The 278,601-nt window shown below is 46.9% G+C and overlaps 19 protein-coding genes across 33 annotated transcripts in view; 6 read left to right on the plus strand and 13 right to left on the minus strand.

Annotated features, from left to right (window-relative positions):
* Positions 1-625: 625 nt before the first annotated feature.
* ARHGDIA (Rho GDP dissociation inhibitor alpha) lies at positions 626-11,310 on the minus strand. The gene is made up of 6 exons (XM_059828069.1): positions 11,268-11,310; positions 4,253-4,462; positions 3,765-3,848; positions 3,077-3,153; positions 2,833-2,896; positions 626-2,352 (listed from the first exon to the last, which is right to left on the minus strand). Exons 2-6 carry the CDS (start codon positions 4,440-4,442, stop codon positions 2,153-2,155), a joined length of 615 nt encoding a protein of 204 aa, XP_059684052.1. The 5' UTR covers positions 4,443-4,462; positions 11,268-11,310; the 3' UTR covers positions 626-2,152.
* A 314-nt stretch (positions 11,311-11,624) lies between these two features.
* Positions 11,625-16,553, minus strand: ALYREF (Aly/REF export factor). Its single transcript, XM_059828269.1, has 6 exons — positions 16,320-16,553; positions 15,956-16,087; positions 13,356-13,503; positions 13,198-13,261; positions 12,846-13,026; positions 11,625-11,898 (listed from the first exon to the last, which is right to left on the minus strand). Exons 1-6 carry the CDS (start codon positions 16,551-16,553, stop codon positions 11,884-11,886), a joined length of 774 nt encoding a protein of 257 aa, XP_059684252.1. The 3' UTR covers positions 11,625-11,883.
* A 186-nt stretch (positions 16,554-16,739) lies between these two features.
* On the plus strand, positions 16,740-17,120 carry ANAPC11 (anaphase promoting complex subunit 11). Its single transcript, XM_059828308.1, has 2 exons — positions 16,740-16,848; positions 16,934-17,120. Exons 1-2 carry the CDS (start codon positions 16,740-16,742, stop codon positions 17,077-17,079), a joined length of 255 nt encoding a protein of 84 aa, XP_059684291.1. The 3' UTR covers positions 17,080-17,120.
* Positions 17,121-17,221: 101 nt separating this feature from the next.
* On the plus strand, positions 17,222-18,186 carry NPB (neuropeptide B). The gene is made up of 3 exons (XM_059828408.1): positions 17,222-17,281; positions 17,506-17,784; positions 18,058-18,186. Exons 1-3 carry the CDS (start codon positions 17,222-17,224, stop codon positions 18,184-18,186), a joined length of 468 nt encoding a protein of 155 aa, XP_059684391.1.
* Positions 18,187-22,639: 4,453 nt separating this feature from the next.
* Positions 22,640-38,558, minus strand: LOC104260364 (ethanolamine-phosphate cytidylyltransferase). Of its 5 annotated transcripts, XM_059828060.1 has the most exons (16): positions 35,057-35,090; positions 34,898-34,971; positions 34,733-34,813; positions 34,441-34,547; positions 33,257-33,345; positions 32,305-32,466; positions 30,360-30,426; positions 29,784-29,868; positions 28,668-28,712; positions 27,198-27,336; positions 26,466-26,548; positions 26,204-26,281; positions 25,483-25,548; positions 25,154-25,219; positions 24,584-24,672; positions 22,640-23,903 (listed from the first exon to the last, which is right to left on the minus strand). In XM_059828060.1, exons 3-16 carry the CDS (start codon positions 34,781-34,783, stop codon positions 23,813-23,815), a joined length of 1,218 nt encoding a protein of 405 aa, XP_059684043.1. In that variant the 5' UTR covers positions 34,784-34,813; positions 34,898-34,971; positions 35,057-35,090; the 3' UTR covers positions 22,640-23,812. The 5 variants fall into 5 exon arrangements, with proteins under 5 accessions (XP_059684043.1, XP_059684042.1, XP_059684045.1 ...); XM_059828059.1 differs by lacking the exons at positions 34,441-34,547; positions 34,733-34,813; positions 34,898-34,971; positions 35,057-35,090 and adding an exon at positions 33,923-33,980; XM_059828062.1 differs by lacking the exons at positions 32,305-32,466; positions 34,441-34,547; positions 34,733-34,813; positions 34,898-34,971; positions 35,057-35,090 and adding an exon at positions 33,923-33,957.
* A 4,061-nt stretch (positions 38,559-42,619) lies between these two features.
* On the minus strand, positions 42,620-43,317 carry MAFG (MAF bZIP transcription factor G). The gene is made up of 2 exons (XM_009807266.2): positions 43,282-43,317; positions 42,620-43,193 (listed from the first exon to the last, which is right to left on the minus strand). Exons 1-2 carry the CDS (start codon positions 43,315-43,317, stop codon positions 42,741-42,743), a joined length of 489 nt encoding a protein of 162 aa, XP_009805568.1. The 3' UTR covers positions 42,620-42,740.
* A 6,382-nt stretch (positions 43,318-49,699) lies between these two features.
* PYCR1 (pyrroline-5-carboxylate reductase 1) lies at positions 49,700-54,849 on the minus strand. Of its 3 annotated transcripts, XM_059828117.1 has the most exons (7): positions 54,783-54,849; positions 54,625-54,695; positions 54,350-54,529; positions 53,440-53,661; positions 52,862-52,954; positions 52,292-52,455; positions 49,700-52,194 (listed from the first exon to the last, which is right to left on the minus strand). In XM_059828117.1, the coding sequence occupies exons 1-7, from the start codon at positions 54,847-54,849 to the stop codon at positions 52,035-52,037; spliced, it is 957 nt and encodes a 318-aa protein (XP_059684100.1). In that variant the 3' UTR covers positions 49,700-52,034. The 3 variants fall into 3 exon arrangements, with proteins under 3 accessions (XP_059684100.1, XP_059684102.1, XP_059684101.1); XM_059828119.1 differs by lacking the exon at positions 53,440-53,661; XM_059828118.1 differs by lacking the exon at positions 52,862-52,954.
* A 4,561-nt stretch (positions 54,850-59,410) lies between these two features.
* Positions 59,411-60,414, minus strand: MYADML2 (myeloid associated differentiation marker like 2). The gene has a single exon (XM_009817593.2). The coding sequence runs from the start codon at positions 60,412-60,414 to the stop codon at positions 59,506-59,508; it is 909 nt and encodes a 302-aa protein (XP_009815895.2). The 3' UTR covers positions 59,411-59,505.
* A 7,041-nt stretch (positions 60,415-67,455) lies between these two features.
* Positions 67,456-75,278, minus strand: NOTUM (notum, palmitoleoyl-protein carboxylesterase). Its single transcript, XM_059828261.1, has 11 exons — positions 74,953-75,278; positions 74,510-74,562; positions 74,174-74,269; positions 72,904-72,964; positions 71,953-72,011; positions 70,392-70,494; positions 69,404-69,595; positions 68,955-69,055; positions 68,708-68,855; positions 68,036-68,083; positions 67,456-67,930 (listed from the first exon to the last, which is right to left on the minus strand). Exons 1-11 carry the CDS (start codon positions 75,261-75,263, stop codon positions 67,624-67,626), a joined length of 1,479 nt encoding a protein of 492 aa, XP_059684244.1. The 5' UTR covers positions 75,264-75,278; the 3' UTR covers positions 67,456-67,623.
* Positions 75,279-82,678: 7,400 nt separating this feature from the next.
* ASPSCR1 (ASPSCR1 tether for SLC2A4, UBX domain containing) lies at positions 82,679-131,915 on the plus strand. Its single transcript, XM_059828038.1, has 16 exons — positions 82,679-82,777; positions 82,872-82,927; positions 83,924-84,035; positions 88,890-88,990; positions 96,618-96,675; positions 97,450-97,523; positions 98,303-98,741; positions 105,672-105,811; positions 108,297-108,378; positions 109,259-109,325; positions 110,280-110,342; positions 110,646-110,698; positions 128,534-128,585; positions 129,306-129,375; positions 129,711-129,898; positions 131,234-131,915. Exons 1-16 carry the CDS (start codon positions 82,679-82,681, stop codon positions 131,245-131,247), a joined length of 1,668 nt encoding a protein of 555 aa, XP_059684021.1. The 3' UTR covers positions 131,248-131,915.
* Positions 131,916-134,347: 2,432 nt separating this feature from the next.
* Positions 134,348-135,920, minus strand: CENPX (centromere protein X). The gene is made up of 5 exons (XM_059828039.1): positions 135,882-135,920; positions 135,752-135,803; positions 135,626-135,679; positions 135,186-135,274; positions 134,348-135,050 (listed from the first exon to the last, which is right to left on the minus strand). Exons 1-5 carry the CDS (start codon positions 135,918-135,920, stop codon positions 135,036-135,038), a joined length of 249 nt encoding a protein of 82 aa, XP_059684022.1. The 3' UTR covers positions 134,348-135,035.
* Positions 135,921-136,033: 113 nt separating this feature from the next.
* On the plus strand, positions 136,034-147,516 carry LRRC45 (leucine rich repeat containing 45). The gene is made up of 17 exons (XM_059828040.1): positions 136,034-136,280; positions 137,210-137,271; positions 138,119-138,189; positions 138,511-138,689; positions 139,422-139,550; positions 140,141-140,253; positions 140,817-140,875; positions 140,995-141,072; positions 142,045-142,180; positions 142,474-142,551; positions 142,724-142,835; positions 143,009-143,079; positions 143,998-144,090; positions 144,692-144,784; positions 145,736-145,909; positions 146,004-146,151; positions 146,563-147,516. Exons 1-17 carry the CDS (start codon positions 136,049-136,051, stop codon positions 146,757-146,759), a joined length of 2,025 nt encoding a protein of 674 aa, XP_059684023.1. The 5' UTR covers positions 136,034-136,048; the 3' UTR covers positions 146,760-147,516.
* A 1,445-nt stretch (positions 147,517-148,961) lies between these two features.
* On the plus strand, positions 148,962-154,426 carry RAC3 (Rac family small GTPase 3). Of its 2 annotated transcripts, none has more exons than XM_059828042.1 (6): positions 148,962-149,024; positions 151,369-151,440; positions 151,714-151,856; positions 152,421-152,524; positions 153,035-153,194; positions 153,312-154,426. In XM_059828042.1, the coding sequence occupies exons 1-6, from the start codon at positions 148,990-148,992 to the stop codon at positions 153,440-153,442; spliced, it is 645 nt and encodes a 214-aa protein (XP_059684025.1). In that variant the 5' UTR covers positions 148,962-148,989; the 3' UTR covers positions 153,443-154,426. The 2 variants fall into 2 exon arrangements, with proteins under 2 accessions (XP_059684025.1, XP_059684026.1); XM_059828043.1 differs by having other exon boundaries at positions 151,714-151,831; positions 152,462-152,524.
* DCXR (dicarbonyl and L-xylulose reductase) lies at positions 154,419-157,926 on the minus strand. The gene is made up of 8 exons (XM_059828044.1): positions 157,857-157,926; positions 157,675-157,772; positions 157,383-157,537; positions 156,055-156,097; positions 155,636-155,735; positions 155,408-155,472; positions 155,197-155,314; positions 154,419-154,715 (listed from the first exon to the last, which is right to left on the minus strand). The coding sequence occupies exons 1-8, from the start codon at positions 157,912-157,914 to the stop codon at positions 154,612-154,614; spliced, it is 741 nt and encodes a 246-aa protein (XP_059684027.1). The 5' UTR covers positions 157,915-157,926; the 3' UTR covers positions 154,419-154,611.
* Positions 157,927-159,018: 1,092 nt separating this feature from the next.
* On the minus strand, positions 159,019-166,991 carry RFNG (RFNG O-fucosylpeptide 3-beta-N-acetylglucosaminyltransferase). Its single transcript, XM_009815886.2, has 8 exons — positions 166,554-166,991; positions 165,633-165,681; positions 165,033-165,135; positions 164,488-164,641; positions 163,391-163,479; positions 163,135-163,300; positions 161,692-161,777; positions 159,019-161,458 (listed from the first exon to the last, which is right to left on the minus strand). The coding sequence occupies exons 1-8, from the start codon at positions 166,989-166,991 to the stop codon at positions 161,392-161,394; spliced, it is 1,152 nt and encodes a 383-aa protein (XP_009814188.2). The 3' UTR covers positions 159,019-161,391.
* A 467-nt stretch (positions 166,992-167,458) lies between these two features.
* On the plus strand, positions 167,459-180,131 carry GPS1 (G protein pathway suppressor 1). 7 transcript variants are annotated; one of them, XM_059828025.1, is made up of 15 exons: positions 167,459-167,491; positions 168,058-168,261; positions 170,096-170,188; positions 172,157-172,343; positions 173,558-173,729; positions 173,911-174,046; positions 174,211-174,288; positions 174,694-174,754; positions 175,158-175,243; positions 175,707-175,801; positions 176,927-177,032; positions 177,391-177,471; positions 177,589-177,726; positions 177,958-178,092; positions 178,859-180,131. In XM_059828025.1, the coding sequence occupies exons 1-15, from the start codon at positions 167,459-167,461 to the stop codon at positions 178,931-178,933; spliced, it is 1,680 nt and encodes a 559-aa protein (XP_059684008.1). In that variant the 3' UTR covers positions 178,934-180,131. The 7 variants fall into 7 exon arrangements, with proteins under 7 accessions (XP_059684008.1, XP_059684007.1, XP_059684010.1 ...); XM_059828024.1 differs by having other exon boundaries at positions 172,157-172,338; positions 173,565-173,729; XM_059828027.1 differs by lacking the exon at positions 168,058-168,261.
* An 8,477-nt stretch (positions 180,132-188,608) lies between these two features.
* DUS1L (dihydrouridine synthase 1 like) lies at positions 188,609-203,601 on the minus strand. 2 transcript variants are annotated; one of them, XM_059828141.1, is made up of 13 exons: positions 203,365-203,601; positions 200,903-201,011; positions 199,392-199,442; positions 197,554-197,666; positions 196,713-196,795; positions 196,428-196,531; positions 195,195-195,339; positions 194,475-194,571; positions 194,022-194,110; positions 193,067-193,233; positions 192,481-192,518; positions 189,359-189,434; positions 188,609-189,036 (listed from the first exon to the last, which is right to left on the minus strand). In XM_059828141.1, the coding sequence occupies exons 1-13, from the start codon at positions 203,599-203,601 to the stop codon at positions 188,885-188,887; spliced, it is 1,461 nt and encodes a 486-aa protein (XP_059684124.1). In that variant the 3' UTR covers positions 188,609-188,884. The 2 variants fall into 2 exon arrangements, with proteins under 2 accessions (XP_059684124.1, XP_059684125.1); XM_059828142.1 differs by having other exon boundaries at positions 195,195-195,336; positions 203,365-203,489.
* Positions 203,602-205,562: 1,961 nt separating this feature from the next.
* On the minus strand, positions 205,563-252,147 carry FASN (fatty acid synthase). Its single transcript, XM_059828032.1, has 43 exons — positions 252,129-252,147; positions 245,880-246,026; positions 244,925-245,077; positions 243,452-243,625; positions 242,379-242,579; positions 241,813-241,935; positions 241,043-241,158; positions 240,649-240,783; positions 237,426-237,885; positions 236,888-237,075; positions 235,911-236,100; positions 234,366-234,460; positions 233,812-233,946; positions 233,307-233,510; positions 231,570-231,685; positions 230,946-231,121; positions 230,400-230,591; positions 230,035-230,115; positions 229,755-229,940; positions 229,259-229,438; positions 228,804-229,007; positions 227,234-227,544; positions 226,702-227,091; positions 224,516-224,680; positions 224,198-224,316; positions 223,937-224,091; positions 223,399-223,602; positions 222,248-222,398; positions 221,572-221,750; positions 219,442-219,561; positions 219,172-219,294; positions 217,023-217,246; positions 216,536-216,737; positions 215,343-215,494; positions 214,745-214,836; positions 214,441-214,592; positions 213,913-214,155; positions 212,173-212,361; positions 211,450-211,677; positions 210,763-210,983; positions 210,065-210,163; positions 209,690-209,941; positions 205,563-208,566 (listed from the first exon to the last, which is right to left on the minus strand). The coding sequence occupies exons 2-43, from the start codon at positions 246,004-246,006 to the stop codon at positions 208,429-208,431; spliced, it is 7,545 nt and encodes a 2,514-aa protein (XP_059684015.1). The 5' UTR covers positions 246,007-246,026; positions 252,129-252,147; the 3' UTR covers positions 205,563-208,428.
* Positions 252,148-255,815: 3,668 nt separating this feature from the next.
* Positions 255,816-278,601, minus strand: part of CCDC57 (coiled-coil domain containing 57) — a 45,605-nt gene continuing 22,819 nt past the window's right edge. The window contains 8 exon segments of the mRNA XM_059828409.1: positions 255,816-256,144; positions 263,625-263,778; positions 264,146-264,268; positions 270,472-270,608; positions 271,273-271,501; positions 272,900-272,926; positions 275,409-275,509; positions 278,332-278,518. Of these exon segments, the coding sequence (XP_059684392.1) occupies positions 255,921-256,144; positions 263,625-263,778; positions 264,146-264,268; positions 270,472-270,608; positions 271,273-271,501; positions 272,900-272,926; positions 275,409-275,509; positions 278,332-278,518 (1,182 nt within the window). The 3' untranslated portion in view covers positions 255,816-255,920.

The raw sequence follows: 278,601 nt of genomic DNA on the forward strand, positions 1-278,601 counted from the left end.
CCAGGAGGAGGGCCGAGCCATCTCCTCTACAGCTTCTCTAGTGCTGCATTCTGTAAAGAGCTTTTCCCAGCTACACTATTCTTATCCTTAACACAAACATGCCACATGCTCTGTAAACATCCGCAGGCTCTTATCACACATCACCCCTCCTGGATTCTGTTCTCCCTCCGATTGCCTCCCTCATTCCTCTGACTGCGCAGGAATTTCACTTCGTGCTTGTGGCTGGTGTAGGCACAACACAGGCAGGCCACAGCTCAGAACCCACCTGCTCCTCAGCTGGCAGGAGACACCCCCCCGGCCCCCACCAACTTTACCACCTCAGAGACCCTCTGTCTTCACTTCCCCACACCCTTCTCATCCCTCATACTGCAGGCCACGCAGAACAGATCGAACAGCAAGGGAGAGATCTTGAAGACAAAGACTGCAATGGGGGCCTCTTGCCTCTTCCCCTCTGGCAAGAACTGTCCCAGATCCCGTGTTTCACAACTTGGCAAACGCAGGGATTCTGGTCTTCTCCCACACCCAGTGTTTGCAGAAATCCCTTGTGGAACTGAAGTTCTGCCACTTCCTGCCGAAGACCCAGAACCAGGAAGTTCCAGAATAGAACCAGAACGGACAGCAGACGGTCAGTTCAAAGATTTTATTTAACTGTCATAAAAGGAGAAGCAGACGATGATTCCAAACCTGTTAACCCGGGTCTAGGATTTACAGACAATATGCACCAAATCAAATTAACAAAAATCTCTCTAGGGGCAGGGCAAGGGAGAGTTAGAGGCAAAGACGTAGCTACGAGAAAGCCACATGTACTTGGTCCCAGTTCTAATACGACCTCAACGTGGTAGGATCCAAATGAGAGGGCTGCGGAACTGCAACGTGCCTGCCCAGCCCTCAGGGGTTCATGGGCCCAGAGGGCTCCTTCGCCCCGAAGCGCCGTGTCAGCGCAGCCTTGGTGGCAGGCTGGCGTGCTGCAGGGGTCTGCTACGGGCACGGGGCGGGGGGGGAGTCGAGTGTCAAGGCAATAAATACTGACAGGCCAGGCACAGATTTTAAAGGCAGAACAGATACATAAGGCATTAACCGCTTCTGAATACTTGTCCATTGCAAGCTCTTTGTTGATCGCATCAGGAGAGCAGCTGCAGAAACAGATTAGTCCATCCTCAGCCCAAAACAGCCAGGAGGGCAGGTGCTGTCGTGGAATTTCAGTGCTTTGCAGCTACCTTGGCTGCAATGAGAAGTGTGAGGTGATGGCAACACTGGTGACTCCCGCACCCACCTGCCTCGCAACCCCCCTCTGTGCCTCGGAGGCGCTGAGGCTGCCAGAGAGTTCAGAGCTCTACGCAAACAGGGCCGGGGTCCTGCCAGGCCAGCTCTCTGGACACCAGAAGGGGTGGCCAGGCATCACCCAGGAGGTCACACCACCCTCCCTTCTGGAGATGCCCTGTTTCGGGTGAAGAACGGACCAGCAGCAAAGCGGGAAGTTGTGAATCTTTCCTAATAACCCATGAGGGGCGTGACCAAGATGAGTGCCATGCCAAAAAACAGGGGGAGGGTGGGTGGCATTTAAAAAGTGTAACAAGGGCAGGGCCCCCTCCCTAGAGGATACATGTTACACATTAAGGCATCATGGTTACAGGGAACATCCACAAATGAAGCTGCCAGTGTTCCCAGGACACTGACTGGGTGGAAGGGGCAGGCTGGACATGATTCTAGCCAACAAACGGATTCAATAGCTGCCTGGCATCAAAGTTCTTCAGCTACTTGGAGGCAGTAGCTACCCTGAGCTGTGCACAGGAAAGCCAAGCACAGGATCCTACACAGAACATAGGAGTCTCTCCCCTTCAGCACCTTCCTGAATAAAGGAAGGTGAGAAGCAGCGAAGGGCCTGGCGAGGGAGCAAGTGCTCCCACCTCTGCGCTGGGACAGCACGGCCCTGGGACGGGCAGCTGGAGACCAGATGCAGACAGCACGGTTTGGTCAATGCACTCGGTGATTCTCTGGGGAGGGGGCACATTACAAAACTGAGCTCTCTGGTCAAATTATAACAGGGGGTGAAAGGTAAGAGGGTTCCAATGTCAGCACTTTGGTACAGGGGAGGATTTCTACGGTAGCCACTGTCTGATTCACGCTCTCTGGGGTTTGGCCTTGGGAAGGGCTAGTCCTTCCAATCCTTCTTGATGGTCAGGTTCCACTCCCAGGACAGGTGGTCAGTCTTATCATCATCTGTGAACTTGGATTTGATGTTGTAGCTGCCCCGGGCCAGCATGCCCTTAGGGGCTTCTTCCATGGGGGTCAGAAACTCGTACTCCTCTGCTCGGGGGCCATAGCTCCCAACCATGTACTCGGTCTTGTCAACTAGAAGGAGAAAAAGAGGTGTATGGAGGCTGTTTAAGAGCCTCCCCTGCATTTGGGGCAAGGCTAAAGCAAATGAAAGGTCTATTACTGCTACAACAATCAACAGAGGAGCTGTGAGAACAAGAATGTCACCCACATTAACAGCTCTGTTCACTCCAGAACAGCTCCTCCTGCAGGGAGTGATCCCCCCATGCTAGCACCACTGTCAGCAGTGAACTGTTCACGGCCGTGCTCCGGCAGGGATTACACATCAAGCCCAGAGGTGCAGGTGCAGGTGCAGCCAGGACCACATGCTGCCACCCTGCAGCAGACCCAGATGCCTTTACATGTTGCCACAGGCTCAGCGGCACAGAGATAACTGAAGACTGTCTCCTCCCATTATGAGCTGCTGGGGCACCAGCAGCCGAGCCCCCATCACCACAGTGGAAAGAGCAGAAAGCCCTCACACAAAACAGCACCTGAGTCACAGAAAGCACTTACTTTTCACACCTTTCCGGAACGTGTGCTGAATATACTTCAACCCTGACACAATCTCCCTGTTAACCTGCAGAGAGACAAAAAAATGACTGTAGAAGATAGCTCCTAGACACACCGCCCACCCCACCCACAGTAGGAGACTATTTCCTCCATCGCACCACTTCTCAGGGCTCAGGCACTCCCTGCGCTGGGACTGCAGCAGTCTGGTGTTCCACTCATTCTTCAGTTTTCAGATCTGAATTCTTACCCTAAAGGAGATTTTTATCCGGTATTCCACACCCTCCTTCAGCACAAACGCTTGCTTCTTGTAGCTCTCCAGGTCACCTACAAAGAAGGGAGAGGGTTGCTCAGAGTCCCTTTGTATTGTGCTCTGGGGTGACTTTAAGTTGCAAGAGGTGATGAGGAGAGTATCTGCAGTAGCAGGGGATGACCCTTACTGCCTGGACAGCACGCAGTTCATCCTTTCATTTTTGCATGACAGGACCCTCCTTGCTGCACTGCCCACGCTACCTGAGGCAGGCAAGCGATGCCCTGTGAAAGGACACTGCAGCGCAGCAATGCAGTTAATTCAAGAATGTTCCTTTGTAGACGTTTGCTCCGAGGCCGTCACCATCTTGAAGCTGCCATTAGTGTCGCTGTGCAGGCTGGAGGACAGCTGGCTCCCCCGCCCGGCAGCTCACGCCTCTACAAAACGAGGGCTGGCAAGGGAGCAAAAGCAGAAAGGCCTTCTGCTGCGACAGGGACACAGCCGCTGGCCTCAGAGTACAGAACCCGCTGGTGGCCCGGGCACCTTACTCTGCATCCAGCACAGGGGCACGTCTGACAGAGGAGCGCTTGCCTACCACACCAGCAGTGTTCCCATGGAGCCTGCTGCCAGGCTCCACACCAAGCCAGCTTTGATCTGGGAGAAGGGCTGGAATTCTTTCCTAGCTCACCTGTCAGGTCCAGCTCCAGAGGGCCAGGAGCAGTAGCGCAGACCAAAGTCAGTTTGGTCACCACCACATTTGGAGCATTGGGATCTAGAAGACAAGTAACAAGGCTGTTAAACACCCGTCCCTGATACCAACAAACACAACTCCTTTTCCTTCCAGGGCACTTCTTGAAAGAGCAAGAGAACCACTGAGAACAACATCGCCCTCAGTGAAGGTCTGAGCTCCCTGCTGTGTTAGGCCCAGCCCACAGTCCCCCCAAGAGCATCCCCTTCTAAAGGCAGAGTGCCACCCCTCAGTCCCTGTGCTTATTCCAGGGGCCAGAGATCAGCACGGGGGGACCGCAGACACATGCCTTTATGCTCCTGGCTGTGCTCATGCCAAAGTGCAAAGAGCTGGGAGGAGAACAGCTCCCAGGCGGGAGCAGGGGTGAGGCTGGAGGTGACTGATGGAGCTCTGGCTCAGGTGAGGCATAGCCGCGTCCTAGGGCTCACCTGCAGTCACAGTGACGGCACCGAGCAGTGCCTCCTTGTACTTGCGCAGGCTCTCATCATCCTTGTCCAGCTCCTGGATCTCCTGGATGCTCTTCTGGGCAGGTGGCTTATAGTTGACGGAGTGTTCGTCCTCCTCATTTTCAGCTGCAATCTGGGCCAGCTGCTCTGCCGTTGGCTCCTGCTCTGCCATCCTCACACACCCGAGTTACACTGAAGTGGGGAGGAGAAGCATAACTGCACCTACCTTCTCCACCTGCATGGGCTCCTTCCCAGCAGCACAGTTTGGCAGTACTAACCAGGCTTCCCCAACCTGCTCTGCCGTGACTCCACAGGCTCCCTCTCTCACTTGGGCCCTTCACGGGCTGTCCCCAGGGGGCCTTCAGGGAACACAACCCTGCCACGGGCCTGCAGCCCCTGCAGCCTCCTCCAGGAGGCCAGGTCTTCTATTCAGCCCATGGAAGCCCACACAAGAGGGGGGGAAAAACTCAGCCTCAGCGTTTTACTCATAAGCTGGAACAGGTAAATACCCCAAGCCATAGAGAAACCACTCTCCTCCACAAGATCAACTGGGTGAGGCTTTCACTCATGATAAACCTGAGACCAGAATAAACCCAGTTCAGTTCTACTCTCTACAACACACGATTCCAGCTAAGAATAGGCCTCTGCCCCACCACTGGCACAAATGCCAGGAGCCTCTGCTGCAGTCTGGAGCTCACAGTTTGTAACTCAATCAGATCAATCTGCTCTGCGCCACGTGCTGGGTGCCTCAGAGGAGTGGAATAAGACACCTGGCTCAGCTGATCTCATGCTCGGTCCTTTTCAAAGATCTGTGTCACACATAGCCAGTGAAACAGATAATGGATTAAAAACGTGTAGTTTGGCTGGGCTGTCCAAGACTCTAACCAGGAAACACCCAGCTGCACACTGAGGGCTGGTGAAAGGTGATGCCAACACCTTGTTAAAAACCCCGGTAAAAGCCAATGACATCCTCAGTAATTCTCGATGTTCTGCAGGGCACGTTGTCCTAAGGGTCACCTTACGGCAAATACCAACTTGGACTCTCTGAAGACTTGAAAAACTCTTTCAGTGACAGCTTTTGAAAGGCTTTTTGTACAAGCAAAATCTTTCACAAATGATCTGCTGGAGGATCCAGGTGTTTCTGTCATTACCTGGCATTCCTACATCCTGTTCAATATTCCCACCTGGAGCTCTGCACTAGCACACATGACTCACAACAGACTGTGGAACTGCATTCACTGCTCTAGCGTCTAGTTTCCAAATAAATCAAGAACTGCAACATTTGCTACAAAGACAACAAACACACACAACGTACTTAAAATACAGGCTTAATTATGATCTACATGCACCTAAAGCTTCTCATAAGGTTACACTAAATAAGCTAACCATCATCCATTCTTTTTGTCCTTGAGCTAACAGACAGAATAGCACACAGTTCAATTATTCCATTTCATAGAATCATAGAATGGTTTAGGTTGGAAGGGACCTTAAGATCACCTAGTTCCAACCCCCGCCCTGCCAGGGGCAGGGACACCTTCCACTAGACCAGATTGCTCAAAGCCCCGTCCAACCTGGCCTTGAACACTTCCAGGGATGGGGCATCCACAACTTCTCTGGGCAACCTGTTCCAGTGCCTCACCACCCTCATGGTGAAGAATTTCTTCCTTATACCTAACCTAAATCTACCCTCTTTCAGCTTAAAGCCATTACCCCTTGTCCTATCACTACATGCTCTTGTAAAAAGTCCCTCTCCAGCTTTCTTGTAGGCCCCCTTCAGGTATCTACCCAATGTGCCACCAGAGGGGGAAAGAAAGACCTCAGCACTGACATTAATCACACACAGTTTACAGAGCACATTTTATAGTGACGCAAGCAAGTTCTGCAGATGCTGGAGCCAGTCTGACTCCAGATCCAATTCGAGCCTGGCAATGGCTGTAATAGCAGAATAGTGGAGGTGCCACCTGGGCTCCACTAATATTTTTAGCCATAAATATTATGAATGTTTCGTTGGGGAACAGGGCAAAGGAGACGGATTAGCCACAGAAAATGAAATTTTGCACATCTCCTCCAGAAGAGAATACCGCAGGCCTATCAGCAAATACATAGAGGAGAGAGAAAAGGAAAGGGGGAGGGAGAACCAGTGACCAGCCAACCTGCCAGGATTCTTGGGTGACGCGCCAGCCCCAGCTTCCAGAGAGCCGATGCTGAGGCGGAGCTGCAGCCAGGCCCCTGGTGGGGACCTGCTCCTTGCCCATTGTCAAACCTGAGAACAGACTTGCTGACTTGTCCTGTGCTGGCAGCGCTTCCCTGGCAACACTGGCACGGCTCTCAGGGTGTCCTGGGGGTAGGATACTTGCAATGGATGCAACTGGTGTTTCTGGGTATTAAAGCCTGACTAACATTTATCACCAGACAAAGGTGGGGGGACGATGTGGCACTTTAGGGTTATTACAATGGCTTTGGCCCTGCGTGGCACAAGCGTGTCTGTGTAGGGGAGCTTTTCCCATCGTACTTTTGTGCTTACAACTCCCAACAACCGCCAGTACTGACCCCTACACTTTACAACCAACAGCTGGCCCTTCTGCATGGCATTGTCCAATATCCTGGCACTGAATATCATGGAAATTTGTATTCAAAAGGCCTTTTAATCTCATGTCATACATGAACAACTGATTGGATTTCACCCTGGTATCTCTGTATCAAACCCAGTCACTTCCCTTGTACTCCTGTCCAGCCTCCAGCCTTGAAGACTCCCAGAAGCATTGAGCAAACACTCACTCAAGCATCCGTTCTACTGCTTGATCCCTTTATTTCAGTTCTTCGTCTCACCTCCAGGCTAGATTTCACCTCCCAAGCACTACACGTCATTCTCTCTCTCTACACTGAAGAACTCCTGGACCTTCCTAAGAGACCTGTAGCTTTCAGGAAATGGAATTGATCAACTTCCAGCGAGAGCTTTCAAGAACTAAAGTCCCAAGTCACTGACTTCTGTTGACTCCCAAACTCTCTGTGATTGAGCCCTCTTTGAAAGCACGAATATAACAGACACACGTGGCAGACGATCCACCAGTATCCACACGCATATCCCCAATGGTGCCAGCTCCTTTTCCGTGGCATTAGCATCCACAGGTGTACATCACCTTCCAATTTTCAGACCAAGCAGAGACAAAACTTCTGACAAATGGCCTGATCAGCATCTGCAAGTGACAGGCCACAGGAGCCATCAGACAGCCTCTCCTTGAACAACCAAAGCTTGCTGAAGCCAGCCTGCACACACAGCGAAGGATCAGCACTGCAAGGTGAACAGAGCAGTGCCAACCACAGTGCAGCTCCCAACAGCAGGGTCAGGTCTGGAAGATCGCTGCGCTCTGCACAGGAACAGCCTTAGCGTTAAACAGTACTGATTTCTAGCAGCTGAAATAGCAGCCGATTTCCAGGATCAGGTATCCTATCCTGATCAGTTAAAAAATGCATTAGTTTGGTCTCACCCACGTATAGAGCTACCACTCACTGATAACCATCCTCCATATGTAACAGACGGGGCAACAGTGTCCTCCCACACATCACCAGCACCCAATCTTCATCAGCTCCATTAGGGTAATCTCTCGCACAAACAGATGTTTAGTAACAACCATGCCATACAGGGCATAGGAGGGAAAAAAAACAACCAAAACCCAACAAAAAAAAACCAAATCCCCAGCTCTTTGGTTGTGTTCCTATGCCTCTAGCCTTAATCCTGTGATCCAGAGCTAAAGAAACAATCATGCACACTACCACACAGATTAATCAAGAACAACCCCAGTCCTCGCAGGATCTCTAAAATGACAGAAGTCCACCAGAGACAGAAAACAGCTCTTCAGACCAACACAAAGCACTGTTCCAACCAGCAGCTCAGGCCAGGCCAGGGTTCAGGTCTCTGAGGAAGCCCTGGAGAAATACCACTTCACCTCTTCCAACAGGCTTCCCCAGGAGCAGCAGTCAGAAGAGCAACACCTCTGACCAGGCTGCGCCAAAGCCACAGCCTGCAGCGCTCCCGAGAAGAGCAGGCTCCTGCACCCTAGCTGGAGGTGAGGGTCGAGAGGCACGCTGCGACACAGCTGACCACCCCCTTCTGCACAGAGCGCTGCATCTCGTCACCACGGGTCACAGCACCTCGGCCGCTTCTCCAAGCACGCAGCCAGAAAAGGAGACTCCTAATTGCATCAAAACTTTTATGAGGGCCTCAACCTCGCCCTTCAGGCTTCTCAGAGGAAGCATTTATTACAGCTCAGGATTAGTAAAACAGAGGTTTTCCAGGTGTGTGAAAGACCAGCCATCACGCTGCCAGACAAAGCAAAGCCAAGGGACTCGATCGCATGTGAACTGCCAGGAGAGAAGAGAACTGCAATCGCGTATCTCACCTGCACAGTGCTGAGACCTCCAGCAAGCACGCACCGACACGCAGAGGAGAGGGGACCTGCAACACGGTCCTTCAAAGGGCTCAGATCCTTAACGAAAGCCTTCCCACTACACTGCTGACCTGCAGCCAGGCACGGGTGCTTACGGGAGCTCAACACCTCAAACCTCAGGCTTTGCTCTGAGGCGCTTGGAAGGAAATTCCTCTTCAGCTCCTTTTGACACTCAGGAGATGCTTGGGTGCCCTGATCGGCACCTCCGCACAGAGGCTCTCTGGCTCTTAAGACTCAGCTGAGTCGCAGAACGCTAGAGCTGGCGCCTCCGCGACTCTTGGGAAGCCCGCTGCTCTGCGAGACGGCACAGACCCGCTGTGAACTCTGACACGGCGGGCAGGGAAGGGGACTCCCAGCCCATGCTCAGCCTGAAAGCAAATTACAGGGGGTAGCTCCTCGGCTGTGGAGAGATGTCTAAGGAAACAGCCCTGGGCTCTTCTCAGGACAGCAGGAGGCTGAATCGCTTCCCACCTGGTAATTCGCACTCAACTGTCTTCACTGCTTCCTCAAGTCAGCAGTTTCTCCTGGATTCTCAGCATTCTTCACGCAAGACCAAGGAGCTAGCAGCAGTGAATGCAAGAGCCCCACCTTCTGCCAGACAGAAAAACTGCTAGGAACATAACCCTGTTTGTTTTCAGGCAGACAGCGGTAAACAGCAACTTCTTCATACCCCGGGATCAAGATCCCACGGCCCTAGTGAAACCAGAGTCAGTCAGAGTCTCTTCAGATGAGCTAATTGGCTTCGGACATCCATTAGGCCACGGCGCAGCTGCAGACACACAGCGGTGCCAATTCGAGCGGTCCCCACCCTTCCTTCTTCCCCCATGGTGCAAAGAAAAGCTTGTGCAGCCACACGGCAAACTCAGCTGGAATTTGATCCAGCTAATAACCGTTTCTGCAGGGATATTTTCCAGTCAGATCAGTTTGCTGATCCAGTTCCCTATGCAGCTACAAACGCTGCTATACTGTAAGGACCGGGAGCCAAAACTGCTTAAACCGGCTCAAGCTGTGCTGCTGCTCCACATGTACAACAGCAGCTCGGGAGGCTAGATCAGAAATAAACTGAGCTCGGATGGTTCCCAGGGCAGCAGCAGTGGAGGGAGGGGGGCACATCAGCGGCAAAGGAGGAACTGGTGACTCACTGACACTTCCCAAGGCCGAGCACTGCCCTCTGACTCCATCCGGGAGTTTGGAGGCAAGGAAATGTCCAGATAATGCCGCTGCACCAGTCTTTTTGTAAGAGCATCCCAGAGAACTCTCATCTCACCTGATCCCCGCCACTGGCTCACAGCTCTGGGGATGAAGGACTCTGGAAACAGCCTGCTGCCTTGCAGGGACTCGGCAGTTTGGAAATGTAGTATTTTATTTTATGCTCGTGACATAACCCTAGACTGCAGTTCACGTACAAGGCATTAACTGTCAAGAGCAAAACCAAAGGCGTGAGCAGACAGTTCCACACGCTCACAACTTCAGAACGAGCTGCAGTCTGGCTGCAACCGCCAGTCCGTGCGGTGACGCTGGAGCTGCAGCCGCGGACACCGCCAAGAGCGAGACCCATTCGTACGCATCGCCACTCGTCACCGTAGCAGAACAGTACAATGAAACCGTCTCTGCTCAGCAGTTATGGGACAAGAATACCCGCACTGGAAGAATGCTTGGACAGCCAGTGCAACAAAGCACTCTGGACTAGACCCGAAACTCTCAAGGCAACAATTTAGCCACTTGGCATCAGTGGGAGTTCTTCTCATCTTAAGAAAAGGAAGTTACAACTTTCAGACTTGTTGCAAAAGCGCCTACAGAGCCAGGGAAGACCTTGCCATCCTTCCGGCAGGGCTGCAAAGGAAGAAGGAGAACCGATACCTCCTGCAGGAGCCACACTGCAGTCTTTATGCACGTTGCCCCAGCTGCTTGAAAATGCACCCTGCCTACAGCATTAAGGGGGATAAAAAAGGCTCTTTAATTCCTCTAACACGGAAGGAAATCGACCCTGAGGAAGTTGCTTCCAAGTTACTCAGTTCATAACTAGAAACCATTTATGGAAAATCTGTTTGAGACAAACGAGAGCGCTTGCACCTCCCAACGCCTGGAAAGTGAAAAGGGCCCAGAGTCCCCTTTTACCGCCCCCCGGAGCCCAGGCAACGAGAGACACCCGAGGGGAGGGCTCGGAGCAGCCCCGGTCCTCCGGGGAGCACGAGCCGGCCCTAACCGTCCCTGTTTCGCCCTAACTGCGTGCCTCGTGCCCCGAGAGCTCCCCTCCGGAACGGCCTCCGCCGCGGACAGCGGCTTTCCCCGGCCCTTAGAAGGTCGTGCAAGGGCACTCGGGGTCCCGCTCCCGCACCTCGGCCGCGCCCCGGCCCTTCCCGCGGCCCGGAGCCAGCGGGGCGCGGTGCGGCCGGCCCGGCCAGGCCCCGGCGGGGCGGAGGCGCGGCCCCACGACCTGAACATCCCCCCCCGGGGCCTCACGGCCCCCAGGGAGCCGCCCGTCCCCGCCGCGGCCCGGTCCCCGCCGCTCCCCCGCCCCGCCGCGGCCCGGCCCGGCCCCGCCCTACCGGCCCTGCTCGCTCTCCGCGCTGCGGTGACAACGCCGCCGGGATCCGCCCAGCCGCCCGCGCACCCCCGCACTTCCGGGACACGCCCGTCACTTCCCGTTACACAAGGCTGAGCCCGGCCCCTCACTTCCGGCCGCGGCCCGGCGCGCTGATTGGCCCACGGGATACGCGCGCGGTGGCGGGAGGGACGATAGAGTTGGGGCGGAGGGGTAGAGCGCCGCGGGGCGGGGCGAGGCGGGGCGCGGGAAGGCGCGCGCGGGCGGCGCGGGGCGGGGGACGACGGGGCCCGGCGGAGCACGGCACGGGGGAGCAGGGCACGGCGGGGCACGGAGGAGGAGGCGTCCACAGCTCTAGACACGGTTCTATTTTATTACGGCAAAGGTGAAAAAGCCACCTCTGCCCAACAGGCAACCAGTAAAATTTATCCCAAAAATAACTCGGTACAAAACAGGTCTGCTTCAGAATTAAAAAAAAACCTTTACAGGAGTTTAAAACCTATCCCAGAACGTAAAAGTAAAACAAATCCCATCCTCGGTAGTAGTAGCCACAGCCGCAGCCCCCGCCGGGGAGCGTGGAGCGAGATCGGAGTCCTTCCCTGCACCTGCCGCCCGCCACTTTAGCTGGTGTCCATCTGGAAGAGAGGAGAGGAGCCGTCACCACGCACCCTGCGGCACCCAGCCCGCCCAACCCTCCCAGAGGCAGTCTGGCTCCGGCAAACCACGGCAACTCCCCGGTGCTGCCAGACAGGAACATGCGGGTTTGAGCCCCAGCCCATTCAGGCGCTGGCCTGGGAGCGTCCGGCAGTGCCGGGGCACAGCCGACCCACCGCAGCGCGCCAAGGCATGACTGTGAACTGCCCTGCTGCGCTCCCCCGCCTCATCCAAGTCTTCTGCAAAATAACACTATTTATGCATCCCTGACACCAGAGAAGACTGTTCTGAAACACCAGACATTCCCACGCCATTTTTCTTCTGGAATTCTGCTCATCCCACTTCTTCCGTACTCTCGCCTCAATTTTATCCCATTCCTACAACACTGACTCAGCTGTCACCGCGTACACGTGTGACCTCGGTTCTCTATAGAGATTTTAGTCTGGCCGCAGCACAGAGGCGTCTGATCTAGTTCTGAAGGCAGCAAACGACATGCATGGCCCCGTGCGTTACAGACTCATATCTGCCACCAGCACCTTTCCTCCATTAGCATCCCATGTAGTTATTTCACTTTTTTTTTCTTTTTGTTTTTCCATTTCTGCAGCCCATTACCCCTGTGGGTTTTGTCACGCAGCTACTGTTCGTCACAGCTGTTCCAGCTACGGAAGAGCCTGCCCTACACTAGCCCCAGCAAGCTGGAGAGCTGGAGAAGGGGCTGTTCCTTGGCTATCAGTAACAGTAGCTGACAAAGTCTTCAGGAAAATAAAGCCAACCACCGGACCAAGTCACTGCTTGGCTCTAGAGACAGACTGCTTTAGTCTCATGACCTGGAAAATGCTTTCGCCTTCCTGCCGGCTCTGGGATGCCAATGTTTCCCAGAACGAGATGCCACGGGGAACCCCATGGGCAGCACCCAAGCAGCACTTACCCTGGCATTGTAAGCATCCAGCTGTGCATCTAGTTCTTCTGCGGAGAGTTGCTGTTTGGAAGTTCTTCCAGCTCCTCTGCCTCTCCCTCTGTTCCCGCCACGAGTACCTCGTCTGTTGCCTCCTCCACCACCGAATCCTCCTGAACCACCGCGGTTTCTGGTCATGCCACCTCTGTTTACACTGTGATTTTCAAAAAGCAACTGTTTTAGTGCATCCCGGCTAACCCAAACAGCATGCGGAAGTTTGCCGAATGGGAGACGGAGCCACGCTTCCTACACAGAGAGAGGCCAGGCACGTTCCCACCCCGCGCTGACCGGGCACAGCGACTCCTGCGGCCGTACAGCATCTCACCTCTGTGCTGGTCTCCTCTGTGTGTCGATCTGTGATGTGACCAGCTGAATGTTCATGGGGCGCCCTGGAGGAAGAGCAGCCTGTGAGCGGGACACGGGCGCACGGGCCAGTCCAGCCAGCCAGTGAAGTATGCTACAGAGACAGCCATGCAGACTCACCGTCCAAGGGGACTCCGTTGTACTGCTTCATCGCTTTCAGAGCGTCTGCCTTCCTTTCGAAATGCACGTCCGCTGTCCCTAGACTGCGGCCAGATCTGTCATAGTGCACAGCTGCCTTCTTCAAGGTCCCAAACTCTGCAAAGAGTTCCTGAGAGAGAGAAGGAGAAGAACGCATACATCCGTCAGGGGTGCAAACACCGCACAGCCAAGAGACAGTGCTGGCAGCTCCCCATACATGAGCGCTCTCAACAATCACAGGCGCTTTTCAAAACACCATTGGCAACTCGGAAAAAGCACCGATGAATGAGGGGAGCACAAGCCCATCAGAATGATTTCAGAAAGTTGCCACAGGTGGCAAAACCAAGCAGGACTTCACATTCACCACTTGCAGGGTGCACATTTACAGCCAGCAAAGCAGACTCAAGGGAAACTACACGTTTTTTTGTTGAGGCTGCGTCAATGGGGTGACTATTTAAAAATAATCCAGACCCTAATCCATTTCATAGAGGAAGAATGACCTGTATGAATGCAGGGATTCATGAGATGATCACAGTTTCAGTGTGCTGGATCCCACCCCCTCCCACATCTTTACTAGACCAGGTGCAATTTAAAAACACAGCCCATTAGGAATACACCCCAAAAACTGAGATTAGGAAAGCCCTCTACTGAAGCATGTCATTTTCTGTCATGAAGGATGGAAATGAAGAGGCAGCAACAAAGCCACCAATTTTGTTTCACAGGCGCTACATTTAGGAAGTCAACAAGGACCCCTCACCTTCGCGAGTTTCTGCTATACCCCGCGCCTTGAAAGCTCAATACCTACACCAGAGCTGCTGGGTGCCCAAGGGACAGGCCACCTTCTCCAGCATCTGCTGCAAAGCCTGACTGCCACACAGCTGTCTCCGTAAGCTACTGCCAAGCATCTGACAGAGCACCATACGTGTCCTTCCACCTCTTAAGCAAGCAGCACTTCAGGCAGGGCTGCAGGCCAACTCCCCCCTTGTACGCATTCACCAGAGGTGAACATTACACGGCACTTGATAGAAGCTTTCTGGAACAGAGCGCAACACAGGTGAGGTGGTGCTCAGCCACTTCTCTGGAGCCAGCTCCTCTTTGTACTGCAGAGAACACGGGTTCCTCCCGAGCAGCAGCGAATGCTCAGGGAGCGATGCTGCACAGCTCCTCCGAGAGCAACATGCGTTCGAGGTTCCTTCCAGCCACTCGTTCCTGCCAATACACTGCCCAAGCGGCGCTGTACCACGTTAATTATGCGATTAGCATAGAAACAAAGAAAGCAGTCACCACATCTGAGGCAGCACTAAATTATGGGATGGGTAGTAACAAACAGGTGCAAAGCCATTAAGTCAGCTTTGCTGCTAAATAAACCATAGGTGGAAGTTCATCCACACTTCAGCCCAAGCCAGTGGCAGAAAAGGTGAATCTCAACTGCCACACAAAGTGCAGGAGCTGGTTAAACTGAAGTGACTTCACAGAGCCACATTTTACACATCAGGGCCTAACTACAACAAACAAGAAACTTATTTAGACCAAATCTGAACTTACATGAGGAAAATAGGTGGTTTTAAGTGCATTACCCAGTAACTGGGTGACCTGAAAAAGCTCACTTCCAATTCCCCAGGCACACCCTGGTCGGCATGTGGAGTTAACCGATGAAGAAAGCATAAAAATAGTTGTTTGTTTTTCCCTGGTGAGGACGCGAGGACCAGAAGCCAGTTTAAAAGGAAGCACTTTGCAGCGTGACCGAGCCACCGGAGTTCCCAGTGGGGATGCACCTGGTATTTGCAAATGTTTATTTCTGCACAACTCACTGCCCCACTCGTGACCGTGGCCTCACAGCCAGGTGGGAACGCCACACCTCAACCCCTCCTGACCCACGCAGCCACAGAGACAGATCGTGCCATACACCCGACTGAAAGAACCCAGCAGGATCTTAACCAAGGCATGGCTGAAACAAGAGATATGACCCCAACAAGTAACTCGGCTAGAAGATTTAACACACCAGGTACCACAGATGCTGCAGCGCAGGGCACCGTGCTCTCCCCCCCAAATAAGTCTTCCCAATTACACCGATGGGTGTGTCCAGAGGAACACCTCAACGCTCAACAGAATGCAACTTCAACAAAGCTGTGCGAACAGGTCCCATAAAAACAAAGCACACAGACGTACATGCAGTGCGGTTACGGAATTTCTGCAGTTACGCAGACCTTAAGAGTTTACACGGTTTATACTGAATTCTCCAGTCACAGCTAGATTCAGCCAAACAGCAGCATTTTCCCACATGTGTGCTGTGGCAGAGTCATTCACAATGCGATCAGCTACCGCTCCGCAGAAGATGGAGGCCTTTCTGAATTGCAGACCCCCCGGGATCACCAGAACTTCTGCAGGACAGACACTTGCGCCACAAACCCCGTCACCAACAGAGAGCTAATTCACTCGGGGATCTTCCATCCTGGCCGCAGAAGGGAGCGGGACTTGCAGAGCTCCTGCACGCACCCAGCATGCCCAACCCCGACACTATGAATTAAACCCCCTGTGAACGACCCCCGCGCACCCAGCGGGGCCGCTCCCGAGCCCCCTACCTGGATGTCCGCATCCGAGACGCCGAAGTCCAGGTTCGAGACGAGCAGCTTCCCGCCGGTCTCCACGCCGGCCCCCGCCCCGAAGCCGCTGTCGAACAAGTCGTGCTGCCACTTCTCGGGGAGCTGCTTCGGCTGCAACGAGACCGGGACCTCGCTGACCGGCGCCGGGGCACCGCCGGCCACGCTGCCCGCCCCCCGCCGGGAGCGGACAAAGGGCTGCCCGGCGGGCCCGCCCTCCACCCGGCCGCCCCCCGCGCGGCCCCGCCGCCTCATCCCGCCGCCGCCGGCCCGGCCCGGGCCCCCGCGGAGCCGCCGAGCCCCGCGGGCGGCCGCGCTCCCCGCCCGCCCCCACCGCGCTCCTTACCCGGCTGTAGGGCGCGGGCCGGTTCCTGCCGCCGCCCCGGGCCATCACCGGCCTGTTCCGCACGGGGCCACCGCCGCCCGCTCGCCCGCCTCCCACGCCGCCCCGGCCGGGCCCGCCCCCGCGGGTGGCGCCGCCCCGGCCCCGGCCGCCCCGGCCGCCGCCTCGGCCGGCCCCCCGCTGGCTTCGGTTGAGCTTAATGATATCGTCCAGGGACATGTCCATCTTGTCGGCCATGATGGCGGCTCCGCTCCGGGGCCTGCACTTCCGGCCGCGCTGCGCCGACGCCGGAAACGGAAGAGGCGGGACTAACGGCGAAGGCGCGGCGGCCGCGCGCGCTTGTGCGCGGTGCCTTGTGGGGCGGGACTTCCGGTGGGCCGGGACTTCCGGCGGGGCGGGGCGGGGCTGCCGGCGGCGCGGGCGATGCGGGTGCGGGTGCGGAGCTGGCACGGCGTCGCCTCCTGGCTGTGGGTGGCCAACGACGAGAACTGCGGGATCTGCCGGATGGCCTTCAACGGCTGCTGCCCCGACTGTGAGTGCGCCGGCGCCGGGCGGGGCGGGGCGGCCCCGGGGCCGCGGCCCGCCGGGCCGGGCCTGACGGCCTGTCCCTGCCGCAGGCAAGGTGCCCGGCGACGACTGCCCGCTGGTGTGGGGGCAGTGCTCGCACTGCTTCCACATGCACTGCATCCTCAAGTGGCTGAACTCGCAGCAGGTCCAGCAGCACTGCCCCATGTGCCGCCAGGAGTGGAAGTTCAAGGAGTGACCGCCGGCCTCCGCCGTTACACCGGCCGGCGGCGAGGGGGGCTGCGGCCGCCTCCTGCTGCCGCCCGCCCCGGGCCGCGCTCCGCTCCGCGCTCCCCGCCGGGCCGCCTTCAATAAACGTGCGGTCGCCATTCGCCTCTCCGATGCCCTTCCGCGCTCGGGATCGGCGCTCGGGGGGGGCGGGGGGCAGCGCCGCGGGACGCGTGTGCGGGGACGGAAGGCGGCTCTGCCGGGCGCGGGGGGGTCAGTGTCGACACCCGCCCCGAACCTCACCCGGCCCCGGCGGGCAGGGCCCCTCGGCCACCCGGGGACGGCTGCGGGGCCGCCGGCGAGCAGCTCCTCCCCCGCGGGCTCCACCGCCCCGGTGGGGCGGGCCGCGCGGCTGCGGCGGGGGCGGGCGACACGGCCCCCCCGCCCGGCTATAAAGGCGGCGGCCCCGGAGCGTTGCGGTCCCGCCGGCACCATTCGCGCTGCCCGCTGGCTGGGGCTGGGGCTGCTCCTGCTCTGCCTCTGCCGCCCCGCCGAGCCCTGGTACAAGCAGGCAGCCGGGCCCCGCCGCTACTCGGTGGGCAGAGCCTCGGGGCTGCTCTCTGGCCTCCGCCGCTCGCCCCACACACGTCGCTCTGACACCGATGGCACCACCGAGCCCAGCCCCGGCGTGCTGCTGCCCGGCACGGCCCGTGCGCCTGTGCAGCTCCACGCCACAGTGAGTACCAGGGCTGCCCCGGGGGCTGGGGACAGGGTGGGTGCTGGGGCTGATCCCCACGGGACACTGGGCACGGTGCTGGGACTGCAGCTCCCAGCCACGGGTACCAGCCCCCCCCCCCATGGTGCTCCGTGCCGCAGCAAGCAGCAGGAGAAGGGTCCTCTGCCTGCCGGGTGCTGGGGCACAGCAGCGGCACCTCGGCTCCCCCCAGCAGTGCCAGCCAGCGCCGCACTGCCTGGGGACCCTGGTCCCTGTTGATGATCTCCCCTGCAGGCGCTGTGCGTGATGGATGTGGCCCCCGAGCTGCGGAGCTGCCAGGTGCTGCCTGGAGTCCCCAGCGCTCTCCAGTGCAAGGCGGTCGCGACCGTGTCCTTGGACCCCATGGAGTGTGTGGATGCCTGAGGTGGCACCAGTGGCTCTGTGGTGACAATAAATGTGCTTGGGCTGGCTCGATTGCCTCTGTCCTTGCAGGGGAGGGAGGTGCTGTGGGGTGGGGGGAGCCCACCTGGGTCTGGGGACCTCAGGGCTGCTCTGCCAGGGAAAGCAGTGTGGAGGATGCATCTCACCCATAAGGCTGCTGAGTGCCTCCCGCAGCTTCCCTGGCCCCCTGAGCCCTGTGGGGCTTTGTCTGGGGCCAGGGACTGCCCCAGGTCAGGCCGAACAAAGCTGGGGACAGGCTGTGCCCTGGGCAGGGGTCAGGAGATCATGCTCGGGGCTCCGGAGACGCTCTGGGCGAAAGGACGACGACAGCCCAGCTGGGAGTGTGTGGGGTCAGCTGGCAGCAGGACTGCAGCTGAAGCTGAGCACAGTCCCCACCCTGTGGCTGCACTGAAGCCCCTAAGTCCCCAGGGAGACTGGCAGCCCCATCTCCTGCCTCCTCGGGGGCATCGCGGTGGGGGCTTGCTTGGCCAACTGAGCACCCACCACCTGCCTCCTGCCGCCTGCTTCGACTCAACCCCTGGGCTCCACCAAGTCACGGGGACCCATGAAGCACCGGTGTGGTTCTGTCCTCGCAGCCCCACTGCCCCCGGGCCCCTGTGAGCAGCTGTTGTCCCCCTGGCAGGTGTCGAGGCTGCTCAAACACTCGGCGGAAAAAATCACTCGCTGATCGTGACCGGCAAATTTGCCACCCTGCTGGCAGCCCCGAGGGCCAGCCTGACACCCGTGGTGGCTGCAGGGCACAGTGTGGGGAGCCTGCCTGGGCAGCACGGTGCTGGGCTGAGCTGCAGGGAGCAGCACGATCCGATGGGGCTTTGCCAGGTGGTGAATGACTGCAGGCAGGGCACTCCCATCGCCCCAGCCAGGAAGGGCCCTACTGTTCCCCCTACACTGCAGGAGACCCAGGCACAGCCCCTGCCCAACACTGGGGCACACAGGCCGTGCTCCAGCAGCAAGACACGGGCTCAGTGACAAGAGGGGGGCGGCAGCAGCCCCCCCAACACCAGCTGCTCCCTGGCAAGGTTACCCCCACCCCTGCCAGGGGAGCCACCTCCTCCCCAGGGGCAAGGCTGGGAGCGCAGCACTCAGCCTGGTCACAGTCCCGGTCCCCATGAGGGTCGCCAGGGCCCTGCCTCGCCTGGCAAGAAGTGCTCACCCCTGGCAGACACTGCGCTCTTTATGAGCTCCCCGCCCTGCTGCCAAGTGCTCCCGGCTGCAGCCCAGCCCCACCGTGGTTCACTGCAACGCACTGCACCATGCAGGTCTTGGTAAGGCCCTCGCCTGCCCCAGGGCACAGCACGGCACAGCTGGAGGCTCCTGGTGCCAGAGTCTTCCCAGGAAGCTGGGTGGGCACTGGGGCCACTAACCACCACAGGGGACACAGCCCCGCATCCCCGCCGCAGTGGGGGTCAGCACAGCACCACAAGCACCCACTGGAGCTGCCGTAGGGTGCCAGCGCCCGCCACTAAGCTCAGCCCCGTCTCTGAAATCCTGCGGGCACCACAAGTGCTCCGGCAGCTCAGGACTGGCCAGGCAGCTGCGGCAGCAGTGGCATTGCCACGTAGGTGTCCTGAGTGCAGCCCTCCTCCCGCCCGCAGCTGCAACACGCCAGCTCCTGCCTGGAGCCACCAATACTTCGGAAGTGGCTGCAGAGCCCCAGCCCTCCCTGCGTAGTGGGACCAACGTGCTGCGAGGAGCTTGGTCCAGGCTTTGGCCAGGGCAGTGGCAGCCAATGGTGACCCACTGGGCATCGGGGTCCGCTCACCCTATCGCCCCTTTCCGTGAATGCCTAATGGGGCCCTGGGGGGACGAGCCCCAACCCCAGCCCTGCTCTGGGAGCCCTGCACCATGGCGGGGTCTGGGCCAAAGCTGCCAGCTCCCCTCAGCAGGGTCACAGCTGCTCTTTCAAAATTTAAGGCACCTGCTACAACTGTTCCAGTGAATTAGTTCCCATTAGAGAAATGTCGGGCACTCACTGCAATCTGCATCGCAAGGGAGGGGGGCCTCCTCGGGATGGGTGCAGGAACAGGGTCTTGATTTTCTGCACTTGGGGGGGGGGGGGGGAACCAAACCACAGAAAACAAAGTCATAAACTTAAAATTCATACCGGTTCCCCCCCCCCCCATTTTAACTCCACAGTCATTTTTGCCCCTGGGACTCACAGGTTGTCAGTAAACAGAGGCTTAGAGGAAGGGCCCAGAGGCACTTGGAGAAAGGAACATCATATGCACAAGTTTTCAGAGTAAACTCAGAAACAGCTCTCAAAGGCCCCAAGGAACAGCAGCTCTACCACGCTCCAGCTGAGCAGGCGAAGCTGACATTTCCACGCAAGTAAGTTATACCAGCAGGCAAGCACCCGCACACGGTGATAGCAGAAATAAAGTACTTCTGTCATTTTTTTAATAACAACAGTACCTGTTTGGGTCCCAGCCCATTTACATGCAAATGCTCAGCCCGGGGTAGATCTGTCACCGTGGCTGAGTTGTTTGGTTTTAATGACAAATTCTTCTGCAGTCTCCGTGGGAGGGGGTCGCACGCTGCAGAGGGGTTATTTGTGCCCTCAGCAGCCAGCAGATCCCGGGAAGGGGCCAACAGCTCAGAGTCACGGCTGCTTCGGGGGCGAGGAGCAACTTTGCCAGCTCCAGGCGGCAGAGCTGACGCGCACCGCAGCCCCGTGTTTCAGCAGGAGGGTGCACAGGGCAGCTGGGGGCTGCGGTGCAGACTAGAGCAGAGCATGAGCTCTGCCCGGGCACGAGGTGGTCCCAGCACACATTCCCCCTGCGCCCAGTGCCTGACGGCTGCTCTGCCTGCACCTCGCAGCAGGCAAGTGCTGGTCCTGCTCCCACACCCTGACTGCAGCCGGGACAAGGACAGGGCTCAGCCTGATCTCACAGACCCTCAGAGCATCCAAGACCCCTGGCCAGCCAGCGAGGACCTCCCCCCCGTTTTCCACGGAGGTGCAGCTGAACGGGGAGCCAGGGCACAGCCTGCAGCATGAGCCGACCCGTTCAGCCAGGGGCAAATCCCCAACTGCCTGACAGCAGCAGCAGCCATTGCCTCTGGTCAGGAAGGAAGAAGTCCTGGTCCTGGCTGGAGAGCTGCAGCAGAGCAGGCTCTGTGCAGGAGTGGACGAGGAGCAGCAGCAAGGGCTTGCCTGGACGCGCTGGAGGGAGGTGTCCATTCCCCAGACCCTGGGGAGCAACTCCAGCCAGGCAGGGGTCACAGCAACAGGCTTTTCACCACAGCCACTATCCTGCCGCCAGCCAGCAAGGCAATACAGGCGCTACCTTCCCAGAGAGGAAGCATCTTCCTTCTCACCAAAAAGGGCAGCAGAAATTTAGGGTCACTCCCACACCCCCCAGGGCTGCCCTTCTCTCTCCATCAGCTGCAGAACTCCCTGCAGAGCACGGCCCCGCTGCTGGAGAAGAGTCACAGAGTCCTGGCACCCCAGGGAAGGGAGAGCCCAGAGCACGACACGGAGCGCAGCGACCGAGGCTGGGAACGGCAAGGACCTGCCGGCCCTTCCTTGCCCTCCCGCATCCTTCCCAAGCAGGAGCATCTGGGTCTCAGCAGCAGCTGTGGGGCTGCGCAGGACAGCTGGGGGGAAGCCCAGGATGAGCAGACACACTCATGGCATGACCGGTGCTCAACACGGTGCAGGGATGGGAGTGCTGTTCCTGCCCCAGGCACCGGAGGGGCTCCAGCTACATCAAGAGAGGACAAGGAGGCTCCTAGTCCTCCGGTCCCCCCCAGTGCTCAGTGGTGAGCATTCCCCCACAGGTGGGTGTCTTGGCTCTTGTCACGGATGACACATTCATTACTGAAATGCCAATATGCAAACACAGGCTGTGGGATTAGCAACTACACAGCCGTGAGACCCTGAGCTCCACGGCTGATCTGTCCTCAACGCAGCCCCTCCAGGCAGCAGAACAGACCCACCGCAGCTGCTTGCAGATGCTGCTCTGGCATTGCGATACACCAAGCCATCAGCAGAAGAATTCAGGTCACCTCCTCCCTCCATACCCAGCATGGTTAGGTGCCCACACTCAGCTTTCCAGCACAAATTCTGCTGCAATTTTAGAGTCCAGAAAGCATAAAACCTCAGAACACAGCAAAGACAAGACCCCCTCACGTGGTCTAGTTCAATTTTCTAGTGAATTCAGCAAAAACCTCCTCCCTCAGTGCAAACAAATGGCTTCTAGCCAGAGTGATCCCTAACCCCTGCACCAGAACAAACCCAACATGCCCCAGAGCTCAGGCTGGGCTGCCCAGGGGCAATGAGCCCATTCTTGGACCACAGCGGCCTCTCTCCGCTCCCATCCATTTATCCTGGGAAAAGCTGCTGTAGAAGAGCCTCCAGCTAGGGCCTGGCCCTTTTCTGCTACCTGGGCTTGAGCCCCAAAGAGACCAACACACACCTCTTCAACATTTTATTAATGATCAGCAACAGAAGTTTACAACAGAGAGGACAACAGAACCCACGTGGAAGTACCATCCAGCACAGTGCAGGGAGCAGCCCAGGACACCCACCACAGCACCCTGGAATGTAAGAGGCAGAAAGGGGCTCAGCCCAGCACCCGGCCTCTCAGGCCCTGCACCTCCCCACAGGGGCATGCATGCTGCACGTCAGCTCTCAGAAAACAGCCGTGAAATTTCAGCTGACAAGGTCCCTCCCTTAGGTAACCCATCGGGCACAAGGCAGACTCCGGCGGCAGCAGCAAGCAAGGCTCTGAGCATGGTCTACACGCAGCACCGGGTCCTGCTGCCTTGCAAAAGCCCCCGGGGCTCCCCCACCTCGTGTGGGGAAACGCCTCAACCCGCCAGGGAAACCGCAGAACCAAGGGTCCCTGCGCCACCAGCCACGTACCCCTCTCAGCAGCTGCTGCGCCGCCGCCTGTTGCTGGGGCAGCAAAGGATTCACTGGCACCAGTCGCAGCGGAGAAAGGCTTTATCCAGCTAAACCCGAAGTAGCTTTGGGTCTGGCGTTTGTGTAGGGGCAGCAACTGAGAAGAGGCAGCGTGATGAACCCCAGGGCACAAGGCACCTCCCGCAGATGGCACACTGCTGGCTCAGCGTCCCTAACCGAAAGCTCGCAGGAGGAACCATGGGTACCATGTCCCTTCCCTGGGGAGGCCGTTCTTGCCCGTCTGTCCAGCCGCCCACACCACCGCCTGAAGGGCCGCTCTGGAACTCCGGTCAGGACAGCTGAACCTGGAGGGGCAGAGGGGCCCTGGGCGGCTGCTCCATTTCCCTCCTACTAAAAGCCAGAAATGGCATAAGGTAAAAGCACATCAACATGTTAAAACATTAGTTATAATTAAAACTGGTTGGGTTTTTTTCTTTTGTCAAATCTCCTCCTGGGAAAGGGGACGGGGGCTGATTAACGGAGGAAAAACTAGGCAGCAGGATCCTGACTCGTTATGTCTGCATAATTAGTGCAGGAGGAGCTAGGACAGAAGAGGGTAGGACAGCACATCCTACATGCCCGCAGCAGTGTCCCTGTTCAGGGGTCCCCTCTCAAAGAGCTGTCTGCTCCTCAAGAGAGTGAGGCTGCAGCGCTCTGCGACCCACGCATCGGCTCTCTGCCGGCCTAGTGCTTTTCCTCTTCCAGTCTCTTCATGGCCTCCAACACAGCCAGCTCTTTTGCTTCCTTCTTCTGGTTCCTAGCTTCAAACTCCAGCCTGCATCAATCACAAAATGCCGTGAGGTTCTCATCCATCCATATCTCTAGTAGACTAAAAGCACCTGGAGCAGGGGCGCACTGCCTTCTCCTACGCTGCTTTGTTCCGAGAGCATTTCAGAAACCTCACCAGTAGCCCCCAGACTCCTCTTCGAGAGCCAGCACCCCGGGCTTCCCACCACCGTTACCATCACTCCGAAGTTCTACGTTCTCACACTGGCCAAACACTACTTATTTCTCCCTCTGCAGAAGATCCTGCTGTTCTATGCTTGGTCTGCCCTGGGACAGACCACTTAGTGCCGTAATACCAAAATCAAATTTGCCGCTGACCTGAGTCAAGGTCACTGAAGGTGAAGGGCTCAGGCCTACAAGAGCAAACTCTGAAAGAAGCAACATGCTAAATCCCCCAGAATACAGCAAGGAAATTTTATCATGAATAAAGGAGGAAAAATAATAAAACGTGCTGTGACACAGCACGTGGCATAGTAGCGTTTAGCTGTTCCTTTTCCTGCACAGTCCAGTACATCCACATTTAAGCTGCCTGCCCAAGCTATGGAAGATGAAGGACCAAGTTCACTGATTCTGTGCCTTTAGATAACCCCTTCTCTTCCTGTTTGATCCCATTAATTAGTCCTCAGATGGGACAGTATGCAACAGAATTGGGAGATGAATAAAGCCAACCTGTTCTTGATGATTCTTTGCACAATTAAATCTGTGGTGAGATTGCTGCCGCTGTCTACCAGCTGGAAAATACCGCGTCTCTTCGGCTCCTGTGAACAAACACAGCACACTCAGCTGTGAAAAACACACAGGACCTCTGGGTTTACAGCTTAGTAGTGAAAGCTGAGCAGAAGTGATGGCAGGTCCTGTGGGCACCCAGCCAGGCACGACACAAAACAATCTTCTAGGAAGCAGAATAAATAACTGCTGAAAGCAAACCTTCACGTATATAGGAGCTGCCCAGGACTGGCACAGAGCAAAGATTATAGGATTTCTCATTCTGCCATGAAGGCATCAGAAACGGGCAAAACAAAACAGTGACTAAAAGAATGGAGCTGTTGTGAATGATTTACAGGCTCTGCTCCAAGTAGCTACCCTCAGGGGTGGATGAAAACCAGCATCACGTGCCAAGGACTTGCTCGGGTAGCATCCTCTGCAATACAAATTCTCAGCTCAGGAACACGAACAAAGCCATGCTGTATCTATCAAATGCTGACAAAGAAGCACGGACAACAGCAGCTACTATCTCACCTCATATGGATCAGAACCATCCTTGTCTGGCACCACCTCAGTCATCCCATGACACACAAGTGTTACCTGGAGAAGGACACAAAGTCACTGACAAGATCCAAAAGATGACGGGGACGTTCCCTGCCACTGCACTCACTGCAGCATAGCCTGGAGATCAGCAAAGCAACCCTTCTTGTACCAGGCTTGGCAGTGCTTCTGGAGCTCCCTGTAATCCTGCTGAGCGGGACAATCTCTCTTCTACACCCCGTTTTTTTTCCTGCACCACTACAGCTTCCTAAGCACATCACACACCAACCTCTTCACATACATCCATACACAAAGACTCTCACCCTGAAGTGATCCAGCAGATCAGCAGTGACAGCGTAGGGGGCTCCAATCACCACTTCCGAGACATACTAGAAAAGAAACCAGGTAAAGAGTCCAGATTTGGGAAAAAAAAAAAAAAAAAAAAAAAAAAACAAAAAAACCCCCAAACACAAAAACCTACCAAAACAGAGGCCAGCCTGCTTCCTAAACAGACAACAGACTTGAGCAGGTCATCTGGTATAGAGTTAGGAACTCAAACAAGGGAACAGGGAAGTGGTTTTAGCACCCACTGCTTGTCACACAGCATCTTTTTGTTCCACTAAAGAATATGCTTTCTGGTAGTGCGTATATAGCAAATCCAAAAGTTAATTGCTCAGGGCACATGTTTCTGGGCCTCCCCACATTTCTTTCCCAGGAATTTTCTCCCCTGCTGCAGGGAGTGGAGAGTTTTCTACAACACCACAGCTGTAGAGCAGAGCAGCTCTCTGCAAGGCACCCTGCCCTCTCACTGCTGGTGGAACAGAGGTGGATGAGTTCAATAGCTCAGCCAGGACGACAGAGGAGCCTAGTGATTCCTCCTGAGAGCACAGCAGCACCTCCGGCAGCCTGAAGCGATCAGTCTTGTCTTTGCCTTCTCAGTGCACACCAAAGAACTCATGCAAGGTTGTTGGCTAAAGGTGAACACCACCCAGCTCCAGGCAATTTCTGGAACAGCACAGAGGCACCCACCCTACAGGCACTTACCCTACAGGCCAAGACACTGAGTGTTCTCTCATGGATGTTCATGATGGGATAGTTCTTCCCTTTGTAGCGATTCACTTCCTAAGGCAAAGCACCAGGCACAATGAGAAGAGAGACAAAGCAATCCCCTTCCCTCTCGCTTTCTCCCAACATGAAAATCCTGTATTGGCCAATACATCCCGTTCCTGTCTTCGAGAGCACAGCCTCCTTGTTTCAGAAAGAGCAGGGGCCAAGCTCCTGTCTTTGGACAACATTATATACGGACCTGATCAAAGTGCAGCCCAGCAATGATGTAGGGTTTCTCTGCCAGCTGGTGAACCTTCTCCAGGAAATCTACATGCCCAATATCTGTAGACCTGTTTAAGGAATGGAAGCTAACATGGGAAATAGGGAAAGGAAGACAGAAACAGATGCACTGAAAAACCACAGTGGGAGACAGGAGTCCCAAGGACTTCCTTTTTGCATGACTTGTTGCCTATATCCTAAGAACAGTTGCCACCTTCCTCCTCAGGCTCCACAGGTTCTGGGCAAAAGCCAGACATCTTTTCAGCTCCAACTTACATGGACTCAACTTTGCCTCTGTCCAGAATTTCTACCTGTTTCAGGTGTTCTGGCACAATGCCTCAGAGACTGTCCCAGGGATGAAGTGTCTGCTCCAGATGCCCTGTGCAGTCACTTGGTCTATGACAGCCAGTCCTCAAGAGGGACTAGAGTGTGATCACTAGAGTGTGGAGAGTATCCAACTGTCTTCCTGAAATCCTCCAACAGCCACAAATCTCTCTAGAGAGGAGCTATAGCTCCTTTCTCAGTGTCCTGTGACTAAGAAACTGCCAGTAAGAACTTCTGCCTCCTCCCCTCCAATGCACACCTACAGAAAAGAAAGAAAAAAAAAAACCAAAGGGGGAGAGGTAAATATCCTAGTGTGGTGCCTCAAAACATGAAAACATCAAACAAAAAGACTAGCACTACTTTCTTGGCAAAACAGAGTCAAGGATACGGAACAGGTCGAAGGCTCCGGCCACATAGATGATAGTGTCTTCTGGCTGTGGTTCCTTCCCTGACGCAAACTGGATGATCTTCTGAGATGTCTGTAGGAACTGCGAGACGCCAGTCCAGGGACTGTGACCTTTTGGCCCCTGAGAAAACACACACCACACACATTTTCATTTCAGGCTCCAGGAGGGGGCTTGGACAACAGGCAGAATGCAGCTGCAGGCAATTTGCTAGCCTTAATTTGATAGCAAGTATCGCCACTCTTAGCAGCTTGGACTTTCTACATTCCTGGTACCAAATATCTATGCGATCTCACAAAAGCCCTTTCCACTCTATCAAACACAGTCTAAATCGTCCCTCAACAGCCAGCTAAGGAGATGCCGAGAAGAAAGCTCAGGAAGCAGGAAGGCAACAGGGCACTCTCGGATTTCCAGGAGAGGCAAGGCTTACTAAAGGACACAACACACGACCTACCTACGCTCTTCTCAAGCCTCAAGGCAGCCTACCCACTCACCGGGCTGATGGCACGCCAAGCTGGCAGGGGATCGTCCAGAGCTCCAGCGAGGGCCCGATCCCAGCGCCGGTGAAACCAAAGACAGAGCTTCATTCCTGCCACGTGGCAGGTTTGGAAACAGCCGCCGGGCACCGCTCCGGCCCCTGCTTTGCTCCCCTACAGCTAGCGGCTCTACGAGACTTGAAGGAACCAAGACAACTCAGCGGAGACCAGGGCAAGCCATAGCGACGGCAGCACGCAGAAGCAGGGCTCAGCTGACAGGGGTCATGCAGGGTGCCTGGTGCCCAGATAGTCTCCGGATCCAAGCACCAGGAAACAGCCATGCCGGAGCAACAGGCCCCGTAAAGCCTGCTCAAACAACCCAACACGGTGGAGAACAAAGAGGATGATTCGGGCGGGTCAGCAAACCCCCTGTGAGTAAAAAAGACTTACTCAAGCTCTTTAGAGGCAGCCTAAGACATGACCTGGTCACGACAGCAGAGAACCCCAGGAGGACTGCTCTGCTACTCAAAGACCAGGCATGCAAATTCTGCAGTACAGCATGCTAGCTACGTGCCTGCCACATAAATGCTTCCCAGACCTAATGCAACACCTTTAAAAACACGAGCACTAAAAGGAACATCCACAGAGGCTGTCCCTAGGCTAGAACTGCAGCACTTGGGTGCCAAAGGAAGCGGCGATAAAGCATTTACAAGCAAGCCAGAAAACTGGCAAAGGCTCAATGGGTGCAGCAGCTCTACGGTGTCACTGCCATACAGTTCACTCGCTGGCCCTGTGTGGCCACACCTGCCTATTTCACTGACTACGGTAGTAGCTGCTTTACGGGGGCAGCAGACATTTACTGAGGTTGCTACTAAAGGTGGGGGCAAAAACAAGCCTGCAACACAGGCCAGAAAGCACATTTGGAATCCTTCTCAGACAGGACAACCATCAGACGTCCACGACCAGAACTCACATTACCTTCCCAAAGTTGTCAGTGTGCTTCCGATAGTCTAGGTCCTCATCCTGAAGGGAGATAAAGAGTCAAAATGTTTAAGCACTCGCATAGCTCATCCAGCCAAGAACATGCTTGTGTGTGGCAGAAGTGCTGGGAAGTCCAGGCTCAGACTGCACGTCATTGATTCCTGGCACTGAATGCTGACAAACTAGTTAATAGCTAAACCAGAGTCATGTCCCAGCACGAGTCAGATGAAATGTGTCCTTATCTGATCCCAGCCTGGCACCACACAGTGACAGTGGTTCTTGCCCAACCTGCAGACCTGATAGCACTGCACACCTACGTCCTCCCTCAACTACGCAAGTCCCTAACAGGACAGCATCCCTCCTTCTTCCAAAGACACTCCACTAGAGACGGGCTCAGATCTCTGCAGACAGCTAGTAGCACTGTGCCAGATCTTGGTGCGAACTTACATATTAGGGCTAAGCCAATCTAACAGCTCAGCACACTAAAAGATCTCCCTCTACCCCTGAATTCACTTGTGGGTCCCTTGTCTTATCCCTGCTGTTATCTAGGTGATTCCATTCACTGGGTTGCTTGTTTACCAAGTCAATTCAACTCACTAACCAACATAAAACTACTTCCTTTATTTTTCTTTGGTTAGGCTAGCTATCTACCAGGTAGTGAGCTGAGGAGACTCAAGAAAGGTCTGATAAGACTAGAGACAGCAGAAGGCAGAAGGATGCAGCTCAGTAGGAAGGAAGAGGACTTTCCAATTCTGGCAGCACTGGGCTGAGAGATCCATGTGGCTGCATTATGTAGTTTCACCCTCAGAGAAGCCACAGGCTAGCCTGTAATTCCCATAACATTCCCGAAGCCCACACCAATCACGAGGGATCGAAGCTTTTATCCTCCCACACCTTTCTAAAGCAGCATGGGCTGAGATCACACTGTGATCTCAGACAGGCTTAAGCAAACATAAGCAGGGTGTTTTGCTGCCACTGCCCATAATCAGCTTGCTAGTTCTTCGTGCACCTAGGAGCCAGACCCAGGAGCTCTACTGCCATTTGGGACAGCAAAAGGAAAGAGCTGGCATATGTCCTGGACTCCAAACTCCCACCCAAAGCCCTCTGACTCACTATGTTGCTGTGGTGAGCCTTAGTCATGAGCAGCATGCGGCCAACGAGGTCGGTAGTGGACACACCTTGGGTGCGTTTGCATTCCCTGCAGGAAGACAAGCAAAGGATAAAGCAGAAGCCACAGGAGCATGTGCCTCTTCCCACCATTACCATGGGAACACCTGTCACACCTGGTGAATCCAAACCAGGGACCATCCTGAGAAAGTCTTCCTTCTACCTGCTCTTGATATAAAGTATAATGTTCATTTGCTGAGCCTCTGTGTCTTCTTATGCCACAGCAACTGCTCGTGAGAAAAACTTACCCTGCACTGACTTCCCAACAGAGCTAACTCCCAGTGAGGCTTCAAGACCAGGAGTAGCATCTGCCAGAAACAGGAGGGCCCCACCAGTCAGTTGCTAGTTTCTGGCACTTCCCAGAAGCCAAAATGGTGGGAGCAACTCAAGCTCTGACACACGTTACAGCAAAAGTAAAGTGTGACCTGAAGACAGCCGTGTTTCATCTGACTTCCCTTCAGGGCGCGAACTCCCAGAAACTCTGCCCGAAACAGGGTAAGAAGGTAAGCAGCAACAGGTTACCTGTATCGCCCTGCTGTCTTCACTTCCTCGTAGGTGTCCTTGCCGTCTATCGTTAAGGTGATGTCATCTGCAGAGAGAGAAAAGCCTCAGAACTGCGCCCCAAGCCTTCCTGAACAAAAGCTGTTTCAGAACGACAGCAGTAGCTGAACAGGTCCAGCACATAAACCAGAGCAGAACGCCTGCAATCCAAATTCCTGTGCACACATGTGGGATGCATCCTGCATCCCATGGAAATGTCAGGGGTTTGCAAGACTACCCTACCTGTGGAGACAAGCACACTCCTGGATGCTAAACACCACTAACCCTCTGGCCCACTGTTTTCTAGGCAGGCCAGAAAATCTGAGCCAGTTGCCCTCGCAGTGAATCCAGCAGCAGGCACGACTGAATTATTGTCTGAATGACAATAAACAGCTCAGTGTTAAAAAGCACCTTAACTTCTCTAAGACTGGTTTTATCCGTCGGTTCATGTCACAATTTTTGCAGTCCATTAACAGTCCTCCAACAGCCAGTTCTTCCCCTCAGTGATGGCGCTTCTACAGTGACATCAAGCCACCCTTCTACAGAGTTAATTCCGGTTCATCTTCGGCATGGCTCCTAACTCGCTCTACAAAAACACCTCTCACCAACTTTTAGCGATAGTATAAAATCTTCACAAGTGAAAACCTAAGCTGGCTTTCATTCGGCAAAACAGCTCATTTACAGTGCAGGCGCTGGCAGCTCAGAAGAGCTCTCACACAGTTGGGTGGCTCGCTCAGGGAAGCAGAGCTCTTCTCAAACCCCACAGCCTCACCTCAGGGCACAGGGACAGAAGAGAACACGCTGCAAGCACAGCTCTGCACGCCAGGAGAGAGGCAGAAACAGCAGGTTTGCTGTCTGCCGCCTCCCCAGTTAAGCTCGGCTATTTCAAAACTTACCTTTTGCATAAACACAGCCTGGCAAAACTGCAGTGTGCAAGGGTATTATTCAGGTAGAAGTACTGAATGATTTGGCAAAGGGGATAAATGCAGGGAAACTGGACCAAAGGCCACGAGCGCTTCTCTGTTGCCATAATCCCTCACCAAATCTAGTAAGGGGTCACGTACCCCAAACACGTGTTCAGGGCAGGCAATTAAGTTAACAAGGAATTTGATAATCACCCTGTCCACGTGAAAAAGCGTATCTGTCTTCTATAAGAGTAATTTATTTACATTGAATGAAATACTTGGCTTATCGATAGCAGGTGGCTGGGATCAGATGAAGAAGGATACGTGAAATGAGTACAAAGACTACTCCTGCTTAAACGAACGAAATACCTTCAGAAGGGTAGGGAGGAGGGGTTGAGGCTGAATGAACCCGAGCAGCAGTCCCAGGAAGGGACAGAGTACAAAAGCAAGAATATTTCCTCAGAACACTGGTTCTCTTCAGTGACTCTACACTGGGAAGTGTTCATAATAAGAACTAGGTCTCTGACCACACGGTCAGCTAAGCCCTTTATCCAGCTGATAAGCTGTTCAAGAGAGAATCTTTTCAGATCTGATCTCATCCCAGGATAAGTAGATATAAACATGATTGTATTTCTGCACACTTACCTTTTTAACAGCGTTTTTCACGTTTATGTTTTGTAAATGGCTTTTCCCTACACACAAATCTCTGCTTGTGCTAAGGGCAACCTCAGGATAATTGTCAGACAACACGTTTTACCTTTGTAAGTGAAAGGGATGCTTAAAACCAAGGGATCTGGCCACTCTTGCGGTGCCTAGAAGACAGATGTATTTCTCCAGAATACCAGAACAGGAGTAGCCAGACTGCCAGCACAGGTGTTGGTAAGGCAGACCTCTGTACACGAGGCATCCACTGATGGCCAGCACTGGCCAGAATGTTCCTCAGTTTGCAGCAGGGAAACCAAGAGCACGCAAGCCCCATAAAGCCTGTGTTAATACAACTATCACTTCAGAACACCACTCACCACCGTGCACACAGAAGTCACAGTTATATTTGTCCAGGGTTTCCAGTGTGGTGACATAGGGAGCTCCTGGAGCAATCTCATCCACCCACTTGATGGCTTGCACCATTTTGTATCTCTCCTCCTGCGTAAACACAGGGGGGCCCTTGTGCTTGGCAATCTCCTCTGGGCGAGAAACAGAAAAACCCAGTTAGAAGCATGTACTACAGCTACAAAGACTCTCAGGTACAGGAGCCTCACTCATTTCACGGGCAGGTGAACTTCACTGCGGGCCTAAACCGAGCTTGGAATTGGTTTGTGGTAGAGGAGGAAGCCCCAGCTACATCAGGAAAGATTGTAATTCAGTTGCATTTCCCAAGTGTGTTACAAGGGCCCTGGAATTCACTCGGAAGGTCTCTGTGCCTCCCTGTACCCAGATACTTCCTACTGGGGGGACTACCTAGGCCTCCTGGCAGCCCCCGAGGGGAAATTCTCCTTTTAAACAATAGCTTCATGCTACGCTCGCTTCATGCTGGAAAACATGCATCCATAAAACAATTTAAAATCCATCTTCACATGCAAGAACTAGTTCTTTGCGCTTAACCTTCAGATGGGCTTGAAACAAGTTTTCTCCGCGCAGTAATTTGTTTTGGAATATCAATCAGTTCTGCAGTTTGCACCAGCAAAACTGGACTGATTGTCAACTGGTTCAATTGTTTTTAGAGCACAGAATACAGATCACCCCTCAAACAAAGCCTGCAAGCTCTGAACAGCCTAAGCCTCACTCCAGAAAGAGTGAGAGGGGTAACTCCACTCCCTTACCCAGGGAAGACACTTTTCTTTTGGAGGCTGCTGCTCCTTGAGGAGATGCAGGAAGAAGCCTGCTTTGCATCAGGACATCTCGGTTCTCTCGGGGCTAACACTGCTGGGCGATTCTAGAGGCAGCATGAGGTGAAAAGCTGAGAAAACCTCTTACCATCTGTGTGGACTCCAACAATCAGATAATCTCCCATGGCCCGAGCCTGGCGCAGCTGGTTCGAGTGGCCATAGTGCACCATGTCGTAGCTAGAACGACAACGGCCCCGGTTCAGTCTGGGGCACGAGGGTGCACTTCGCTGGGAAGTTGCAGGTGACCTTCCCCAGGGGCTCAAAGGTTTAAAGTCTCTCCGCTATCTGTTACTGCGCAGCGATTGACACGTTCGCAGCTGGTTCATCGGGGGAAGGCGGCAGCACTCCGTCACGCCGCAATAAACCTGCCCCAGCCGCGGCCGGCGGGCCGGGTGCCGGCCAAGGCCGGGTATCCCCCCCTGCTTCAGGGCCGGGCGGCAGCGCGGCCCCGCTCCTCCCGCCCCGGGCGCTCGGGACGGGACGGCCCGGCCCGGCGACTTCGCTGCGGCCCGCGCGGCGGCGGAGCCCGGGGCGCTCCCGGCCCCGGCGCGGTCACGTCCCGCTGCCCCACGCACCGGCGCCTCGCGGCAGCTACGCGGGGAGGGACCGGCTCTCCCGCGGGGCCCAGCCCCGGGCCCGGCCGGCCGCCGGGCGCAGCCGCGCCGCGGTCACAGAGGAGCCGGAGGCACCAGCGCAGCCAACACGGTTTATTTCCCCGGGCTACGCGACGCGGCAGCCCGCCCGCCCCACTCACCATCCGTCGCACCAGACGCGCACGGGCCGCTGCGCCGCCGCGCCCCCCGCCGCGGGGCCGCCGCCCGCCGCCGCCCCGTTGCGCAGCATGGCCGCGCTGTCACCGGCGGCACCGCCCGCCCGCAGCCGAGCGAGCGGGGCCGCCGCCAGCCCCGCCCCGCGCCCGCCCCCGCCGCCATTGTGGGCGCCGCCCCGCCGGTCCCCGCCCGCCCTCAGTTGCTCTTCCTGCGCCGGGCGCCCTTGGCGCAGCCGCGGCCCAGCCAGCCGCCGGGGCGGGCGGGCGGCGACAGCTCCTCCCGCGGCGGCTCGGCCCCCGGCGGCGGCTCGGCCCCCGGCGGCGGCGCCACCGGCTTCCGCGAGTGCGTGCCTTCCTCCCCGGGGCGCAGCGGCTCGGCCAGCGCGAAGATGGGGTCCCGCGCCCTGCGAAGACAGGGCGAGTGTGGGGGGGCTTCCAGGCGGCCCCCGGGGCGCAGCCGGCCCCCGGGGCGCAGCCGCCGGGCAGGGCCCCGGGCCGCTCACCGCTCGTAGCGTGGGATCTCCAGCCCCAGCTCCGCCATCAGCAGCCGCATCACGTCGTCGCAGCGGCCGTGCAGCTTCAGGGCGGCCAGGTCGTCCTTCGGGGTCCACTGCAGGAGTGATACCAGACCCGCGGCTGCAGTCTCCCCGCACGGCAGCAGAGCCGTCCCCAGGGGCAGGTGGGGCTCCCCGCCCAGGATTCGGCCCACGCTCGGGGACCTGCATGCTCCTGGGCGGACAGGCTCGCCGCACACTAGCGTCCATTCGGCCCAAACCCAGCGCACCAGGCCCTCACCTGCAGGTTCACGATATAGAGCTTTGGACGACGAGTGGGTGGCTTGCTCATGCACCAAAGACGTGGGTATTTTTTCAAAACCTGCCACAAAATAGAGATCATCAGTACAGCCAAAGGCACGCGTAACTGTGAACCGTATCAGCGAGAGGAAAAGGAATGTATTACCAGGAGGGGAAAGAGGGAGGAAGAGAGACTATCACAGATGGTGGGCGAATCCTGACACCAGAGTTTACAGTTGTCTGTTTGGGAGGAGACTGCTCAGCACCAAGGTGTATCACCAAGAGGGAATGCTGCTAACAATCTTCACCGAGTCTCTAAAGTTACCTTTAAGCTGGAACCCAGACAAAGAATCACATCTGCTTTGCTTGCAGCTTCTGTTGCTGCTTCCCAGTTCAGGGGCTGTCTCAACGTCCCCTTCTCCCCAAAGTGGACGATTGTATCTCTCAACTGTGCCCCACACTTGTGGCACATCCTGCCAGTGTGATGTCTGTGCAGGGCTGTGCGCTCTGTCACATCAAATACTCGCACATACTCTCTGTTGGGTGTACAGGAAGTGCAGACCTGGTGCAGGACGAAAGTAAAAAACCTGTTACATCATTAGCATCTAGCCCGTGGAAGGCCAGGAGCCAGCCACTTCTCTCAGAAGAAAAGCACTTTTGGGGAACGATAAATTGGAAGCGGTAAAAGGGATCATCAGAGATCAGGTGTCAACTTGGAAGAGTTTGGAAAACCTCAACTAGCAAGTGGAATTACAGGGAGCCTGTTGGCTATGCAATAGGAGGGATTTCAGAGAAGGTCTGAGGAAGAGTAGTCAGAAGCAGAAGGTCCTAGCAAGTACACAGAAAAAGCTACCAACTTGTACAGAACACTTTGTTTTGGTGCTTCCTAACTAGTTCACCCCAAACCTGATGGCCTGATGACATGAACTAAGCGGAGGCTAGCTCTTGTACTAATTCTTCTTGAGCTAGTGAGAGATAAATAGTTCACATTATCTTCTTGTGAGGCCACTAGACAGTAACTTTATCCTGTTCTCGCCACTCACCTCTATGTACATGTTTCCATGAAGCTCAGATATTGCTGCTCGGGGTAACCCACTCCGCAGGTGCAGCCCGTCACAGTTTTGAGACACCACATGCTGCACCTTGAAGAGAATAAAACACTGAGCTAATACACAGGCAGAAGAGTCTGCAAGTATTACTCTAATGCAGGTGACGCCTATGTCTCAATAGACCCCAAATACCGCCGTACATCAGAGCAGAACTAACAGAAGAGCGTGGAGAATAGACCTTTATGAAAGCTAAATGAAAAGACTCCTCCTGCTAAACAAAGCTCTACTAGGTCTGGCTGACTGTGCAGCCAGGTTCCCAGACCAGCCTTGCCAGGAGGCAAATACAAGGTGTTAAAGAAAAGGCATCAGGGAAAAGCTGCCAGAGCTATAGTCTGGAGCTAGCCTCGTGAAGACTCAGCTGTAACTGAGCACAGATGCTTTTTCCTACATGGATGTGTAGCCACCTGAGTAAAAACAGTAGTTAGGCGATCTCATTAAAAGCTTTTTTCCCCTGTTACGTTTTATTTATCATACAGAGAAACACAGACAAGGTGCGGAAAAAATACCTTACCAGGTTGTGCTTGTGTAGGCAGGCAATGCTCATGTGGGTGAGTGTGGGCTCTGCCTCACTCAGATCTGTAGCCCTGACAGGAAGCACGAGGAAAAAAAAAAAGCTTAGAATTGCCATTAATCTCCTTTTCAGTATCAGCTTTCTGCTACACAGCTCAATTTCTTCTTACTTGATGCTCCTGCCCTTCTGCAGCAAAGTCCATATGCCATTAGGGCCTCTATAGTCTGGGATTGAAGCTGCCTGTGTTACCAGGAGAGAAAAAACAAGGCCTGACGGGAAGGTACATACCTCTTGTCCACAAACACATCAGACCGGTCTCACCCGAGACAACCAGATACACCCCATTCACGGGTGCTTTGTCATTCACTCCAAGTTTTCTAGGGCAGTGGTTCCCTAATCGCAGGAAAACCTTTTTTTCATAGGTTTTCTCTCTTTCTAGCATCTCTTCTCCTACCTTACAGCTCTTATTTTCACCTCCAGTATTTATTTTCTCCAGTTTTACCATTACGGAATCCCTCCAGAACTCTTTTTTTCCCCTTGGTACTTCCCATTTCCCTACACAGAACTCAATTCTTGAACCTTTCCTTATTTGCACCAGACTCTGATTTCTGGTAGCTTGCACTCAGCATTCTTTCGCAAAAATACTTGTGACATTGGCACTCCTACACCCTGCTCAGAATCATGCTCCATTATCAGCAGAGACTGTAGAAAAGGGAAAGAAAAATAAGGTTGCCATCTCAGAGTTCAGACAAAGGTGACTTATATCCCATTAGAAGACGCAGAACTAGATTTCCACTCTCCCAACACAGGCCACTGAAACCAACCATTTCCTAAACTGTCATTTATAAGTTTTAATAACCACCAGTTATTCCTACTTGTCCATTAATGCAGGTAACATTAATTAGCCTTCTTGGTTTTGGGTTTTACACCAAAAGTAGTTGAAGAGACTTGACTGAAGTAACACTAGCGATCTCCTCGTTTAAGCAGCGTGTTCTTCACATGGTCACAGAGGTGATGCAGCCTCGGAATCTCTTGGGCAGCAGGCACAACCCCAAGATACAAACTTGCAAATGCCTTGGTCACGATTTGCAGTGCAGCAGTGTTAACACAGCATCCCAGACTCATAACACGCATCACGCAGTCATTTGGAAACCACAAAAAAAGTCCAAACAACATCGCAACACTCCTGAAGGAGCTCCCAAAGCTCCAGCCACTCACCCCCAAAGTATCCTACCGTACTGATCCCGGCTCCTGTATAGATGACAAGATGCTTGGCATTCCGGACAGCAGCAGCCAGCTCAGTAGCCTTTCTCTTTAACTCCTCTGGTTCGTCACATACCTAAAAAATACACCCGAGCAAGTTAACGTGTTTCTGAGATACAGCGCATCACCGAATCAGAAGGAACAGGGAGCTCCCTGGAAGTTTTAATATGGGCCTAGCCTAGCCAGAAGAAGCGACACAAATATTGTCAGAAGTGGTTTCTAAATAAAAGAACGTGGGTGTTGTCCACATCATCCGTGGAAGATCAGGGGAAAACGCTTCCTGGACAGCAGCACATGCAGATCCATCCTCCCAAGAGAGGAGCCCACACAGCACACATGCAGAAAAACGCATGCGTTTGGAAAGCACACGAATCTGGCAGCCGCTAAGAGTAAGACTGCAGTGGAGACAAACCCGGGGCAGACACGGGAGCTCACAACCTCGGGGGGCAAAGGCGTTCCCGGTGACGCGGCACAGCAGTTTTTCACCGAGGCCTGCCGCACCCCCACAGACCCCCCCCGCAGCGGCCAGCCCCGCGACCTCAGCTCCCCCCGGCCGCTCCCCACGACAACCGAGCAACGGCCCCGGGGAGGCGCCGCGCCGCTCGGCCGGGCCCGCCGCTCCCCGGGCCGCTCACCTCCTCCTGCCGCCGGCGCAGCCGCTCGCGCCGCTTGCGGCGCCGCTCCAGCTCCCTGACGATGTCCTCGCTCTCGCTCAGCACCTGGGACTCCTCGGGGCTCCGCTCCGCCGGCGGCTTCCTCCAGATGCGGGACACCTGCCCGGTACACACGGGTGGTCACGGCGGCCCGCGGCAGCGGGGCGGGCCGGGCCGGGCCGGGCCGCGCCGTACCTGTCTTCGCCGGTCTCGCTGCTCCTCCTGCTGAAGGATCTCGGCGCGCGCCGCCGCCTTCCGCTCCGAGCGGCTCAGGCTGCCGCCGGCCGCCATCGCCCCGGAAGCGCCCCGCTTCCGCTGCCGGGCGCCCCTCCGCAGCACCGCTTCCGCTGGCCGGCGAGAGCGGCCGCGCGCCACTTCCGGCGCCACCGCCCCGGCTGCAGCAGCGCCCCCCGCGTCGCGGCGGACCGCGCCCCAAGGAAGCGCCAGGCGGCGGCTGTTTGAAAGCGGTTTATTGTCACGTACAAAACAGCGGCGGCGGCGGCTGCGGCCGCGGACGGACACTATGTACAGCAATAAATAACGCCCACCCGGCCCGCCGCACCGGGCAATAACTTAGCAATAAATACCGCCGCCCGGCCCCCGGAGCCCCGGGCCAGGACGGGCCCTGCAGCGCGGCGGCCCCCGCCCGCGCCCTGGCCGGAGCCCCCGGCCGCCTCAGGCCGCCTCGCCGGGCCGGGCCGGGCCGGGCCGGGCCGGGGGCAGCGCCCGCCGGGAAACCTCCCCTGGGGCAGCCGCCAGCTGCCCGGGCCTCCCCCGCCGCGGGCGGCAGGCAGGGAGGCAGACAGAGGCACAGGGCCCGAGGGCCGGCCCGGGACAGGACAAGTCCCTCGACCAGCCGCCGGCTCCGGCCCGCGGGGCAGCCCTCCCCTCGCTCCGGCCGCGGAGCGACGCCCGCCGGGGCTGCGCAAGGCAGGAGTAACTTTACACAATTCACCACAAGATACACAAATGCCCGGCGGCGGCGCGGGGCTACACTCCGTGGGTTCGTTCTGCAGGCAGGCTGGGGCAGGGCCCCCCTCCCCAACCACCGCAGTAACGGCACCAGGAAAAGGAGAAAGAAAACACGACACCCTTCACAGCAGGAAACCAAATGGACGAGCACCTCAAGAACAAGAACTGTCACACTCCAGAACGCTATATACGAGAGAGAGGCCAGCGTGACGGCTCGGGGCAGGGGTTGCCTCGCACGGGCACAGGAAGCCAGCTGGCAGGGGACCGGGTCCCCCGGAACAGGACGGGAGACTCCTTGGACACTGCAGAAATACATCACTCTGGGCCCAACACTTCACCGAGAACAAAACCAAAACCAACGCGCTAGCATAGCGAAGCAGCACTCACGAGGGGACCACGTCCCAGCTGACGTCCAGCCCAGCACCCACAGAGCTTGTTTACCGCACAGGTGCCCTTCAGCCATGCCTTGCACCTGCTCCCCCCTAGACGACGTGTCCTCATCGAGCGCAGTCGGCCACTTGGAGCAGGCTGGGGCCACAAGCTAGCAAGCACAGCACAGGGGAGGAGAATCGACAGCGTTAACATCTGGTGGAGTCAGTGCTGCCGCCTGCTCTGTCCTCCTCACGGTCTCACTCCAAAGCAGGGCAGCCTCTTACCAGCAACAGCACGGCTGCCACCCAGCAGGCAGGGAAGGACCCGGACATTCCTTGCTGCAGAGTACAACAGAAGCAAGTTCACCATGGCTGCAGGATTGCCCGTCACTGCCTACTCTATTGATGGGGCTCTCCGCAGACCACAGCCTCCAGCCCCTGGAGTTCAGTCCCTAACCAGCCCCATACACAAAACCTTGGCTGCTCACACTGCTGAGCTCAGGCCTACGGCTGGGTTCAGAACGGCACTCTAGCCAGCTTTGATCTTAGGCTGGCTCCAGGAGGGACAGGGTCGGGACTGACACCCCAGGCCAGCTGGAGGTCTCCGTGTTTTGGAATATCTCACCTCTTCCAGGCACCATGTCACCAGCTCGAAGACAAAGGTTAGAGCCCAGAGGTCGATGCTAAGTGCTGCTCAGTGTGTAGCCCATCTGGTGAATGGCTGGGAAGCAGCATGTCGGACACTTCAGCTCCGAGAAGAGACAGCCCGGGGCTGGGAGGGGGAAACCTGGAGACACTGTTCTAAGCCACTCCTCGTTCAGGAAGTTCACCGGGAAAAGCATCCCAAACAGCTTCTCCCTAAACACGCCAATCGATCAGAGCAAAGCTGATCTCCCCCTCCAGCCAGAAATCCCCACCAACTATCTGCTCCTCTCCTGCCACGTTGCAGCTTTCATCAGGTTTACCTGCTTCTCAGCCCAGAGGACAGTAGCATCAGTTCAGCTACATGAGAAACACATCATCAAAAACCACCCAGTATGGCGAACCACATCTCCCCACAAGACTGTGGTTTGACTTGTGTCATCCTGGTCTGTCCCCTCCGCTCATGAGGCTTTCAGGAGCCAGGAGATCACATGGACTTCACCCTCACGATATGCTTCTCTAAAACAACTCAGTAATCAGCTCAAATCTTTGGGGAGGGGAGAGGGGGATCAAAGTGTTTGTGGAAATGGAGCCTGGCCACAAATAGCTTCGCAGCTGTGTCACACAGCTGTAAGTGTAAGCACTCTTCCAACACTCACAGACAGAAGCTGCACCAGGAAAGACAGTAACCACGCCACAGCTTAATTTTCAGTAATACGAAAACACTCAGGACTAGTGCTGGTCCCACACTGCCCAGAAGGCAGGCAGACTTGCCGCTCTTGTCAGATGAGCTGCAAGAGCAACACAAGTTCTGACCACAGGATCCAATTCCAGAGTTAAATCCCATCAGTCTCCTTCTAAACTTGGACAATTCTCCCTTGTGTTACTTCTCTACCAGCTTTGCCGGAGGAAGGAGAGCGCAACATTTTCCCCATTCAGGTAACTGAGTTACCCGGTGTCAGCCGCTCAGCAAGAGGTCCAACCTGCCCGTGCTCCTGCAGCACACCTCCGCATAGAAGCATTTTCTGGGCAGGCATCACTACTTAGTTGCACCAGCCATTCGTTTTTGCCTTCAAGAACAGCAGCACCTTTGCCCGTGTGCCAGAATCCTTCCGGAGAATTCGGAGAGATTCCAACTCAATCTCTCGGTGAGCTTAGGGAAAATGACGGCAGCATGAAATGACAGCACATGGCAAAGGCAGCCACTGGCATCACCACACCACAGCGCCACGCAAGAGCTCAGAGAGCACACAGAGTGCAACACAAGGGGACACAACGGAAGCCAGCAAGGTCGAGAATAAGTCACTTTTGGTACAATTGCAAAAAGATATCAAACAGGACTTGCCTCTTTTTTTGTCTTTTTCTAAGTTTTATAAATAAAGTCTGATAACTCTTTATAAAAACTAACCTCAGAGCCACAAACAGTTTGCGGGAGGTTCATGAGAAACTTTAAAATTATTTATTTATTAACTTTTAACTAGCAAAGTCTCCGAGAATATTTCCCCATTCATATGGTCAAATATTCTCGCCCTCTCAGATAAAAAAGCTGACTATAAATACGCTCTCTCTTCTGTCTGATTTTAGTTTTAAACTTAGATAATTTAATAACTCTTAAAATGATGTTTCTCTCTTTAAATAAAGGGCTATTTAACCACATAAACTGGTTGTGTAAACCATCACACTAGAGACACTTGATACCCTCAAAACACGGGAACAACTAGTGATTTTGGTCTTGTTCAGTGCAACACATTAGGCACAAAACCGGCCTGCAGTCAACACGGTACCTTCCCTCCCTCCCCTGGGGTGCTGGGCCCCTGCCAGGGCCCTGTCCCAGCTCCTTCCCCATCGCTGGGGCAGAGGCAGTAGGGCACGACAGCATCTTCCTTTCCACCACTGCTAGTTTACACGGCTAACGCAACGGACATCTGAAGGAAACCCACTGTTAGGGCACAGAGGCACACCTAGAAAGGAATAAAAACCTATTACACAGAACACCCCAACTGCAACTACGGGTACCAAATGAGACAAAAGCAGCAGGTTCAGGCGCCTGGCAGTCAGGCACTGAGATGCACCACCTAGAAGAATAATGAAATAAAGCCTTTGGAAGTGACCGAAAATTAGGGTTCCTGGCCCCCAGGAAGAAAGCCTCCTTCCAGACCTTCCCCAAGCCCTTCCGTCGCCCTGCCATCGGCCACGCTGCACAGACTTTCTTTGGCTAGAAAACCAAGATCTCGCAGTCTGTCCCAAGGGCACCCGAGGGCTACAGACCGCCGGGTGGGAGGCTCTGTCTGCACAGGACAAGGGACGCATCACCACTGCTCTTACCAATCTGGACACAACAAAAGAAAATTGGAGTGATCAGCAAGCCAGTCCTGGGCCAAGTAGAAGGAACCCGGACCCATGTGGGGAGGGTTTGTGCTTTGGGGATTCCAGGCTGGTTTTGTGCCTAATTGCCCTGCACAGACAAGCTCAGGCAACATTCGCTTCACTAAGACCGGGCGTCCGTTTTGGATTTCACTATTGTGATGACACTAGTAGTAGCAACCTTGCCAGGGATGAGAGGCCCCATACTGGAGGTGAGAGGCCCCCGCGCAGGGGTCACGGGGCTCCGGGCCACGGTTCTGGCGAAGTTCTGGAGAGCCTCGTATTTGGAGCGGAGAGCATCAAGTTCCATTTTCATGCTGGCGTTCTCAGAGGCCAGCTTCTCCACTTCTTGCTGCAGCTCTGCCTTCTGCTTCTCCAGTTCCTCCTTCTGGGTAACACGCTTCACTCTGCAGCTGGCCGCGTAGCCCCGGTTCTTCAGCGTGCGCCGACGCTGCTTCAGCTGGATGATCTCCTCCTTCGACAGGCCCCGTAGATGTTGGTTCAGCTCCCGCACAGACATGGTCACCAGCTCCTCATCTGTCAAGCTGGTCCCATTCTCACCTGGCTCCCGCTTCACCTGGAAGAGAACGCAGCACACACTCCTGAAACCTGAAGCAGGTGCCTGCACCCACCACCCACACCCCTTTCCTCCACCTGCCTCTTACCTTCAAGGCCTTGTTTCCTTTGTTGGGGGTCGTCATAACACGACAGCCTTGTCAATCAGGTTCTGGAAGGGAAGGAAGGTCAGGTTAGCCCCCCAGGACGCAGCAGAGCCTGCAACATTCCTGTGGTAGGGTCCAGCAGGAACGCCCCATGCTGCTGCACATCCCACTCCCCCCTCCCCATGCGACACTCGACAAGCACCCGACTGAGCTGGACTCACAAATAGCAGATTCTGTCCCTGAGCAGAAACTGCTGCCCTTCCACACCCCTACTCCCACAGAGACTTTGTGGCAACGCTGGTTTTTTTCGCTTGGGGTGGGGGAAATTAAAAAACTAGGAGGAGTCAGAATACACGGAAGCCACATTTTTAAAAATAGCCTGGCAGGCAGCAGGCTGGGTCCAGAGCACGGCTGCTCCAGGCCAGTCATGCTGACTCAGCACGCTGGCACTCTGCGCCTCTTGCTCCCAGCCTCATACTTGTCACTCCCAAGCAGAGCAAGGCAGCCAGTCGCTCCGACACACCCTTCCAACAGGTGCCCAAGCACAGCCCAGAAACTCCCCAGGACAAGAGTCCCACCAGATTCCAGGTGCCCCCAAGGACCCAAACCAGTACGGTTCAAGAACACACAGCCCTGGGCAAGGAGTGCAGGGGAAGCCTTTGCCTCCACAACACACCTCGCTGGGCATCCTGCAGGACGGGAGACCACCGCTGCTGCGCTCATGCCTCTCCAAACTTTTTCTGCTTCCCAGGAAAGCCAGCATATCCAGGTTCAAGGCAAAGTTCTTCACCCAACCTTTCCCAAGGAGCAAGAGGACAACCTGATACTGCAGACAAGGAAGCATTTGGGCACACTGGGATCCCGTCACAAATTTGGGCCGATGCCTCAGCAGCCTTCACCTCTCCTGGTCACGCAAAGCTGACCCCAGCTGTAGGTCTGTTCTGTCAGAAAGTCCCTGTTGGCCCCTGACAACGCCAGGGCACAGAACCACCTTCTCCCTCCCTTATCTTCAGAGCCAAGGTATGCTCATAAGAAAACAAAGATTAAGGGCGGCCAAAACCAGAGGAAAGCAGACTCCTTCACTGCCACAGAAGGCAGGACATGAGGACTGGTAAGAGCAATTCCCAGGCCTGTTTTTACAGTGAATCATACCCAAGCTCCTGTTTCTGTCCCTACATACCTCCTCCCCTCAGGCTTTAGTTCAGAATGCTACGATGCTGCCCAATGAATTAATCTGCTCAGGTATTGCTCGACAGACATAGCTGCGCCTCAAACAGCCAGGAGCTGCACACCTCCTTAAGCAAGGCAGGCGTTCCTGTGCAAGCGCAGTCTACAAACACCTCTGTACCTTTTATCTCTTTGGTGCCAAACAGTCAACAAAAATTGTGTTTCTTACCGCTTTGCTAAACGTAAGAGGCACTGATGTACAGTTATAGCCAAGAACCAGATGCACCAGTCAGCAAAACCAAATTTATGCTCTTCCAGCAGCTGCAGCGCAGGCTCCCCGCAATGCATCTACCACCTATTAGAGGTGAACGGGGTCAGCATTCCCCGGGACACCGGCAGAGACGTTCCCAAAGCCTCCAGCCTGCCAGGAGGCAGGCTATTTATACCCGGAGGACAATGCTCCTTCCAATGACATGTCCGCTGCAACCAGCCAGTGCTGGTATAGAAAGGGTTGCTTTGCCATCCACGTAGGTAGCTGCAATGAAGCAGGCGAACACAGGATGGACAGCACACAAGCAACTGCTTCAGAAAAGCAATTCTTCACTCTTTCCCGTACTGTTATATTTCTTTCCTCTGCTCCTACTTGGCAAACAACATGGCTGCTGGGAAAAGGGGAGAAGGAAGGGAATAGCTGGGGAGACCAATAACGTCACCCCTGCAGCACCTCTATGCACCATCCTCTGGTGAGCGTAAGGAGCCAAGGGCAGGTACGGTCAGCGGGACCACAGAAATTTGTTTGCCTTGTGGCGCTAAAGAATTTCCAGCTGCCTGGCAAGCACTCAAGCTTCCTTCATGACAGCAGAACTGAAATAAAACAAATGAGGCAACAAACGTGCTGCATCAGGCAGGATACCGGGAAAGACAGCTCCGTGGGGCAGACTCGGGAATCAGCAGGGGTGCTCGCACAGTCCGGACCCTGCAAAGGCAGCACTATGACTTCTGCTAAAGCTGAGACAGGGGCGAGACAGCTATCAGCAGAGAAGAGAAGAGGCTGGTTCCAGTCTCTGACGACAGCAATTTAACTGTTCTTGAACTTGAGGAGTCAAGTATTTTTACCCAGAGGAATCCAACGTCCTCAGGCAGAAGCCTCCCACAACAGCCATCAAAGCTGTAACATGACCATCCCCAAAAGCACCTGGTCATCCCACCTCTCCTTGTCCCCCTTCCCAAGGGGATCAAAATGAGATGCAGCAACACACAAGTCAGTCGGTAGAATGGGAAGATCAACCCAATAGTTGTTGGCTATTTTTTAGGTCCCGTTTGAAGGATCAGAGACAGGGCTATTTGGCAGCTTGCACAGAGGACACCCAGAGAACTGGCACCAAGACAGAGACCAAACTTGGCCTAACTCTCCAGACTGCTGATTGCTCAGCTTTTGATAGCTTCCTGAAGAAAGATCACACTGAAAAGCGCCAAACGCGATGACTGCAATGAAGAAAATGCAGCCTCAACACATTTCCCCAGAGCTCAAAAGGCCTGAACTCAGCACAAGCGCAGCCAATTCTCTCCTCAGCTCAAAGGCAGCACAAGGGAGCTGACAGCACCACGCATGATTCAACGCAGGCCCCATTCTCCACATTCCTGATCACAGAACCGTGCCACGAGCCCCGTGTAAACACGGTGACGTCACCCATTCCAGCGCAGGCAGTAGGAGGGAGAGAGAGTGAGAGGGAGGGAGGGAGAGCGAGAGGGAGAGGGAGGGAGGGAGACCCATCTGTAGGGACAGGGAGGCAGAGGAAGGGGCTGTGCTCCACAAAGGGTTCCGCAGCACCGGGCGCGTGGAGGAGTGTGGTTTGCCGGCAGCAGTCGGGCACACCGCACAAGAACTCTCTCTCCCGGTGCAGACTTCATACTCTTTACTTGCTTTCTTGTGAATTAATTCACACAGCCCTCCCAGGAATCCAAGCAAATCAGAGGACTCCCCCAATTACATATGAAGTCAGGACAGTGCCTCTCCTTTACACTCCCCTCTCCCCTTGGGAGTCCCTGCTGAGCTCACATCCAACCTGGGGCACTTTCACAGCAATTCTTCCCTCAAGGAACCTGCCCACCTAGCTGATTTTGACTGTGCTTACACAGATAAAGGAAAGAGCTGGCTCTCGAAGACCCCTTCCAGCTTCCTGGCAGCACCTTCCCCTAACCGTGCAGCTCAACTGTCACGTGTCCTGGGCCGTCAGAGACCCCGCCAGCTCTGGACAGCAAGACCCCCCTGTGCACGCACACACGTTCCGTGTCGGTCAGGTGTTGCAGCCTGCTCCACAGTCCCACTGGAGAGGCTCGCTTCCCACCGCAGAGGGAATCTGCTCGGCTCTGAGGACGCTGCAGCGCTGAGCACCGAGCACTCCCACAGCCCAGCCCCAGCCCGCTCCTCGCACCCACCAGGCACCGGGGGCTCCGGTGGGGCAGCGAGTCCACAGGTCCCTACGGAACAGGGGCCAGAACCTCACCGCTGCGTCCCCTTGGCTGCCAGCTCTCTCCCAGCTGGCACCGGCCACGCTGAGCGGCGAGGTGACGGCAGCGGGGAAGCGTGGCTGTCCCACCTGCAGCCGAGCCTGCATGCGAGGAAACGAGCGAGGCGCCTTGGTGGCTCGTCGCCCACCCTAGACCTTCGCCTCCTCTCCTCAGGAGGAAACCCACCCAGCAAGAAGACAGCCCGCGGCCTGAGCCGGGCGAGGCGGCTGCTCACGGAGGAACCCGCCCGGAGCCGCCAGCCCGGCGGGGCCCTCGCACCCGCCCGCGGCAGCGCCTCCGCCCCTCGCGGGAGCCGGGGCCCGGGGACCCGCGGCGGGCCGGGCCGCGGGGGCGCTGGGCGCCCGGGGGGCGCAGAGGGGCGGGGAGGGGCAGGCCCGGCCCGGGGGCAGCCGCTGGCGGGAGAGGCGGGACGCGCTCGCGGTGCCCGCTGGCGGCCCTGGGAGGCGGCGGGCGGGCGTCCCCGCCCCCGGGAGGCCGGCGGCCCTGCGCACCTGTTGCTCGGGCGCGCGGCGGCGGACAGAGGCGGGCGGCGCCGGGGCGGCTGCGGCCCCGGAACGCCCGCCGTGAGTCAGCGGCGGCGGCCGCGCGCGGCAGCCGCCGCCCCGCAGCGGCCCCGGCCGCCATCCCGGCCCCGCCGCGCCCGCCCCGCCCCGGCCCGCCCCCGGGGACCGGCTCGCCGCCCCGCCCCGCCCGGTGCCCGGGCCGCGCCCGCCGCCCGGGCCGCGCCCGTCGCCGCCCGCCACCGCAGCCGGCGCCGGTGGCGCTCACCTCCTCACGGAGCCGCCGGGGCCGGGCCGGGCCGGGCGGGGAGGCCGCGCTGGGAGGGACCGGGACGCCGCGAGCCACCGCCGCCGCCGCCGCCGCTCACGGACGCGTCACGTGATGTTTGGGTCACGTGGCTCCATTCATGAAGCGCCCGGCGCAACCGCCCCGGGCCTTAAGGGGGACGCACGTTTCTGTCGGAGGCGGCGCCTTAAAGGGGAGGCGGCGGCGCCGCCGCACACCCCGCAGCGCCCGGCGGCTCCCGCACGCACCGACCCGCCGCAGGCGCGGGGCTCCGCTCGGGCCGGGCTGCGGGGCCCGCCCGGAAGTCGCGGGGGCGCCCTCCGCCGGCGCGGGGCAGTTCCCGGCCCGGGGCGAGCCCTGTCCCCGCCGCAGCCGCGCCCGCCAGAGCCCCGGTGGACCGGCGGCAGCGGGGGGGGGGGGTCTCCCGGCGCCTCTGGCAGCAGCCTCCGGCCTCGGCGCGCTGCCGGGCGGCCTCCCGGGGCAGCGGGGGGGCGGCCGCGTCCCCCGAGCTCCCACGCGTGTGAGTGGTGCCCAGCGCGGAGCAGCCGCGCGGCACGAGCAGGGGGTGCTGCTCCCCCCGGGGCGCCCCCCTGTCCCAGGCCCTGCGTTCCCACTCGGCTCCGGCGCGGGGCAGAGCCCGCCCGCCCCGGCCTGGGCAGCAGCACGGCCGCCCTCCCCTCCAGGAGGCCCCGCGCTCCCTTTCAGCGGCTCCTCTTTGCTGCATCCACGGTTCCGAGAGCTGCTGAGGCTGCACGAAGAGCAGCAGGGTCTCCCCCGAAAACGCTGACTTAAAAGAAGAGGGCTCTGCAGCAGCTCTCCTAGGCACTGGTTGCAGTGCTAAAGCAAGCCCTGGCTGAAAAGCGTTAGGACCAGGGCTGGCTCTGCTCTGAAACGCTGCTCTGCCAGCTCACGCCGGGCTTGCTCCGGGTGTTTCCCCCGCTCCGCTCTAACTGTGTAACACAGGAATACTGGTGCCTACTGCATTTACTGCTGCGCTACAACCAAAGCAGGGCTGACGAGTACAGCAGAGAAGGACAAGCGGAAGGTGCGGCACTGAAACTAGGCATACAGGAGCTAAGGCAACATCATGGAGAAAGCGTGCTCCTTAGGGGGACCAGGCTGGGCCCTGGGCACGCAGCAGCAGCACTGCTGCTCTCCGCAGTGCATGCAGGGGCGGTGAACTTGAGTCCTGTAGGCCTCTTTTGTAGCCCCTGGCAGGCTGGGGTTTTCATCTGCTGGGGTGGCCAGCTCAGTTACACGTCCGCAAGCAGCTAGAAGTTCATCTATAGCTCTGCCTCTCAGGGGGTACACGCTGGGGCAGTCCGTAAGTCTCCCTGCGCAGGGGCTCAAGCTCAGTCATCCTACCTTTTATTCTGCATCGCACTTTTATCAGCCAAGGGGAAACTCCTTCCACAATGCTCCCTTTCATTTTGCATCAGCCCGTACTTAAACCATCTGACTGCCAGCTTGGCCTGTCTGCACGGGGCATTCACAGCTTCTGAGCAGGGAAACGGAGGAACATGTGGCTCCCGCTCCCCTCCCATGGAATCTTGTATGCAGCGGCAGAACTGCTAGAAAGCCTAAAGGGTCAGAATACTTAGGCTCTCCTCCTCCCCTTCTCTTTAAATCTCTGAAAACTGATAGCACAGGGACCTAGAATAACTTCTGTGTTGTTGTTCAGGAACCATGGGTGACAAGGAGAACCAGGCTGGTATGCTTCCCAGTCCCACACCCAGATAAACCATCCTCAAAGACTGGTTTGCAGCGCACCTCAAGCATGCTCACTGCAAGCAGCAAGGACCCAATGGCCACTGCCAGAGGCAAGAGATATACCCAGTCCGAACAGCTGGGATTAGCCACAGCTCTCTGTCAGAGAAGCAGTTTATTATATAAAGAGGGAAGAGGAGTAACCATCTGTCATGCCTATAGGGTTATACCCTGCTACCAGCTGAAAGCCTAATACTAAAAATGCTTTAACATTACTAGCACCTTTGGCAGACTCTGCATCGATACTGAAATGCTTTTCCTGTATCACCTGCATGTCCAAGATTCCTCAGGAGACAATAAGCCCATCTTAAGTGTCCTCCTTTTACCAGCACTCCCCCAGTATACCCCAAGGTAGAATACAGTATGACAGTTATCCACCCAAATCCATTCCATCCCCTCCAGCCTGTTGCTCCCACTGCAGCCCTATAAAAGTGGTAGGGGCAGCTTGCATGCTTTGCTTTGTGCAGTTTTCTGGCTTGGGACAGGACTCGGGGTCTAGGAGAAAAGTAGGGAGGCAAGGAAGCCACAGAGGGATGTTGGCTGTAAAGAAATCACAGAGAGCAGTAGAGGCAATCTTCCCTTTGCTGCTGTTCTGGGGCTGGCTCCCAAGACTGTGCCTGAAGGAAAGGTTAACCGTCCTTCTGGATGACGGGCTGTAACCCACCTTCTGTTTGATCAGAGCATTGGTCCCCTCTGCCCTTTGAGTCTACAACCCTCATTCATTCCTTTTCCCAGTGGGCCCAGGGAAGAGAGCCCTCGATGCAGCACAGTGCCTGCTCACGCCTGGCCCGGTGCTCGGGGCTGTGCCAGCCAGCAGGAAGGGTCGAGCGGGGCCACCCTCCCTGCTTGCTACTACCACAACCCTGGCCAGATTCCTTCCCTCACAAATACCGGAGTTTCAGGGGCAGAAGGGACCACTGCTCCTAGACCCCGGACTTCACTGCTGTTTCTTGCTCATAAATTTGAGTCAGCCTTGGGAAATTCTCCAGACCAGAACAGCAAGGGTCTTCCTCCTCTGCAAAAGCGTAGTCATCTGGATGTGTTTCACTAAGCAAGTCCTTGTTGTTGGACAGGCATCAGGCATTCTCAAATCCTCCCCGAGAACCTCTTTTGTGTCAAGGACTGACTTTCCTCCTGGGTATCACACAGGACAAGCTAGGCGAGATGGGACAAGATCTGAGCCACAAGCCAGACCAGATGACTCACTGTTTCCCTTTAGTCTTATATTCCAAAGAACTAGGAATGCAACCGCATGAAGCAGCCCCAAACTTTTTTCTAGGTGTTTTCCCCTTCTAGCCATTAGCGGTGCAACACCTCCAGAGAAAGAGGAAGAAAAAAGAAACAAGTCTAGAAAATACCAGAGAGGTGCATCTGTGCCGACACAAGGTAACACTGAGGGCTGCTCTGTTGGATTTCACCAGCCCAGGGGCTCTGCTGGGAGAAATGCTGTCTGGGACAACCAGTGCACCACGACACAGCTGGATTGCACAAGCTGAAGCAGAGCAGCCACTGTCAACAGGCATCAACACTGCAGTCCAAGGAAGTACAGCCTGATGGAAGAAAAGGTGCTGAGGAGTCCTGCTGCCACACAGTAGCTCAGCAGTTGGGTACAAAAACTCTGCTTGAGTCTAAGGGAACGGTACAGAAGGCGTCTTTCTCTGCAGGAGATTGTCCTTGACTTTAGCTTTGCTCCCAGCTGCCCCAGGAACAGTGCAACGAGCAAGGAGAGCATTAGGGTGCACAGTGATGCTGAAACATATCCATGGGGGCGTGGGAGCAGATTCTGCCCATGGACAGCATTAAGAAGTGTCAGAGGGAAAAGGGAGCACTCACTACCCCTCCATCTGCCCAACCACCCAAGCCAGGCTTGCAGCAAAGGAGAGACACAAAGAGAGAAATGGCACGTGGTCCAGAGGTTCACACCATCTGTCTCTCAAAGTAAAGGCAGATGGGAGATGGGGCAGAGGCACTTTGGTCCCTTCGGAGAGGTGCTTTAGGGCCCAGCCTCTAATGTAGTGCACAGCACTGCATTTGCGTGGCAGCATTTGCTCTAGCTAATAAAGACAGCGACAAGACACAAGCTCTGACAGCAGATGGAAGATGGGGCAAGAGGGATCCAGACCCGGTTCAAACCTTTGAAACCAAAAGGCATTCTGAAACCTTTTAAAAAATCCTACTAGAAACCATTTCTGCATGGGACACCACAAACACCGCCTGAGTGCTAGAAGTATCCAAGGCTTCTGGACGAACAATGCCCTTGATGAAGCTCTGATGATGGTATCACCCCTGCCCAACAGAGAACAGCAATGCCAGGGACAGTTTGCACTAACCCCACTACAGGTTAAAGACCCTCTTCTACAGCATTGCACTGCCCCACAGCTGCCGCAAGCCAAGAGTCAGGGATGGGGGACACCAACATTCAGAGCGAGAGTTTTTCCTTGGACAACAAAAGAAAGGGCATGGAGGAGACTGATGTTCAGCACAGCCAGACTACAGCAATCTCGTCAGTTCTTCTTGTTGCTGGGGCTCTTACTGGTAAACAGACTGACTTTGCTGGCAGACGCTACGGACAGAGAAGGAGACTCCAGCTTCACCTTATCCAACAAAGTCTTCTTTATGGCTGCTGGGGAGATCTTCTCTTGGTCTGCCAAATGCTGCAGCTCCCTGCAATGGGGTGGTGGGAGAGAAAGACATAGCAAAAGGAAGAGACGGGGCGGGGGGGCAAGTTTTGCAGGCTCTTTAGGACTTTCTAGGTGCCCACCTTGTCCGGATGCAGGAAGCCTCCACAGCATTGATTAGGAGTGAGCGAAAGCCACCGCTCTCCAGGAAGTGCAGTGCGTGGATGGTGGCTCCCCCAGGTGAGCAGACATTGTCCTTCAGCTGACCCGGATGCTGCTCAGATTCTAACAGCATTTTGGCAGCGCCCTGTAGCGAGGAAGAGAAAACAGCTGCCAGAGCTCTGACCGAGGAACTGAGCATCAAATACTCCTGTTCTCCACTGCACAGAGCAGCACCTAACACTCACAGTAGGCAAAACCAGGCTCCTGCCTGACACCATTAGCAGGCTGCCAAAACGCTCTTCAGAGCTGAAAAAGCCTGCAGAGGAGTCACGGTTCCCCAGGCCCCAGCTCCCATACCACCATCAGCGCCATCAGATTGCTGCGGACACTTGCTACGTTCCCTCACCGGGAACCTGCGTGCAGTCAAACCAAACACTTTTTTTAAAGTAGGTTCAGTAAGAGGACCGAGGTAATTTCAAACCACAATGTGCAGAATACTCCGCACAGAGCAGGCACAGACTCAGATGTGTTTAGGGGGAGGAAATACTAACCAGCAAAGCCTGTGCTCCAAGTCGAACAGCCAGCCTGCGGGGAAGTCCCATTTTCACTCCCCCATCCGCCAGAGCATCCAGGGCAGTGAACGCCTGAAACCAGACAAAGGAAGAAGGTGACTGAAAGTCTCTACTCCAAGACCAACAGTCTCAGGGAGGAGAGAATCCAGGGCTCCAGGATCACACCGTGACTCCTATCGCTTACAGACTTGACAAAAGCCTCCCCCTTTACTGCATGGGTGCCATGCCAGGCTTCCCTCCCACTAGTTCCAGCTCAGGACTGGGGGGAATGGGAGAAATTCAGCTTCTGGGTCATACTAACTACAGGCCTACATTTTGCAACATGGACACGTGGACACTGCACGCTGGCTATGGACTTCAGACTCATCCAACTGGTAATGGACTTTTGTTGTTGACCCAGAATGGTTATAAACTGAATACCTGGATTACATGTCCCATCGCGAATGCGAGTGATGAGAAAAACAAGCAATGACAAACTGAAGTTGCACAGACTTTCACCGCATGCCAAGCCTACTGCTATCCCCAAGACTGTCACAAGTTGAAGAAGTAGCACATACATACGCTGGGCCACTGCCACTGAGCCCCGTTACAGCATCTATCAGGTCCTCTTCCACCTCAGTGCAGAAGCCTACGCTGGCCATCAGTTGTTCCAAGAGCTTTCCATCCTCCACATCCGCATGAGTCCCAGTGGCATAGACTGTAGCACCTTCCCGGACAATCACAGGGGTATTGGTCATGCACCTGATCACTTTTGGTGTGGGGCAGAAGGTAGAGAGTTTCTTAGGGCAGAAAATTATTGGAGAGAGAGAGAGAGAGAAACAAAGAAAGAAGAAAGAAAAATGAGCTTTAGTGCATATTTGGCATACCGAATAAGCTGTCTAGGAAAGGACTCCCCTAGAGCAAGAACGCAACCAGAGGGAAAAGAGAGACTCCTGTGTTCCAAACGCCCTGCTTTGAGCCAAAGCGGCCAAAACTTGAATGCGAAGTCTTTAGTAGTACCAGCAAATAGGAAGCTGGGCAGAGCTGTTGTTGGGAACAATATCCTGAACGCCTCATTCCCACATCAAGTCACAAGTCTCCAAAACAGCTCCTGCAGACACTTAGCACAAAGTCTGCAGAAATTCAGGGGAGACGACCCACCTCTGTTGAGACAAAAAAGGTCTGACAGCACCTCATGTAATAAAAGAGCCGGCATAGAGACTCTTGGCGCTTTTTCTGATGAGGACAGGCAAAGGCGACCCAGAGCAACCCGTCGGCTGCAGCACGAATCCGGTCCCGGGGAGCAGAGGCGACGCCTGTCCCTCACATCAACTCCTGGAGGGCCGTAGGAGCGGGGCCGGCCCCAGGCCAGCTCCCGCATGGTCCTGCCCTGGGGCAGCCGCCTCCGGGCACCGGCCTGCGCTACGGCGAGGCTCTGGAGGCTGCAGGCCCCAGCCCGGCCCTCCAGGCCACGCCGCCCCTCCTCACCTTCTCGATGGAGCTGATGGTAACACCGGCCGCGCAGGAGACCACGATGTGGCGGGCCTCGATGTCGGGGCCCACCTCCTCCAGGATGAAGGGGATGATGGGGGGCTTCACGGCCAGGAAGAGGACATCGCTGCTCTTCACCGTATCCTTGTTGCTCACCGTGAAGTTCACGCCCATTTTCTGCAGCGGTGGGAGAGAAACGGGACCGCTGTCGCCCCGGGGCGGCCCGCCGCGGGGGAAGCGCCGCCGCCTGCCCACCGCCCGCACTCACTCACCCGCAGCCCGCTCACGGTGGGCAGGTCGGTGTCCGGGGAGCTCGCTGTGATCTTGTGCGCGGCCAGGACCCCTGCGAACGGCACCGCCCGTCAGCCCAGGCGCCTCGGCTCGGCTCGGCACGGCCCGCCGCCCGCCCGCCCCCCGCGCCCGCGCCCACCTGCCGCCGTGAAGCCCCTGGCCAGGGCGAAGGCGAGCTGCCCGGCCCCGATGAACCCCACGCTCATGGCGCGGCGGGGAGCGGCCGGCTCGGAGCGGCCCCGCCGGAGCCCACCTGCGGCCGCACCGCCGTCCACGTGGCCGCGCACCGCGCAGGGAGGCGGTGACGCGTGGCAGCGGGGCGGGCGTCGGCGCGCAGCAAATCGGCGGGCGGCAGGGCGGGGCCGCAGCGGCCCTCCGCCACTCAGGAGCGAGGGGCGGTGCTACCGGCGCAGCCCCCGCCAGCTATTGGGGCAACCGGCGCTGGGTGTTGCATCATTCACCGCCTACGGGGGCCGCTCAGGGCCAGCCGCCGCGTCGCGCCGTTAGGCGGCGCTGTCCTCCCGCCGCAGCCGCGGGCCGGCGGCGCGCGCCCTTCTGGAAGGTTCGGGCGGCGCCGCGTGCCCTGCGGGGCCGCCCGCCGCCGCGGTGAGGGCTGCGGGCCGCCGAGCGGGAGGCGCCCCGCGGTCCGCCGCCTCTCCCCCCGGGGCTGCCCCCCCCCCCCCCCCCCAGCAGCGCCCCTGCGGCCTGGCGCCAGCGCGGGCCCGGCCCGGGGGCCGCCGTGCCCGCAGGCCCGGGTGGCAGCGGGGAGGGCGGGCGCGGGCCTTTCCCAGCTGCTGTCCCGGACATTCCTGGGATGCTCCTGCCCTCGCCTGACTCCGCGGAGCCGAGCGCGGAATGCGCGGCTCATCCCGGGGTGGCCGAGTCCCCCCGCGGGGCCCGGGGCGCGGCGGGTGTGGGACGGGGCTCTCGGTCCCCGCCTGTCTGCGCCCGCGCTCTCGAGTCCCTCCTCGCCCGGTGCTCTCGCCCTTCCGCCCTCCGCGCCGGCCGCCGGCGCGGAGGTGGGTGCCCGGGAAGCGCCGGTGGGCCGGTTCTGCGCCCCCGCCCAGGGACGGGGGCCCGGCAGCGCCTGTTCCGCTGCCCGCGCAGGTTCTCGCGTTGCTGCAGAATGACTCGGGCAGCCTTTGATCCTGGAACGGCGGCTTTCCCCTGTTCGTGGAATTGCCTGTAGATTTCCTGGACGAAAGGATTTTCCTACACTTGAACCAGGATGGAAATTTTGTAACCCGGTAACCAGACAAGTCGTGTCAGCACACCTAATGTACCCGCAACAAGCCTCGCGGCTGCTCTGCAGGAAGGTGTGGGCATTCTCAGGCTGAAGGCCTGTGTGGTCCCGCCCGTGGCAGGAGCGCGAAGGCGTGCTTCGGCGGTGTGCCCCGCGGGGTGGCTTCGCTCAAAGGTCCGTAGTAGTGGACTGTGAAGAGACCGAGACGTTTTGAAATATGTCACTATAAAAACCAGGCACCAGGCAGTGCTTTTTTTTCCTAAATGTGATCTTACCACACTGTTTTCTTTTTTTTTTTTCTCTTCTTCGGCTTTTTTCTTACTCCTGTATTGACAGAAATAAATCTCAGTGTATCTCCTGTGGATTGAACGTTTCTAATGGTCTTTTGGGGATCCTGAACCCCAGTCTTCAGAATGAACCCCAGTCTTCAGAAAGAGAAGGAAAAAAAAACCAATGAAAACCCAACCTGTTAAAGATTCAGATTTTTTTTTTATGTATTTCAGATTAGAATCCTCTAGGAGCCGTCTAGATTGGCTGCAAACACAAATCTGTAATTAACGCATATACATTCTGACATTAGTTTACCAAAGAAGTTGAGAATGAATGGTGTTTTAGGACGCCTGTTTTATGGCAAGTTACTTGATCATGATTTATTAATTAAGGAGAAAGACGAGCTCTGGAAATAAAGGGGTTTTTAATTAACTGAATCATGACAGGGCTGGTTGTTAAAATCATACCAAGCAGCTATCGGATGTTCTCTGTCCTAGATTGGGTAATCTCATAGTTTCCAATGGTTAGTGAGTCTTTCAACCACGGAAGCATGAGGTTTTGATTTTTTGTATATTTTTTTTTCTCCTAAAGGAGTGGATTGTTGTCCACACAATCTTTTTTTGCCATTTTGACCATGCTAACATTTTTTGCTCAGTCTTTGGCTGGCAGATGAGAAAGCTAAATCTGAACACACTGTTCTTGGCAATGACTTGTCTTTCCACTCCTCCGGTCAGCGGTGTCATGATTTCCATGTTAAATTCTATTTCCTCCTCATTGTGAAGGCATTAAATTTTACCCCCATTGTTTCCCAGTTACCTATTTCTCTTCGGCCTTTCTTTATGTCCCTGGCACCGTGTAAGTTGCATCAACTTGTGTCATGAGCAGATTTTATCATATTCCTGCTAGTTGCTCTTACTTGGTGCAAAATCTTCACAGCAAAACGCAAGCAAATGCATAGCTGAAAAAAGCGTTAGCCAGCTGAGGAGCTTTCCGACAGACTTCACTGCCCGAAAGACTTGCAGTGGCATCTCTGGGGACCAGCAGCAGCCCCTGCCTGCAGGGCACCTGCCGCTGACGTCCCTCTCCCTGGCCTCCAGCAGCCCCCTCAGAGCCACACCGGAGGCTACAGGAAGGTGCTTTCCTAAAGCAATATTCCTGGGTTTGCATGCTTGAATTTTATAACAAGCCATGACGGTTCACAGTCACCTATTTGATTTTTAGTGCTCTGTAATAACAAAAAAAAGAAGCAATTTTCAAGTGTGACAGAGCTTAATTTGTCCAGGTTGATGGGTTTAAAAAGAATATATCAGAAATGCTCAGGATTCCTTTTGCGTGCAATGGCTCTCTGTACACTGCCTCCTGCAATACAAATGGATTTCTTTTCCCAAGTTAACATTTCTTATTTGTACAACCCCTTAGTTTGTTTGGGTGGCAAGAAATAAAGCGCTCTAATAGCCTGTTTTATATCCATAGTAGATAGTCTCGGGTCTTGCCCTAGAACAAGCTGGCCAGCCTCTTGTGGGACCATTATCTTCCAGACTTCCTGCCCTTAATGGGGACCTACAGAAAAGAAAAACCCCTGGAAGGCTGTTCAGTGCATTCCCTTTATGCTGGATACCGATTCTTGCCCTGTTCCATGGGCTAGTAATTCCCACTACTAAAGGCTGGCTCTTGGTAGCAGAATTACCCAACGCAACCTGTCCCAACAATTTTTTTCCTTTGCTTTTCAAACCCCATACAAAGCACTGATGAAAAGTGAGTTTCCTTCCTTTTTTCTGAGTGACTCTGCTACAAAGAATGTCAGTCAGAGGTCTTGGCCGTCTGGTGTATATACTTTTTTGGGGCTGCGTTCAGGCTTCATACATCAAAATAAATTGAGCTATGCTTTCCGGCAGAAAGCAGAAGGACTATGTCTGGTGAAAGAAAAGCTGTGTGGAGAGCAAGATGAAAGTATACAAATCTCTGGAGATGTAGTATGTAAGTCTGCCATTCAGCTTTATTGTAATTTGGTTAAAAAATAAATCTTGCTTTTGACAGTCAGCTACTTCAGATTTTAATCAAACCTATCTAGTCTGCATGCTTTCTGCACACGTACTCAGACTGCTTTGGTTTCTTGCTGGATCAGAAATGAAGAGTATTTCTTCCTATTAAGCTTGAAATCTGAGCTATGCAATGTGGGACTTCAAAGTGGGTGTTTTGTCAGGGATGGGTCAGAGAAATGCAGCTCGGTGGTGATGCAAAGAGCTCGGGAATCCCAGCGCCTGATCTGGTCTGAGGCAGCGCTCCCAGTTTGTTACCGTTGTATGCAAGTTTTGTCGTGTCGCATCCTGTCCATGCCCCTGCCCCGGTTTAGTCTTTTATGCAGCACTGTGAGATCAATTAATCTCTGCATCCCCTCCCCGCCCCTCCACCCCCAAAATTTATCTTTAAGCTTCCAGAAGAAAAATTCTTGCCATCAGTATAAAGAAACAGTGGCATATGAACGTAGACAAAGCACGTGCCAAGGTACCTTCTGGTCCTGCTTGAGCAAGGATGTCAAGTTACACATGGTTATTTTGCAGTTCAGCTCTATTCTGCACCCTGTTTCTTGGCAGTAGAGCCCCAATTTTGCAAATTTTCATTTCTGTAATGACTCAGTGTTGGCTAAATAGGAATATCCCATGCTTCCCCCCCAAGGTGTGTGCTTGAGGATAGTCTTTTTCTGTACTAAACAGCGAAGGAGAGGAGAGGAAGGGAAAGGACTAGTAATCTTCCAAATAATATTACAGCTATGATGTTCTTCTCAGAAACATCCTGACTGGAATTTCCCACACTTGCAAGCATTTCATGTCTCACCACACAGCCCAAACTAACCCAAACTCTGAGGGATTGTTTTTCATCTCCAGAACTGGTGTTCCTTGATGCAGCTTTTAACTTTCCCACTTCCTGGGTAGTCACTTGATTACGCTTAAGCGCTGGTAACAGTTTCAAAATCCTTGATGTCTTTCCTAATATTTAGCTCAGTAATCCAGTAGCTGCAGACCCGCTGTTGCAGCAAGCGTTTCTGCCGCCTGGAGATGAAAGGACATTTTGCATACTGTCAGCTGCATCGTTTCTTCGTTCTGGCACCAGGCAGCTGAGGCAGATGTTGAACGACGAGGGAGGTGGGCTTTTCCCAGCATCAGCTGCAGCCCACCCACTACAGGTCGTTAATTTGATGGTCCAGTCAGTCTTGACCTTGAAGTTTGGTACATGGTTCTTGCGCACATGCCTGATCAGCGCCTCCCTTCCCCCCATCCCGTCTCCTGCAGCATCCCCGACTGCCGTTGCTTACGGCGCTGGGACAGCTTCGCAGCGACAGACCCTCACTTCAGAGGTGCGAGACAAAGCGGATGCGCTGGGAGTACGCCAGGTCCACCACGTAGAGCAGCAGGTTCACGTAGGTGAAGATGGCAATCACCAGCTGGCTGTCCCAGGGGCACCTGCCCTTGGCGCAGAGGCTGGGGCGCTGCGGGGAGCCGTACTTGCTGTCGAAGCAGAATACTGGCCAGATGACCGCTGCGCTCACGTACAGCAGCACGGCCCCGAAGGTGTAGACGACCACAGAGCGCTCGAAGGGGAACCAGAGCAAGGCAGTCTTACCTGTGACACTGAAGGCCACTACCACCACTGTCATCACAAAGCAAAAGCTGTAGACGGCCACGCACCACTGCGTCGCCACATATTTGCCATACTGGCTGTCGTTCACCAGCGCTCCAAAGATGATGCAGGCCACGAAGGCCTGCACGATTTTCAGGAGCCCAGAGATGGTAGCCATGTAGCTAGTGACTTGTCCTGGTTTTGCCCTGGTTAAGAACACCTCGGTGGCATACGCAACGAACAGGAGGCCTGCGAAGACACTGGCTGCAATGCGAAAGTCTCTCACCTCACAGCCGATGGGGTAGCAGCCAAGCTGGACAAAGTAGAGCGGGTAGATCACTGCGGCTGTGACGGACATGAGCGTGGCGAGCATAGCAAAAGCAGCAGTGAAGTTTCCCCAGGAAATGCTCAGGCAGCTGTGCAGATGCGTGAATTCGCAGGCGATGATGAAGACAGTGATGGCGAAGCAGAAGGTCCAGACAAACATGCAGAAAGTGCCGTATGCTGCACTGAATCCCCCCTGGTGGGCTACCAGGCTGAATGTGGTGCATCCAAACGTCATCTGCAGCAAACGAGCTATTCCCACAGGGGACGTCACAGCAGCAGTGTTCAGATACGGCCCTCCCGTGCTCTCCATCATCTTTCCCGTCTAGCAGACAATGCACTTAACGCCCCCCCCCGAAACGTCTTTTCAGGCTTTTGCTCCTTTGTCCTGAGTCACACCTGGTACTGGATCAGTAGAGCAGCAGCTCGAATCCCTGCCTTGTCTCTACCGGTATCAGTAGGTGCTGCGCCTGACGTTGAGTGTGCGTTTCTGGCAGCCTCTCAGAGCAGACTTGCTTGCTGCAGGGAGGTTATTGGCTGGCTCTGCCCACCAGCTGCAGTCTCAGAGTGCCGCGATCAGCTCACTCCGCTTTCTCAGGTCTGAAACCTGCCCTGTGTTCTGTCCTTTCGCCGTCTCCTTTCCCACACGATGCCTGAAAGGTTCGCTTTCTCCCTGGAGGCTGACATTTATTCCATTTTAGCTCTGCAGCTGTAGCTCTCTGCTACGCCATTCGCAGGAACCTAGGAGTATAAATAGGGGCTATATTAATAGTTCTGGAATGAGTCCTGCCCCCCCCCCAACTGCCGTGAGCGGGTGTTATTTAACACTGAAACTGCGAGCTCCATCAGAGGCTCTTGATTATCCTCCTACTATTCCTCCAGAAACGTTCGGGTCACCGGAATGCTGCTGTTCTCCCAGCAGCCGCCCCACACCGTGGGGGCTGTCTGTGGAAGCGGCTGTAATCCAGCCACGCTGCAGAAACAGGAGCTCGGTTCTGCGGACCCAAGGATCCCTGAGTGGGGGCACAAGCCTGAAGGCATCACAAGCCCTATAAAGGGATTTAGGCCAGAGGCTACGATAAAAGCTGACTCACTTTGCTCCATTTGATGTGGAGCAGTAATACATTTACTTGCTGTGAAAGGCCCTGCTGTGCTTTAGCATTAGTGAGAGCATGTGTCTGTGAAGATTCTGAGCACCAGTCCTCACTAACTCCTTAAACTCTTCCTTGTCTCTGTTTTACTTACATGGGAACCAGTTATTCTGGTATCTCTGAATGCTACAACCAAATACAATTGTAAAGAGAAAAAAAATCACTTTGATGTTCTTAGCTCTGTTTTGGAGCACAGATTTCAATATATAGTGTCAAACCCTCCCTCCTGTTGGATCAAAGCTTTCCCGGGTAGCCGTTTTTGGTAGACATTTTTCCAGACTTGGTCTCTACCCAAAAGTCTCTTAATTCTAACTCTAAAAACCACAAAGAAAATTTCTGATATGGTTTCAGAATGGGAAGGATGAAAAACGCAAAATAGTAGAAAAATTCCTCACTTACCTCATGGCAGCATTGCCAACTCCTCCCTGCAGACCAGCTCTCGCTGTGGTGGTCCTAGTAAGGAAGCAGGATCATCCCAGAAGATCTGCACAGGTGCAGGGAGTCAGCATGACGGAGGGCCAGCCCAGCCCAGCCTCTTAAAACTGTTCTGAATAGTTCAGGATAGTCATCAGCTGTGCTGATAAAGTCTGTAACTTCCTAACTGGGAATTATAATCAACCCTCGTGCTTAGTAACAATAATAATTGCTTAATATTGCATTGTTTCTTATTCGTATGTTAATGTAATGATGTGACACCCACCAATGAATCGCCACATTCAGTGCTAGATACTAGAAGGAAGAGCTGACAAAAGAGAGTGTCTGCTCCAATTTATGATCTTAGCGTGCAATTCTGGGGCAGCCTGTGTTTGCCCAGGCAAAGGACGCTGCTCCCCCTTCTCCCATGACCCTTCCTTGTGCGGTGGCTGGGGACTCGGAGTGGCTGGTTCAGGGAGCTCAGATGGCTGAAAGCTCCCAGAACCCCTGGAAGAATACCCATTCTCAGCAATTCGCTGCCTGCAAGGGCTGCTGGCACCAGGGCTGCGGGCAGGCAGGAGACCACCACCTGGGCTGTGCAACTGCAGCAGCTCATGCTTCCAGGAAGCGTGCCTTTACCTGAGTCTCTGCTTGAATAAAATGGGCTTTGGAGGCGATGCAGCACGTCCAGTTTCTGCCTGCTTATTCCCACCCCTCCACCCTCCTCCCTTGCTCTTACACGTCTTGCCTACACAACTGCTCTGCGAGCTGGATCAGGATACTAATCTCAGATTGAAAAAAGAACAGCAGAAAACTTGCACCTGACAGGGATTATTTTTAACTTGGAGTCATCACTGGTCTGATTTACACTGCAGATGTGCGTGGTTGTATCCGCACAGCAGTGGCATTGACAGACAGAGCAGCCAGGACCAGGGGACTGGACAGGAACTGTTTAAGCTAGCATTGCTGCTGCAAGTCACTTGTGATCCAGCTGTGGCTTAAGCCAAGAGACAAATGGAGACAGACATAGGTTACAGCAGGATTGCTTACGGTGAAAAGCAGTGGCTACAGCACTCCAGCAGCTCACAGTCAACATTTTGTAGGCCAGGGATAACTTTACGGAATGATTTGCATGAGAACAGTACAAATTTTGTGGACGTCAAGATAAAAATGTGCCTACCTTCAGCTTTGTCACCATCTTGTAACCTCAGTGTCTCTTTCACAAAAATCGCTCCCATTTTCCTTAAAAGGACCTCTGGTACTAAATGTAGAAAACCTGCATTCATTTGGGGTGGAAGTTGCACAATTAACATCACAACAACCAGGAAATGCAGCAAGAGAGCCAAGGAGCTCCAGGTGAACGTGCTCTCCCCTTCCTGACTCTCTGTGATGTTAATCCTTCACCTCTAGCAGAAGTTTTCCAGGCTTTACTGGCAGTCTGTTACTGTCTGTATTGCGGCATGTCCTGTAAAACAGAGGGGCTGTGCTACAAGGCAAAGCTATCGCTGCTGTTGGATTCTCACCCATCCTGCTTGGGGACACTGCTTTGCTGTCCCTGTGCAGTCTCAGCGCTCCATCAGTGATGCTCTGTTGCACCTAAACACAGCTGAAATCACACTCGTCATTTTTCTTCTTAAGCCCTAGCAGGAGCCCCTCTAGATCCCGACGCTCCCCATTGTAGCATTTGGCTGCAACTGTACCACACTGGCTACGTGGGGTCAGTGAGGAAAAGTTTATTCAACAGCTATTGTATGACAGTCAAGCGGCTGTACCGAACCCCACAGTCACAGGAAAAGAGCGATTTTACAGTTTATAGCCCACTGTGTTATTGCTTACACTGTAACTTGCTGCGTCACCTCCCATCTGACCAGAGGACCACCACATTCACGAGCAGAGAGCAAGGGGACGCTCCATGCCGAGGTGCACTTGAGGACAACTGCTTGCAGGGCCTGGTGCCACAGGCTGACCATCGCAATCCCCCTCAGCTGCCCTGCGTGCTGTGACCCATCGGTGATGCCTGGGCTCAGAGAAGAGCTGGTCCTGCTGCCGGGCTTCAGATTCCCATGAGAAATGGTGCCATTCCAGAGAGACCTCAGCACCAGGAGACAGCGCTGGCAGAGGGCAATGGTCCCCAAAATGAACAGTGGGCAGGAGCAGTGCACCCGACGGACCACTGCCTTCTGCCCGGGTGTTGGGTTTGAATGTGCAGGTCTGCAGCTTCCGTGGATCCTCAGGGCCTCCAGGTGCTGCCAGCAGTCTCATTTCCCAGTACCATATAGATGCACTACCAAAGCACTTAAATTTTCTTTTCAGTTTAAAAACGTGTAGGCAGATTATCAGATGGAAGGTCATGAATTAGAAACCCACAGCTTCTTGCACCCCATCACCTCAGCTTGTTGCACTGCTCCTTTGAGACTTTGAGCTCCTGCTGAACAGGGAAGACTCTGCCTGCACAGTTCAAGGTTTGTTCTGAAAGGAGATCCAGAGCCACAGCCATTTGCTGGTGAATGGCGTGGCAGCTTTGCAATTAAAGTAAATGTTGAGAAGCCCACATACCCACGCATCAGACCAGTGGCTCCTAGAAGGTCAGTCACCGTATCTTACGAAGTGAGACATTGATTGGCACAGAAGAGACCATGGCTACCAAACCGTCCAGATTTTTAGCCTGGGTTCCATGCGAGAGGTGTGCTGCCAGGAGGACAGAGCAGCAAGGGCTAGCGTGGGGGGCAAAAGCTTGATCAGCTGCTCCATGGCTGCAGCAGATGCTGCGGAACTGAGGAAGCAGCAGCAGCCGCACTGTCCCACTGCTGCTACCACCACCCTCTTGCAGTGTTTTCGCAGTAATGACGCTGCCTCCATGTTGCTTGTCCGAGGAACGGGGCATCTTTTCCCATAGCAGCCCTTCTGTGCCTTTCCTCTCTCCAGCATGGCACTTCCTCCTTGCAGCTGCCCCCAGTCCAGCACCGAGCTCCAACCAGTAAGACTGGCAGAATGTAATTGTCCGTGGTCTTCACTGTATTGCAGCTGGGTTTGGTGGGCATTACTTGATCAGATCTGCGGTCTTCCTCCGTGACAGCTAAAGAGTGGGTTATCTGGGTAAGAGTTAGTTTCTCTCAGGCCCTGTGTATTAGCAGCAATCCCTGTAGTGAATAGAGGCACAGGGTCTACCCCCCCGCTCGTGACTGAAACTGCTCATGTGCCCGATGCCCAAGTCTCGACCTGTAGTCATGCAGTGCAAATCCATACATTCTGCTCTCAGCTTTTGACTTCTTGGTTGCATTTTAATTCTGGGTCAATCATGTGATGCTTTTGGAGACAATTTTTCCCTCTCAGAGGGAAAGCATCTCATCTAGTCATAAGATCTGAGAGTACAAACACATGGTACTGAATTCTTCCAGTCTTGCCCTTTTTGCCATTGGCTTCCACAAAGCAGATGTCACTGGGGATGAACTTAGAAGTGCCAGCTTTACAAAGGCTTGGGAGAATTATATTTATTGCACAAGTACAAGAAGTATAGAGCTGGAAATGACTTCCTGGGTTACAGATTCCAGTTTTCAGCTATGACTGGCAACCACATTGTATAATTTTTCTAATAAATTAGCCAAGTTCCCCTTTAAAAATATTTCTGAGACTTCTCCCTGTTACACATTTTAAAAGACTGTTGCAGAAGCATGCTAAGCTACAAGAGTGATCCCTGACTCCCAGGGATTTTTTCCCTGGGCTTGCAAGGAAAATATCCTCTCTGAACATTCTTTGCCTTTTGGAAATTAACCATTGAATTAACGTTTTAGATATACAGGTAACCAGCTCTGCAAAAAGTATTCCGAACTTCAACAGTGGTATTTATACTTTACTGTTTCCTGGCAGAAATATATCGCTGGACACAGCCTTGGGCACTTGCCGTATCTACAGGTGCATCGTCTTGCGTATAGACATCCTACTGATATGCACAGTAGTTTCCCTTGCTGCTCCCAACTGATGAACTAGTGCACTGCAGAAATTCTGGCTACTGCTCAAGTACAAGCACTCTGATTGACTCCATGCGACTCCAGCCCTCAAAGGAATCTCTATGCTTTTCCAAATGTTGTCTGTACTGAGGAAGCCTCTCAACTTGGTGGCATGAAAAATGTAATCAGGACAATTTTACTTTTATACCCAAGTCACTAAAACATTCAAGGGTATCAGTAATCCCTAGACTGATCATCAGGAAACTCCACTGATAGTTTTCCTGCATTTGAGTTCTCCTGGGAGCACCATTCATTTTCTCCTCAGTGACTTTTTTATCTTAAATGTGTACTAAACCCATCTTGCACAGCAGGACGGCCACTTTCCTGTGTGGTACTGCCTGACTGTTTACCGAAGTCCATGAAAAGTAACCGAATGGCTGTGGTTTTGTTCATTTTGGGGTTTACTCACCTAAGACAATGGATCTTAGAAACAGCACTACCATTTTAACCTGGCAAGACCTATCTTGAAAGTGCATGGAATTTTTCTAAAATTAGGCCCCAATTTTCTGTGGCCCACACATTGTGTGACCATTTACACAAGTGCAAGCAAATGCAAAGTCGGTATCGAGAACTTCTGTAGAGTGGATGTAAATTACGCTCCTCGTGGAGGTTTGTCTACACCAGCAGCAGTGCGCTACAGTATAAAGCTCCTCTGCCGCTGCCTGTGTGCTCTCCCCCCTAAGGAATGGTCTCTCACTCTCTCCAGCTTCAGTCGCACATTCCTCATCCCGCCCTTGTTCTCCTCCCATTACCATCAAAGGGGATCCTCTGTGTTCTGAGGTGGGTGTGTTCGCAAACCACTAGAATAGGAATATGTTGGTGCTTGTCTTGTGTTCTCTGCCTTTTATGTTCCAAATGCTCCCCATTTCAAGACAGGCCAGATGGTCTGATCAAACATTTCTCTCACTAGAATAGAGGCCTTTTCTGCAAAAACACATCTCCCTGCATCTTCAAATGCAATGCCCTGGAATACCCGGCAGATCGCACTCAAGCTGAAAATGCTGTGCGTGTATGCAAACGTCAGATGCTGGGTGAAAATCTCTGTACTTAGACCTCATATTACAACCTCTTCATCAGAGAAACAATGACAGCATACTGCAAGGGGAACACAGAAGTCTAATTAATACAAAATGCCAATACCACCCTCAGCCCTCTCCCAGGCACAAGTGATCATAAGGATAACCCATCCAAATGAGCAGCATATACAACTTTACAAAGACGTATGTATGGTTCTCTGGTCAGCCCTTATAAATAGCGTTTTACATATTAAAATAAATATGTCCACGTTGCCAAAGTAGCAAGAGGCTTCTTCGTTATTTAAAAAAAATATGTTACAAAACAATATCATTTATATTTCTTGCTTAGTTTAAAAAAAGTAATAAAAAAGTCATTTTATAAAATAATACGAAAGTAAATTGAGTACAAGAGCGTCCATCCCTAGCACACGTCCTGGGTTTGTAATGACTCATCACGAGATGCTGACCTCCAGGAAGTCATGTAATCATTCCTTCACTTCTAGTTGGACAAAAGAAATCCAGTGCTTGCTTTTTTCACCACTTGTATCAAGTCTATGATGTAAAATTCATGGCAAGGGAAGAAGTCCTAGATCTGGGGAAGGTTCTCATTGCTGCTATTTATGGCTTTGCTACTCCCTGTATCAGATTGCCTTGTGTAACACAGGAAGAGGATATGAATGGCCAAAACTGAGCCCTGGAGTTTGGAGGTAACGAGTTCCAGTCAAACAGTGTAAGCAAGAAATTGCCTTTTTTTTTTTTTCCTTGACACATCCTAAGTGTGCAAGAGTGTGGGAGCACGTGGGTGTGTACAAGTTTGAGCATGCATGGGTGCGAGCGTGCATCTGCCTGCATGAGCGTAAGGAAGATTAGAAAGTGTGGGAGAAGGGCTTAGAGTCTCCTCCTGATCTAATCTCTCTGCCCTTCTGAAGACCCCTTCCTAGTTACCACTGCTGAGCATCCCCAGAAGTTTACTGGGCTCCAGGCCCTGTTGCTGTGCCATCTTCTGAACATCAAAACCCATGTGCATGAGGAACTGGATCACATTCATCTCCTGCCCTGTGAACTGGTCCCTGATAGTGGGGCACGAGGGGTTGCAGTGAGGCCATGGACAGCTGTCAATCAGATGAATTGGGCAGCCTTTCAGAGGGGCCTTCCCATTTCTGTTGCTCTCATGTAGGCTCCGATCCCAACAGTGCAGGGCACGGGGTAATGATGTCCCCTTCACCTGGATGTCTGTCCAGTGACTGAAAAGACAAACAGATTGTATCAGAGGGGTCAGGCTGCCAGAACTGGTTAACTCCCCTACCACTCCCCTGTTGACCTTTCACAGAATCTGCAAAAGCACTCACTTGCGTGTAATGATCTCATGAGACAAACAGGCAGGAGCAAAGCTAGCGCTAAAGGAAAAAAGGAAACATGGATTAGGTCTTGGAAGGACAAAGTAACTCCTGCTAAATAGAACCTTCCGGACTACGTAGAGGGTGGAATTTTTCCTGCCCCTAGCAAGATTTTTAGAAACAGCAATGACTATCATGATATAAAGCCCGACTGAACTGGCAAGTATCCAGAAGAAAAGGCGTTCCATCCTGCCTAACAGTGCACATTTGCAACAGGAGACTCCTGAATACCTGCTCTCGTATGAAGCAAGTAAGGCACATTAATGGTTCCTCCCCTGTTGTCTCATCAACTCTCTGGATGTTTTATGATCAGCACTTTTCAAAACATCCCTGTGAGGTCAATGGCTGTGCAATGGCAAGGAGTCTCAGACCTCACCTTGGAGGCAGGAAAGAAAAGAACATGTTCCTATTGATAACAAAGGGTAGCTTTGATAATTGGGAAGCTGGAAATTACTTTGCACTTTTCCAAAAATGAAAAAGGCAAGATTCTTGATGTAGACAAACTAATAGTTACCAAATTTACACCACTCATTTCTGCGGAGATCTGAGAAATGCTGATAGGATACTGGACAAGAACGTCTCTTAGAAATAAATGTGCCAGGTTTTCCTCAATGAAATACTTACGTCACATCCTTCAAGGTATTTCTCAGCTCCCTACCCAGGTTCTGGATGTAGAGCCACTGCCCCTCCTGAACAGGCTGGCCAGTGAGGTGTACATTGTCTACAGTAAGCTGGGCCTCATCAAAGAGCCATTGGACAACAAAGACTGGACCTAGGAAGACAAAAAATGGGGAAAAGGGATTGCTCTGAGTTAGCTGCGGATACAGAGGAAACCCTAGAATCCATTTTATGTCTCTCCTCTGATACTTACATCGAAGAGTGGGGTAAATCTTATATCCAAAAAAGCAATTCCATTCTTCTCCCTCTTTAAACTGCAGCTTACAGCGTTCAGGAACAATACCATTCCAATACCTAGAAGACAAAGCAGTAACAGAATCAAAGGCATAGTGCAATCTTAACAATGGCCTTTCCATATCCCAGTCTATTTCTGTTTTGATTATAGTTCCAACTCACTGACACCAGAGTTCTTTCTCCGCTACATTGTCCCATCAACAAATTTTAGAGCATCTACAATTGCACGCATTCTTCTGCAGGTCTAGATTTTTAAATTACTGTCTTTTCCAATACAATCATTGAAAAACCACTGATGGAGATGATAAATACTCTCTTAAGTATCAAATGAAGGAAGATAAAGAAGGAGGACGTCTTCTCCACACTCTAACCTCTTACAGAATTGTACTTTAGAGCATCTGATTGTACCTTATTCCTCTTCTGATGGCTTCTGTTGGAGCACATGTTATGGTATCAATACAGTCAGTTCTGCGATACTGTTTATTATCCAGGAACCATCCAGAATCTGCCAAGCCTCGAACCTGAATCCCTTGATAACCCATCTCCTCCAGCTGCTCCGCCACTCGATCCACATTCAGGAGCACTCCTGTCCCTCCAGCACTGCAACAGCAATGTTAATACTGCAGTCATGAAGCACTCACAGCTATTAAATGGCTGCCAGCACACATATCCTCTCACAGCAGTGGCACTCTATAAACAACTTCCATCTATCCACCCGACAACCCACCGCTAACTTGGTAGTCACCAAATTATTTGCTTTGCAAAACACTCAGAAATAAAGCCAGTGCTGCGTAACAATCTGATACCTCAGAAACCAAATCCCGTTCTTATTCTTTCTTGTGGGAGATATATATGCTTCGTATCATTTGCAAGGGGTTTGGCTGCTCAAAAACTAAAAGAATTTGAAGTGAGACAAATTCACCCTTTGCAACTTCTATATTACACCCCTGTGTAACATATGCTGAGTGTACCATAGCTTTGTGCAACATAGCATGATTCAGAGCACCTGTGTCAGGCAAGTCTGATTTTTTCAATTCAGACGCCCCGAATCTATTCACAAGAGGCATGCATCTCATGGTGTGGGCCAACAGGAGCCAGCACTCCTGATGTGGGGAAGAATGAACACATTCCCTCCGTCTTGCAAAGCTTCTACCCGGTTGTTATTTTCTCCATTTTCTCATAAATGTACCTGGACCAAAAGCCAAGGAAATAATATTGTATCATCCCCTGTTGTACCACTTAAAGGAGAAAACTGAGAAAAGATACAGGGTTTGCTGTGTTAGCGTTGCTGTACTCCTAGAAGAAATTTTTCAGGAACTGCTGAAACCTCCTCCCTAACAGCTTTCTACCGTGGAAGTCTCCTGTCTTCACCACAGGAAATCTTGTAGATACCTACCTGCTCCCTGCCAGCAGCAACACTTTTGCAGTGCCAAGCCCTTTTCCCACCAGCTCCTTAATAACCTCCTGAATGATCAGTGCTCCCATGAAAGCATATTCACCTGGAAGAGATAGCTCAGTGTCAACAAAACTGTCCCCTGTCCAGACTAAGACTTTTTATTCTTCTCCCAAATGCTTAAGAACCTTATGAAGGGATTATGAACCTAAAACCAGGCCCATTTTCTCCACCTGTATCAAGTACATCTAATAAGAGATACTCCGCCTCCGTACAAAACTCGCTTCCCTGAAAGAAAGTGGATAGAGAGTGAACAGAATGCACACTAACACAAGCACGCCTTCCTACAACAGCACTTAGGAATTGGTAAACTTAAGAGAAGGAAAATAAGAAGGAAGGTGCTGGGACCCTTTCTCTCTACATGAGGAATATGCACACCTTCCTGCCACCTGGAATCTCAGTTCCAACGTACCGTATCCCTTTTTTCCCAATTCATAAAGGCAATTCAGACAAGCAATGTTTCACAAAACGTTACACCTAGATAGACCGCTACTTCCTCGGCACCACCAAAAGGCAGCCGTGTTTGCTGAAGTGTAACTGCTCCATAGGAACAATCTAAGAAGCTATGATGAAGTAAAAATGTCCCTTACTGTGACAAAAAGTGTATCTGTCGTATCCATGAGCTCAGTTTCTCAATATAAGAGTTAGCGAAAAGAGGTATTGAGTGACACAATGTCTGGTTTAAGGCCAGAACTCACAGACCAACTCAAAGAAAAGCATTAACCTTCTGCCTTTCTGGTGCCACATCACAGAGCATCTTAGGCCAAATTATTTTGTTCACAGCAGCATATACCAACAGTAATTCCATTCTGGTCAAAGAAAACTCTTCATGAACAAACAAGAGGAGAACTAAGCCCCCGGTATTTCTATAGACATTACTGCACCCAGACACTAATCCTGCTTAAGTTGGGAAACCCAGAGAAGTACATGAGGTAGAACAATTCAGTCGCATGAAATCCAGATTAATCTGGAAAAGGACTCCTTTAAGCAGACTCCCAGAGTTCCGTCATCATCAAGATGGCAGCTGATGGCAATGCATGTATTAAAACTATTCTTCGTTTTAGCCTGCAGACAGCTTTAGCCTGACACATGATGGCTCCTTTCAAAGGCCAGATATCCTCCTGACAGAAGTCTGAAACTAAATTCACTGCACTTGCCTCTCAGATCAGCAAAGCCAAAGTTGCATGCAACAAACTGTGGTTCCTCAGCTACACCATTTAATTTGCTGTGTGCTGGAACCTGGAGATTCATCTAAAAGGAATTTTGTTCCTCTAATCCTTGCATACTGCATCAGTATAACATCTCTGCAAGCAGTGGCTCTGAACTATGTCAAAACAGCCTCAGCTAAAGGAATCAGGATGTTTTATCTGGAAGTAGCTTGATATTCTTTCCTGCCCTTCAGCAAGAAAAAGCCCGTTCTTCATTCATGTAATTTCACAGAAGTCTGGCCATATCCTTTAAAGTGTGATGTCTGGGGCAGCAACAGACCATCAGCAACACTCACTTTTCTCAGACTTGGAAGAGGCACCACTCCAAACATCACTTGAGCAATAAGGGATGAATCTGTAAGAGAAAGTTGTGTGAGCAGTGATGTTCCTTTGACATGCAAGGAGGGGTGAGGATAGGGTCAAGTAACTGGAAGAAAATTAAACCCTGGAGAGGGGAAAAGGGAAGAGTTTCTTGTCCAGTTAGACAACTTACCTTCCTGCACACCAAGTGACAATTATAATTGTCTTGGATTTTCTCCTGAACACTGGTAGTTTTACAGAGTTAAATCAATAAATAATGTGTCTTTTATCAATCTACTTGAAGCACTGAGCTCAGTGGACAGAACGATGGGTCAAGATTTTGCTCTTAGCTGTCCCACTGATACGGTGGATGGCCTGCCCCAGGGAGACTCCCTGTGCTCCAGTTTTTCACATGATAAATGAGAAGGCCTTGTCAATGCAGTGGAAATGCTGACTGCAGCCACGGGAGGTTTTTGCAGGAATGAAGTTACCTTCCCACTTTTGTCTCCTGCTTGTAGAATGCAAATTAACACGCCTCTCTTCTGCTTTTCCCTCCTGTATAGATGCATATATAAACTGGTGTCTTTCTTATTTCTCTTCTTTGAACTAGCAAGAGCTGCTCCATATTCCTCTCAAATTGACAAATGTGTGACATACTACCAGCCCACCACTCCCAACAGTATTTGCCACTTCAGATATTTGAGAAGGCTCTCCAAGCTATCCCCAATTTTTCGTCATTAGATCACCCCACAACTCCACGGAGACTGAAGTTTCTCCAGACCTTGCCAGCGCTACTTCTTAGAGAGCTGAACTAGAACAAATGAGGAAACATGCAATTCCCTCTCGCAAGTGTTAGTCTTAATCTGTCTTTGTAGCATTCTTCCTAGCCTAAAAGCAGGAGATGCTGTTTAAGTATAAACCTATTTCCCTTTGTTGTCCCTCCTTACACCATGTTTGCATTCCACCAGTGGGGATTTTCTTCTGGTTGTGACGACAGGATCCCGGTTCCTGCAGATGGACACAAAGAAACAAGAAATGTACAGATGACAGTCTGTGACTTCAGAGAAAGCATATAAGCCTCACACAGGATCTCTGACCACACAGAAAAAAAACATCCATGATGAAAAACATTGGTAAGGGAAGTGGAAGGAACATTTCTAAATTTGCCCTTAGGCAGATGTGACTTTCAGAATTTGATTCATGCTAGAGATGAAGCCTGTCTAGAAGCCTCTTGTAGTACAGAAAAGAACCTGTAACACATACTTAAAGTTAAGCACTTCCCCAAGAAACAAACCCTAGCAGGTGAATTCCAATGCACTTATAAGATCTGTGTGAATGGCAGAGGTTTAGGTATTCAGAAAGCCAGAGCATAAGCAGCGAGAATGAAGACAGAAGCTCAACATTTCTGTGCCGACCCAGGAGCTCGGCGGTCCAGAGTGTGGGTATCCGGGTTCCCAATTCCCTCTTACGCATGACACTGAAAGATGCTACAAATACTTTATGTGTGCACCAAATGTATGCTTTCACACAGAGAATCACTGTAGTTGGATAAGTGACGTTACGCAATTGTAAATGAGGAAAAGGCGGAAGCGCACAGCTCGAGGCAGAAGCCCAGACAGTTAATCTGGTTTCTCCCTACGTACATAGGGCCAGTCCTACTACGGGCAAACACACACCCACAGTGCAGTGTGCAAGAAAGTGCATCTGTATGACAAACAGATTGAGAGGCCCAAGAACAGCTCTTCTGATAGCATTACAGAATCACTAAGGTTGGAAAAGACCTTTAAGTTCATCAAGTCCAACCATCGACCCAACATCACCATGCCCACCAGAGAAACACAGTGTCTCTTTAAAAACCGGAAAACTAAACCACAACTCTGAAGATCCCAGCAGGTTTGTGAGCACCTGCATGCGTTTAAAATAAAGAGAGCATATTGGCCCGAGTTCAAAAACCAGCACTGTCTAGCAGCGATAACCGTACATCCGGATGCACGGGCACATCGGCGCTTCCGTAACTTTTCCGGACAGTGGAGAAGCACGCCTGCCTGGGCACCCTCTCGCAGGAGCGAAAGCCCGTCGTGCCTGCGACGCTGCGCTAGCGGCGGGGCAGGAGCAGTCAGCGGGCAGCGACCACGCGCCCACGAGGACGCCGACGCGCGGGCGGCTGCCCCGGCCTGGCCCCGCTTCCTGGGGGGGTGTCCCACGGGCACGACTCACCCACTCGGGTCGCGGGCCACTCCCTGGAGCTCATGAGTCTCCGCATGGTGTCGTAGCGGGTGTCGCAGTTCTCCCTGTTGAAGCAGTACCACCCTCCTGGTGAGGGGAAGAGAGGGGTCAGCCGCCCCGCCGCCCTGCCCAGCGCCGGCTGCGGGGGTCCGCGCCGCGGCGGGCGGCCCCCGAGGGGCCGCGGGCAGGCGGGGGCCGGGGGGCCGCGGGCGGCCGGAGCGGGGCGGGCGACGGCCGAGGGAAAGCAGCCCGCGGGGGCCGGGGCGCCGCGGGCCGCCTCCCCTCTCCCGGCCGCCGCCCGGCGCAGAGCAAGCCGCCCGCGCTCACCTTCCAGGAAGAGCAGCCACCGCCGGCTGCCCTTGGACTCCTTGAGGTAGTAGCTGAGGAGAAACAAACGGGGGCGGCGCGGCGTTAGCGGGAGCCGGGCCCGACCGCAGCGCTTTGGTGCCCGCCGGGCCGGGGCGCCGGGGCCGCGCCGAGCCTCCGGGGAGGGCGCAGGGGCGGCGGCGGGCGGCGGCGCTCGCGCCCGCCAGGGCCAGCGCCTCGAGCCGCCGCCCGGGAGGCGCCCGCTGCACCTGTCGCCGCCGCGCCGCGCGCCGCCGCGCGGTGGCGCCACAGCCCTCGGGGCCGGGGCCGGGGCCGGGGCCGGGGCCGCGGCGGGGGGAGCGCGCGGCCGAGCGGGGCGGCGGGGAGCGCCGGGGGCCGCGGCGAGGCGCCGGCGGGCGGCGCGGGGCAGCGCCGGGACGGCGGGGCGCGGCGCGGGGACTCACCCGGCCGGGCTGCCGTCGTTGCAGGTGACCGAGGCGTTGTGCAGGAGGTGCAGGCGCAGGTCGTGCGGCAGCGCCTGGGCCGAGCAGGGGTACAGCGACTGCGCCAGGCTCTTGACCTGCGCCATGAAGCTGTCCATGTTGCCCTCCACGGCGGTGAAGTCCAGCGGGAAGCTCTCGGCCGCCGCCGCCGCCGCCTCGCCGCGCTCGCGGGCCGCCGGGCCCCGCCGCCGCCAGCCCTTCCTGCCCTCGCCGCCGGGCCCGGCGTGCAGCAGCCCCAGCAGCAGCAGGAGGTGCACGGCCGCCGTGCCCATCGCCGCCCGCCGCCACCCGCCGCTCGCCGCGGCGGCAGCAGCCAGCCCCCGGCGGCGGGCAGCGCCGCCCGCGCTCCGCCGCGCCCCGCCGCGCCGCCCGCGGGGACGGTGGTCGGCGGCGGGCGGCGAGGACAGCGCCGGCGGCGCGGGCTCGGCGGCGCGGCTGCCGGCGCAGGAGCCCGCCGCCCGCTCACAGGCGGCGAGCATGACAGAGGGGCACGGAGTGCGCGGGGAGCGCGCCGGGGGCGCCGCCAGCCCGGGCGCCGCGTGGGGCAGCAGCCGGCCAGCCCCCGCCCTGCCCTGCCCTCCGCCCCCTCGGAGCGAGGCGGAGGGAGCGGGGGGTCTGCGCCGCGCCGCACCGGCACGGCGGGCCGCTCCGTCGGGGCGCGCCCCGCGCCCCCCGCCGCCGGCGCCGCCATCGCCGCCCCTGCCGGCGCCGGGGCCGCGGCCGGCGGCGCCCGCCAGCCTCGCCCGCAGGACGGCGGGGGACACGGGGCGGCCTCTCGCCGGGGCCGGGGGGCGGCCTTGGGGGTCGGGCCGCGCGGGCGCGAGGGCCCGCACGTGGCAGCGCCCCCGGCCCGCGCACCCCCCCCCCCCCGCTCCCCCTCCCCACGTCTCCCCCCGCGGCCCCGCGGCGGCTCCTCCCCGGCTCCGCGTGGGCGGTGCTGCCCGCCCCACCCCGCGGGACGTGCCACCCCGCTCCCCCGAGCAGCGCTCTGCCCTGCGCTCCCGGCCGCCTCCGGTGCGCCCCCCCCCCACCCCTGGCCCGGCGCGGTAGTGGCCGCGGAGTCCTCGGGGCGGGGGCGGAGGGGGCTGCCCCGCGGTGCCGGGCTCCAGCCTGGCCCCGGCCCGCACAGAACAGCGGAAAGCCGGGAGACGGTCGTTTGGCCCAAGGCGCCGGCGTTCGGTCGGTGCAGGCGCCCGCGGGGAGCGCGGCGGGCAGCGGGTCGCTGCCGGCCGGGGGCTGCTGCTGCCGCGGAACGAGAGGGGACGCGCTGGCCCCGGCTGCGTGGAGAGGGACGCTGGCAGTGGGAAGCCTGCGGGCGGCCAGGCGGGGCGGGGGGGGCGGGCCGCGGCGGGCCCTGCTCGGTCCCTGCCGGGCGCGGCGGCCCCTCGCCCCGCCTGCACCCCCCAGCCGGCGGGCCGGCCGCAGCCTCGGCGCCGCGGGGGTCTTCGCCGTGGTGCTCCTCGCAGCTGGTGAGGTTTACCCCGGCAGCTCTCCCCGGTTATCCCCTGCGGCCGGGACATCGCTAGCGACGGCAGGGAGAGTCCTGGAGAAAAAGCTGCCTCGAGTCCCAGTTACGGCAGGGTGCCTGTCGTCTGTGAGGGCGAGGAGTGTCACAGAGACGCTGTCCTTATCGCAGACCTCAGTGTCAAAAACCGAGGAAAACCGGAGGAAATGCTGCGCTTTGAGTAACTCCGGTTAGATACCGAAACGGACAGCTCACACCCCTCGACGGGGAGGGGAGGAGGGAAACAGTCTGTCTTTACCGGGAAATGTAATCTATCTGGGACGAGAAAAGGTGAAAATAGCGTGATCTTAAAATAGTAAGTGGAGGGGGGTTTTGCAGAGCAAGAGTTGAGGCTGTCCAGCTGCTGCAATTGCCTTTTTACCTTAGCATGGTCGGACTTCCTACGTGTATCCTCAACTCCGAATTTCCTGCGTATGTAGCACATGGTTTTGCAATTTGCTTGCCGTGTTGGTTTGGAGGTTTTTTTAATCTTTCAGTTACTCTTATGTAGTCTCGGTCTTGGCTCTGTTCTCAGTCGGATTTTTATCTCCAAATGTTTGCTTTTATGTAAGTGCTGATAGTACCAACAGTATCTTTAAGCCAGGAAAAGCCACCAAATTGAACACACCCTTCCACACGCGCACTACGTTCACCCCCTGATATATTTTTGGTCTCAGCACAATTCTGCATCATCATTATCTTTTTCTACACTGGCCTTAACATCCCTTCCTCACTGGCCGTGACGGGTATGAGCAATTGATCACTAGGACCAGTTATAGCAAGTTAGAGAGCCCCTCCAGCTGCCTGAGCAGAGGTGCGGCTGGAAAGTGCTTAGTTTGTGCAAAGTCTGAACAGATGAATCAGTAAGTCCTCACGAGTGTTTCAGGATCACTGGAACAGTTGGCATAAACAGCTCCAGGACCTCATGTTCCACTAGCTACAGCAAGAAAACAGGACGGGTAAGATTGCTGAACTCCATCCTACTTCTTGAGAGAAAAGGCTGCTGTTCATCTCACTGATAGGCTTGCTTTCTTCCTGGTTTCCATGCTCCTTCCCTTTGGGGAGGTCTGCGGTTACTGGACTCTCCAACACGTCGTACCGGCTGGTGCGTTAAGGGGTGACTGAACGGGATACACCAGTGAAGAACCTTAGGGCAAAGGGGAGTGCATGTTAAAGTTGCAGATCCTTGGGCCTTTGTCCAAGGCAGTGAAGCAAAGACATTTAAATTTTGCCTCTCTTGGCTTTACTGACCCCCCTTCAGCTTTCTTCCTTCTCCTGGTTCAGGTAACTCGGGAGGCTTTCTTTCGGAGCCCTCTTACTTGTCATCCTTCCAAAGCCCAGTAAAATGTTCGTATTACCTCTGTCATGAAGGAGCAAGGGGGCTGTTAAGAAGAGTGTAAGGCTGTGTGAGGTTATGGCATGACAGACTGCTCTCTTACTTCTAGGCATTTAAATCTGGTACAGTTTAACTCCTTGATATACTGAACTTGGGAGAACATCAAAGTGCACACAGATTTTAGAGAAGTTTATAATACTGTACTTCAGCACGAGAGGTTCATTAAGTTTTAATATTTTGATAAGAGCCACCCTACGTTGAATAGATTGGGCTCAGTACAGAAGGAAGCTCAGAGAAAGCTGTGAAAGAATTGGACTCCTGCTCCAGGCACTGAAGACTGGGCATTTTTATTGGTAGGAGTAAGGCACGTAGGAGGCCAGCAAGAGATTTGTAATGATTGGGAATAATGTTAAGGGGGATGCTGTTTTCATTTAATACCTTTCAAAATGAAATACCCTGCATAATATATTCCAGTACGTCCTAATGCCGTTCTGTGCATTGAAGTATATTGGACTATGCTATCCAACAGCAAATGAGGCAGTTCTGAAATTCCCTAGTACTCTGCCAGGACCAAGGCAGCTCCAGGACTTGCCCTTTTGATGTTTCCCTATCAAAAACCAAGAGGATTACACCTGGAGTCCTGTGCAAGGGCTTGTGCCATAGGTACGTTTCCCCTGTAGCCAGCTCCCATGCCTGATGGAAGCAGCTCTGCAGCCCTGGCTCAGTTGAAGTTCCCTGGCTTGTTTCTTGGGTCTTGTGTTGATCAGAAGTGTGTGTGTGGGTATGTGTGTGTGGTGTGAGAAGACCACCCATAGAAGACCACTCACCAACAGATAAAATCCTGCTTTTGCGTAGTCACACTACCGCCGTCTCTTCTAACATCAGTGGTGGGTGGGGGTAAAGGAACTCTGATAGGGCAACAGAGCTCGTTTATACCCTTTGTACAAACGTAACGTGCTGCGTGATGCTCTGGTAGGAACCACCCTCTTGAATGTCCCCAGGACTTGGCATGATCGTTAGCATGTACTGTTGGTACAGGCAGGAGGAAATACTTTTCAGAATCATTGTTACTGTGATAAGTAACTATTGTTCTGTATCGTGTTTTGGAACTGGTTACAACATATTTGTAGATGTTCACAGTTAATTTCCTATCCATTTGAAAGAAAAACAAGAGGGGGGGGGGTGTCCACGCTTTATCAAGACGCAAAGTTATGCATTATTCTCTGTGTGGGTGTGTGACAGAATGCAAATGCGCATAATGCCAGGGATATGTATCTAATGCAAAGCACTAGTTGCCTAAAGGGTGATTTTAGGGAAAGGTCATTCTACACTTTGTTCACTGCAATCACTAATGAAATGCAATTTCTGACAAGTTTTTAGCATGGTGGACGTTGTTTTGCTGAGACTCACCTGGTAGATTTGCGGGCATCCTCTTGATCCTGACAGTGGCAGAAATCCGAATTGTTAAGGGTATTTTTAGCTATTCCCTAATGAGTTCCTCTTTCTTTGTAGCACTTTAATGAACTCCAGGTTGTAGTTACCTCCCCCTTCTTTCTCTCCTGATGCTTCTAATTTCAGATGAATATTTGAGATTAGAAGTGGCTCTGGGTATGAAATGTGACCCTTAACCTCCATGCAACTTTCTGATTATGACATGCCATTAAAAACTAGATTCATCTCTCTAATCCTGCAACTTGGAAATGTTCAGCTCAGATTACATCGGTGTCTTTTTAACAGGAGCAACATTTCTTTAAGGGATGTGTCACTTCCAAATGCAAAATAGGAAACAGCTGCCTGCTTCAGACATCAAACAGGAGCTACCCCCCATCCAGAAACAAGACCAATTTTTTGGGCTCCATGAAACCCAAAGTGTATCTTTTAAAATTGAATGGCTGCTCCACCTCAGCAGCTGAATCATCACTGGTGTTAACACAGCCATTTTAATTGTTTCTTCTTCTTCATACCTTCTGTGAAGGTATTCATTAGTGGAAGGACAGGATATCTTTATTCTGTGTTAGATACTTGCAGAGCTTTGGATCTCTACCCTATTTTAAAGACTAAGAAGAACTTGCACACCATAGATATTTGTTGCACCCTTTGCAGGCAAAAGTGTGAAAACTTTCAGAACAATCTTGCCCTTAAGTTTTCATGCCTCTTCACATATTTTACAGCAAAAGGCAATTAAAAAGGTAGGGAATTATAAGAAATACATCTCTAGACTTGTGAATGTTACAGAGATGGTAACAGAGAATGATTAGTCATTGTTTCTTAATGAGAGCTGGGGAACACCAAGGAAGCAGTTCTAAACCAAACAAATTAAGTACTTCTGTCATACAACACAATTTAACTGTGGCCTTCATTGCCCCGTGATCCTGTGGATGCCAAAAGCTCAGATGGGCTCAGAACACGGCTGGGAAAATTCATGTCAAAATCCATCAGATATGATGAGATGTACAGACACAACCCCTCTGACTCGGGAAGTCTAGAAGATGCAGATTGCTGAAAACTGGAAGTTGATGCTGGGGAAAATACGATCCCAGAGTCTCCTGCTCTGCTGCTGTTCTCAGCTGCCATTAGAGGTAGTGTTCTGTTGCCTTGGTGTGAGCCAGTGGAGCTGTTCTTACGGAGAAACTCTTCTAAGGTGTGGGCCTCTCTCCTAGATAAGAGCGTCCTTGAGAGGACGGTAATTCATAACCTCCGTATGCAACACTGAATTTCAGAGTATGAACAAACTTCTTCACTGCGTAAGCTGAGAACAGACAAGTAAAAGGAGGAGGGTGGCAATACCTCCATATATAGCTATCACGATTATATTCACGAAGTTCCATAGCTGCTTAGCTAAAATAGTAAAAAAAAAAAAGTGCATCCAGACAACTCTCAGGGTATTGACATACGATTGAAAGTCATTTGGCTGATGTGGACTGACAAGTTGCTAATGAGCTGTTCTGTGGTAACTGGCCATGTATATACCCCTTGTCCATCCCAGCTCTGAAAGGAAAATGTATCAACTTAAACCATTTTAAAGCGTTTAGGAATTACAGGCATGGACTGGGATGCCAATATCCGGAACGCTGTATAAGCAATATGACGACGATACTTCCCAATGGGATGGAAATAACAAATGTAAAGACATTAATTTTAAGTGTTATTTTTAAACAATGCATTATACACCAGGGCATCCTTTATTACTATTACTGCATCTTATTGAGCAGTTACGGTGTTGGGTGGACTTAGGAATCCACATGCGTAAGCAAGGGGATGTCTCTCCATCATTAAAATTCCCATCCTCTCTTTTTCTCCCTTCTCTCACACTGCTGATACGGTAAAAACGAGCAAGTGTTGATCTTTTACAAAAGTGCCTTTCCTTAAAAGGATCTTTTTCCTTTATAAGCCAAGCAAAGCAGACATTTTTGTGGGTGCTGGGGGTGGCAGTGGGGACTTATGCTTAACATATATGACAAATATAGAAGTAGAAAAAGTATTTGGCACGTGGTTAACAACTTAGGGTAAATAAATTCCAGTGGTTACCCAAACTAGAAGTTTTTTTATGACAGCAAACAAAAAAGACTGTAGTTGAATCTCTGAGAGCGCCTTCAACGCTGAAGAGGTGGTGCTGAGAGTGACGGGGAAGCTCATAAATGAAATCAAGTCTCTGAGAAATTTTGTGTTGTAAAATGTAAGATAATCTTGGTTCCCTAGCTGCAGTCATCTCATCTGAATGCCTGAGTTTGCAACACTAATCATGAGATGCCTAGTAATTTTTCCCTTTTTCCTTTTTTTTTTCCAGCCAGAAGAAATGGCTTTCTGAGGCACCAGGATGCTGTAGTTTGTTTTACTACCGGCGTCCTGATTGTGACACTGTCTAGACACTCATCTGGCAACGGGAACACGGCAAGATGCTCCCCTCTTCTCTCTGGAATGTGGTGGTTGCAGTAGCTGTTATGTTTTGCCAAGGAGTACCTTTCTTGTATGCGTTGATACTTTCAGAGTTACTCGTCACTGCCGTCGCTGCTTGGTAAAGAGGCGAGAGCTCAAACCTGCAGAAGAGATTTCTTGCCATAAATTTAGCATGAGCGCCCAGCCTGCCAAGCGATCTTTCGGACCCAGGGCGCGGAACGACTGGCGCGTAGGCAGCCCGCTGCGCGCGAGGGTTTGCCACGGGCGCGCTCACACCTGGGGGATTACTACGTACGCTGGCAGACGAGGTCCGAGTACAACGAAGAACTCTCTTTTATTTCCTCAGCGGTCAGCCGGCTGAGCGTTAACGCTGGAAACCCAACGGAAAACACAACGCGTTGCCAACGGCAGCTGGAGACGTCCTGTCCTCCCCTCCGGCTCCCCGCAGAGCGGCTGGACGGCCCCGGCCCCGGCCCCGGCCCGCGCCCAGCCCCCCGCGCAGGCCCCGGAACCGCCTCCTCTCCCCGCGCCGGGGCGGGCATCTCCTCCGCCCTCCCGGCCCGCGCCCTCAGCCACGGAAAGAGCTTGTGCCCCGCAGGGCGCACCCGCCGCGCGCTCCTTTCTCTGCCCGGCGCCCTTCAGCAGCTTCCCCGCCCTCGCTGCAAACGCCGGCGGTACCGCAATCCCCGTTCGCACCCGGGGAAACGCAAATGCCGCTCCGCCGGGCTGCCGCGGGCAGCCGGCCCCGGCCCCGGCCCTGGCCCCGGCCCCGGCCCCGCACAGCCACCCGCGCGCCCCCGCCCGCCCCCATCCACCGCCGCGGCCCGGGGCCGGTCCTCTCCGCTCTGCTCCGCGGCGGGGCGGGACGGGGCGCGGCCTGCAGGCAGGGGCGGCCCGGGGCCCAGCTCCGCCCCAGCCGCGCGGAGGCCGGCGCCGCGGCGGGAGGGAAGATGGCGGCGGCGGGCGGGGGGGGCGCCGTGGTGTCGGTGCTGGCCCCCAGCGGGCGGCGGGTCACGGTGCGGGTGGGGCCCGGCACGGTGCTGCTCCAGGTGGGTCCGGGGCGGGGGCGGCCGGCGGCGCGGCGAGGCGAGGCGCGGCTTTAGGGCCGCGGGCCGGACCGTAACGCCTCTGTTCTCTCCGCAGATCCTCGAGGAGGTCTGCAGGAAGCAGGGCGGCAGCCCCGGCGAGTACGGCCTGAAGTGAGTCTCACCGCGGGGCCGCCTCCGCCCCGCTGGGCCGGCGGGCGGCCCGGCCCGGGCCCGGGCCCGTGCGCTGGAGGCTGCGCCGCGCCGCCGGTGGGCGAGGTCCCGCCGGGCCCGCCCGCGGTCGTCTCCCGGGCCGGGCGGGCCGCGGCGGTGCCGAGCCGCCCGCCGCGTTGTCGGCGAGGCGCACGCCCGGCGCCCGCGGCCTGCCCCTGGTCCCGGCAGGCCTGCTCCGCAGCGCGTGCGGCCGGGCCTTGGCGCGAGGGCGCGCGTGGCCGGCGGGTGGGCGTCTGGCGGGATGCGCGGCCCGCCAGCAGTCTCGTGCCGGGCCTTGCCGCGGCTGCACGGCGGTGCGTGAGGGGATGAGCGGCGGTCGTCCCGGGGAGAGGGGGCCCACGGGCCGCGCTTCGGGTTTTCCCCCAAGGCAGTTACCTTGTTGAGAGTAATCCCTCCCGGTTTCCCCGTGCCACGTTCCCTCCGCTTTTGGGACGGATACCGAGGTCCTGTGCGACTTCCACGAAGACGTCCCTCCCCACACGCGCCCTTCCGCCAGCTCGCGGGCTGGTAGGGCTCTTCTCCTCGCGTACCTGGCGGCTTGACCCTGCGCTTTCATGGTGTCATAATAAGAGGTTATTTGTCTGAGCGGCAGTAAAAAAAAAAAAAGTACCTTTTTATTTAGCAGTGAACACCAGCCTTGAGTATGTGTTCAGTTGCTGTTTATCTCCTGAAGTCTGAGGAGGAACATGTATTTGAGTATTTCGTCTGTGACCTCTACAAACTCCAGCTGTTTTGGTATGGAGAGTAATTTTTGTTGATGACTGTTTCCTGAATTACCAGTTGTGCGTTGTTGAATCACGCTCTATGGCTTCTCGTCAGCCTGCAGGGAATTCTCTTGCTTAACACCTGGACTTTGCATCGTTGCCGGTCCCTGAAGTGAGCCGAAGGTGGCATAGGATGGTTCCTGGTGTCTTCATGGGCTGTGTTCTTCTTTAGGTTTCAGAGGAGTGTGTTGGATCTCTCTTTACAGTGGAGATTTGCCAGACTGCCCAACAATGCCAAGCTGGAGATGGTGCCGGTCTCTAACAGAATGGGAATTGGAAACACGGTATGTTCACTTCACAACGTGACCCCGTTTGTTCAGTTACCAGTCGTGCTGGATGTGATCTCATCACCTCTAATGAGCAAGAGCATGGTTAGGCTTGGCCAGTGCTTGAGTGGGAGGCCACCCAAAGACTGTTTGAGGTGTGGTGGAAAGTGGTAATTTAGTAGCTGGAAGTCTTTGCTTGCAGTCTCTATGATGGTGGAGTTCCAGCTGTATGCTGGAGGATAGGGAGATCTTTTGGGGAGCTGAAAAACCAGTAGTCACGAATGTACAGGAAGTTAAACACCACTGATGACTTTGCTCAGCAGTTGAGCTACTAACTCGGTTCCCATTCCTAATTTCTCTTTCAGTTGCGGTTGTCTGCCTCTGGATTTTGACTAAAATCTCAAATTCTTAGAGGATTCTCTTTTGCTTCTTTCCCAGCATTGCTGTTGACAGTGTGTTTGCACAGCTTTAGAATTTTCTGTGACATGTGCTGTGTTTAGCAGTTGCCGAATGTCCCTATTCAGTATAATTTGGAAAGGGCTTACGGATGCTGTGTTTGGTAGGAGTTATTGTCACATTTAGGAGATTTAAAAATCTTTTATGCATGTCATAACAACAGCTGGAGGCATATTTTTTAAAACGATGCATAGGTGTTAATGAGCATAAACATTTTATGTGGTAAAAATGATGTATGATCTTATTTAAGTAGCCTGGGAATGAAAATTTGTCTATCGCTAACAGTCATCTCTCTTCTTACCAACTTCCTTGTATGGAGTTTCTCAATTTTTGTGGAAGTTTCAGGTTTATTGGTGCTAATCTCTTAATGTCTGTCTGCCAAATTGCGTTAGTGGTATTTTGTTATAGGCAGTTGCCTTAGCTGTCAGAAAGATAAACTGATACATTCGTTGGAAAGTGAACTTTGTAGTGTGAGGTGGTTTTGGAATCCCTGCTCTAGTTCACTGTGGGTGTGCAACGTAGTTTTGGGGGTCGCTGATGTTCATGTTTTTCTCTGCAAAACCTCCATGTGCTTTGTTTTGGCACTAATGTTTTCTTTCTGACTTTGTGGTAGAAAGAGGTTTGTGCTCCAAATGACATATTTAGTTAAAAAAATATCACAAGTTGCTAGCATCTGCTTAAAATTTTCAGTTAAAAAAAGTTGTGATGGCATGGAGTTCATCTTCCAGAGGAAAGTGTTTCTGTTAAAATGGTACAGTGATGATTTTAACTGACATTTGCATCCAGTTTGGGAGGTATTGTACCGAAGGAAAACGTGATTTCCTCCCTCCCCGCCCCCGAAGATACATGCAGCGTATCAGAAAGGGTGAAAAGGATTGTGTACTGTAGGAGAGGGGTTGTAACATGGAATCACTGCTTTGGATCACAAAAGAGAAGAGCTAATGAAAGTTTAAGTTGTTACTGTTTAGTTGTGTTTCAACAGAAGAATCTACAGAAGTGAGGCTTCCCTTGGAGTGCTGGTTGCTATTTTACGGAGTTGAGAAGATATAGCAAATATGCTTGTGAAGGGTGCAGTCTAAACAGAGTTGCTATCCCATAAACTAAGAACAGAGACTTCACTTGGAAGAATTTTACGGACAATATAAGAAAATACTTTGTACAAAATACAGTTGACCAAAAGAATTCCCTGCCACAGGGAACTAGTGTCGAATACTGTAGGAAGTTTAAAACAGCTGGATAATTCTGTGACCAGAACTGACACTAGCATTATGCCCTAATATAGTGGCAGCTGAGATGTGGACTCAGTCATGCAGACCAGCTGCAGTAACGTTGGGATGAATTTGCTTCTGTGCCTTTCATTACTGTCTCTTTTATTGAGATAATGTGCGTGGAAGTAGGTGTGCTTTCCTGTGGTGCGTTGGCAGCAGTTACTCCTAGAGGCGGAATACAGGTTTCGATAAATCACGTGTTTGTTCAGCAAATCTGATATTTTTAAACCAGAATGCTTTTGGATTTGCCTTCGCATGTAAAAATCATTGGTTCTTATAAGACAGTTCTTTAGAGAAAAATTGAACAAACTCTCCTTGTGATGGCAGGTGATCTAGGGGTACCATCAGTACAGTTCTAGTGTTAAAGTTGTTAGCCTTTTGTTTATGTGTTTGTAAACTTAGAAGATAATTGGCACTAGTCTCTCTGTTATTTTATATAGAGCCTGGGATTTTTAAAAAGACTTTTCTAATTGACTGGATATGACTTTCGTGACATGCTCAGCTTTGAACTGTTGCCCAAAAACTGATGCAACTGGTAGTCTGAATTTCTGGGCTGGATTCTTAGAGAATGGTGATGTCAGCTGTCATCACTCTGCTGTAGCTGAGAATAATCTAAGGCTTGTCTCCAGCACAGGAGAAACCAGGAGGTTGTGTTAGTGGCGGAATGAAATTACTTAGTTCTGTTGGCTAGTTGTTGATGATGCCACTGTTTCCTTTATGTAGAAAAACTTCCTGTTTCCAGCAGATCACAATTTGCAGTCCTGCAAGGACTGGTAGGAGCCGAGGCAGATGACAAGCATATTCCTCCAGTGAAATCACAGTAGATTGCTGGAGTGTGTGGTGTCTGTTTTTTTTCCATCTCTCTCCCTGCCTCATGCTCACACACACACACACACATGCTCTCACAGAGAAAGATTGGATGCATTGAGATTGTTGGTAGGGACACATGAAAACACAGAGTGAAAGAAAGTTTCTGTTGATGTCCTAAGCTTATGTCCTTCTCAGACTTTTGAATAAGGCCAATTTCTGTGGACTTCAGAAAACCACAGTTGACTAGAGATACTAGGTGCTCTCTAATAGGGACTTTTTTCTTACTTTTATTTTTATTTAGATGGGTGAGCTAATTGGGGAAAACTTAGAGTTACACATTTTGAAATAGGAGGCTGAATATTCTCTAAAAGGTAAACATAACACCTGAAGTGCTCTTCTGTTCTCCATCTCTTGGTCAGCTGCTGGATTTTTTCCCTTGGGACCATCAGGAGTTTGAAGTTCTTCAGGACTGTCCTCAATGTGTTCATTTTAGAAATGCTTTGGATTTTTTTTTTTTGATAGCAATTCTCTGAAGAATATGTAAGATCTGCGTGAGCACCTGCTAATGAACATGAATGTTCACATTCCAGGTTGGAAAAGGCCTGTTACAACAGGCAGCTAGCTGTCCTTTGCCTTTTTATGCAGGTGTTCAAGAACTTGATAACTGAATGTCCAGAATTATTTTTGAGATTTTTGGTGAATTCACTCTTAAATTGTGTGTTAAAATTTTGTGGTTAGGAGGCATTAGTGAGTTGCAAGTTACACATGTAGTCTCTTTGGACTGATAATAGTTGGTTCGGTCTTCAATAACTCAAAGATGGATTTGGACTGTGTTCATTGTTTCTCTGTGTGGATGTGCAAGTATATTGTTTGTTTGCCTCAGGGAACTTGTTCTGCAAATCAATGCTTAAGTTGACAGAGCTCTGGATTGGTATTTTAGTCTATGCAGCTCCATCAATCCTGTCTGGATTATTGGAATTAATTTTATATAGCTGCGAAGACCCTTGCTGTAAAGTTTCAGCTAGTGTAAAACAAAACAACTCAGTTGCTCGTGATGACACATTATATGGGATGCTTGCATTGGCCTCTGTCTGAATATGTTTCAGTTCAGGATATGGCAGGGAAGCGGGGCCCAAGAAAGCTGGTTAATATTCAAGGATCGCCTCCTCCACGCTCAAGAGCGGTCCATTCCAACGAATAGGAAGTTAGGCAAAAATGCCAGAATGCCTGCATGGATGGATGAACAAGGAGCCCCTGGCCAAACACAGAAAGGAAGCATACACAGAGTGAAAGCAAGGATGGGTAACCTGGGAGGAATAGAGAGACCTTGTCCGAGCATCCAGGGATGAAGTTAGGAAAGCTTAAGCCCAACTGGAATTGAATCTGGCCAGGGACGTCAAAGACAACAAGAAGGGCTTCTTTAAGTACATAGGTGACGAAAGGAAGGCTATGGAAAATGTGGGCCCGTTGTTCAGCAAGGCAGGGGACTTGGTTATGCAGGGCATGGAAAAGGCTGAACGCCTCCTTTGCCTCAGTCTTTACTAGCAAAACTGGCCTTCAGGAATCCCAAGTCCCAGAGACTGGGGGAAAGGCTGGAGCAAGGAAGATGTACTCTTGGTGGAAGAGGATCAGGTCAGGGAATACTTGAGTAAACTGAACATGCCTAGGTCCATGGGCCCTGAGGGGATGCACCTATGAGCGTTGAGGGACCTGGCAGATGTCACTTCAAGTCTAATCCTAATAGTCTTTGATCATGGCGATTGGGAGAAGCAGCTGAAGACTGGAGGAAAGTAAATGTCACTCCTGTCTTCAAGAAGGGCAAAAAGGAGGACACATGGAACTACAGGTGGGTCAGCCGCAGCTCGATCCTTGGGAAGGTAATGGAGCAGCTAATCCTGGGAGCCATTTCCAGGCAATGAATGACAGGAAAATCACCAGGAGCAGGCAGCATGGATTCAAAGAGGGGGAGTCATGCTTGACCAACTTGATAAGCTTCTATGATAAAATGACTGGTGTGGTAGGTGAGGGGAGAGCAGTGGATATTGTCTACCTGGACTTCAGTAAGGCCTTTGACACTGTCTGTCATGAGATCCTCATATATAATAACTCATATTCATAGCAGAATAGAACTTTTCTAAATATTAGCTTCTAAAATAATAATTTGAATACGCCTCTGCATTTTTAACTAATGTAATCCTTTGCAGCAAGTGTTCAGAAGGAAGTCCTGGTCTTTTGGATAGCAGGTTCTAGACATCATTGAAATACTGAAAAAAGTTGTTGTGAAGAAAAAGAAGTTTTCATTAAATTTTCAGATTAATTCACTGTATTTTTCCTATAGGTTCGGATCGCATTACAGTTAGATGATGGCTCCCGTTTACAAGACTCCTTTCTCTGTCAGCAGACTTTGTGGGAACTTCTCAACCATTTTGCAAAGATCAGGTGAGCAATGCAGTGAGAAAATACTTGTTTGGATGGATCTCTGCATGACAGCAGTTAGTTGTTGTTACGGTGATCCCACTAAATCCTGCAGATTTGTAGAATTTGCATTTATTTGACTGTGTTTTTTCCTTTACAGCACAGATGTTTGCCTTTTCCTTGCTCTTTCAGATGTGTCACTCCATAGGTTCATTATTTTTTTTTAATCCTGGAGTAACACTCCTGGTTCAGGGCATAAACTGCTGACACACTGCTAAGGCTAGGAAGAAACTGTAATTGGATATATTGCTCTACCTGTCTTTTACACAACTTGTTTGAAGTCAAGTTACTGCCAGAGTTGAGATGGTAGCCTAGATTATCTTAATCACCAGTATTTCAATCATGTGGTTCCATGTGATGGAGGGGTTTTTTTCTTAAGCGAGTTGCTATTGCTTTTGAGGCTTGCTGTTGTGCAAGTTCTACAGGGAAATCTGGAGCTCTCAGCGGGCTAATGTAGAATCTTCAAAAGACCGATTAGATCCTGTTTAAATGGAAGAATTTCTGGTCCTACATTTATTGAATATATTGGAGTCCAGCCTACATTCAGTGCTTTCTTTTGTCTGTAGTTTTGACTTAAAAATACTGTATTGTTTTGAAATGCCAAGCTAATAAACTTTTCTCCAAAGACAGTCCTTTTATTTTTGTTATGGCTTGGAAGATGAAGCCTTGAAGCTGTGACAGCCATTCTATTCTGAACAGAATTTCCAAATTTCATTTTTTCTATTGTAGTTGGCATTACCTTTCTCTTGATAATTTTTTTTTCCAGATCCTGTATTTCTAGCTTGTTCTTTCTCTTACATTCCTCACGTTCTGCTAGTAGCTGTGTTGCATTTGAATCTCTTGCTCGTCTGTACAGATGCTGTGCTACGGTATTGTGCAAACTGGAACTATTTTTGTTAATTTCTCAAACCAGTTAAATACTCATGTAAAGAGACAGTAGCTTTCTGTGTCAAAACTTCTGACGTCTCCAAGGCTGTGGTGCTAGAAAAGCTATGAAATGAGTAGTCAGTAGTAAGGGTGATGGTGCAGTAGCGTTCAGATAAGCTCAACCTTTTAGGGTACAGTTACAGGATGCAAAATGATGGATTATCACCTGTTAGCTGAGCCGTAGTAATTGACTGGTTACGGGTATGTGTTAGTACTAGACTAACATCTGCTAGCATAAATCACTTTAACTGAAGTTTAAAGTTGCTTGTTCTACACTGCAGTTGAAATAGCCTAAGCAGCATGGTTCTGGGGTTGAATTGGCTGACGTTACCTCATTAAGTTGGGGTTGCATAGTTGAATTGTGTGACTGGAGTTGCTCCGGAGCTGTTTCCAGGTTAAGGAACTAATTCTTCCAGCCTCCCAGTGAGGAGTTAGTTTTCTGCTAGCTTAGCTCCCTAACTGGTGCATAACAAGATCGAAGGAGTCACTAGTGCTGGCCCAAGGGAGGGAGTTTGGATCGGGGGCATCTTCTGTGTAGCAGTAGGGGATTGAGCAGTTACTGCTCACTTCCTGCCCTCCTGTCTAACTCCCCTCATACTGTTTGTGCAGCTTTATGGGGAATTAGCTTAAGTAGCTGATTCAGCTGAAAAATAGTATTTTCCATACGTTATCTTTCAGGTAGGTAGGTTTCCTAACCCAGTTAAGGGTTGTCTCTCATTGGCAGTTATGACAAGAAGTGTAGCATGTCTGGAAACAAGGATCCAAAAGGAGGAAGCAGCAGATGGGTAGGAATGGCATATGTCAGTTTTTCTACTCAACTTTTTGTATCATCAAACCATAGTTTGAGGAAATCCTTGATGTCATTCGGTGACTCTAAAGTGATATAAATGAGTCTTACTTATCATTCTCTTTCTGTCTTTAATGGTCAGGGACCAGGTCTACACTGTGGTATTTACTCTTAAGTCAAAAGGGACAGTCTTCACGTAAATGCTAGAGAGAAAAGAATTGTATTTCTTTTGATCGAGGAAAGAGGTAGGCAAGAAAAGCTGGGTATAATTTTCTTGGGTGTTTTAAGGCCCCTCTTGTACCTTACTACATACTTTCTGCCCTCTGGGAGGAGAAGAGTGCCTGTTTCAGTTTGGGAACTGGTAGACTGGTGGGGGTGGTAATTAACGGACAGTGACAAATAGCCTTTGTGTGGCTTTCTCGCATATTAGTTGGTTATTTCTTTGGTTTAAATTTTGAGGTTTTTTATATAATTTTGCTCCTTTGGAGTGGTTTTGTTTGGGACAGGTTATTGTAATACTAATAGTTAATGTACATGCTGCTCTTTTTAAGATTCTAACTGCTACAGTGTGCTAAGTATTACTGACTTCAGTTCATAAGACACAGCTGTTCTTTTCTGCCCTCTGGAAGCTGAGCTCAGATGTTTGGATGAACTTTGCAAACTTTTGATGAAGTTCAACGAGCAGCAAAGATGCTGTGTGTGGCTTAATCACAAAAGAAGCTGGATCTATAGCTATCCATATAGATTTCACGGGCTGTGCTGCTTTTCAGTGTGTATTGACTCAGTTGACTAACTAGTCAGCTAGTTGTTGACTTTTGCTGAATCCTTCCTTCAACTTTCCAACTGGAGATGTTTTCCTGGAATGCTCAGCTGCTCTTAAGTGCGTGAGGGGAAGTATTCTAAATCCACTGGAATTTCCCCTGGGTTTCCAGCGTCCATCTTGGCTAATTGGGTCTGAAGAAGGTCTGGAAGCTATTGTAAGGCTGCTCCTCCTCTCAGCGTGCGGCAGTCCTTGCACAAGATGTTTACAGGCCCTGTCAGATCACTACATGAAGGAATCTAATCTGCTTGCCGTTCCCCTTCTGAAGAAAAGCACATCAAAGAAATGACAGTGTGTTTGATGTGTGTGCTTGCCTCAGTGAATGCATGTAGTGGATTAACAGCAGCTGGAGGAGGAGCTTGCTGGCTTCCAAGAGTTATACAAAAATAAGTCTCTGGGGGATCTTTCCTTGGAGTCTGTTCTGCAGAGACTGATTGAGGGCACAAGCATTGTATACCCTTTTACCATTAGGCCTGGGAGAACTGTTGCTTTTCTGTCTCCCACTCTTGCCTGTCTGGCAGCTTGAGCAGCTTTGTAGACTGTTTTACATAGAAGTGATTGCAGTCTGGACACTTGAAGACAGTTTTGTCAATGACTATGACTCTTTGCTGCTTTTGTGGTATCACTCATTAAGTTCAGATATTTTCCATACGTTGTTAGAAGGCTCTTCAGTCCAAAGAGTTGGTTGGATTGAAGTGGAAAGCAGTTTTGGAAAGGTGAATGAAACTGAGTTGTGTAAGTCAAATTGGTTTGCTGTCTTATGGGTCTGTGTGGTGAAGTCGTGTGTTCCATTGCACCTTGGCTTCTCTCCTCCTAAATGGTGATCATCCACCTTTCCCCATAGACAGGCAACTTGAGGTTCAAGCTTTTATTCCTCTGGGCTGTTTTGTCTGCCTTTTCTGGGATTCTGTACTGTTTCCTCCGTGTCTCAGCAGCCCTTTATTTTTTGTGCACTTCTGTTGAGGATTCCTGTAGGGATACGGCTGGTCTTGATTGCAAGCAAAATCCATTGAAAATAAGGTGAGGATGAGTAGCTCTCCTGGAGTGTCTGGAAAAGTCTGAGCACACATAGCCTGCTATGGTGTGCTAAAGGTAGTCTCTTAGGTGCTATTTTGTTTCAATCTTTCAATCAAGAGACAGGATTTTTTTTTTTCCTGCTTTTCCTCATCAAGCGTTGGCCTTTGGAACTTACTTGGTTGCTGCTGCGAAAGGAGTGAGAGAGGTCAGAGCCTGGGTCTTGAATCACAAAATTGTGCTCATTCTATATTAGGAACTTAATCTCTTGATTCCTGTGTAGCGTTTGATACGGTGTTCTGTCCTTGACGCAGAATAACTAATTGCAGAACCGCAAATGGTGGCAGACCTATCTTAGTGTTGTTTTGATTGTTGATCTTGAGGTAGAAAGTTAACTGTGTTTCATAATCTGAAGCTTGAATGCAATAGTTTGGATGCTCTGGGTGTGTGTCTCGCTTTCTCCACAACAGGATTTGGTGCGGTGGCTGGGAGAAGTGTTCTGAAAGAATGCTACCTCAGGACTATAAACCTCTTGTGATGTGCTGCAGCTTGTCTGGAAGTAGTTCTCAGCGCCTGACTTCCCTAAACCAGACCCGGCCCTCAGGATTGGTTTTACAGGTTACTCTGTTTGGATTTGCTAACTCTAGTGAGTGGAGCTTCTCAGTTTCATTGTGATTCAGCTTGTCCCATATCGCCGTGCTATTGCATGCTTTATTTAGAAAGGCTTAAGGTTTAACCTTTTGATCAAGATGTGAGATAGACTGCTACAATTAAACCAAACAGAAGTCTCAATTCTGGTCTGTGCTGAACAGGTTTGCTCCCCCACATCCTCCAGCTGGAACTCTTTGATGTGCTCTTGCTCTTGAGGATTACTCAAGGATTGAGTATCGTAATTTTCCAGGTGGCTCTCTCAATCCTGAGTGACTTGTGGTTCCAGCTATTTCACTTACGTTTCATTGAAGCTGAGTTTTGACTCTAAATGTAAATGTCCTTGATGAATTTTCCCAGAACTGAATGGCTATTTCCCTTAATTTTCTACGGTGTAGGCTGGTTGACTCCTTCCCCGTTCAGTTTGTTTTGTCACTTTGTGCTGGGCTAAATAGATGCATGTTAAAATACTATGTAAGACATTGATTGTATATATATTCTTCTAAGCTGCTCATCTGTGACATATTTTGGACATAATAGAAAGACTACGTGAGATAATATTGGCAAAGCTATTGTTGTTAATAACTTTGAACATTATGGTGATACTTAAGATTATTGGAGCCGCTGCATTGGAAGTAGTAAGATGCATTTGGGTATGCAGACTCTTGTCTTCTGTTGTGCAAGCAGATTGCTAAAGTGCTAAGGGTTATTTTCTTTCCTTCTCACCTGCACAGAAAATGTTATCCCTGTCTTAAGGTGGTCTTTCCATAATGGTTGGGTTTATTGCATGCCTGTTTGTGGATTTACTAGCTATGAAGTAGAAGCCTTTCTAACAGCAGTAGTCAGTGTGGCCACAGCACAGACGTGCTATGTAACGTACATAGTCACTTCAGAATGAGACACCTGGTTGATTGAATGGATTTTGACTATTACTTGAGGGATCCTTTTCCTACATAAACTCTGAAGATAACTTTGTGTATGGTAATGCTGCATCCCAAAATACCTATGTTTAAATTATATGATACTGAAGGCAGAATGTTTTAAGCAGTGGAACTCCATTCATTAAACTCCTTTCCAGGAAAAGTCAGAATGAAGCCAGCCTTGATCACTGACATCCTTTTCCTATAGTCATTCCCTGTTCCATGCCCCAGGTATGACGCTCACAAATCAAAGCACAAGATAGAGAATTAGTCCCTGAAGGTACAAGTGATAGGTGTAAGTGATGCACTAGATTTAAGCAGTCTGAGTTCCTACTTAAATTTTGTAACACTTGGACAGCAAGTTGATGAATGTTTTGCAAATATATTTGGGAGAATGTGTGTCTATGACTGGCTACTGCAGAATTATAAACAATGCAGAGAAATTATTGAAGTAGAAATATCTTTCCAAAACTTCTAATTTCCAGTGAAAAATACTGGATTCTTTTCAGGCTGCCAGGGTCCCGCAGGTTTTGGTTCTTCCTGTGAAGTTCACTGCAGAGACTAGAATCCGGTGACTGAAGAGGCAGTTAAGTCCAAGTGTTCATATAACTGTACGTCAGTCATTTGCAGAGCTCCTCATGAGTAGTCAACACTGGCGTAATAGGGCATAAAAATCACAAGGGACTAGCTTCAGCCTCTTTTGTCAGAGGTCTCAGGAGATGAGCAAGGATGTGTTGCCTTACTGGGCTGTCAGGTGGATTTCATTAGCTGATTTGCAGAGAGGTGGTTTCTCTTCAAGTCACCCAAGGTGATGGGTGATTGTTTCTTGGTGGGGTGAGGCATGGGGGAAAGCCATTTCTCCCCCCCCGCCCCCCCCCCCCAGACTGAGCTCCAGAGAGCACTAAGATCAAGGGATTTTACCATGAGGAAGAATTTCAGCTGTTTTGCTTTTGATGATAAAACAGCTGTTGCAGTGCAGATGGTATATACCAGCTCCTTACCAAGGGTTGTCCTGGTGCCACTGAAATGACAGAGACCTCAGGACAGAATGTGCTAACAAGAGCTACTGGAGTGTTACAGAGAAGGATAGATCTCATCAGTTCTTATTGTGTCGATGGGGAATGTCCTGGGGCAACTTTCTCACCTTTTGTTTTGTAGTTTCCCCTGCTAAGTTAGGCCGAAACTTTTGAATCTAAGACTTTGAAAAAAATGCTTGTGAGAATTCAGCCAGTTATCTTCCGAACCACCACTGTCTCAGCATGGACAGTGTTCTCCTGGTCACCTTTTGCCATTGGTGTGCTTGGTGGGGAGAAGCAAGCTATTCTTCTCCTTAATGTCATGTTTACCACATTCTCAGCTGATTTCAGTTTGAGTTTCACTTTGGCTGCTGAAGGGGAGACCATCATGAAAGAGAGTTTCTTCTGCTGTTGAATCTAATTCTCTCAGCGATTTCAGTGCTTCAGTGTAATGTACTGGTTAATTCTTTAAGGCTTTTTACTTTTCTACAGACATCTGAGGCTTCCTTGCTAAAAGTGCTAGTCCGGTTTTTTTTCCCCATTAAGAGCACCCCGTTGTAGGGTTTTCCACATGTGCTGTCTTTTGAAATTGCATAATCTTGGATGGATGAGAACTGAGACTTGCTGTGACAGGCAGTGATTGTCTTTTCCCTGTCCATCTTCTGTGTTTGATCAAATGAATATGTAATAAAGCTTCTCTTCTACTTGAATGCCTCAGAATTGCTTATCTAGAGGAAAATGGGAAGAGTAGCATCTTGTCAAGAGTAGCATCTTACTGGGTTTTTTTTCCACTTCTCTATGCTAAGAGTTCTTCACTTATGTCTTCCTCTGTAGATGGCCTGTCAGCAGTTTCTGTCATTGCTAATATGTGTCCTGCCTCACTAAAATGCTTAAATGTGGGTTGATCTTCACTTTGTCTGCTACTGCAGTCTTTCCTTTGGCTTTGTTTTGTGCCTGGTCTCCAGAATATGAAAGCTTCTGCTGTTTCTTTTTTTTTTATTTTCTTTTTTCTTTTTTAATCTGTCTGATATTAAGACGGGCGAATTCCTTGTCCTCAGATTATTTGCTTTAGAGCAGTATTTCATTCGGTTTGTTGCCATGCGTACATGGAAAGAAACTGACCTGTCCGCAAGGAAAGTACAGTCTAAGCTGTAATAAACTATTTACTATTTACTGAGGCGCATGAAGAATGATGTGCTCAAATCTATCTAGTAAGATCAACTAATTTCAGAATTAACTTCAATTATTTCTCCTTTGTTTCTAAACTTTCAGGGCTGTGTTTAAGCAAATTCTTTACCTAATGTCTAATGTTGACTCTGTGAACTGTGTAATGGTTGTTGCTGGAGGAACATGGAGGAGAGTGTTGCTAGCTAATTTCACTACTTACTATAGCTCTACATTGGTTTTGGAGGGGGTAGACTGTTCTACAGGTGCTGCAGTATTTTGCTCTTTATTGCAGGGAGTTTATGGAACAGCATGGTGAATTCTCTCCAGTCTGTATTTACATGCGAGATGAGGTAAGTCAGCAAGGTCTTCTTAACTGTCTCTTGTCCTTCTGTCCCTAAAAAATAAGAAAAACTCAGCTCTGCTTTCCAAACTGGAAAGTGTTTCTTTTGAACTTGCTTGAGAGGGGAAGTAGAAAAATGTTGGTCTTTTCAAAGCATGACGTGTCTGTATGGAAAAAAGCTCTCTTGGAACGTAACCCTGGGCCGTTTAGACCTCTGAGCCCATAAAATGAGCTCAATGACCTGTTTGTGTTTTTCTTTCCAACTTCTTTTAAAGCTCGAGTCAAAACAGTGGTTTTATTTTAATAAATATTTGCTTTTCTCTGTGTTTTGATCTTTTGCTATTAATGTTTTGTATGTGCGTATTATGGAATTTGCTCTCCCTAGCTGTCCCTTTCCCTTCCCACTGACCTCTGTGGACAGATCATCTTTATTCTGGAACAGGTCATTACCTGATGGGAGGTGTATGTAATGAAATCGGCTGTCTTTCAGCTCTGAGCTGTTGCCTGTGATTTAACTTCTGAAATAAAAATAATGCTTTGCTGAGGTTGGATCCAGTTTGGATGTATGTGTGGGATGGAAGTATATGTAGGTCATCTTCCCTTGAGATCATTTAATAAGCAGTCAATTTGGTAAAGCAGTACAGGTGAATACAAATGGATTCAGGTCTCATTTCCAACTGCAGAAAGAGTGTGTTTTGATATAGGCTTCTTCCTAGAAAGAGCATTTTAAATGCTGTCCCAGGTAGGCAGTTGCCACAATTACTTTCCTCTGGTTTTGTTGCAGATATCGGGAAAGGATGCACTAGAGAAGACAACACTGAAGTCACTTGGCCTGACTGGAGGCAGTGCCATCATCAGGTTGGGAGGAACGAAGTTTGGATTCTTTATTTTTCCTCTCCACTCTGGTGGTGAATTTGTTTTTGTTTCAAATACAAAAAAAAAAAAGTCACAAAAAAAGTTCAAAAAGACAAACATCGCGGCACTCAGTAATTATTGCATTTGCCTGTTTATCTGAAACTGCTGCCCAGATGTGCTTCCCACAGCTGCAGATGCTGGCACTGACCAGTCATGTGCAGATTAAAGGGGCTTGTTTGCTTCTTTCTTTTTTTTTTTTCCTTCTTTTTTTTTTTCCTGTGAGTGAAACAGGCAATTCAAAGTTAAAAGTCTCTCTGAGAGGACAATCATCTACCACTTCATTCTTCTCTGCTTTGGATTTTGGGCATTAGACTCCCAATCCCTGCAGTGCCTCCTGCTGACTGTTTGGGAGGGTGAGGTGGGGGACAATGACAGCCTTTCTGTGATCTTCTAGCCAGTTCTTTGCAGTATATACAGAAGGCAGGAGTGATTAGAAGCTGTGCTTTACAACTGACTGCTGTTTTTTCCTGGAAGGCAGTTTTCTTCCTGTGGAGTGGGTAGTTCCTGTTCTGTTTTTTTGCACAAACCCCAAACCCCTCACCCCTAACTTCAAAGCAACTGGAGCTTGTTCTTTGTGAGTGTCTGGAAGAAGCAGATCATTAAATTAGGGGTATATTTGAGTCTAGCTGTCATCTTTCTGTCATGGTCACATTGAGAATGGGGAGGGCAGTACTGTTAGGATAAATGATTTTGTTTTTATTCCTTTTGGTGTCTTCTTTAAGAGTTGTCATGAAGAAATGCAGTTCATCTGGTCAGGAGGAAGCTGTGGGTGCCACAGTGCGGTGTAATGAGCTGACAGTGAGGCCAGGCTCTATTGAAGCAGCAGTGGATGTGCCCCTACCTCAAGTAAACACATTCCCAAAGGACTTGGACCACAAGGATGTGGCCATGTCTTTAAACAGCTGCACAGACAAGCAAGACTCGATTAGAGAATCTCGTGCCAGCTTGGAGGAGCTGTGGCCTTCCTCAGAGCCCAAGTCTACCCCATTTGTCCCTTTTTTTGGAGATGGACAGCGTCTGGGGGACTCTTCTGTAGCTGTACCATCTCTTGGGTTAGATATGCCATCTTCAAAGCTGCCAACAACTTTTTCCAGCCCTGGAGGCCCTTCTAAGCCAAAGAAGTCTAAGAACAGCCAAGAACTGCAAAAGGAACAAGAAAAGGTAAGGGAAAATTTGTTTACAATAAGGGCTTTTTTTATCCTGCCTTGCCTGAGGCTGAGCTCCTACGAGGAAAAAGATGTTTCCATGTTTAAGACTTTTTCCCCATAATATAGGGTTAGGTGCATAGGTGACATACAGTTCTACCAGGAGTTCAGTAAGGAAGTACTGCATTTTGGACAGTTTACTATAGGAGGTATGAAGGATGGGAATTTAAGAATTTGCTGTCCAGAGGGAAGCAAAGCTTTGAATTGTGAGGTATCCTTGACAAATGGTTCTAATGGAGGCAACACAACTGCATTAAAAACACAGTCCAGAAGAGCCTCAACCTCTGTGCCTCAAATTCCATGCAAATTTCATTAACAAATGCCCACTTTGTCACCTGAGTTGTGGGTACTTGTCTGTCTTTTAAAAACTGCTATCTGCTGTGTAGTTTTGCTAAAGATGAGCAGAGTTTGGTCAGACTTGCGTTTTATAATACCCTGAAGGTGCTTACTGCTTGTTGTGACTGACTTATCTCCCAGATCATGCAGAAGGTATAAGCTTGGTAGAGTTTTACATATGGAAAGGGATAACTTTTCTAGCTTGTTGTAGGATTGTCTTAGGAGCAGAAGCGGTCTTAGTAGGCTTGTTGCAACTTGATCGCATGACTTCCAAGATCTGAGAAGATGGTCAGACTTTCTAACTCTTTAAGTTGTAAGGTGTGCTCCGATTTCTCGTCTGAGCCTTTTTGTGGAATGTGGAACTCCATAGTAAAGGTATTGTAAAAGCAGTGTCCCATGCTGGTAGTTGTTAACATCTGCTTCCTCAGAGTTCCTTCTGGCTGTGGTCACTCTGACTTACAGTTTAACTCTTTCGGTGATGCGTGTGGTAGAATGTAAGGGGTATAGATGTAGAAAAGGAATTTTTCAGCTGCAGTTGCATCTTACTTGCCAAGAGTTTGATATTTGGAAAAAACAGGTCTGGACCTCTTCCTTTCAGTCTAGTCCCATCCCTTCTGTGGGTCTTAATTTTCTTAGTATTGCAGGTAAAGCAGAAACCTTCCATCCTTTTCCTTCTCTATTTCTCCTTGCATATAAAAGTGTCTTCTGTCTTGCTTTAAAATATCTTGCTTCTTAAATAAACCTCTCTAATGTCTCTAACCATTTTCCCAGAAAGACAAATTGCACATCTGTCATCATTGTTGGTGTCTCTCAAGTAAAACTGTATTGGTTAAAATTAAAAATGCTTTAGCTCATGTGGAGATACCAGAACTGATGGCTGAAGAGTGATGCCATCACAGGATAGCCTTTGAATGATGTTAAGTATGTTTTCTGTAGGGCAGCTGTATGGAATTGAATCCCTTCAGCAAGGTTGGATACGTCTGGCAAGTAGCGTAAAATGAAGTACAGGAGGCATCAAATTCATAACTTACTCCCAGTGTGCAACAATGTGGAGTTTCACATCCTGGATTCTCTGTGAGCAGCTCTTTTCCTTGCCTCTTCACTGCACACATCATCACTAGGGCTGGATTTAGTGTTCAGAGATCCCCTTCATTGTTTCCCACTCTTTAGTACCTCCTAGAGTTGGAGTTTTGTGTTTATTTCTGGTTCTGATCTAGCCACGGGATTAAACAATGGAATGCCGTAAGTAGAAAGAAAGGGTGCCTGATGAGGTTCAAAGGGAGCTTGATCCAGGAGGAATTTAGCAAGACTATGTGTATGCTTTCATGTTGATGTAGAGGTTCTACCTTGGTTGACTTCTTTGTGGTTGCAGCCCATTCTTGATGAGCTTCTGAATTGTTTAGGAGCAGAAGCCGACCTTGGACGGACTCTGGAGCAGTTACACATGTAGCAGAAAGAGGCCTTGCCAACCCAGTGGTGAATATTTCAGTATATTAGAAACACGTTTGGGTTCATCTAATCAGTGTTATTTAACCTTTTGGAACAGACCCTGAGCATGGAGAACTAAACAGTAGGCTGGGTGATTTGTCCAGTCTAATGTGTTGCTTGCTTCAGTCACACTCTCACATACGAGAGATGTGGAGAGAAGGAGTTTCGATTGTATCTGAAAAGGAAAGAAGGAGTGTGAGGGTTTGTGGTGGAATTCTTTACCAGCCCTGTTGTCCCCACTTCTCTGTATGCTGGCTGGAGAGACAGAACTCATTTTATCATTTTACTGGCTATATCTTGATGTGAAGTTGTGCTGTTGGGCACAGAGCTGAACAGCGGTGGCCTAAGGACTCTCATAATCCGGCATCTTTCTCGGAATTGCAGTCCAGTTCAAACCACTCAGCAGCACTTCTGGAGCCAGCCTCCCTTCGCTTTTGAGAGCAGCTTTGGAAGCAGCTGCAGATTCTGTTGGGGGGGTTTTGCCCTTGTGTTAAACAGCATGTGATTTTGACTGCTGCTTTCAAGCCCTTTGATCTCTGGTGCTTTTGCTGCTGATTGATTACATTTTGTTCCCTCCTCCATTCCTGCCATCCTCTGCTCTCCTTGCTCTCAGCAGCAACAGCAGAGCAAGGCTAGCCACATGGCATCTGCTTTTTGTCCCTTTTCAGTCCCGAGGAAAAAAACCCAAAACAAAACAAATTATTTTTAAACATCAAAGGTCCGTTTTTGTAAAAGAATCTTCCCATTAATGCTTTGCCTGTGTGTGGTTTTTGAAGCTGAAGAGAGAGGCTGGATAAAATCTGTGCCGGCGTCCCTTCGTTTCTTGGGCTAAAGATGGTTTACAGACAGCTGCATGCTGACTTTGATGTCAGAACATTAATTATTAGAAGGTAACTTTACACCAGATTCCCCGTGAGATTAGAGCTCCCTGCGGTGGTGGGGAGGAGGTGGGTCTCCAGGAAGACCTTGCTGCTGTGGAAAGTGCAATAGCCACTGCTTCACTTAAAATGTAGTAAGTCTTTGTCAGCTTACCTGCTTACTTAGGTCCGGGGTGGTGACCATAGAGTGAACTGCATTCTTCCTGACACCTGGCTTTACCGCACAGAGTGCAGTCATGTAGACTGCCTAGTAGACACTGCTGTAAATAGATGGCTTCAGCCTGCTGATGAAAAGCACCTAACAGCTCAACTTTGGTAGTCGAAGTAGAGACTTTGAAGAATGAAGGTGACAAACCTTAACGCAGCATCTTTGGCCCTGAAAGGTATCGCTGACAGAAATATGATGGCAAAATGCACAGCTTGCTTTCCTCCAGAGTTACGTAATGGAAGGTAGAAACTGCCGTATGGTGGCCGTTTATTATTACAGGAGATGGTTACCTTTTGTCACGGTTGCAGAAAACACTAGATGTGCGGTGGACTGGGAAGCGAATTGGTGTACCTGGTAGCCTCCTTTTTGTAGGAAGGTAGTTTTCGGATTCTGTCTGCGCTTTGGGATTGTTGGTGACACATTAAAATAAGGCTGTATTGAGAGTACTCAGATTGAGAGATTCCTAATTGGAATACCTAAGTGAGCAAATGGTAATGGATGAAGAAGGAGGAACAGGATGATGGCTGGACTCTGGGGAAAGAGAGATTTGGTAGAGCAGCAGGAATGGATACCTCTTTCTCTCTGAAGAGTGTTTCTTACGTCTGTAACGAGGCGAGATGTATTGATTCCATGGGTTGTTAAATATATGGCAGAAGAGATATTATGATGTTATTATGATGTAGCAGTCTTTGCATCCTTAGTGGCAAAATGGTGATGTCTTTTGGTTGCTAAGCAGTGCTTGGTAGACACCTTGTGCTGCCCTTCTCTGATCAGACCCTGTTGTGGAATTCTGGAATTGAGTCACAGAAACTCTGAATCAAACTTACCTGAGTTGTGTTTCACAAAAACTCACTCATGACAGTGCTCTCCAGAGTCTCACTCTGTCATTGGGGGTTAGCTGAAAATTTAATATTAAGGAATTCTTACTCTAATTGTGTATTTTTGCAGTCTTGTTAGACATGCACAGATCTGCTCCTTCTGTACAGAAAAGTATATTTCTTCATGTTAAGTAGTAGCTAAGTAATGTGTCTTGGTTTGGAAGTTAAGATACTCAGCTTTCAGTGTTGCCTGGGGAAACAGATAAAACTATAGACTTAGGAGCTAAAAGGTAGCTAGCTGTGTGTCTGTGTGGGGACAGTACAGGTATCCTGCAGAGAATTAGATGGGGGACATCTTGGCTGGATGCAAGTTGGAGGTCAAGAATAGGGCGTTTATGTCTGGGAAGTAGTGCATTTTTTTTAATCACAGCACGTAGGTAGTTCTGGTAGGCTGGGGAGTGGCTCTGGGGGGGAAGTTCCTGACTGCCCATTTGCAGTAACTTGTTGGCAATGGAGGCCCATTTGTTTGAATGAAAATGTCTGGAAAGCAACACTTGAACGACAGTTCTGACATACAGTGGTCTGGAGCAGTAAACACACAGCAAGGAAGAGGGGCCAACACTTAGGACTGGGATGAATGTCTGCCTTCTGCTATCTCGTGATTTCTGATGTCTTGGCTGAAGTCTTTAGCTACTACCATCGTTTAGGCAGGGATGCTTTCCCTGTGGAATCCTGCTACTGTTAGGATTAGCTAAAGTGCTTGCTAGAGCCAGTACTAAATGGTAAATTTAGGATTTGCTAATGCAGACATTGGCATTCTCTCCGTTGTATCCCAGCACCCTTCACAACACGCCATACGATGTGCCTGCTCAGTCTCTTGGTTTTTGGGTTTTTCTGGAAGGAGAAGTCTATCTTCAGTATGTGTGTGTTTAGAATGAAATGAAATGATACTTAAGCCTGTTTGAGGAGATTGAAGTATACCTAATTATTGAGGAGGCCTGATTAATTCTCCTCTGGCCTCTGACATCGATCTGACCATACCAGACCAGCTGCTGGCAGAAGTTAGGACAGTTGTGCAACAGGCCCTTTCCCAGAGGGTGGCTCTGCACGCTCAGGATCACTCCTGCAGTGCTGGGCATTCCTCCCCCTGAGCCCTGGGAAAGCTACAATCAGGCTTCTTCACCCGCTAGTTAGAGCTGACCCTGCTCAACTTTCTAAAAGTAGCCAAGGGTCCCACCCACACAACCTCGCTCTTTTAATTTCTCAAATTACCCTTTAGTGCCCACAAACAGAGTGAACGTTGCCTTGTAATTTGTGTTCTCGCTTTTGACAGTTGAGGGAGACTCCTGTTCCCAAGGGGCCTGTGCCTGGAGGAAGGGAGAATGGATGGAACAGATGGAGGGAGGACATTCGGGTATTAATTAGGACTGGAAAGAGTGTATGGGGGAATAAGGGGAGAAGAGATGAGCATCAAGTTTGTTCATAGAGCCTAGAGCTGTGTTAGGCTGGCAGCTGACTGTAAAGAAACGCTGTATTAACTATCAGAGTTTTTGTTCTCGTGGGGCTCTTCAGTCATGGACTGCTTCCCCTTCGCGTCTCTTGTAGCCTGCAGTACACTATTCTGTTTGCTTTCAGGATTTGTGCATTTAAACATTTCTATGATTTAAAAAGTTTGAATTGTTCAAGGGCCGGTAGGTATGACTGCCTCTTGTATATTTGACTCCGGTAGTGGTTTATATTCACATACTGACACAGCTGCTGCTTTTGATGTAAGGGATAGTAGCCAGTATCTAACCTTTTCTAAATTGGGAGGGATACATAATGTCATTCTCCCTTCAGAGACAGTGAATGCTGTTTGTCTAATAGGGTGGGGGGGGGGATTGGGGTTTTGGTTTGGTTTGGGTTTTTCAGGGGCTCTGGGTTTTGGTGTTGGTTTTGGGTTTTTTATTTTTTATTTTTTTAGTAACTGCAACCACAGTTATAGGCCAGAACACGGTTGTGCTGAAAGGTTTGCCATCGTGATAGCCAACTCCCAGTTTTGGGCTCTGGAGGCAGGGGGGGCAGAGTGGGCAGGCTGCCTGTGCTCTGCTGTGCAGGTGAGAGGGGTATCTTGGCTGTTTGAGGTCTGTGTGCTGCTTGAATGGCCTATCTTCAACAGCTGGGGTGTAGGGAAAGTTGCCAATAAATGCATTGAGTACCTTTATTGCAGCTAATGCTGCAGTGAACTGCTCCCCTTGCATCTGTCTGCTTTGCAGGCAACAAAGGCTGATTTCAGTGCTAAGTGCTTTGTAAGTGCAAAACAAAAGGGTTTTCACTGTCTAAGGGAGCTTTCTGCACACCAGAAGCCAGGTTAAAAATTTGAAACGCGTACAATGAAACCCTGCGATGGCTCAGTTCAGGGAACTCAACAGGTCAAAAACTACCTTACCCCAAACCAAAGGATTGCTCTCCAGAGTAAGAAATGGAGCGATTCCTGTTTGGGAACTAGTGCCGTTGGTTCTGGGGCAAGAGAATGTGAAGCGAAGAGAACAGAAGATACGGTACGAGCCAGGAGTGCATGGCAGATGAAAAACTTAAAAGGGCAGTTTATAGTCTGTAGTACGAAGAATAGCACGGAAGTTGTATGCTGCCTGTAGAATGGTAAGGAACTGATTACATACTGAGGGAGGTTTGGAGTAGAGCAGAGAGAGGTAGGTTATGGTTTTGGGATAGGAGTAATTTCTGAGTGCTTGTTATGAGCTTGTAACTAGCTAGAAGTATGGTTCAGCTGCAAAATACCACTGCATTGTAAGTGAAGAGATGCCACAGGCACTCCCTGGAAGGGAGTCATGTCTCCTTACGTTAGATGACTGCTGAGGTTATTACCCTGGACTTACTATCCTGACAGTGGAGAGCAACTAACTGCCTAGGGTGTGACTCATCTGACAATATAGATTCCTACTGCTTGTTGGGGGGAATTGTGCCCCAAGCTCTATCAGCTATAAAAAATTACAACACTGACAACCTCTGTATCGTTAGTCTGATTTTAGTGACATGAATTCCACGGTAGTGATTGTATTTCAGTTTGCAAATACTGTCTTTTTACTTGTTTTAGGAACCTTATGGCATAAGCAAAGCAATGCATTTAAGACTAACCAAAGCGCATTTTTATTCTGTAGCTTGTAGAACGAGAGCCACTTGTATGTCACCTAGACCTACTAGAACCACTTCCTGCTGGCCCAGAAGAGCTACCTGATGAATTTTTTGAAGTCACAGTGGATGATGTACGGAAACGTTTGGCACAGCTGCAGAGCGAGAGGCAAGTTCCCTTTCTGCTGGCAACTGAGATTGCTCCATATCCTTTTGTTGAGCAGAGTGACACTATGCACCTATAGCTGTCTGTGGTCTCTGGGTAAAGGGTTGTAGATAAGTTACTGGGTGTGGAATTAATGAGTTAATGATCAGCACTGGAAGTCTCTACCCTTTATGTCATTTCAATTCAAGGGCTATGTCATGTTTCTGTGACAGCATCTATGTTTTTGTGTGAATCGGTTGAGAATTTGTGCATGGGATAGTGGTTTCACGTGGATGTTGAAAATGTCATCAGGAAGTGTCTGTGATGCCTATGTGGTGATAAGTTTATCTGAGAACCTCAAGCTATTCAGAGATGGACCTTCACTGAGAAAGGATTAAGAGAAAGATTCCTTCCCATATTCTGCATTTCAGGGAGTTATTCAAAGCCACTTAATGCCCCACCTCTTTCTTTCTTTCCTCCTCCCTTCTTCTGAAAGAGAAGCCACTGTCTGTGTAATTAGATGTGCTCTTACTTGCTGGAGGCCCAAAACGGTGGTGAGCTCCTGCTGCCTGTTTTGATCTGACTTCACATTAACTATTAGGAATTAAATGGATGGAATCTGTAACTTGTGATGGACAAATACATGAACACAATGATCCAGCTCCATAAGAATAACTCCCACTGACTTCAGTAGTAGCATTTTCATCCAGTAAGAAACACCTTGTATTTTAAGTAACAGAATTAACTTCTTATTAGACCTCATCAGAAAGACCAACTTTGAGACATTACGCAAATAGAAATAAAGCAAAATCAAACTTAGCCACAAAGCAAGACATGACAATATTTGGAACATGCACAAAGAGTGGGAAGAAGTATAGGAGGCTTGACTAACTATGCATCTCACTGTTCAAGTAGCTTGCTGTCAAATATTCATGATTTTACTGTACTTTTATTCCAGTTCTGACCTAAAAACTTGGCTTAGGATAAACTAGCCTCCCTGTCAAAACAGCATTTTGTTGTCTCTGTGTTCCTGAAAGAAATTAATTTCATGAGAGTATTTAGTTTCAAGTGGATCATAACATTCCTTTAAACATTACAAGCATTCTCTGAGACCATGGGACAGCCTACTTTACACTGTAACCAAGTCTGAGTTGAACTTTTTACTTGAGCTGAATTTTTTTTTTCCCCCACAGGCCACTGAAATCCATATGAGTACACAGGTTGGCCTGAAAATTGCTCTGCTGCTTGTGGGTCTGGAATATTTAGTGGTACAAATGTAGGATCATTTGGTTGGGGGTTACTGGAATACAGCCCCCTCAAAAAAAGACCTGATTTCCAAATATGCTGGTGCTTGTAAGCCCTTTTCCCCTCACAGCCAGGGATAAAAATAAAGGCAAGTTTCACATGAAACTGATACCAGATTGATTCTGGTCTCACTTGGTGAATCTTAACAAAAACTAGCTGCATACAATGCAATTTTTTAAATGCAATTAGAATTTCATTCTGACTTCATGAAGAGTTGAGAATTGGTATGACTCAGCAATTGGTACACAAAGAAGGAATGGAGCCGGTTAGTTTCATGTTTGCTTTTCAGATTGTGAGTTGGTACTTTCAGAGCATCTTGGAATGTGGTGTACCAGCTGACAGTTTTGGGTGCAGTTGGTGAAGTAAGCCTGTAGTTGTTTTGTTCAGCAGCTGTTCCTGAGACACCTTGATGATTCTTAAAAATAAAAAGAGGTCCTTCAAACTGTATAGGTGTAAGAGATTAACTTGCAAAGAGTTGTGCAGAATTATATAATCAAATGTTTCACCAAATTCTAGCCTAGTAAATTGGTTACTCAGAATTAAGTGCAAACAAGGAAAAGGGACTGAAGTTGAACATGGGTTCTGTTGGATCTAAGCTTATTTCTTTACTTGCAGGAAAATATATAATCTTTCTCTTGAATTTATTGTTTAATCTTCGATACAGGTAGATTTTTTTTTTTTTTTTTGTACCCACTACTTCTTTTAAAACACCAGTCTACCATGCCAGTTCTTGAATGATCTGAAACTTCATTTTTGTTTTGTTTCCCTGTTGCTAATTAATACCCATTAATTTCTTGTGGCAGCATTGTTCTTCAGCTTCAGTAGCTCTTCTCCCTCCTTGGAGTAATCACGTCCAACTATAGTATCTGTTTTATTGGATTAACAAGTCCATCTCTTCTTGAGTAGTCTAAGCAAACATTTCCCTGCTCTTCTTAGTATGTTTTCTGGCATCTGCTGTAGTGAACTTATTTTTAAACTTGTATAAGAAAAGTAATTTTATACAGTATTGTTGCTGATGCTCAGTAGTTCTATATATGAGATTTTGGGGTAGGAACCACAGGAGGTGGGGAGAATGCTGTGGACGATGCATGGAACAGTTGAACAATTCTCATCAGCCCTGCTTGGACCTTTTGCTTTCTTAATAAAATAAAAATATGTCTTAAAATTTCAAAAGTGACAGCTTTTCTTCTTCCCATGTATCTAGGAAACGCCTGGAAGAAGCTCCACTGATGACAAAGTCTTTGAGGGAGGCTCAGCTGAAGGAAAAGTTAGAGCGTTACCCAAAGGTAGCCTTTGATCTTTTTCCAGTCCTTCTGGCTAGTCTAGTCTTGGGGGTTGAGTAGCTTTGGGAATCAATTGTGATCAACAGGATCTTGAGCTGCTTATAGGAAGACTTTTCAAATTCCTGTCCCTATTAATTGTTTGTGGGACTTGCATAACAGTTGTACCATGGAAAATCAGCTGGCCTATAATGATATGGTTGAGTGGTGGGCAAAATAGCTCCTTTTATTTTGTTCCAGATGTTTCAAAACCCTTATGTTGTGCACACATCAGTCTGTATGACTGAGCTTTCCTATCTGCCTCTCCTCTGTAGACTCTTAAATTTTGATAGTATCTCATTACAAGTTAAATGATAAGATGTTACAGATTGGAGATATCTTACTCTGTAAATAAGCTCCTAATGCAGTTTCTCTCTTTGGTGATTTATTGCAAAAAAGTAAGCGATTAAATTCCCAAATGAAGTGCGTTCTGACCAATGCTGAAAATAGAATGGTACAAGTTACTTCAAAAGTATGGCAGGAGGATTCCTTCTGCTACGGACACTTGAAGATACTGATACACTGTCTGTACCTGTTCATGGGTGACTTTCAACTTTGTCCATCACTTAGCACAGGGAGCTCCTACTCTCTGAATAAGTGCTATTGCATTATACATCATACTGTTTCTATAGATCAGCTCTCTTACAGCCTTTGAAAGCCAGACAGCCCATGTTCTCTGAGGAGCTGCACAGTAATTGTTAGCCAGTATGCCGTACTACCCCTGTAAATAGCTCAAATCTCCCTGTTTAAAAAAACAAAACCAACTTGCTCACAAATTCTAAACCAAGGACAGGTGTTACAGAACAGCCATAAACAATTGACCTAATGTGCTTTGCCTCTGACTTAGGTGGCGTTGAGAGTCCATTTTCCAGACCGTCATGTTCTACAGGGGTTCTTCCATCCTAGTGAAACTGGTAAGAGCAATCTCCACTTCAGTCTGTGTAGCTGCAGCTAACCTCTCTCATCATTGATTAGTTGCATGACAAAAGAGAGTGGCTCTGGACAAATCTTTCTGCTGTCCAGGGAAGTAATACTGCTCTGAAAAAGCAGCAGTAGTTAGTTATACTGTCCTTATAGGGCCCCTGAACTGGATGAGAAAAGGGTCTGGGGTAATGAACTTAGTTAAGGGGAATTTATTTCCAGGACTACTTGATGGAGACTGTCAGGCTACTTGATGGCAAAATATTTGTGCTCAGGAAACTGTCCCACTTGATATCCCATTGTTTGTGTCCAACTGGTATGTTACTGAGATGAGTTTGGATGCTTTCTCTATGTTAAAGCTTAAAAAGTTTTGGGGAATAAAACCAGCAACACCTCCCCCCCCCCGCCCAATCCAAAACAAAACCAAAAAAACAGGAAGAAGAAAAAGCTGTAGTAAGAATAACAGAGGATGAACCTTTCTGCTTCCATCAGTTCACAAAAGGCGGTCAGACTATACACCAAGTAGCTCTTACTGTTGTTAATTGAGATTCTCTTATTCTCAGCTTGCAGTGATGGTTATGCACACCATGTTTTTTGATACTTTTGTATGGAACAAGAACTAATAACTACTTACCAGAGTCTCACCTGGCTGGTCTCTGCAAATCTTGCAGCTACTATTAGATTTCCCGGGAGGAACTCCACTGGCATCCTTAGATTTTGCTAAGGGACCAGCATGTCTAAGTGGGTTTTTTGGTTTTGTTTGTTTGTGGTTTTTTTTTTTTTTTTTTTTTACTCCAAGATATTTGTAATAGTAACAGTGTTCTTTTGAGGAAAAGGCAATCTACAGAGATTGTAGAGGGCAGTTCTGCTGGTACAGGTTAGCCTTTTTGCCCAGCATCTGAAGAAACAAATGTAATTCAGCAAACCTTTCTCTCCTTTTTTCACAGTTGGCATTTTGAGAGACTTTGTAAGAAGCCACCTTGCAGATGCAGACTTGCCATTTTACTTGTGTGAGTGTGCTGTTGGTAATATTTGGCCTTACTTTACAAAGCCTATTCCTAGCTGTGGTGCATATGGGATCTTGTGATGCCATGAGGTATGACCTGGGGAGGAATTCCCTCCCTAAATACAGCCTAAATACAGAAGGTGTAACCTGCTCACTTAGCCACATTATGCTTCTGCCTAATAAGAAGCCTATGTGGGCAGTGTGAATGTGTCACTCCTTTAAAGAGCAGTAATCCCTCCCATACCTGCTGTATTTATTGTTTTGGTTGCTGGGTGGTCCTGTTTTGTAACTTGTTTTTTAACTTCAGTTATTGCACCTCCCAGAATCATCTTGAACGATGAAAGTTTGACACTCTTTGAGGTAAGGATTCACATGTGTGCTCTGTGATTCTCTCTGACTTGCTGCTCCCCTTCACCCTGCCATATGCTTGAGTTACTTTTAAAAGAAGCTGTATAATGTTGTGATCCCTGTAGACTTCTGCTTACCCAAGACTAATGGAACCAGGTGTTTTGGAGCACAAGCTCTTCACCAGAAGAGGTCCACCTTGTGCAACAATATGCACTGGCATATTGTGGCAGGGTTGGGGGGGGTCGCATTGTTGCATTACACTCGGTGCCTTACGGAGTCTGAACTGTATTTAACCTTGAAACATTACTGGAAGAGCTGAGCTAATGCAAGGTTGCTATATCTGTAGTTGGACTAGTGTAGTAGGAGATGTGACACTGGATTTGGATAGGTTACTGTTTTCATTTTCTACAGCAGGAGCTAGAGGCCACAGTAGACAAAAATCTGACCTTTTTGATAATCACTATGTGAGAATTTATTTTAAGCCAGCGTGTACATTGAGGAATATGTAATCTCTATGTGTAACTTTTCTCAAAGGCTGAAATTTAGTTTTTCAATGCCAGATTCCTGGTGTTTTTTTGCAAATGTCAAATAAGGTGGTCTTGAAGTCTCTGGCCGGAGACTCTTGGCTGTGTAAATCACACGTGTGAAGAGACTGATGGAGTGATTTTGCCCGTGACTCTGCCCCAAACTCACCATGTTTAAAATGTGCTGTCATTCGGGGAGAGGGATAGAGAAAGGGACCTTTCAGGCAGCATGGTGAAGTAGGTAGGGATTAGCATGCCTCTGAAGTTGTTTGTAATGGAGCTTTCCAAATGCCACAACTTCCTGACCAGGCCATGTGGAAGAGATACACATGCAGCTGCTTTTAGACTATCGAATGTTCAGGGAAGCAAAGCGTGGATCTCTGTGTTCACAGTGGGAAGTCTCTCTCCTTCCTAATACCCTGTTAAGAATTCTTTGCTGAAATTTGAAGTTTTGGGAGTGGTTTTGTTGATGCTGGAGTTCCTTGTATTGTCACCATGCCTGTGGCAGGTTTAGCTTCCTAGGGGGTCCTGAGCCTCTTGGGGATCACAGCCCTGTTTGGTTCTGTTGTTCAGGAATTGCTATGCAGTACCTCTTGGCCTCCGCCCAGCTTCACAGCCTGAGGACTGCTCTGTTTCTATCAGCCTTCCTACTCTCTGCTTGACCCTGGCCTCCGTTCGAATGTGCAGTGTGCATGGCTGTGCTTCTCCCACCAATAGGAATGGGACAGTGTGTGTTCGTAAGACATAATGTCATTGTGGGTGGGGAGAAAAACGATTTTTCTTTTCAAAGCCATTTTGTATATTTCAATTAATAATGACAATACCAGTGGAAAGCCCTTTGTGTCTTTGAGCCAGGAGATTTTGCCATTTGGGCATGAAGGCAGTTCTCCCAGCTTCCTCTGACTTGTGCTGTCTCGCCCACATCTGCCACCCAAAACACTGTCTCAAGGCACACGTGGTAACCATGATGGGAAATGCAAAGGACAAATCTTGTCTTCAGATTTCTGAGAAATCCCACGGAGGGGAAACTGGCTATGGTTGCATTGCTAATAATATATTTGGAAAATATTCAGAGGAACAACAGATAATAAAAAATGTTCCGCACTTGTTAGCAGTTCTGAGGCAGGGGAAGCAGCTGTAGAGCTGTGACTAGTTCAGACTGGTTTGACATGGCACATGCATACTAATCTCTGCCTTTCTCTGTCTCTTTTTTTTTTCCCCTCCTGTCTTTTTTTCTGGTCCTGAGCTGTCATGTCAGAGCACATCCCTCACCTAGAGTTCCTTTACACACATTTTCTAACATGCATTTTGGAAAGCTTTTTTCATCATTCCAAAGCATGCTCTTTCTGCAGCTCTCACCAACAGAGGTGGCCTGCATAAAATAGGTGTTTTTCTGTCTTTTTTCTAAGATTTGACTGGGATGTGTTCTTCGATTTCCTGTCTCAGCCTTCAGACTTGTGTCCCTACAAAATCTACTGCTTTCTTTTCAGTGGCTCCGTAGGAAGTAATCTTCTCCCCCACCCCATATGCCACATTTTTATCTAGAATCTCATGGACTTCAAGTTTTGGCACTATTTATTTTTTCTTTAAGATGGGCTTTTTGTTGTTTTGTTAAATACTTCCTAGATGCTGAAGACTCAAAATCTGCCTCTGTAATGAACCTTTTTCCTATTCTCAGTTCATTTTCTATTGGATGTTTTGTTGCTCCTTTGAATTAAAGGTATTTACCTTTCTGGTGCTGTTTTCTTCCATTGTTTTCTGTTGCTGTTGGAAAATACCCTGTCTTCTCACATGCCTGTCCTTACCACCTTGAAATCTCCTGTGATCATTCTCTTCCTCTTTTTTTTTTTTAGTTAGCTTCTAAATCCTTTGCATACCATACTCATTCAACAAAGAAAAGGAGGTTTCTCTGCCTTTTCAGTAAACTTGAATGCAGCACCCTCTTTGCTGGCCTGTCATCCAACCTCTGATGCTGTTGCCAGTCTCTGTTGTTAGCTTTGGTCTATCTTCTAAATAAAGTTCAAAATCCTCTGCTTACCTCTATTTACCCCTTGCCTGCCTCCCTTCCCACCTGCCCCCCCCCACCCCCCCCCCCCGTTCTTTTATTTTCTCTTTTTCAGCGTACATCTAACGTTTCTCTGAATGTCTTCTGAAATGTAACTTCTTCAGTGAAACACCACAGAAATAATTACATCTTCCTGTCTTTGATTCAGAAACTTTATGGCAGAAATTTTGTTTAATTTGCTCTGTTAAAGCCTTTGTTCTGTACCTGGCACCATTACTTGTGCTTGTTACATGTGTGGCAATTCCCCAGTTCCCTAGTTGTGACATTTACTGTGGAATTCATTCCTCGCGGCAGCTCACTGAAACATATAAAATTTTTTAAATTAGTGCTCTGCAAAGACTTTGAGGTGCCTTACAGCCCAGTCTTCTAGACTCCTTTAGAAATCACAACTTGATGAGGAACCTGGACAATTTTAGTGTCAAGCATCTTTGATTTGTAGCGGCTTTCCTCAGATTGAAGTGCTTGCTGTGTCACGTGGCAAAGGTGCAAAGCCTTGATGTTAGTACAGAACTGTGACTGTTCAAGATACGGTGCTTGAAAGCTGAAAATTCTCCTGCAGATTGACTGTTTTAAGGAATTATTTTTCTCATTTCTCACTTCCTCTGTGTCAACACAAAAGAAGAGTAACATCCAATTAAGATAAAGGGTGGCAAATCCAAAGTTGATTTAAGAATTATTTTTTTATGCAACATGTAATCACAGTGTAGTCTAATTAAACTGTAATTAGAAAGTGTCTATGTTGAGAATTTGGGCGTAGTTAAAGGAAAAAAGGATTTTTAAAGCATGACTTAAGTATACAGAATCATTACAATTATTTGCAAAATGTGGAAAGCAAGTAAAATCTCTTGCTTAAAATACTTTTTAGGGATTGTAACATGACATCATGAAGAGATTATTATGACATTACTTAACAGCTACATGACTTGGCATTTTCTTGTTAACCAGCTGGCTCAGTGTAGGTAAATGTAGTGATGCATGTGTGGGGGAAAAATAATTTGAACTTCATATGCATCTCAGTGAGCTTTTGGGTTGATTGTTACTGCTCTGGAGCAAAGTCTTAAGGTGATTAAATCATCAACTCATTACTGAATAGGAGTCAAAACTGAAACGACCACCTTCCCAAAACCCAAAGTATTCAAAACGAAATAGATAACAAAATAAAGAACATCCCTGTGCCATTGTATGAAACCAGGGTTTGCTTGCGTCTTGAATAATGTGTGCAGATCTGGTCTCTCTTCTTAAGAAGGAACTGGTAAAGGTGCAGAGAAGGGGAATGAGGATCATCAGAGGTCTGGAATGGCTCCTGCGTAAAGAAAGACTAAATAGGCTAGGACTTGTCTGTGAAAGATGTGACTGGGAAAGAAATAACATATCAAGGAGAAGCTGGAAGGGGTTGATTTCCTACTCTCTCCAATACAGGAGTGAATGGCATCAAGTGAGGTGAGCAGGAGCTGGAATAGATGGAAGAAGGCAGTTGTTCATGCAACAGAAAACGGAAGTGTGGAATATCTTGTCACAGGGTGCTATTAACTAAAAGTATATGCTGGTTCAAGAGAAAGTTGGACAAGTTCAAGGAAGATACCTACTGAGTTTCTCCTAATATGTAGAAACCATCTCAGGAAGCTTCTGAACTGAAAATCATTGCTAGCTAATAGTATTAGGGGAAAGTGTCACATATAAGCAAAGAGCAAGGATACTCTTCTCTGTGCATCTCTTTTTGTTCACTGTTAGAGACGGGATACTGGCTGGACTGAATGGACTTTTGGTCTGCATACAGTTGTTCTTACGTCTTTGTGTATTGCTGGAGGGGGATTGACCAGGCTACCTTGGCAACTTACCTGACCCAACAGCAATTCCTATATTGACTCAGCCACCCTATAGATTGAATTATAATGGACAAATACACATGAAACAGTACACAAAATTTCATGTACGGCAGAGGATTTAAACTGGTATGTGTGACTTGTTTCTTTGACTATTGTGGAATAATTAAGCCTTTGTAATTTTGCTGCCTGTCAGGTGTTCATGATGTTTTTTTTTTCCAGCTTTATGATTTCATTAATAGAACAATTTTGTATATAATTCTCCCAATTTTAAGAAACAAAAAGAAAAAAAAATACAGACTGTATGAGCCTTAGTTCTGGAGAACACAGCTGATAATATCAGTGGAATTTGTTAGATTTTCTTTTGCTATGTGACATCCTGTGTGGCATTTCACATCTGTGAAAAAAGGATGCAAAGTATAAGCAACTTGTTCATGAGATGGTGTGTTCTTCTGTACGGTACAGTGATGATGTGACACATACAGGCAATGGAAAATGAGTATATGAACCAATAAGGGCACTGCAAACTCCTTCTAACCAGGTGTCCTGTAGAAGCTCTTTTTTGCATACTAATTTTTATTATTTCTTGAGACATTCCTGCTGAAAACCCTAAGGTGGATGTTTGTTGTTTTAAAGGAACTTTATCTGAGTAATTTAGACAATGGATGCATAGCTGCTGGTTGCAGCTGAGTCAGCTGAAGAGAGTGCTGCCCTAGTTATTCTCAAATCTGTCACCTGGGCTGCTATCTATTTCATTCTGAGTGAGTTGGATAAATATAAACAGTTTAAATAACGGACATTTGCAGGCTCAGGTCTCTTGACTGAAGTGGATTAGAGTCTCATAACATGCAAATCCAAGTGGTTGTTAATATCTTGCAATGGGGGGTAGTGATGGGCTGAAGAAAGTATCCCTTTCAGGGGTATGGTTTTAGCTGGAAGGGGATGTGTGTCTGCAAAGTCGTGAAAGCAAAGTTTTTGCTCACATATATCCCTCACTCTCTACAAGAGTTTGCTAATGCAATTATGCCAATGGACCAAAGCACACTTTTTCTGCAGGAGACCTTGCTAAAGTTCATGGTGAGTTTAGAGAACTCACTTTTGAGTTTTCTATTTTTTCTCCTTCTGCAATTGAGTGTGTAAACTTTGCGGTTTATACTTGTAGTGTAGCTTGTCCCCGTAGCCCATCTGGTGCAGAAACCTCAGATGGTTGGAAATGTGTATGCAGCTATAGGTATTTAACTTTCTAGATTTTTTTCACCATGCGCATTCAGTGTGACCTTTCAAAATGCTATTGTTTTCAAAAGTTTATCCCCAGAATTAGGAAGGCCCATCTAGTTCATCACAGCTGACTTGCAAAAATGAGTTGGTGGTGAAAGGAGCAGGCCAGAGTGTTTTTGTAATCACTGTTTTTTATGTGGGTTTTTTAAATAATTTTTTAAAATCAAATTACATTCAGAGAGGCTTTAGCCTTGACTACAGGGCCCTAGGGTGTTGGAAATGAGTGCATGATTGGTCACAAATGCTTGAGGGTAGCAACACTACTCTAATGAGGTGAGCAGAGTAGAGGTTTAGCAATAAGGGAAGACGTGTCTCCGGATTGCCAAGAAACAGCAGGGGAATTGATTTGTTTGAGGAGCAAAGAAATTCAGGTATGTTCAGGGTGAGTTGTGAGAAGGGAGAAGGCTGCAAGGTGCCGAGGCGACTTGGAAGGATAAAACAGGGTGAAGAGAGGGAGCAGAAAGAAATGTGTGCCTGGACGGGGTTGGGTTCTGCTGTCTATTTAGGGTTTTAGATTTTGGAGCAATGGCTCTGCACTGCCAGGAATGTGTGCTGGGGGAGGGGCACACAAGCTTGTGCCTTGAAGCCTTGAAGTTATTTGATGCAGCTGGGTGTAAAATGGCCATTATGTAAAATGGGTTTGCAGGTTGGAAGAGCTGTGTTTAATGCCAGTGGCCATGTAGCCTGTGTCCCTCGCCTGGGGCCTTTCAGCCCTTTCAGGTCATGGTCTGTTACGGCAGAAGTGATTCTGTGTGTTTATAAACATTTTATTTGGATGAAGCATCAAACAAGAAAAAACAATTCCTGCTGAGAACTTGTCATACCATTCTGGTTACCCGTACTGCTTGTCAAGAGACCCCAGTGCTCTAATTTACTAGGATGGGGCCTTATCCCAATCTAGGCTGGCTGATTCCGGGTGAAGCTTTGCTCCCTGTTACCAGTGTAAATCATTTTTCATCTTTAACTTTCACCTTGAGTCAGTGAAGGCCCCATGCCGTAATGTCTTCTGCTTGGATAGGCTTTCCCTTCTGCTGCAGATCTGAGTGCTTGGCAGGGGCTGAAGGGGGCTTTCTTCTCTGGGAAGAAATGGGTACGGGTGCGGAAGTTGCTCTGGCTTTCGTGTCCCTGGCAACTGTGTTATTGTTGGATGCCCTTTTTATAGGTGGCTGTTACTAATCGGGCTGCTTTGCCTGAGCCTCAGTGCTCTCAGTAAAAATGGCACTGGCTCAGACCAGGAGCAGGAGAGGTGGCATTTCTGGTATTGGGCCAGGTGGGCAGTGCTGGGGACAGGACTTGCTCACCACTTCTCACTTGCTCTCTAGTGTTGCCTTCCAAACTATGAAATCTTCAGTCTGGGAGGAAGTTTGTGCGGGTCAGTGTCCATACTCGCTGCAGGGCTGAGGGCTGCAGAGCAGGCTGCGCTGCCTGGTCCTGCACTGGATGGGCTTAGGCTTTGTATGGGTGGGTTAGGTGAAGACTTTGCCCCTTTCAGGCATCATGTGGCCTGTGGAAGGGAAACCGTTTGTACTTTAGTCAGAGCTCCTTTTCCATTCCCATTATCTGGAAGGAAAGAGATGAAAAGACAGCTGTTCTGTAAAGATAGAAGGCATATGGTTAAGGTATTTTGTGAAATGTATGGCTTTCGGGCTGGGGGAAGAGGAGCTTTTATGCTAAGGTGACCTTGGAGTACTCAGCATCTCCATAGTGTGAGAGCTTGTTCTGGAATAATGCTGTGTTTTGGTACATAGGATGCAAACCTGAATGGAGTGCTGTGGAGTGTGCGGTTCTTCCGGATGTCGTAGGGAAAAGGGAGCACAGGTAAAGTAATGCAGCAGCTAATTTTTCAAGCTTTTTTGTGGTGTCTTTTTTTTGGAGGATGTGTGAAAGGTCGAGAAGGGAGGTTGTCTTTATCAGTACTACAGCTCTTTAAGGTTGTCAGGTTGCATCATATTAACTGCCAAAATTCACAGCTTTCGCTCCAGGTGCTCTGTGTCAGTGGTGTTAGCAATAGCCTGCTGGAATGCTTTGCACCTGATGTGGTTCCCTTGCAAGGATGCCTGCACATAACCTGATGCTTGATTTTAATGGGATATTTCTTAGACGACCAGAAACCTATGTTTCCGTTCAAAACAGGTCTTCCAAAACAGGTACTACCATGTTGTATCTAGCCATTCTGGATTTCTTCAACATTTAACTTTCATATTTTCAGGCTATTCACTCTTTCATCCACATCTTACATGAGCAGAAGGTAACATACCAAAATAGAGGTAGACGGTAGGTGCTTCTTAGAACACCTCTGGAATGTATATTCATTTCAGGAATAAAGTGACTTTCAGAGGAAGCAGAGGCAATCATAAGGAAGATTGCACTGAAATCTAATTATCTCAGTGATAACTGTGAGCTATAATTGAAATTGCATGAGCCTTAGAATCCTAACTTTCAAACATGAGATTTTGTCTAATTACCCTGGCCCATAAATGCTTTTCCATTTTTTTTTTTTTTAATGTGGTTTATTCTCCATTTGCTCTCAGGGACTTCTTAGATTCTTGTTCTCCAAATATGGTGCTTAAATTCTTGAGAAACAGAAAATGATAAATAGTTAAGAAAACCAAAGAGTAAAGGAATAGAGGTTGGTTTATGGCTTCTACACAGTCTATTCTTGGTTTTCTAGGTTGCCTTGTGTCTTCTCAAAATATATGATGCTGTCATGTCTAAACGTAAGTGTACTGCTATTACTACTTTTAAGTAGAACTGTGGCAGAGAAGCATCCAATTATTTATTCTCTTCAGGTTAGTCATAGGCTACCTAATTGCCTTCTGTTTTCTCCTTTGCGAAATGCCTTGGTACATAGGGAATTCTAGCAGCTTCCCCCAAGGATATAGGAATTCTCTTGATGAACTTCAAAAGGATTTTCTAGAAACTTACGGTCTTTGCTGAGACTGTCAAGAGACAGACCCTGCTTGAGCCCAAGCACAGAGTGTTCTGGATATTGACCACTGCCAGCCTGGATGTTTTAGGAACTTATTGTCACGGAGGCTGCATCATTTCTGATGGTATCATAACCCCACCCTCTGCTAGGGTAGAGGGTAGAGTTGCTTCTTCTGTGATATGATTGGGAGTTGGTTGTTTGGGATTGCTTGTCCAATGTCGGACATGAATCACGGAGTTGCACCCAGCTTTCCCAGGTCTTAAGTTGTCAGTAGGTTATCCTTCACTCTGTAGACTGCCTTGGTGCTGTCTATAAGAAAAAGTGGATGGTGTCTGAGTCAGTAACGTGAGCACATTTGAGCATTCAAATATTTATAAATGACTGAAATTTGTGCTGAAGCCAATAACAGGAGTCAATGCAGATGGTGGAGTACCATATTATCAACACTTCTGCTCTCTCTCCACACTCTCTGTTCAAGCTGGTAAGATTGGAACCACATTCATTAAATCTGATCACTTACAGTGGAGGGAGAACCTTTACGCTGCAAGCAAAATGAGGAAAAAAGACAAATATTGTCAACTTGTTTGCCAAGATACTCGGGCTGAAAGAACTATCTGAAGTGAATTCTCCCAAAATGTATGTGTATTTACAGTATAGTGAGCGCACAGATTGGCAGCAATGTAGAGGTTTTGGAACCCATAAAGTCTTCAAGGCATTGCTTTGATTTTTTTGTTGTTGCTGTTTTTGCTGGCTGCCTTATCCTCATGTCCCTTGAAGTGTTTTATAATGTTCTGCTCTCCAGAACTGGTCAACTGCAGGCTTCCCTGTTGTAGCACTTGGCTTTGAGTTCCTTATAACTGTAGTTGCTTGTTTGTGTTTTTCTAGGCTAGCTGAGCTTTTCAGAGTTGCTTCTTCCCTTCTTTCTCCTCCCAGAAGCAGGCACTTGTGTAGTGCATATCTAGGGTGCGTCAGTGGAAAAAATCATTGATTGCTGAGTTAATATTAGGGAAGAGTTAGCAGAAGGTAAGAATACCAGCCACTGGAAAAGTCAAGGCAGCAAAGAGGGCAGGAGGCCATCATCTGTCTTCAGAGGAACTAAAGGAATCCACAGGCTTCCACATAAATATTTAGATCTAATCAGATCTTAGAGTGCACCGAGTGTTTCCTCTGGCGTGTACCGTGGGGCAGAAATCCAGAGGAGCTGTTTGTTCCTTTCTTTGCCTTTGGTTCTGTTTCCATATCCTATTTGTTAATGCCAGTTTGGGCAATACATCTGACATGCTTGTTCAGTGAAGCCGACTACGAATTGAGCAGTGTGAAGCCTTTTCTGCTTTTGGCAAGAGTCTGAATGCAATTTCAGAAAAAATTACTTCATCACAGTCAGTCCGTCGGAGGTATTTCCAGTGGCAGGCCTTGCAGTTATTCCACTCACTAGCAAAGAAAATTGCAATTAGTAGTGAAATTCATCCAGCCCAGAGGACAGCATTCACCTTCCTGTATGAAGTCTTAGCCCTTTACTTACTCATTCAGAATTTTCTCATCTGACTAGATTTTGGTAGCAATCTTACCTCCTGTTTGTCTTGTGAGGTCTGTTAACCGTGCTCACAAAGGCTGTCCATACTCGCTTCTTACGCTGACTTCGAGTAAGGCTAGGCACTTCAGTACGGATGAGGGCCTTCCTTGTGTGACTGCATTTAGAGTGGAAATTCTGCTAAAAATGTTCTCTCTTCTACTGTCAGTTTCGGAGGTCAGATCTTTCTGATCTCACCTCAGGGGCTCGATGAATGCTCTTTATACCTGGTTTCTTTCTTCAGTAGCCTTCTCAAAATAGTGCTTTCAAATCTTATCTTTGCCTTATGAATTTTAAAGGTCCCCTGCTCTAGCTGGATCAGACCTCCTCCGTATTGGCTGCAGAATATCCATCGTCTTTGGCAGTTGCAGTCCACATTGAGCAGCTTTGTTCTCAGGTTATAAACACAAACCACTTAGTCAGTTTGCCCCTTTCACCATGACTGTAATGTTTATTTATGTTTCAGCGATGCTTTGCAGTCTTGCTGGAGAAGCTTTTGATCCACCGGCTTTCCGGTTGAATTTTCCAAGAGCTAGTTTATGTGTTTGGGGTGTGTGGACTATGCAGTATTTCATGTTGGTAGCTTGGGTTTCTCCTTCCATGCGCGTGTTCCTTTGAAGTGCTTATTTTCTTATTCATCTTTTAACATCAAACTAACAGCAGACCTGTGGCACTCTAATCTTTTCAGATCATGTAACGGAAAGAATGCTTCTTATTCTGGCAGCTGCAAGTTCCCCTCAGACAGCAGTCTCTGCCTGGTCTGAAAGCATCGTTCTGTCAGTGAACAGACTAACTGCATGGTGATAATGTATGTATTTTGCAGTACTCTGTTATAGGATTTTTTTAATGTGTATGTCTAGAGATACCTAGTGAAGGAGGAAATATTGAGATGTTATTTGGGGAGGGTTCTGCCTGAAATCTTTTCTGTGCTCTAGAGAACAAGTTACTAAAACATGCAGTAAAACAAAGCAGAAATGTTTCTCTTGTGTATCGCAGCTGGATTCACAGGAGAATGTTGTTCTGGTGTAGATATTTTTATCATGGAATGCAAGATGCAGTAGCCCCAGTATACCACTCTACAGCCAGGATGCCCTGCTGTCATAAACCACGCTCACCACTATGGTGTCTGAGTAACTGCACTCTGCGTGTCTGAAATAAAACTTTGAGTTACTTAGCGACACAGTTTCAGACTGAATGTGGCTTTATGAGTAACAGGCTGGTCTTCAGATTTCAGAAATGGAAAACGTTCGTTTAAACTTCTGCAACTGTAACTAAGTAAATTGATGAAACTGTGTTATTTAGATCTTTTTAAAATGTGAGGAGTTGGTCATTTGGAATGATACTCCTTAAATGGGGAGGACAGCAAGCAGAACAGTGGCTTCCTCCATTTCTTGCCTTATTGGTGACTTCCTGATCCCTTCAGAAGAAAGCTGTCCTGTGATTAAGGTCTTGGATGGGACTCTGGAGACTTACATACTTAATTCTTATTTATGCTACTGCCATCCTCTGTGACCTTGAATAAGCTATTTAATCTCTTTGGGTCTTAGTTTTTCATCTGTACCAAAAAAAAACCCCACTCAAAAACCCCAAAACATCATACTTACGTTTTTATTTATTTTGCATGTTGCTGCTCATTACATATATGTAAGTGCACAATGGGACACCATTTTCATTGGATTTCTAGGTGCTGTTGCAATAAAAATAATAATCTAATTGTGTCTTGTAAAGATGCCTTACACAGTGTGATTTGAATGTTCTAATTTGATAGATTAATAGCATCTATTTTCCCAGTCAGAATGGCAGTGTATCTTTGGCTGGAAATCAAAGCAGCAAGGAAGAGAAATGCCGGATATTTGAGTATAACTAGCTGTTGACTCATTCATATTGTAGTAATTCTTTGCATATAATTGAATGGAGTTTTTTGAGTATTTGTTTCAAACAGCCTACAATTCTTTTGGTCAATCTGACAGGCTCAGTGTGACTCTGAGAGGTTTCTAAATCTGTTTTGATTCACCGATATTCTTATAAGAATCCTATGCAGTGAGGTTAAGAACTGCAGAGTTCTTCCAGAGACATTGACATATGTGTTAGAACAACTGCAAATGAGGAAATACCAGCTGACTTGAGAATATAGTTTTCAGGTAATGGTCTGCCCAGTATTTGATCCTTGCATTCTTAGCAGTGTTAGAGAATACTAAAGGCTCCAACTTTGGGTTTGTATGTTTTCCTGGACGGCAGCTACTGAAGCCTTCTCATCTTTATGCCAAGACATTCCTTGGCCGGTAGGATCATTCCACTGGCTTTTTTTTTTTTTTTAATGTGAAATTGGTGCTGATTTAAATACTTTTGTGTTACCAAAAAAAAATCTCAGACAGTGTTATGTCCTGCCACTGACGGGCTGGAGAATTCCTGGGGTGATCAGCAAGATGTAGCTAGCTGTCTTCTGTACTGAACCATCAGTAAGCACTGAAATTGGGATGGTACCTGAGAATTCTGCACAAAGGAAGCTAGACAAAGGGTTGTATGAATGAGCCAATAGTCTATCTGAATTGAAGAAAAAGAATTTATTGGATGTAAATTTGGCAAGAGGGGACTCTGTGTTGGCTGACCCCTAGGAAAGGATAGGGATGCAGGGAAATGAGCCATGGGAAGGAGGTTGCATTCTGTATACTTGTGAACTGCTGCCTGGTTCCTTTAAGTTTCTTTCAATTAAAAGTTTTTGAACTGCAACATTTGGACCGATGTTTTGCCAGCCGTGGGAAATGTTTGTGGAGGTGGATCCTGAAACTTAGTTCTATGGTTTTTTGTGAATCTGTGAGTAAATAGGGTAGAGGTTTACATTGGGGCACGTTCTGTCTGTGTGTTTGCGTGGTTGAGTGTGTCTGTCTAGCTCTCGGTCTGTGTTTCTCCCTCTCTTTTTCTCTTTGTGCCTCATGCAGGCCCTGCCATGAATTTTCTCTGACCCCTTGGGGCCATTCCCACATGAAGCTTTGATGTGTGTGCCCAGAGCTTGATTGACAAGGAAGTTTTGGTGGTGGCAGCAGGGAAATGAAGAGAAAAGGGCAGGGCTTTGAACTAAAGGGCTTTGAGCTCTGAGATGCTGTGCTTACTTATCTCCTTCAAAATGTTAATTATTTACCAAGATAATTGGTTGGGAGGGGAAAAAAAGAGAGGGGAGGTTATTAAAAAATTCCAACACTAACACACTACAAAAACCTCATTTTCCAACTTGCAGCTGGCATGAAAAGGATGTTGTGTGTAAAAGGGCTTGAGTGTTTGTGTGTTTGGGGGGGCCTTTTTAAGGCACCCATTTCCTAAATAGAGGGATCCCTTCAGACGAATGCAACGGAAACATCAAAGCTCTTGCAAGAGTTTTCTCTGGGGTTTCTAAACCATGTCTGGTACATTTTAATTAAAAAAGTTTATGGAGAGCCGTCTTTGTGACTGGAGCAGGCAACCTTAGGCCCTGTTGATTGAGGAATGAAATGTTAAAAGACCTAATAAATAATGATTTCTGCTAAAATGTCAGTTCAAGGATGTGAAGATGCTTGACCACTTTAGGAGGGGCAGAGACTTGGAGCAGACTGATGAATGTCTCCTGCTTCAGTCTAACATGATGTAGGCCATACTGTATGTGAAAGTCTCCTACAGCCTTTGGATTAATGTAAAAAAAAAAATTGTAATACCATATACTCATTTGAAGTTTGTAGTCAGGAAGATAGGTGAAGCTGTTTCATTTTGCCTCCAGTTAATACAGTTTTATTAGTCTCTGTATTAGGTAGCAATCCACAGACTCCCCCGTGAAGATAAGGGTTCTTTTGAGTTCTGGTAATTGCTGTGCTGGATCAGGTCCAAGGACTGTCATTCCAGTATCCTGACTGTGCTGTTGGTGGCAACAGAGGTTCAGGAAAACTCGAGAGCAGGCAGCCTGCCCTGCACAGTTCCAAAATATGCATTGATGATACGAAGAGGGGCAGTTGCTTGCTTTTATCTATTTATTTATTTATTGGGTCAAGGTGAGAGATTGTTTTATTGTTTTGCCAGGGTAAATGTAGACCATTAATGAACATTTTCTGTACAGTTTCTGACTATGACAGTACTTACCTCTTTTACACTATGATGATTTGGTTTCTTTACCTGTCTCTTAGTATAACGCCTGCTGAAAGCTTAAAATAATTGTTTCAGCTAGTTTTTCTTTATGTAGTATTACACTGACATGTTAATTCCGGTAATAAGATATTTTTCTTTCAGAATCCTTACTGGTACAGCTGATTACACCATATCGTATTAATCTTCTGCACATCACCTTCAAACCCTTTTAAAAATACAAGCCTGTGCTTGCAGCAGTGTATGTTTTTAGTGTGAAGCTTAGTAATTTTAAATCTCTGGCTCTGCAGTCCTTGAACACTTGGATGTACCATCTGGACATGGTGATGTAGTGCTTTTTAATGTGTCACTCAGTTCCAGCAGCAGTTTTTCTACTGCTTCAGTGTCTTTGAGGGTGTGGTGTCATACTATAATCACTGTAAGTGGCAGAGCAAGCTTCATAGGTAGGTACCCTCCTCACTTGCCTGCAGTTGCTTTTGTGATTCCTTGGTTTAAGCAGTGGGACTGTGAGTCCAGTTCTGCAGTTTCTCTGGTGCCTAGCGAAGGACCAGAAGATAATTAAGGGACTGATGCATCTGACATACAGGGAGAGGCAGAGAGAGTTGGCGTTGTTAAGCCTGGAAAAGAGAAGGCTCTGGGGGTGTCTTGTCAATGTGTATAATAAATGTGATGGGAAACAGCAAGAAAGATGGGCCAGACTTTTCTCAGTGGTGCCCAGTAAAACGACAAGAGGAAATGGACAAAAATTACAGTAACTTCCATTGAAATAAAAGAGGGGGGGGGAACCCAAACAAACAAACAAAAAAACCCCAAAGCCACTGAAAGGGTGGTTTAGCACTGGAACAGGTTGCCTGAGCAGGTTGTGGAGTCTCCATCGTTGTTGATATTCAGAACCCAACTGGACATCATGGTGCTGATAAACCTGCTCTAGCTGACCCTGCTCAGAGCAGGGAGACTTGGACTAGACGATCTTCAGATGTTCTTTCCAACCTCAACCATTCAGTGATTATGTGGTGGCAATGACGTTGCAGGAGATTTCTGCCCTTTTAACTGCTCAGTCTTACCCAAGTTGTAGTTCGTTACAGATAGAGAACAAAGTTACTTTCCTCCAAGTCTCCCTGATGATGAAACTGATCCAGAAAAGTAATTGAAATTCTCTTCTTTAATTGGATTTCTTAATCATAATAATTGGTGGCCCAACCAATTATTTTAGGGACTTTCTTTATCTGAACTTCTTGCTGTAACTTTTTGTTGTTTTAATCCTTCAATTGTATTTTAGCTCTCTGAATTTCCTTCCCTACACCCATTTTGCTGCTTCATTCCTTATTATTGACCTTAGAAGTATTAGCTACTGAAGTTGAAAGATCTTTGTTATATTTTTATTTATAGGTAAATTACAACATTTGTTAGTTTGCTTTAATGCTTGCTTCTCTGCTTGCTTTTTTTAGTTAGGGCTGCACAGCATTTCTAAGACTCCATTTTTCCAAGTAAAGTTTATTCAACAGCTAAGGATTCAATAGCTAAGGATTTTGCTTCCATTTCCTCTGACTTCCAGGTCTTTATTCAGCATGCTTAATTTTGTTAACTGTCTTTCTAAAATACGGTGTTTGCATTAATTGTTCATACGTTCTCATTTCTTATGTTTATTGCATTGCGATCACTGTTTCTTATTGGCTTGAATCTGATTCTGTATATTACTTAGAGCTAGTTGAAAATAATTTCTTTTATGTTTACAATTATTCGTTTAGTAGGTCATCACTTGAGCTACTGACAAATTACTTCTCAACAGTATAATGTCATTTAACATGTTAGTACGTTGAACATAATTCATATTTTGCACAGAATTTTATTCAGTATATATTTATGCAGAGGTAGTTGAATAAAGCTCTTTAGCCATGACATAAAAGACTAAGTGTAAAGCAATGAAAGGAAAAGATGGTGAGAATGGCCACTGTCAATGTAAGTTATCAGAAGCGTCATCATTTTGATTTGTTGCTATTTAAAATTAGAGAAAAACAAGTGAACTGCAACCAGACGGGTACTATCTGGTGCATTACATCTGAGTAAATAGAGGGACATCAGTTGCTATCTCATTTTTCCTGTGTGATGGGTATACACCTTAAAATGGGGGAAACCAAAGTGTAAAAGCAGTGTGGTAAATTTACAAACAGATTAAACTAGGAAACAGACATGCTGACTAGAATTGTAGACATTTCCACTTCTCTCCACCCCCACCCCCTTCCCTTTTTTTTTTTTTTTTTTTCCCCCCCCCTGCAGAGAGTGTTTCTTCTCCGTGGAGTGGTAGTTAATGGTAGAGTGGCAAAAGCTGTCTCTGGATTTATTGCACTTCTGGGCTGCAGAAGGAAGAGTTTGTTCTCTTAGATTATGAGCTAATGGGAACTCTGTTTAATGCGTTTTTTGTGTATGCATTTGACCAATAATTGCTTCTTGTTGTGGAGCAGTGAAGAGGTAGGCAAAAAGATAAGATGCAAGGTAACGTGGTGCATACCTTTCTGGGGCCATTCCCAGTTGAGACAAGCAGTGTCTCCCACCTTTCCACTGATGTGGTCAGCCAGGGCACTGTGGCACTGTCCTTTTATCGTATGTCTTTCTATATGGAGACAGTACTTAGGAGATCACAGACTCAATAAATTTACATACTTTAACTTGCTTTCACTTGATTCAGTGCTTCATGACCTATATGTGGGGTTTTTGTTAAGGAGTGCCACACAGTGTGATTAAAGCACACACTAAATGAATTATGATTTGACTGACTCAATAGTCAGAGGAATTGTTGGAAAACATAGGTCACTTATGCTGGTGTTTTGCTGGAATTAGTTCTGGCCACACTCTGTTAATTATTTTTATCTGGTTTGGAGGTAGATAATCATTAATAACACTTGCAGATGAACTAATGATCATCAGACTGAGAAGCGCAGACGTGAAAAAGGTAGTCCTGCAGTTATCTAGGTCACATAATGAGCTAACCGTATGAAGAAAATGTTTGAATATGGCAATTATTGTGACAAGTAGGAACTAGGAATTCAGGCTGGATTTATGAAAGGATAGACTGCATCCCGGAAAGCTGTTGAAGCTAGACAAATTCCAGCTAGAGACAGGGTATAAATGTAATAGAATAATCTAGAATAGATTTCTGAGGGCATAGCTGGATTTTCCTTCTCTTACTATCAGCCTCTCAGGTCTCGGAAGATTCTTAATCATATTCGCGTTATCTGCTCAGCCGTGGAGAATGTGGGTTAAATATAAAGGCCTGAGATAGGAGGACAGAGGAAAACAAATGGCAGGTCATCAGCGCAGTGAGCACTTGCTGTACAGGTCTCATCATCTGTGTATAGTAGAACAGATCATAGAATTTTGCTTCATGTCTTACTCTGAGTGCTGTGTGCTCTACTCTGAATTATAGATGGTTCAGTGACCTCAGCTTAAACTCTGTGAATTTGTCCGTAGCTGTCTAACCTGTCTCTAATATTCACAGTGAACTGCAAAAGCATCTGCAATCAGTGATCTCTTCTTTTCCCCTTTTGCTGCAGGCTAAACTCTTTCCAACTGCTGTCATTCATTTTGGATCTGAGGAGTGCAGAGGTAAGTTAATTTCCTCTCTTCTTCAGCTGACTGCATAGCTCCTATAGTAGACCCAGAAGAATTACATCCTTACGTTCAGGTTCAGAGTTGTTCTGACAAAAGATAATGCAGTCCTCAAGAATGCTGGTAAATGTACCCATTCCAAATGGCTGAAGCTCTTCAGAGCTAGCTTGGTCAGTTAGCTTGCACACAAATGTAAACATAGTACCTTTCTTATGAGATTTATTAGGCTCTGGAGTAGCCATTGACTACTATGGGGACAAGAGTGATAGAGGAGCGACTCTGTAGAAGGAAGTTCCATTGTTCAAAATGTTAACTAGACTAATGACTATGAAACGCTTCTACAGACCTCCTATTGTAGTGGACTGGCTGGAGATGGGAGAACAGATCTGAATCTTGTGATTCTTCGACACCTCTGTTTATGCTTAGAATCTCGTTTCTCCCAGAGAATAAGCATGCTTTGGCTTCACAGAAGAGTTTGAGATGCAGTGAGCACTGAAAGAAATTGTCAAGATCTTGAGGTTTGAATGATGAAAAAGGGCACCTTGAGTTGTGAAAGAAAGTGTCATAGTTTAAAAATGTTCTGTGTCAGTTGGGGGAAGGTGATGAAGATTTACTATAGTATACAGCAGGTATTTGCTGAGCTGAGAACTACATGATTCTGTGGTGATTGATGTCTCTATGCTACCAAACAAGTGTTTGGGTTTAATTTTTAAACAGATTGTTACCTGAAGTCGGACCTGCTGAGCTCTGCAGTTTCCCCTTCTGCAGCTGATTTATTAGTAGCCAGGTACGTTGGGACTGAATAGAATTGCAAATGGGTGAGTATTTCAGGGATGGGAAGCATGAAACAAGCCCATCTTACTACAAAGAAATGTGCTCTGAAGATATTAGGACTTCATTTTCTCCTGAAACAGTCATAACTGTCATACTTGACTTCATAGCTTTGCGAGTCCTTCTTTGCAAAGTAGGATTTCAGTGACTAAATCAAGTAAATCCTAGGGCTTTTATCATGAAAAAGAAGAGCCTTTTCAATCCGACTTTAAAAGTTTAAAGGTGGTGGTGGTACAAGGGGCTATTATGAAAAAATGAAGCTTAATTCTACTTCCTTATTTTCTTCCTCAGATGTTTGTCCAAATCATTAGTTCCTTCTGCTTCGTCATCTTTAGAATCAACAGTTCCATCCCTGTCTGAACCAGAAGTGGGAAGTGACAAAAAGACCAATGAGCAGCCAGAACCAACAAGCGTGCATGAGGCTCCACAGGTGTTGAGAAGGGCCCCTGGGAAAATACCCAAATGGCTGAAGCTGCCAGGTATCATGAAATCAGAGGAGAGCTCTTCTCATTCTGAACTCCCCAGAAAGGCAGGCTCCTCTGTGCCAAACGTGTTGGATGTTGACGATATTCTTGAAGATGTCAAGATCAGGCTCGCAGACATTTGGTTCAGTGCTTCTCAATTACAAATCAGTTTGTGACTTACTTCTCCAGTGAAGGCTGAGGTTTATCTGAATGCAGGCTCTAGGCAGTGTTGAGTCTGATGTCTAATTCATATGCTTGCAGCACTCTTAACTATGTTCCGAGCTAAATGCGTTGAGTTCTTCACTATGCTAATGTAGTTCAAATACTAATAGGCATGATACTTGACATACCAAGGGCCCGTGTCATCTGTTAAACCTCTGTTGTTATTTTTCCTTTGCTGGTATAGTCTGGTTTAGTACTTTCCTTTCTCCTGAGTTTTTTTGAGTTGGCCTTTCTGTTTTTAATCTTCACTGCAAAACAGTAGTGGTTTTCCGTAGTTAAGATTGCAACCAAGTTTCCATTATGAATTTTTTCTTGGTTTATCCTGATCAGAAAACTGCAACCTTGTTTTTAGCCGCAGAAACAATAGCTTATGTGTGGTTTTATATGAGAAATTATACAAAATATGAAGTAACTAGAAGAAGGATTCCTGAATTAAACAGTTGGCAATATTCACTGTTTGATGCAGTGGAAAAGAGAAGAGGAGGAGAGGAGGGGGAAGAAAGAAAAAAAAAAAAAAAAAAAAGGACGGTCAATCAACCCCCTTAACGGCAATAAAACTAGGAAGAATTAGATGGAATTCCCTGGCTAATAATGCCAAATGTTAACTTCCTGAATGAGAATTTTAGTATTTGATTCTGGAAGGTACTGTGTGCTTCCCTGCTGTGGCTGGTCTGTTTTAGACTGGTACTGGGGTACTGATGCAGGTCATGTGGGAAACAGTATCTTTACTGTTTCCTGTTTCCAGTATGCTTGAAGCATTCCACTTAAGAGCAGAAGTTTCTTTCCCGAGTAAAGATTATCTGGATAAAGTACAATATAACATCTCACCTACCTGTGCAGGTTACCCATTAACAGCTGGTATGAAGGATTAATAACATGCTCTAACATGCATGTTAATAATGCGTAGCATGAAGTTCCCCGCTCCGACAGTTACGATGTATTCACCATTCCATCTCCCTAAGTGCTCCTACATGCTACCCAGCTGTTGCCTGAGCACAGCAGTGTATAGAGCCCTCAGCAACCAGGTCATGTTATTGAGAAATGATACAGTGCAAATTAAGTGTTTTGCACGTCATTTGCATTACAGTGCAAATTAAGTGTTTTAATGCTCTTATGTTTATTTTGTAGGTGGGAAGAGATGAAACATTCTGGGCTGCTGGATCAGTGAGCAGTCAGCTGTGCCTCTTTCCTGATGAACTTAGAATGTGTAAGAAATTACTGGTGGCCCTGGACAGATCTAATCCATATAAATATTAGTTATAAATAGAAAATTGCTATTTCAGGTGCCAGTTTCACCTTTTGGAGGAGTGTAAGGCCTGTTTATGGTCTTTGTGACTACAGAAGCAAAGTTAGAGGTTAAATTTAAGGTTTCTTGCATGCAAATAATATGAATAGAGAATTAAGGGGGAAGTAATTCCTATAGACGTTCTGTTAAGGACTTTGTTTCTATTCATGTTTTTAAATTCAAATCTTCCTAGCTCTACCTTCAGAGATAACTGGAGTCTAGCTGCCTGAATCCTAGCAGCAAGATACAATCTGGTTCAGTTTTACCTATAGTTAAGTGCTGCCTAGAACAAGACTTCTCTCTGCTTCTTGCTGGATGGGTTTAGTGCTGCTGATAATTCTGGGCATAGATTGCTGGAAAGTGAGTGAAGAGGAACCACTCAGATCACTTAAAATAGTTCAAATAGGCTTTTGCTGTGAACCTCTTGGTCCGCTGCACTTTATTGTTTTCAGTTGCCAGAATCTTGTTAACAAAGAACACAGGTATCTGTTAATGGAATACACGTGGAGTTTTTTTCTGCCCCAAGCTCTGTGTTTTATTTTCACTACATACAATTAAAATCAGTAGTTACAATGAGGAAAAAAACCATCCAGTAAAAGGGTCTCTTCACATGACCTTCGATCTATGGACTTCTATGGTCCGAATGTTTCCACAGCAGAGTAGCTGTTCTCTGCAGTGCAGTTAGTGTACAGAGGGAAGCAGTAGTCCAGATCTTTGCCTCCTGCAGATGTTGTACAGGGATGAATATTGTTGGTTAGAATTGCGCTTATACAGGAGCTGAATTCTGTAGTGCCACAGTAGCCATGGTGCTGTATTTTATTTGAAGTCCTCTCAATGGATCAGTGATTCCTATTGGACAGCTGGGGTTCCGTGTTACGGTAATAATATGTTTTTTCCATTTTCCCTGTATAGACAATTGTTCCCTGAACTAAGTGTGCATCTGCACAATTTGTAGATGTAATAAAGCAGAGTGGCCATAGGAGGCCTTTTTGTCGGTCTCTTTGATAAGATCTTTCTTCCCCCAGTACTCAGTTTCTCTGTCAGTTCACAGGAACCTGTTCCCTTTTCAATGGGCCTGTCATGCCTCATTCCTTTCCTCCCACTTTTTTTCAACAAAGCAAAACGGAGCTTTCTACCATCTGAATGAACTTCAAAGTGGCTAGAAAGGGCACCCAGGGTTCCTGGCACTTGTCATTGTCTCCCAGCCTGGCCAACATTTCCCTTCAGGTCTAATTACTTCCAAATGCTCCCAGATGCTTTGAAGAAACTCAGAGGGAGGGGAGGCATAAAAGAAAGGTGGACTAGGAAAAAGGAGACTCAAAGTGGAGGGAGCAGAATGCTTTAGCAAAATGTTGATTGATTTCTTATATGACACCCAAACATAAACAGGGAATGTGTGCAGCCACTGGCAGTGGGGAATGCAGGAGCACTGTACAGCTGCTGCTCTAAATTGTTCCTGTGGAAAGCAAGCCCTTCTGGCACTTGACAGGCTATAAAAGACATACTACAGCAAAACAAAAAATACTAAAATAATGTTTAAAATTTATTACTTCAGTGGATTAAGTGCAGACTGAGCCTACACTCCATAGGACTGTCTGTATCTTGGTTCAGGTGCTATGTCAGGCTTACTCATTTCACTGACTTCAGAGGTAGACTGTGGCTAGAGCTGCTTTGCTGAATTTATGCAGGATATATCAGGGGCCAACTAACAGCCATAGCTAATGATAGGTGATGATATACTTGTGCTGGTGTTCTTGATTCGCAGGGTTAGAATAAACAGAAGCAGTCTGGTTGGTAGGAAGTTGTAGTGTGCTTTCAAATGTGCTGGTCTTGTTTTTTGAAAAGCACAGGCAACACCAAATAGTACTGATTGGCTTAGCTATTTTGATTCCACCAGTTTTGACAAAGAACTAGCACTATAACGCCTGCAAGTACCTGATAGGGGAAAACAGAAGGAAAAGTTTAGGGACACAAGCAGCAATATCATTATTACTGGGGCAGTTTCATGGGTTAAGTACAGGGGTGAGGATTTAACAGGCTTCCTACTGCTAACTGTGTGCATTACCTCAGTCAGTTCTGCCCATGCTTGTCCATTCTTTAAGAGGGACAGGATGCCCTGATACTTAAAACTTGCAGGCTCTTCACTAAGGTAGTTGCTGCAAGGATTCCTATCCTGCCACAGAACAGTACATGCAGATACCCAATGAGGTGGATTTGTTTCAGTATCACTTCTACTATAGTAGCTGAACTCATCCCTGGGGTTTTGGGGCATTCAAAGGTAGTATTGCTTGCATATTTTTGCTGTTGCCTTTTTCTACCATATGGTTGTGAGGCTGAAGGCTGAACTAGGTCAGTTCCTTCATTGGTTTCATTGTACAGCTGCACAAACAGTTATCTTGGCAGAGGTTGCAGCGCAGAGGGATGGGGCGCTGCTTAAGCTGGTACTGTCATCAGAAGGAACACGTATAAGTTGAAGTTTCCAAGTGGCTGGTGTCCTGAGTGATGATCTTGATAGCTCTTGGCTGAAAGAGTACAGTCACCTACTGAGCCTCTGCTTGCTACAGCTGTCAATGGGAAAAAAATCGCTCGCTATTACTAATCATAAAGACTACAGATAGCCAACAACAGTGAGTGTGCAGTCCTTAAGACACACTGGTGTCAGCTGCTTTTCGTGCAGTCAGCTATATATTTTCCAGCAAAGCCAGTTCAGTTGTGGGGGTCCTGCCTACATGTGTAAGGTTTCTTATTTCACAGCTTCCCCCGGCCCCCCTGCTGTCCCAGGGGCCAGGCTGTCCCAGGATGTGGGATTCTCACACATGCTGTTTGTTATTCTGTCCTTTTTCCTTTCGTCCTACAAAGATTTAGAGAAGAGGGTGGGTGAGGGGGAAACTTTGCAAGTCTTTGAAGCAACTTGACTTTCGATGATTAATTGCAGCAAAGAGCCTACACAGGGGAGGGTGACTCAGTTTTAATTTATTGATGTTTCTTTGTGAGAACAAATTTATAGCAGAGGGGAAGCAGCTTCTGAGGAGAATATCAAATGGTTAAAAGGTTCCAAGCATTCTTTGATGTCACAGCCCTGGAGAAATACTGGAAGGTAGTGAGGGACAGACACTGTTTATTTATAAAATAAAGATCAGTTACCTGCTTTTGGCAAGAGCCTGTGACTGAGCTCCTGTTAACAACCTATTCATTAGACAGGCTTGGAGCTGGACCTAAAGTTTCTGCCACAGCTGCCTGCTGAGGCGACGAGAGGCTGAAGTTTGGACGACATTTCCAGCCATTAAGTCTTTCCATGCATCTCTGTGAAGCAGCACCTGTTTCTCACATTAGCTGAGAAAGCCGCAGCATCTTACCGTGCTATGAAGTATGGGCTGCTGTTAAAGGAGTAAGGCAGCAAGATGGAAACCAGTTACACACTTAGCTGACCAAAACAAGTGTGTGGCAGCCTCTGTTCAAAACCAGCATCTGACAGCATCGTTGCCTAGGGCTTTGTCACACTTGGTAAAGGAGAGGGGAAACAGAAGCAAAATGGCCGAGAAAGAAAAAGTTGAGACTGTTCTTCCTCGAGCTAGACTCCAAGCCAGATGTTCCCTGTGAGGTCAGGATCTTCTGCCGACAGGCCATATGTGCTTCATGAGGCCTCTAGAAATCTAGAAGCTGTAAGGAGAGAGCAGCAAGCCACTCAGCACAGCTGCTGGGTCCCTGAGCATCTCCCAAAAGGAAGAGGATTAAGCTGCTTCAGCCCACATCCTTACACTGTTCAAGTGCAGTTCAGCTTCTACACTTACATACCAGCTGTGGCAGCACTTTCTCCACGTGCTCAATATCCACTTTCTCCAGGTCCTCTGCCTGAGCCTGCCGTGCCGCTCGTGCCGCTGCTTCTGCAGTAGCAGCGTAAGGAAGGAGTTGTTGGGGGGGTCTCGGAGGTGTGCCGCGTGGGGCCCCCGTGAGGCGGCAGGGGCTGGTTTTCCGGGAGGAAGAGGTGGTGCCCGGGGGAGCGGGAGCGGGGTCGCAGAGGAGGCGCAGCCGCTCGCTCCGTGTTGAGGCGGCAGCGGAGCTGGAGCTCGGCGGGCTGAGCCGAAGCCTGAGCAGGTGCTGGGAGAGGAGACGGGGGTGCCCTTCCGCGGTGGGGCGGGGCCGGGCCGGGGAGAGCCCTCGGGCCGGTAACGGGCCCCCGTCACGGTTGAGGCTGACCCCGAGCCCGGCACCGGGGGCAGGCGCTGCGCACTCACCTCGGACGAAGACCTTCAGCATCTCCGCCATCAGCTGCTGCGCGTCGCCGTTAACTGCAACGACAAAGTGCTTAGGAAGGCGGGGGCCCGGCCCGCCCCGCCCGGGCCCGCCCGCCGCCCCGGTACCTCGAGTCCTCCCGTCCCGGAAGTGGAGGCGGAGCAGCCGGTCCACCGTCTCCTGCGCGGAGAGGAGAGCGGATGAGCGGGGCGGGGCGGGGGCAGCCCGGGGCCGAGCCCCCGCCCGGGCCCGCCGCACCTTCCTGAAGCCGCCGGCGCGGCCGCCCCGCTCTTCCATGGCGCCGCGCGCTGCCGGCCCCCGCCTCCCGGAAGCGCGCGCCGCGCGGGGGCGTGGCGCCGCCGCCGTCCCGCTGGCGTCAGCGCCGCGCCCGGCCGCGGCCGGTACCGCGCGCGGCGGCTGTGGCTATGGAGGAGTTCCGGCGGGCCTACGCGCGGTTGTGCGCGGCGGGCGGCGCGGCGCCGCAGGAGGCCGTGCTGCGGCGGCTGCGGGAGCTCGGCGGGGCGCCGGGCTGCGGCCGCCTGGACCTGGCGGCGCAGAGCCTCTCGCTGGAGACGTGCGGCGCGCTGGGCCGGCTGCTGCCCGGCGCCGCGCCCTTCGCCGAGGTGGTGCTCGGCGACTGCGGCCTGAGCGAGGAAGGTGGGCGCGGGGCCCGCGGCGTCGCTGGGCGGGGGCCGGCCCGGCCCGCGCGGCGAGCGGCTGCGGGGCCGCTCCCCGCCTCACGCCGGGCGGGCGGCGGCGGGGCCGAGCCCGGCCCCTGCGCTCCCCCCCCGCGGCCGGGGGCGCGCGGGCGCGCCGGCGGACGCCCGAGCGAGGGGCCGCGGAGCGGGGCTGTGCCGCAGCCTGCGGGCGAGCGGCGGCGGCCCGGCGGCAGCGAAGGCGTCGCGGGGGGCCTGGGGGCGCCCGCTGCCGGGCGGGGCGGGGCGGGGCGAGAAGAGGTGGCTCCTGCTGCGAGGGGTGAACTCGCCCGGTCTGCGGCCGGACGCGGCGCGGTGGCGGGAGGTGGCAGTGCGGCCTGAAGCTGGCCGTGCCCCCCGGGGTTGCCAGGGGTGCTTTCCCTGCCCCTTCGAGAGCAGGTCTGCTGTGGTCCGCCGTGAATAGACAGGGTCGATGGCGGCTGCTGATGCGGGAGGATTCAGATGGTAATCTGCTGGATCTCATCACCAGATCATTAAGTCTAGCAAGTGTTGGATGGGGACCCTGTAGGAGGTAGGATGGGTCTCTGCTCGCTCCCTGCTGCGTGAGCAGGGGTTGAGTAAGCCAGCTAGCGTCTTGTCTGCGTGGCCTGCCTGGACGTGGGCTATTTTCTTAGCTGCATTGGGAAGGTACATAGGGTGACATGCAGTTCTCTACCCAGGCTCCTCTTTCTCTGAGAATACATACAAACATCACCCTGAAAGTTCAGACTCACACTTCCTAGCAGCGGTAGCCGTTCACTAAGTCACATGTTTTATCATAGCCACGTCTTCTGAGCTCGCTGTTTGAAGGGGTGCTTTCTCTCCTAGCTCAGGCAGAGGATTACACGTACGAAATCAGCAACTGTCTTTTTTTTTTTTTTTTCTACTCAGGTGTAAAACTTCTGTTGCATGGTCTTTGCTCCAACACCACAGTCAAATCTTTGGATTTGAAGGTGAGTGGGTTCGAATAAAATTAAGACAAAGAGGTGGGGAAGGAAATAGGAGCACAAGCTTAATCAGAGTTACAAATAGATCGTTCTACAGGATTGTTCTACAAGATGTGTGCTCCTGTAAAGCTCTTGTTCTCAAGTGACTCAGTCCTTGCCCCCCTAACGCCACGTCACGATTTTCCAAAGTTACTTTGCAGCTCATCTTTGTCCATGTTTATTCAGTTACTGTTGTGTATCTTTTTCAGTGGCTGCTTGCTCATATGAGGCATATGTAGGCTTTTCTTTGGGTTTCTGTATTAATCAGTGAGTTACTAGTTGTTTAACTTGCGCTTCTGTAGAGTTTGTCCAGCTTGCCAGTGTCTTTCAGCTAGCCTGGGGCTTGGAACTAAGCACACGCTTTCAGATGTGATGATCGCTCTACTGTGAGAGTGACTTTCTGTCTGTGTTCCTCTGGCACATAGCTACAGTCCTAAACTGCATCACACCTTTCTTTCTCATCTGTGCTGGTGCCAGTCAAGCCCTTTTTAATGAATTGTGTTGGAATGGTTCTGCTTATCTAGAATCAGCATTTTCCGTCCCATCGTGGGCCATGCTGATCCTGTGCTATCCTGTGATTTTTGTGAGCTCTCAGTCATGATGCCTCACAAGACTAACGGTGTATGTATCCACCATTCCTCCTGGGGTCTTTCATTTTCTGGAAAGCTGACTGATATGTGAAATAAATGTTACTCAGACCATCTTTGACAGACTGAAATCGGCATTACAGCTGGGGTGCACCTGGTGGTGTTTGATGGGATAGCTGGATTGGGACAGGGCGTAGCCTACTGATCACCTGCGACTTTTGTTTCAGGGAAATAACCTGCGAACCATGGGAGCTGAGGCTTTGGGAAAACTACTTAGGCAGAACAAATCCATCAGGAGGTAAAAAATTGTTTCTACTTCTCTTTCTGTTATTCCTGCCAGGAGGAGCACAACATTAGAAAAGGGTTGAGGGTGTTTTTTGTTGGAGTAGGAGGAATGTCAAGTGGTGCAATTTCTTGTGAGGGATGGGACAGGTGAAGAAGTGATAATTGGAGGTGCCCTTTCTGAGGATGCATGGCCCTAGCAGCATCCTGCTGTCTGAAAATGAGTCCCTATTAGGGGAGCCGGGTGTTCGAATGGGTACCATGATCCAGGTATCATTCAAGCTCTTGCAACTGTCCATTTCCTCCATGAACTCCAATCCTGTCTGATTTTCCGTAGCCTAATCTTGGAATGGAACAGCCTTGGTGTGTGGGAGGAGGGCTTCTCCTTTTTCTGCCAAGGACTGGGAGCAAACAACTTTCTCCAGCGGCTAGATCTGCGCAATAACCAGATCAACCATCAAGGGGCTGGAGAGCTGGCCATGGCACTGAAACAAAATGCCACCCTTCAGGAGCTGGGTAAGAGTGACGAGTTCTTTGCCCACCTACATATATGCACGCATGCACACACGTATCTTGAGGTTCGTTGCAGCCTGCCCTGATCTCTGCTAACTGGTCAGTGTCATTCCCGATTCCTGTCCGTCTGGAGTGCTTTGCAGGCTTTGTATAGGGAATAGAGGTCACAGTCCCATGGCCTTTGGAGAGTGGGAACTGTAATTGGAATCTCTGAAACCAAACCTACAGATGAAGATTGTGTGCTTGGAGCAGAACAGTTCTTAGTGGAGGAGGGAATGGATTCGTTCCCATTTGTGGATGCTGTTGGTATGCCTCATGCCAGACTGAGACTTACTTTACACTTGCTTTGTCCTTAGCAAGGAATTTTGCCAGAATTTCCTTCAGGAAAAAATGTGGCTCTTGGTGCCAGTTTTTTCTTATCCACAGACTGTGGTTGTGGAAGGAAGACTCAGGAGATGAAAACGTGAGGGGCAGACCTATGTACCTTTTGAACTGTAATGGTTTCCTGCGCTTTACTGCACTTAAGATTCATCCTTGCCTTTCCTGCTTTGTCTGTCATTTTCCCTCCCTCTCATTCATCTTGAAAAGGGAGACAGTATTCACCTGTGTTTGTGCTGAGACCATCTGGGATTAGTTGGCCATGCTTGTAGATGTATAAGGAGCATGGTTTCTCTTGAGCCCTGTGTTTTTCAGCAGATATATGGCTGCTGGGGTGAAAGTTGGCTTTCTGTATAGATTTGCGTTGGAATAATATTGGGCTTCTGGGTGGCCGAGCTTTGCTAAACTGCCTGCACAGCAACAAGACCCTGAAGAGGCTGGAGCTGGCTGGGAACAATGTCCCTAGTGACATCCTGAAAGCTGTGGGTAAGTGTTACTTGTCACACGGGAGAGGATCGGTAACTCCTTTCCCATTTCAGCACTTGAGGAATATAGGGCACTTGCCACTCCAGAAGAAAGCTATCCCTCCTCCCCTCCCTTTCTCAACAGCGTTTACACAGTGCCCTACATCGCTTCCTCTTGTCCTTTTCTGAGGGCTGGTCAAGTTGGAGGTGTCACTTTTACCAGCAAGAGGAAAGCAATTATGTGGGTTGAATTAGAGATTACTATGCCAAGCGAATGTGGGAGAACTTGGGGCTCTAGTTTGCCTCTGAGTAGCCAAGTTTGGATATGGCTAATGCAGCATGTCCTTTCTCATTGTCCTACGCACAGTGGAGTTGAATGGCTCTCCTGTGGCTGGGGTGTTGATTACCCCATATACACTGCTCTCTTCGATTCCACCCCACCTTGTGTCTGTAAGGTGAGAGCGGTCTCTCTATGTGGGCCAGCCTGAGAAGGGCTACTGTCCTGGTGCTTCTGATAGCCAGGTGTCATCCTGAGTGCTATCTCTTCCAGCAGTGCTTGCTATTCTGTTGCTTTAGAAACATGTGCATGCTTTCCTGCTCTCTCTGCATCAGAACAAGCCACGGATCACAACCAAGACCGTCAGACTATCCTGAGTGAGACCCAGAACCGAGCGTGCATACTCAGCAAGGAGGTTTCGAGTCTGAAGGATGAGAAGACCAAGCAGGTCAGCAATTTTACATGTTGGCAATTCAAATGGGACAGCTGGAATCCTATGCATTCCCTTGGTGTCCTCATGAAACAGTCGGTGACAGGACTTTTGTGCACCTGAAGTTGCATGTGCATCTTTATGGGTGGGCACACAGCATGGTTTAGTAAGGTCCTTCCTCTGAGCTAGGTTGCCCAGGAATCAAATCCATGACAGTATGGATGTGGACGCATGCCCTGCTGAACATGTTCCCTCTGGATTCTGGAGGAGTTTTGGTGATTATTTTTTTTCACCCCCATTCATGCTTTTGGTTCTTCTTTTGCAACTGGTTTGATATTTTCCAAGTGGTGAAAACCTAGAAATATGAGCCTGTTTTCCTTCTGACACCTAATGGTGCAGAGTCCCTATAGTTGATGACCTCAGTCAGATGTGCTAATGAACCCGTCAAACCTCCAGTTGGCTTGCTTTCAATAGAGTGGCTTGACCTGTCTTTGGCTGTCACTAGGAGGAGAAAGATGAGAAATGTAAATGCTTCAAGCTGATGCAGTTCATTTTCCCACTGTTGTTTGCCTTGTTCACAGTTCTTGGATTTGATGGACACTATAGACAAGCAGAGAGAAGAAATAGCTAGGAGCGGCAGGTGAGTTGAATTTCTGAGTGCTTTCTGCTCTTTGATAGCAGAATTGGGCCCTCTCCATTTCCTGGCAGAAATTACCCACCTTTTTTTTTTTCCTTTCTTTTTTTTCCCCCCAAATGCAGGATCTCTGCAGCACGAGTCAGCCAGCTGCAGGAAGCACTGGATGAGCAGCACTCTATTATGAATTCACTGCAAGCCAAGTATGGAGGAGGAAAACCTCAGCTTTCCCACTGTTCTGTGCTGTATAGGCAGTGCTGAGCAGAGCTGTTAAGAAGGGGAATAATCTTGCAGAGTGGCTGGCTTACTATTTCGCTTAGTTCTGCAGTCATATCCAGAAATTACGGTCAGATCAGGCCTTTTGATTTGCCATGCTAGATATTTAGCCTGCTTTTAAGTAAAATTGCAGTGCATTGGTGTAAGAGCAAGTGAATTACAGAGGGTGAAAAGGAGAAAAAAAAAAAAAAGGGTTGTGGGGATGGGGGCATGTGTCTTGCACAGTTTACAGCCTGGCAAGAGTCTGTACCTGCTTCCCCTGGCAGTTGGCAGTATCTGCTGAGAACCACTGCAGATATGGAGGAACCTGACCGGCAAGATTGTATGCTTAGGAACAGTGAGGTGGAGCTGCCCAAAAGCAGTATTAGATTGTGTAGAGCCATACGCACGTGACAGTCGTTAGACTTCAAACACTGATGAGCTTGGCTCGTTCAATTCTGTCAGGTAGAGGTAGTTTCGTTATGCCATGCCTCAGTGTGGACAAGTCCCCCGTGTACAGAGTAAGCAAATCTCTTCTGCTACCTGTGTTTAAAATTCTGTCCTTAATTTTAAACAACCTTGCAGTGGTATAAAATAGCTAGCTTTGTTCTCCTGTGAGAGTGAACAAATTCTGGAGGGGTCCAGGCAGGGAAAACAGCTCATGGAAGACAATACAGAGAAAACGCAATGGGGCACCAGAACACCAAGCTCTGAGAAGTCCCAGGTCACTCACTGTTTGCAGAGGCTGCTGGGTGCAGAGATAAGCGCTGTCCTTTTCCCAGTGGCAAAAAATGCCTCATTTAGCTAGCCTGATTTCATCCACTGCCAAATTTGTATTAACATCTTATACCATGTGGCGTAGAGAGCTCACTGGAAGTGTCTCCCTTAGAAAGGACTCTGGAAAGTGTTTCTCTGTATAGGCTGCAGATGACTGAAGCTGCCCTGGCTCTGTCTGAGCAGAAGGTGCACAATTTGGGAGAGCTACTGAATGCCACAAAACAGGAACAAGCCAGTTTGGCTGAGCGCCACTTTACAGAGCTCCAGCAGCAAAAGCAGGTGAGCTGGATAAGTCCTAGTTAGGTTTGAGAGCAGGGTTCCAGGTCATACCTGGTTTGTGTAGATTTGGGGGATGGTGGATGGGATAGGCAAGCACGATTTTTATTGGGTTAACCACAGCTGCCAGGACAAAAAATTCTTGTGTAAGTTAGATAGGTGAGTGCTAGGTGTGGAGAGGAGCCATGGTGTTTCTGGGGTAGGCTGGATTTAGTTGGGTGTAGTGTTGGTTGGAGTAGGTTGGCAGTGCAAGAGCTAAGGTGAGTACGGGTTCTTAATTTTGTTTCTGTTTGCAGGAAGGTGCTGATCGGGAAGGCAAGCTTTTGCGTGACTTGTCTGCTGCCAGTGAGAAAAATCTGCTTCTAAGAAACCAGGTAGAAAAGCAAGTCCAAGGCTGAGAAGTGGGACTTGAGCATTGTTCACTTCTGCTCTGTATATATCTCCTTTACTTTGATCATTGTTTGTGTCTCTGCTGATGGTTCTGTACAGCCAACTTTCTTTGCTAATAGGAAAAGAAAATCCTTTCTGGTGGTAATTTCCTTGTAGGTGGATGAGTTGGAGAAGAAGTGCAAAGTTCAGCAGGATCAGCTATTCCAGGTAAAACAAGACTTGACCAACACAACAGCGGAGCTGAAGCTGCGGGCGATGCAGGCTGAGGGTGAGTGGAGGAGCAGAAACAGCTCACGGACACTTATGGGTTGGGAGTACTGTCCATGAGTCAAAGGTGCAAGGCAGCCAAGGAGAAGGAGTGGAAGAGTTTGTGATGGAGTATAAATACAGCCCGCATAGCAGGAATGCCGTAATTGTGATATGCCTGCTTTTAATCTGCAGAACGCCTGGAAATGGAGAAGAAAAGATTTAAACAAAGCCTTGAAGACTTGGAATCCCTTCGGTTAAAAGAGGTAAGAATGGGTTTTCTGCAGCATCCTGAGGTTAGTCTCTCTTTGGTCCTGACATACAGGCACCACTGGAGTTGACTGTTTGCTGTCAGCTGCTCTTAAACAAGTTTAAAGATTAGTGGACTCAGACTTACTGTGGGAATAATAGGCCATTTCTACAAGTAAAGCCTAGCTGAAGAGATCACAAGACATCCTACCAGCTAGTAAGATTTTGTAGCTTGCAAGAGTATGGGCCAGAGTGGTATGTGATTCTACAAAAGAGGCTTGGAGGCTGGCCCTCGTGTCAGTCTTGCTATGCACAGAGGTAATGATGAATAAGCAGTCTTGTCATGCTCACTGAAATAAAGATGCATTAATGGAGGAGATAGAGACATACGTTCTGTATACAACCAATCCTTTAATGGGGCTCAGCTTGCTAGTTCCTTCTCTGTTATGTTTCAGGGGGATTCTGTCTTGAATGTGGACAGGACAAGAGGCTGTGATCAACTCTCTTTGGAGTGTTTATTGAGGTGTGAAATCTCTCAAAAATAAAATTATACCAATAGATCTCTCTGAAGATTGTGTAATCTTGTAAGAAAATATATAGGCTAGAAAGATTTTAGCCACATTACAACTAGAAAATTAATCTCTGGTGTTTTGTACCACTTGAAGATGAGGGCTCGGACTCTGTATCTTTCATCTTGGCCTGGAAGGGATCTCTGTCTAAAGTTCCCAGTTTCTAGAGGGCAGATTCTATCTATATTACAGTTTCCTAGTGGAGCTCTGAGGGAGGTAAGAGTTTTTCTTTGGTGGTAGGTGGGTCAATGAGGTAGGTAGGTCAATGAGAGGATGCTCTTTCTCATGCTGAATGGCCGTGCTGCTGTGCTGGGAAATAGGAGTGGTTTTCCGGCACTTGCTTAAATGATTTCTACTGCTTTGCAGGTGGATCATATGACACAGCACATTGACGCCAGTGAACGTTCCATGCAGGACAGGATCCAGAGGCTGGAGGCCATCAGGATAGCTCTGGAGGAGGTGAGAATGGATGCTCCAGGCACATTGGAATGCTCAGGTAGCAGTGGCAGGAGAGGGCTGCCGGGGGAGCTTTGTGGAGTCTTCCGTTGCTGACCTATGTAAAGATTGTCAGGTGTTGTAGGGAGGAACAGAAAATAGCAGTTTACTGGCTAAAATTATTTTTACTGCTTTGAACTAAGGAAGGAGAAGGTTCCAAGGAGAAACTTGTAGATTCTGACTGAACAAAAATAAAGTTTCAATTGAACATGGTTAGATTCTTACCAGGATTTGACTTCACAGGTTTCCCATGTGGTCCCAAGTAGTGTAGCATATGTCTCCTTATCTGTTCCCCCAGCTAGATCCAGCACTGCCTTCTCCTATTCTGTCTTTGGAAAGCTTCACCCATTACTCTCCCTCATGTAACTGAAATTCTCATTGAATTTAGATGGCAGTCTCAGGGTGAGGAAAGGTATGTAATCTGGGTTTGTTTTCCCTGCCCATGAGTGAGAGAGACAGCCGAGTCACGTTGTAGCCTGCAACTGGAAGCTGCTAATGTTTTCTGGTCAGTGTTGCAGTGATGCAGCTTCTCTATCTGGAATGATCTTTCATGTTTCTGTGGCAGGAGCTGAGCCAAGTCAAAGCAGCTGCACTCACTGAACGAGGCCAGGCAGAGGAGGAGTTAATAAAAGCCCGGAATCAGGCACGGTTGGAGGAGGTAAGGACAAGACCTGCCTGTGGGCCCTGCCTCTGTGGGAAGGAGTGGATTTGGCTGCCTAGCCTATGTTTTTGTCTCAGGGAACTGCTGAGTTAACTCCCTGCTCTGGGTTTTCACTGGCCTGCAAATAGTGTGATTTCTGAGGAAGGAGTCCTGAAAAGTCTGCCTTGAATTGTCTCCAGAATGTGACCACTATCTCCACCTGCTCTGTGCTTTCCAGTAGTAACAGAATTGATGTGGATATTGTCATAGCAGATTTCATTTAAGTTGCCGACTTTTGAAGCTAACAGCCAGACATCGATCCTTCTGTTTAACAGCAGCTTTCATGGGCTGCTCATGTTTCTCTGGACTCGGAGGAATTTCCGCAGGTGGCTACTGCTGCTGGATAAAAAACGTCACTGTAGAACTGAACTTTGTGAAAATGGCAATGACGTCAACACCCTGTGAAAGAGAACAAGGGATAAGGAAAATACACCAGAGCTATTAGAATGTTTACTTATATGTAACATCACAAAAGAAAATGCTTTACTGAGTTACAAATGTATAAAAGCTGCCATGTGTGTCTGTGGTGGGACACAGCAGCTGCTTAGCTGCATACAGCAGTGTTTCAGAGCCATTTGGGATATGGAGGAAGCAAAGACAGAGCATTAGTTGTGAACACCGGTAGTGGCATTGGTGCTTCTACCAAGGACATGCCTCTGTTTCTCACTGAGTGAGCTGGGCTTTGCAGTGTCTCCATCGGAATGTTTTCCCTGGCAATAGAAAGCAGCTTAGATTCACTCCTGAATGCAAGGAAGAAGTACTGTATCTATTATGGCTAAGTCCTCTGCTTGTTTTTCAGTGCCAATTGACTCAACCAAGGATTCACTATGTTGGGAGCAAAAAGGGGAGGATCCCTTCACAGGAATGGAATGGGACTGATGCATTTTCATTTTCCTTTGTGTCTTACAGCAGCAACGACTAGAACACCTAGAAGAGAAGCTGCGGTTGATGACCGAGTCACGGGATGAAGCTCAGAACTGCTGCCTTAAGCAAAAACAAATGGTTGCTGAGGCCCAAGCCAAAGCCAATCAGTTGAGCCTGCATGCTGATGCACTCAGAAGGCGGCTAGAGGAACTTCAGCAGGTAATTTGGACTGGAGTAGAGATACGGTCACCACGGGGGCAGAACAAGTTGCTGAAGTTGTTTGGTTATTCATGGATTTGTCTTTGTGTGTCAGGACCTGAACAGTAAAGAAGAGGAGAAAGTGATAGAGGTGAATAAAGTGAAAGTGGAATTACAGGAGCAGATTGGACACCTGCAGGCTGAACGCACAGCACAGGAAGGGCTGAGAGAGAAGATTGCAGCTCTGGAGAGACAGCTGAAAGGTGATGGATCCTTTCATGCTTATCAAATGGTAATGCTGGGTTACCCTACAGTGGGCATAGAACTGAGCTACGCTTACAGGTAGTGACAACGGTGCTTCCTGCCTGTGTGTACAACTGTGAATTGTACCCTCCATCCTGATGTATTCGCAGGGATTCTTGTCCTCATTTTATAGAGACCAAGACTCAGATAACTACCCAAAGCTGCACAGCAAGCAAAACGTTTGGGTTTCCTGCACGGTGAAGTGCAACATCTTGTCTGTGCAAAACCTCTCACATTGTCTCATGCAGCTTCTCTTGTGTGCCTGTTGATCATCCTGCCTCCATTGCCTTTGGCTGCGCCTCTAACGTATTTTTCCTGTTTATTCTAGGGACACCCTAATTTTCTTTACTAACGCTGCTCTTCTTTCACAGCCCTATCAAGCAATCACCGTGAGGCACTGCTGGACAAAGAAGGTGAAATCTCTATGCTGCTGGAGAAGCTGAGAATGAAAGATGCTGACATATCCAGGATGAGGGATGAAGAGGCCCAGCGAGCAAGTTTCCTGCAGAATGCCATCATGGCATATGTGCAGGGCTCCCCCTTGGGAACCCACAGTTCTAGGAAATAAGAGCATGGCTTAAAGAATCCAGACGCCTGCTGTCAGGAAGAGGGTGAGCAACTCAGGTACAGCCCCTTCTTTCTAAGTGGGACAGTTTTGTCATGGTGGGGTGACATGAAGGCTTGCAAACACAGAAAATCACTCTTTCTCGAGAAATCTTGCTCCCGACAGCATGAAGGAGAGGAGGAAACAACCATCCAGGGCTGGGATAGAGGCTCGTGGGTGTGAGTTCATGATGTGGAGCCCTTCCCCTGCACTGCTACAGCATTTGAAGTAGTTTCTGTGCCCTTTTATGCAGCACCGGTTTGTCAGCACACCCTCTTGTTACCAGGAGGTTGTATGTTCCCTGGGCAGTGGTCTTTCTGAACCATTTGTTTGGATGCCAGGGCTGTTCACGTGAAACCTGGTAAATGATGGGCAGCAGTGTTCACAGTTCCCTGTAGGTGAGAGCCGTTTACTTTGCTCATGGATTCCCAAAGATGCTGGAAACACCAGATCTTTACCCACCTGTGCTTTTATACCCAGTGCTTACAGGTCAAAGCAGCGGCTGACAGGGCTCACTTTGGCTCTTTTACCCTGCCCCTCCATGGCTCTGGCTGTAGTGATGGGCAGTAGATACACATTCATTCTATGTGAAAGCAGCTATGCAGAGGGGGACTGCTGTGCAGTGTCTATCCGTATCCTGGTCGGACGGCTGGGCTTTGGTTCAAGCCTCTGCAACACTGACTGGCATGGAAAGGGTGGGGTGGGGTGTCGGGGGTCAGCATCTGTGCTTCCTCGCTGTGAACTGCAGCCCTTGGCTGGAGTTCTTGTGGCCAAAATGCAACAGGATTTCATTCCACTGTGACAAATGGCAAAGCTGTCCTGCTGGCTTCTCAGGACCCTGGAGCCGAGTGCTGTTTTCTGGGCCTTACCCTGGAGAGGAGCGATGCCTCTGACTCGCCTCTGACTCTTCCAACTGGGGAGTTGCTGCTCAGAGCGCAAAGGGCAGAAGGTGCTTCCTTTTCATGGCAACACAAGTCCTCGTGTGGTGTGGAGAAAGGGAAGGGATGTGAGGGTCTGAATCGGAGAAAGTGGAGACCTCTGTCAGGACAGCGGTGTGAGAGCCTCCTGTTAGTTTCTCCAGGGAGTCTGTGCTGGGATAAATGAACTTGCGGTACGTGTTTTAAGAGGCAACTGGACAATGAAACTTTCTGTGTGGACTGGTTGGTTTGTGTTCATGATTTTTCATACTGGGTTTTGCTCTGCTTTTTTAATAAAGAGCTTTTGCATTTTGCCGTAATACTGGACAGTGACAAGCGGGATGTTTGGCTGATGTGGAGGGAGGGGCCTGCTGCTGCGTTGCTCATGAAGATCCTGCTAGTCTGTCCTGGTGCTAAGAGGCTGTTACAGGTGGATAAGCTAAGTGTGTCTACAGATTTTGGTTCTGAACTAAGGCAAAAGCAAAGAGGCTGGGAACCTGTGCCCCAGTCACAAGGAGAGGAGAGAGCCTGTGGTGACAGCTAGATAGTCCGCGTGTGCTGCGCAGTGCTGTAGACCAGGAGGTAAGGGAAAAGCAAAGCCTGTTGTTCTGAGGCAGTACCGCTACACGAGTTACCTCTGTTCCTGGCAGAGTACTGGGAGAGGTGGAGGAATCCCAAAGTCATCTTTACGCAGGATTTTTGCTGCTGCGTCTTTGTTCCTCCGCAACTCTGGTCAGACGGTAGTGAAATCTGCAGCTACAATGCAACCAGCTTGTAAAGCTTCTCCTTGAGCAGGTGCCCATACGGCGCGGAACTGCTCCCCTGCACGTTTCTGAGCAAGCCCTACGGTGCTGTTCAAGGGGCAGCGCGCGAGTGACCTGCCCCCCAGGGCGGGAATGCCGCAGCAGCCGGGGTAGAGCGGGAGCTGGGCCGTGGCTGCCTGGAGGAAGGGAAGGGGGGCTGGAGCCTGCGGGGGGCGGAGGAGGGCGCTGCCCCTGCGCTCCGCCTTTCTCTTCCAACGCCCTTTGCAGAGGGCTCCGCCGTCGCCGGCTGCGCCTGCGGCGCCCGCCGTGGGGGCGACCGGTGGCCCCCGGGAGAGCGCCGGCGGCGGGGCCGGCCCGCAGCCGTGCCTGAGCGGCGCGGCGCCCGCCCCGCCCCCGGCGCAGGGCTCGGCTGGGCTCGGCCGCGCTCGGCTGGGCTCGGCTCGGCTCGGCCCCGCCCCGCCCGCGCGGGCTGTCACTGCGGCGGAGTCGCGGCGGCGCCGCCATCGCGGGCAGATGCAGGCGATCAAGTGTGTGGTGGTGGGCGACGGGTGAGTGCGCGGCGGCCGCGGGCGGCGGCGGGGCCGCGCCGCGCCGCTCCGCAGCCCGCACAAAGCGGGCCCGGGCCCGGCGGCGCCGAGGGGAGGGAGGGAGGGCCCGGCGCGGCGCGGCCCCGCCCCGCGGCCCGGGAGAGCCGGCTCCGCCAGCGGGAGGCGCGGCCCGGCCCGGCCCGGCCCGGAGTGCCGCGGGGCCCGGGCGGGGTAGGGCGGGCGCTCGGCGGGGCTGCGCCCGCCTGGCCGCGGGGTCCGCCGGCCGTGGCCCCTCACCTGCGGGGCCGCCGCGGCGCTGGGGAGAGACGCGCCGGGCGAGGAGCCGGGGCCGCGGGCCCTGCCCCGCGCCCGGTCGCCGGCGTGGGCGTCGGGGCGGCGAGCCGAGGCCGGGCGGGAGACGGGGCCTGGCGGCGGCGGCGGCCGTGGCCGTCCTGCCCAGCGCGTCCCGCTCCCTCTTCAGTTCATAAACTTGGGCCGCCCTGGCGTCGCGCTGTTCCGTTCGCATCGAGTGGTGTACCACCTGGAAAACAAACACCCCCTTTTCTTGGGTTTTAAATCCGTCTCCTCGTTATTTTATTAGGTGCCAGTATTTTGCTATTTTTGGTCGTACAAGCATGATTCATCACAAAGTACTCCCTAAAAATCTTGATGTTCACAGGTTTCTCTTGTACCTCCTTTTGTTGTTTGCATTCCAAGGTGAAATACGTTGCTGTTTCTCATTTCACCGTGTGCCTCTTGTCATCCTTCTTGCTCTTTTCTGTAGGCTTTTCCTAGATGCCTTCTTCTGAGAACACATCTGTATGCAAGATGCAGGCATGCGGTAGATTTATGGAGCTTTGTAACTTTGCCTAGCTTGTCCTGCATATTTTTCCTTGTAATTCCTGTTTGCTTTTCTGATCACCACAGCAAGCGCAGAGCTGAGATATGGAGAACTAAATGTGAACTGCTCTTAGGTAGGGACTGGTCTTGCCACCTTCCCATGCATGCCACCCCCTCAAATACACCTTTGGAGTGAGGCCTTCCAGGTTCTAGCCTGTAGGGGCCAAAGAGGGGAGCAGGAGGGAGAGCCACCCACCAAAACAGCATAGCCTTATTGTGGAGGGGAGAGCAACAACGGGGAGCACAACATGTTGGAAATGGACCTTCGCTGAAGGTTCGCAGTCCTGTGTTTTGCTTTAAGACCAAATTGACAGCGCAGAGACTAAATGAACTCGGATACCAAAACACTTTAATCATAGATATATGTGTTTTTTTGTGAATTACATGACGTCCCTGTTCGGTGGGAGAGAGGTCGCGGTTCAGGAGGAAAGTCAGGCCGGTCAGTGTAGCGGTTCCTTACACAACCTCCCTGTTCTCCAAGAGAAGGGACATGATCCAGGAGAAAAGCTGGGTGGATTACTGTAGTGGTTCTCGCTGTGCTTTGTGTCATCCTGATGGAGGACTGTGGGGTCCCCTGGGGTCTCTCTCGTGCTCCTGAAGTCTTTCCTTATGTCACTCCAGTTACAGAATTGGGTAGAGGATACCCATCTCTGTTGGCTATTCAGCTTCACTCAGGCACCTAACAGACAGCTTTCCCTGTCACTGGCACTCGCGATCTGTTTCTCTGGAAGGTTCCCTGCAGTTCACGACTTTCACAGCGATAAATAGGTTGCTTACACTCCTAGTACTCCTCTGTTCTTAAAACTAAGCTTTTCCCTTACCCTCCAGGGCTAACTAAAGTTCATACGCTTACACTATTGCCAACCAGGCCCAACCCCTGCCAGCTGCCACCACTGCGTTGACCAATCCCACCTGCCTTCAGCAAAGTCCTGAGCTGATATTTTCAGTGATCCACACTGATGCCAAAATCTCTTTCCAAACTGACAGTGGTCAATTTTAAAGTTCATTTTTGTTTAGAAATACTTATTTTTCCCCCTTTTTATTTCTTGACATTGAATTCCTCTATCTGAGGGAGCTTGGATAATTCTGTGTTGTTGCACGTTTTTTCACCTCACTGTTTACCCATTTTGCTAGATTATTATGGATGTGTTGAGCCCAGCACAGAACCCTCATTTATTCCCTCTCTTTTGGCTCCTGGAACAAACATACTTTGCCTGGTGTTTTGCTGAGGCTGAATGGGTGGGGAAAAGGAGTGGGAGAGGGCAGGTCAGGTGAGTGCTCAGGCAAGGTGCACATTGTGAGTGCAGGCCTGGTCCCTGACAGCTAGAGAATTCTAGCCTGCTACAGGTTTGTTTTCTCACATGATAACTTTTTACCTAACCTCTTTTTTGGGTGGGGAAAGGGTGAGTTTTACAGTGCTTTCTGCTGTACTTTTCTTCATGCTTGTCACTCTTATCCTCTGCAGAGCTGTAGGGAAGACCTGCTTGCTGATCAGTTACACCACGAATGCCTTTCCTGGAGAATACATCCCCACTGTGTGAGTAATGGCCTTGGGCTTCAGTTGCTTTTTACCCTGTACGCGCGTGTCCGTAAAAGGTTTTGTCGGTGAGGAGAAGGCTGTCCCAAATCAGACTATGAACTTCATACATGAGGAGGATGCCAGTGGTATGGCTGTGTCTGTGAGGAGGGCAGACTGTCCCCACTGGAACTGTGTTGTAGTGTCTTCTGAGTCACTGCCCCCTTGGATTTCGTATAAAGAGATGTGTGGGTTGCAACAAGATTGTCACTGATGGGGACTCTTACTTGGCAGGTTTGATAACTATTCTGCCAATGTCATGGTAGATGGAAAGCCAGTGAACCTGGGTCTCTGGGATACAGCAGGGCAAGAGGATTATGACCGACTGCGACCTCTTTCCTATCCACAGACGGTGAGTGGTGGGCTTGGACTGGCTTGTAACTGCTTCCTCCTGGGGACAGGGAGGCTCCCAAGGACAGCCAGGCTTCTTTCCTTTGAGGAAAGTCTAAGTTCCTGCAGCTATAACTCTGGTTGTTTAAGAAATATCACAGCTGAATTTCTCCTAAGAGATTGTCCTATTCTAGTCCCTGCTTCATAATGGTGTTTGAACAGTTATGCATGCCATAGGGAGGCTCAAGTGAAAGGAATGATGTGGGGCTGCTGTGCGGCTAAGCCACGTTCCGTATTCCCATTCTCTCTTGGTGGCACAGCTCACTGTTGGGCTGCACTAGTAGTGTTTCCTTGGCTGTAGCAATTCCTACATGGCCCCACCAGGGGTGAAGCCCATAGCACTGTTAAGGTACTTGTGGCCGCAGGCTCTTAACATGCAGAACCCAGCATTGGCAAAAGATGAAGTCATACACTCAAAGTCCATTCCTTCCCTCTCTGAATTAGTTTAGCACCCTTAATGGGGAAAAATTTCTTAGAGCCACAGTCCATCCTTGTGGGAGGAGGTTGTCCTCTATAAGGCTCCCACTCCACCCTCCCTCTATTATGCCTAGCTGTTTCTTTCTACACAGCTGACCCTCTTGTTTCTGCACAGGATGTTTTCTTGATCTGCTTCTCCCTTGTGAGTCCAGCGTCCTTTGAGAATGTCAGAGCCAAGGTAAAGTATTCTCCTTCTGGGTGAAACAGTGGAAGGGAGTAACCAGTGAAGCCCCCTGCCCCACCCAGCACCACACCTACAAGCCCAAAATTTCTAGCAGTCGCGTTTTGATAAGGAAAGGTCATAGTCTCCAGGTTTTAAGAGGGGCCTACTTTCTATTCATGACTTCTTTGGCTAAGTTTTTGCCTTTTTGAATCTGCATCTTAAAGAAGGTAAAGGATGTCCTAGAAGCTGAAATGCAGTTAAGGGAAGCACTGTGTGCAGGGTTGGCTGGCAGTGTCTGTCATGATTCCATGTTTCAGTGCCTTCATTATTACATTTTCACCAATCTCTTCCTGGAGAGCATATTCAGAACTGTAGGCAGAAGTATCCTGTTTAGGCAGAAGTATCCTGTTCAGGTGTTGCCACCATGTCAGATAGTAATAAAAACCTTGTTCCTAATAGTAAATGCATCCTCATGGTTGCATGTACTGCTATAGCTACTTTTCTTACCATGCCTCTCTGTTTCAGTGGTACCCTGAGGTCCGACACCATTGCCCAAATACGCCTATCATCCTGGTGGGCACCAAGCTGGACTTGAGGGATGATAAGGACACCATTGAAAGGTTACGTGATAAGAAACTGGCCCCGATCACCTACCCCCAAGGTTTGGCCATGGCTCGGGAGATTGGTAAGTCTCATGTGCTGGCAGATCTCTGTGGCATTGAGCTTTTTATTTTGGAGTGGGTGAGGGACAGTATGTCCTGGTAGGACTGGAGTGGTTGAGCTGGAGCTCTCTTTCCCCTAGGGTCGGTAAAGTACCTCGAGTGCTCTGCCCTGACGCAGCGGGGCTTGAAGACGGTGTTTGATGAAGCCATCCGGGCTGTGCTCTGCCCACCGCCCGTGAAGAAGCCCGGCAAAAAGTGTACCGTGTTTTGAGGGCTGTGGCCTAGGTGCTGGCTCAGCATGTTGTCGTCCTCTGACAGATTGCATATTAGCTGGGTGTTTCTGGAGGGGGCTGGGATGTGTAGGGCCCTTCATCATGTAAGAAGTCAGTGTTTTTTAAATGTCTCTTTGATTTAACTTCAGTGTTGATGTGAAGGGGCAGTGGGGACAGGAGACTAGCTGAGGGCTGTACAGCCCCCAGGGGAGGTAATAATGGGGAAGGCAAGGTAGCTCTTTGGGGCAACAGGCTGTTTTGGCTCTCCTGAACACCAAGCTGAAAGGGCTGGGACATCCATCCTGTCCTGGAAACACCTGGTTTCAGCCTGCCGGTGAAACAGGTGGTGAAGATCCTTGTGGGAGTGGGGAGGGAGCTGATACCAGTGGTGCTGAATGACAGGAGCAGTTGGGAGAGTGGTAGGGTCTCCTTGCCCAGCCTACTGTGGCTAATAGTTAACAAACTGGTGCTCTAGCAGATACGTGCCTGAGACTGTTAAAGAAATCATAACCAGCCCCAGAAGGGGTGGAAGTAAATGAGATAGGAAGCTGAAGAACTAATCATTAGGTGCTTTATCGGGTACTAGCCAAACTCAGTGAAACAGCTCTGTGCAATCAATGTATTTGCCTTTTCGTGTGCGCACACCCTCGGACAGCGTGGTGCTGCTCCCCCCCATCAGTCTTTAGCAGGGCCTCCCCCCCCCAAATCCAGTCTCTGCAGAGCAGGGCTGTGGTTGTTGCCTCTGTTTTGTTTTTTTTCTACTAAAGACAGCAAAGGAAGCAATGAGGAGTCTGCTAACTTCTTCTTTCCCTTCCCACTGAAAGTGCAGGCGGGCTCTATGGATTTGGATGGAACAGGGAGAGCTTCTGAAGGGTTGTGGGGGGGGAATAGGGTTGGAAGAAAGACAGGTCCAATTTCTAATCATCATGTAGAGTGACAAGATAAAACCTTATTTGGTGCAATAAACATTCTCCATGACGGCGTACGTGAGCTTTATTATATAGCAGCCTTCTAAAGGTAATTTTCTGCCTCACTTCTCATAAAGGTTCCAGCCCTGCTGCCCCTCTTCTCCAGCAAGACTGGGTCTCTGTCATTGTTTTCTATGCAGTTTACATCTGTGCAGTACTAGTTTGAAAATTAAGGTCAGGTGTGAAATGCAGGTGTCATCTTAGGAGACAAGAAATCCCCCATCAACCATCAGTGAGCTGCCAGTTGTCATAGCACTCTTATCACTCAGCAGGAAGAGAATGCTGTTCACCACATCATCCACCTCTGGAATCAAACACAGAGAACATCTGGTGCACCCCTCAAATTGTACTAGAAAAACAAGCATCCCAAAAGGTATGCCTTTGACCTCTACATGTAATGGGAGCAGGGAAGTATCTCCACCCCCAAACTGTGCTTGATGCAGTATACAGGACAGTGAGGCCAAGAGCCGGACATCAAAAAGTCCTTGTTGTGATCAAATGATACTTAGTTCACAGCAAGCACCTATGCTCCCCTCCCAGTCGTATTTATGAACCATAAAGTGCATTTCACTTCTCCTAAGATGAGAAGGCTGTAGAAGAGGGCAGATAAGGTTGATTCTTGCCCTGTCCTCATCAAATGCTTGAGGAATTCAACCACAGCCATTCAGCAGAGTTGTGACTTTGCCCACAAAAGCAGCAAGGTACCTATGGCTGTGATGTCAATTAGAGGGGAGGCTTGGATACAACAAAAGAACCCAGCCTGGCAACAAATCTACACCACTGACCTGCAAACTTTCCCAGCGGAATCCGATTAATCATAGCAGCAGATTTCTGAGGGTCACTCCAGTTAATTCTCCCCATGTCAGTCATAACCACTGTGGGGTTCACAGTGTTCACCCTAATCTGGGACCAAGAGCAACGAACAATCTAACCAGACTGCTCTGAGAGGAAATGCTCAGGTTCAGCTTTCATGCTTTCTCTCAGAAAGAATCCTACCTTGTGGGGTCCCAGTTCCATTGCCATTACCTTGCTCAGCATATCCAAAGCACTTTTTGTGGAACCTTCAAGAGAAGGGAAGAACAGGAGGCATTTAGGTGCATAGGACTTGGTCTGGAACACACAGAAGTATTTCAGTGCCCAGAACCGGCAGCCAGCAGCTTGGTGGCTGTGGGTCTCCAGCTAGTCAAAAATGAGAAGGGCACTGCTGAAGTTACACATACTTACAGTAAACGGCATGATCCTGTAGAGCACGCTGAGATGCCTGGCTAGAGACATTTACAATAGCACCTGGCACGCCCTGTGCAATCATCTGCCGAGCAACAATCTGGGGGGGGGAAGGAAAAAAAAAGGGGGATGCCAGAATTGTAACAGGAGAAATCATTATTGCATTCAGTAGGAATCTTGCTGGGCTATTACGATAGCGAAAGGAGCAAAAACATCCAGAGGAAGTAAGTCCTCACTGCCTCCCACTTACAAGAGGGAGAGTCCAAAGCAAGAGAGTGAAGAGGCAGTACACGCATATTGTCGGGTTAACTTTGGATTACAGTCCCTTTAGCCCCCACAGTGGACACTTTTCTCTGCTGTGGAGAGCAACCTGGTCACTGCTGTTCATGGAGACAACTGCAGTGACAATTCTTCCTCACCTGGGAGACATGAAGCACAGCCCGAAGATTCACATCAAAAGACCTACAAATAAATCAAATTCGTAAGTTACAGAGTGGTTGCAGCCCAGGCTGGACAGTTGTTTTGGGAAGCAGCAGAGGACAAGTGCTGCTGGTATTGTAGAAGCACTGGTGGTGATACTCTAGAACAGAAATGCCAAGCTGACTGGCTAGCAAGAATGATCAGGCACGCTTTCAGCAATAAACCGATCATTGGATTTAAGCTATTTAGTGTGCAGGGAGGGAGGTGCGCTCATGCATCCTCACATTCCTAGCAGGATTCCGATCTTTAGCAGACTAATGTAGTTCCTCTATTAATGTTTAAACCGTGAGCCCTGGACCTCAGCCAGTGACTCTTCTTAGGACAATCAAACCCTTCACAAGGCTTTAAAAGAGCAAATAAATCTGCTATAAGATGGGTAGAAGCAGCTTTTCTTATGTCTGACACATAATCCTTCCTTGGTCAGGTTTGTACCTGCTAGTTCTGCACAATGGTCTTAGCAGAATCCATACATTTTATATTCTAGTCACAAATGAATCCTTTATTATAGAACCACAATAGCCATTCTTAATGTAGGGACAAAGCATGACCCCTCTTCTCAGAAGGAAGCAGACTCACCACATCCTGTATCCTAAAGCTTACCCCCAACTGGAACTATGGATCTTTTGAGGAAAAAAAAGATGTCATGTTATCGCAGTAAGCACATTTAATTTCCCACTGTGACAGTTTTATACTCCCTTACCTGGCTTTGTCTCCTCTGTATCTGAATTGTCTTACCGACAACTGCCTTTCAATTTAACAGAGACCGAGTTGGAGCTAGGCTGGAAGCTCTGAGCTGGATTAACAGCAAAAGGTGCCCCTCTCTCCTGCGTAGGATGGGTGGTGTGTGCACGCCACCATCTAAGAGGTGAAATTGCAGGTTGTGGCTCTCAGTAACAGTGTGGAATAGCGTCAGTGCTTTAGGTGGGTTCCTTTTGATGTTTACAGGGAGAAAGGTGATTATGTAAGGTATTAAAACACAGTAAAGAAAAGAAAGCAGACGTAAGACGCAACAACCAACGAAGCCCTGAGAAAGGGAACGTTAGGCATGTCTGAAAGCGTGCGTGCGTCTATCTGCCTGCCTACGCGCCACTGCTTCCTTTCGCAAGAGACCAACTGCTGCAGAGCTGCGCCACAGTTTTTGACGTTAGCGGTTTTGCTAAGGCCGAGGGAAGGCACCGCTCGGCCGCGGGCCCCAGGCACGGCCGAGGGCAGCGGGCCGGAGCCGCCGCTGGCGGCCGCGTGGGGAGGCCGAGGCCGCGGCACTCACCGCTCCAGGGCCGCCCGCGTCACCTCCAGGAAGGGCTGCAGCACCGCCACGGCCGCGTTGTTCACCAGCAGCTCGAAGGGCCCCGCCGCGCCCACCGCCGCCTCCGTGGCGTCCCAGTCGGCCAGGTCCAGGCACAGGGGCTCGATGCCAGGGCACTGCGGCGAGGGCGGCCGCCGTGGGTCGGGGGGCCGCGGGGGAGCCAGGAGGCGGGCCCGGCCCCGGGCTGCCCGGGACGCGGGGGCTGTCCCGAGGCAGGGGAGGGCGTTCGCGGGGGGGGGGGGACGGCCGGTACCTCTCGCGCGAGGCTCTCCAGGTCCGCCGCGGTGCGGCTCAGCGCGGTCACGCGGGCCCCGGCTCTGCTCAGCGCCACGGCCACGGCGCGCCCGATGCCTGCGGGGAGACGGCGTCAGCCCCGGCCCCGGCCCCCGCCCGGCCCCGGCCCGGCCCCGCGCCCCCGGCCCGCCGCCCGGCCACCTTTGCCTGCCCCAGTCACCAGGGCCCGGCGGCCGCGGAAGCAGAGACGCGGTTCCATGCCGCGGGCGGACTGCGGACTGGGAGGGCCCGCAGCCCGGGGCCGGGCGGGGCCCGGGAGCGGGGCGGCCTGATAGGGCCGGGGCGGGCAGCCGCACCGCTCCCCCCGCTTCCCCGGCCGGGGGATGGCGGTCCAGCCGGGGGATGGCGGTCCGGCCGGGTGGGCCGCAGGCCGCGGGCGCTGCGCAGCGAACTGCCCCGCAGCCGGCCGCCTCTCAAGCAAGGCACCTGCAAGGGGGGCAGACCGCAGGTCCGCCCTGCTGCAGCCCCTAGTTCCCCGGGAGGCCACAGCAAGAAGCCGTTTCTGGGCTCACCCAGCAAGAGCCGGGCATGCAGAGATGAACTTTCTTGGCTCCGATTCTCAGTAAAGTTTCATAGTGAGAGACCACAGAAAAACTGGCTTTGTACCAGATGATGAAAAGACCTGCCTTCTCCGCCCACTTGAAATTGCTGATAAAGGTCGTAGGCAGCCCTAGCCTGGTAGTCATTGCTTAAAAAATCGGCTGCAAGTACCTGGGCTCCACTTGCCTGAGGACATAGGCATACAGGATTTCTCGCACAGCACCTGTGCAACAGCAGCAATGTGCTGGAAGGCACAAGAGAACAGGCTAGAGATAGTTAAGAGGTTACATAAAGCTGCTGCACCGCAGTTTACTTCCAGTGATAGTCAGCATAGCCGTTCCAACTCCTGAGTCAGAGCTGGCATTGTGTAACAGCAGAGCAGCACAGGCAATTATGCACCCTATTAACTACAAAGTCTGTTTGTAGTAGACATTGCTTTCTGAGGACTCTTAAATTTAAGAACTCCTGTGGCATATTTAGTAGGTACAGAAACAGAACAGGAAAGTGCTGAGACAAGCTTACAACAGTTATCTTATTCCTTATTTCAATTCTTTTACTTTGTTAATTGTCATCTGCAAGGATTCTTCTCAGCCACATTTGTTCCTCTGCCACATCCAAGCCATCTAACTCACATGCTTTTTTGGCCATTTGGCATCACGACAGTCTGACAGGGGGCTGTAGTCTTCTGCATTACAGGGTTTATGGTCCATTTTTGGTATAGAGAATGTGTCAAGAAACATGACAAAACACAGCCTTTGCCGTATTTAAATATTTATTTTGTAGAATCGCTTTGTGTATGAGACAGTAATTTGATTAAAGAGCTGCATCTTGATATATCCACACAGCCTACTGTATTGTCAACACAAGAAACCTTAAAAGCTTGAACAGATTGAACAGTCCTGTATTGCCATGCAGGAGAATGCGGTCCTTTTTCAGTTTAATAAACAACCTACCAGCTTAGAGTATGCTGTCTCTTTGGCTCACCTAGTTTAGAGCGACAAGTGACTACAGTGTGAATCTTCTACTGCTCAGTTTTGCTGCCATTCATACAAAGTGTTGTCATTTTGGAACTGCAGTTTGCCACACAATCACTACCCAGTCCATGCTGTCTGAGATACCTTACAAGAGCCTGCTACCAGTGGAAGAGGAAGAAAAGTTCCAACAGAAAAGCTCAGAATAAGTGTTTGAAGACAAAATCTCATTAAGAGCTCATGAAATTTCACAGCTTTCTGCTACAGGAGTTGAAAACAAGAACTAACAAGCGTTAAAAAAATAGGTATTTATATACATACCAGGAATCTCCACAGCTATTAATGAGAAAACACTACACCATAGGACACTTCAGTTCTAGTGAGCAGAAGACCTAATAAAGAGGCAGAACATACCACAACCTACTATTCCACAAATCCTGTTTTCTGTAACAGGCTGTCAGTGTTACAGGTATACCTGTTACGGAACAGCCACTGTGCTAGCTGGACCTTGATCCGATTCCCTGCAGCATTCCTATTCCCATACCTCATGGTCACCTTTGTAGGCAGGAAGAAAAGGAGAAATTTAAGAATGAGCTGCAGGACTGTAGCAAGTAGCAGTCAGCTTGTTTGCTCCTCAGTGGAATTAACTAAAATCATGCAGCAAGGACAACGTACCCAGGTAAATGCTGAAAGGTTTGTGTTCAAAATAGCGTACAGGGAACCGTGTATTTCAGGAGGCTGACACCTCTGCTAAGTTTCATACTTGCATACATTGCAGGCGTTTGCCTACATTATACCACTTTTCAAATGGCAGGAAGTTAAGCAACTAGCTGAAGTCCCCAGTACAGCTCAGCACAGCTGTTTAGAAATCTGAAACTTTTGCTAGGTCCACATTCTAGCTGTTAATCATAGTTCCAGGTTGTACAATATCATTCTGTTATTCTCCCCTTAATTTAGCCTCAGACTCTAGCACTAAACCAGCAAGTATTTTCTGAAGAGTTTGTGAGAGTAAACAGTGATTTTGCAAAGCAATTTTTTATGCTGTTCTTCATGTATGGTAGGGATTGCACATAGCCAAAGTTTGGGCTAACAGAAAAGTAAACATACGGACCCCCATTTATTCAACTTTCAAACCTAAGCTTACTTCATTTAAAAAGCAACAGCAAGTGATACTGCTACAGCATTGAACTTCTGCCTTTGTGTGTGTGCAGTCTCCTTTTAGTGACAGCATGAACTATTTATTGAAACATTAAGGAGTAAAAATAAGCACTGATCTAGTCCTTAAGGTAATCAAAAGATTATCTGAAGAAGCTGAAGTGGAGTAACCACAGTCATACAATTAAAGGTACTCAAACAATACCATCAAAAACTTCCTCAGGGCATTACAGCTATCTAGCGTTCCTCCTCCCTCACAGACAGCAAAAGGTAACAGCACAACTTCAGAAACAGGCCGTCTTTCATCAGCCAATGCACATGCTCTAGCTCACACAACCTGTTGTGGGCAAAGCAGGAGAAATTATTATCATCTAGTCTGGCAAATATTTCTTCAGTATCAAATATCAAGGGAATAGCTTTGGACCTTGCAGATCACCATCATCAACAACCACTGCAATTCAGCTGGTAAGAGAGCCAAGTCTGACAATCACCTCCATGGGAGGTACACATGGACTACAGGGGAGAATGTGCATTGTAAGTAACTCTTATCCAGTCCTGAGTAAGCTTACCCTTACACAGGGTTTTCCCATGATAAAGGCTTTCAGCCTTGTTTACCCTCATGATTCCAGGATTTCTGGTATTTACGAACAGCCCACAGGTGGAGCTTAATATGGCAGGCCACAGAAGCTCTTAATTAATTGTGTTCCCAAGAAAGACAAGTTAAAACTTCCCCTCTCTTGTCACCATGGGGACTACAGTCTGCTATAGCACTCCAGCTTCAAGACAATGGCCTTTGAAAGCCCCTAACAGTAGATTCTTCTTGGAATGTCCCCGGCTGCAGCTGAACAAACCACACCTTCTTGCTTTTCTAAGTAGAGTCTGTCTACCTCCTTTGTAGATCCCTCTGGTTGTCTCCGAGAAGAACAAAAAAAACTCAAACAAAAAAGTCCACCACAACTCCTGTCTTATGCAAACTAGGTAAGATACGGGTGTCAACGACTGGTCAAGAATTATGACATCTTCTTAGCAGGGCACCAAATAGTGTCAGGATAGAGCAGACAATGGACAGATTTAAATCTATGAAGGAAAAAAAAAAAGAAAGAAAACATTAGATTGGAATTCTCCATACAAGGAACGTACTAGCATTGAATGTGCAGCAGTCTAACAGAGCAGAGAGGGTGGGTCTACTTGCCTTTGGCACAGCGACAAGAGCTGACATGAGAAAATAACCCCATTAGTGGGTTTGATCATCTTACAGTTGATAAACATGAACAAGGCAGGGAGATCTTGTTTTGGAAGTGGACACTCACCGGGTTGGATCTTGCTGAAGGCCAAACACTCCTCCCACACTCACAACATTGTGTTTGTTCTCAGGGTCCCCATAACTTAGGGTTACCTGTAAAAGCAAATAAATATTCAGAAATTTTAACACTAATGCAGAAAACCAGAGCGGATTATTAATGAGGTGTGAAGAAAGACTCCAAGGATCCTGTCTGATCTGAACAGTGGATTACATTTGAAAAAACAGTGGTTAGTTTTGACATAAGCAATACTGGCACTGAACAGTCCTCATCTAAAGGCCATATGAGAGAATAAACAAAGGAGCTGAAAGTTGCATTGCCCTGAAGGACAAAATGAGTTACGACTGTAAGCTTTGTAAGGGCATTAGACCTGCTAATGTCCATACCTTCACTAAATAACACATGTCCATCCTTGCCAGACATTGCCTGAAGTCTGCAGTAAGTAGTGTCTTAGCACAGAGGGAAAACAGAAACATTTGGATGTTAAATGGCATGCAGAGGACTGCTGTGTGATAAACCTGGTAACAAAATTCAGATCTCTGGAACTCCAATTCGGTGCTGTTCATCCACACAAGCACTGTATTAAGAAATTTTCAGGTGCCAGGTACCAAACGACTTGTATTTTCTTTCTAATTGTAGATTTCATGGATTTTGGGTTAGCTGTTACAGTCTCAGGGAAACAATGGTCACCAACAAAAGGCTGTATTCAGCTTACAGTTAAATTCACTAACATGAAGGAGATTGCATCACGCTGGAATTTAGCCCCAAGTGTACATTTCTGCTGCCTCATATACAATTGCTAGGAAAATATAACCAAGCAGTTTGTAGGGGCAAAACCACGCTCCTGTTTTTTCACGGTGCCAAACAGTTAGAGGCAGACAAAGCTCCTGGATAGCCTTATAGCTCCATCTACTGACCATGAGTAAGAAGGTATCCCAGCAATTAAAGACTATTTTTCCCAAGAAACACTGATTAAGTTTCTTGAAATTCAGGCAAGTTATTCTTAAAAATGATCAAACATTTCACTATGTCTTAGTTATTGAAGAGGTACTTGCTATAGCTGCAACACTAGTCTTTTTGAACAGCATGAATTAAGACTGAGACTTTGTTAGGCAAAGACAGAAATACTTTCTTACATGGCAGGCAAACTAAATATTGCCTCCTTTGACACTTGCTACTTCTATGACTCGTGGAAAGTCAGACTTTGGAAGGAGATGGGGAACACCATAGTTAGGCTTAATGTAGGATAATGTGTCCCCGAAAGAGGGGACAGCTATATGACCTAATTGGCTAGGGTGACAGTATACTTTTGAAGGAACTGGACAGGACACAGCTCTGAGCGAGTCTGCAGACATCCTTCTTTGCTGAAGAGCGTTAAGTCTATGGAGAGTATTCTTTCTGATCAGAGATTGAGGTGTAATTATAAGAACAGGACATGAGGCTTAGCCCTACCTGCTGCAGGACAGACTCGCCTTGTAGTCTCTGCAGATTTTCCAGATGGGAATGGAACAATGGGCTGTGCAGCAGCTTTACCTCCAGCAGCCCTTCAATGATGTAGCCAATAGTGCAGTCGTCAGGAAGACGCACTCTTTCTGCAGTACTGATGAAATTACCTAGGCTGTGAGACAGCGTGTACGAGGCAAGATGAAATATGCTTTAAAGCCTACCAAACACATATCGATGAAGCTCAACTAGGAACAGTGTTTACCTGGCCCAGGGACTCATCTTCAGGGCAAGACCTCTGCTGATACAGAATCCTGCTCCACCTGTGGCAAACCAGAATTTCACGGTTGTCTTCTGAAGGGTAACAAGAAAAACACACAGTAGTTACTGATAATCAGCTTTTTCCATTTGGCTGGGCAGGGAAGGGAACTTGAGGTTCTACTGGGTATCACATACTGCACTTGAGTCAGAACAAGACTACAGATTAATTCCTATTTCTTTAGGCTGCTGAAAGCCCAGCTAGCTGTTCTCTCAAAGGAAACTCTCCTGGAACTGACAGCAGGCAAACCATCAAATTAGCACAACTGAGGTAGCACACATGAAATGGGAAACTATAGTCCTGCTCCTACCCAATTCCATCTGTCCCCTGGTCATTCTAGCCAAGGGTCACAGTGTTCCTGAGGAAATCAAAGGTGATCCATTAGTCACTTGGCTCCATGTCCAAGGAGACTACTTTGTTGTGCAGAGTTTTTCCTAACAAGCTGCTTTATAACTGACTTTCTGGACAGTGGATTAATTTATCTTTAGACCTGTCAATATGGGCGACCTGATGAGGACTTGTCCTTTAGCACATTATCTGGTGACTGAGATATGTTTGCTTCCACTTCTTGGAAACCTAGTAACCACTCAGTATTTGGAAGTGCCTTATATACCCAGAGAGCCTTTGTCACCCATCTGAGGTTGGTTCAAGATGGTGACAATGTGATACTGCTCTCAAAACAAACAAACAAAAAACCCAAACCCCGACACCCTAAACCAAGGAACACTCCCCCCAAAACCACTAAAGGAAGAGTCAAGGTGGGGAGGGCCTACTCACCTCAGTGTGAGGGAGATCACCAACACAAGTGAGTAAAGGCAGAGAAACAGACATGCACCCAGGAGACAAACTATTTTTACATATGCATACGAGGTCAGATCAAAGGTTCATTTAACCCAGCACCCTGTCTCTGAAAATGACCAGTGCCAGGTTCATTGCTTGCAGATTAAATCACTTGTTTTTATGGAGGAGTACTAGGAACTCTAAAGGTTTTAAAAGCTTAGAAGGTCAGGATGTCTCTCAGACCAACTGCAAAGTTTGCTTACTGATCCATCACTTTGGACATGGTCAGCTGCTTCAATGGGATGGTCCAGACTTGGTCGACCCACATAGACATCCTGGCTGTGTGAGAAGGCAGATAAGAGACGCAGGAGAGTCCGAGGGTTCACATAGTTGTCATCATCCACATGGCAAAACCATCTTCAAACAAAACAAAGTAAGAAAGTTACTGCAGAGCAGTGACAAAGAAACGAGTTATAGGTTAACAGCTGGGTTTTAACGTCTTTCAGGCTTGGAGCAGAAAGCATTTCCCACTGTCCTGAATTACAGAATTTGGAAGCCGAAAGCACCCACAGATTCTAATTCTGGAAAGAGGCTGAAATTAATAACCCCCTTTAGATTATCATCCTTTCCACCTTTTAGATGACGCGTGTTTATAAACACTGCTCCACGCTGTGCTCCCTTCCCTATGCCCATCACCACGTTTTAGCTAATACTGCATTCCTTACTGGAGCAGAGAAGGTTACTCAAGTTTCCTGTGAACACAGAACTGCAAGAAACAAAGTCAATCAGAACAACATGTTTCACCTACTTTTGCCCAGATTCCAGGAACTTATCATATTCCACAGACATCTTGCAGCAGAGAGCTTGCCGGGTATGGACAGCAGAACAGTTGGTGTTGATCATATGATCCCCTACAAAAATAAAGATCAGCCCTTTCAGGTTTGAGAAGCATGTGTCGTCCGAAAAAGACTACAAAAGAAGTGCACATTTGGCACTAATACTGTACATCTAAACTGCATATGGTGCACATGTGGAGAGTAAACTGCAGGACAGGCAGGGCTCATGGGTTATGCATACGGCATGCAAGCTGTAGAGTACATTAAAATGTGTGAGCGCAGGGTATGTACACAGCGCCATGAGACTGTATGCAAAGGAAATACCTAATATAACTTTGGACCAGATAGCTTACTAACAGGAAGGAAGTGGGTGCAAAGGCGAACCCAGTATTCAGGAAGTTCCAGGCATCTTGTCCAGCATATTCTCCTGTGAAAGGAGAAGTTTTCTCCGTTTTCTCCATCTTAACTTCCCTAATTGCTTGCACAGCATGAAATAAGGACTTCTAGGGAAAGTATGACAGAAACAAAACTCAGTTAAAACAGACAGCACGCACCTACGCTACATAGCTTACCTGCTTTCAGGCGTAGCTCCCGATCCTCCCAGTCTGTGAATATAAATGTCTGTGGGAGACAAAAATGGATTGGGAGAAAGATGTGTCCATATTTGAGAATTTCAAAAACTAATTTCAACTTCACTCAGTTGCAGTCAGAATTCTGAATGTTTTGTCTTGTTAGTTTACTTCACAGTAGCCATTGGAGAGGGGTGGGGAGTGGTGGTGGAGGGAACCCCAGCAACTTCAGCCCTTGCCTTATTTGATAAGTTTTTGCATTGCAAGCCAGAAGAGTCTCATGTCAGTAAAGCATCCAAGATTTTACTCTCCTCATCTCAGGGTACAGACAACCAATTTCCAGACAGTAATGACTGTCTTTTTTTGTAGTACCTCCCTCTGCAACTTCACTTCCTCTCTCTGGCTAGGAGTCATCCACAGCTGTTAAGCAAGCTAAAAGGAAAGAATGAAAGTCAGGGTGGAAAGTGCCAAGTGGTAACACTGTCTTGTCCCAACTGCTGGACAAAATTGTGTTAATATGCTTGAATGTACTGAAATTCCCAGACAAGGGAACAAATTCTACGTTATTCTATGGAAAAACCTAAGCTGCAGAACTACTTAGTCCAAAATATTGGCTTAGATGTATCAGCACTAGGGATCTTTCACTATCATGTAGTATTTTCCACAGTCATACAGAAGTCATCAAAGTGTTTCTGCTTGGACCACCGATCCCAGATTGCAAGTAACTAGCTTAATCAACAATTAACTCTTTTGGAGGTAGGTTCAGGCAAACTATTTAGACAAGACAACCTTCCCCACTCTTACAAGGAAAGATGTTTTTAACACACACAAGGGAAAACTCGGTCAGGAAGTGCAGCGGCTGCCCGGGAAAACAGAGGGAGGAGGCTCCCAGCCACCTCTCCCAGACCGCTGGCGAAGCCTCACCTGTCCCCTCGCCTGGGAGATCCAGGTTTGGAGGAGCAAGTCCAGCCGGCTCCTGTGGTACTTCCTCGTGGTCTTCACCGCAATGAAGATGTCCTTCAGCTCCAGGCTCTCCCTGGCCGAGCCTCCGGCAGGCCCAAGGCGGCCCTTCCGCGCAGGCCGCGGGCTGCCAGCGAGGCCCCCGCCCCGGCCGCCCGCCCCGGCCCCGGCCCCCGGCCCGCCGCCCTGCTCCCCGCCCGAGCCCGCCCGCGTGCCGGGCACGCCGCTCCCCCCGGGACCCGCCCGCTGCGGCGGAGGCCCGCTAGGCCCGGCGGCGGGCGGCGGGCGACGGCGGGGCGCGGCGGGGGGCTGCCCCCGCGGCAGCAGGAGGAGGAGGAGGGCGGCGGCGCTGACGGACAGCAGGAAGCCGGCCTTGCGGAGCCCCAGGCAGGGGCCGCTCATGCTGCAGCCCCGCGGGCCCCCGCCGCGCTGCGCGGCCGCCTCATGGCCCCGCGGGCGGGCAGCGGCTCCGGGCGGGCCGGCGCCGGGAGCCCGGCCGCTCCCCCGCGCGGCAGCGGCCGGCCCCGGCCAGGCGGCCGCCGCGCTCCAGGAGGCGGCGGCGGCCCCCGCGGCCGGTGGAGGGGAGCGCCCGGGCGCCCCAGGCCGCGCTGACCCGCAGGGGAGGCCGCCCCGGGCGGCGGGGCCCAGCGAGCGCCGCCGAGCCCTGCGGGCGACAAAAGCCCCGCGCAGTCCCGCCGCGCTCGCGCCGCCGCCCGGTGCGCCGGCGGGAGAGGTGAGACGGGCCGCGGCCCCTTTAAGGGCTTCACCTGTCGGATGCGGTCTGGCGGCGCCGCGCGACCCGGAAGTGGAAGCCGAGCCGGAGGGAGAGGCGGGGAGGTGAGCCGGAAGTGGCGGCCGCGAGGGGAAGGATGCCGCTGCCCGTCCAGGTCTTTAACTTGCAGGTACGGGGCAGCTGCCTCCTGCCGCCCCCGGCAGCGCCGTCCCGCCGGGGGCCGCCGCGGTGGCGCTCGGCGTCCCTCCCGCGCGGTGTTCGACAGCGCGGCCCAGCCCTGCCGCGGCCCGGCCCGGCCCGGCTTCGCCTGACCCTGCCCTGCTGCGGCCTCGGGGTGGCGCGGTGCGGCCTTCTCCTTCGCCTCCGCGGTTCCTCGCGGGAGGGGGAGCTGCTCTCGGCCGGCCCTGGGCCCTCGCTCGCCCTTCCCGCCGGGTCCGTCTGTGTCGCTTCCGCCGCCGTTCGCGAGGAGCAGCGCCCAGCCGAGCGTCCACCGGCACCCGCGGTGGCCCCCGCCGCTGCGGCGGCCCCCTTGCTTGGTTTTCGCGTTGTACGTGCCGTAGGTAGGGCTTGGGTAGTAGAGGAGGGTGTAATGAGGTGGCGGATGAAGGGGAACTGAGTGCCTGCAGCACAGGAGGAAAGCCGCAGGAGCCCAAAGGGAGTCGGTGTACTGAGCCTGGACCGTCAGTAACCGCACAGGTGATCCCTTTGCGGGTTAACTGTCTTTCTTCCCTTTAGCAGCCAGCAAGTTCTCTGTCAGGGCTCGGGGGTGCGGAAAGTCAGAACAGGATGAGGGGTAGTTCAGCATCCAGCTCAGCATCTTCATCAGTGACAGATCTATGCTGCACCCCCTCCAGCAGTAGGTCACACCTCTTGCTCCCGAGTACAGCAGGAGACTTCAGCTTGAGTGCCGGCTTGTCAGCTTGTGTGAGGCCTTATGAGGTACCTTCCAACAGGGCACCCTTCTGGGCTCAGAAAATTGTGGGGAGTAAGCATTATTTTATTTGCTTTGCGAGTAGTTCTTAAATAAACCTTGCATCTTCCTTCCAAAATAAAGAGCTAGCTTGAAAATGTCTTGAGTTCACATGTCCTAGTGGGACTTCCAGCCTACTTGTTGTGTTTTTCCTTGTCTGGGAGTTAAGAGAAAAATGCAGAATACAGCCTACCAGCATAGCAAGACACAAATAATTCTGTTCCACCAGCTGGAGTTAGTATTAGTTTCTGTAATGCTGATTTCTAAGGAGTCCATATCAGGTTTTTACTATGGTAGGCAAACACAGCCTAAAAAAAGCAACCCTGTTTATGATATAAGAAAAGAGTTAAGGTAGATAAAAATGAAAAGAGTAATGGTCTCAATATATGGTGATTTAAATTGTTTTATGCAGTCTTCCTGAGTAGTGATCCAGACAATCAAACTCTCCTTTGCACCCTCCCTTCATGCAGAGAATAACAAACTAGGAAACAAACTTTTATATGCTTTACTTGCTTTTACTTCAGATTTTGGGAGATTTCACGTCAGCGTTGAGATATGTGCATGTTTGGTACGTACCAGTCTGTGAAAGAATAAACAGGCTGTGGGTGAATACAAGATGCATCAATTTTTAGAGTTAGGAAATCTGGATCTGCCCTTTTCCTCCTTACAAAAAAAACACAACAACCAAACCACCAACCCAAAAAACCCTTTATCTTTGATTTCTTAACAGACAGCAAAATCAATAAAAACATGGAAATAATTTGGTGTTGGTGGGGGCAGGGTAGTTGGCATTTTTGTCCTTTCTAAGGTCCACTCATGCAGTTTACCCCAAATCAGGTGTTGCTTATGGTAATATCTGCACATATTCAGCATGTTATAAGATGACATTCAGCTTGGTTTCCTGAGTGTAAATTGTTAATACCTAGGGGGAATGTTCAGCACACTTTTGACTAGGAGAAGGAAAAGCATTTCGTGATAGCATACCAATTTGGTTTGTGCAGCTGCATAGTAAATGCGTCTTAAATAGGAACATGCGGAGGTATTGTAATGATGTAGTTGTACTGAGGTCTCTGTACTGACACGATTCCTCATGTGGTTCAAAGCAGTACAAGATATACTGGGACAATAAAATTCTGTTGTTCCTGCAAAAGAGAATCTACCTAAATAGTTGGACTCGGGTAACTATAGTAGGATAGTTCAACTAATGTTAAATCTTTGCAGTACAGATAAATTTTTCCCCAGTATTTGTTAGAAACAAATGCAGAATTGCCATTCTGCATTCTGTTCTTTAAATTTTTTTATACTTTTAAAAAGTGTAACAGTTGTCGTGTGTCGCGCCCCCCCCCCAATATTACTTTTAAACATTAAAGCAGCTTTGAAAGGTTCTGGTGAGTTTTTTGGGTACTTCCTGACTTTTGGAGACTCTTGAGCTGAGTGTTAATGCCTGTTCTTGCTCAAGGAAGAGGAATGGAATGTCATTTGGAATTTAGCATGCATGCCTGAGATACTTTGTAGAATCAGATTTATTGACCGCTTCCTTCACTTTCTTGCTGGATAATCTACCAAACAAAATAAAACGCTCTGTGCGAATGCTGAGCCTTACTGCTGCTTGTTTTAGACAAAGCGTCATGCTGAGTAGTGGTGTTGCTAGAGAAAAATCCTAAACATGTCTAAAGGCTGAGGGGTGTTCTTTCATTTTTAAAATGTAATGTGTATTTAAGCTAGTCCTTAATAGATTGAGTCACATAGCTGTTTCCTGCTCAAATGTAATAAGCTACTTTTGATCTCATTTTGCTATTCTAGGGTGCAGTAGAGCCCATGCAGATTGACGTAGATCCACAAGAAGATCAGCAAAATGCACCTGATATCAACTATGTGGTGGAGAACCCCACTCTGGTATGTGCTGGTTGAGGGCTGGTGAGTTACGTTTCTTGGGCACGGCCTCTTCCTTTAAGATTTTTTTAAAAACTCCCTCATTTTACTCCTTGTCAAATTGCCATTTAGAGATTAATAGATTCTCTTCAAAGCAAGGTGGAGTAAGAATAGCAGTGACCTCTTCTGTAGCTTGTCATGTATTGAACTCTGCTGCACCTTCTGAGATGGAGGAATTGCTGGTTTGTGATTTGCTGCATGCTGCCTGTTTGACACAGTTTCCATTCTGAAATAGTTTAGTACATCTCTGATTACTTACAGAGACATCATTCCTTTATTTTGAGGTTTGTTCTTTGAGGAGCAAGGCTCAGGTGCTTTAAGTGTATAATTAGGATAGAATTCTTCCGTTGATCCTCTGGAGACTGGCTAAAATCCACAGAGCTGCAGAGCTATAAAAGGCTGTATTTGCTTATATCAGTTTCTTAAATTTTTAGTTAATGGTTTAAGACTTTGGCCAATTTTTATTTATCAGCTCTGTAACAGTGAGAGATGGGTATTTCAGAAGAGAACAAAAATGTTAATTGGAGAAAGTTAAAGCAACATTAAAATTGCAAAATAAAGCATTCGGTTTGAAAGCTTTGGATCTCACATAACCTCTGAAGCTTTAATTTGTTCTGCTTGTCCCCGTGCCTTGTAACAGTTGTCATATGGTTATTCACTGTTTACTGCACAGCTCTCCTTTTTTTTTTTTTTTTTGTTGGCTTTTTTTGTAGTTTTGGGTTTTAGGTTGGTTTTGGTTTTTTTCAGCATATGACCCGCTACCTTGTTTGAAGGTATTGAAATACATTGCATTTCAATTCTGTTCTGAAGCTAGAGTGATGAAGCAATTAGTTGTGACCTTTATGTCTTTGTTATTACTATAGCATCTAAGCGTTCCACAAAAATTAGTGGTTTTCTTTTCACCATAACTGATGTGAAGGACCGTAATTCCCCTTTGACATTTAAAGAGCTGAGGAGTAAAGTGAAATTACTCAGTGATTTCAGGAGTATTGTGCACCATCAGGCATGAAACTGTGGAGGAAAGAATGTTCCTGCCTATATATTTTTCAAGTTCTGTAGCAAATAAAGCAGGAATCCTAAATACAAATTTTCACTGCACACAGTCCTGTTTCAGTCTCAGAGCAAGATAATTCTTGCATTGAATCAGGCAAGAATCGTGTTAGAAAATGCTACTGTGACATCTATAGTGGTATCTTAATTTAGACATACAGGGGTGAGGGAGTCAGACATGACGTAGGATGCATATTAAATATGGACGGCAACCTGACTCTAGTGTTTCCTACTGCCTGAACGCTTGACTTTCTCCTGAACATCCTGCCTTGGTTGTTTGCATGTGTACTTCTGTCTTTAGGAAATCTCCCTGCAATGCTGTATCATATCTTTACTAGACGTTTTGTGCTCTTCTTCTCCCCCCCCCAGCCCAAGGCTTAAAATCTGTTAAGTGTTCAGAATTTAAACCTCAGATCCTTCCTCAAGAGTAAGAGACCCTATTTGTTCTCAAAGGAGATGTTTTAAGCAATTAGTATGAGCAAAAGAATGCAAATTATTATATGGAAACAATTTTTCAAGGAAAAACTACATCTGGAATGGCTGTCTGGTTTAGGAAACTTCAGCTCAAATGGTGGAATCTTGCCAAAATTATTAACAGGTGATATAACCGATGCTTAAAGTGGGTGAGCTGATTAGCCTTAACGGACAGCATCACAACCAAAATAATGAAAGGTAAATTGTAACGTACTGCATATTTCTGAGGAAATTACTAACATTTGAAGAAAGCAGGAATTGAATAATCTTGCCTGAATTTTTGTTTGTCTGAGTCGTGTTGCCCTCCATGAAGGGGTCAGAACTGCAGGAAAACCTGTGCAGGTCACAGTGTAGTAGCCTGATTTAGTGTTGCTGTCTTTGTCTTCTAAGACCAGGTCTTGTTTGCAGGATTTGGAGCAGTATGCGTCCAGCTACAGTGGTCTGATGCGAATTGAGCGGCTGCAATTTATTGCTGATCACTGCCCACAGCTGCGGGTGGAAGCTCTCAAGATGGCACTGTCATTTGTCCAGAGAACTTTCAATGTTGATGTGTACGAAGAAATCCACAGAAAGTTGTCTGAGGCCACCAGGTACTAGAGATCATGGGAACCTGGGGAGCTTTTTTGACTGAGTTAACACCGATGTGCCACAGTGGGGGTCTTTGCATGTAATACTAGCATGTTCTTCATGCTGATTGTCTTTGCCCTTAGAATTTGATAGCAGTGAAATGTGTGTGTTCAGGCCTAAGGTCTCATGCTTTTTAAAAAGATTAAACACAGAAGACATTACCTCTCTCTGAAGTCGTAGTGTTTTAAAAGGCTACAGATAGATATTGAGGAGAGTTTAGTCCTTGCAACTGCTTCAAATATTAATGAACACAGTTGTCTTTCCTTAGGGAGGTTATGGAGATGAAGCCTCTTCTAGATGCTCTTACATTCATAAATTAAAACCTTATCTAACTGTTTGCCTTGTTTTGGTTTGGTTCCCACCAAACCTTTGTTTTGGTTTTGGTTCCTTTCTTTTTTTCCCTAACAACAGGTTTGCTGTTAAGAGTAGCCTTTGATACTTCACTTATACATCTACACTTCCAGTCTTTGCATTGTTTTTGTTGCTGTGCACATTTGTTGATTTCTTGTCTGTTTTGCCCTGGGAATCTTTACCATGTATGTGTGCCAGTATGTTCATTGCTTTCTTACATGTGAAAAGGACTGTTGGTAAAAACCGCAACCAAACAAACAAAAACCCCAAAAAACTCAGAATGTGGTTTTCTGTTTAAAATATTGGAAAGTGGGTTCAGTGCACGTAGATATGTTGATCTGAGCTGGATGGAAAAAGAAGTTGGATAGTATCTGTACAGTGTAGCTTTGCTATCAAGCCATTGCAGTATAGCTGGGGAGAGAACTCGTAAAGATGTGCACCCTGTGTCCCATATAGAGACTCTTTAGACTCTTTAGAGTCATTAAATACTTTTGTAGAATGTAATAATTCATTGCAGCACTGTTACTAACTTGCTTTCAATTGATTTATAGAACAGGTTGTTTCTTTAAAATTAGCAATGGCTTGCTTGTTATAATATCTGCAAAAGATCATTAGGATAATTTTGAGAAGAATTTGTAAATGTCTGTGATACTTATGTTACTGTTTTCACTGGCAATCTTAGCAGTCTTTTTCTTTTTTCCCCACCACCCTTGTTTTCTCTTTGGTCTATTTCATGTATGCGGTATTGTTTGTTAGGGTAACAGTGCCAGGTACTTAGCAGACCTCTGTTTTGAAAAGTTTGCAGCATAATAGCCCCGTTCAAACTCTTTCCTTTCAGAGAACTGCAGAATACACCTGATGCTGTCCCTGATAGTGGAATCGAACCCCCTCCTCTTGACACAGCTTGGGTTGAAGCTACACGCAAAAAAGCTCTTCTTAAACTGGAGAAACTCGACACAGATCTGAAAAATTACAAAGGGAACTCCATCAAGGAGAGTATCAGGTGAGATGCAGAAGGCTCTGCTGGAGCAAGGAAGAGCATTTTGCTCCTCCAGGCACCTAACACAGGATGTCAACTGCATTCAGTGCCTTAGGTCAGTGTGTTGAGTTACTTGTTTGGAACAAACTGACTGTGTCCCTTTCTAAGCGCACAGTTCATTGGTATTTTAATTCCTGTGCTCCAGGAGAGGCCATGATGACTTAGGTGATCATTACCTTGACTGTGGGGACCTCAGCAACGCTCTCAAGTGTTACTCACGAGCCCGTGATTACTGCACCAGTGCTAAACATGTTATCAACATGTGTCTCAATGTCATCAAGGTAGGAAGGTTTGCGGGAAATGGTACTTGGTGTCTTTCTGATATCTGCTGTAAAGTCGACCTGTACTTTGCTCTAGTTACCCCTCTTGCGTCTGCAATGATACTGCTTATCTAAGTAACACCATTTATCCATGCCTATTCTGCACTGTTTCTGGCTCTCTACAGGTCAGTGTGTACCTCCAGAATTGGTCTCATGTTCTGAGCTATGTAAGCAAGGCTGAGTCTACACCAGAAATTGCAGAAGTAAGGTCCTGCTTTTTAACTTGCATGAGTTTTCCCTTTGTTTTCTGTCTCCAAAATTTGTAAAATGAGTTCTTCCTTTCCCCTTTACAACTTGCTCCCTATAAGACTCCCTCCATCTTACAGTCTTTTCTTCCTCTGATCCAGCCTCCTTGGCTGCTATACTATCTCTTTTGAGATTCATTGTTGCTTTTCTCCCATGATATGTGTGTAGGAAATCTGACTCATGGTAAAAACAGAGAGACTTCCCATCCTCAGTTCTTGCCATATTTCCCAAAACAAGTAAGATGAAGTTATCTTGCTGTTGAGATTTGCAAGTTAATTATTAGGATGAAATATCCCAAGAACAGTTGTAATCAAAATGGTTTTCATGCTGCTTGCTCACTACTGCTTTTTCTTATCCTTCAGCAAAGAGGAGAAAGAGACAGCCAGACACAAGCAATTCTTACCAAACTGAAATGTGCAGCAGGTGAGTGAATCCTTCAGCTTCCTGTATTGTCTGCCCATCTTTCTGCCTGTTAGCTGTCTGTAGGGCTTTTTGACAACAGTGTGTGCTTGGTTCCTTTTTCCTCTCAGATTTGACAGACTTTGTATTTTCTCACCAGAAATGCAAAATTTAATAAAGCTGATGAGGTGGAACTGCTGACTTGTTTTTGCAATTTCTTTCTTCTCCCTAAGTTTCTTCAGAGAGGATGCTAGTGTGAGTCGATGTAGTTCAAAGCGTGCTAGATACTGTCTGTGAGGGTCTCGTTTCACTTCCATAGTGAAGGCACTAGCGACGATGTGGGGGCCTGTCCTACTCCCCAGATTTTGCAATTTCTCCTAATTTGTATGCCATCATAAACAAAGGACTAACTTTTTCTGGTTCCTAGGCTTGGCCGAACTAGCTGCTCGGAAGTACAAACAGGCAGCAAAGTGCTTCTTGTTGGCATCATTTGATCACTGTGATTTCCCTGAGGTGAGGACCAAGAGGGAGCTGTATGCAGGTGTTGGAGGGGATGTAATTCTTCTAAGTATTAGGTTGTAAAATTCAGATATTGTAGTTATTCTCAACGTCACTCCTGTATAGTTTGGTGGTGCTGTGAACCACGTGTTTTGTTTTGTTTTTTTTTTTTTTTAAAATAAGTCTCTGTTCTTGGGCTCTACTCTAGATCACATAGGAATTACCTGTGAGATTTATGTATCTGTGTAGCTCAATCAAAAGACTGGTTGTTTGAACCTGTTTCTGCTCTCTTAGCAGTGGACAATCACTCCTCAGGCTCTGGGTGAATGCCTGAGAGTATGCTGAGTGGTTCCACTGCATTTGACAAGGACTAATCTTGTCACTGCGTGAAGGAAAGGCCTGAGGTAGAATACTTAATTCCAACCTTCTGCCATTTTAGTAGTCAGTGACAGCTCGCTCTCTCTTTTTCTCTCTCTAGCTGTTATCTCCTAGCAATGTGGCTGTGTATGGTGGTCTCTGTGCCCTTGCTACCTTTGACCGTCAGGAACTGCAACGAAATGTTATCTCCAGCAGGTGAGTCATGCCTTAAGAGGAGTTTGTATGTACTGGACATCTTTTGGGACATGGGACTTTGGTTGAGAGTGGATTCTGGCAGGAGTAATAGCTTTCTCATACAGGAGAGAAAGAATCACTGAGCCTTAGTTTGGCTTTAGCATTAAGTGACGTTTCACTGTCTAAAACACAGTCGTTAATCACAGCTGAAATTTTCTTAGTATAATGAAAGTTTCCAACTCGGTCCAACATCTATATAGCCCAATTTTCTATCTCCATCAGTGGTCCATATCAGATACTAAATCAGACAGACAGAGCCCTACAGAGGGCAGCTGTAAGATAATTTGCCTTCATGTTACCACTTTTTCTGGTGCATGTTAATTGTATTAATACAATTTAATAATTGTTAATACAACTTGCAGCATAATCTAACTATAACATATACACGGTTAAGAGAATTACAGTCTTTGGAAGAAAATGGATATTTGTGTGTTATAGATTGAATTAAAATGATACTGAATTCCTGTCAGCTAAGTGTGTGGAAGCACTAATTTTAAATCGATGTGGAAAAAGGGTTGTTATCGTGACTTTTTTATTGGCAGATTCATAGGGTGAGATCCCAAGGTTCGGAAATCTGTGATGGAGAATTGGGAGAGCACTGAGAAAGAATGTGCATCCCAAAGATTTCCCACACTTATGATAGGTTATTTTCCTAAGACAGTTGCATGCTTAACCTAGCTATGGCGTGCTGTACTTAGTGAAGGCTGTGCTTTGAAAGGGAACACAAAGCTGGCCAGCACAGACTACAGTGCATGCACATATGTGGCCTATGTTTTCTGGTAGTGTATCCTGATTTTTGACCTATTCCCACTCATTTTTTTGTTTCGTGTGGACAAACACTTCTACCGCTTGGTTTGGCAAAAGTCTTTTGCCTTCCTTCACCACAGTTCTGATGCTGGGCTGCATCTCTCTGTGTTCCAGGCTCCCAGTGCTGCTGAAAAAGGACTATCTGGTCTGTTAGAGAGTAAATTCTTGGAATCTTCAAATGATAGTGAGAGTTTGTAGCCTTGCAACTTGGAGTGACAGGGTTGTGGGATATTTAAGTGGTGGGTTCCAATGTCTGATTACTGCCATCTTTATCTGTAGCTCCTTCAAATTGTTTTTGGAGCTGGAGCCACAGGTTCGTGACATCATCTTCAAATTTTATGAATCTAAATATGCTTCATGCCTGAAGATGCTGGATGAGATGAAGGTGAGTTGCAGGGGAGCAGTGTAGAACAGACCCTAAAAGTTCCCTTCGCCTAGCCTTTTGTGAGAAGCAATGACTGTTAAAAGTAGAGCTGTTAAAAGAGCTGTTCAGCTCTTCTGTGTCTTCTGTCTCCTGACGTGATGAATGGAAATTGGGAGTAGTTTAGCAGTAGAGGGTGAGGAGAAATGATAATTTTTTTAAATATTTTGCTAGTTCTCTTATTCATTCTTGTTTTATGGTATTCACTTGCTGTAGTGTAATATCCTTAAGGTTTAAATATGTACACGTATATGTCTCAGAACATAGGAATAATATATTTTTCCAGGCTGCTTCTCAGCTTCTGATGTGTTTTTTTGCGCAGGACAACCTGCTGCTGGATATGTACCTTGCACCTCATGTCAGGACACTTTATACCCAGATTCGAAATCGTGCCCTCATCCAGGTAATTGTTCCTGTAATCCCGAGAGGTGGATGAGGCTACCTCTTTGTAATTGCTTTTCCCATGGTTTTTCAGAGGGCGGGGAGTACATTTGGCAACTGAGTATTTTCTTCTTCCTAGTACTTCAGCCCCTATGTGTCGGCAGATATGCGCAAGATGGCCACTGCTTTTAATACCACAGTGGCTGCTCTGGAAGATGAACTTACTCAGCTGATCCTGGAGGGACTGATTAATGCCAGAATAGACTCGCACAGTAAGGTGAGTGCATCTGAGCCCCAGACCGAACAGCTGTACTAAGATTAGAAACTCTCCATTCCTGGGACACTTTGAAGTTGCATTCATCTGTTGTGACTGGTGTTTTCAGTAGGGCTGATCTGTGTGTAAACTCAGACTCCGTGATACCTTAGCTTTGCTCCCTTGTGCAGAAAGGCCTTCCTGCTGTGGAACCCTGTTATAGCTCCTGTGTACAGTTCTCTGTATTGGTTACAGATTCTTTATGCTCGAGATGTAGATCAGCGCAGCACAACTTTTGAGAAGTCTTTACTAATGGGCAAAGAGTTTCAGCGGCGTGCTAAAGCTATGATCCTGCGAGCTGCAGTCCTGCGCAACCAGATACATGTCAAGGTATGGGCGTATTAAGTGTGGACTTTGAGACAGTGTTAAGATTTCTAATTTTTTTTTTAACTGAAACTGACAAAGTTGGTGAATTGAAGATTCTGGAGGGGAATGGATTTATTGTGCTCAAGATTGGACAAATTCTTACAATAGTAAATATTAAATATATAAGGAACAAGTGTTTCTAGCAAAACATTGACCTACTTGTACAACGCGGAATGTCCAACTTTGAAGTTTATATGCCTGGGTTGTTTCTAACGAATTCATTCTGACTAATTCTTGATACACATACCTTTTATCTTACCAAAACAAAGATTGTTTGAAGTAATTTTTTTTAGTAGAGGAAGTAAAAAATGCATGAACTGCTTGAAGTATTCCTTCCAGGATGCAGTTCCAAAAGAATGTCCTTAGGGAGAGCATAGAGATGTCCTTAGAGGTAAGCCATCTGCCACAGAATGTATTAAATTCTGTGGTATATTAATCTCTGTGATAACTAAATGCCAGATAGGATTCATCTTCTGGGGCCAACAGCACCTTCTACATAGTAAATAAGAGTGCCTTAAAAGTTCTGGTTTGACTTTTTTAGGAACAGTTCTTGTGAACCGTAACTGTAGAAGTTGTAAACACAAAGCTTTTGCAAAGCCATCATTATTTATGAGTTGGGGGTGTGCTCTCCCCCTGCTGTTATCCCGCTGTGCTTCATTTGGTCTCTCAGGAAGCACTCTGCAGGGTATTTACACATCACTAACTAGGATGTGTTTTGGTCTTGTTGCAGTCTCCTCCGAGAGAAGGTAGCCAAGGGGAGCTTACTCCAGCTAACAGCCAGTCCAGGATGAGCACCAACATGTGAAAAACTTCGTGCACTACCAAAAGAAATGGTCCCTCCAGGACTTTACGCAGTGTCTCACCCACTAACTGCTGAGCTTCACAAACTGTCCCTGTCTCCCTCACTTCTTGCTTGGATTGAGAGGGTCAGGGCTGATGGTGGATAATATCAATATTCCAATAACTTCAATTCTCCTTGAAAAGAAATTCTTTCTAAAAACAGCATCCCTGCAATGGGTCATCATTTCAGTTTTGGTAGAACATCTTCCTCCATTCTCCTTCTTCCACCACTCCATAAAGAGCTGTCAGGTTATTCATACAGATGCTGATTTGAGAGTTTTTCAGCTGCTATTAGTTTTCTTATTTCAAAGCTGCAAAAATAGTTAGTGTTAAGTTGAATGGACAGGCGTGATCTAAGATGAATTTCGCTGGCCTGAAAGTATTGCCTTGATTCTGAGAAATACTGAGCTTTCTGTTTATTCCAGATAAACTTTACAACTGCATTGCTCTCAGTTACGGAGCCAGAGTTCTGATGGGAGAGATTTCCTTTGAGAAACACTTAATGATTTTTCACCTACACCAGAAAACATGGCACTGCTTCCATGCATTCAGTCACAGGCCTTTATTTTAGGGTGTTATGTTTACCTGGATCCAGGTTCTTTCTCTCTGGTCTCTGTTTTCAAAGACCTGTTTCCTGATGTATTCCCCACTTGTGCATGACCTGGCTTTGGGGTCCAGTGTTACCATAGCAGTAAATCTCTACTTCATGCAAATATTGCTGCTTGTCCAGTCTTACTGCCATAGTGTGTGATGGTTTCCCAACATGTGCAACAGTTGCTTCTGGTAGCATGGATAAATGCCATAAAATACCACTCAAGTCCTGTGGAAGAGCTGAAGGCAGCCAATCTAGGTGCCCGCTCTCCAGGTGCATTTATTCTGCTTTTCCTTTTATAAAGGGATTAAAGGTGGCAGACCAGGTGTGTGCGTGTTCTGTGTTAATGAAAGGAGATATGCACTGAATTTTCTGAAGTCACTGCAGCCTTGCATTCATCTAATCCATAAGGCAAGCTAAGAATTTTGATCCAGCCCTGACTGGTCTGGCAACTGACTACAGATGTTACTGTTAATGTGTTAATGCCTTTTTTTTTTTTTTTAACCAAGTTGTTATATCTAGTGCATTAAACAGCAGGATTAAAAAGCTTCTGAGTATTTGAAGTTTTGTGTTAAAGTTGGGCTTTAGGTATTTTGGTCTCAAGCCATTGATTTTTGCTAAGCTTGATGTTTTGTAGGCCATTGTATTTTGCTCTCTGATCTGGTTGGAGATGCAGCTTGGATGAACTGTGAAGAAAGTACAATTTAAGGGAACGTTCTAACAGCAAAATTCCCGGACTGCATTTGCATAGCTGCTAAATTGCAACAGCGCTCTCTCCCTTTGGCTTTCCATGCTTCTTATGACTTAGGTGCTGAAAATGGAAGCAATAGTTCCTGTGAGGTCTTTGGTTAAATGTCTTCCATTTGGCATGGAAAAATCCCATTTTTGAGAGGAGAGAGGAGAGAGCTAGTTAATCAAGAACTTCAAGTCAGGCATCACCGATGGCCAGTTTAGTGAGAAAGGCAAGTTGAGTCCTCAGGTAATTTGCTGTACGTCCTTGTAGAAATCCTGGAAAAGTAATTTTAATGCCTTCTGCTCATGCTAAAGTAAAGCCATTCAGTCCTATAATACTACCAAAACCTTCTTGCTTTCTTCCTAAAATGGGCCACTGATACCATTTCTAAGGAAAAGATCTTACGCTCTGCTCTTAAAAAGATGGTTTTGCAACCCAATTAAGTTCATCATGTCAGCTGGCTATCTTTTCTTATGCACAGCTTTCACTCTCTTGATTTTATTAGATTACTTCTGTTCCTTCCTGGAGGCTTTCTGCTGGAGGAATCCTCAATTGTAAATGGACATCTTCAGCACGCTGACTTGAGAGTCTCTGCTCTTGCAGACACTAGCACTTGTCTGCTCTCAGGAAGTGGGTGGAAGTGTGTATCCTTTAGCAGTCGGCATGGATCCCACGAGGTGGCAACAGCAGTTTCCAGCTCCTGCTGTGGCCTGAGGCAGTTCCATAGCTGGAGCAGAGGTGACCCGTTTCTTCTCTCCAGACAAAAATGCTTACAACCTCTTTTGGACAGGTAGAGCATTTCTCTTTTATTGTTTAGTTCATTGTCACTGTGCAAGCATAGTGTATGCTTTTGTAAGAATTATTGGCATGTAACTCTTTCCTTTAGCCTGTGAAAGAAGCTGCTGTTGCTTTAGGATCTTGTAGATGTGAGTCAGGTCTGTCCAGGCATATTTCTTTTAGACGTTGTTTAACGCCTGCTTCAGTCCTGACTATCTGCCAGTCCAAAAATCAGGAAATACAACACAGCACGGATATAGTTCTGTATAACTTGCATTCATAAGCAGTTTCCCCCAATGAAAGATTATTCTTACCTTAAATTTCTAAATAATTTCCCAAGTAATAAATGGGAAAATAGTGACTCACTTAGAATGAATTTCCAGTGATTCCCTGTGACCACCAAGGTAATTCAGGGGATGAAGTTTTGTGGGAACTGTAGCATGTTATGTCTAGGATATGTTCAGAGGAACTTATTTAAGTGAATTTCATGAACATCTTTCTTATGAGGAAAGGCTGAGGGACTTGGGTCTTTTTAGTCTGGAGAAGAGGACACTGAGGGGGGGATCTTATTAATGCTTATAAATACTGAAGGGGTGGGTGCCAGGAGGATGGGGCCAGTCTTTTTTCAGTGGTGCCCAGTGACAGGATGAGAGGTAACGGGCACAAACTTGGTCATGGGAAGTTCCATCTAAGCATGAGGAGGAACTTCTTTACTTTGAGGGTGGCAGAGCACTGGAACAAGCTGCCCAGAGAGGTTGTGAAGTCTTCTGCTCTGGAGATATTCAAAACTCGCCTGGACGCATTCCTGTGCAACCTGTGCTAGGTGACCCTGCTCTGGTGGGGGGGTTGGACTTGATGATCTCCAGAGGTCCCTTCCAACCCCTATCGTTCTGTGATTTTGTGAACTTGTACAGCACCTTTTTGTTGATGAGGAAGGAGATACCAGTGGTAGGCCGTAACTGATGGTGTCCTCATGCAGTGTAAATCCTGCTTTCTTTACCTGACCTAGCTAGGGATAAAGGAAAAGCAGTTGGAAAGAACCTGCTTCTTTTGGCGAAGGCAGTTTTAATTAGCACAACTAAATTTAGTGGTAACGTAGAAACTGCCATTATGAGATTTGTGTTGGAGTAGTTGGGGATGATTGGTAATTATCTGGCCAGAACTTGTCCAGCATAGTGGTCTGGGTTGCTAAGATTTGTAGAGGAGGTCTGTAAGAGGAGGCGATTATATTACCGCTTGGGACTGTGGCTGGGTGCAGCAGCATCTGTAAGCTACTGTTGTTTGAGAGACTTCAGAGGATGTAACAGGGTTCTGTCTTTGCCCCATGCCATGCATGTATGGTCTGTATACTGGTTTCTGGGACTCTGCTGTAGCAGTCTCATCATTACTTTGTAACTTCGTTGAAATTTCAGCATTGTTGCAGCCTCTGGATGGCTCCCAAAACTGACGCTGAATAATGTATTATTTCTGATACATGCCATGTAATATAAACTGTCAGATAAACAAATTAGGAAACTTTAATAATAGCAACAATGCTTCTGACAAAGACCCATCATGCATAGGAAGAAAGTGCTGGTCAAGTGTTGATTTTTTTTTTTTTTAAATTCTTTTTTTTATTTTAAGAGTAAAGTCTCAGCCAACTTAATTTGGCTATTTGAGGTTCTTATGCCATCTCCTTCATTACTTTTCATATGAAACAGATGACAAGGGGGGAGCAGTGTGCTCCACAGGACAGCGCTCTTAGTATTTTCTTGTGCCACCCCCTTGTGAGAGCTGAGACTAATGCAAGTCAGCATTTCATTTTTTCAGTAGACCATCAAATGTGGATTTGCAGTAGGGTGAAAAACACCAAACTGGCATGGAACTGACTTCCGCTTATTGCTGATGCTGTTAGGGAATAGGAGATGAATTACTCTCTGCTTTGCAAATGAGCTTTGTACTTCAGCTGGTATTATTTTGGCTTCCGTGTTCCTATGGATCTGTGAATTCCATTCAACGTTTCATAGGGTCTGATAGAGAAACCTAGCATTAATTATCTCATAGGATAACTCGATCAGGCTAAATTAATTAGACAGGGTACAGAGACTGGCTAATAGGGTATGTCAGCCTCTAAGAGAAATGTATGAGATACAGTAGTTAGAAGTTTGGTAAATTCATAATGCAAGAAAGACAGTTTCTTGACAGCAAAGAAGTAATTCAAGCTTAGGCTTCAGTAGACTTATTAAAAGATACAGACTGAAGGGTAGCTGCATTAGCAAAACATGGTCTAATTCAAACAAGAATTCAAGTGGCAAGACCTGAAAATCTGTTTTACGTGGTAGATCAGGCTAGGTAATCTTGTTGTCCTTGATCCCACAGATATCACTGTTTCAGTTCTCTAATACTTCTGCAGCTATACCTTTGACTATTATACTCCATGTGCCTGTAGTTTATGTAACTGTGAAATCTATGTGTACATAAAGTTTGTACCCTGTAAATACATGCTGAGATCCAGGGTTTTCAATCTTTGTTTTGATGTACTTCTTTTTGTCTTTTTCTTTTTTTTTTTTTTAATTTGCAGATATCTCATCTCATAAGCTGTTTGCCAAATAAAGGCAGTTGGCTTTCTTTTTGTCAGGTGAACTACTACTACTTTTTCTTATGTGCCTCTGAAAATGTATTTAGATACAAGAATCCAATCTCCCTCAAATCCAAAGACTGAGGATGATTTTCACCATCATTCTACATGCAGAGCGCTGCCTTCTCGTCCCCCTACTGCCATTAAAATTAAACAGTGTGTATCTTCTTGAGGGCCTGTGAAACAGAAACAAAATAGGACATTACCTTTCTGAGTTGGCAGGCTGCAATTTTTCGATTAGAGATAAACAGGATAATTAGTATATTGCCTAGCCTGAAAGTAATCCCTGGTTAGTGTAGGTGCAGGTGTGCCCAGCATGAATGGTAAACGGCTTGGCTTTACTCATGTTGTAATAGTGCCTCCTAATTCACAAGCATTGTTTATTAAGAAATTGATACACTGGTCATCTTTACCTTATTAATTGCAAGTTTATCAACTTCTAGAATGTCTGTTGAAAGTTCACGTTGCAACTTTCTTTTCCATTAGCATGGTGATTTGTAGTTAGATGGACAAAGGGAGTTTTGTGTTGCAGTGCCTAACTGAACAGTATTCCAGTCGTGTGTTAGGAGCACTGCAGTCTTCTGCCATGTCGTGGGACAGGAGCTAACAAGATAAGCATGCATCTATCTGCATTACCTATTAAGAAATGCCTTGGAAGAGGGGGTGGGGATGAATACGCCTTAAATACTAATTCTGCATAGAAATGTGTCCAATTGGGATTTTCAAGTATAAGGCCCTTCCTGAATTTAGGAGCCTAAAGCTGGCTTGATCCTTTCTTCACACTGGTAAGTGATTCTGTGATGAGACTGTACTCGTGAGAGATGTGTTCTAAAATCCCACTGTGTGGTTAGGAGTATAACCCAAATCTCTCACATAGCACCAGTCCACTACTGTGTTGTAACAGTGGATGTTTCTCATGCAAATGCCTTTTCTGACTTTGTAAATTTTCTCTGGCACAGTGAGCAGGAGAATGACTGAGCTTTCTGATGTTTTTGGGAATCTGTGTAAACGGGAAGGGGTCAGGTAAGCAGTTTGAAATTCCATGATAATGAACATTTGGCTTTTTATTAGAAGAGGGGCTTTTCACACAGACCAGGGAACTCAGAATACTTGACAGCTTTAAAGTGTATGTCTGCAAGGGAAGAAGTGGACTATTTCTACAGGAGGTGGGAGATGTGGTTTCAAGTTCCCATCTTTAAACAAGGCAGAGAAGCATTTTTAAACTTGGGTCTCCCACACTGATCGTTGGGCTATTTGGTAAATGCCACACCCTTTTCCTCCCCCTCGATTTCTATGCTAGTTCCCGTTCACAAGGCAAGCTAGAGTAACACCTACCAGCTTAGTGTCTGAACTTGATTTGAATACAAGGGTAGTCAGAAATTATGAAAGCTGCTGAAAGTCTTGGTTAACAAGCTGATTAAGGTTGGAAGATGCTATTCCCAGAACATCATGGAAAATATTTTGTTCAAGTAACGAGCAAATGAAATGGGAAGACTCAATAGGAGAGTTTGAACTACTTTTATTGTCATAATCTGTAGAAAGCCACAACTGTTAGGCAGCATTTAAGTCCAGCCTCCAAATGGATATGAAGTTCTTACCTCTTGTGGTCCCTCTAGAGGACTCGGTGTGAGTGAATGGGAACAGCTAGATAAAAGCTAGCTAGATGCAGATAAATGTCCAGAGAGATTCAGATGCACGTGATCATGTGATAGGGAAGGGTCCTCAAGAAGTAGCATGGAAAATTTGAACACAGAATAGAAGAAAGTGAGCACAAGGGTGATTGACAGAAGGGTAGGCCAAGGCCTCTGCTTCACGGTGCTCTGCTTAGTGTTCTCTTAATCTTGCTTGTGGGCTTTCTTGTTATTAATGCTTTGAATGAGAATGTTTCTCCAGACTGAGTAAGTCTACAGCTACTAGTAGTTCAGGATGTTTTTTTCAGCATATTGTTCCAGTCCATGTATGAACGCATGACTGTAAACTATAACATAGTTTGTAATGCAGGTTAGGAAATACGAACTGATCTTGCCAGGGCTTGAGGGGGTGTGTGTACACGTGCATGCATGAACACACATACACACATAAGCAGGGAATGGTTGTTGAGAAGTCAAAAAAACATGTTAAAAATGGTTTATAAAATAATCAGGGCATGTTGTTATCTTCTGATTCCTGAAAGTGCTGTGTTTCTGTCATTAAAAAAAAAAACAACCCCTGAGCCCCTCTTTTGACTGGGGGTGGGGCAGGGAAGGGTCTTCCCTATTTTCAGAAATGCATGGTGCTGCATCTGTTTTCTGACCTTGGAGGCACTTCCGATTTTGGGTTCATTACTGTTAGTAATCTTTCTTTTCCAAGGCAAGGGCTCTTATGCCCTGAGAAGACACTCCGCCAGTGCTTCATGCAGACCTAGTATTCTGGGTGCTGGGTTTCCTGTTCATTTCCTTTCAGACCCAGTGTAACTTGCAAAAGGGAATATCTGACAGGCAGAGGAAGAATCTCTGCAGTTGGGATTCTAGAAAAATAAATGTCAGCCAGATGAAGCATCAAGGAAAGAAACCATAAAAGTCTCCTTCCTGGCTCCTCTCCTCCCAACTGTGTTCAAAACAGCTCTACCTGATGCTAAATGACCTATTTTAAGTTTGTGTAAGGTACACACCTAGGTCAGCTCCAATCTGTGGAGGTTTCTCTTGCACAGGCTGAACATAAGAACACATACCACAAGGTAAAACAGGATGAGCTGTTTTGTTTGTGAAATGAAGCAGCCCCCACCCAGCCAAACCCCCAAATCATCAACTGTTCGGCACTATAGACCAGAAAGAGGTAATACAGAGTATCCACTCAGAATACATTACTACATACTGTAAGACAGTCCACTTGCTAGACATAGTGTTGGCAATTTGCTTGCTTTATTTGCTTACAGAACTGACAGCCCGGCCACAATGTAATTTCTTGTTACTGGCCCATACAGTGCTGCAGTAGGCTGTTAGAGAACTGTTAGGTTACACACCAGGCTAGAATAAATTAAAACAAACAAAAAAAATTAAACCAGTTATGAATGAAACTTGCCTCCATGGAGGCAAATTTACTGGCTTAAAACAGGCATACTTAGTCTAGCAAGCAGGGTGTGCTCGTAAACATATGCCAAATCTCTTGACGGTCTGGCCATGTGAAGCAGAGGTTTGACTGGGTGGCAGCAGGTCCTTGGGTAGTGCCATGGTTGGGACCTACACCCATCGGAGCCTGACGTGCTCTCAGTTGCAGGCAAGCCATTCTAGATGTTCACGGTCGGGGCCAGGCACGTAACTCTGTGTGGTCCCCAACCTCCCCCCCTGCTTCTTTCTCCTACCCATTCCCACCCCCACCCCCCCCGGCTGTTTGTTTGTTTGTTTTGGGGTTTTTGTTTTGTTTTTTTCCTCTTTTCTCCACTTCCCTTGGAGGAACAGTAGTTTAAGACCTGCTAATTTTACAGTTAAAAAGCTCTCGTGCTATACAGGGCTCGTTCATAATGTGCCAGCTTTGTCAGACCAAGCATGTCTAACCTGCATGTTTTACAGGCTCCACAATGCATCATTGCTTTGGTCCCTTCAGTAGGCTACACAGGACAAGAAAGCAAGGATTGACAGGCCTGCTGCTTTTAGCGCACTAAGGTGCTAGCAGCTCTGCAGCAAAGCTGCTCAGTCTGCAGCTGCAGGAAATGGCAGCATACTCTGGAGCAGGGTCACTAAGTATGCAGTGAAGTAAACTGCATTCAGAAAACAAGCCACAGGGAGGTGAATTTTCAAAGCTGAGCTAAGCTTGCTTTATTTATTCTAGCTTAGGCATGGGATAGCTTGACTTCCATTTTTTTTTGGTCTGTTATTAAACAGCTGCATATTATTGATCAGAGGGCTGGAGCACTTCTCCTGTGAAGACAGGCTGAGAGAGCTGGGATTGTTCAGTCTGGAGAAGAGGAGGCTCAGAGGAGACCTTCCAGCAGCCTTCCAGTGCCTGAAGGGGGCCTACAAGAAAGCTGGAGAGGGACTTTTTACAAGAGCATGTAGTGATAGGACAAGGGGTAATGGCTTTAAGCTGAAAGAGGGTAGATTTAAATTAGATACAAGGAAGAAATTCTTCACCATGAGTGGTGAGGCACTGGCACAGGTTGCCCAGAGAAGTTGTGGATGCCCCATCCCTGGAAGTGTTCAAGGCCAGGTTGGACGGGGCTTTGCACAACCTGGTCTAGTGGAAGGTGTCCCTGCCCCTGGCAGGGCGGGGGTTGGAACTAGGTGATCTTAAGGTCCCTTCCAACCCAAACCATTCTATGATTATTGCTGATTTTTTTTTTTTTTTTTTGACTGCTGACATTCTTTACAGCAAACTGAACACTGGAAGGGTAGACTTACTGAGTGCCTAGGAGGCACACAAAGCCCATGGGGAAAAAGTGTAAAAGCCAGGTAGGGGGTCTTGCATGTGTAGACCAGCATTGGTTTTGACACACTCATCACAGAATATATCAGGTGGGAAGGAGAAGGAATGATCACATAATTATGAGACTTTGAGTAGGGAAAGGTTCATGGACTTGGTTCTAACTTGGCATGTCATTTCAGACAACTCTCTATTAAAATAGAGCTTTCATTTTCCCCCAACCTTTGGCTCATGGGAGACGGTTAAGCTTTATCATACTGTATATAACTAATAGTTAATACACCATGTGGTTATAGCAACATCTTCTAGTTTTACATTCATGTTTTCAGAGTACAGCTAGATTCCTTTCTGCATTGAAAACACAGACTGCTGAAACTCAGACAAATGTGACACATTTTCTGTTTAGTGAAGGTCATTGACATTGCTCTTTTCAGTATGCCAGAAGGCTGTTCTAATACAAGGAAATTTATTCCCCAATATTAGAAACAGGACATGAAGGGTTAATGAACATACAAGAGGCAGATTGTGATAGCAGCTTATATAGGTTGCCCCCACCCAAAAATGCAGTATTTTCAGTCTTTAAAACACAGCATGAGAAATTTAATTGCATCCTTTTTATTTCAAATGCAGGATAATTCCCTGAGTAAGCAGCTTTTTACTTAAATAAAACTTTTCCAGAACTTAAAATAAACCTGTGTAACAAGTTCACACAGCTGACGGTGAGCTGGAGACGGCATGGTCTTTGGCCCAGGGAAGCAGAGGCCTGGCAGGAGCTCTTTAACTATTCATTTCCAAAGCTTCACACTGCACTGTCACCAGCCTCCTTCAGTACAGCAGTCTCCCCCACATCTACATCTCCTCTCCGACTGATCTCTGGGTTTTGACTTACTCTTTGACTACTCTGCCATGAAAGGGATTTTTCATATTTGGTCTTAAAAAGTAATCCATGACCTGAAGAAGCAAGGATGGGGGGTGGGGGGAAGGAGAAAAAGAAATTGAAATGAGATGACAGCACTGGTAAACAGAACAGCTCATTCCTTATAGTTACAAAGAATGGGTCCTCATAGTCTGGAAACTACACATCACAAGGCTTTGGAAGCAGAAGAAATACCATACAGAGTAGGCTTTTAAAGTTGTACTATAAAATTTTAGATAGCTATGTATGGGGATTTTAACACACACTCCCACGCCCCATAAACCAAAGATTAAAGTAATGAATGTACATGGCAGATGAGACATGTGCTCAATGACTTGTAAGGACAGCTGCACTTACCTGGACAGTCTGCTGTCTCTTTGAATGCTCTTTTCTTACAGCATCCTCGGCACATGTTAAACACACATTTATTGCCCTGGGTTGGGATGGGGGGTGTAAAGAAGCTTGTATCAGTGCAAATAAAATTATTATTGTTTACTATAATAAGCAACAATACAGCTCTGCACATTCAGACCTTTGGGAAAAAAAAAAGCCCAAGAACTAGTATATTAGGCAGTCACACCTCAGTCTAATGAAGATGACAGCGTTGATGTCGGGGCGGGGCAGCTATCAACTGTTTATACATAGAGAACAAAAACGAAAACAAATTCCACATTCAACTTCTGCAACATTAGTAATCTGTTGGGCAGACTGAGTTAGACAACACAAGCAGGCAAGTGCCATAAGCACTTTGGAACAAGGTAACAGGTAAGATTGCTGTCATTCTCTGCAATAGTAGTATGTGAAACACAGTGCCTGACATGCTTGCTGCCACCTGTAGCTATGCCTAAAATAAATGTTACCACAGCCAATTACTTCCCTACCTGCAGCTTAAAATATACCTGAGTATATATTAAAATATAATGCATGACCCTTAGGGGACAGCAGCAGTTGAGTCTTGCATAGTTGACAACTTGGCTGTACTAGACTGGCTGTCTGCGGGGCTTTGGCTCACACATGTTTACTGATCATTCAGGAACATGGGGGTTTTTTGTTTGGTGTGTCTCCCTCCACTGCAATTAAAAATTCCTTCACTTTTGGAAAGCCCTTGGTTGAATTTTTTTTTTTATTATTTTGTTCCCCCCCCATTCCATGACATAGCTTAGAAACATACGATCTAGGGGAAAAAAAACCAAAACCAACCAAACAAAAAAATCCCACTCACAAGGTTTCAAGGGCTGCCTGCAACATTACAATGCTGTAAGAGCAAAACAAAAAATGAGACTAAGCCCAGCTTCAGACAATCATGGTTGACCCACCAAGCTATGTCACCTGAATTAGCCATGAAACAGGATGGCTTTGAAAGCAGGCCAGGTGAATGTTCAGTATTTTCCCAGTAATGAACACAGGGAGAGACACATTTTCTTCTGTAGTTGCAGCTCCAAATTGAGCCTCAGCTGGCTGCTATTTCTAAGGTGCTGTAAGTGTGTTAGAAAAGAGAGCAATGCCACATGTGTGTGTCACTGTCTCCCCACCCCCCATAGCTGTAATGCTACTTTCTCAGCTAGAACACACAATTATTCCTTGCATCTTACACCCTGCTCGTATGTCTGCATGTACAGGTATGTTAGCAGCAATAACTACACTCTGCTCACTCAGCAACATCTTCCTGTCAAGGAAACAGCCATGTTCCTCAAGAGAAAAGAAACAAAAAAACCCCAACCAACCAACCAAAGAACTCTTTTCAAATATCAAATATTGGAAGTTTCATATATGAGTTTCAAATATATATGCTACATGCAACAGCTATATGCTGGAAAACAGCTGGCTTGTTTAACGTTGATAATGGTGAAAGTGGATGTTACTCTGCTAGCAAAAACAGCTGAGAATGACTCAAGGGCGTAGATCCAAAACCAACAAAAAAACCAGAGCTGCCGATTGCTGCCTTACACTCACATACAGACCATACTGATGATGATTAAAATATTTGTATTAGTACACCAACAACCACACCAGCTATTCAGATTCTCAATCCTTGCAGAAAAACACCACCCACCACTAATCCTAGTAAGAGGGGTTTTGGTTTTAATTTCACAGTAGAATATACATGTGTAATTACTGGAAGTTTGGAGATTTGTTTCCAAGAGATCCTGGGATTTTCATCTAACTCAACTGTCTTGGCAATAAATACCCTCAGCAGCAGTAAGACAACACTTTTTTGGAAAGGAAGGCAAATGATCTCAAAGAATGTACATATTAGTGATTTTAGTGCAGCACCTTCACCTCAGAGATTGGTTACAGTTAATGGTTAAAAGGCTTTTGCCTAAGTATGGACTTTTTTTTTCCCCTACATATCAGCAGGACTTGGTATGGATGCATTACTGGACACTGGCATGGACCTACCTCAGGGTTTAGAATCATAGAATAGTTTGCATTGGAAGGAACCTTTAAAGATCATCTAGTCCAACCCCCTTCAATAAGCAGGGACATCTTCAAGTAGATCAGGTTGCTCAGAGCCCCAGCCAACCTGACCTGGAATGTTTCCAGGGATGGGGCACCTATCACCTCTCTGTGCCAGTGTTTCACCACCCTCATCGTAAAAAATTTCTTCCTTATAGCTAGCCTGAATCTACCCTCTTTTAGTTTAAAACCATTACCCCTTGTCCTATCGCGACAGGCCCTACTAAAAAGTCTGTCCCCATCTTTCTTTTAAGCACCCTTTAAGTATTGAAAGGCCGCAGTAAGGTGTCCCCAGAGCCTTCTCTTCTTCAGGCTGAACAACCCCAACTCTCTCAGCCCTTCCTCATAGGGAGGTGCTCCAGCCCCCTGATCATTTTTGCGGCCCTCCTCTGAGCCCACTCCAACAGGTCCATGTCTTCCCTGTGCTGAGGACTCCAGAGCTGGACGCAGTACTCCAGGTGGGGTCACGCCAGAGCGGAATAGAGGGGCAGAATCACCTCCCTCAACCTGCTGGCCACGCTACTTTTGATGCAGCCCAGGATACGGTTGGCTTTCTGGGCTGCAAGCACACATTGCCGGCTCGCGTCCAGCTTTTCATCCACCAGTACCCCTAAGTCCTTCTCCACAGGGTTGATCTCAATCCCTTCATCCCCCAGCCTGTACTGATAGCAGGGGTTGCCCCAACCCAGGTGCAGGACCTTGTGCTTGGCCTTGTTGAACCTCATGAGGATCACACGGGCCCACTTCTCGAGCTTGTTCAGGTCCCTCTGACGGCATCCCATCCCTTAGGAGTGTGAGCTGCACCACTCAACTTGGTGTCATCCGCAAATTTGCTGAGGATGCACTTGATCCCACTGTCTATGTCATCGATGAAGATACTAAACAATACTGGTCCCAGTATGGACCCCTGAGGGACACCACTCGTCACTGATCTCCATCCGGACATCGAGCCGTTGACCACTACATGGTCATTTAATTTCCATTTAATGGAAATGCTTTAATGGACACTGGCACTGACTTACCTTAGGGTTTCCACATTGATCACATTTTGGATATTTGGCTGAAAAAGAGAAAGAGCTGATTTCAGCAATGGTACTTTTATATGGAAGAAGTAAATTAAAAAAAAAAATCAGGATCAGACAAAGCTTGGTGCTTTTCTAGCCAGAGAGAAACTCTTTTTGAAATAAAAATATAGTACCTCAAAGAACAGTGCAGAGGTAAAGATACTTTGACTCTTTAACTTCCTCTAAGCTAAATCTGAACATAGAAAATTTTAATCCTCAAGTGTAAAAGAGGAGGACATCTGCTTGAAATGCGTATGAAATTTCAATTTCAAATACTAGTGACAGCTACAATTTAGTTTGTAAAGCATTTTGATTTTAAAAGATGCTTATAGTGGATCAGTGACCTACTTCTTTGATCCTTGTTTTCTTTACTAATGAACATAATTTGAATCACATTGCCTACTACCAAAATTTCCCAATAATCCCTGCTCTTTTTAAAGAAGTTTCTACAACTACATAAACAAGGAAAATAAAGCAGTGGCAATTTATGTCAAATGTGGTATCAGCAACTTTCCATGCATTTATGCCAATAAATGGAACTTACGTTTTAAAGATGGATCAAAGCTTTTATTTGGATTTCTTAACTTCTTTTTTTGCTTATTCTTTGACAGAAGCTCAGAATTTCCATCTTCTTCCTCTTCCAGAGCACGTTTCCCTCGCACACCTTTTTCAGTCCCACTGGCTCCATTCTCCTTGCATCTCTCCTTTGGCCTGAAAAAGTGAATATCATCAGAAGTTGGCTGAAAGGAAGAAGTAGGTGTTCCCTAGCCACTCTTCTGGTTTACAGAAATCTGTGTAAACTGTAAACCTTTCTGTCATGGCTAAATTACAAGGAAGTGTCATTACCATTAGAAGTGGAATAGAAAAAGCTAACTTTTTTGCTAACACTGACTGTTAATAACAGACACACTGTCAGCTATATCATTTGGAAAGTCACTGAAAATTGGCCAGTTAAATTAGTTAGGTACCTGTTAACCTGTTATTCCCAGGTTGTACTTACTTAAGTAAGTATTTACTTAAGTATTAATCTTGACATGCTTGTTCTCTTCTTCAGCCCAGTTTTCACAACAGAAAGGGAATAAGCTATCGGGAAAGCTTGTCCATACAACACAAGCATCCTTTACAAAATATAATTTAGTTCCCATCCTTGCTACCCTGGCAGTTACCAGCAACATTTGTGTTACATATAACAATACTATCAGGTAGCATATCTGTTGCATATCAGGTGCTCTTTCTGAGCTGCAGTGGAATTCTCGGTTTTTACTTTCCAGGGAGAGAAATCTGAGGAGGATCTAAAGGAGAAGATGCATACAATGAGCAACATCCCCACGAACAAAGTAATAACTAGGAAAAAACCAAACCAGAATAAAAATAAGCCAAAGTCTTCACTTATTTTCAAATGAATGTAAGCTCCTAGAACAGAACTGGATGGCTCTGTACTGATTGTATGGGTGAGAAAGGCCTATGTGTACCTGTCCATGTTAGAATAGGTAACTCACCCTGGCCTGATGTATGGCTGACAGATCCAGTGGAAAAAAGGCAACCCTTCTTTTGGCTTTTCTCCTTCTTTCTGATTAGCTATTTCTTCCTGCAGCATAGAGTTACAGTCAGTTTTCCTGGAGTTCTCAGGAAATACTCTAAATAATACTTCAAACTCCAGGAAGCCGCAAAGTGGAATTTAAACTAACAGTTACTGACAGTTAAATATAGGCAAAAAACCTCAACTAAGACAGATGCAATGAAGCAGATTTGTAACTCCTAAATCAACTTTATCCCACGTAAAGCTGTTGAGGTTTAAGGCGCTGCTACTGTAGTAAACTACCAATATCAAGGTTGGTAAGCGACAAAGTTCCAATGCAGTGGCTAACAGACATCCACTGCATGACATACACAGCAACTTCCCACCAAGTGCAGACAATGTTGTTCTGGGAGATTAGGGCCCATCTTGGTACCTGGCATCGTAGTTTCAGCTCCCTGTTGACATCTACAATGCCCTCTAGAGTCTTCACTTTTGCTAATTCTTCACGCAGCTGCTGGTAAACTTGAAGCCTGAGGCAAATCCCAAACATCAAGTCATATTTATTCATTATTGCTAGACTGAGGAGATCAATTAAAAATGTCTTTATGAAAGCTTTTTATAGATTTTTCTTGCTGCACTTGCCTTTGCTAGAAGCTTATCTTCTTTCTTGTAAGCCCAGAGAAAAGCACATACCTGCTCCTCTTTTCCAAATAAATACTTGGCACACAACCAAGGTACTTTCAGACAATCTAATGTGAACGTACAGTGCATCAGCTGCTCCTCAGTAACTGCCCATGGCCATGCTTTTACTCCACAATAAATGCAAGACAGCTTGCCTCACAATGAACACGGAGTTAACTCACGTTTGCCATAAAGCGCATGTGTGCATATGGGCAATCACCACATGGTAGCTCACGTGCTGTGAGCTCACGCCCTAGCTTATCTTGTGGTAACTTGCTCATTCCCCATGCCCTATTTCCCAGATATGCAGCGAAGGGTAAAGGCCTCAGCCCACATTCTCTCCAGACAGGTCCAGGAAAGAAAACCTTCCAGCATACTAATTCTGGCCAAACAAATCCTTGTCCAGAAAAGCCAGACACTTGCTAAGCAGGATGAGCCCTGAAAACATTAAGAGTTCTCTGGAGATACTCACGTGTGATGCCAGAGCTTGAAGAGATGAGCCCTAACATAAGACAATGGACAAGGATACTTCTGCACTATCTCCAGATACTCCTCAGCCATCTCCCACACCAATGGGTTTCGTCCCTCAAACAAAGCTGGGTTATGAAGATTACCTTCTAGGGAATGAAAAGAAATACTCAAACTTTCATTTCAGGATTGAAACAGAAAACAAAACCTAGGCTCTAGAGCTTGATCAGCTCTGCTGTGATTCAACGAGCCAGTCACAGACACATCAGCTGTGTATTCACAAGGAGGAACACAGCGTCCATAAAACCCTAGCCTGATCTCAGGATACTGTATTTCACGATACAATTCTTAATTGAGCCAAGTAGCTCATATCTAATTACAGTGCATTTTCCAGATAGGCATCCAATCTTGACACAAAGACAGTAAAAAAAAATTAATAGAGAAATCACCGCTTTTGTTGTCCAATGGTTAAATACTTGGACAATAGGTGTCTTTACTTTATGTCTGTATTCACATTTGTCTGGCCTAAGTTTACAGATACTACCTCTCACTATGCTTTTCTCTACTAGCTTCACAAGCCTTTTGTTAACGAGTATTTTCTAAAACCAAGATTCTACAACCTCCCAGAAAATGTTTCATTGCTTTAACTGTGTGAGTGATTGGAAGCTTTTTCTGATGCCTATCCTAGCTCTTCCTGTAGGAAGTTATGACAATTCTTTCTTGTCCCAACCCAACACGAACCATCTGTAGGAATATTAATCAGTGGACGCACTTGCTGCATCAAGATCCATTCAAAAACAAATGTCATGAAAATATTCCAGGACAACAGCAGTCCCATATGCCTTTGTCAAGTAACCATCTGTAGGAATATTAATCAGTGGACGCACTTACTGCATCAAGATCCATTCAAAACCCATTCCATTGATTAACAAATGTCATGAAAATATTCCAGGACAACAGCAGTCCCATATGCCTTTGTCAAGTAATTAGATTTGACCTATCCACTCAACGGTACTACAAGTCCGACATAACAATTCTTACAAATCTTAAGTTAATTCCTGGTCCTGGTAAGAGATGGCCAGTATAAGAGCAGAGAGAATGGTCACTCAGCTTTTGATCAAATCTGTTCACCAAGCCAGTCTTACATAAGCTTTTAATAGATGTATACAGGGCTGCTAAGAGAGTAGGAAACAGTTCATATTCTCATCTATTATAAGTAAAAGTTCATTTTCTTTACCTGCACTCATGACACCATGCACTCCTGTCTTACGGATACATTCTTCCACATCACTGAGACACTGGATGTTTCCATTTGCAAATACAGGAATGCTTACAGCTTTTCTATACCAGTGAATAAAACAGATGCATAAAATTGAGAATTAGAATGTTTAGAGTCGACCCAGAAATTCTACTCCTGTCACACAAATTTGTTTGCTCTTCAATGACACTGCACACTCCGCTTAAAATCTACCTTCATAGCGTGTTAGCAGAAATCCACTAAGATTGGTTACTGCTCACTAACCTGACAGCTTGAATGTGCTCCCAAGATGCCACGCCAGCAAGCGGTCCTTTCTGTTCTTTAGTACGGCCGTGCACAGTCAGCAGCTAGAACACAAAGTTACATTTACTTTTCATGCATACAAATCACTGGAACAAATCCACTGACAAAAATTTCCTCTCACCCCATACACTTCACGGATGCCACTGAATTCCCACTGCTATTTCAACAGTGCAGGGACTTTGGTATCACAGAAGGGTGTCAGTAGTTCAACTACCATGGCATGGTCTTGGGCTTCTTTCAGCTTGCTATTCCACAGCATGACAAGATCATATCTTGGGAGAACCTACAGATTTCCTATTGCATTGGCTCCCATTTATGATTCACTTTGGAATTTGTGATATGTTGATCTGGCTTGCTCCTCAGCAGAAAGCCTGAATACTGTCAGTACTGGCTCTAACTACAGACCGTCTCTTCCAATTTAACTGGAGTTAAATCCTAGAAGGTTGCCTATTTCTTCACTAGTGGTGGCCATCTTTGATACTGTTTTTTTTTCTATAGCCCTGTGGATTTCATGCATTCCCACTGCCTCCTGCAGCACTATGTTAGACTGAGATGCTCAACCACAGTGAAGGATGCTGCAGTGATTACAACAGAGACTCTGAGGTCCTGATGTCTTCTGTATCATACTATTGACCTGCTGCCTATGACTGCAAATACGTACAGTTTCTCTGCATCCCATTCTCTCTGTCTGTAAAACAATGTAGCCTGTTCATCTCCACAGTACACCAAGATCTGGTCATCAGATGCTTTACACAGAGACACGTATCCAATGCAACAGCACAGGGAGCAGCTGCCTCCTTACCTGGCAGCCAGCTTTCTCCAGCATCTGTGCATACTTCACTGTCTTGTCAATTTCTGGGAAAACGCGGATTTTGCATGTGATGGGAACAGAGAGCTTCTCGTTAGCCAGTAAAACTGGGAAAGATTGAAAAGACAGGTAAGTGGGCTGCACAATGCTATGAAAAGTGCCTACTCTCCTCAAGATCTGATACTGGGTGTGGCATGGAAAAAGCCTGAAAAGTTAATGCTATGCAGTTCTCACAGCTTAAACAATCAGCAAAGTCCTCTGCAATCCTTATTGCATAGGTTAATCAATGAAAACATGAAGCACAAAATTAGCATTCTAACAAGGAGGCATAAAATAGTCAGCATTTAATAGCCCTAAAGTTTCCACTGCATCAAACTTTCAAAGATCACCCCGCTCAAATCTTAATCATTGATACAGGTTTACTACCATCACAGGCTATTGTACTCCTACTCTGCCAGCAACATTAATGCTCATTTGTCTACCCTTCCTACAAGAGATCCTTTGCTTCTTTCCAAATTATCACCCAGATAGTCATGACAAGCAGAGTCTTGCCCATGGCAAGCAGAGGCTTATCAACTGAGGCAGGCTGTGGACCCAATTAAGTAGTAAATGTAGGTTACAGAGTCAGGCCGAAATCTAGAACAACATGTTAAACTCCCATAGTCTTTACACAGTGCACGGAATCAGAAAACTACTAAAAAGAGAGATAATGACGACAGCCAACAGAAAAACACTGAGCAATGGCATGTCTGAAATCCTCTTCTCTTCCCGAGTTTGGATGTATAACGTAGGAAGTCACCCGCTTTATTCTAATCCAAATCCTAGAAGCTCTAATGATAGGTACTTCCTATCACCCTTTCAAAGGAGCAAGCAAGGTGTATACAGGTGCAAGCAGAAAATAGTACTTCATCATTTTAAAGAAGGCTGGGGGAGAATGAGAAAGAGGAAGCTTTGCCCACCTTTTATACAATAGCCTAATAAGACAACTCTCTTAATAGACAGCCTGGATTCTAACCCAACTAGATGACCTGGGTTCTCTTCTTACCTTGAGGCGGTTCTGATTTGCATCTCTCACTCCTAAAACTGCCCTAACAACCACATTACACGCTGGGCAAGGAAGCACTGTCTGTCTTTCCAGGTTCTCAGCAGTGTCTTTGTGCCAAATATAATTCAAGATCCCCTGGACCACAGGGAACACAAACAGAAGTAAGACTCTTTAACTTCATGGTTCAGACACTTGCTTTGAAGTAGGGTGAAGGTACATTCTCAGCTCTACACAATAACCAAAACCTTGCTTTTTAGATCAGTTCAGGATGTACTACTTTAAAAAAAATTATACCGTTTCATAACTGCTACCTACAGTCTGAAAACATCCTACACAAATTTGAAGAAGAGAGGCATAACTTGCTGTGCTGTGGACAGAAAGAGTACGTTGAGTTGATCAGAAAAGGGCAACTGTGGCTTCAAGCAGAAACACTTCTCCTCGCACCCGAGAACTTCAAAGTGAAAAAGGAAAGCGCTGGGAGTTCTGCTGTTTCTAGAGTTGGAGAGCCACTAAGCCATCATTAGATTGGGACTTAATTGACTCACTTACACCTGAAGTCTCTTTCAGGTACTGAAGTCTTTTAGCAGATCTAGCATGAGTTTGTAGTGGGATACCACTGAGTATCTTGAGGGTGCCGCTGGAATACAGTAAGAAAGAAAAAAAACCCCAAACACAGCCCTCTCCAAAGGAACATGCTGCGCCTCCTTTCTCCAAAAATCCCTAAACCTCCTCTCAATGACGAGTTCATCCCATTCCCTCTCAAAGTGAAGCCTCTCTAAAGACTTACTCATTCTCTGAAGAAGATCCCACTCCTCTTGCAGAAATGCTCCATAGTGACCTACAGTAAAACAGCATATGACACATTTGTACAGAAGAGTAAGATTCTGAAGTATACAGCTTTCGTAAATGTTCACATACAAAGATCCAGACACTCATATGCCTCACTGGCAGAAACAGAGTTGCTCTGTCCTGCCCAAACTAGAAGAGTTGGATGATTCTGTTCCTCATGCCACCCTAGATTAACAGGATACACAATGAATCCCCACACCCTACTTTCACTGCTGTTCCCTAAGGTCAGTATGTTGACACAGGCAGCTCAAAGTCCAACTTTCAGGGGTTTATACCATGCGTTTAAAAAAATCCCTTCAGGATAAAACCTGATCAGATTGAAAGATCTATTTGCCCTATACACCGCTGATCATGTCCTATTAGTCTTTGAAAGACATTTTAGAAGAGGAATGGGCAGTTATTGAACAAATCTTTCATCAACATCCTAACTGATCCAAAATTTTCAAACACTGGTTCTGGTTTTCAAACATGGCTATCTTGGCAATATCTTTAAGGGATTCAGCAGGTGTTATCCCCTTATATGCTAATATGAATAAACTCTGTGTAAGTATCAAGGAAACAGGAGACGGTAAGTGCCTGCATGATATAATTTTAAATGCAGTTTTGCAAAATTGGGCTGTTTGAGCAACTGAAATCAGAAAGAAAATCAAGCTCTTGCTAAAAATACTTTTTCTGAAGGATGTTGCACCTCAAACCCTGTGTTCACTTCTGGCCCCTCACTCCAAGAAGGACGTTGAGGTGCTGGAGCGTGTCCAGAGAAGGGCAGCGAAGCTGGTGAGGGGCCTGGAGCACAAGTCTGATGAGGAGCGGCTGAGGGAGCTGGGGTTGTTCAGTCTGGAGAGGAGGAGGCTGAGGGGAGACCTCATCGCTCTCTACAACTCCCTGAAAGGGGGCTGCAGAGAGGTGGGTGTTGGTCTCTTCTCCCAAGTGCCAAGTGATGGGACGAGAGGAAATGGACTCGAGCTGTGCCAGGGGAGGTTTAGATTGGATATTAGGAAAAATTTCTTCACTGAAAGGGTTGTCAGACACTGGAACAGGCTGCCCAGGGAGGTGGTTGAGTCCCCATCCTTGGAGGTATTTAAAAGATGTGTGGATGAGGTGCTTAGGGACATGGTTTAGCAGTGGACTTAGCAGGGTTAGATTTACGGTTGGACCTGATGATCTTAAAGGTCTTTTCCAACCTAAATGATTCTATGATTCTATGATATTTTAGACACAAGAGGTGTCATTCAAGAGAAGCTGGAATTAATTATTAGTATATCTAATTTTTGCTTTAGGTACTACAAAGCATTACTTGTTAAAGTGGGCATAACTAAGTCTGACTTCAGCAGTACTGCAGCCACCCCCCGACACCAAGGCTTAATTTGGTCCTCTTGAAGTCTTACTGCCAACGTTGACATCTGAAACATGCCATTTCTCTGTTTATCCAGGGTTCGGATTTGCACGTACCTCTTTTTGCAATCATTTGGGGACAACCCAAATTTAGGTCTATGGCATCACAATAATCCTGAGCCAACAGTGCTGCTTGGACAAACACCTCAGGGTCATTGGCACAGAACTGAGAAAGACAAAGGAAAGTGGAATAATCAGGCAATAAGTTTCTTCAAGTACTGCCATGTTATGACATAGTTATGAAGCAACTACTTGTTACAGAAAACAGGCATAATATGCACAGTTAATAATAGCAAACACCATTTCTCAAAAAAAAAACCAAACAAAAACCATGACACTTACCAGCAAAAGATCCTCAGCCTTCAAATGACAAAATGAGAAAGATGAGCATTCAAAAGGCAAATAAATACTTGTACAATAATTTACATGTAGTACCCAAGAATAAGAGGGAATAACTCTTAAAATCTCCTGTAGAACGAACAGCTGTAGTGTTTAAAACATAAAGGTGGTGCAGAAGAAAAAAGTTGCCTGTGGTGTCTCTGGCTCTTGAGACAATTCATACTTTGTAGATACCAATAAGCACCACTGCCTCTAAAATTAATTCACATTAGTGTCGAGTGTGAAATAGACACATTGGACTGTTAGTCAAATGCTCAGTCTTAAATATAATTAATATTACATTTAAAGCACAATGCAAAAATCAATTTATTAAGAAAAATTAGATTAATTTGAAGCTGCTTTGTTGAAGAGGACAGAGCCAGACTATTCTTCTCATTTATGCTTTTAAACAGATTTTCTAAAACTCATTATTAACAAAAAAAATGGCATCACATTATCTAATATGATGGATTTAAACTCAAACACATATGAGCAGAAGGTGTTACTTAAACCCTACAGCACTACATAAATTATGGCTGACACCAACTAAAACCAGAAAAGGCATTTGCTTTCTTCGAGATGACTGAAACAATGGAAAGCCTCCAACCAAGGCACATCAGTGAGGATTTTTACACAGTAAACAAAGCCCACAGAACAGGCTGGGCTCAGATGTACCTCTGCTTAATCTGTTTCCAAGAGTCTGTGACCAAAACCCAAGCCTGCCCAGAAATACTGCAGAACTCAGTAAGGATTGCTGTACTGGGTCAATCCAAAGATTAATCTAGTTAGTTCTGTGCCTTATGTCGAATAGCAGCCAGAGGAATGAAGGCTAATACAGCAAGCTCACAGTAACTGACACCCTTCAGGTAGGCTCGCACAGAATGTACAGCTTACTGAGCTGAAGATCTGGGTTCAGAAGACTTACAGCTTTCTAAGACTATTTAAATTCTGCCACCTGTATTTTTCTGTGGCAAAAGAAACTACCTCCCACGGAAAAAGGAGAATATACAAAGCTGTACTGAGACTGACCAAAGGTCCACCTCATCCTGCTTCGGTAATGGTCAACAACAGATGTCTAGGCAACAGCAGAAGCTGGAAAGTGTCTTCAAGGACTTTGGAAGCAGAAGTGGTGTTTCCTGCACCTAATGAGCCTCAATAGAGTTTTCCTTTGCTTGCCTTCTAAACTCACATAATCTTTCAGCATCCAGTACATCCCACGGTAATGAATTTCGCAGTATCGCTACTCTTACTTAACACTCCTTTCTCATTCGTCATCTTCAAGCCAGTCATACTTTCACAGACTTCTCTCATCTCTTCCCTCAGTCAGGGGAGACACCTCTCTTCCAGTCCTCATCCATTTAACTGCTCCACATGTGGAAATCACTCCATTCCTCTGCTCATGCTGACTGTCTTTCCCTGCATTATTCTCTAGCTCCGCAGGCCCCGTTTCCTCTTTCGGATGGAGTGGAGGGAAGTACCTGAACCTCACACAGTACTTGAGAAGCAGAAGCAACACAAGCTTAAAAGTGTGTCCTATCTTCCTTGCATCCTTTTTCTATAGATAAGCACTGTGCTCACGGTTTCACAGAACTACTCAAAAACCTGTGATCCTCCCTGAGCAGTACCAGATCTGGAAAAACCCTTGACTCTTGAAGACCAGCTGCCATCTCTCTCTAAAGATGAGGTGTAGAGGACTGAAACCCTGTGAGAAGTCTAATGCTCCAGGCCCCTGTGGTTAAGACACCAAATCCTCTTTGCTAGACAAGGGATAAACAAACTCACAGTCACAAGCTAAGTACTGTTAGCAGTGTTTAGGTGTTTAGGTCTCACCCACTTCAAAATCTGGGTGAGATCGACTAGCTTGAAATCACGCACGTTTGGAAAACGGCTGGATTTGTTAACACAAACGGGGCGGACGACGAGGGCGAGGGTGCATTTGGCAATGCTGACTTGCTGCTGTAGCGTTACCCAAGAGCACACCGCAAGGTGAACCCCGGGGAAGCTCCTCCCGGCAGCCCCAGCCGCCGCTCCCGCTGCTCGGGCTGACCGGGCAGGCGCCGCCGCTCCGGGAGCGCAGCGGCCGGGCTGGGTCGGGCGCCGGTGGCGTTTGCCGGCGGCCCGCGGGCGGTCGCGATGCTCACCTGCACGATGAGCGGGCGGTCCTCGGGACAGGCCTCGCCGTAGAGGTTCTCACGGCGGTAGTTGGCGTCCCTGAGGAAGACCTGGGCGTGCAGCATCGGCGTGTAGCAGAGCTGGGCGCCGTGGCGGCGGCTCAGCAGCCTCCAGGCCAGCTCGCTCTGGTCTACCATGGGCGCCACCACGTAGTGGGCGCTGCGCAGCGTCTCCCTCCAGAAGGCCTCCCCTCGCAGCTTCGGCATCTCCCGCCTGCCTGCCTGCCCGCGCAGCGCTGCGGCAGCTGCCACCGCGCACCGCCGTACCGGGGCTCGCGGCCACCGGCTGAGGCCCGGAGGCGGCCGCGATCGCAGGGCCCCGGCAGGGCACGGAGGCGGCCGGACGGTGCCACCGCCATCTCGCTCCGGCCGGCTCAGCAGTGCAGCTGCGCGCCGTCCCCTCCGGAAACGGCGGCGCTGCCAGCAGGTGCCGCGCGCGGAAGAGTCCGGGCAAGGGCAGGGCCGGCGTGTGACGTGAGGAGGCCGCGCTCCCCCGGTTTCCCATCGCGGTGGCGGGCACTGGCTGGGACGCTACAGGTTCCTGCCGCGGCGCCTGCCGCTGCTCGGGCCGCCCCGTAAGCCAGCGCAGGAAGCGCCGGCCGTTGGCCGTGGCCGTCAGCCGGTGCGCGCCTCGCGCCGCGCGGCCTGTGCAGCAGCAGGCGGCCGGCCCCGGCCCTGAGCCCACCCTGCATCCCGCCCGGGCGGGCAGCGCACCCGCCCTCCCGCTCTTTGAGCGCACGAGCCCCGAGAAGTGTTCCTGCTTTCGCGCTGCGGCCTCTCCCCAACAGATGCCGAGGTGAAGCGGTTATGGAGCATTACAAGAACTCGGCCTAAGCGAGGGGGTCACGCCAGTCCTCGGTGTCAGACAATCGGGGCAGAGTGGTGGAAACGATCCACTTGGCTGAACCAAAAATAACAACGTACATGACAAAACCGTGCGTTCAGCAGCATTTTATAAAGCTACCGCCCACCACTGGGATGAGCGCAGTGGAGGATTTGCTCTTCTCATCTGCCAGTACCTTCCAGAACATCAAAAATGCTGCCTCGCTACTCCAGCCAATACATCAGCCTAACTTTAGTCACAGGCCTTTAGATATTCTTTCTTCAAAAGGGAAAAACTCAACAAAATCATTATATACAACAACAAAGCACCAGAGCCTAAGCAGGGGTCCGTGTATAGTCCAACTTTTCAGTAAGTCTGTTAGAACCTGTCCTTTGACAGCCTTCACAGTTCAAGTTCACTGTCAAAGCCCACATTTCTTTCCTCCTCCCCAACTTTCTAGCACTCATGGCTGTGATGAACCCTGCTGCAAGAAATAGCTACGCTTCCAGCTCTTCTGATTCTTTTCTACCATCTTCCACTACCTTCCAGAGGCCTAAACAACCAGTTTTGCTATTTTAAATACCCAGCCTCCCCAACCCTCCTTCAACACTCCCATTTCCTCTTATGCAGCTGCTTCAGGGTCATTTTTTTCTTCTGACTCTGATTTGTTGGCAAGGTGTCCCATGTTCAGTTATGGTAACTTCACTAACTGCAAGAGAAACAAACACCTTCTTCTTTTATCACTATTCTACCTTAAACCTTTTGGGTCTTTCTTAAGCTCCATCTCAGCACCAGAAAGCTGCTCTGCTCCTGCTATCTGATAGTGCTGTTTAACATCACCAGTAAACTGTGACCCTGCTTGCATTTTTTTAGCTATCATCTTTGGCAAGAGAGGTGTATTTCTTCCCGCTCAGGAAGGTGGTAGAATAGAAAAGGAAAATAATAGCTTTAATGCTGATGATATGTGCTGTATGTTCTTATTCTTACTGTTAAGGCTATATTGTAGATTTAAGGTATACTGCCCACCATTTCAGAATAGTAATGTAATTTTATAAGGCTAAACAAGTTTATAGGGCCAACAGGGGACTGTGTTTTTCAGTCTCGAGATCAAGACCAGGCTGGTGTAGAGAAGCCTGTGAGAAGCTAGCTGAGAAGGGGGATGGAAATCGAGTATTGGTTGACAAGAGACTCCCACTTCAGTTTCACACAGAAGGGTAGATGTGAAGGACTTTGTTGTGAGAAGACAAGCACAGAAGCAAACAACTGCAGTATTTGATTTTGCATTATGATAGTGTTGTTCTACCTATGTCTATCTGATGGACTACTGAGAAACAACAAGCAGTACCAGTGCTAATAAGGTTTTTATTTTTGGCACACTGTATTCAGCAGCCAGTTACATAATGAGTTACAGGGCAGCAGCTCATAATTAGACAATTTGGGGAAAAAACAAAAACAGAAACAAAACAGCCTTCTGCTTTTCAAATAACAACCACAAGAACATTGAGAGCATATAGGCTATAAGTAATTCTTGAGGAACTTCTATTACTAAACCAGTATCTCCAAGCTTTGCTTAGATGAGACCATGCACGTTTATGTTTATACAGAGAACTTGTCCAACTCCTGCTTTGACAGCTGGAACAGCATTAGTCCTTGCTCCATCCACATAGCTCATTCAAACTTGTTAAACACTTTAAGCAAGCAGGTACAACACTTCTGTGCTGAAGTTTAATCACTCTTCTTTTTCCTTCTAGGTTTTCAATACAAACCAAGGCAAGTAGGATTCTTTCAACTCTTTTTTTCAGGCTCACTACAACTGCCATTAGTTAAATTTAAAACAGACCAACCAACCAGTCCGCGTTTGTTTTGTTTTATGTAGTATCCTATGCTTAGGATGTGCATGGATAGTATGCAGTAGGTATAATGAGTCCCATAGTATACACGTATGCCCAGTTAACATAGCCACTCTTCTTTGCAGCTGTAAGGCACCTCACCCTCACACATTGCCTGCTTCCCTCCTTCAGTTACCACCTAACAACTTAATAGCATTTATACCCATTGCCTATCTAACACTCTCAACGACCTTGAGGTAGATGCTATTAGTCCCATTTTACAGATGGGGAAACTGAGGCAGTAGCATTAATGGCTTGTCCAAAACAGCAACAATGGAGCCAGAATTAGAATTTGAGAGTTTCCACTTCAATCTGGTGGGTGTGTGGTTTGGTTGTATCTAATGTACCAAAATCATGGCAACAAGAAGCCATGCTCCAGAATAATAAGTGTTCTTTATTATTGTTATTATTTCTACAGACTCCACATCAGATGTGCCAGCAGCTGTTTTTGCTTTATACCAAGAAATTAGAGATTCCAGAGGAAACACAGGATTAAGAAATGGTGGTAGAGAATAAGACAAAAAGCCAACAAGTGATCAATTCTGTTTAATACTAGGAAAGCCAAAGAGAAAAAGATACTCTTCAGATGAAAAAGTATTAAAAAAAGGAAAAAAAAAGAAAAAATAGAACAAGACTTATTTTGGAAATGCTTTAAGCTGACATGTTGGTTTTATTTCAGATTTCACAAAAGAAATATGTTATAAAACTAAAACCAGTAAACCCAGCCACTATCAACAGAGGGTGGTATAAGCAAAAGACACTAGATCAGAACCTGCAGTGAAGAGACACCCATTCCTGTCACTGGAATGCTCCTGTACTAACAGGATACTTCACTGGGGGATGAAGATGGAGAGAACTGGGGTTTTACAGCAGTTCCGAGAGGCACAATAGCTCCTCCTGGTCGGTGCTTTGTTGCTACCCAGGTCTCCTCTGTATCATAAGTGTAGCAAAGATTTACTGATTTCAGAAAGGACAGATCCAGCATAGCAAAGGCAAGAAATTTAACTGAATTTTATGCAAGTTTCCTTTAAAAAGGTAGTATTATCTTAAAATCATACCATCAAACTGATTACTTAGCTAACTTATGTGGGATCTCCAGTCTCATTACTGAGAGGAAAATGAATACACGAGGCTTAAGCAAGTCCTGTGCTAAATAAAATATACAGGGCTTTGGGTAGATGCTTGTTATGTTGGCCTGAGCTTTGGTTATGGGACAGCAGGGGTAGGAGGATTTATTCAGTTATTGTTGAAGAATTCTATTTCCCACCCTGTTCCAAATGTCTGGTTGGGTAGTGAGACTGGAGGTGGGAGGGAATAAGGTAAAGCAATAGTCTTAATGCTTTACTAAGGTTCTGATACAGCAGAGCACAGAACCTTGCACAAGTATAAACAAAGTGCCTGCTGAGGGACAGCTTTGCCTGTTTTTATCATGCCCAAGTTAAGGCTGTTCAATACACAGCAGCATCTGTCAAACCATCCACCCTTTCCCCCCCATATCTCTCTCTCCTCAAAAGAGTGGATGCTGGCAAGAACCCTCCTTTCTACCTTTTCCTTTCTGAACAGGGCAAGGCAGTGGGAGAAAGAGGAAAAGAAAAAACAAAACAAAACAAATGAAACCAGACTGGTCCAAAGATGCACTTTGGTTTAACAAATGGGCAACCTCCCCTTGTAGAATAAACCTTTCCCTCCAGAAAGGGATGTTTCTTTTCTCCTATAACCCACGATAAATTAAAACCAAGTAAGTCGTCTCTGGTTTGACACAATAAATACTTAGAATATATCAAATTAAAAAAATATAGTTACAAAAGCCTCAATGGAATCCTCTTTCTGACCTAACTACAGACAGATTCTTCACAGACAAAAGTTATCTCCGAAATCAGCTGCAGCTCCCCTCCCTGCTCACTTGGCTTGGTCAACAAGTGCTATCACATACCCTTTGGAATACCGTTAAGACAAAACAATATAGAGCACAAGAAATCTACTAAATTTGTTTTTCATACTGCCAAGGGTGTAGGAAGCAACCGTCGGTGAGGAACCCTCATAGTAGTGCACAGTGACAGAGTCACAGCACTAGAGTAACATGGACAGGGATACCAGGGGAAAACAAAGCCTAGTAAAGGAAGGAAGAGAGACAACCCATAAAAGTTGGGAAAGGAAAAGATAAGCAAGAGAGAGAAAAAGACTAATCAAGTTCAGCTGGACTTCCCAGTTCTGGCAGCAGAGCAGATGAGATGTTGAACAACAGGAAGAGTTCCTTGGGGTCTGTCATAACAAGGAATGTTGTTGGCATTTTCTTCACCATTGACAGTAAGTAAGCAGAAGTTAACCTTCTCTGACACTGACACGTGGCTCTGCCAGTGAGCTGTGGATGATCCCAATAATTGATTCAACACCATCTCCCTCCAATAAGGTGCGGTGATCCCCTTCAATAATGTGGACAGATACTTTCCCATCGCATACCTGCACAGATATGAAAAAGAAAAACTTTACATTCACAATTTACAACCAGCTGGTCATCTAGCTGTTTTGGGTTTGTCAGTCTTCTAAGTTACTCATAGTTTACACCACTGTCTCTACCAACCTCAGTTGAAAACAGTACCAGTTTTACTCTGACACATTTTCATAGATCAGCTGCAGGGCTTTGTTTGGAAGCAGTGTTTTAAAGCACAATAGTTTGACAGCCTGGCAGGTGATCCACTCAAATATAAGCTAGGCAAGAAGCCAACCAACCTGATATTAGCAGAATAATTTACTTACAATACCAAAGAATGAATGATAAAGTAGCTACTTCCAAGCCATTAAGAAAACCAAATAACCCTCCACTCCACTTAATCTTTCCCCCACCACCATGAATCTTCTTTTAAGGTCATTTTGTAACTTCAATAATGTACAAGTTAGCTTGGAATCAATAATGATTGTCAGTTAGAATTCTGAAGGGATAGGAGATGCCAGAAGCAGGAAGGTAATTCTGAAAATAATTTCCTTTTCCCTGGTATCTGTACCATAATGTAAGACACTTAACCCTTTTATGTGAACAGGGGCTAAAGAACAGTGACCTTATCTGGACTACAGGCCGAAAACCTAAGTTTAAGCCCACAAGAAACCCACGTACTAACTTCTAAGTGGTCCACAAAAGGCAACTAAGAAAAAGCTGCCTCTATTGTCAGCAGGCTGACACTTGCTCTTCAAAAGTCTGCCCTCATGCAGTAGACAAACTTTAGCTGTCTACAGTGAAAGGAGACCAAAACTTACTTCTGTCAAGTTCCTCTCTTTTAACATCTTTATTATCTAAAGCTTATCTAGAGACCTGCAAGAATTAGCTATAGAAAACACTTCCTTATCCAATATAGAGGCTAGACCTTCTCCTGGCTCTCCCTACCCTGAGAAAGTGCCTGGAACCAATCAACTCATTTGCTTTTGAGGACTTTTAATTCTTGTTAAGAGTACAATAGCTACAGAATGATCATTTCTTTCAGGTTGGTTTTGTCACTTCTCCCTCAGCAAGAATTATTTTCCATGCTTTTCTTTTGCTCCCCCAAATATCAGGAAAACCTCAACAGTCACCAGTGGGCCTCAGACTGACCTCTGAGAGTCTGTAGTCTCCACCCAGACCTTCTTCATATTCATTGTGAGACTTTGCCCGCATCAGTGTCACGTTCCCATGATACTTGGACTCTGGTATGTATTTGTCAGCAGCCTTCAGTTTACGGTAAAAGGAAGCAGCAGCAAAGCTGAGTGCTTCATGATTGATATTTGTATGAATCTGAGTTATCATGTCTGCAGCAGCTTTCACACGAGCCTCCAGATCTTTCAGGGGCAGAAGAACCTCCAGCAGCTGGAAATATTAACATTTTTTTTCCCATTAGTCTCAATGTCTGAGAATCCATCTCCATTACACAAAAAAACCCCACACCCCTCCTGTACAACAGAGAAATATAAAAAAACCCCAAAACATTACCTTATTGTATTCAATGCCTGTAAATTGCTGAACAAAGGCACACAATGCTTCAGTCTCCAATGCAGCCTCATTTCCTTGGGTCAGCTTAGCTCTGTAGCTCTGGAAAAGAGAAGAATAAAATGTCAACATGAGAGGGATATGCCTGATCTTGAATGTTAGATAAAAACAATTACAGAACAAACGGCTTTGAACTGGGAAAAAGAGAGGGGGAATAAAAAGAAAGAAGAAAATAACAGACTGAAGCTTGGGCTGGGCTGGGGGAGGAAGATCCCTTGAGGACAGATTAGAAAGCAAATCCACAGGTGGTGATTGCCAAGAGCCTAGTATCCTCTGGAAAGTACAATGAAAATGGAAAGGAAGGCTTAAGCAAGGTTTCCTAGCACCTCTAACACGAGGATCTTGTCTTGTCTTGCAGGCTCCAGGATCTTCCAGAAGACACAGTGATATCATGATTTACCACAGCAAGAGCAACATTTGTGTCCCAGCCCATGCCAGTTAATGAATATCACCCCCCCATATGCTTCCACCCTTCAGCCATGCCTAAGCATCCACTGTCTACAGCTGTCTCCCAACTCTCCTGTCAAGAAAAGTCTGTCAGCTTTTCAGGTGGTTCATATCTAAAATAGTAAGCTCCAAGAACATGAGCCCTGATGACACAGGATGGTCCCCAGACAGAAGATTTTCTTTGTATCTCTTACCTGAGTGTATGCTGCCACAAAAGAATGAGACCCATCAAAGAGGAATAGACTGTTGAGTGCATGGGAAGCATTTTGTTGTGCTTGCAGCTGGGAGCACATTTCAAAGGCTACACAGGCACCGAAAGAATATCCAGCAATGCGGTAAGGTCCTTCAGGCTGTATCTGCTTCATACAGTCAATGTAATAGGCTGCCAGGCTCTGTATGCTATCCAAGGGAGCAGCTAGAATATGGAAGTGAGTTAGAAACAGACTTCAGTGAAAAGACACTGGCAGAGACAATTACATTTTCATGAGCTCAGAAACAACCCTGTTGGAAATATCCAGGTTATTTTGAAGGTAAGTTTCTCAATTATGGTTAGCAACTTACATTTTGGACAAGCAATAATAATGTTCCTGCTTTCCAAAGACAGGTAGAACAGTGTGCCTTGTTGTTCTCCTGCACGCTTATCTGCTGGCAGGAACTCAATGCAACATCCAATTGTTCCATTTTCCCCATACATAAGCTCTTCAGTCTAACCTAGTACTTCTCTTGTTACCTGGGGATGTTTGACACAACCCTAATGCAAACTATAGGTACTGATGCTTGATCTTCTGAGTTTAAGAGTCTAGCAAAAAAGCACTCTCTCTAGGCAACTAAAATTCAGAATGTTACATTTACAAATTCAAGATGCTGAAGAACTGAGATACCTTTTGTGCACTGGAGCCCATAGCAGGGCATATGAAGTCTGGAGGCGAGAGTGTGGAAAACTGCAATGGAGCCTTCAATGGGGTGAACAAGGAAAAGAGGGCGCTCTGTGCTCTGAACATCATTGAGGCGGGTGATCGTTGGCCCTTCTGGGTTCACCAACAAGTTGTTCAAATCTAGTTTTGGAGGTTCACTTGGGCCTGTCTTCATCAGCTGAGGTGGCTTCAGCTCTTTGAAGGGAAGCACACCAGACAAACACAATTAGATTCAGGATCAGTCTTGGTCACACAGCCACAGTCCTAAAGGAGAATCTCAGAGCTGCTCTGGATTAGCCCATTGGCTCACTAAATCATCAGGGCACAGACATAGGGATCTTACTATTGTCAGTTGCTTTTCAACAACTGCATATGCTTTTAGCTTACAGCAAGCATGACAAATTACATCCTGCACACACTGCATAAGAGTACTCATGCAGGCAGTTACTAGCCAGGCAAGAAAGCAGCTTTCATGCTCTTTCTGCACCTAGAACTGATGGGTCTGACCCAAAGGTCAATGCACTTCAGTGACATGTCTGTCACTTAAAAGCCTTTCAGCTATAACCTTATTTAATGATCTTATTTCATGATTTGATAGAGGCTTATGTCACTAGAGATGAAAGCAATGGATTGAGAGCTTAATTGTTTGGACTCAGGAGACTGGTGGTAACCCTGATCCAGACACTATACCCTCTGCTGTCCTGGACTTGGAAGAAAGTTCACGCAGTTTGTTGATTGTAAGGAGTCGAATTTCTCTCATGGTCATAACGATGTCATAGTCTCTCTCCAGTGTCTGGCGCACCTCCACACCCATCAAGGAATCCAAGCCCAAGTCTGCCAAGGAACTTTCAGCATTCAGACTACTCACGTCACGGACACCTGAGGAAGAAAAAAAACCAGCACACTAACAAAAGGCTGATTTCTTTTCAGCTCTAGGCCTCTCTAGCAGTCTTCTCACCTTCCTTCTTTCTCCTAAACCCTGAATAAACTGCAGCTACAGAGAATTACCCTTCAGGATCATCTAATGCTTTCACAGAGAATTACCTTTCAGGATCATCTAATGCTTTCACAAGTCACCTCTTCTACAACCCACATCTGGTCATATGGGATCTAGTCTCTAGAGTACATGTTAAATGTGCACAGCTTTATGACAGGGGATACATCAGTCCCAGCTAAATAGCTGTGAACATTGTCACTTCAGCTTTAGACCAAGTTCAGAACAGTCAGCTAGAGGAATTTCACATAGTAGAGGCTCTAACTGAAACTGCAGTCCTAGACATAAGGCAACTAATCCTCAGGTATGACATGAGATGAAAGAGTTATCAGTGTCACTGATATCTATCACATTGGAGGAGGCGGCGATTCCTCTAGTCTTCACCACCTCTTCCCCTTCAGTTTTCACGCTATTCAAGTCTCTCACCCTCTCCTTACCTGTAAAAGGCTTCTCATAACAACACTTGCACCTACAGCTCTTCCTCCCCTCCTCCACCTTGTGCTGTCCCATGTTGCCACCCTTCCCACCATTAGGCTCCTTACTAGCTTCTTCCTTTGTTGTCTTTACACACTCTCTCCTTCCAAACTAACCCTACAGTTGGTACAATTTCCCAGACACTTTCCTATGACTTGCAAAAGCCATGTCTGTTCTCTGAGGACATATTTGCTGTCAGTTACTGTGCACAATTCCTTAAGAAATACTCAGGAGACCGTCTTTAATTTATCAGTACCTCTTTTGGTAGAAAATAAAGGATCAGTACACACGTCTGTCTGCAAAAGAGATAACTGAAGTGGGACACAGTAGAGCTGACAGAGATTATTCACTTTCAACACAAGAACAGGGGACACAATAGTAAAAGGAAGTAGGTTCAAAACAGACAGGAGAACACGGCACTTTTTGTAATGCATAGTTAAGCTATGCTTACTAGATGTTCACATGGGATGACAGACAGAGCTGATAAGAGAACACACTACCAGTTAGTCACTAAGTACATGAAAGCTACTTTTTGCAGCATAGGGAAATCCGAGGTGAACATTTGAAAGCTGGAGCGGTACTCAAAAGTTTGTCATATATTTGCCTTATTATGTGCTGTCCCAGAATTTTGCTCTCAGGGGCTGATCCTATTGATTCTCCATTTGGAGAAAGGCACCAGTCCACTCTAAACAAAACCCAAGACACTGAGGTGTGTGTGCACCTGTATGTAAGCTCACTAAGGGAGAAAGCCCACACTGAAGAAAGGAATTGATTATTGGAAAGAAGGAGCAGTGTAAAGGAAAAAATAAACAAACAAACAAAGAGTCCCACAACACCACCACCACAACCACACCACAGGAATCAGGAGGAGGTGCTGAACAGGGCACCTAAAGCAGCACCACTGCTTTCCAAAAGCATTGATGGTAGACACTGCCCAGCAGTGCTTGTCTGAAAGCACTTACCCAGGATGTGAGCAACAGCTTCTGCAAGATCCCGTTGACTGCCTCCTTCAGTTTTCACGGAGACCTTCTCTGCTAGGACAAAACTGGACATGACAGGATGAGGTTGATTCAGGAAGAGATCAAGCACCTCCAGGCATGAGCTGATTTGCTGGGGAACGGTTCCTCCAACCACAACGTCTTTGCTTCCCATTATCTTCAGAAGGATACCCACATCACCAATGGCTCCCCATTGGATTGCCAGGCCTGGAGGAGAAATCAGAAGAACGAACACACTAGGCAACTAACTAAAGCACGTGGTAGCAACAAAAGGGAGTTAAAAACAGCTAAGCTAAGGCCTGCATTTCCTTTGCACTGTTAAATGGTCAGTGTTTATTCACACATTAATGACTCAGGGTAACAGCTAGGAGAGAAAACAGCCTTCAACACTCATTATCGTTCCAGACAAGTGCACAAGTTTCTGGTGAGCTGGTTCTCCTCTGGATGTTAGGTGTGATAGATTATTCTGTGCAATGAGTAAAGTCATCTTACCTGGGAGTCCATCATGATGTCGCTGCTCACAGATACGCTCCATGGTAGAATTGGCAAAGCCATAATTAGTTTGCCCAGCATTTCCTCTTCCACAGCTTACAGAGGAGAACACAACAAAATAGTCCAGGTCGGGACACCTCTTGCGAGCCACCCTTGGAGCAGAGCAGGAAAGTAAAACACCATCAGAAAAACCTACTAATTATGTGTTACCGTGGAAGGCTAGTGCAAGACTAAAATGACTTGAGTTTGATCAACTCTGTGACCATAAAAGCAGTTCATATTTGTCCCTTCTACAGACACTTACCAATCCAAATGAAGGGTGCCTGAATACTTGGGCTTGTTGACCTCACAGAATAATTCTGGTGTCTGATTTTCAATCATGCCATCTCTAAGGACCTATTGGGGGCAGGGGGAAGGGAAGAGAGAAAGGGGGGGTGGGTAGAAAAAGATGCAGTTTCAGTATCTCAAGTTTCTCCATTTAAATTTTCCATGTGGTTTGAAATATGAGAGGATATCACTACACAATGCATTTTTGTGACTTTACGGTACAGACATATCCTGAATGTCCTGAAATATGACAAGGACCACATGACTTTTGTTAAGTCTGCTTTTTTCAGTACTGCCACTGCAGCCTTCAACTGCCAAGTTCTGTATGGGATTTTTCTTGTACCCAGGGGTCTTGGGCAACATGTATCTTATCCCTGAACTGAGCTCGCTGGCCAAATACTATTGCTTCCCACGTCAAGAAGCCAGACCCATAGCCCTTTACGTCACCAGGTAAGGCCAAAGCAGTGTCCTTTGAAACAGAGAGGTGAACTGCATGAAGCCTGACTGCTGTCAGTAAAAAAAGCCACTTGAATGGCTGCTGCCTCTTACAAGTCCTAAGCATTTTTGTCACTTACCACAGCCAAATTAAAGATGCCTCCAACTGGGCCAAGTTGCAAAGCTTCTTCTATCAATAGCTGTGTTCCTTCTAGTGTTCCAATATCCCTAGTAGATACCAACACTTGGATTCCCATTGCCTTCCACTCTCTAACACGTTTAGCCTGGTAGCCTACAAAAAAAGAAAAAAGTGAACGGTGCCTGGGATGAAGCATTCAAACCATAGGCTTTGGTTAACCTGCTCCTTACGCTTTTTTGACTAGATAAGGACTGAATAGCTAAATAATTCCTGATTCAGCTACAAGAGGAAAACTGGACAAAGCTTGAAGATAGAAATCACTTGAGTTTCAGAAATATTGTAGATAGATCAAAGTAGAGAACAGAATTGGGAGAATGTAGGAGGGGGAAAAAAACTACAACAGTGAAGGGAAATTGACAAGAATTTGAGTACTGAGACAGGAAAGAATGGCTAGATTAGAGTAAGGCAACAGATTACAGTAATACAACCAGAACTTGAGAAGAGGTAGTATTTCATCTATGTGTTTGCACAAGTGGTGCAATTGTGAACTTGCCAATAGAAAGAAGAAATCTGTAGACAGAGAGAAATTTTGTTATGGCTGAATTTGCATGAGGGAACACTGAAGACTACCACTGATAAGAAAACTCAATGCTGCGACTGTAATCAAACTAATGGCTTAAAACTGAGTAAAACTGCTTACTGATGTTATCGGAGAGTAGAGCTCATCTGCAAAGACGAGCTATCTGAAGGACCAAGAGCAAGCATCCACACATATAACTTGAGGGACAAAGTATCTTTAGCAAGTTCATAGGCCTTTCCTTGTAGCATGTGATCCACGATGCTACAGCCATGGGACAAATTAGTGAGATAGCTGGATACAGACTTTGTTGAGGGGATAAAGGTAAAAGTAAGGCTGCAGAAAAAATCCTGGGTAAGGCAGAAAATGGGTTGATAGAATTAGGAAGCATAAAAGCCAGGAAAGACGTAGCTAGAAAAGAGGTCACGTTAAAAGATACTTCCTCCTTTAGAATAAAGGGGACAACAGCTTGTTTGAAGTGAGAAAATATATACATGAGAGGAAAGAAAGACATTATTATTATTCGCAGGTAGGACACTTAAAAATGGACAGAAACTACAAATTGAAGTCTGTTGAAAGGCTGTCATGTTCCCTGTTCCTTTATGGTTTTTGCTTACCAGTTCGTATGCCAGAACGAGATGTGAGTATAAGCTTCTGTGCTCCTCTCTCAACTAGCCACTGTGCCAACTCAAGCCCAAATCCTCCTAGGCCCCCTGCGAGGATGTAAGACTTGGTTGGTGGACAGGAGGTTCGGGAGATGGCAGAGATTTTAACTGGTTCAGACCTTCTTGAAGGATATTCCTTTTCTTCTTCTTGGACCTTCGCCCCCACAAAAAAGAAAAAAAAAAAAAAGAAAAAAAGAAAAAAAAAGAAAAAAAAAGAAGAAAAAGTAGTTAAGATCAGATACACAATGCATTTCTTATCTTTCCATGCTATATTCCTCCAGTCTTGACAGTGACATATGTTACAATGTCAGCAGTAAAAACAATAACCCTGTGCTGTCCTAGTTATACAGCTTCATTTTTAACTGGATCAAAATATCTAATAAAGTCACCTACAGAGGATGACAGATGCGTCAGAGAATCAAAGTCATTATCTCATTACCTTGATCATAACTTTGCCAATATGTTTTCCTTGTGCCATGAACCTGAAGGCAGCTTCTACCTCTTCTTTATTGAAGACTGTACTCCTCAGGGGCTTTACCACACCATCTTTTATACCCTTCTTCAACAACTCTGATACTACTTCCCACTCTTGGTTTCCCTCCTCAAAGATTGCATCTAGTAGGATCCCATGAAATGCCACATTCTTGAGGAAGAGAGACATTCCTAGAAAAAGCAACTTAGTTATCACCTGAACCTGCAGACATTTCAAAACAGAGTCTATCTCCTGCTTCAGAAACGTTTCTGTGTAGGTCAGTGGTGTAAGACTGAGGAGTAAAGCAGTCATTAGTTGCTCAAATTCTACATTTTTCAAACTCGTTCTTGCATATACTCTCTAAATACTATATTAATTAGGTTGCCCTCTTGCAAGCAGACCAGTTTAACAGAAACTCTACTCACAAAAATTGTGTGTCAAGAGGACAAGCTATAATATGGTCATTCTGACATTAAAAAGGACATTTTGTGCTTAGTGACAGCTGAGTTAAGAGTCAGAGAAGCTAGAATCCCATTTACATGCTGTCCATCTCCACAGGAAACTCTTCATCATAGGAAGTTTTCCATGATGCTAGGATCTTTTGAAATTTCATTAGAATAAGAAAGGAAACTGTCAACACTTGCTGTATGCAATCATTCTACAACAGGAGAACATTCTTGTAATTTTTCACTAACACATCAGATTATAATATTCAAATCTGTTTTCCCATTCAAGAGAAATCAGGTTAATCTTGCCCCTGTGCCATCAAAAACTGGGAGGTGCTGTTGACTCTCTTGAGGGATAAGAGGCCTTGCAGAGGGGTCTGGATAGACTGGAACATTGGGCAATCAATGACATGAAATTCAGCAAGAACAAATGCCAGATTCCGCACCTGAGACCAAGTAATGCTAGACACAAGTATAAATTGGGAGAGGAGTGGCTGGAGAGCAGACCTGCAGAAAGGGATCTGGGGGTGCTGGTTGGCAGCAGGCTCAATAGGAACCAGCAGTGTGCCCTGGCAGCCAAGAGGGCAAACCGCATCCTGGGGCGCGTCAAACACAGCATAACCACCGGTCAAGAGAGGGGATTATCCCACTGTATTCGGCGTTGGTGCAGCCTCACCTTGAGTACTGTGTGCAGTTCTGGGCCCCTCAATTTAGACAGGATGTGAAGGTACTTGAATGCATCCAGAGGAGGGCAAAAAAGCTGGTGACAGGGCTGGAAGGCATGTCCTATGAGGAGTGGCTGAGGACTCTGGGTTTGTCTAGTTTGGAGAGAAGGAGGCCGAGGAGCAACCTCACTGCTCTCTGCAGCTTCCTGAGGAGGGGACATGGACAGGGAGGTGCTGATCTCTTCTCCCTGGGATCCAGGGACCGGACGCATGGAAATGGCTCAAAGCTGCATTAGGGGAGGTTCAGACTAGATAATATTAGGAAACATTTCTTTGCTGAAAGGGTGGCCAAACCCTGGAACGGACTTCCTAGAGAGGTGGTTAATGCACCATGCCTGTCAGTGTTTAAAGAGGCATTTGGAAAATGCCCTTAAATAATACGCTTTCATTTTTGGTCAGCCTTGAAGTCGTCAGGCAGCTAGACTAAATGATCGTTGCAGGTCCCTTCCAGAGGGCAAAACTGCAGCTTGTATAGCTTTGAACTTCATCTGCTAAGTTTCACAGTGCACTCACCTATTACAAATACATATGTTACATCCCAAAAAGTTTGTAAGTCAAGTCTAACAGATCTATGAAATCTACAAGCCAACAAACACAGTGATAAACAGTGCTATGTGAAATGAATGCTGCTTCTTACTACCTTCCTATCCAAACACTTTGTGGGCAACGTGTCCTATACTGATTTTAAATAAAGGCTTTGAGGAAGATAACTTAATTATTTTGCGTGTTTTATGCAGACTTCCAGAAAAATCCTGAGTGCCATGCTTCTCCAAGAAGGTATTTGTTGAAAAGACTACATAAATTGTTAGTGATAAAAGTGAAACAAGTATTCCAGTTAAAAGCTCTTCTAAATGTGAAGATTAGTCTGTGTTAAGATAGCATATAGGTTGTGCTGTCACACTTGCTTAAACCTGACAAGATGTATTTCTCAGTGCCCCATCTTACCAAGCTGACTGTTGTTAGACAGATCGAATTTGCCTATTTCCAAAAAGCGCCCATGTTGAGCAAGACAACGCAAACTGGCTTGGAGCTTCTCTTCTGCCAAGGAATTTAAAACGAGGTTGACACCTGCAATGAAAGGAGAAGCAACTATTTAATAAACTCAACTCTGCTGAGAGCCTAACCCCATTTTCTAGCAACTCAATTTGTCTTTAGAAAGTGCAACTGCATAATGTGGCATAGCTGACAAAAGAAGGAAATATTCCTTGAACTTACCTTTTCCATTGGTAACTCGCAGTATATGTTGCTCAAAGCTAGTATTTCGGGAGCTGGCAAAGCTATTAGCATCCAGCTGTGGGAATCTTGCTTGGAGGTACTCGCGTTTCTCAGTGGAGCCTGGAAGTAGAAGACAGGTTGAATGATGCCAGTACTCTTACCTTAAATTTTTTATGATGAAACAGCCCATTTTCATCTGCACATCTTTTCCCAAGGACTGTAAGTCTGAGCAGCCATCAAGCACTTGCTTCAAAGCTCTCAGGCTCTCAAGGTATCAAACCTTAGGACAACGGCTGTCTAGTTGTTACTGCTCATTTATGAGATAGAGCAAGGACCAGAAACAGACCAATCCTTAACATGGATACACATTCTTTGAAGACATTACTGAATTTAAAATGAAGGACCAGTAGGAGAATCTGGGGAACTACAGGCCTGTCAGCCTGACCTTGGTACCAGGGAAAGTCACAGAGCAGATCATCTTGTGTGCCACCATGCGGCACATATGGGACAACCGGGCGATCAGGCCCAGTCAGCATGGGTTTATGAAAGGCAGGTCCTACCTGACTAACCTGATCTCCTATGACAAGGTAACCCGCTTAGTGAATGAGGGAAAGGCTGTGGATGTAGTCTACCCAGACTTTAGTGAATTCTTTTGACACTGTTTCCCACAGCATTCTCCTGGAGAAACTGACTGCTCATGGCTTGGATGGGTGCACTCTTCGCTGGGTAAAAAACTGGCTGGATGTCTGGGCCCAAAGGGCTGTGGTGAACGGAGTTAAATATGGTTGGTGGCCGGTCACAAGTGGCACTCCCCAGGGCTCTGTATTGGGGCCAGTTTTGTTTAACATCTTTATCAATGAACTGGACGAGGGGATCAAGTGCACCCTCAGCAAGTTTGCAGATGACACCAAGTTGGGCGGGAGTGTTGATCTGCTGCAGCATAGGAAGGCTCTTCAGAGGGATCTGGACAGGCTGGATCCATGGGCTGAAGGCCAATTGCATGAGGTTCAACAAGGCCAAGTGCCAAGTCCTACCCTGGGGTCACAACAACCTCATGCAACGCTACAGACTTGGGGACGAGTGGCTGGAAAGAGGCCCTGCAGAAAAGGACCTGGGGGTGTTGATTGACAGCTGGCTGAATATGAGCCAGCAGTGTGCCCAGGTGGCCAAGAAGGCCAACAGCACCCTGGCCTGTATCAGAAACAGTGTGGCCAGCAGGAGTAGGGAAATGATCATGCCCCTGTACTCAGCGCTGGTGGGGCTGCACCTCGAATCCTGTGTTCAGTTTTGGGTCCCTCACTACAAGAAGGACATTGAGGTGCTGGAGCGTGTCCAGAGAAGGGTGACAAAGCTGGTGAGGGGTCTGGAACACAAGTCTTATGAGGAGCAGCTGAGGGAACTGGGGTTGTTCAGTCTGGAGAAGAGGAGGCTGAGGGGAGACCTCATCGCTCTCTACAACTACCTGAAAGGGGGTTGCAGAGAGGTGGGTGCTGGTCTCTTCTCCCAAGTGACAAGTGATGGGACGAGAGGAGACAGCTTCAAGTTGCGCCAGGGGAGGTTTAGATTGGATATTAGGAAAAATTTCTTCACTGAAAGGGTTGTCAGACACTGGAACAGGCTGCCCAGGGAGGTGGTTGAGTCTGCATCCCTGGAGGTATTTAAAAAGACATGTGGATGAGGTGCTTAGGGACATGGTTTAGTGGTGGACTTAGCAGTGTTAGGTTTGTGGTTGGACCTGATGATCTTAAAGGTCTTTTCCAACCTAAATGATTCTATGATGTCTTGATCTTCTTCCATACTTTTGATTATACAGTGTACAGAGGTAGATAAATTTGTCTGTGCTGTGGAATTTTCAAGCGCATAGTCAGTAGCTGTATTTACCGTGTATTCTGTTCTCAGTCTAGAAACTAGATCAACGTTACAGGACATCATATTGGGGACTGGAGGGGAAGTATATACATAAATATGGTTTTTTATGTATAAACACATGCATGCACAGACACACATCTCCTATTTTTTAATATTTTTAATAGATATATTTATATATATAGATATATCTAATTTATATATATAAAAGTATGTATTTATATATAGAATTCCCCCCACACACACTGGATCCTCAGTACTCACCTACAGTAGCAAAGACACGGCAGCCCATGCTCAGGGCAATAGCAATGGCTGCTTGGCCCACACCTCCTGAGCCAGAGTGAATAAGGATACTCTCACCCTTCTTTATACCACCTCGAACCACCAAAGCATAAAAAGCAGTGGCATAAACCACAGGCACTGAAGCTGCTTCTTCCAGAGTCCTAAGAAAGTGAAAGAGAGAAGAGATCTTTAGCCTTGGAAAAGGCTACCAGTTCTCCTGATGAAATCTGTTTTTCTGCAATGGAAAGGTTAAACTGCTGTGATAGACCAAAAAGTGTAAATGGTTCTCAGTCATACAGCAGACTACCACAGCTGCCAAGCACAGCCAAGAGTTTCATCCTTCTGCAAAAATATTTTAGTAACTAATTAGTAACATAACCAATACTGAAATCCCAGTGTATACTGAAACACACGGAGCCAAGAGCCCAAGAAAGAGATGAGAACCTTGTGCAAGCCACTGTACAAAAACCAGTGCTTAACTCCTGCAGTGAATGTAAGCCAAATCCTACAGCTGCTCAGGAGACTATAGCTCTTTTATTATTTCCCAGAAGGGAATCTACCCAGTGTGCAGTCCTCTGGTCTGACCAGGGCTGTCAGCCTCAGGCAGGAAGGCAAATCTTAACCGCATACACAAACCAGAAAACAGAAGCTGACCTACCAGTTTTTAGGCACCTCCCACAGAAACTTCTTGTCACAGTCTACCACTGTAGCCAGCCCTTTTGCTGGCAGCAATCCCATCACCCTTCTTCCAGCCAGGTCCCGTCCTGCGAACTCCATGCCCAGCATGCACTGCTGCGAAGCCCAGTTACCTGAAAGAATGTAAGTGTCTTTTACAATGGGAATTTCTCTTCTAAAATCCCTTGGTCCAGAATTTACTACAACAGTAGTCCCTGAAAGTTGGAACCCCAGAGACAGAAAAAGTGCTGGGATTTGTCTACTATGTACACATTTTGTAAGTCACCATAGTTAGTTTCTCGCTCTTAAGAACAGGAGTAGCAGAAAAGGACTTGGTCTCATTAAATCTTACTCTTCATCCTTGATGATATTGCTTTAGTTTCTATCTGAGAGATTTCATGGAAACATCCTGTTTCAAAGGCAATTTCTTCCTCTTTGAAAAAGAATGATACATAAACTAGAAAGGATGATCACAGCAAAAATAGCTTTAGTGTGAAACCTTAATTTTTGCAATCACCCATTTTAGGCAGAGACTAATCTCAGTCATGAAGGGAAACCCAACCCTAGTCAAGTCGCCCATAAGAATCTCCAAATGCACTTTTTACATGTTCTGCCCCTCCCTCCTTTCAATACAGCTTTAAAACCATTTAATAGACATTACGTTAATTCTTAACTCCCTCTGAGGCAAGATATTATCACCTCCATTTTGTAGACAGGAGATTACTTCACCTTGCATTTTTCTCCCCTAAAACCAAAGCACGTCCAGTAGCATGGCAGCATGAAACGTCAACATTCTTACCTTGTTATGTACCTTGGCCATCCCTGGAACTTCCATCAAGTTGTTTCACCTATATATATCTATGCAATGGGCCTAGTAATGTTTCCTCACAGCAAGGTTTATTAATTCTGCCATATGAAAAATGGGACTGCAACTGAAAGTAGAACTTAAAGAGTTTTTGGTGTACAATCCCGCAGCAGGGCTATACTTCCTTTTGAAAAGTATGCTTTCTTGCTAAAAAAAACCACCTAATATACACTTTAGCCAGTGCATAGCCTCCTGAATGTTAGTTATGTGAATAAATTCTAGAACGGTAATACATAAAATTTCACTAGAAGAAAATGTATTTAACTCACCAGGGATAGCATCTGGAGAAAGCTTTCCTGTGGCCAGCATAATGTCTCGGAAGTTAAGAGATGCATAATAGACTTTGCAGAGTTGAACATTGGGATTAGTTGCATGGAAGTGTCGAAGTGGGGAGACAATCCAACGAAGAGACGAGAGGTCTCCACGAGTCAACACATTTACATAGGCATATTCTGTCAACTCCTGAGGTTGTGCTGCAGAAGGAACAACAAGAACTTTACACACATCAATACAGGCACACACTTTCCAGAGTGAGTAAATTCCTTGTGTAATTGCTACCTCCTCCTCCATTTGCTCTCCAGAAAGCCCTTTCTTACCCTGCAATTCTACCCATACTCCAAATAGCTCATCCCTCCTCCTGGCACCAGAGCATGCTACTGTACCCTCTGAGCTGGAGCAGAAGAATTCCAAATTATCCATTTAAAAAAAAAAAAAAATAATTGTAGGAGCAATAGCTACTCATTTTCTAGTCAAAGTCCATTCAGACTCAAGGACCTGCAAGTGATCCTCAGACCTCAAAGGAGTTACCTTGCTGCAACGGGAGATGCCTGAAGGAGCCCCACTTTCCATCACGATACACATTCATCACCAGGTCCCTCTGAACAATATTCTGCATCTCCAGGGACGAAAGACTTGTGGGTGGGACAGCTGACGAAGGGTTCAAGTTGGAAACAAACACACACCTAGAAGCCAAGAGTTGTCATTTTGTTTGTTTTGCTATAGGCCTGAAAAGAAGCTAAGACAAAAATATCTCATCTCCAACTGTGACTCAAGGGCATGCCTACATACCTGATTCTGTGGCCTTCTGCTTCAAGGCGGAGGCAGTTCACCATTCCCAAAATTCCCGAGTTCCCACAACTGGTGGCAGTCAACCATACAGTCTGCTCCGATGGGCCAGCCAAGATCTCCTACAGGACAAACCCCAAACTGTTTTACTAGGAACCACAGAAAGGAAACAGCCCTTGTATCCTTAAGGCAGAGATGAGTAACTTCTATTTTAAGAAAAGTAACTGAACACACACATACTTCTTTTAACACTGCTAAATATCTCATTTAGGAAGTGTAATCATTTGGAAATTCAGATGTTTAGGACACAGGAATTCTCACCTTTAAGGATTCAACCCACTTATAATGGGTCTCATCTATCGGCAGAAAAATGGGTGTTTTGGCAGGGGCTTGCCGGCGACACAGGAAAATAACAGAGCCAAAGAATGACTTCTTCAAGGCAACCAGATTCAGTGAGGCTTTGCTGAACAAGCCCTCCCACTGTGCCTGTCAAATCAGTTAAAACAACAGTTAACAGGAAAGTCAAAAGTCAATTAAAAATATGTCACATCTATACTTCATGTTGAGTCTCCTCAAAGACAGCTTCACCAGGAACAACAGGCACTGTCCACCTCTTTCTTGCTTTTACTTGAAATCTTGGCATCTGTTCTGTATTGTCTCAGTACAAATATATATTTGATTAACCTAACAGTATCTTATCCATGTCTAAACTATTCCTTCTTCCCTAAAAGATCCTCAGAAAGCAGTAGCACAAGTACATCGAAGCCCTAGTTAGGGAACTAATCTTACCACACTACCAGGTGTGCAAAAAACAGAGCAGTGACCATGCTGTCAAATCCCATAGGGTATTTGAACGTGTCTAGAATTTAATTCCAGCAGTAAGGAAGGCAAACCTCCAGAGACAAACAGAATGTACAGATTCCAACACAGAGAATAACAGAAGTGGAAACACTGAATTTAGATGTTACCAGTCTATATCATGTAAGCCCTGTCTACAATAGAAAAAGTAAGGCACGACAGAGGAAACAAAAAGCCAAGTCACCCAAATCCTTCAGCTACAGGGAGGTGGGGAGAAGCAACCAACGACTAGCAGAGAAGAAGCACCTATACACATAAGTTACATCAAAATAGCATTTCAGAAAAACAAGAGCATGAAAATACATGTATGGCATATCCAGAAACACCGAAGCTCTACCACCTGAATGAAATAAAGATGACTGCAGGCTCTTAGAAAAGTATCTGTTTGCTTTTCATATGCCAGGTACAAGAGAGTGGAAAGATTTTACAGCATGACCCCTTATATCAAGAACTAGGGACAGTGTCTCTATCTAGAAAACTTTAAGAACTACATTAAGTCTTGCTCACTCTTGCCTGCGTAGTATCATTTTCTCTAGAGAAGATGCATTGAACTTGCATGTATCTTATCCAAGGGATTTACTAATACCAGGCGACTGACACTTATGACAGATCTCGGTTTTAAGTTATCAGCTTCAATAGAATCTCAGTCTTCTTTTTATTCCCCCTCTTCACTGGGTAAGATGCAAATCTGAAGAACTCACCCTTTCTTCACAAATCTCCTTGAAAAATCTTTGCAGAAAGCAAAGGGCTAGAATCCACGTCATTGCAAAATTCAAAATCCAACTACCACACTCCAGAATTACAAACAAAAAAGTTAAAATATTAGAAGTGCTACTCTCTTCTAATTCTAAAAAAAGAGCTGAGACGCTACAGCCACTCAAATCAGGAAGAATGCATATGTTCTGTAGAGGGGCAGTTTCCCAATACTGCTTAGTCTAACAGCTGCCAAGAGAAAGCGATGTCCCAGTTCCCATCCTTACCCTAGCCACTCACTCTCCTCCTCTTGTGCCAACGTTGGTGTTAGTTCATCCGCATGTTACACTGGTTTGCAGATATAAACCAGACACCCTGCCCCCCCCGCCCCCTACTTCCAAGGGCTTATTTTGCTGTATCTCATTACAGGATCAGATAAAGTGGGGAGGAAGGGAAGGAAGGAAAAAAAAAAGGAAAATACAAGAGAAAAGCCTTCCTTTCGGGAGGACTTCAACATTAGAAGAACTTAACTAGTTTGTAAAGTCTCACTCCCAGCAGTGATATCAAAAGGAAGAGAGATATTCTGATACTGAAGCGTTTTAGGATCCTACAGTGATAAAGCTGAAGCTGTACCTCACCCAACAATGCAGCACATTATTTTAGCTATAAAGGAATTGTCCTGGCCAGTGTTTTCATACAGATTATATAGATATACAAACAACAATGAATATTTTTCAATGCTTTAAGGCTTTTCTGACTGAACTCACAGTTTACTCTCCCAACCTAGTATGTGGAAATTCATGACTCTTCTGAAGAGGTGTTTATTACGTATTTCTGCAGAGGGCCTCAATGGAGAGCAATGCAAGTGATGTTTGCTCAGTCATCACAAGAGCATCTGCAAGCAGCAGACTCCAGACTATCCACCGAGAAAGTATTTGTCCTTCCAGGAGGCTTACCTCACTCAGGAAGCTGTGTTTCTGCTGTAGATCTGGACTTGTGAGGAAACTGATGATTTCTCCAAGAGTTTCTCCTTTAAGAAGGGTGTGTAGCAAAACAAACCCTCCTTCTTTCACTGCAGCCGCCAAATTAGAGAGAATTTCACTGGTGTTCCCTAGAACATTTGTTGAACAGTTGTATACCACTAGGTCGGCATTGGTCAGATTTCCAGAGGGAAGGCTAGATGGATCCCACTGGCTAAATGAAACTCCAGCATCTTGTAGCTCTGTTTCATTAGCTGAAAGAGTTTCCAGGATGCGATCAGTGGCAATGTAGTCCACCTGCAACAGGGGCTGAGTATTCAGAATACTTTTGACACGAGAGAACATATGTCCATTTCCTGCAAGAGCCTGTGAGAAAAGGAAGGGAAGGAAAAGGGGAAACCAAGTTGGAACATGAATGATATCCAGAATTATAACTTGAACAATAGAAGTATGCAATAAGGTTACTGCAAGGCCTGGAAACACTAGCTATGGTCCCATCCCAACTAACCTCTACTATCTTTATCCTGTGACTGACTATGTTCTCCAATGCCACACCCAGGCAAGTCTTCAACTCTGAAGAATCTAGTAATCCATTGAGAAGAGGGTCAATCTGGAGGTGCATTTTCTCTTGAGTCACTATCTGTTCCAGCTCAGAATGCAGGTTTCCATTCAGTTCCAGACGGCAGATTTCAGCAAGGATATGCTGAAGGCCCTTCTGTATGGGTGAGGACTCTGCAGCAGCCACTGCAGTTTCTAGTCCAGGGATGACTAATTTGACCCCATGCACCGCCACCTTAGCCTTTAAGTTCTGGATCAGATCTATGGAATAGAAGGGGAAATGAAAGGAAGAGTCAGATTTTCCAAAGATTTTTCATTTCCTCTTTGCCCTCATTTGCTATACCAGCTGATCAGCACCACAAATTACAGCATCTTGTATCATTAGCCTAGCCACAAAAAGATATAATGCATGCTCCTGTACATTCACATGATTATGTACTGTGCAGTAGTTGCAGCCCCCAAACAAGTACGCTTTACGGCAAGACAGTCTAAAACACCACGATTACCTGTGACAAGACTCTGACTGAAAGAGGGCAACTAACAGAAAACCTCTGACTGATTTAGGGAGTTGTGGAGGGAAATTGTAAATTTCCACAGGTACTAAAATACTTTTCTGCTTTATAACCAGATGGAAAATAGCTCATCCTGACTGAGATCAAAAACAGCATTAAGAAAAATTAATAAGCATTAAAAAGCCCATTACAGCATATGTAAAAACCTTTGGGGACAGTATTTGGACACTGCAGAAAAAAAGAGAAATCTTTAAAATCTATTGCCAAATCAAAGGATCAGTGTGAAGACGCTTTACCAATATAGAATGACAAAATTGCTGTCTCAAGATATAGTAAAATTCATCACTAGAGTAAAAATGTCAAAAAATACTAATTTTTTTCCCTTTGATGAAAAGGCACTTAAAGTGATGAGCTCAGCGGATGTCTCCCTATCTAAAGAGCACTATACTAAGCCACCAGTTTCACGACAGACTAGGCTGCTCCTATTCTATTCTTGCAGCAAACACAAACTTTTTTTTGGCATGCCTCACTAAATCACTTTCCCTCCCTGGATATGCGCTTGCGCCCACAACCAAATGGGAACAGACATGTCAGCTTACCCATCCTGGCAGTTCACAGCAAAAACAAAACAAGAAAGCTAAAGACTTGAGGAAGCAGGATCTCCTGTCAGTGTCTGAAGCAACTAGGCTGGATTTCTCCTTAAAGAAGACGATTTGTGCCTCTCTGCTTGCAGAGGAGGTTGTGCCATCTGACATTGCATTGACTGTTATAGAAGGGTAGATGCCCTTCCCCACAGCTTTACTCCTACCCACATTCTAGAGATACCTCAAGCAGAAGTAGCTTTTAGCTTCTAGCAAGCATACAGACATAGGACTCCTGCTGAAGTCTTCTGCAGAGACCAACACTTTATTTCTTGGATGTTCTGAAGTAGTATGAACAGCTCTTCTCAGACATTTCTGTCAGGCTGGAAGATTCCCTTAGTGTGACAAGAAACCAGTCCCACTCTACCTTTGCAGTGCTCCAGATAGGCATGAAGATGGACACTGGAAGACAAACAGTTACTCTCAGTATAGGGCACAAAGCAGAATTTTTCCAGGGTGGGAGGGATCCGTTCCTGCTGTCGTCGTGGTGCCACAGAAGCATGAAGACCACTGATCTGAACGCCTCCTGCTTTAAGGCTATCAAGACAGCGGTCCACAACAGTATCAAAAGCTGAAAGACAGGAAAGAAACGTAAGTTTGCATCAAACACTACAAGTATTTTATTCAAGGTGATCAGATGAACAGTGCTATGTCAGACTGTAACAGAAGCTGCAGAACAGCAGCTTCTGTAACAGAAGCTGCAGAACAGCAGCTTGGAGACTAAGAGGGCCCCCAAAGTCCATCCTACTTCTTAGGATGTCATACATTCATCCACAGAGCAGTCAAAGCAACTAGCAAGAGCCCAAGCATGAGACACATTACCTTGTACATTGTCCTGGTATTGGCACACCTGCTCTTGATGCAGCACTGGGTCAATACACACTGAGCGAATCCTGGTGGGTAAGCGCAGACTGCGCCCAGTCTCAGGTAAGATTATCATGTGCAGCAGGGCGTCAAGGAAGGTCACCCAGTTCCCATTCCACAGAACTTTCCCTGTGCTTGCTGCAGAAGAGGAGAAAGGGGAAGCCTCACTGTGATTTCATCATTCAGTAGATGCCAGAAGTCACTGCTTATCAAATGCAAAGTCTGCTGTATGTACTCAGCTTCCCCTGTAAACTCCAACAGTCAGTTCTACATTGAAGATCACAGCTTTCTCAATGCTCTGTCAGAACACTTGGTTGTTCTCCATTACCACACAAAGTATAATTACTGCACAAAGCACAGTCAGGTGGACCGTTAATACAAGTGGAATTAAAAGATCAAACATTCATCATTACAATAACCATGATCATCATTCTTCTATAGAAAGTAAATTCACCTTCACTGTTGCATTCCAGAACACCCTGGAAAGCTGGTCCGTAATTATATCCACGCAGATGTAGCTCTTGGTAAATGTCTTCTTTCAACAGGCCAGACTTTGAGCTCATGTCTACTTGAGTCTGAAAGTCAACTGGCTGGTTATGGAAGTTCTTCAGAGCAGTGTTTTCTAGGAGGGAAATCTTCCCTGATGGGCACAGAAGCAAGAGTAAGAATCATCAGTGTCCATAAATAACAGATTTTATTAGGACAGTGCATACACTTACACTTCCTTCACTTACCACTCACAGCCAGATTCCCATTCCCTGACACCTCAAAGCAGTGGGAAGCAGGCATGAGTCTTACTTCCAACTGTACTGATCCTGCAAGAAACATTCATGAAGACAGGACTGTGAGGTCATTCATTGCTACCATCCTCGAGCAGAGCTTTCTCTTTCACTATCTCCAGACTCATTGCACACAACATGGAATAAAGATGACCATAACATGTGCTACTTGACTGTATGAATAGATTTCTTCATTCAGTCATGTTGCACTCTTCTTTATATTCTTTCTCCTCTGTTCCTCCTCACTTTCCCCTTGCATTTCTTTTCTCCCACTCCCTTCATTACACAGTTTTGCAGTTGTACTAGCACTCCTCACTCACCCTTTTTGGGAAGGATAGTTGCCTGATGAATTGTGACTTCTTCAAACATAACAGCCATTTGCTCCATAGCTATGTCAAGAGACCGTGCCAGTGTTCTCCAAGCCAGTACTAGGTACCCAGTTGCTGGATACAGGACTCTGCCATCAATGCAGTGATCAACCAAGTAGTGGTCAGGAGAGTCAGGACTCACGTCTGTAAAAGAATATAGAGCAGAATAAAAATAATACAAAAACCCTAATAAAGGGGTCTTTTCCCTTCAATGTCTATAAGAGGTTCTAGCGGTTTCCCCAACTATCCTGCCTAGCAACATGCAGCTCTTAAAACTACTGTAAGCATGAATCAAGACAGTTTCCTGCTCTGTTGATATTCTTTTATCCCATTTTAGAAGCAGATCCAGTCTTTTTCAATCCAAACCAAACATTAAACTTCAGAAGACGGCTTCAGGGATGCTGCTTTGAGTATCCTTTTCCTAGTTTTACAAAAGAAATGCAGAGGTACAGCAGGAAAGAGACAAACAAACAAATAACCCCAAAAAGGCAAACACACCAATATTGTAGACTGAAGCAGATGCAGAGCCTTTGGAACCTGCTGGAAAGTCTGCAGCTTTTGGAACGTCCCAATCCTGGCTGTGGTCCCATTTGATGTGTGGGGAAATAAGGGGTGTTCCAACTGGGACAGGATATTCCACACGTGGGAACAAGTTATTTCCAAGAACATTTATCCTAGAAGACAAAACCAATCAAGACACAGCTGGGGGTGGAGGGGAAAAAAAATTGACCATAATACGTAGAGATCAGACAGTAATTGCTCTTGGCCTCCAAGTCCGAGATTTTTCTAGGAGTACCATAAACACTTACTGCAGCCAAATTTGTAATTCTAACAGTCTACAAGATGCAAAGTTTATTTCCAAGAGCTAGTTCCAGGTTCCCAGGCCTCTAGAACGGGACTCCTCTTCAAAAGGCACCTTCCCAGCCCAAGCAGTCTCTAACCCAAGGCAACATTTCATAAGTGAGCATGTTAAATATGTAAAGCACAGATGTAAACCCCTTTTTTTTTTTTCCAGGTTTGTTGAAGGAGTATTTTGATCCTTGTGAAGATATGCATGCTAGAGAAGACTTGAATTCTCTCCTAACTGATACCCCACCCACCCTCCTCCCTTAGTCTCCTTACCCAGTTAAATGAATCTTTCCAGTCTGTGTTAGGAAGAACTCCAAATTATTTTTGTGCTCTTTCTTCATCAAAGGTAGAACGGTGCAAGTTGGTTTCAAAGCTCTCCTCAAGATAGCCTAGTCAAGTAAGAGTCCATAAGTCACGGGTGGAAGGCATTACTTACTACTTCGCCTCTGAATTTTTCTCTATAGATCTCAAACCACTTCTGTTTCTGTGCCAAGAGTTCTGTGCTAGGTGCTAGAATGCACACCATTTTAACAGGTAAGAGGAAGAGCAGCACAATACCCTTCCAGCAATCCAAGAAGTTGCACATCTGGTAAAGCAGAACCTACATAATATTCATGAAATTCTGCCAACACACAAATCTCTCTTTCCCAAGCAGATTGTCAAGTGGAATCAAAAGCTGCGCTTCAAGAACTGCAAGATCACCCTCTCAAGCCTCCCACTTGTGCGCAAACACACACACACAGCTTAGGCCCTTACTCCCAGGAGCAGCCCTTTTTAGTCTGAAGCATTTTCCAAGCAACAGCTATTAAATCAAAAAACGCAGCCTTGAATATCTGACCCAACTTGTATCTTCTCTTCAATTTGATCCCACGGTCTTTAAATGGGAGAAGGAAGGGGAGGAAAAGAAAAATCAGAACACTCTCAAACCCAGCTGATGAAGTCTTTAGTCACTTGCATTAGAGTCCAGAATTGTACAATGACTTTAACACGAAGTGCAAAATCTTTTTATAGAGAAAGAGATCTGCGTAATTTAAAAGCTCTGCTCTGATCTTCAAGTCACTTTCAAAGCATAAATAAGACTAGCATGACATAATAAATATAAACCAGATTAGAACTCAGAAGCACTGTATAACTATTAAACTTGATTCACAAGTAACTATGATTCTTCTTAAGACTTTTCTCCTCTTGCATGCCACAGACCAAATAAAAAAAAAAAAAACACCACAGTCTTTGAGACTTAAGGGACAGGCACAGGACCACAGCACTGATCTTGTGGAGCAAGTGCATCCTAGTGTACCTCATGTTCTGCATTCTCTACTATAGAGCCAATTCCACAAATATCAATTCTTATAGGGTGGGGAGAAAGCAATAATGATCTGATCATTAGATGAAAGGAGTTTATGAAGAGAGAAAGCTCCTGTGGTCTCAGACAACTCGGTCTAGGAGAAGAGGGGAAAACACCACTACCGGCCACCACCTTCTAAGAACCTCAAACCAAATTCAGTGTACAGATGGTGGTAACAGATTTTCCATAGAGAAGGCCTGTTAGTCTTGAATTTCTCCCCCCACTCCAATTTGCACACACACTCTCCGTTAGATCCAAACAATGAAATGCTTTTCTTATTCATTGCACAGTTCAGAGAGCTGACTATCAGCTATCTGAAATGCATGCCGATAAATAAAGGCAACACTATGAATGTCTGAATGGGGAAGTGGTAGTGTGTTGGGATTTAAAAAAAAAAAATAATTAATTTTTTTTTTTAATATTAACATACTCCCCCCCCCCCCAAGAAAACCCAAACCAAACAAAAGAAAAATAATGACACCAAAACCCCCACAAAAAACCCATCAAGAAAATGTTAAAACTTGGAGAGACTCAACAGTACTGGAGGGAGAAAGTGTTCTCAGAAATGGGGGGGGAAGCAGTATTCCCTAGTCTTCAGACCCCCAATCTCCTTCCTGCAGCAGCATATCAATATAACACCATACTGACACAATCAAATACAATACCTGTAAAAGAGCATGCGGAGCAATCTCTACTACAACAGCATTCTCTGGAATATGCTTCAGACCTTCGTGGAACAGCACTGGATTCACTAGGTTGTTCACATGATACTCTGCAGAAGAATTCCTAGCCAGATCACTTTGCCACTGAGATTCAGGGATAGATGTACTGATCCACCGTGCTGAACGAGGTTTAGGGTGTGGAATGACCTACAGACAGACAAGGAAGAGGGACAGGAGGAAGAGTTACATGTCATAGATAACAATAAGACAGGCAAAAGCAAGCAGCCCCTCCTTTTCACAGGCCATTTTTCTCAGCTTGATTGCTCAGGACATCCTTCCACTTGAGGCCATAGGATTTCAAAACCTTAGGTCTCACAGAGGTCTACATGCTCTTCAAGAAACTTTCTTCTCCTCCTAAACAAAGGAACCCCCTTAAGCTCAACATCAACTATACTCAAATCCATGTGCCCGAGCATAAGCCATGCAAGCCATAGTTTGGCAATATTACCTTTTTCAGGGCACTGAGCAGCACTGGTGCAATAGATGCCATGTAGTAGGAATGAAATGCGACTCCAGCACTGCGCACCTCCTTTGCGAACACACCATCCTTTTTCAGTTTGGCTACAAACTCATTCACAGAGTCCTAAGAAGAGGAATATAAGTGAACTAAAAACAAAAGCTCACAATGTATTTGGGATCTGCGCAAGTCACTGCACTCCCCGCATGCCCTTCATCACTTGCCACTTAAGGGGAGCCGTATGTGGGATGAGGTTATTGCCCTCCTCAGTCTTATAATTTATCATTCATTATGCCCATGGCTATAAGACTATTCAGCATAAGAGATCTTTTATTACTAGCTTACTGAGGCACTAATATCACTTCCTCTCACAGAACATTTGAGTGTTTAATTTTATACAAAGCACCATGTCCCCTCCCACTACTTTAATCCAGCTCCCCTTTGCAAGCAGCTGAGCTTTAACTCAGCTTCACGCTTTCTTCAAACCAGAACTTCACGGGTCCGAGTCCCAACTCCAGTATGCACAGTATCAGTTCCTTGCTCACCAGAGGCCCCGAAACAGTGACAGTATCTTCAGAGTTGTGACAGGCTGGTACCACGTTTGGAGGACAGCGTTGCTTACACTCCTCCCATGTCAGACCTGCAGAAAGAAGACCTCAGGACAACACAAGTGTTTCTAGCAGTGAGCCTCATAAGGGGAGGCAATCTTAACTGCACAATCACTGCGCTTAATTCAGCATTTTGCAAAATGGGGAAGGATTCATAAGAGAAAGAAGGACATCCCCCCTTTCCCCAAAAGTGATTCTGCAGAAGCTAAGGATATTTATCTCAGGGCCTTAACATGACATTTATCACTGTGATATTGAGCACAAGAACAGAGGAGTGAATCTTTGTACCATCCCATTAAGGGATGGGGTGGGGGAGAACCCACACGCTTTCAAAGCAGCTACAGAATTGGTTGTTTTGTCTCATCTTGCCCTTAGCAATCCAAGCTAGAACAGGAGAGAGAACATGTGAGCTTGACTCACAGAAACCGAGAGCCACAAAATAGCCATAGAAATCGACAACTCTAGTGGCTTAAACTAGCTTAACACGTGCAGCATCTCATTATATATTACATGGATACAAGTCACAGGAAGAAGTTGAATTCAACATCAGATTACGAAAAACATATTATATGCAGTACTCCAAGATAAGTTCTGTGATAAGTGTCATGTATTTACTATCAAGGAAAAGAAAGCTAAATTAGGTAGGTAGCCCTTTGTACCATTAGTTAAAGTGAGAAGTCTAGGGTGGTAACAAGTGACCTAGTCAAACATACTGCATTAGACCTGCAATAGCTTTTCTCTTAAGTGTTTCAGTTTTAATTGACTACTGCAACCAATAAGAAACAAAAGAACAACAATGCTACCAATAATAATGTTATTTTTAAACGTTAAGTCACCATGAAGCCACACCATGAAGACAAACTTCCAGGTCCAAAGCTCAAAATTTCACCCAAAAAAATATATGACTTACAGAAACACTGAGCAAAGCTTGTTCAGGAGAAAGCTTCTTCCTAAGTGCTATTAGGCCCAAGTAAGTTCTAATGGCATTAAGTTCCACTAGCCAGTCACCCACTACACAATAGGGGCTTACTGGTTTCACACGTTTCATTACTCTTCCAGTCAACCAGAAATATCTCTATTTTTTTAAATAATTTAAATATATATGTGTGTGTATACATACACACGCATATATCAGGAGACAAAACCCCAGTGCCTTAGATTTTCACCTCTTTTTTCAAGGAGATTATTTATCAGGCCGCTGTCATTGGTCACCTGTCAAAAAATCTCTCCATTTCCACTTAGTTTTGGCTGGTTTACCAAAATTCTGCTCTATTCCAGGTCAGACACTACTACCATTATATGAACTTCAGTATTTAACAACCTGTTCTACATCAGGAGAAAAAGAAGAGGGAACAGTAGCCAAAATTTTACAGACCTGATTGTCTCCACCAACACACTTCAGAGCCCAATTTTATCCCAATGCCATACAACAGAGATCAGATGTACTTTCCTGTATCACTCTTTTGGTAAGGGGATACCTACCAACAGCAGCCATTCCTCCTGGGGCCAATTTGGCCTCTTTAACACATCGTCCCCGCCAATAAGCAGCGAGAATGGCTTCTTCATGACTTAAGGAGTTATCTGCATAGCCACAAGCTAGTTCTCCCACTGAGTGGCCCAAGATCCCATCAGGTTGCAGACCTGCAGCCTTCAGCACATCAATCTGGGCAATCTGCAAGGAAAAGTACAATTAGTGATTCCATGCCAGAGTAAGCAGGTGTCAGGCCTCAAAGGCACACAGCAGTAGTGAGTACATTACAAAAGGGCTTTTTGGTACAGACATTCTTCTTGGCCTCACTGCTTTCCACTCTCTCCAAAGAATCGTTACGTGACTCCAGTATTGTTTGGGCATCTCCACTGTATAGCTTTCCACTAATCACAGAATCACTACGGTTGGAAAAGACCTGTAAGATCATGCTAAGAAGCATTTCCAATAACAGGAGGTTGCCAAGAGCACGTCTGTACAAAGTAAGAGGCAAGACCAGCTTTCCAGATCACTTTAAAAGCTCTGCCTCTAATTTGTTAAGAAAGAATGAATCCCACATTGACACCCAGAATTAAAAGACACTTCATTTAGCATTATTTAGTTCATTTGCAGAACAAGTTTTAGAAGGCACTCTATGGAATCTTCTTCCTTGGCACAAACGTTTACATAAAATTTATGACACTCCTTAGTCTCTTAAAAGGAGAAACTGCCCCACATACACACACAGATACACAAGCAAATCAGTTTAGATCAATATTCATCCAAGCATCTTGCAAGTGGCAGAGCCCAAAACTGTCAAGGGCGCAACACACTCCCTCCTAGCGAGGTATTTCTAACAGCTACCATTTGCCGATTACATAAAACAAGCTTCCATTAATTGGTATAAAGTGTTACCAGCCAAACAGACATACTAGCAGAGCATGCTTATCTGGACTGAGTCCATGACCCCCTCCATCAGTCATTTGAGTCTTACCTGAATAGCAGCTAGTCCAACAAATGCATGGACAGTGTCATCAAAAGTGTTCTCATCTGCTTGCACAAGCAGGTCTGAGACCTTGAGGCCTGTGTTCTTCAAAGCCTCGTCCGAGCGCAATATAGATTGGCGAAACAAATCCAACTTCATAAGGCTCAGGCCCATACCTTTCCACTGTGTTCCCATACCTGTGGGATATGCAAGGAGAAACTGAGCTTTAGTAACGCTCCATAAGAGGAGTAGACACCACACACTTGCTCTAGCAGTGGAGGAATTCTAAGAGCAAAATGTACGTTTCTAACATCCTCTAAATTAGGCACTGCTTTTTATTTTCCTGGACTTTGCTATCACCAGAAGACAGCAAAGTTGGAAGGATTAGATAAAACACAGGGAACATGAGTCTCCTAGACATATCACAGGGCTGCAAGATATTTCCCCATGCTAGAGGGGAAAACAACGTTAGAGCACAGAATCCAATTGCTCAAGCCCCAGCTCTACCGAGGAATGCAGAAGCCTGGACCCACTGCTGCACACCTACCTGAGCAGATGTACCAAAGCGGTCTACCAGATGCTTGAACTTGCTGAACCTCCTTTATGTCACTCTCAGTGCCAACTAGTGTGTAGCCCCTGTAAGGCATGGAGGATACAGGAACTGCAGCGATATCATTGAGCAGGCTTACAAATGGGCTGCATCCTCCATGTTTTCTGCTCTCTTCAATTAGTATTTCCACAGCTTCCTGGGTTCTGCCACAAATCTGAACTAGTCTTGGTGTGTTACAAGTCTCCAAAGGCTGGCGTTTGTTCTTATTTGGCCTCAGAATGACATGAGCATTAGCACCTCCAAAGCCAAAAGAGTTGATACTGACAAGGCCACCTTTCACCGGCGTTGGTTTACAAACTACCTCCAAAGAGCCATCTTGTAAGCCAGGAATATCTGGGTTTGGGGTACTGAAATGAAGGTTTGGAGCCCACAGCCCATGTTCCAGAGAGAGAATGACCTGGAAGAAAAAACAGAGCATTCTGTGCTCCACATTTTCTTGTAACAAACATTCTTTCGTTGTTATTGTTTTACTATAAATTACTATGTAGCATACACTAAAGCAGCTCTCTACGTTTGGATAAAGGGACGCTTCAGAGAATAGCATTATTGATGTTACTGAGGTAGTACCTACTTCACCTAGGCAAATTTTAAGTCCATGCACGAAGTCAGCAGTGAAAGTGAGGGTGGTAGTTTTAAGTTTAGCTTCCAGACCCTTTCTAACTGGAAAGACATGCAGTCTTGCTGGAAAAGCAGCCTGGCTGCTAAGAACATCCCATCTTCTTTCTCCCCTTTCAGATCCTGTCCCTTCATCACACTCTGCTTCATCTCTCCCCAGTCACACACAGCCAAAACATGCTCTTCCTTATCACAGTGAATACTTCCATTTCTGACTGCAAAAGAGCCAAGCTGAAGCCCTGGTAAAGGAGTTTGCTCGCTGCTTCGCACCCATTTGTTGTCTTCTTGATCCAAAAAAGAAGGAACAGCAGATCGGTCAGAACTAGCAGAGCCAAAGGGAAGTGCAGAAACAGCGTGAGTTAGAATAGCTGTGCCAAAAGAGCAAGAGATCCCTTCTCTCAGCAGCATCTCTACGAACAGGCCGTGACACCAAGCCCATACTCCTCTGTGGCACAAGTCCAGCAAATCACAGACTACAAGATCAGTTGCAAACACTCAGTGATCTGGACGTTTGGCAGTTCCTTCATCACCCCAAAATGGTCAGAGAAACAGATACTGGTTTGGGAACTGTTCTTCCAAGCTGACTATCAGAGATGGCAGCCTACCTGGGAGAACAACAAGCATAAATGCATGATTTCAACTCCAGTCAGCATGTTTAAGTTGCTGTGACCTACGTATCTTCATGCACACTGTCCTACACCTACAATACTATGCACTATGAACTTGCTGCTGCTTTACACAGCATATGTATTTGTACTTTTAAGTCTGCCATGGCTTCTACAGAAGTTTGAGAGTACAGTACAGTGAGCGTACACCAGAGCCACCAAGAAGCTTTCTCTTTGCTGTACAAGTAATTAGACAGGCTGAGTAGTTCAAAGGTGCAGGTGTGTTTTCCCTCCCTTACCAGAATTTAACTAAAATGGCCTTGGCAAGCCCTAGTTTCTTTCCTAACTATCTACATAATTAACAGATTCTCTTTAAAGTCTGAAATCAGATACTTTCAAGATCTGTTTTTCTAACTGACGTCTCGCATATAAGACCATTTTATGGTATTCCATTTACGGAAACTTCAGACGTCCTGAGACAGTTACTGTCTAAGAGACAGTGGTCTTGGTGTAGTTTCCAACTTGGTCTCAAGGACACCTGACCTGCCATTCTGATTAACTTCCAAATCTTAAAATACCAATTGCTGCGCAACTTTCAAAGAATCAAGAACAGAGACAGAGCTTCCAATATCCTTCCAAAGCTTCAGGTGCTTTCAATATGCCAGATCTGGAAACCAGACCTAACACAACTTAATAAAAGTATAGCAAAAAGATATTCTAGCAGGCATGATGGGTGCCACGGGCTCTTGCCTGCAGCTGTAAGTTCAGATACAAAATTAAGTGAGAAAATTGATAAAAAAAAAGAGTCAGAAAACATGGTATCAGAGAAGTCTTCAGAAAGAAGTTGTGGCCCTTGCCTTTGCAGCTCTGCATCCGCTAAGAAACACAGGGAAACAGTACCTCAAAGTTATGATCCTGCCCTGACAGATCATAGCAGAACTGCATTAAACAAGCTGTTGATAAAACAAACCTCTCCATCCATACTGTGTTGTAAGTTATGACTCAGTTATCATTCCTTCCATGAATATGTCAGTCTGAGGGATAGAAGTGCTAAAAGAAGTAAACTTTCCTCTACAGAGAGACAGACACTGCTGTCTCCATGATTTATTTGCAGATGAGGCTATTCACAGCAAGTTGTATGTATTCAGGTCACAATAACCACTTTAAAGAGCCTAAAATTCTAGTAGAGACAATGTATGTGACTTCAATTTGCATGGCTCTAAGGCTGTCAGTAATAGGCTTACAACCAAGTGTGAACATTAGCTAGCTCTCTGCTAAGTAGTTTAGCAGCCAGAGCCAATAGATGATTGCCTGCCTACAGCAGTAGTTAGTAGGCTGGTTGCTAAGACAACCAGTTATTCAAGCTGGTAGCCTCATCCCAAAGAGCTCACCTGGCTTCCTGCCAACACAAGGGAGAAGAGGAAGAGATGATACATCCCTGACAAACAGCCAGAAGAATCAGCTACTCTTTTGGCACTGAGAGCCCACACTGCCTCTATCTTTGGTCAATGCCAACTACTCCATACATTTAAAACCCTCTACTTGTGTGCCCCCCAAACCCAAATGACTTACAGCAGAGTTCTGCTGGAAGGTCCAGTGTAAGGATAATCAATAAAGTGATCCCAAAGCCTTTATTCTGAGCAGAGAGTTATGCTCCTGTAGAATTCAGTAGGAAGGGGGAACTAAAATGTGTGTGCACACAGTGGAGAGCCACCTGGGCATTCGTGTCCAGCTTGCAGAATAGCCACCTGAGCTTTTAAAAGTGTTTGCAGGTGAAGCAAGACAGATAGTTAACAAGAGTCACCTGACTTCTTCTCATTACCAGTGAACATCTTATCCTGGATCAGTGCATATTTTCCTTAAAACAAATGAGCGCTAAAAGCCCATACACTGTTCCGTTCCCCTCCTCCCCCAATTTTCTTTCTCAAGCCATCTGTTACCTTGGCTAATGCAGCAAGCCCAGAGGCAGGCTCTGGATGACCCATGTTTGACTTGGATGATCCAATCAACAGTGGCTCTCTCTCACATTGACAGAGGACTTGTACAATGCCATTTACTTCCTGTGGATCTCCAACCTAGTAGAAAGAGAATCAGAATGGCTATTAGCTAGCATTTCCAAGACATACCACAAAAGAAAAATCTGAAAGATTAAGATCTTTGGGAAAAATCCAAAAGTGGTGAAGCAATACATATTCTAGTAACTCATAGAAGGGAGAAATATAGTTCATTTTGGAAAAAAACAAAGAATAATTTGATGGAAAAGTGTGGCAAGTGATGCAAGAGAAGAAGGTAAGGGACAAGAAAACACTTCAAACCCAAAGGGGCCATGCTGACCTTGGTGCCTGTCCCATGAGCTTCAATATATTCCACTTCCTGAGGTTTGATACCGCATTCTCTGCACAAAAAGCTGACCAGTTGCTGCTGCATCTCTCCAGATGGGAATGTCACACCTAGGACGAAAACTGCCATCAATTCCTCTCTTCTATCAGATGCTTCCTGTTCTGATTTTAGCAACCTTTCAACTGCTTAGGGCTACCAGGTCTAAAAAAAACAGAGACTTTCAGGATTTACACCTGTGTTCTTAGCACCAAACACAATAACCTCTCAGGCTCTTTGGAAGAAGAGCAGAGGAACCAGAAATGGACCTAAAGCAGTGAGTTAGACTCGTGTGGGAAGATACTGGTTAACAGAATACTAGGGGATGTCTACATCAAGCAGAATATGTGAAACTCAGTGTCTCCATAACTGTAGAGGGAGAGAAATGGAACAGCAGTAGGAAAGAACCTTATAGTCATAACACCACCTACATTTCTACCATCAGTGCAGAAGTTACTGTAGAGATGTCCTGAAGAAGGTTAAAGTAGTAATAGGACATTCCTGTTACTGTGTACAGTAGAAAGCACCACTTGTTTCCTTCAACTTCTTTACAAAATAGGGTCCTGAACTTTGCATGACCAAAACAGAAAAAGAAAAAAAACAAACAAACAACAAAAAAAATCCTCACACATCAAAAGAAGAACCCCACAACAGCCCATTTTCGATGACAAAGACTCTAGATGGAACAGTTCTGTAGGTATCTCACTTTTCAGAGGCTCAAGGCCTACCTTGCTCCTTAAAGCCATCAGTGTTACTTCCAGCATTGACTATTGTGGCATAGATCCGCTTAGCCATAGATCTCTTCATCAAAAGAACGACAACAACAGCTTCAGAGCGACAATATCCATTTCCTGAGAGCAGAGAGAGAATGAGTCACTAATTCTGTTCTGCTTTGAATAAAAGTTGCAAAACACCATGCAGTAAGGTCATCTCATTCCTGAGCTATCATTCACAACAGACCACGACATATCCCTTTCTTTTAAAAAAAAAAAAAAATTATGTCCTAAAAAGGCTCACTGCTCATCACAAATGATGATAGACAAGTTTCCATCAAAAGACAGTTATCTCCTCTCCCCAAGGGCTGAGGAATGAACCATACAGTTTCTTCTCCACAGTTAGTTTTCCAGGTTCAATGGAGCATGCAACACAGATCAGGTCTAGGGTATGTCCCAAACAGTGCACCTAGGAGCAATTACAAGGCCAGCTCTTTGCTGTATTACAACCATATCTGTTCATAGACTCCACAATAAGTTCCTCTCATACAACATGACAACCTTTTGTTCTAATGCCTTACCTGAAGCATCAAAAACCTTGCAGGCACCATCAGGACTAAGTAAACCCAGTTTCATGAACTGCACAGAAGTGTTGGGTTTCAGCAAAAGGTTGACCCCTCCTACTAGGGCTGCACTGCACTGTCCATGACGAATCGCCTTATAAGCATTTTCCAGAGCAATGAGACTAGAGGAGCAGGCCGTGTCAATAGTCATGCTTGGTCCTTAGGGAACAGAAAGGGAAAACAAAAAAAGCAGTTTTTTACTGTTTATTTCCTAGAGTTGCTCTGCAAAGACTACAGGACAGGATCACAAGAGAAACATACAAAAAAAAAATTAAATAAAGAGTTGCTTCAGAACATAACAAGTAATCCTAATACAATGGGAGACAAGAATCGCCATCTCTGCCTGCTTACCAGATAACAAGGGATAAGAAAGGTGGAATAAAAAAATTGCAAACAGTTTGGCTTTAAGGATATTTTTAAAATTCCATCTCTGTCTCCATCAAAAAGAGATATTGTAGCTTCACAGGCAGGTCTCATCTATTTCCTCATTCTCACCAATACAAATCCCTCCCCCTTCCTGGTGCTACCCTTGCCATTATCTGTGTTGCTCTTCAGAGCAATTCCTATCCCTCCACTCTTATCTTCAATGCCACACACAGTTCAAGTCATGTCTATGCCTTCAATTACATCATTGTGGTGGCTCTCCCACTTCTTCCACTTTACTCAAAAAGAGCCAACTGCTCCAGTCAGTTTGTCTCTGGGCTAGCTGACTTCTACATAGCTTGATACCAAATAGCAGTCTAAAGGCAGGAAAGGACCTAGGCCTTTTTACAAAGGCCTCCTGACATCATCATCTTTCAGATGAATGTCAGCTATGCCCAGCAGCAGCAACTGAGTTACAAAGCCTTACGATGAGTCTTATCACACACTTAATACATTTTCTGCTTCTCATATGCCTCCTTACAATAGCTGCGTGCTACTTTCTTATCCCAAAATGGGTCTATGTCATCATATCCATCCCACTCATCTACAGAAACTGCGGTACAATCATGTTCAAATTGCAACTGCTGATCAGGTTTGGGGGCACTTACCTGTTAAGTTATAAAAGTAGGAAAGCCTGTTGGCAAGCATAGCACGCTGGCAGCCAGTCATACTGTATCCCAAAAGTTCTTCTGGATCTCGGCTAAAGGCTTCAGCAGCTTCTGACCCACTGGCACCAATCCATACACCTGTGTCTGTGCCACGGAGGGTGGCCGGATTAATACCTATGAGGATATTGGAAGGTAGATTATAGTAGACAAACTCATGAGGATCAAACTGGGGAGATATCAGGTCTGCTGGCATCAGTTCATGAAATAGTACTTACTATCCCTTTCTGGCAGGCCTGCAGCATTGTTCCCTTACCTACAGTTATCTTTTATCTGTTTCAATTGCAGACCTTACAAGTCTTACTGCAGAGTCCACCATAACTTTGATATTGGCTTTTGACCAGAATATACTGTGCCCAGAGACAGCTTTTCAGCTTAGCTGGGCATTGCTAGAGTCTTGTGTAAAAAAAGCTTATAGACTATGAGACACACAAATGCTGATCAGATAAGCTAACAGCTAACTTCCAGTGCAGAGAAAAGAAGCAGACCGAAGGGGAGTAAAAACACAGCACTTGGATTGTCATGTGAGCACATGAATATCTGTCTCTAGCCACACACAAAGCCCAGACCCGGAATACAAGACAGAAAGGAAAATTCTTATGCACAAAAGTCAACAATTGGAACAAGGAACAACTCTGCTCTAAAAAAACCCCACATAGCAAGCTCAACTTGCAGCAATCTCTGCTGTTTCTTCTCTGTGCTTCAGGAGTCCTGGGGACAAGCAGAATATTCAAGCCTTTAGACTGAGAAGCAGATGAGCAAGTGTTAATTTTTGTAAGTCAGCACTGGTGAGGTGGTTACAACTTTTTCCCATGTGCTTATGTTCAGACATGAAACTGCTTAACATGAAGAATAAACTTTTTGGCTCTGTGGGTAAGTAACTCAAAAGCTCAAGACACTGGCAGTGATGGAGGAAAAGAGGGTCTTATTTCTGAAAGTACACTTCCTGGGCAAGCCTTCTACAGAAGCAGATCAAATGCCACAAACTTTCCATGAACCTGGCCAATAGACAGGAATACATCAGGCCATCTGCCATTCTTTTAGACCATGGATGAGAATTCTAATCAAGTCATCTTCCTTTTGCACTACAAATATGCCTTTAACAAAAGGATCTGTTATGGAACATTAGAGTAGAGCAGAACATACAAAAGCTCTAGAAACTCTTAAACAGTTAACGGTTCTGTCATACTGGTTGCGCCATATGAGGCAGGTAGACATTTGCTGGCAGTCAGCGTAGATTTCCTAGTTTGAGTTCCAGAGAAGACAGCTTTGCTCTAAACCCTGTACCAGTTCTTTGGTCTCCTCTCTACTGTGATGGCTTTCTCTTGTCAGAGATCTCATCACACAGATGCATGTCTGCATTTGCTGCACAAGGACAATAACAGCACAATTCTCTTCAGTCACTCAACTGCTTACCTCCATCCAAAATAGCTTCATAAGAAACTTCCAACAGCAAGCGAAGTTGAGGATCCATTGTATGAGCTTGTTTGGGGTGAACCCCAAAAAAGGATGCATCAAATTTGCTTATGTCCTTGAGCTTTCCATTTCTCTTCGGCAGTCCATAAATTCCTGAGAAGAAAAATTCAACACTGAGTCACAGAATTAAAGCAGCTACCAGCTGAGACAAAGTACATAATGACCACAGCCGACTCTCGATCATACGTGAAACCTCACTTCCCTGTTGCAGTACCCAGAGTGCTGTATTAATATCTCCCTACCCACCTCTCTGAATATCATTTGGAAATGAGAACACTGCATTAACAAAAACAACTGTCATTTTTAAGACTCTCCTGGATATGGTAGCAAAAGACACCTATCCGGTTTAAGCATTTTTGTTTTGGCAAGTTGTACCAAGCACATAAACAGAGTCCAAATCAGTGGTTCCAGTCAGTCACCAGGTAGAAGGAAAACAAAAGCTACTTTTCACTTGTGCAAATCACTAGCTTGAAATGGATAGACATGAGCCAAACACTTCAGAAAGACAAAAAGACAGAAAAGAACATCATAAAAAGTCATAAATCACAGGACTGGAGTCCCTGTGCTACTTCTGAACCCAGAAAAGTGACAGAGCTGTCTTACTGCCACAGCTATCAACAGCAGGTACAGGATTCATGTTGCCTAGCTGCTCTGTCAGAGTGTTCTTTTCCTCGGAAGTAAGCTATGTATTTATAAGCTACTGCTGCATGGGACATGACATAAGATGGATTGCATGAGACCTTCATAAAAGTGTTCTGTTCCTGAATTTCTTGACGATATACCAGAAATGAATTCAAAAGCTCTGGCAGGGTTTCACATCTGATAAATCCCTTCCTTTCATAGGATAATTCCTCTAGAACTCAGGGCTCCAAAAGGAGAGACAATAAGCACTCACCTGGTTTCCACCTTCGATCATCCTCTGTGACCATATCAACTCCATTAAGCAGGTTGTCCCAAAACTCTTGCAAGTTCTCAGATTCTGGCAGCTTTCCTGCTATGCCTGCAATCACCACGTCCTCCATCTCTTAGCTTCTCCCTGTTGCTGAGATCCAGAAAGCAGTAAGACTAGTAAGATTTCACACACAGAAGGAGAGTATATGTGTCTCTTGTCTTCCTGACATGTTGTGACAAACAAGCATATTTGCAGGAGAAACACTTGCACAAGAACAGCCCATGGAGTCTCTACTACAAAGAGACATCCCAACTAATCAAATGGACCATAAGACCCGTGGGGACAATGGGGATGAGAAAACTGATCCTGAAGGAGTGTTTGGCTCCAAGAACCACCAGTTTCTACATGACAACTAGAAAATGAACAGGTCTAGCTCTACCAAATGCAGAGCCTCTGTGAAGTCAGCAGAGAAGAAAGATTAACATGCTGGAGCAGAGGTGGGTGGAGAAATTATGAAATACATATAGTAAAATACATAATTACAAGGCAAACCTAACAGGTAGCAAAACAAGTTCTACAATCATTACAAAGTTAAGTGCTAACTTAAGAATCAATAATCAGAGAAGGGAAAAAAAAAAAACCACAACACCAAAACCCCACAAAACAAACACAAAACCAAAGCGAATAACCCCACCCCCCCAAAACAAACCAAAAAACAGCCCCCAAACACCTAAAAAAAACCCAGAATCCACACACAGGAGAAAGCCTACACAAACGCACAAAGATTACAACAGAACTTAGCGTCATATTAAATACCCGAAACAAGTTTACATGTAAAGTGTTTCCCAACTGGATCCTGCACTGCCACACGTTTAGAGGACTGGAAATGGGGGACTGAGTAGATGTGCTAGAAAGCGGTGCTTTAAAACAAGAGTTGTCAGAACAGATCTGGATTCTGGATGGGATGAAAAACCCTAGCTGTCATCCCAAGAATTCTGCTTTCTAAAACCCCAATCTCAAACAACACAAGAGAGAATCACGGTGCATAACACAGCACGGCAGGCCATCTATAAGATCACAGCACCAAATGATAGCTCATGTATTACAGTCAACACACTTTTATTTTCTATTACACTAAAAATATATTAACAATTAAGCAGACATAAGGTAAGTTAACCTGATGTTTCAGTTAAATTCAAATTATAGTTTGTAGACCCTAAGTAGGCAAGTTAAATGAGGGGGGAAAAACCCCATGTATATATGGGTTATTTTATATATATAAAAAAATTATATATATAAAAATAAATAAAAGTGTGGTTGCGTGAACAAAAGAGGTAGTAAGCATTCACAGTACTTCCTTAAATAATCCTTCTGGTAAGTAGAGGCAAAATATTCTTTAGAGTTAATGTGTGGGATTTTAACAAGTAAAAACCACAAAGAAAACTGGGCACTCAAATAGCCAGAAGTCTGCCTTAGGAACTTTGAAGGAAAGACTCTGCTGTGGAAGACCTTAAGTTTGACTTCCATCACAGATTAAGCTGCATAGTGCCATGCAGGCACTTTGCTTATGCGCTGCTGCTGCTTGATCATCTCCTCCGCAAAACAGCGCTAACGGGTACTCTTCGATGAGCACCTCATTGTTTTCCAACCCAAGACATTTCATTTAGGCACGGTTTTGCAGCCTGTTTCAGGAGTTCCTGACACTTTTGAGCAAGAAATAGGCCTTTCTTCCATCCACACATTGCTCAGGCATAACGCCTTCCTGTAGCCGAACGAGGCCGGGCTGCGTGGTGGGAAAGCAAAGCCCTCTGGTTAGCCGAGGGGCAGCCCAGCCAGCGCACACCTCCACAGAGGCCGCCTGAATTCTTTGTCCCTTCTTCTTTCCTTCAACAGCCATCTTGATTCAGGTCTGTGGAGTAACCGTGGAATTATGCAACATGCAATACTGAAGAAGAGGCGATTACCTCATCCAGTCCACCCCTTCTGGGGGCAGAAACAGAAGTACTCCTAAAAGGACGTCTTGGATTTCTCAGTCTTATGCCGAACACCCCAATAACAGAAGTTCTATTCCACTCTGGTCGCTCATTCAAAAAGGGAAACACTGAGGGCCAAATGCACAAGGCCCTTACTGAGAAACTATTCCCCAAAACTGCAGTTGATGGTAATAGGCCCAGTCCAGTCTCCTCTGAAGAGAAGCCTCTCGATTTTCCACTCACATAAATCTAGCAAGTCAGCTTTATTACTGGCGTCACCACTGTATCTGGAAAATCCAATGGAGGGCCACGACTCTGCTATACTTGCAGCCGTTCTGCATTAGGGGCCAAGAAAGAATGGATCTCGGGCACAAAGCTTACAATCTAAGCCTAAGACAAGAGACATACAAAATGATAACATGATTACAATTCAATTTTGTGCCTCAGCTCTTTGGGCAATGATCTCTAGGGAGAGAAGTATAATTCGTATTTCAGGGGACGGAAATGTGACTTCCGGGATTGTTCCCTCACGCGTCTCTCCCTGGAGCACCAGAAAAACTCCATCCAGATATGGCCAATCTTGACAAAATGTTATCCCGAGACAGCGAAGTAATGGAATTTATCAGCAAGCCAATTTTTGCCAACATGTTATGAACGTAGTTGAGCAAGACTGTGTCAAAGGCAGAGAAAAAGATGCTGCAGTAATCAAAATGTAGAAGAACAAGAGCCAAAAAATTAATTTTAGCTGAGTGAATGGGTAAGAAGAGCTACGGCTTAAGGATTTTTATACACAAAGAACTGGAAAGATTTAGACTTGACACCGAGAGCTCCAAATGCCTACACCTAAGATAACATACAAATTACCGATTTAGCATCAGACAGCAGAGATGACCTGCTGTGGAGAACAAGAGCGGGAAGAGGAAAAATTATGAATATTAAGTCATCCTGATTAAACAGTGATTAAAGTAGATGTTATGGCTACCAACAATGTCTTTGGTCTTCCTTGACAGATAATAAGCAGGCAGACCATTTTGAAGTTTGACTTTACCCCCAGATGGTGTATTATATTATTTTTACTATATTAGAGACTCACTTTTTTTCTGTAGAGCACTTTTAGGCTACACACAGTACTTTGACAGTTCTTGAAGTATAGGACCTAGCACAGATCAAGACAGAATTATTTCTACAGCTGTTTTAAAGGAGACTGAACAATCTTCTGTGTATTTGCTGTACTCCAAGGTGAACAAAAGCAACAGGTCAAAAAAGGAGACAAAGAAGATAAAGAGGGCCAAACAGGGTTCTCCGATTTCTTAAGGCTGTATTTTGTTGGATCCAACCAGACACCTTACATCCTTTTTCCTGTTTACCCCATGGTTTTGCTTGACTTGAATTCTGCGAATTCTTCCTAGACAGCCTGCATTTCTACCTGAGGAGAGAGGGGGGAGACGCAAACACCCCACCCCACCTATCAGTCCAACAGACACCTCAGTTAAGCATAAACCACCACCTCAATGCATTTGCACAATATTTTTTTGGCAATGATATTGCATTGCTGACTCATTCAGTTTGTGATTGGTAATAACTAACAATCCCTTCTGGTATTATTGACTAGTAACAACTTTCATCACTTTATACCTGTGCTCTGGTTATCTACCTCCCACATTAGCCACTTGACAAGGTTGGTTTGTTTATTGATGCCAATTCCTTTCTCCAATCACGTTATACCTTCTTAACCTTGTTCTCTATGTATTGGATACCTCCTGGTATCATGTTAGCTTAACGCTATTATCAAACTTAAGAGTAAGTTGAAATACTGTTCTCCACTGCATTTAAAACAGTTGTTTTTCAATACCTCCCTAATCCAGCACCAATAATGAATCAAGAAGAAAAGTATTAATCATCGTTTTCCAACATCCCTGGCAGCTGTACGTTTTTTTTTTTTGAAAACAATAATTTTATCTACTCTTTCCCTACAAAAATATCTCTGTGCCCATTAAGCTTGTAAGCTTTTAGAGGGGGAAAGACAAAGAAAGACAAGAAAAAAAGAAAAATAAAAAAAGTGAAGGTAAAAATGTTATTTCTTCTCCCACTCATACCTGACTTGCCAACTGCTGAAGAGAACACTTTTCTTATTCTGCTGCACCTAAGTCCACCTAAGGTTCAGTGAGGAAAGGAGGGGGAGAGGGAAGGAAAAAAGAAACTGTTTGTGAAGAAACAACAAATACTACCCAAATCTTGTTTTGCCTGATGCACATTTCTCTTTCCTACACTGGAGCACATTGCTTATATTTATTTCACTGTTATTTTGATGGCTGTCATCACGGTTGGACAGAATCCTCAAAGGTAACTCTGCTATTGTTTCTAGGAAGTCCAAATCTTGATCTTTTTTGGAGCTCCCATTATTGTAAAAAGAAACATTCATGACTCCTCCATAGCTTCCCTCAGCACAGACATTGACAAAAGGATTGCTTTCTTAGTTTTTCAATAAGCCTACATCATAATCCAGGTTTCCTAATCTCCGATTATAATTTCTAAAATTTGTAATTAAAACCATCATTAAATAGGAACTTCACTTATAAAGAGCTATAACGCCTGCCTCCAAAAAACCTTTACAAAAATAGAGTCAAACACAGGTTGCTTTTCATTTTTTGAAAGCATTTGGCTACCAGAAATCTGTGTGCTATAGCTTCAATTTAACAAAAGACGTTTTAACTGCCTCTTTCTGTTTCAAGGCTGGATTTGTCTCCTTGACCACAAGACAAATGAAAAACAGTAGCGTGTTTTCATATTTAAAATGCACTACTTAACAGCTCTGAACCAGACTGTGTTTCCTGCTATTTGAGAAAAGTAGGTTAGATTTTGCTCGTGGAATTAACACAGCTCCGCTGATTCCCAAATGGTCAGAATTGATTTTACAAAAGTTTAAGTCACCAGCATCCCTCTATAACGCTTGTAAAATGTCTGCTCGTAACTGCCCTCCACATAGGGACCTCATCCCCTGCATTGGCTAAACGCAGCCTTGCACAGTGCACTACGGTTCTGTTTCAAGAAGCACAGAGGCTGCAGGAAAAGGTGAACCCTTTGCTCACGTGGCTCGAGGCTTTTCCTCCCGTATGTTAGGGCAAGACGGCTTCAAAACCCCCAGCACTGCTCTCCGAAGGAGTATTCAAGTTAACACACGCAGCTTCAACACTGTCCGTTTCAATTTAAGCATCCGAATAAAGCTTTTACCGAATGCCTCTTTTCCTTGCTGTCTCAAAGGGCCCTATGCCAGGGAAGGAACGTGGAACAAAAACCAAGTAGGAGCAAAAGCAGCACAAGCCAAGACGATCATGGCGTTACTGACAGAACCCCATCATCAGCTCCACACCGGTGCGCAATCAATGGGTTGTTCCGTGTGGGCCCCTGGTTTCTGTCAAAGCGGCAAAACCCAAGCTCGGCGGTGTACGCGGCACCTTTTTCCAGACGGCTTCCTAGCACCTACTGCAACTCGCCTTTCGCAACAGCGAACGCTGAATCCGCTCCCTCCGCCTGCCTCGCCAGTGCCAGCGCAGAGCGGCCCATTCAGCCGCGGCGCCCGCCCGAGGCGGCCCGGTGCTCCGCGCCGCGGCAGCGCGGGGCCCCCGCGGCCGCCCAGCCCCGCGGCGGGCGCTGCTCGCTTCGCGCCGGGCGCGGCCCCTCGCCCCCCGCGGGGCCTCGCCGCCGCTGCTGGGGAGCGGCGCGCCGGAGCTCGGGGGAACGGCAGGAAGGCTCCTGCCGCCGGGCGCGCGCGACGGCCGGGGGCAGCGGCGCCTCTGCCCGCGTCCCCCAGCGCGCCCCTGCGCCCCCCGAGCCCTCCCGGCCCGGCGGCGAGGGGTCGCGGCGGCGGCGGCAGGGTCCCCGCCCACCGCCAAGATGGCCGAGCGCAGGCACCACAATGCAGCTGCTCAGCCTCCCTTTGCGCCGCCTCGCCGGGCGGGCGCAGCGGGCGGCTGCGGCTCGGCAACCAGCCGCCGAGCTGGCGGGGACTCTCCTCAGCATGGCCGCGCCGGGCCACCGGAGAGCGGCCCGCGGCAAGAGGGCGCAGCGACCACGGCGCCGGGGCGCGGAACCTTCTGGTCGTGCGGGCCGGGCCCGCGCCCCCCCGCCACCCGCTCGGCGAGGCGCGGGCGCAGCCCCACACGGCGACGAGGGCAAGATGGAGCCTCCACGGCGCGCCCGCAGGGCGCAGCGGCCCGCGGAGGCGGGAGCGGAGGCCGCCGCTCTCCCGGCTGCGCCGCATCCACCGTCCCGCCGGTACCTGCACAGGTGCGGAAGGCTTCGTGCCGGGGAGAGACTGGCGTCAGCCCAGCGCCGGACGGGACTGCTGCGGAGCGGGCTCTGCGGGCGGACGCGGGCTCTGCTGCTGCGGCGGCCGGTGCCTAGCTGCGCACGGCTGATGCTCCGCGCTCTCCTCTCTGTCTCCCTCTAGCTCCCTCCGCTATTTAAGCAGCCGCCACCTCCGGCGGCCACGCCACATGGGCTGACAGTTTACTCCTCGCCGCAGTCCAATGAGAGCCGGGGCAGGGCCACCCCGAGCCGGCCCCGGGGTGATGCCAACGCCTGCCCGCCGGAGCCGCTCCACGGGAGGAGGGGGCCACGGCCGGGCAGGGGCGGACCCAGGCGGGCCCCCGCGTCCGCGGCAGCGGGCCAAGCTCTCGCGCCCCGCCCCGTGCTGGCGGCCGCGGAAGGCCGGGCGCTGCGGGGGGCGCGGTGGGGCCGACCCACCGCGGGCCTCTTCGTCACCCTCTCCCACCTCCCCGCGGGTGTGCACACTGAGGGGCTACTGCCGCGCCGCGCCGGCACCGTGGCTCGGCGAGAGACGCAGAGAGGGCCGGCGGGCGCCGGGCCAGGCCAGGTCGGACCGCGGAGCGCCCGCGGCGCACAAAGGGAAGGGACGCGGGGCTGGACGCGCAATCCCGGGCCGGCACCCAATCCGGAGGCGGGAGCGTGTGGGCGGGGGCGCGGCCCCGCCAATCGCGCGGCCCGTGGGGTGTTGCTAGGCGATAAGGCGATGTGGTGACGGCTGAGGGAACGGCTGGGGCTGCGGCGGAGCCAGCACCCGCCGCTGTCCGCCGGCGGCGGTCGTTCACCCCGGCCGAGCGCGGTCCCGGGGTTACCACAGGGCAGCGGGCACGCCGGCCGGGGATGCGCTGCCCCGTGCCCAGGCCCGTCGCGCCGCCGTGACTGGGGCAGCGGAGCGGGTCCGGCGGCGGGGGGCGGGCCGCCGCGCTCGCGGGGGCCTCGCTGCCCGCTGTGCCCCCGGTACGGCCCCCTTGCCAAAGGGCAGACCAGGGCAGGGTCGCTCTGCGCGCAGGCACCGTTTGTCCACGTCTCTGTCACTTACACGCCTTGAATTAAAGCGAAAGAGTAAAAAAAGTCGGGTTTTTTCGTGGTACCTACGAGCGCCATTCCGAGACCAGAACAGCCCTCCTGCCCCTCGGCAGGCAGACGTGGGCCCGCACGCGGGGGCGCAGCAAGCCCCCGCCCCCGCCGGGGCGGAGGAAACGCCCCCCGCGGGGTCCCGCTCCCCTTCGTGCTTCCCGCTGCTGCCGGGGCCGCCCTGGAGCGCTGCCGCTGCGCAAGGCAGCTCGAGTACGGCCTTCTCCGGGCAGAACTTCTGCCTTCATCCGTATATTCCTCAACACCGGTCTTTCTCACCCGGTTTTTAAGAACCAACGCCCAATTTAATTTGTTAAGTACTTTGGCCATGGGAGAAGCACATGAGAATTCTCCCCCCGCATGCAGTACACAGCACAACCTTGCCACACAGGATCCAAGCAATATGTTCATGTCATTTATTGTTATTATGCATACTTTGTTAATTTTCAGCATACCTACATGCTATGTTCTTATAGTTACTCTGAAACAAATATACAGTGATGAACTACTTTTTTTCTATCACAAGTAAAACAAAATGAAACAATGAAGAGCTATCATCTTCCCCTACCTACAGCTGCCTTAAGGAAACCTGTTTCTCAGGGAAACTGAATAAATTAAAGTTGCGTTTCTGGCAAGAAGTCTGCATGACCAGGCATGCCAGGTGACGGGGGGGGGGGGGAGCAAACAACCACAAAAAAACCCCAAACCCCCTCAAGCAAGCAAACAAAAAAACTAAAAGCCTGCAAAGAAACCTACACAAAGGCACTTCTGAAGTCTGCAGCCCATGAGCTTATATCCATGATGTAAGGAATAGAGAGTAATGTTTCCCAGGCTCAGACGCAGCGTTACAAAGATTATGGAACAAACTGCTCTTTTTCCAAGAGCACGCTGCTTTTAACACCTGTAAATGCACAGAATCTCATAGCACCGAAACACTGTGCATCTCCACAGTTCAATATTAAACACGGAATTAGAAATAAAAACATTTTTTTCCAGGATAATCTACAGCTATTAAAAACTTCGGAATTTACACATTGCGTTCTAGAAATAACCAGTGAGAGCTGTAACTGGTGTGATCGGGGCCAAAATTCCTGTACTTGTTAGAATCGACTATGCTTTGAGCTACAGAAAGAGCTCATTCAGGGCCTGGTTGAAGGGAATGCATCATGTTGTTCCGGCTCATGAACAATGTTAAATGTTGAATCCAATGACAGGATTTTCAAGTAACTAAATGATTTGGAAAGAAGCTTACAAAGTCTCTCAGGCCTCATATTGGCTTGGTAACATCTCAATTAAATTTATTGCAGATTTAGCATCTGATTATAATATCAGCACCTTTGCACTAAAGTAAAACATTTTCAGCAGGGAGTAGAAAAATAATTATTCAAATTCTCAAAATGATTACTACCACATTGTCGGATGCCAAAGAGAGCAGCTATGTGCAAAGAGTACCAGGAAAGCATTTCTAAAAAGAAAAGTGCTAGAGAAAAAAAAGTGTTCATAGGTGAGTAGCTCTCTTCATTAATCCTGTTTAGATTTTATATGTTTTTAGCAGCAACTGGGAAGTATTATTCACTTCAGTGATACCACTCACAGAATCACAGAATCACTTAGGTTGGGAGGGACCTCTTGAGATCACCTACGCCAATCCCTTTATACTCAAGGAAGGTCAGCTGGAACAGGTTGCCCAGGACCACATCTAGTTGGGTTTTGAGAATCTCTGCAGATGGAGACTCCATAACCTCTCTGGGCAATCGGTTCCAGTGTTTGACCATCCTCACAGTAAAAAAGATTTTTCTTGCGTTTTTTGTGTGTATCTCCTTTACTTAGAGTAAAGTTCACCACTGCAATATCCCAAGACAGCTCAGCATTGCTGGAAATGTTACAGAAATACACTGATTTCTTGTTTCAATGTCCTGGCATGTTCATAACTATATAGATATCCCTCATTACATCACAACTCATTCAAATTTTCTTTTAGTTTCATCTGTTCTAAAACATCTTTCTTACAATGCTTCTGTATGTTGTGTTCTTCATGTTGCTACTGAACATGTTTTTCACTGCTTTAAACTCTATGCCATCTCTTGTTAAAGAAAAACAAAATTATTGGCGTGACAATAGAAGTCTCATTTTATACTCTTTCGTGCTGTCTGAACAAGTGGAAAGAGCTACGGAAGATGAGAATCAATACAGATTCAGGTGTAATCTTTTCAACCTCCTTTCTTTCAAGTAGAAAGATAGCTGCACAGGATTAACCGTTGATTTGTTAATTATAAGAAAACAAGTAGGTTGAGGCATCCCACTTCTAAGCTTAAATCACATCTACAGTTTCTCAACAAAATATTTGCTAAAGACCTGCAAGCCCTGCCTAAAGGCACAAGGCTTTACATATGTATTAACAGGGCATTTCTAAATCCATGATGCAAGCAGTATTTATCATATATAATTAAAATAAATCAGTATTAACAGTGAAGTCTGTAATCTCATAATGTACACAGATTAACCCTCTATTTCAGGGTTCACAGTATGGAACAGGGTATTTGTTCTCTCTTCTGGCTGCAAACATCCCAACTCGACGTATGAAAATGAAGCTGGTATTTAGATCTGATTTGTAGATTCCAAAGTAAGTTAATAGCAAGTGTGGACCTGGAACTTGCTGCCAACAAAGAAATCAGTCTTTAATATTATAGTTGCGGATTTTTGCCACGTTAGAGCAGATTTTTGGTTTTATGGGATGAGCACAAGATAAATTCCTGGCTTTTAACTTCTGCTGAACTTCCAGCTTGGTTCCTCTGACTGTCAAATCTGCAGCTGGCATTTCAAGTTTATCCTTGGCTTTGATATTTTTCTGAGATTCTTCAGATTGCTCAGTTGAACGTATCACTTCAAACTCCACTGCTCAAAAAAAGAAATAAAAATACTTTGTAGTTATGTTTGTATTTAATTATAAGACAGGATAGTTGAAGAGAAATGGTTTACTCTTTTTCTCTAAATATATTGCTGCACATTGTCGAAGTCTTCTATTGAGTGAGCAACAGAACCATTTCTGTACATAGGAGGCACAGAACTGTCCATTAAGGCTTGCTACGCTGATGGTATAATACATCGGGATCTCCTGCTCAAATCTCACCTCATCCCTACCTGTTCATTCTCCATTACCACCAGACTGCTTAAGAGAGGAGAAAGGAAGACAGCTGGGAGGTTGGTGTAACTGTTCAAGTCAAGCACAACTATCCGTTCAGCCGTTTTCAAACATTGCATTTTTACAAGTTTACCCTTCTCTCCATCGTGAGAGAACATCTGTATCAATCAAGGCAATACCAACACACTGGACAACACGATACAAAGTGAGACCTACCTGTTCCCATATTGTGAAAAGGTGATAAAGTAGTTGGCTGCAATAGTTTGATCTGTTTCAAGAAATCACCAGCAGTCATAAAAACTGCAGCAAAACGTGTTTGGATATGCATGATCCAAAGGGCTCAAAGGCAATTCTGTGTGCTTGACAAAGCTGCGCTACTACCATTATCTTTCAGGGGTTTTTTTCATCTTCTCTGATAGAGGAAGGCATTTACTGTGGAAATCTTCGGTTTTGCTGCCTAAAATATCTGGGTGTACTAGAGAGGACTAACTCAAAAAGTAACATCTTTGGCTGGGAAGCAGGGAGACTGGTCTTAATACCAATCGGAGTCCATTCTGCAGCCCCTCGCGTAATTCTCTGAAAACCACTATCTCCAACTAACTGAACTTTAGTCTCATAACAGATTTCATTAGCTAAGATAAGTGGAATTGGTCAATCACAGTATTCATTGTAAGCTATAGGTAATATTTACAGGTGCTTGGCTCCAGTCACTTAACCCTTATTTTTCAAGGCATGGAGATTTTAACTTCAGATTTTCTATGGAGAGCCAAGGCAGACAGCAGAATTAGTCATAATATACTTGTGGTAACACACACTACAGCATTCTGTATTAGCTGAATTTTTTGAGCTTGACAGGCTCCAGTCCCAGGCACTAATCAATCACAGAGCAAGAATAAGAGGTGCACAAATTGACGAAGATAAGTTATTAGTAGGATAAGGCAAATTTTCGTAGTCAACAGAACACGGTAGAAAGTCCAAACAAATTTCTATGTGGAAGGAAATAAAAAATATTCTTGAGTTATGGAATGAATCTATTGAGAGTTTACAGCTCTATGCAAAGCATGACACTGTGGCTACTGTCAAAACATGACACTTTTCAAAATAATTTTTATGTTCAGGCTTAGCTTGAACCATCTGTTCACTCATGTGTGTGCAATCTCTGCACTGAGTCAGCTTGGTGGCATTTGTTATTACAGGTGGCAAAAGCTCAGTGGACTCTTGTGGTGGCAAAAGCTCAGTGGACTCTTGTGCTGTGGATGTGAAATCGTGTTGTTCAGCTTGCCACCTAGTGGTTACCTACACGTGTAGAAGATACGAAGGAGGATGCTTCGGCCCATGGAAGACCTTTGGGTGTATTTTCCTGCCTGGAAAAAGGACTTTAATCGTTATAGTGCATTACCCTAGACCTCTACCACATCTGGCAGATAGTAAGGCAGAATTTCACAACAACAACAGTTTAGAACAGTGCAGGCAGCAGTGTCTGAAAGGTACTGGATACAACCTCAAAGATTATTTCGAACAGGAGCCGCAGAAGAATGAGATTACCTCTTGTCTGTGGTCTAAATAACAGCAGTGAGCAGACCCATAAATAGCACACAGCCAACACTGCTTACAGTCTGTTTTTTGAAATATTCTCTCAGTTTTGAATGGTCTTTTGTATTCAACCAAGGGGATGACTTTCAGAAATAATGTGGGAGGCCGTGATCCTGTAGATCCAAAGTTAAAGTAACCAAGAACCAATGCATCACATGCATCCCTTCCTCTTAAGTCTTTTGTATACTTGTCTCTTGACATTAGTAGAGTCTCACAGTTCTAACTAGTAAAGACTACTTAGTTAGGTGTTTGGAACAACAACACGGAACACAAGCAATTCTATATGGCTATTGTAAAGTTTTGGACTGTCAAAAAGCTGTGTTAACACAGAAATTTAAAACCGTGAAATTGCAAACTTGTAAGGTTAGTTCTACAAAATAGAAAAAGATAAAGAACCAATACCCCAGAATTAGAAATGCTATTTAAAGTGAAATGTCCTAAGAGAACACTGAATGCAGACCTTCATATGTTACTAGTTCTGCTTGGGACTGTTCACACGTGTGAAGGACCTCGAATAAAATCACCACAAATATGCACTGTGCAGTAGAATTTAAATGCAGTAGCTTAGTTTTCACAAGCAAACAATGAAACAGCACACCTAAATTACAAGCCTGTAACTTACTTTCAGAAGTGACCTTGGCAAAAAGAGCTAGTAAGATCACAGTTAAGAGCCTAAACTGCCTTTGAAAATGGACCTAAATCTTTAGTGTATTGAAATGCTTAACATATCTTCTAATTGATATGTGCTAACTACAGTCAGAAATTAATATTCACAGATTATTTTTTTTTCAGAACTAAAGAGATACATGTAGACATGTTGTATGAGCAAACTGAAATTTCCCCAGATGGAAAATTTAATTTAAGAAACTTGTCACTAGATATTTGCTTATGGCCAACAGTGTTTCTGAAGGAACACCAACTCAAACAAGTTCCTATTCAGGAGAAGAACATTTAAGTGAAGAAAATGTAACTAGGGGATTAGTTAATGTTTGTGAAACACTTCAAAGATGAAGTTTTATGTAACGCAAAAAAGAAATCATGAGTCTTTTTCTGATTGGAGACGGAATGAAGCCAGAGCCAGAGCGCTCTTTCTATTTGTTAATATTTTACCAGATTCTTTCTCTGGCCAGCTTTTTACCCACATGGATTGCTCTTAGAACTGTCAGTGATGTCAAAGCTGTTGAAATTCTGTCTAGTGTGGAAACACTTAAGATAACTTCTGATCCATAAAGTGTAGGATTTCAGACCACAGAGCTTTGCAAGCAACAGTAACAATGAGAATTATAGTAAAAGAAACTCCCCTATCTAAGTTCAAGTAGTAAACCAGAAAAGTTACTTTGCTTCAAAGCAGCTCTATCTCGTTCTTTGTTAGGCTACACCGTAAACTCAAATTAATACGCCCAGGACACAGTTCTGAGTATCTGTGGAGGTGGGGTTTCTCAAAATGTACGGTGGGACCATCCTCCACAACTGGAGCCCTCCTCTGGCAGGGAAAATACAAAGTTTCATCTTCCCCAAAAGTGTGTAAAACGGGTGACTAGTGGGGACATTCAAACTGCAGACACAGCTTGCCTCACACTCTTACTCCCTACGTACTGACCCCAGCCTCTGTTGACCCAAGGAGATACAGGTGATCAGGAGCTTTTCACATGGTACCACAAAGCACCCTTCACAGTACTGGCTTCACTCTAAATGCAGTCTTACAGTCGCACTTTAATGGGTGGTGTTTGCCTTTCTTTCCAGAAAAACTAGTAAGTGTCTCCAATAGCAAGTAAAAACTTTATTAAGCTAAATTACTTGAAGAAAAATAAATTCCAGTCTTCTAAATGTTTTACAAAGCTTCCCTCCCCCTGCTTAACATTTCTTCTAAAATCAAAAAAGGCCCTATAGCCCACAGGTGAATAGAGAAACCTTGCAGCGTGTACAGAAGCTAATGATACGGTTGTACACGTGTCTCATGATTTTCAGAGAAAAGTATACAACTCTTTTGACAGGCAACTTTCCTTTGAGGATGGCCTGTCATCAGTGTTCAAGACGCAGATGATATGCATCACCACCCAAAGTCTCCCATCTGCTCTCAATCTCTGGGATAGGGCATATAAAAAGGAAAGAAATACAGAAGTGTATTTCTTACTAGAACAGTCTATGTATGTAACATTGATGCTTTTAGTATCATTGTGGCTTGTACCTGTCTACCTCTGTAGCAGGATCTTTTTCTTTCAATAATACAGAACAATAAAAACACCTGAACAAGGAACATGTGTTCCTTCTAAACCCTTTCTTTCTACTTACCTGCAGAATTAACATACAAACTATTAAATCCATCTCATTCCTACAGTACAAACTAAAAATCAGCAGGTAGAGTAAGGAGAGAGAAAATTAAAATATCTCATAGCCTTCTGACTTGCTTGGAAGCTTCCACAAGTTCTGAATTCGATGGTGAAATGAATAAAGTACGTAACAGTCCACTTCAGTAATACAGTGTTAACATGTAGTCACAAACAGTCCAAGACACACTGAGTCACTGAATTGTGTCATATGCTGGAAATACAGCAAATTGCAGGGCTTACTTGACATGCCAACCATTTTAAGTCCCAATAGGCTGTTTTGTACATGAAAAAAAATGAGCGAAGCTGTTCAACAGGTTCAGAAAATCATTCTTGCACTACAATTGTTTCTGTTTCACCAGAAATGCCCATAAAACACAGCTACTGGTGTGACAGATTTGTACAGAGTTGAACTTGTAAAAGAAATGTTTGAATAAGCAAGCTAACTTGCTTGCTTTGTTGCAAATAACTTTTTGTTACTGAGCTTTCAAGTCTGTGTGTGTGTCACTTGTATCTGAAAGCCCAGTATCGAGTCACTCCGTCTTAATGATGGCTCTATCCACTGTAACCATGTGTTTGATGAATGTATTAAATTCAGAGTGGTTTTAAACAGGAAATATTGAATTAATTTTCCATAGCTCAGACATGAAATATAATGCAAGCCTCTGCTAAAAATCAGAAGCAGAACTCCTTGAAAATTTTGTGTATTCTGCTCCAAGGTGACATTCTTCCAAAAAATAAAGATTTTGCTTTCACAATCTTGTTTTCTGAAACGCAGCATTCAGTCTAGTAGAATTAAGGATACCATTTGGATGGTTTCCTGGAGGAGAAAGCTAAGCAACATGAAAGAGTTTTTAAAAGTCCTATTCTTGCAATGCAGTATTTCAGGGCCTGCATATTTGAGTAAGAAGCTCCGCTCCAGTGTTCTTAGGGTAAATCTGGATGCAGAGATCAAATTCAGGTTGTTCTCAGGAAAATATCACCCCTAATTGAGGTTTCACTTGTTTCATGTTGGCAGTATGATCTTTCCTTTTTTGCTATTCTCTAGATCCCCAAAAATCTACAGCAAGTTTTGCAACGGTGGATGGAAATTTCTAGACATTAAGAAACTGATGTCCTTGTAAGGCTGCCAGTGGTATTGCATCATGCATACAGCAGCGTGAAACTGCATGGCACTATCAGTAATGTTTCAGAGACATCCTCTTGCTTATCCTGTCAATATAGGCCTGACCTGAAATACTCTTCCTATTTCAGTCCCAGCCCCACAAAAAAACCACATGAATCATGACTGTCAGCACTATGTCCGTTCCAGTCCTACAGGTCTGTCAATGCATATTACTTTGTCCCTGCAATGCACTGCTGTTGTGAATAAATACACTTATAATCCATTCTTCATTTTGAAAGTCCTTTTAAATATTGTTTTTTTTCTTGTGTGCTGCTAAAGATGGGTCATTGCATCTATACATTGGTTTAAAAATACATGCAATGTAGGTTGGAAGAGACCTCTGGGTGAAACATCACAGTGCTTATCACTGCCTGCTCAGAATGTACCTTGACACAACTTGTGTCCATTGCTGCTTTCCTTTTCACTGTGCACCTCTAAAAGTCTGGCTCTGCCTTCTCCAAAATCCCTCACTGGGTAGTTAAAAAGCAGCAGACTACCCGATGACTCTTTCTTTTCCACACTGAACAACCCAGCTCTCTAAACCTCTCCTCGTGTAATGTGTGTTCCAGCACCCTAGCCATCTCAGTGGCTCTTCACTGGACTCCAGTTTGTCAACCCTTTGTACCAGAGGGTCCAAAACTGGGCACAGTACTCCAGATGTGGCCTCACAAGTACCAGACAGAGGGGAACAAATCACTTCCCTTACCCTCTGGTTGCATTCTTGCTCCTGCAGTCTGGTACGTAGTTGATGGTACATGACTATCTATGTAATGGTAACAGGTCACTATTAATACCAAGCTCATTTGAAAAGGCTAAATGGCTGCCATATTACTCCACAGCTGCCATCAGATCTCAGGAATAATGATGATGATAAAAATAGTAATATCAAAACAAAAAAACCAAAACAACCCACGTAAGCCCCATAGCATTGTAAGAAATAATTTATTGAATGCTACACCTCTTATTAAAAAATAAAAATCACCTTTACTTGGAACATTCTGGAGAAATGTTTGTCTATTTATAATGATCTTTATTAAAGAAGAGTCTGCAATCCTTCTGGGGAACATACTCCATTAGTAGCCATCCTTAAAGTTTTTCCAGTATTATAATTTAAGGCCATTACCTTCTGTCCCATCCACAGCAGATGTTAGAACAGTTTTCCAAAGTTTTGCCAATGAAGGATTACTTCATGAACAGGCCAACAGTTTGGGAGACATAACATTCATCTGCAATACACTGCTCAACATAATGGCTACCATTAAAAAGTTCCTTTACAATTTGCCTGTGAAGAGGCTACACTTCACTGCACGTATATTACAAATGGTGCTCCTGCTTAAATTTCCAAGAACACATGGTGCTTTTTGTAGAAGTGTAACATTGATTAATGTTCAGCCTATGACTTAGGTTTTACCTTCTCCTCTCACCCTAACCCTGATACTGTCTGATGTCTAACGTCAGGATGCTGTCTCGCATATAAGAATTTGTGTCTGCTTTTATTTTTTTATGTTCCAACTCATTGCACTGGACTATAAAATTCTAGTGAATAACAATACCTAGTTAACTGTGTGCACACAGCATATATCACATTATGCCCGTGATCTCACTTTTGGCCTTTAGGTCTTAGCACACTAAGCAGTATTGCAGCTATTAACCTGCCACAAAAATAATGATTAAGCAAGGATTTGCCAAATTACAATTTGATCTAATAGTCACTTGGCAACACATGAATTGTGCAATTCTCAGACAGACACTTTCATATCTGCCCCAGATAAGGTTTAGACTATGTAAAAACAGAAGGGTATTTGCATTTTCCCCAGTATTTAATAAAAGGGGAGAAGTATTTGCAACAATGGCATTAAAACAAGAGAGCTATATAGGCATTCCTCTTAATTCTTACTTCTGCTGGCAACAGTGAAATTCCCTTCAAGTAACTCATTAGATCTTCAGATTCTAATTACAGGACTGTAACAACAGTAGCAGTTGTGTGAAAAATTTAGTGGAAGGGGGCAGAATCCACTACTGTACTTCCATTCTTTTAGAAGAGTCAAATACCGTGACTACTTTACAAAGCATGCTTACCTTGGTCAGTGTTCTTTTGAGGACTGAGAATAGAAGGGCTTGATCCCATTTCTAAAGTTTGCCAAACACCTTGGCAGAAATTATGTGCTCTAGATGAAGAAAGCTGGACCTGCTGGGCTTGACTAGGATTCTGCCTGAGTGGCTGACTTTGAACGATCTTTGAGGATGTATCTGCCTTTCGTTGCTCTGGCCCATGATTTTCAATAGAGAAATCTAGCTGAATCTGTTCAAATTGAAACACAATGTTACAGAGATACATGCTTTTCACATCAAGGACACCTGAAAATTGGTTAAACCTCATAGTGCCATCTTGGTCTTAGAAAGATAGTAGGTTTCAGCAAGAGACAAGACAAAAGAAAATTATTATTTTTAATTTTGAAACATTGTACAAGAAGATTAATTACAACATCATGAAAGCGATTGAGAAACCCTAGTTTATTAAGTGTTAACAAATATTATTTTGTACAGGAACAATGCATAACTTAAAAAATACATATATTTTTAAGTCCTCCAGGAGATGACTGTTGAGCAACTGCAACTGAAAAATCCAACTGAAGGCAAATTACACTGATGATAAAACTGCACTGTACCTCAGTGGATGGTAATTTTGTTTCTTCCCCACAGCTGCTTGGAGCTTCTTCTTCCTTTAAGCTAGGGCAGGCAATTAAGGAAGAGATCCTTGAGGGATGCTGTTGCTTTGCATACTGCAGCTCCTAATAGGAAATAATACAGTAACACAAATAACTCATGGTCTCTAAAAATAATACATTTATAGCTGTTTGCTGTTACACTGCTAGATTTAAAATAATCAGCTATAAATAATATTAAATAAAATTATGTTCCCTTCAGATCAACAGGACCCCACAACCCTCCTAATAAACCTTTTACTAAATTTGTTCAAAATCTACATTTCTTGCTGCTCTTACTATCATCCTGCTTGTTACTCAAGTTTATACTGTCAGGGTCATTCTTCACTTTTGTTTTTTCCCCATGATTAAATTACAGAAGAAAAACTCCCAAAGAAGTCCTAAAAAACCCCAAATAAAATAAAGCAGCTATGGAAAAGTAATTTGTCAGCAATTAGTCAAACCTATTTATCCCACAAAGTTTCACCAACTTTCAACATGTAGCAATTAAAGTGAGATCTGATGAAAAGCAAACTGCTGCAGCCCTGTCACAGGAGATGAAAATAAACATCAAAGTCTTTTGCTATATATTTAAGACTAAAGAAACAAAATATGAGCCCATCATACAAAGTAACTGACACTGAAATTCCTGTAGGTATGATAGTAATAAATTCTCTCAGTTTTTGGTAAGGATGATGACCTTGAACACAGAAGCAAATGTAACCTGGCTAGTAAGAGTGATTACCTAGATGAAAAACACCCAAACTAGAATAGCAGTGTTTGGAAGCTCAACCTAGAGCTCAGCTTCAGTGCAGGAGCTGAAGCCTCAGCAGATATGTTCTGAGTAAACAGCAGCCTGGAATGAGACTACTGAACATGAACAGCTTGGGTATAAGAAGGGCTATCCTTCTTTCTAGTCTGGACAAATTCCAGCAGTAACAAAGATCATCCCAAAGGTTCCAGAGCTGAAAAGATCCTCAATGATAGCCACTTCAACCATGACCTCCAAGCAACCCATAAGCTGAAGAGGCTGGACTACTACTCCTGGAGTTTAGCACACCATCTGTAAACTCGCAGTCAAATGCTACCTCTCCAAGAGCCATGGACACATTTTATTTTTAAAATCTATTTATTCTTACAAATGCAAGAACAATCTTTAACGGTTTTAAAAAGAACATGGGAGACACGAGATGCCAGAAAAATAGCAAACACAGTACCTCGCTCATTAAAAATGAGGAAGACTGGGATGGATGAGCAATGAATATTCATTGGTCTCAATTTAAGAGTGAGCTAAGTTCTAAGATGAGTTGTGAAAGAAAGAAAAATTGAAGCAGTGGAGAAGAAAAAAACATTGTAAAAAATGTGGGTTTGTATTGTGGCAATTTTGCCCAGATCTGGAAATCGCTTTTACGTATGTTTAGTACAAGCATTTAGCTAATCCTTTTCAGACCTCGATCCAGGCAGTGCAGCGATGAAACAAGCAGGCTACAAAAAGTCTACTCAAATGCTTTGCTGGACCCTAATCTCCTTTGTAAAAAACATTCCCGGTGTTAGAGTTTAAGAGCGTAAGAAACAGTTCACTGAACTGAAAGTTCAAGTGAACAAAGGATGCCAAGCTTGTGACTTTGAGTTAATAAGATGTTCACAAGCATCCTGAACGAATTATATATCCACAAGCATGCTGACGCATTCCACAATAAGTTCACCTGTTGGCAGACCAATTTCCAGGCTTTCTGCACGCTTTAACAGCTGCCTCACCTATTTCCTTCTGAAACCCCACAAAAGGGAGATCAGAATCATATGCTCAGGACTGTCATCTAGGACCAGAGTTGACCTTTTCACCTTGGAGTCTTACAAGAAGTTTAAGATCTCCTGCTCCTGAAGCAGCCCGTATCACTGTCCCATAAGATGTATCATTGATACGCCAGCCAGTGAGGCTATTTATTTAATGCTCCCCGATTCTTTTCTCTGAGGACCTTCCTCATGCTACAACAAGATGCTAATACTTCTTGTGACAGTGCTGCTGTGACAGCTCTCGATCAGGTCCTCAGACTGTCAATGAAGAGTTGCAAAACAGTGTTGCATTCCCAGGCCTGTTCTCACACAGCTCGAATAATTTGAGCCTTCCCAGTCTCGGAACCCAGTGGCTTCCACTATGGTGTGTCCTAATCAGTATTTTTGATGCCCTCACTGATACTTTTGATGTCAAAAGAACTTGATTAGAGAAAATTGGTAAAACATACCAGATCTCCAGCTCACATTGCGCTTACCTGACTGACCTGTTACAGTTCTCAATTTCTGTTATCTTGGAGTATCTGCTATACCTAAGGAAGAGTAAGTCTCCATTAGCCCTGTAAAGGTACACCAGATGGCATTCTCAGTTTATCACTGTCTGATGGATGGTTTACAATGTTTGCTCACACTGCAACCTTTAAAACTTCTTCATTGACTAATGAGCAGTAAAGAAGAACAGGGGCTTATCTTCACTCAAGCGATCTGTTCAAATTTGGTTCTAATTGACTCTAACAGCATAGCCTTTTGGACTTCAGGCAACCTTTCTCTACCAAACATGAGTGCCCCTCCTGTTGGGTATCTTCTCCTAGGAAGAAGCTAAGAGAAATTCAAGCACCTGTGATAGGACGTCCAAACACAGAGTTCTTCCCTGCCAGGCTCCCTTAGAACATATTCCAAAATGTTGCCATAGATTCAATCTGATAGATTCACCTTAGCCAAGAAACACGTGTACCCATTTTCTTCACAAATATATGCCTTTCCAGGCTGAAATACTGCTGCATACTTTGGATGCTTGGAGAGCCTTTGCCTTTCATAGTCAAACGTTTGAGGCCTCCAGACAAGTATTACCTTTTTTTACTACTATTCTTTATCCAAGAGAATAGCAATCCTGTGCAGAAGCTGGACAACTGTCTGCCTAAAGACCTGATAGCAAAACACTGAACTTGACCCTGTCAACACTTGTTCTCAAATTTAGTTGCTGGATGATCTTTGCACTTCAACTTTTTACACTATTTTCTTCAATCTACTGATCCAGAAGTTTTTGTAATTAGTCCAGCTAACATCCCTCATGGGTATAATTACATCGCTAATCTGCAGCACTGTTTTACTTCACAGGAAAAAAAATAACCTATTTTCGGCAGAACTAAATTGTAAATTGAAAGCGCGTCATCCCCAGACATACAACTGGTTAAATTAGTACCAGCTGAGTCACTTAACCTTCATTTACCTAATTTATAGCACTTATTCTAAGCAACTACAGAGGTTAATATGTTTTTTTTTTCTTTAACACCATTCTTAACTGTAAGAAAAATCAAATATTCATTGGAATTTACTTCTACTTCTCTTTTAGGAAACCTACCTTTGCCATTCAAACTGTTTGGCCAGATGGTTCATATACTTTGTAATACACCTAGGCCAATGAGATAACATCTGAAGAAATCAGTGATAACTTCAGGCTCAAAAAAACACAGGATGGCATGCTCAAAAAGAGTATGTGGTTATTCCACCTTATCTTTTTAGAATGTGTCCAGATGTAAAAATGTTTAAGACATTTTTAGAATGTGTTCAGACGGTAAAATTTTCAAATAAATGACTGACAATTGTGATTTCTTAGTGCAATCTGACAACATGATAGGATTATCTCTTGTGTAGTTTCATATTATCACAGAGATCTTAGTATGTAAAAAGATAAACATTAAACTTGAATCTCCTACATATTCCTGGATGAACCTTAGTAATCCACAAAAAGGCTCTCAATCTGTTCTTGATTTCAGTTAAGAGAAATAAGAATGCATAAAGAGACAAATAAAAATAAACAGGATCCTCCCAGAGGAGATTAGCTTTAATTCAATTGATTTTTCCCCAAAGGCAGAGGAGATTGCAGTTTCAATCTAAAAGGCTGGAGGCTGACTGCTTGGAAAGCAGCTCAGCAGAAAAGAAACAGGAAACCTTGTGGACCACAAGCTGAACATGAGGCAGCAATGCGTTCTTGAGGCCTTCGGCCAACAGCATCCTGGGCTGCATCAGGAAAAGCACTGCCAGCAGGTCAAGGGAGGTGATTATTTCCCTCTACCAAACACTGGTGCAACCACATTTAGAGTATTGTGTCCACTTTTGGGCTCCCCAGTACAAGAAAGACATGGAAATACTGGAGCAAGTCCAGCAAACAGCCGCAAAGATGATCAACGAGTTGGAGCATCTAACACGTGAGGAGAGGCTGGGAAAGCTGGCCTTGTTTAGCCTCCAGAAAAGATAGCTCAGGAGTGATCTTTTCAACATGTGTAAGTACCCGATGGGGATGGTAGGAGGAAGTAAAGATGACCGAGCCAGACTTTTCTCAGTGGTATACAGTGGAAGAATAAGAGGCAATGGGCAGAGAGCGAAGTACAGGACACTGCGCTTAAGCATAAGGGGGAAAAAAAATACCCCAAACCCCAAACTTCTTTACTGGGAGGGTGATCAAACACTGGAACAAGTTGCCCAGAGAGGTTCCCAGAGGAAGTATTTCCCCAGCTGAACTTCGTTAATAATTCTACTGGAGTTTTATACCTCGGAGCAACAACCTCACCCTTTCTGAAAGAACATTGTTTACTGCCCTCAAAACTACAACGACAATCAGCTGCTCTGACTCAATCCTCACTGGCACAAATCTGCCGATCAATTAAGTAAAGTACATAGTGAAATCCTGACTATTGAAGTCACTGGGAGGTCTGCCACTAACTACTAGGGGAGCCAGGATTTATCCAATTGTCTCTCTGATGAAAACTGCAGTTTAACTATTAAAAGTTGTATTTTAATTACAAAATATAAGAGACAGGTTAATTATATATCCTGCTTTCATATATGGAAGATGTGCTATTATAGTAATTTGGACATGGGTGCTTTAAAATATGGATATTTGGAAATATGCTCACTGATTAATCATTTTCAAGTTTATCTTAGAACATACTGCAAATCCTTCAAATAGCTTATCTTACTTATTTAAAACTAGGCTTTATGAAACTCATACTTGTAGTTCAGGATTACATTTATGCTGCAATAACAAAAGTGTTTCTGAAATTCCTTGGATGAAAATCATGTTTAAAAGAGTTAATTTTGAAGGCCCAAATATAACACTTGAAATAAATGGTGTAACATCTGGCTGGCGGCCAGTCACTAGTGGTGTTCCCCAGAGCTCAGTTCTAGGGCCAGTTCCCTTCAATGTTTTTATCAATGACCTGGACACAGGAGACGAGCGCACACTAAGTGAGTTTGCCAATTATACTAAATTAGGAGGACTCGTTGATTCCCTTGAGGGTAGAGAGACCTTACAGAGAGCTCTTGATAGATTGGAGTGCTTGGCAACCACCAACCATATGAAATTTAACAAGAGCAAATGCTAGATTCTGCACCTGTGACAGTGTAATCCTGGATGTCCGTATAGACTGGGGGACAAGAGGCTGGAGTGCAGCCCTGCAGAAAGAGATGTGGGGGTTTTGGTTGATGGTAAGCTCAATACAAGCCAACAATGCACCCTGGTGGCCAAAAGGGCCAACGGTATCCTGGGGGGCATTAGGCACAGTGTAGCTCACTAGTCGAAAGAAGTGATTGTCCCACTCTACTCAGTGGTGTGGCCTCACCTCGAGTACTGCGTGCAGTTTTGGGCTCCACAATATGAGAAGGCTATAGAAATATTAGAATGCGACCAAAGGAGTGCAACAAAGATGGTGAAAGGACTAGAGGGCAGGACTTATGAGGAGCAGCTGAGGATACTTGTGTAGTTCAGCTCAGAAATGAGGAGACTAGGGATGACCTCATTGCTGTCTACAACTTCCTGACGAGGGGGAGCAGAGAGAGAGGTGCTGCTCTCTTCTTTCTGGTGTCCAGTGATAGGATGTGAGGGAATGGCTTAAAGCTGCATCAGGGGAAGTTCAGACTGGATATTAGGAAGGTCTTCCCTGAGATGGTGGTCAAGCACTGGAACAAGCTCCCCAGGGAGTGAGTGGTCATGGCCCCAAGCCTGTCGGTGTTCCAAGAAGCATTTGGACAATGCTCTTAGATACAGGGTTTGACTTCTAAGTTGCCCTGCATGGGTTCAGGACTTGAAGATCCTCATGGGTCCCTTCCAGCTCAGGATATTCTATGATTCTATGAAATCTTCCAAGGTACCAAAGGAAGATTTGAGCTAAAGTCAGTAAAAGACATTTAAATGCAGAATTTTAAGGAAAGTTATATTCATGGAATTAGAACTGGCTTAACTGCTCATTATCGCTAGATTTCAGAGACCATATGCTTACCTGTGTTGTAAGCCTGTGCTGTAGATACTTTAAAGCTGATAGCTGACACTGCGTTCTTTTGACAAGCTCTCTTGGAAAAAGACTACCAGAGTCAATACAAACTGTGCAGCGCTTAGAGCTAACAGGATGCCGAAGTCCTATAAAGGAGAGAAAATACTGAGGAAGGCATTCGCTGTTGTTATTTTGTTATCAATATTACATTCCCAGCAAGTGTTTATAGTGGATACAAATGACCCACAGAACACAGGCCTTCTCATTGCAGAAGGATTCAATTATATGCAGAAACGGGCCTCATGTTTTTTTCCTTTGCTTCATTGCTGGAGCAATTATTGCACGGAACTTATATGTCCACAGGGAAATCTTCTACATTATATATATTCTTGATTCAAGTCTACTCTATAGTAACCTTATTCTGCTTTCTCTTTCACTTTCATAAAGCATTAGTTTTTATTCCGAGATATAAACTACTTCTTTTCTGCTCTTAAAAGAAGTCTTAGTTCAACTTCCAGTTCCCACACTGACAACTAAGCACCAGGGAGCCCTTCATCTAAGATGTTCATCAACAAAAAGTTACTGCCTACAGACTCTCATTGTTCTATGTTAGCACCTCCTATCACAGGACAACCTTACTTGCAACAATTAGCACCGCAGTCTCACACAAACTATGCAGATCAAGAATCAGGCAGGTCCAGCACTTCATTTTCATATTAAAGCTTGGCTCTCTCCAGCTTGAAGGATGAACTGATTCCTAGGTTTTATTCTAAGTAAATAAGCTAACACTGTTTTGTAGAATAAATTTACCTTCCTTTAATACCATTCTGAGTTCTGCCCTGAGTCTGTTTCCCATTTCAATCAGCTGCTGCTTCTCTTGGCTCAGAATTGAGATTTTTCTTGCTGCTTCCTTCAGTTTATTTTGCATTCCTTGTAGAGTGCAGCTGACACCATATTGGACACCAACACCAGGACCTACATCAGGTAACTGTTGTCCAAGATCTACCATCTTTTCTTCAAGAACTTTGGGGCTTGGCTCCTGAAAAAAAACAGATAGTGCTTATAACAAATATTTTTGAAGTGTGGTCTGCGGGTTTAGAGGTTGGTACAAACACAAATTAGAAGCCAGTTGAAGAAAAACTGTAAAGTTAAAGACTACAGCCCATTTTTGAGGGTCCATTTTCAAGATTTTGTTAGCAATATAGGGCAAATTAAACCGTGGAGCAAATCACTGCAACAGCCTGGAACATTCCCACAAACATTGTTAACTGTAAGTGTAAAATAATAGACATGGGATAAACCATATAACTGTAAACTAGAGAGCAGTTAATTTTAAGATAGAATGTGGAAAAAACCACTTTACAGCAGATAGCAAGCTACCACAAACCATTTTTTGTGTAATCATCATGTGTATACACACATATGGGGTAGATATGACTTAAAACATTGTTTCAAAGAGAAAGGCTGCAGAGCTCAGTTTTGTCTCTGCAAACCTAATTGAGTCCACTTGCACATATACATTATGATATTTACCCAGATCATCACATCCTTGTTTTTCAAAGGCTATAGACTGTCCTCTTTCAGCCCCCTTACTACAGAGGAGACTTTTCAATATCCATTTACAGACTCATCATTCACTGACAAATCATCTCCCTATAGACTTTTTAAATACTACACGCTGCCACAAGTATCTAAATGTCACATACATTAAAATCATTTTACAAAACTCTTGCTCATCTATATGTTTACTTTTCTATATATAAACTAGTTAGAAGTGTACTACACTGTAATCGTGCAATCCCAATCAATTTTCAACTAAACCACCCTGAACACCGCGATTCAAAGAGTACACACTGAAAGGTGTTATCCATACTGACAAAAAAACCAACCACCGTTGCCTTAGTGTGTCATGCATTTCCCATTCTCTTCTTTCTTTGGATAGTTTTACCATAAAACAGGAGGCCCTTAAGAACATACACGGGAAGCATACAGGTCCACAACACTATGGAGGAGAAAGGTGGAGAAATTAGTGCAGGACTAGAATCTAAAAATAGGAAGAAAGACACCAAAGAGAAAGAAAAAGGAAACACCACTTTGGCGTACATATAGCAATTTATATCAAAGCAATTAATATAAGCAGCCACAAATTATTACATTCTACCCTGATCATATGAACAGTGAAATTAACACACTGAGGATTAACACAAATAGGGGTCAAGGCAATGACCAACTGTGGTACTGCTGGTTGTCACACTATGTACCACCTTCACTGTACCAAGAGGCAAAAGCAGATCACGTGGCTGAGGCAGGAATACCATTTGCTTAAACTTCTATTTTTCCTGAATTTTTCATAAAAATGTTCAACAGCATTACACAGAAGATTTTTTTTCAGGTGTAAGCTGTTGAGTTAGCAAGTGGAAGTCAGAAATCTTTTTACCTTTAGATCCATGTCCAGAGTAAAACTCTACAATACAAAAGACAGAAAACATGGAAAAAATGGGTACTAAAAAAAGGTGGGAGGAAAAACTCCTCAGAGCTGATACAAAAAGAAAAGAAGAAAAATGCACATACACGCAGAAGTCTACATGCCCATTTTACTAGTTTCCACAATAAACTTTCCTCCTTTTCTTTGGCTACATTTTAGCTCTGGAGTCTATAATTTTGAGATTATGGTCCCAGAACCACTTTTATATTAAATGGAAAAAAAGAAAACTATCACTGTGGTTCTCTGTATTGACTTCACATCTGCACCCCCATGTTTAGTTACCATTATTGCTCAACAGATTCTAAACTCCCCGAGGTAGAAATATTTTTGTCTGTCATTCATCATGGCCTTAAGTACATCCTTAGCATGCAATTAATATATGTAAGAAGCACAGAGACAGTGCAGAAGAATGTTAAAAGATAAGCACTTCTAAAATCCAGCAAGGAATTTTAATGAAGTTTTGCCTGTTGTTTGTGCAATATTCTCAGGACTGTTTCCAGCTGCCAGTCTATGTCTAAGAGGGCTTGTTATACACTAAGGAGGAAGAAACAAAGCAGACAGCAGAAAGAGACAGGAAATGATAGTTCGACATCAGTGAAGACAGCATTAACTACAGTTCCAGCATTTTGTTCACTTCAAGTTTTGGCCTGCACATCTGCTATTTACTACATGCCTACACAGATAAAGCACAAGTAATTCAGCATTTCACACTGAAGATGCACATGGCTACCTGAAAAATGTTTTTGTTCTCATATCCAGCCCTGAGCATTCAATTATAGTTTAGCATCATGAAGCAAAGGGTTAACCTCTGGCACAGAAAATGTTCAGTTCCTATCTTACTGTCTCCAAGGCAAAGCTACTCTCTACTTTTCTTTTAAGGCTCTATCCCCACTTAAAGAAACGGGAAGAAAATGAGAATGCATCTTGGACAGTAGTTCATAAAACATTTTCTGCAACAGAAAAGAACAGTTGGTACAAAATTAAATTTTCACCTAATTCTCGAAGTGGCCAAAGGGGCGGGGGGGGGGGGGGGGCAGGGGGGAGGGGAAGGGAAAAAAAAAACAAACCAGTGTTGTCTATACTGGCACACAATGATTTCCTAAATAAAATTTGACAGCAGGAACAAACAAACAAATCTTCTATATTCAGCAAAAAAGATGCAACTACGATTAAACATGGTCTGCACCTGGTGGGTTGTGCATGTTTTCACACAAGGTTCCCAAGGCTCCAAAGTTTTATTTAAATGATATTGTTTCAGCTCTTAAAGCTCTTAGCTTTTAATGTAATCAGCACCTCTTATCCTTATTTATTACTTAGCTTTTGTTTACATTTTCTCAAACTTAGATGGTTACTGGTGAGTCTTAACAGTAAGATTAAAGCAAGAAACAGATACTGGTAGATTTTACAGATTACTTGAAAATTAGAAACCCCTTATTTATTAACTGTATTTTAACCTATGTTACTTTAGACTCCGTTTACTACACCTTGAAATCACTGGGAGACAGGAAGGGGAGAGCATATAGTGACTTACTTCTTACATAGTATTAGATATTTGTCCCAGTTTTCAATCCCTTTATTATTTTTCTGAGAGATGCCTCTGTCACGCTTTAATGCCGATATTGTTCCTACCCTTTAAAATAACACAATAGGAATGACATTTGTAAACCCTAGAACTGAGTAAAAATGCTCCCAGAGCCAGAGAGTTTTTCCTTTGTGGGTGGCGAGAGCTCCGAACCGACGTTGGTGCTCACTTATTTCTCCTGGTCAGACCAAGTCATTCCCCAGCGGCCTACAGGGCATGCATGGGAGCCCACCGTGGCCGGACGTCCCACCGGTGGGGCCCGAGTGCTGGTGAGTGGGTGCCTGCAGCCACTGGCCCTGCCGGCACAGCCACGCTGCCCCGTAGCATGGGCCTGGCGGAAGAGAACCCCGCAAGCAGGTAGTTACGAGGTTCTCCCAGGAAAAGCCACCCACCCCCCTAACCGAGCATGCAATCACATTTGCATTTCTGTCTCCAACCAAGGCTGCACAGGACCTTCTCGTCAGAGTCCAGTAGCGACACAGTCCTTTCTATTCACCTTATTACCAGGTGTATTGAAAGATTTTTGGCATTTTAAAAAAAGGCTAAAATACGGATTTACAATGGAAAACTTGAAGAGGTGATACACAGTAGTTTAAGAATTTGCAAGTGGAAAAAAAAATATCAAGAAGGGATTGAAAGATCAGGAGTGACTTGTGCCAGGGAATGACTAGTCAAAATTTATTCCCTAGAAAGAAGGAGCATAAGTTTGGCTGAAAAAATCATTGCTGGCTCTTATCTAACTTACACTCATTACTAACTGACCACATAAGCGTATATTGCTTCAGTTTTTAATATTTATTGAAACAAAGATAATATGCTATGTATTTAGTTACACACACGTGCATACAGATGTTGTAGGTAGTTTAAACCTCTTCATACCTTTTCCACGTCTGAGTTTACTATATAATCCAAGTTAGTTGAGCTGACTTTGATATTGCTCAAAGTGGTTCCAGTTGAAATTTTGTTTGTGCACAATGAGCCTAAAAGAGAAGAGGAGTATAATATGAATATATATGCATTTACACAGAGTTTAGGCTTTCATAGCAACAGCTGCTTCAGAACTTTGTCTCATTAATATACTCGTATACCACTTCAGGAGATACACTGTAAACAGAGCTGAAGAAATATAAAACATAGTACAGTCTCACAATATGCAAACATCAGTCAGCTACAAAATACAGAAGTAACTAGAGATAACACATTAGAAAGGTCAATTCATGGGTAAGGAGTACAGAGAAGTTTTTATTTCTTCCAAAACTGCGTTATTTAATCATTCTTGGGAAACTGGTAACACTGAGTATAACAAGAATCATTAAGACACAGTAGCTTCTTTCAATTACAGTTGAAAAAAATAAAAAATAAATGGAAATTAATCCTGAAAAATTCTTCTTTTAGTTCCAGTAAAAATGTGAGTCTGAACATATTGATGTATATGGACAAGTCAGGGAAAAGAACAGATGACTTTCTGGAAACCAGAAGCGCCCCTCCAAGTTGCTCTCCCATTGTCTTAAAAATTTCAGATTTAACATTATCATCTCTTTTAGTGATTGAATATAACCTCTATACATTTTTAAAAGGGATATAAGAAAGATTATTTTAGTTGAATAAAGTATTTCAGTCATAAAGAAAACGGATAATACATTTCTGAAAACTTGCATTTATCAGCTGACAAAGACTATTGCTTCTCTTGGACAATGCTAAACTCTGTCAGCGGTACATCTTTTACATATTGGACTATAACATCTTCAAAAAACAATGGACTAACTTTAGCTGCCTGGGACAAAAACCTATGCTTGAATTTTTTATTTAAAATTAACAGAGGTTTTGCTTTAATTGGTTATTAATGTCTTATTATTAACAAAACTAGAATATGCTTATATTTATTAAAAATGCCTGCACACTTGATTAGCTCGTGATTTCATGCTACTGTACAAATGACAGTTTAAAACTAATTCTGCAAACTGGTAACACACAGATCTAGTCTCACTGCAAAATTAAAACAGAGAAGCATATCGACAGCAAAACATTTGGTACAACAAAATACCTTTCACCAAACCCATCTTATTTTTTCTGAAATACAGAAAACAATGCATGGTGGCTCTGGAATAGTTTGAAGCAATTTGGAATTCAGCGTTTACATAGACGAGGCACAGAGATGTATAAAGCAGCTATCTACCTGCACTTACATAATTGGTAAAAGGGGCTAGACACAGGACTACTTATTTCACAGAAATAAAAAATGTCCTTGAAAAAGTTATACCTTGCCTATTTAAAAAAAAAAAAAAAAACAAATCAGAGCTGGTTATTCCATTACCAAGTTACCGCTGGCTTACTTTCCTCTTTTCTCCAGACTTCCAAAAGTCACAAGAATGTTTATGAAGAAAAAAATCCAGTTTTGTCTCTAAACAGGCCTGCACGAGAGCCAGTCAAAACCAAACTGAACAAATTTTCAGAAATCTACTACAAAATATATCTAGTTGCAATGGACCTACCTTCTGTAGTTTTTGGGTTTTTTAAATGTTATCACCTTTGACTTTTCCATGAAGGATAATGAAAACAAGTAAAAATGAAAGTGTAAGACATGATATACTGAAATGTTTCTAAGACTTGCTAAAAATCACCCACCTAATGTGTGACAATATCTGGTAAAGGGATGCATTTGAAAGTATTTTTTTAATATTGAGTTGTTTTAAAATTTTTAACTTCCTGACAGAGCCACCACAAAGGCCACCCAGCAAACATACGAACAAAGAAGGGTATCTCCTTAGCACTCAGCCGTAGTAGGTAGGACAAAGAAAGCTTGATGGGTGCAGGACAAAGAAAGTGTGATAACAAACTGACCTTCCAGGAAAACAGGAGTCAGCAACAACTATACCTGGAACTGATACCCTGTGACCACTTATATATCTACACTAAAAAGATATAAAAAGTAACTCACTACCGACCAAAAATGAGTCTCTCTGCAAGAGCTTCCCTGCACACAGTCTCCTGGACAGACCAGACCCTCAGTGGGGATGCCTGGCTGACTCCAGACTCACTGATATGGGTCACCTTTGAAGTGAGACTTTTTTTCCCCATTGTGCATTATCCCCACTTCTGGGAGCAGTTTGGTGAGCATCATACCAGTAACACCTCACATATTTATAGGCACATGCACAGGTAAAGGTTTGTAAGAAAGATATGGACCTGTCAAAGCGGGGGCCCATGAAAATGATCAGAGGGCTAGAACACCTCTCCTATGAAGAAATTTTTTACTATGAGGGTGGTGAGACACTGCCAACAGGTTGCCTAGGGAAGTTGTGCATGCCCCACCATTGTAAGTGTTCAAGGTCAGGTTGGATGGGGCTTTGAGCAATCTGATCTAGTGAAAGATGTCCCTGCCCATGGTAGGGGGGTTGGACTAGGTGATCTTTAAAGATCCCTTCCAACACAAACCATCCTGTGAATCTATGATTCTATATACCTGCTTCCCTAGTTGGAATTCTGTCGTAACTTGTAATATACATATATTTGCTTTACTCTTGCAATATATATACACATTTGCTTTCCTAGTGGTAATATTGTAGTGACTTATAGTGTTTGTGTGCATGTATATTTGTTTTTACTAATAACAGTTTTATAGTAATTTGTAATAAAGAAATTCTCAGAATCACAGACCTCTGTGTGCTTTTGTATTATGGAATCCTGAGAACCCCACGGTCACGATCTTACACACCCGCGGGTCGGGTAGCCCTCATAGGTCATGACTGCAACCGCTACAGCTCCTTAACTGAATTTAGAGTTCTGTGGCAAGAGTTGTCACCTTGCTCTGCAAGCTGTCTGTTTTCTGTCAGAGGAAGAGAGGACAATGTTTGCTCATCAAGACTCTCCATTTCTTTCCTCATTTGTGCAATAGCAGCCCGAAGGTTGGCATTCTGCTCCTGCAACTTTTTTATTTCCAAGGTAGGAATATCTTTGCTGAGAGAACGTTTATCATCATACTGAAATATCTGTAAAATAAAAGTACAACACAATAATAACCCTTCATTAATGAGCAATGCATATTCTCTCTACAACACCACACACAGAGATC

The sequence above is a fragment of the Gavia stellata genome, chromosome 22 (assembly GCF_030936135.1).
Source record: "Gavia stellata isolate bGavSte3 chromosome 22, bGavSte3.hap2, whole genome shotgun sequence".
Classification (NCBI taxonomy): Eukaryota; Metazoa; Chordata; class Aves; order Gaviiformes; family Gaviidae; genus Gavia; species Gavia stellata.

Coding starts and splice junctions, on each gene's coding strand:
- CENPX (XM_059828039.1), bottom strand. CDS start 135,920: ATGGAAGAGCGGGGCGGCCGCGCCGGCGGCTTCAGGAAG. Junction 135,804..135,881: donor GCGCCGGCGGCTTCAGGAAG/GTGCGGCGGGCC, acceptor CTCTCCGCGCAG/GAGACGGTGGACCGGCTGCT. Junction 135,275..135,625: donor GCTGAAGGTCTTCGTCCGAG/GTGAGTGCGCAG, acceptor CTGCTACTGCAG/AAGCAGCGGCACGAGCGGCA.
- ASPSCR1 (XM_059828038.1), top strand. CDS start 82,679: ATGGCGGCGGCGGGCGGGGGGGGCGCCGTGGTGTCGGTGCTGGCCCCC. Junction 105,812..108,296: donor GCACAGCTGCAGAGCGAGAG/GCAAGTTCCCTT, acceptor CCATGTATCTAG/GAAACGCCTGGAAGAAGCTC. Junction 110,699..128,533: donor AAAGTTTGACACTCTTTGAG/GTAAGGATTCAC, acceptor CTTTTGCTGCAG/GCTAAACTCTTTCCAACTGC.
- LOC104260364 (XM_059828060.1), bottom strand. CDS start 34,783: ATGAGCAAGCCACCCACTCGTCGTCCAAAGCTCTATATCGTGAACCTG. Junction 28,713..29,783: donor AGGCTCACCACAGCAACATA/GTGAGTCAGAGG, acceptor ATCTCCCTTCAG/GATGAGGACCTAGACTATCG. Junction 27,337..28,667: donor ACACTGACAACTTTGGGAAG/GTAATGTGAGTT, acceptor GTGTTTTCTCAG/GGGCCAAAAGGTCACAGTCC.
- DUS1L (XM_059828141.1), bottom strand. CDS start 203,601: ATGCCGAAGCTGCGAGGGGAGGCCTTCTGGAGGGAGACGCTGCGCAGC. Junction 195,340..196,427: donor GCATGGTGTCATGAGTGCAG/GTAAAGAAAATG, acceptor TTCATTCCCTAG/AAGGTAATCTTCATAACCCA. Junction 194,111..194,474: donor AGCTGAAACTACGATGCCAG/GTACCAAGATGG, acceptor TCTATGCTGCAG/GAAGAAATAGCTAATCAGAA.
- ARHGDIA (XM_059828069.1), bottom strand. CDS start 4,442: ATGGCAGAGCAGGAGCCAACGGCAGAGCAGCTGGCCCAGATTGCAGCT. Junction 2,897..3,076: donor GGATAAAAATCTCCTTTAGG/GTAAGAATTCAG, acceptor GTCTCTCTGCAG/GTTAACAGGGAGATTGTGTC. Junction 2,353..2,832: donor GTTCCGGAAAGGTGTGAAAA/GTAAGTGCTTTC, acceptor TTCTCCTTCTAG/TTGACAAGACCGAGTACATG.
- LRRC45 (XM_059828040.1), top strand. CDS start 136,049: ATGGAGGAGTTCCGGCGGGCCTACGCGCGGTTGTGCGCGGCGGGCGGC. Junction 138,690..139,421: donor TGCCACCCTTCAGGAGCTGG/GTAAGAGTGACG, acceptor CTTTCTGTATAG/ATTTGCGTTGGAATAATATT. Junction 139,551..140,140: donor TGACATCCTGAAAGCTGTGG/GTAAGTGTTACT, acceptor TCTCTGCATCAG/AACAAGCCACGGATCACAAC.
- DCXR (XM_059828044.1), bottom strand. CDS start 157,914: ATGGAACCGCGTCTCTGCTTCCGCGGCCGCCGGGCCCTGGTGACTGGG. Junction 156,098..157,382: donor ACGCGGGCGGCCCTGGAGCG/GTGAGTGCCGCG, acceptor ATTTATTTGTAG/GTCTTTTGATGTGAATCTTC. Junction 155,736..156,054: donor CTGTGCTTCATGTCTCCCAG/GTGAGGAAGAAT, acceptor TCCCCCCCCCAG/ATTGTTGCTCGGCAGATGAT.
- MYADML2 (XM_009817593.2), bottom strand. CDS start 60,414: ATGATGGAGAGCACGGGAGGGCCGTATCTGAACACTGCTGCTGTGACG.
- RAC3 (XM_059828042.1), top strand. CDS start 148,990: ATGCAGGCGATCAAGTGTGTGGTGGTGGGCGACGG. Junction 149,025..151,368: donor TGTGTGGTGGTGGGCGACGG/GTGAGTGCGCGG, acceptor TATCCTCTGCAG/AGCTGTAGGGAAGACCTGCT. Junction 151,857..152,420: donor TGGTGGGCTTGGACTGGCTT/GTAACTGCTTCC, acceptor TATTATGCCTAG/CTGTTTCTTTCTACACAGCT.
- FASN (XM_059828032.1), bottom strand. CDS start 246,006: ATGGAGGACGTGGTGATTGCAGGCATAGCAGGAAAGCTGCCAGAATCT. Junction 237,076..237,425: donor GCTTTGGTACATCTGCTCAG/GTAGGTGTGCAG, acceptor CATATCCCACAG/GTATGGGAACACAGTGGAAA. Junction 219,562..221,571: donor CCGTGTCTTTGCTACTGTAG/GTGAGTACTGAG, acceptor TTCTACTTCCAG/GCTCCACTGAGAAACGCGAG.
- NPB (XM_059828408.1), top strand. CDS start 17,222: ATGCCCTTCCGCGCTCGGGATCGGCGCTCGGGGGGGGCGGGGGGCAGC. Junction 17,282..17,505: donor GGGGCAGCGCCGCGGGACGC/GTGTGCGGGGAC, acceptor CCGGCTATAAAG/GCGGCGGCCCCGGAGCGTTG. Junction 17,785..18,057: donor CTGTGCAGCTCCACGCCACA/GTGAGTACCAGG, acceptor TCTCCCCTGCAG/GCGCTGTGCGTGATGGATGT.
- ANAPC11 (XM_059828308.1), top strand. CDS start 16,740: ATGCGGGTGCGGGTGCGGAGCTGGCACGGCGTCGCCTCCTGGCTGTGG. Junction 16,849..16,933: donor CAACGGCTGCTGCCCCGACT/GTGAGTGCGCCG, acceptor TCCCTGCCGCAG/GCAAGGTGCCCGGCGACGAC.
- PYCR1 (XM_059828117.1), bottom strand. CDS start 54,849: ATGAGCGTGGGGTTCATCGGGGCCGGGCAGCTCGCCTTCGCCCTGGCC. Junction 54,530..54,624: donor CCACCGTGAGCGGGCTGCGG/GTGAGTGAGTGC, acceptor CCACCGCTGCAG/AAAATGGGCGTGAACTTCAC. Junction 52,456..52,861: donor TTGGAGCACAGGCTTTGCTG/GTTAGTATTTCC, acceptor TCCTCGCTACAG/GGCGCTGCCAAAATGCTGTT.
- GPS1 (XM_059828025.1), top strand. CDS start 167,459: ATGCCGCTGCCCGTCCAGGTCTTTAACTTGCAG. Junction 173,730..173,910: donor TCCATCAAGGAGAGTATCAG/GTGAGATGCAGA, acceptor CCTGTGCTCCAG/GAGAGGCCATGATGACTTAG. Junction 177,727..177,957: donor GAATAGACTCGCACAGTAAG/GTGAGTGCATCT, acceptor TATTGGTTACAG/ATTCTTTATGCTCGAGATGT.
- ALYREF (XM_059828269.1), bottom strand. CDS start 16,553: ATGGCCGACAAGATGGACATGTCCCTGGACGATATCATTAAGCTCAAC. Junction 16,088..16,319: donor GGCCCGCGCCCTACAGCCGG/GTAAGGAGCGCG, acceptor GTCTCGTTGCAG/CCGAAGCAGCTCCCCGAGAA. Junction 13,504..15,955: donor TCTCGGATGCGGACATCCAG/GTAGGGGGCTCG, acceptor TCTCTCTCTCAG/GAACTCTTTGCAGAGTTTGG.
- NOTUM (XM_059828261.1), bottom strand. CDS start 75,263: ATGGGCACGGCGGCCGTGCACCTCCTGCTGCTGCTGGGGCTGCTGCAC. Junction 70,495..71,952: donor CTCTTCCAAGTCTGAGAAAA/GTGAGTGTTGCT, acceptor TATCTCTTCCAG/GTGAATATGCTTTCATGGGA. Junction 69,596..70,391: donor TTGCTGCTGGCAGGGAGCAG/GTAGGTATCTAC, acceptor TTGCTGTTGCAG/TGCTGGAGGGACAGGAGTGC.
- MAFG (XM_009807266.2), bottom strand. CDS start 43,317: ATGACGACCCCCAACAAAGGAAACAAGGCCTTGAAG. Junction 43,194..43,281: donor AAGGAAACAAGGCCTTGAAG/GTAAGAGGCAGG, acceptor GTTCTCTTCCAG/GTGAAGCGGGAGCCAGGTGA.
- RFNG (XM_009815886.2), bottom strand. CDS start 166,991: ATGAGCGGCCCCTGCCTGGGGCTCCGCAAGGCCGGCTTCCTGCTGTCC. Junction 165,136..165,632: donor GGAGCTACGCCTGAAAGCAG/GTAAGCTATGTA, acceptor TTATTTTTGTAG/GGGATCATATGATCAACACC. Junction 163,301..163,390: donor AAGATGAGTCCCTGGGCCAG/GTAAACACTGTT, acceptor GCTGTCTCACAG/CCTAGGTAATTTCATCAGTA.